Here is a 288,358-nt window from a genome sequence, read left to right as displayed (position 1 = left end):
AAGGGACTAAGGCATCGAGCAAATGTGACGAGCAACACAAGTGAGGACAGAACGTTCTGGAAGATGGTAACAGGGTGTGAGGGTCACAGAAGCTTCCCTGAAGAAGTGACATTGAACTTAAGACCTAACAAAAAACAAAGGGAAGGGAGTAGAGAATAAAGGATTCAAATGGAACATGTTCTGGAGAGGGGTTAGTGTTGTAGGCAGACCTTGAAAACAGTGGCTTTGTCCTAAGGGCAGTGAGAAGCAATTTGAGGGGCAGACAATGATTGGGCCAGATTGCACCGGGTACTGAGCCCCCTCTGCATCCTCCATTCAACAGGGTAGGGAGAGGTGACTTGATCTGAGAGGCACTATGGAGGATGACAGTGAAAGCCATCCTAGATACCTCCCAGTTGGCTGGTGCACGGTGACGTGCTCTGGGGAAAGTTGGCTGCCATGCTGTATGAGCTGCGCTATGGAGAGGAACTAAACTCTCCTGACAGCTGTCACATGAATGACCCTGGGCCCTGGCCCCAGGAAGCAACATGGCTGCGTGCTTCATGAGAGATTGCCTAGCCAGAACCAGGCAGCTAAGATACTCCCAGATTCCAGATCCTCAGAAATTGGATGAGGTCATTCATTTTGTTTTACAAAATTTGTTGCACAGTGTCTCAGTCCATTAGGTTGCAAAAACAAAATGCCATAAGTAGATTGACTTATAAACAACAGAAATTTATTTCTTACAGTCCCGGAGGCTGGGAAGGCCAAGATCAAGATTCAGTGTTTGATGAGTGCTTGCTTCCATTTGATAGCTGGTACCCTCTAGGTATTTCCTTACACAGCAGAAGGGAAGAAGTCTGATCTCCTCTCCCCTCTTATGTTCTGAATGTTTGTTTCCTCCTAAAATTCTTATATTGAAACCTAATTTCCAATGTGGTGGTATAAAGAGCTGGGGGCCTTTGGGCATAATGAGATCTTGAGGGCAGAGTCTTCATGATTGGTGCCCTTTCGAAAGAGCCGGAGGGAACTTGTTCACTCCTTCTGTCATGTTAGGTCACAGCAAAAAAGTGCCACGTAGGAAACTGAGAGTGGGCCCCAGGCACTGAATCCATTGGCACTTGATCTTCAACAGCCTCCAGCACTTTGGACAACTAATTTCTATTACTTACAAATTACCCAGGCTATGGTATATTGTTTTATCCATCCAAATAGAACAAGGCAGCTCCTTATAAGGGCACTAATCCCATTCATGGGGGCTCCACCCTCATGACCTAAACACTTCCTAAAGTCTCCACCTCCTCCCATCTCATTAAGACCATTTCAACATGTAAATTTTGGAGGGGCACAAACTGTCAGACCATAGCCCACAGCCACACATTACAAACACAAAAGGATTCTGAACCATGAAATATGGAAGAAGAGAAAATTAAACTCTATACCCTGGTAGACCTACAGTCAAATGAAAACTGCTGGCCTGGCCACAGCTTAAGGACTCAACAATGGGAAATGTTAGTGGAGTGAGACTATCACAGTTAAGAGGCTTCCAACTGTACATGACAGCAAATCCAATTATGTGGTTTAAATAACACATAACTTTATTATATCCTAAAACTATAAGTCCACTGGTAAGTTGATCCCAGTGTTGTTTAATTCTGTGGTTCAACAACACCGTTAAATACCCAAGACCAAATGACCAAAAGATATATACCACATACAAGTGTTTATCCAAAATCTCAGAACATGGAGCTGGGGAGTTAGCTCAGCTGGTAGAGTGCTTGCCTCATAAGCACAAGGCCCTGAGTTTGATCCCTAGTACTGCAAAAAAAAAAAAAAACAAAATTTCTCAGAACAAGGAAAAGTCACATCTATTGTTTATGAACACAAACGTATCATTAAACTATTAAAACATAAGGAAATGGCATTCTTCACCTTCAAGATAGCAGCTACCACTGAAATGAAAGGATAGAGCAAAACACAGGGTCAGAAATTCTAGTTAAAATCTAAAAGAAGCAAAGGATAAATCTGAAGTTATTGAAGCAAAATCTTAACCTCTATTTCATCTTGGAGGCCAGTACATAGATTATTGTCTGAACATTTTTGTATGTTTGGATTGTCTACATTTTATAGTGCTATAAAGAAGATGTAAGAGGGAGACACATGTGAAAATATTTTGCAATGGGTAGAGAAGACAAGCACTTATTCACATATTAAAGAAAACATTTTGAGTGTTTGCCGTATGCCAGATATACTATTCTAAGCAGTGGGAATAGCATAGTGAAAAAGGCAGAATGATTCTTGTTTTCATGGAGCTTACACACTACTGGACAAAGATACATAGCAAAGAAAGACCAGATGGTCAAAGTGCCATGTTAGAACTGAAACAGGGTGTCTTAGTCAGCTTTCCATTACTGTAACAAATGCCTGAGGTAAATCAACTTATAAAGTGGTAAAGTTTATTTTGGCTCACAGTTTCAGAGGTTTCAGTTCATGGTCACTTGAACAAGTATGCTTTGTTACATTGGGCCTGTGGCAGGACAGTATATCATGGCAGGAACATGTGACTGAGGAGAACTATTCACCTCATGGCGACCAGGACACAAAGAGAAAGACAGGAAGGGGATGGGGTCCTAATATCTCCTTCAGGGGTCCACTCATAATGACCTAACTTCCTCCCACTAGGCCCCCTCTTAAAAGTTCCACCACCTCCCATTAACACTACGCTGCAGATCGAGCCTTCCACACATGGACCTTTGGGGGACAGCGCAGATACAAACTGTATTCCAGGGAAATATGCTAGAAGGTGATAGAATCCTATAACTTGTGGAATCAGGGCAGGCCTCTCTGAGAAGATGACATGTAAACTGAAACCTGAGGTTTAAAAACAAAAAGAAAGACAGCCACAGGGGCTTCTTAGGAGAATGCATTCCAGGCACGGGGGACAGCCTTGCAAAGACCCTGAGCTTGAATGGCTTTAGTGTGCTTGAGGGGCACAAAGGAGGCCAGAGTAGCCGGCACCCAAGTGCATCAACAATTCTTTAAGCAAGAGAGAAAGCCAAAGGGAGAAACATCAGAAGATCAATGAAGTTTCATATCAAGTGCAGCGTCACCCTCAGGGCCTCAGAGAATCACCTGAGAACTCAGTTAGCAGCTATGGATCCTGGAGAAATACACGCATACTAATTTTTGTTTATAATTCCAAGGTGTGTGTGAACCCTCTGAAGCCTATGCCAAAGCAACCTAACTCCTGCCTTCAAGCCAAGGCCACGCTCTTCCCAGGCAGGCCCCAGTCAGTGAGGGTACAGTGTAAAAGCCTATGAAACTGTCATTCCTTCCCCAAAATAGTGAATCAAAACCAAGATCACCCCAGAGTGGTGGAACACACCTGTAATCCCAGTAACCTAGGAGGCTGAGTCAGGAGAATCACAAATTTGAGGCCAGCCTCAGCAACATTGCAAAATCCTGTCCCAAAATAAAATAAAAAGGGCTAGGGTTATATTTTCGTGGTAGAGTTCCCTGGGTTCAATTGCTAGTAAGGCACGGGGTTGGGGGAACAGCATCGTATTCCAGGAGGATGGTGGTGTTAGTGCCACTACTAATGATCTTAACAATATAGTGGTGGTATTTTTTAAAACATCTCCCTATCTCAATTAAATTCACCAGTCTGGTCCCTTAAGAGGTTGGAATAACTATAGACTAAGCACATACTCAATTTACTAGTGGTTCCAATTATGTGTTCCCTATCAGGCATGGCATCTGTGCAAGAGAACATCAACATTGACTTAGGTACATGGTATGAACCTAGTGAGGTCTTTTCTATCCCAGTCAGAGAAGAGAAACAGGAACCATTTATAGCCATGTGCAATAATAAGCATCTTCCCAAACCTTTGACAACTCTCCTGAGTTAGGTTATCATATATTCAAAAGAAATCTGGACCATCTGAGTATCCTACACACTATCACACTGATCCATTACATCATATGAATGTCAGAGCTGGGAGAGGAAGAGGTGACTGACACACTGGAGTAAAGCAATTCAGTTCAGGTGGTGGAGACAAACCCCATGAAGATACAGGAGCATGGCATACTGACAAAATTACTAGGCACTGAGTGATTAGGAGCATGGTGTGAAATCCTGTTCAAGGTAGAAGATAAATTGCTGTACCTTGCATCTCCTACCACAAATAACAAAGTACAAAGTCTCAGACCTCTTTGGATTGGGTTCTGGAGGAAACACATTTTTATGCCTAATAATGTCACTCTGACCTTTATTTCAGGAAATTAAAGGTTGCAACTTCATGTGGGACCTAGAGCAAGAAGGAGGTCTGTGGTCTGTCCAGGCTGCAGTACAAGATGCCCTGCTACCTGGAGCATGTGCCCAGGCACATGGTCTGGCATGGGACATGACAATGATAGAAGAGATGCAGTATGGATCTAATGGGAAGTTCCAGTGGGAGAATCAGCATAGGCACCTGAAGTTCTGGATCAAGATCATGCCATCTGCAGCACAGAAGTATATGCCTTTTGAGGAACAAATCCTGGAAAGTTACTGGACCCTGGTGTACATAGTGAACTTGACACTGGCTATCAAGTGACCAAAAGTATGGAACTGCTCATCATGAACTAAGTTCCACATCACCAAATTACACAGACCCACAGCAGTCCATCCTTAGACAGAAATAGTCCATCCAGAATCGAGCCTAAGCAGGACCAGATGGCACAATCCAATTTCATAAGCAGAAAGCCTGGACCCACCAGGTCATCCTCCAACGTTTTCCAGAGCCCTGCTCTCAGCTCGTACCTATGATGATGTGACTTGGGGGTTCCCAGTACATCCAGCTGAAGGAGGAGAACCCAAGTTTGGCTTAAGGGTTAGGCATGAGTATATGAATACAAGCTGAGATGGATGGCAGGTGCATTGCAGTCGCATTCAGAGTGGACTGGAAGACAGGCTGAGGGGAAGACCAATGGATGGGGCTTTGAGTGGTGCCCCTCCTCATCCACTTTGAATGGAAGAAGTGGCCTGAGGTGAGGTAGGCATAAAGGCTCCTGAGCAGTGGTGAGGGGCCTTGCTGACGGATCAGGAGCCTGCAATGAGCTGAAAGGTTGGAGGCAAGAAGGTTTGAGAAGAGGCATGTGGATGGATGGGAGGAGAAGCCAGTGGGAGTGGTCACCAAGTGAGACCAAAGAACATGATCGTGGTGGAAAGAAAGCAGCCTTCTGAGAGGAGGCCCAGAATTGCCAAGGACAGACACTCCCTGAACAAGGATGGGTCTACTCATGACTTTTTGACTTTATGATGATGTGAAAGGGATACAAATTCAGTAGAATCCAATCTTCAGATTTTGAATTTGGATCTTTTCCTGAGCTGGCAATATGCAATACGATACCCTCTTGTGACGCCAGGTGGTGGCAGCTAGCCACAGCTCCCAGGCAGTCACATGGTCATGAGGACCATGATGAGGATCACAGAATCTGTTCTTCTAACAAGATTCCAAATGGTACCAATGATGCTGGTCTGTGGACTCCCTTTTAAAAAGTAAGGACTGAATGGAACGGATGTCACATCCTCTAAGATCACAGGCTGAAATATTAATAGAAAAGGACTTTGAATAGGCTCTAAAGGAGAATCCTGAAGCATTTTAGCAGGGAACAGTGTTTCCTTCAAGCAGCAACGAGGGACAGTGACCCTTGGTAAAGCTGGCATCCATAGACTGGCCTGGCTTGATTAGGAAGACTTCAAGGCATGCTCCTTGGGAATGAAAGGGTTACTTACTCTTTGCTGGGCAGCTTAGAGAGGAGCTATAGGAACTATTATCACTGGAGGAATTTAGGATTTGTAGCCCTCTTCTCTTTTCCCTCTGACCTGCTGGCTTGGCCATGGACCTTAAATTTTCAATCTTGAATCTCCATGACCTGTAACAGAATTGTCACCAGGGAAGCTTGCTGTTCTCCTAAGGAGTTAGAGATCAGGAGGGATCTGGCCGGGGTTCCCATAAATCCAAGTCTGTGCATGCCTCCCTTGGGCTTTTCCAACCAACTTTTCCCCTCCTCCTTCATAGTGGGCTTCCCAGAACCTCAGGACAACCATAAGTCAGACTGGACCAGGGCACTGTTGACATCAGGCTCCTCATGAATGTCCCCCAACGGACTGGATCCATTTACCTGTGATTCGCCTCTGGACTCTTTTTTTCCTTATCATATTTCATTGGAAAATCTGATCTCATTTAAGGTTTGTGTTTCCAATCCCATTTCTGGGCAGGTAACCAATGGAATGCAGCCAGGGAAATGTAAACAGTTAATGAAATTTAACAGGGTCTACATTTTCCATGGTATTTCATGCTTCCAAGTCAGTCCCTCCAATTTCTCCACGGCCCTTCCTCCTGGGTACCACCAGAGTCTGTTCTCCATCATCATGGCAAGTGCTTCAGGGAAACACAGGTGTCTGTGGTCATTAGAAATGCAGATCCACCTGCTGGACCATGTGCACAAAGGAGGGCAACTCTGGGTTAGCCTGGTTGCAGGGTGGCCGTCTGGCCAGGAGCTCAGAGGGGCCCGTAAATCGTGCTGGTTTCCAGAGGCAAGGAGCTCTCATGGGAGTTAGGTAAGAGGCCCACCTGCAGCCTGAAGGCTGGATGCTATTAAACAGTGGCCCCAGAAGGTCTTTAAAGTGGGTGTATTTCGTTCCTTATACCCTGGAAGCAATTTACTGCCCTCGCCTGCTCTTTCTCTTTAGGAGTCTGTGTGTCTCTCTGCGTGCATGTGTTTGTGTCTGAAATTTCTTTCACGTCTCTGTCTTCTCTCCCCCCCTCTATTCTCCTCTTCTCCCCTCCCTTACTCTCTCTTCCCCTTTTCTTTTCCTTTGGCCACCCCTAACCCCTTTCTCTACCTCTCTCCTTGCTCTAGAGACCCAAGATCTAGAATCTAAACATGAGGTCAGACGGGAACATCACTTAAACTGGAAAAGGGAATTATGAGCACATAACTGATGCACATAAGACCATTTGAAACCAGGGGCTCCTACCTTAAGGAAGCACAGGAAATAAGCTGGGACCTCCACGTAAAATTGGGAAATGGCTCACCTTTTCGCTGTCTTCCACCTCCACTCTGTCCTCATTTCAGCATTTGCTGGCCTTTCTTGGCATCCCCAAGGGCCTCCCCTTCAGGCCTCTCCCAGGCCTGCCTCCACTTGGGCGGAGTTGACACCATCTCTGAGAATGCTATGGACTTCAGCCCCCATCTCCAACCTCCCTCCCAGGCCGTCAGGAAGAGTCCAGTTCCCTGGGAATTGTCCTTCTGTGCTGGGGTTAATTACAAAGGACAAGCTTCAGACCAAAAGATACCTTTGATGGAAAACATTCCTGAGTCCAGGGTGAGCCCTCAGGGGGGCATCTCAGGTGGGCTGACTTTCTTCTGTCCCCTGGTTACACCACATGAAGGCAGCCGACCTGGGACCCTGCCTGTTTTTTAGCATCAGTCTGCCCTCGATCACAGTGGGTTTGATGAAATGTCAGTGATACATGTAAGTTCCCCCCAAACTCCCCTAGGCACCAGGAGTGGCAAGGGCAGAGCTCAGATCTCCACCTTAGCTGTCTGCCCTGGGAAAACCAGCCTTTCTGTCTGGGCTCCTGCATCCTACCTATAAAGGAAAGGAAAGGAGTAAAGTGGACCATTGATCTCTAAAGTCTTCTAAGCCCCCAACTTCAATGGGATATATATATATATATATATATACATATATATATATATATATATATATATATATATATATCTGAGTTTCTCAAGTTTCTCTGATCTGTAGATAGAAACCAGTGACCCGGGCTGGGGATATGGCTCAGTTGGTAGAGTGTTTGCCTCGCAAGCACAAGGCCCTGGGTTCAATCCCCAGCACTGCAAAAAAAAAGAAAAAAAAAGAAAAAAAAAAAGAAACCAGTGACCCATCACTGGTTTCCCACACGCCATTGGCTCTTTCTCCCACAGGATCCTAGAGAACACCAACGCCCCATGAGACCGCTGTCTCTTGCTGCTCAGTGTTCTCTGGAGCTGTCCCCCAGGTGATCTTCAGCCACCGGTCACCATCAACACAAGGCGGTCACTGGGTTTTTATCTTCTCCACCCCACTCGCCTGTGTTGCCTAGAGTTCACAATGTGTGCTCCCAGCTGCTGCTGGACCCAGTCCATCACTCCAGTGCCAGTGTCCCCAGTCAGGGTGCTGCTGGCCCTACTCCCATAGCTGCTGGGCCTCCAGATGCCATTAGGCTTCTCTGGTCCATTCAGTAGGAGGAAATTGACCCTCTTCCCCACATGGGGTTGTCCAGACCTGGAAAAGGCCCTGCTTATGCCCTCAAGGATCATAAAGTTGATTGTACAAAGAGTTCTCATTTTCTCCCCTACAAGCCTCCTTTTACAGGACTCAAGTGCATTGCAAGGCTGACTTCATGGTCCGTCCAGACCCTCTCGTTTGTCTCAGTTAGCGGGTGGGAGAGAGCCTTCCTGCAAATCATATCCTGATGGTCTCCCTGCCACTTCTACAGATGGGAATTCCATTTTAGGCTTAAGCTAAGACATTTCCACAGCCCCCCCAACATATATACAAGTACGTATATATCTATGAACTGTAATTTACACCACTGCAGCAAATACATCAAAATAATGCGTGTGAGTATGAGAAAGAGAGAGAGAGAGAGAATATGTATGGAGTAGGGGAGAAGAGGACTGAAATAAGAGCTGAACTCCAAGTAGCTCATTTCGTATGCCAAACCACAGTACCAGATAAAAATAAGAATTCTTCTCCCCAGTTCTTTCCCCCAATGAATTCTAGAAGCAGATCTCAATCGTCAAAGAAAACCTGTGACAAATAGTGTTGCTGATGACTCTTTTAAACTTCGGTGCTTACTGACAAAAAAAAAAAAAAAAATCAAACTGATGAGGGAAAAAGTAGTAATGTGAAGAGTGCTTTCTGGTGATCAATGTAGGGTGCCTGGAAGCAAAATTATAGGCTGAATGCTCAGTCTGGAAAATGCGTCTGATTCTATTTTTAGAACTAATCAAAAGAGCCTTGTATAAGCACAAGGCACAATAACAGCTATTTTTCTCCCTCCAGGAATGAAGAGTAAAAGGTAGTTATTAAGAGTCTGGACCCTAGCCAGGCACTGTGGTGCGTGCCTGTAATCCCAGCGATTCAGGAAGCTGAGGCAGGAGGATCACAAGTTCAAGGCCAGCCTGGACAACTTAGCAAGACCCTATCTCAAAAAATTTTTTTAAAAAGTGGGGTGGGGGGCGAGTGTATAATTCAGTGGTAAAGTGCCTGGTAATGGTTTGAATATGAGATATCTCCCAAAAGCTCCTGTGTTAATGCAGGAACATTCAGGGATGAAGTGATTAGATTATGAGAACTGTAACCTGGTCAGTGGATTCATCCATTTATGGATTAATCATTTGAATGGACTAACTGGGTGCTAACTGTAGGCACATGGGGCATGACTGAAGGAAGTGGGCCATTGGGAGTGTGCCCTTGGGGTTTCTATCTGCCTTGGGGCTGCCATAAGCAGTGCAGTGCCCCTCCACCATGCCCTTCCACCATGATGTTCTGCCTTACCCTGGGCCCAGAGCAATGGAGTTGGCTGACCATGAACTGAGACCTCTGAAATCATGAGCCAAAATAGACTTTTTTATTTTCTAAGTTGTTCTTTTCAAGTGTTTTGGTCACAGTGATGGAAAGCGGACTAAGACAGTGTCCCTGGTTTCAATCCTCAGTGAGGAGGAGGAGGAAGAGGGGGGAGGAGGGGAAAAGATGATGAGGAAGAGTCTGGATCCAGAATTCTGAGTGGAGAAACTTAAAATCTGAGGCTCACTCCAGACAAAGGGAGTGAGACCATAGATTCCTCTAAGGGAGACATCTGTTCAATAGCCAACACACCCATTATCACCAACACAGCACATGTGATCAGAAGGCTGGACCCATTTTAGGGAACCAGGAAGGCCTCCTGGATGAACTGTTAGCAGAGCTGAACCTTATACAACGAAGAAGAATTGATGAGAGACTGCAATGATACGTTAATGTCTAGGTGCAGAGGGCAATGATTCAAAGGCATGCTGGGAAGGAACATGGTTCACACGATAAGTCGAAGAAAAATCCAGCGTCAACTGAATCTGGAGATCAACAGGGAGCATTTTATGAGTTGAGGCTGATGAAGTAAGCAAACCTCTTAGGCATGTTAAGGGCTTCGTCTAACTTTAGACGGTATGATTACCAGCCTTCAAGGTGGTGTCCCATGATGGCCACCTCCTGCCAGTCACAAACTTGCTCAGAGATGCACAGCACTTCTGAGATTGGATTATGAAAGACACTGCCACTTCCATCGGTGCCGCCTCTCAGATGACATGCACACTGGGGTCCTCATGTCCCAAACAGCCCTGTGGGAAGACGCACTATGACTAAGAACTGCAGCCTCCTGATAACAGCCAGGCAAGTAAATTGGGAGGGGAGAAAAGCTATCCTCCCTCTACCCATCTTACATTCCTTGGCATTTTGTGTTTGTCGACTTGTCAATGCTGTGACCAAAATATGTGAGAAGAACAACTTAGAGAAATGAAGAGTTTGTTTGGGCTTACCATTTCAGAGGTTCAGTCCATAGTCAGCCAACTGCATCCTCTGGGCCCAAGATGAGGTAGTACATCATGGCACAAGGACATGAGGAAGAAAGATGCCTGTCCTCCTGGCAGCCAGAAGCAGAGAGAGAAAGGGGAAGGAGCTGCTGGGAAGATGTACCCTGCCAGGGTACAGCCGCAGTGACCCACCTCTTCCAACCATGTCCCCTCTGCCTACTGTTACCACCCAGTTTGTCCATTCATACTAGGATGAACTGATTAGGTTACAACTCTCATAATGTAATAATTTTACCTCTGAATATTCCTGCATGAATACAGGAGCTTTTGGGGGACACCTCATATCTAAACCATAACATATTTGTAGAGAATTTGCAAGACAAAGGAAAAGGGCTTTGAGTTTCCAGTGGAAGACATTTGTGGAAAAATTAATATATGGGGGAGCTAATGAAAGATAAGTGCTGGTAATTTTGCTGTGTTAGATTCCTCTGGTGACATCCAGACTGATAAGAGTCTGGAGTCTCTAGTGAGTCTCTTGTTTCTAGTGATTCATTTATGTCTTTCCTCAGTAGAGAGGAGAGGGGAGACACCTTTGCAAATTTGTGTCCTACCTTTAGACAAATAGGGGAAGGCACAGATTTCTTTGGTATGTGTTCTCAATTGCCTTCAGCTCAAAATACTTCATGTGCCAAAGTGGCAGGTTCAGAGTGGCATATTCTGCCAGCATTCAGAGGCATCTTGGAAATGGATCCTCCAGCCCTGGTCAGGTCTTTAGAAACCATAGCCCCAACCAACACCTTCACTGCAACCTCTTGAGAGACCTAATAAAAGAACTACACAGCTAAACTGCTTTAAGATCCCTGACTCGCAGAACCCATGTGAGGGAATACATGTTTATTGTTTTAAGGTACTATGTTTTAGGGTCATTTCTTATGCAGCAATAGATACTTAATACATAAGAGTAGCAACAGAATTGAATTTCCTATTAGGTAATAGAATGGTAGTGGAGGAAAGAATTTAGAGATAATCTTAGTAAGGCATTAGTCCCTGAAGGCAGACCAGTGTGCAGTGATGGGGTGCCTGGGTGTAAGTAGAAAAGACTCAGCAGGCACTTTGCATGCATGTAATCTCATGTAATTTCACCATCTAACCTGAGGTAGATACTAGGTTGTCCCATTTTACAGAACAGAATATGAGTTGATGGCAATTGCACCCTCTATGCTTCTGAACATCGTTTAAAAATTGTTTCAATCTAGCAATCACTTCTACAAAGGACCAGGCAGAAACCTCTGGCTCTTCTGCCCTCTCCTTGATTATACATCACACCTCCCCCATCAGCATCCTCTCGACAACCATCCTAGCCAGATAATCTTTCAAATGGCCCTATCTACCTCCTGGGTCCAAATTTCCAATTTCCAACTCCACTTGACCAAGGAGCTTGGAGGTAGGGACCACAAATACCAGTGGGATTTGGTGGTGATGGTGGAGGCCAAACAGCAGCCACAGAAGTGACTTCCCATCATTCATTTCCTCACAAAGACCATAAATATGGTTCCTGAAAGTTTCTCCAGACTCCTTGGAATCTGGGGGTCTTTGTCCCCATGTCTGGAAACACATCAGCTGCTTATTTTGGAAACAGGGTCTGGGACAACACTCGTGGCTTTCATCATTATTTTTGGCACAAGTACTACTAAATGTTTCTTATATTTTGGTTTTGAAGTCTCACTTTTCAGAGAAGATAAATCAACTGTAGAAGTATGTTATGAAAACCAGCTTGGCAAGCAAGGTCTCCTGGAGCAGAGCAGGAGTAGCTTTATTTTCCATTATCTCAGTGTAAAACAAATAGATTTATCCCCTTAAGATGTTCTTCTAAGGTCACTGGGAGCACAGTGATTGAAACCATGGCCCTTGGCCGACTCAAGTCCAGAGCATGACCTAATCAGGCCTGGAATTCTCCAAGTAAAAATAAAGAAAGAAGAAGGAGGAAAAAAACTGGCCTAGATATGAGGTTTTCAGAGTTATCTCAGTACAAGGAAGTTTTCCCTTTCTGCTGAATCCTCCTGGGAATCTTCCAAAGGAAGCCTGATTCTCCACATCTTTTAAAGTTTCTTTTCTTCTGTAAAGGAGTGAAGTTAAGATTGAGCAGACCAGGCCCTTTTCTTTTCTTCTTCCCTCTCCTGCCAGGCTCAGACCTTCCTGGGCTTAATGGCTTTAATGGGAACGTCAGTAGCTGAGTGAACTTGCCCAAAGTATTTAACCCACCTGAGCCAGTTTCCTCATCTGCATGAATGCGATTGAACTCATACCCAAACTTGGTTGTTTTTGTGCAAAATTAAACTGATGTTTAATGTTACATGACTGATGTAACATGATTAGCACATGGACAGACACATTACAAAGCATCATTTAATAGAGAAGCAACTGTGTGATCAAGAATGTAAGGACCACAGCTGGAGTTGCTATATTTGAATCTTGGCTCCATCTTTTACCAGCTACTGACAAGTTACTTAATCTGCTAAGTCGCAGTTTTCTCATCTGCAAAAGGGGGTAATAAAGTGTGTCTGTCTGGTACCTCACAGGAGGATGCAGTGAGATAATATTTAATAACATGATAAATATCAAAGTTAGTACTGCCATGGTTTTGAAAATGGTAACCATGATAATTACAGCTACTCTGACTTGTATTACCTCCCAAGTACTCCTTAGGGTTCTTTGATTAGTAAGCAACGCAAATCACGTCTGGTAACTTAGGAAAAAAGAAAATTTATTTGGGGCTCAGATAGATGATAGAATCAGAGAATGGGTTGAGTGGCCAAGAAGCAGGTGGACAGATGTAAGTCACAGACACTAATAATGTTATCTTCATGGTGTCACTCTCAGAAAACATCAGCTCCACCAGGGACATATGTGAGTTGCTTTCCAGAGGCAGGTGTACACTTCCACATGCCTACCAAGACCAGATCCAGTGAGGGGAATACTCATCCAAAGGAAAATCTAGCTGTTACCAAAAGCGGGAGGCCGGGACCCTGGGCAAGCAGGAACAACAGATGCCAACTCTAATTATGATTAGTCCTACACTATTCCTGCCGGTATTAATATTTCTAATAATAGGCACATCAGTGGCTGCTGATATCATTCATTCAGGGAAGGGCAAAAATCAATCAAAAGCAACAGTGACAGGTGAACTTGCACTAAACCTGGATTATGGAAACCTGAACTTCGTGGATACTACCACTACTGTCTTCCTAGATAATCACAACAAACCATGAGGCTAACATGGTTAGCCCATAACATGATAAATAAAGTTAACACTGTAATAGTTTTCCTCCTTTGGAAAAATTAAGTTTTTCAAAATGAAGACCACCGTTTCTTAACTGCTTTCTAAATGTTTGACAATGTGTTCAACACTTGACATCTTTTATCTCATTCACTGTGTTGCCAGATGAAGTCAGGAGAAATAATTAACCATTGTTGAATAAAGTTTAATGGAAACAATAAAAATTAATGTTGGAGTTGGAATAATTTTATAATTGTTAATAATTAATATGAAGCTACAATAGGTTTTAATTTTGCAATAAAATTTCTTTATATAGTGAATGGGTCATTCAACTCACCAGGACATATAATTAAATCCCGGCAGCTACCTGCCCTGGATCATGCTCATAAAGTCGCCTGCATGAGGAGTGATTCAATCACCAGTCAATGCTGTAATGCGGTAGGCCAGCTTTTGTATTAGTGGTGAAACAAGAAGCTGTTTTAGTCAGCTTTGTTACTGCTGGGACTGAAGGACCCAACCAGCACAACTGTAGAGGAGAAATGTTTTATTCAGGGGCTCGCAGTTTCACAGGTCTCCATCCACAGACAGCAGGCTCCATTCCTTGGTGTTCAAGGTGAGGCTGAACATCATGGCAGACTATGCAGCAAATGCAAGCAGCTCACATGATGATCAGAAAGCAGCAGAGCAGAGAGACTCCACTCACCAGATTCAAATATATACCCCATAGCTGTAGGGGTCCTCTCCCGCCATATCCCGTGTGGAGAAGAAAAGGGTTAACCACTGGAGGAGGATGCTGGCGATTTTTCTATCTATTACCCAGAAACCTTATCTACTGAAGGAACACACAAGAGCCAATACTCTTTCATATGAGAGGGGGTGTGACGGGTCTGGCCATAATAGCTCTGACCTCTTACAACAAGAACTCGCCCAACTTTCTTTTATTAATAGACACTTAGGTAAAGGGGGCAAGGACCAGGAGGAGCTTCTTCTATGATGGACAAGATAGGGTGGAGTTAGGGGAGCCACCTTCTTGGGGGAAAATTCCAGAAGGAGACAGGAAACCACTCCCACACAGCAGCATATACTTCCCAGCAGTTCCTAGAAACCAGGCCTCTGCGTCCCATGGCTCAACCTAGTCTGATTCTGCTAAATAAGGACCGATTCCCATACGAAGCCACACCCACAGCGAACCACTTCCTCCAGCCACACCCCACCTGCCTCCAGTTATCAATCAGTTATTCCCATCAGGGACTAATTCACTGATTAGGTTAAGGCTATAACCCGATCATTTCTCCTCAAAACCTTCTTGCATTGCCTCACCTGTGAGCTTTTGGGGGACACCTCACATTCTGACAATAACAAATGCTGATTAAAATGGCTACTGTTTGTTGAATTAAGCGATTCAATGCATAGAATTACCAGGTGCTGTCATAGCATTTAAAATTTGGGATAATTGTACTGCTTCTTAAAACAGTGTTAACTTTCAGAAATTGAATTGCTGCTAGAGTCTTTGGCTTAATTCATTTAGGGTTCATCTTTGAAACCACTATCTATTTTTGATGGAGAGTGCATCTTTACGAAAAGGCAATTCAAGATTCTTTGGATTAGAATTCCATTGAGGGCTTGGGCTTCATTCATCTGCCATGGCTTGGTTCTCTGAGCCTCTCTCTGGATTCCATCTAAGCAGTCCCAGAGCACTGTAGCCTGTTTCATTGAGACCCCAACTTTTTTTCAGTACTAGGCATTGAACCTGGGGTCTCACACATGATAGGCAAGCACTCTACCACAGAGCTACATCCCCTGCCCTTTTTATTTCATTTCATTTTTTTTAAGACCAGGTCTCATTAAGTTGCCAAAGCTGGTCTCGAACTTGTGATCCTCCTTCCTCAGCCTCCCAAGTAGCTGGGGTGGCAGGCAATACCACCACACCTGACTGAGTCCCAGATCTTTTGAGAGAGACACACTGTCCCCTCCACTATGAAAGTGTGTCGCAAGCTATTTATCCTGGAGTGGCGATGAGTTTGCGCTGACTTTTCCATCCTCTGCTGACATTTCCACTGTGCCCAGCAAAACACATCTGCAATATTGGAAATATGGGGATAGAGTTCTTGGCAGAGCTGGGGGGAGGAATCATTAGTCTCCTGGCCATGGTAGATATCATTAACCCCCTTAATCACGCCCAGAGGAAGTGAGAAGAAAAGCACCAGTGACTCAGAGTACTCACAGAAAAGACCACACAGGCCACCAGGAGCCACGCAAGTGCCTGGGGACCAGGGGACCTACTCCAGCAGGAAAGCTGCAGAAATTCTGATTCCATAACAGAGTTGAAGTCACTTATTAAAGGAAACTTCTCCAGGAGAATTCTCAGTCCATTGTCCCTAGGGCTGCCTGCTTGGTACTAAATAACCAGTTGGCCTCAAATCCCATCTTTAAAACCTTAGGGCACAGGAAGAGGAAATGGGTGTGAGGGCCCTGGAGACAAACTTAATCTATTTTATCACTTTGTAAAAGTTTTAACCCTGCACCTTCCCCCTCATTTAGTACATCTCCCCTCTCAGACCAGTGTTAGAAATCTGATCATCTAATGGCAGACCAAAGCAGCTGGGTGTGAAAAGAGCCCTGGAGGGACAGGGTAAGGCTTGATTTGAAAACATAAGAAGAAATCAACCGGTCAGTGCACCTGGCCAGGCACTGTGTCCGTCAGATTTCCTTTATTGTAACAAACACCAGGAAATAATCAACTTACAAAAGAAGAAAGGTTTATTTTGGTTCATAGTTTCAGAGGTTTCAGTTCATGGTCACTTGGGCCTCATTGCTTCTGGACCTGTGGTGAGGCAGTACATCATGGTAGGAACTTGTGGTGGAAGAAGAATGTTCACCTCATGGCCATGAGTGAAAAAGAGAAGAAGGAAGGGGAGGAGGTGGGGCCCCACTAATCCCCTTCAATGACACACCCCCAGTGGCCTCAAACCTCTCACTAGGCCCCACCTCTTTATGGTTCATCACCTCCCCTTAAAGCCCAGCTAGGAATCAAGCCTTTAAGACCTGGACTTCTGAGGACACTCTGTGATGGGCTGACAGATCTGGCTCCATGAGAATGTTATAGGCCAGACAGACTCCATTTTGCTCTGAGACTCCATGTTATGTAAGAAATAAGTTTCTCCCATGGGAACGCCCCACCTCTGTACCCATCAACAATTGCTTAGCTTCTCCCCTGGGAACACCGCCTCTGTCCCCATCATCAATTACTTAGCGTGACATGTTTAGCAATACAAAATGACAATTCTTATGTAATGAAAAATTGCTCTCTTTTGATTCCTATTGCTCCTAACCAATGTACCATGTGGACGATGATTGTGTGGATGTTAGTAACCATTCTTTAGTTTGTACTTAGGTAAGGGTCATTTTGACCCACTTCCCCCTCTGTTGACGATCTCATGATGTTAGTTTGTAATTTCAAATCATAGCAACAGACACTTATGATTAATGTAATTTTTGGTATAAGAACCCCTACAACCCTATGGTCAGGGCTGTTCTCCCAATAGCCATATTTTGGGGGCATTGTGTGAGACAGTCAGCCAGCCGGCTTAATAAACTCTCAAATTTGGACTTCTCAGCGATGATCGGTCTGTTCTTAAGTTGCTCCCCATAACAACTCCAGATCCAAACTCTAGTAAGTATTACAGGTGTGTGCTTGACTTTGATCCTCTTAAGAGAGAGGTAGGTGCTGTTAGCCCTTAAATTTTGCAGAGGAATAAATAGATAGGACTCAAAGAAGCTATGATTTGTCCATGGTCAACCCAGCAAGACTGCCACAGCTGAGCCTCCTGCCTGGACACCCCGTCACCTGTCAGCAAATCTCTGAATCCTGATGTTCACAGAGCTGTGGGTCTCCATCCCCTCTACACATTACTACCATCAGGGCAGCTTCGAGAACTAAAGGAGGCCTGGATTCTTCCCCTAACAATTAAATCTGAATATCTAGGCGTAGGAAGCAAGTTTTAAAACAAACAAAGTCCCAAGGTGATTGTGTGCCACAGGGTTGAGAACCACAGAGACAGGGCACACTGCTGACAGATGAGGCAGAACTCGTCCCTTTCCTGCTTCAAGTCTGCACTCCTCACTGCTGCTCTGTGCTGGCCCTGAGCTCAGGGAGTGTACCAGCTCAGAGCCAGAAAGAAGACCCAGCTGCCCAGCCAAAAAGTCCACAGATTTATCTCTACCATTGCCCCTGGGAGGTCGAGAGATCAGAGGGGAGTCAGGAGGGAAATGAAAGGGCCCTGGATGAAATACAAGGTGATCCGTCTGGAGGCCACTGAGATGTTGGAAGGAAGGATGAACTGGAGGAGGAAAGGATTACAGCGGGTCTTCCGTGTCCACAGTTCTGCATCCTTCAGTTCAACCAACCCCAGATGGAAAATGTCGGAAAAAAATTTTTAAATCTTTTTTAGTTGTAGATGGACGCAATACCTTTATTTTGTTTATTTTATTATGTGGTGCTGAGGATCCAACCCAGTGCCTCACACATGCTAGGCAAATGCTCTACCACTGAACTACAACCCCAGTCCAATATTTGGAAAAAAATTTTGCATAGGTCCTAAATATGTATAGACTTTTCCCTCTGTCATGATGCCCCAGACACATAAAACAACTATTTGCCCAGAATTTACATTGTATCTGGTATTTTGAGTAATTTACAGATGATTAAGGTATTGGAGAGGATGCTTATAGATTATGTGCAAATACTATATATGCATCGAGCATTTTGGTATCCTGGGGTGGGGGTGGGAATCCTGAAACCAGACTTCTGCAGACACCGAGGGAAAGGGACAAGGGAGCTCAAGTCCAGGGACCAGGGCAACTGAAATGTCTTCTACTGCAGGGACCTGGCTCCAGAGGTAAATGAGCCCTGTCCAGCTACCCACAATGGAAGGAGAGAGGCTTCTCCCTAATGGGCACAGCTAGACTTCCATTTGATATTCACTTAAATAGTCTCACACCTGAACTAAGACAACTGGTCTCCCTGCCAGCTGTCTCAGCCCCACCCGGCTTCCTTCACTGGGCCAGAGTGAGTGATCTTTCCTTCTTATCAGCAGAGCAGTTAATCCTCAATCCTCCGGATCTAAATCCTTGCAGGCCTCCTATTGTCCCAGGATTGAGGTCCAAATGCATTAACACAGTTAAAATCCCCTGCAGCCTCTTGTCTCCCAGTCTTTCTGTTTCTCAAAAAAGCTGACTTTGACTTGTTCTGTGCCTCTGCACAGGCTGCTTCTTCCTTCTGAAATTCTCTTTCCACTACCATTTCCTCCAGGGAGTCTTCTCTGATTCCCCAAAGTGTGTGAGCACCTATTTCAGCTCTTATTGTGGCAGAGCTGGGGTCTTCCAGGAAACTGAGGCAGCAATTTTTGTGATCAAATCAGAAAGACTTCAGACACATTGCTCACAGTAACAGCCAATGAGTTTATTGAAGGGATAGGAAAAGGGAAAGTGGACACTCTCAAGACCCACTCTCAAGCGGTCCTCTCACAAGGAGAGGGACAGTATGCCTCTCCTGCACTCCAACTTTACTAGGGATCCCAGAGAAGTTTCCAGAAAATCCTGCCCCTGTCCACCTCTTGACTTTTTCCCCTACATTTTTTAATTGGTGCATTATAGAGGTACATAATTATGTACATAATGTTACATATTTGTACATGCACACAATCTAACAATATAATTTGGTCAATATCACTCCCCGGTCCTACCCACTCCCTCCCAGTCTGCTACACCTTGGTTCCTTTCCTCTACTGATCTTTCTTTGATTTCTGTGAGATCTACCCCACCTTTCTTTTCCTTTTTCCTCTCTAGTTTCTGCATATGAGAAAAAACATATAACCCTTAACCTTCCAAGTTTGACTTATTTCGCTTAACATGATGGTCCCTAGGGTTCCATCCATTTTCCTACAAATGCCATAATTTCATTTTTCTTTATTCAGCAGTAAACCTCCATTGTGTATATATACCACATTTTCTTTATCCATTCATCCATTGATAGATATCTAGGCTGGTTCCAGAGTTTGGCTATTGTGAATTATGCTGCCGTAAACATGGGTATGCATGTATCACTCTAGCATGATGACTTTAATTCTTCCAGATAAATACCAAGGAGTGATATGACTGGGTCATGTGGTGGTTTCATGCCTAGTCTTCTAAGGAACCTTCATACTGATTTTTTCCATAGTGATTGTACTAATTTACAGTCTCACCAACAGAGTAAAAGTGTTCCTTTTCCTCCACATCCTCTCCAACATATGTTGCCATTTGTATTCTTGATAGCTACCATTCTGACTGGTGTAAAATGAAATCTCAATGTAGTTTTAATTTGCATTTCCCTAATGACTAATGTTGAACATCTTTTCATGTATTTGTTGGCCATTTGTTTTTCTTCTTTTGAGAAGTGTCTTTATTTTCTCATTTATTGACTGGGTTATTTGATTTTTTAGTGTAAAGTTTTTTGAGGTCTTTATATATTCTAGATGGACTTTTGACTGACAGCAGGATGACATCAGACTTTCAAGTCCCCACTGCCGTGACAACTTTAGGTCACTTTGGTCCGTGCCAAAACCAGTTCTAATTGAACTCTTAACCATAAATTCTTAGAGATTTTATGGTTAGGAGCAATTATCCTTATTTCCCTGAGTTTGGGGATCTAGTCTGTGAAAAGTGTCACAAAATCTCCACCTCCTGGGTGATTTGGGTTCCTCTTAATGAACTTACTTTGGGTCTGTATTTTCCTGAAGATAACAGGTAATGTGCTGAGGAATGTGACATATCCTGTCCGCTTAAGTCAGGCAGGGCATAGGTAAATTGCTTTTTAGAACAGAAAGCATGTGGGGGTTAGCAGAGTGGGCCTATTTTGTAGAATCATTCCCTTAACCTCTTGTTCCTACCATTCACATCTGTCTGTCCCCTCTTATTATATTGGATTAGAAATGCTTGTTTCTCAGTCTCTTTCCCATTAGATGTAAACTCCCTCAAGAAAGAAATACTACCATGCTACTTCTAGCACATAGTATAGTCTTTTAAGCAAAAATAAGAGTCCCTAGCAAGTACCTACGACAAGTAGATAGAAAATAGCCCACCTGAATGCACATCTCCTTCACTGGTAGAAAAATCTCCCAAACTTTATATAACATTCTAAAATCAGAAATCCAGATTTGACTTTGACTTTGGGACTTTTTAAGGAGATCATAAACTCAGTCTCTAAAAAGCTACAAAAGTCACAGAAACATACAGAAGGAGGTGAGGAAACGGGCACTAAGAGGTTTACTGGTCAGTGCCAACTCCAGCCTGGCTTTCTGTGGAGTCCAGCCTCTGAACCACAGCTCTGAACAGTCTGCCCTTCCTCAGCCACTTGCAGGATCCTCTGCCCCTGGGTTGAGCATGGGATCCTGTAAATGCAGGAGTGTCTCCAGGACCCTGCGTAGAAGAAGCACAATGTATGCATTAACCTGAAACCCCACTCTTCCAGAAGCTGAGAACATCCTTCAAACACCCACATTCCACAGCCCCAATGGGGTGCTGGGTACATTGACTCTGTTCAGCAAAGAACTGAAGAAAAGGACACAGAGATAGCAAGCATGCAGCAGGTTTATTGCAAAAGTGACAGAAACAGACTTCTCCAAAGAGAAGGGACCCCAGAATGGGGAATCTGGTGGGAAGTTTTGGCCTGTTCTTTTTTGGTCTCTGGATTTTCCTCCTTTTTTTTTAATCTCCTCCTCTGTCCACACACTCCTCACTCATATTGATTGGTGCCCCCTCTGTCCACACGTCTGTTTTAGTTTATCTATTGGATCCCTGCTTAGGATCACCAGTACAGAACTGTCAGTCTATTGGATTCCCCACCTCACAAGCACCTTCGTCAACCAGGAAGTTGACCTCATCGGAAGACCCTGTTCATGCTCCTTTGTTCTGGCCCTGCCCCCAACCTCCTCACTGCCATCTTGCCCTAGCTGCCTATGCCCTTCTAGATCTCCCACGTCAAATCATTAGTACTTTCTCAGCAGTGAGTTTGACCTGCCTAGAATGTTGTCTCCTGTAGAACACAGAGGAACGACCACATCCATCCCTCACCAGAGAGGTGGCTACATCAAAGCAAGAATGGCAGGAGAGGAGTAGTTGTCAACTCAACTTAGCAGGTTCTATGCAGTGATTCCTGAATTCCAGGCCAGTCTTTCCTCCAATGGGACCCCATGAAAATCACTCTGCTTTATATTTAACCAGTCTCTGAATTTGAAGTCAAAGGAGTCTAATTTGCACCTTGGAACCTGTGTAACCTTGAGAATGTTGTAACTCTGCTGTGAAATAGAATTGTACTTAGCATACAGGACTGTGGAAACAGACTCCATGCAAGCTCCCAGGCACTGAAATCACCTGGGCAGTTTGTGAACTGCATACAGGTGCCCAGAGTGGGGACAAGTGGAGGCTGGACTCCTACCTGGCTTCTGCTGACCAAGCTGTGTATACACAGCTGTGCCACCCAAAGAAGACTTGCACAAATGTACCCTAAAAATAGTTCTAGCACAGCTTGAATGTTAGGATTCAGTAAACATTAATCACATCTTAAATTCTTTATTATCCACACAGAGAGAAAATGAAAATTATTTTTGCTGAGTATTACTAATCTGAGCACACTTCCCCCAGGTAACAATACAGCAGAATAGCTAAAAATGAAAACTTGGGAATCAGTCTGGGTTTGAGCCCCAATTCTGCCACCGACTATGCTGAATGATCATAAGCAAGATGCATAACCTCTCTGAGTTTCAGTTTCATCATCTGTAAAAGGGGAATAATTTGGGAGGATTAATGGTGACTGTTGTAATTATGATCTCCTGAATACTTCGTGTTTCAAGTGTTCTGGGACCTAGCTTTATGGGGAAGTAGACCCCAGATCACCAGAGGTAATCAAACATTCATTACTGTAATTGGTATTTATTAAAGTCCTAATGTGTTCTAGCTCTGGAGAGCTTATACCATCTATTGAGAATTGCCAGTTTGCCAGATAATGTGATAAGCACTTCATATTCATGATCTCATTTATACCCACAACCACCCTGTGAGGTAGATTCTATTATTATCTGCTGAGAGAAACCTAAAAATTAGTTAAGAAGGCAATGAATTAATACTTGAAACCATTTGAGTAAACACTAAGCAAGTAAAGACAGATTGTGTTTTTGAAGATAACTATAAGAACTTATTCTAAGTAATGTGGTAGCTAGGAACTGGAGTCAGTTATTGGAGGCAATCAGAGTTTTTTTATTTATTTTTTTGTTGGGGGGTACCAGGGATTGAACTCGGGGACACTCAACCACTGAGGCACATCCCCAGCCCTTTTTTATATTTTATTTAGAGACAGGGTCTCACTGAATTGCTTAGCACCTTGCTTTTGCTGAGGCTGACTTTCAACTCAGGATCCTCCTGCCTCAGCCTCCCGAGCTGCTGGGATTACAGGCATGCACCACCACACCCAGTCAGAGTTTTATCTCTAGTGAATTTGGTATAAATGGTGAAATATTATAGAGCAGTCAGAAATAATAATTTACATTTAGTATTGGGAATAGATCTCAAAAATCATGTCAAATGAAAAAAGAAACAAGGTATTTAGTTAGTTTTTGGTTTTTTGGTTTTGTTTTGTTTTGTTTTTTTGTAGTTGTGACTAAAATACCCAGCAAGAACATTTTAGAGGAGGAAGTTTATTGGGTGCTCACAGTTTCAAAGGTCTCAACCCATAGACAGCTACCCCAAGGTTCTGGGCCCAAGATGAGAGAACAAGTCCTGGGAAGAGGTCCCACAGAGGAAAGTTGCCTGGTTCATGATGAGGTCAGGAAACAGAGAGAGAGGGGCAGGGGGCACAGGAAGGACAACTCTTTTGGGGCCTGCTCCCCATGACCCACTTCTTCCAATCATGCCCCATTTGCCTATAGTTACCACCCAGTCAGTCAACTCAAACGAGGAAGGACTGTTTAGGTTATAGCTCTCACAATCCAATCATTTTACCTCTGAATATTTTTGCATTAAGAGGAGCTTTTGGGGGGCACCTCATATCTAAACCATAATATAAGAGTTAGCACAACCAAATAAAAAAGCATCTGCCAAATGGTGGAGTGGTCACTGTGGGTCTTCACCTGCCCTAGAGCAGCCTTAATGTTGACCAGTGGGCAGCCCCAGGTTCACCCACACATTCCAGATGCTGTCACCCAGCATGATCCAAAAAAAAGGTGAGTAAAACATGGACCCTTCCCCAAAGGTGCCACAGCCCGGGCAGCTTCCCCAGAATGGAAATATTCTGTTAGAAGCTTGTCTGCAACACATGAGCTTCCCTCCCACAGGTGTCTCTCTGGGTTGCTAAATTCACTTTTCTCTCTCAGAAGTGCCTTTACAAAGTGGAAGAAACTAAAAAAAAAAAAAAAAAACTAATAATAATAATAATAAATTTAAAAACTAAAAAAATAAAAATAAAAATAAAAACAAAAGTGGAAGAAACTAAGACCAGGTCAAAGTGGAGAGTGATGTCAGCTCAGAAAGTACCAGCTATTCAGAAGATAGCCAGATAAAAATGCTTTATTTTCATTTGTCTGAAAACCCACCTGCCACTTTGGGGGTCAGCTCTGGTTGCTGTTTCTATCACCAACCTGGGCCTTTACTTCTATCTCCCTCCCATGTTGGACAGGGGTCAGAAACTCTAACTGCAGTCTACCTTTGTCTTTCTCCTCCTTATGTTCTAATCTATCTTTTATCAATGTCATCCTTCCAGGAGTTACAACCCCAATACTCACCCAACCCACACTCAAGTCACAGACCCCTGTTGACTTCAACTCCTCCCCAGTTCTAGCTTGGTTTGTGGGCTCTCAGTCAACTGCCTCCCCACCTATCTGATGGCTAGCCCCAACCCCAGGGGCTGCCTGATCCCAGTCCTTCAACCCAATCACCCCACTTGACTCCTGTCTCAAAACTTCTGAGAAGGACAGAAAAACTTCCATAAGGTTTTGTTTTGTTCATTTGTTTATTTGTTTTAGAATTGAGAGATTGTCTTTTATTCCTATAGAATAGTGTGAGGGAAGCCATGTCTCTTTGAAGACTTTAAGCCTTACTCTATAAGGAATGGACATAGGCAGGACTTCAGACTAATGGAATCATGATTCTTGGCATTCAAATGAGTCTTTGTGCTTCCAAGATTCTTCCTCAGGGATCATCCTATGTGTCCTTCCCAAGAGCCTCTAGGCTTCCTCCAAAAGACAGTAAGGTTTGGGGAAGTCAAGTCTGTTTGAAGTCAAGATGTCAGCCTGTTCCACCGAGTATAACAGGGATTGCTGTGGGTTTGTCTCCTATGGGCTCATCAGTAGACTTCATCTCTGGTCCCTCTTGACATATGATCATGCTCTGGCCAAAAGAATATAGGGAACGGATGGGAAGGGATGTATCCCTCTTCCAAGCTTGGCCTGTGAAACACCCCATGAAATCCTCTGCTAGCTTTCTCTTCTCTTCTCTCTTCCCCACCTCCCTCTCATCTACTAATTGATGGGAAAGACTTTAAGAATCTAGAGGAGGGCAGAGTCATGAGATAAAAGGATCCTGGGTCCATGAGTCATGACTTGGAAAAGAACTAACCATGAACACCCATGTCAAATGTTTCAAAAGTGAAAAATAAACTTACCAATTAAAGCTGTAGAAAAGTTGGGTAATTTGTTACAACAGCTAATCTGCTTTGACTAATGCAATTCATTACTTTGTTTTCCAGAGACAACAACCTAAAGTCGATTCAAGACACAATAATCCTTTGACTCAGGAATCTATTTATCATGAAAGCATCTTGAGATTAACAGATGGTAAAAAAGATATTTGCAATATATCTTATAGTCAAGCACTTATTATGACTAAAGAACACAAATTCTAATTATAAAGCAAGAAAAATTATCAAAGGATCCAAACATAATTCAAAAAATTATAAATGACTAGTAAATGTATGAAAAGATGTTCAACCTCACTAATGATCTGGGAAATGCAAATTAAAATAGCAATGACATAATTTTTCATCAATTAGATTAGAATGGATCTGGGTAGCTTAGCCTGACAATATTAACTGTAGCAAGTGTTTAGGGGAAAGAACATTCCTGGATACTTTTAATTCAAGTGTAAATTGCTACAATTTTTTAAACCATAATTTGGTCCCACCTATCAAAACACAAAATGTGCTTCCTTTCAAACTATAAAATATATGTACCCTATAGCTTAGCAATGACACTTCTAGGAATATTTACATGCTGATTCAAGGGTATATGTTAAAGGATTATGTGTTGTAGTATTACTTATAATATTATAAACTCACCTTAATAATAGCTGTAACTGTGAGAATGATAAAATAACTTACAGTTTATGCTTATGTACCACAGGAAATATTACACCGCTGTTGGAGAACTCTATACATTGCCCTCCAAATGAGAAGGCAAGTTTGGTACTAAAGTTTAGTACTATGATAGATATGTGTAAGAGATTACTAGAAGGGACTTTTCTTATTGCCTTTAAATTCTGTTAAGACCCCAAACTGAAAACTAGAAGTGTCATTCAAAAGACAGGTCTTAGACTCATCCACCCACAAAGGCCCTTCACTATCAAGTCTCCTGCCCACCTCCAGGTAATAAGAGAAGAGATTAAGATCCATGCAGAAGATTTTTTGGAGGGCATTCAGGAGTGCAGAGTACAGTCATGTCTCCCCCACCCCCACTACCCTCAAGCTGAGGGAGATGCTCTCCAAGAGAGCCCCTCATGCTAGAAGAGGCAGCCGGACCTTGCTCTTCAGCTTAAGTTATCCTGAAGACGCTTCATAAGGCCACCACCTGGTGCTGCTACTGAACAGAGAGTGGAAGAGTTCTGGGAGGATCTCTGCAGAGCCTCAACAGGTGGAGAGGTGTGCATGGGAGACAGAAATGCCCACCTCCATCCAGCCTACAGAAGTGAAAAGGGGGGAGGCTGGCAGAAGCTGCCTGTGATGCTGGGGAGAGCAGCCAGGACAGTCGCAGAACCCACCCATGCTTGCAAGGTTGGGCTGGTCAAAGGCTTGAGTTCTCTGTCCACCACTAACAGTCCCAGGGCCCACATGAGGATAGCTCATGGAAGCCCATGTCTAAATAGTGTAAACATATAAATCAAGCTAAATAAACCATGCTCCATTATCCTACGCTGAGAAAGAAACCTTCAAATGACCTGGAGAGCTGGGTTCAAGTAGAGGATCCTCATAACCCTCTAGTGCAGAACCATAGTGACAGCTGGCCCTTCTGAACTTCCTTTCCTGTCCCAGTCCTGAGTCCCTGCTGCAGCAAAAACCCAGATGTTCCATCCACATCCCAGTAAGCAGTGCCCTTTGGTCCTGGGGATGGACACCTCTGCAATGACGCTCTTGTGAACATGGGGAAGAAACCCACAAAGGCCTTGGAAGCTGGTATGGGATCACGTAGGCAAAGAAATTTGGATTCCTGTCACCCAAAATGAGGTTTTGAAGAGCCAGTTGAGCTCCAGGTGGGAACATCCTGTGGATGGCTGAGCTCTCATCCAGAGGGCCACAGAGAAAAGAAGGCAAGAGCAGGGTCCTCATATGCAGGTTCAAAGATGGTGCCCTTCTTTCCCAAGTCAAGGGAATACTGGGCCGAATGAACTCTCTGAAAGGTGAATGGGACCAGGACACCACATGGTACACCCTCAGGGGTAGGACCCAGATTTGGGGAACAATAAATTAATCAGATGGTTTAGAGGAGATTTCCCCAATTAATCCTGATGGGATAAATTGAAGTGGTAGGGTGTGACTCAAGGAGGTGGGAATTGGGGCGTGACTGTGGGGTATATATTTTGTATCTGGAGAGTAGAATCTTTCTCTTGGCTTCCTGATCTCTGTGATGTGAGCTGCTTCCCTCCACTACCCTCTTCCACCATGATGTTCTGCCTCACCTTGAGCCCTGAGGAATGGAGCCAGTCTTCTATGGCTAAGACCTCTGAAACCCTGAATCTTCAAGTAAACTTTTCCTCCTCTACAGTGGTGCTAGTTGGGTCATTTAGTCACAGCAGCCAAAAAGCTGACTAAACCAGAAAGAAACTTTGAATAAGATGAGAGATTGAAGGCTTAATTATACCAGAGGAGAATTTTAATACTCAATCACGACCAGAAAGCTACAAGGCTATCCAAGATGCCTTCAGGAGATTAAACCATTGCCCAACATATAAAGCAAGCATTGGGAAAAAACTGTGCTAATTATTAACTGTACCCTATTAAGTCTCACCTACTCAACAACAAACAAAACTCAAACCAGTTAGTAATCCATTCATATGTATATAGAAATTCTATGATGATTCCTTTAGTAGTGGTTACCCCAGAAGAGTAAGTATGGGAAGAGGATGCTGATTTTTGACTTTTCGATTCACATATTTTAGGTTGCTTTTGTTTAAAAAACTCTCTAGAAATATGTGAGTTTTTGAATGATATGTAATGGGCTCCATTTGCCCAATAAGGCACTTAGGAAATCTCTTCAACCCAGAAGGGGGGAAAAAAAAAAGAAAGAAAGAAAAAATAAAGAAATCAAGCCAGACACGAGATCTAACTGTTGTGTTACATGTTTCCCTTCCAAATGCTGCCGCAAGTCCAAACTCTATGATTTTTGTTAGGGAAAAAGACATTGTTTATTATTCCATCTGTTGCCATAGCAGTCAGTGTTTCCATGTTATCATGCTTTTCTCCCTGGATGTTTCTCCACTAACACACATTCCAGACCCACAATCCCAGACATTTCAACCAGAGGGAATATCCTCTGGTTCTGTAAAATCAACTGAGATGGCGTCCCTGCGTTGGATTCCAAATCCCACATTTTTCGATTGCTACAGCAGGGTGGAAGGAAGAATGGAACTGTTTCTGGACCCAGCACAGCAGGATCCTGAAAAATTGTATCCAATCCCAGGGTCTCTCCTCCTCTCCCTCCTTCACCCTAGGGGCACCTGTGGATCCAGCCATCAGAATTGAGATGGTCTCCATAAGAGTAAGAGAAAAAGAAAGAAGCATGTAGAAAACTAGAGATGAGTTGGGAGATCCATCCCGCTTCTATTCACATTGACATAATGAAATGAGGAAGCAGGGCCATTCTTCAGTTCTCATCAAGGTCTCTTTTGTCTAGAGATGGCCAGTTCTCTTAGCTTTATTAGGATTGGACTGGTCCTTTCATTTATCATTCGAATAAAGAGCAACCAGTATCAATGCCATGAACCAAATAACTCAGAGAATTCTTACATGTTTTCTGGTCACCTCTTACCCTGATTTTTCATTTCCATTGAATTATTTCTCTTGGTTCCATGATTCATTTTCTTTGATTCTGGTCTTCCCATTTAACACACACAAACAACACCCAATGCTCTCAGCTCTTCCAACTACCCTGAAGTTGGGTATAGGAGACTTTCACTGAAGGCTTAATCAACAGAATGACAGTTGAGCAGAAGGATTGGCTTAAATTTCAATGTTGTATGTTTGAATTTACATAGAACATACCCAGAAACAAGCCACTAGGAACATGGAGTCAGGTAAGGAGACTCTGATCTGATTCACTCAGTAAATGTTGACAGAGTCCCTCAGGTGTGTCACAAAATTTGCTAGGTGCTTGGGATACACTAGTGAACAAAATCACCAAAAAAGTGCTATCCTCAGATTTTATTTCACCAAGGGGAGACAAAATAAACAACAAATAAATAAGTTAACTATATAATGACTGAAAGATACTAAGGGCTATGAAAAAATAGAAGCAGCTAAGGATCTCAGAAATGCAGGAGGTGAGTTACAGGGGCAATTAGGTGGACAAGAAGGCCTCATGGAGAAAGTAGCATGTGAGCAAAGACATGGAGGAGGATAGAGAAGGAGCTATGAAGATCCATGGAGGAAGAACCTTCCAGGGACAGGGAATACCCACTGCAAAAGCTATGAAGCCTGTTCCTGCTGTGTCAGAGGAACATCAGGGAGGCCAAGGTGGCCAAAGTAGAGTGAATGAGAAGGGCAGAAGAAGTACAGGAGGCCAGAAAAGTGGGGCCTGGAAGGCCATGATCAGGACCTTAAGGTTTTCTCTGAGTAAGACAGGGAGCCAATGGAGGGTTTGGAGCAGAGAGGGACATGAGCTGATTTGTGTGTTGGCAGACACACTCAGGCTCCTGGGACAAAGAGACCGCAGTTAGGCGAGGCCATACCTGGGATCCCCATCAGAAGGCAACTGTGGTCATTCAGATGATGGCTCCCACCAGGCTGGTGGTAGATTCTGGATTTATTTTGGTATAAGAATTTTATGTGGGTTGGTGAGGTGTGAGGAAAGTAAATAAGGGAAGACTGTGAGTAGAGTAGTTTAGGGAAGGCATTTAAAAAGATAAATCTTGAAACTGTCAATGTGGGGAGGTCCACTGGACACCCCAGTGGAGATCAAGCAAGCAGCTAATCCCTGAGGCTGGAGTCTAAGAGATGTTCTTGTCCAGACTTGCAGAGATGAACACTAGTCCTAGAAGGAATTCAAGCATAGGCGAGGCTTTGGTAAGGGCTTCTGCTAGAACCAGAGGAAGAGAGCACTCGGGGGGCAGAGACCTCAGGCTGACTCAAGAAAAGAATAAAGAGAAATGGATTTTCTGGCATCTCTCGGGTGGCAGGAGCTTGGTCTCTTGATGTCACCACTGTGCTCCTCATCATGTCCCTTCCTGTGTCTCTTGTCTTGTCACCACCTAGGGTTGTGGCTTTTACTATGCTCATAAGGTAAATGTAACTGTGGGTTATGTGGATGACGGTTTGGCACATGTTTTTGTCCCTTACACCTGGAGTTGTGCCTCACCATCTGAGAGAATACCTGATATTAGTATTTTCAGAAGAGCATTGACCCCACTTCGTCTGGTTGTAGCTGGCAGTTCTGCTGACCACAACATAGTCTCTGAAGGCTGAGCTGGCTTTCCCAGCCTCCCATCCCCTGCTGAGTTTTCTCATTCCAATAACCTTGAAGATTAGTTCTCCTTTTAACTCCTAGTTTTCTGGTACAAATGCTAACTCCATAAGACTGAGAGTAGCTTGGTTATCATATTTCCCTTGGGTGGTGTTTATCCCTTATCCCTAAGGGGGTCCTTCTTTCCATGGGCGATCCTGACTGCATCAAGATCATGGTGGCAGTGAGTACAGACAGCTCCCTATCTGATCTGCTAGATCAGGAGCCCCCAAGCTAGCACAGATCACACATAAATAGTTTATAAAGCACAACTGCAGTATTAAAAGTTCATGGATGGGAAGAGACGGTTAAAAAGGCATTTTTAAAAAGACTCCTTAGGGGAACAATAAAGGAAAAAGAAAGCCTGAGAAATGCTGGGTTAGAGAGAGAATATGAGGAAAGAAATTAGAGACAGAGAAGTACTCCAAAGGGAATCAAAGACATACAGCAGTAGTCGTGGGACTGAGAGAAACTCCCCTAAGAGGTTTAATAATAACGAAATACAGTGCTTATGATAGGTCAGCTACTGCTCTTAACTCTTTGCAGATATCAACTCAGTTATTCCCCTGAACGAACCCTCTAAGAGGTGGGTACCACCATCTCCCTAATATTGTACCTGGGGAAAATGAAGCACAGAGAGGTCAAGGAACTGTCCCCACCTGGGATTGTGCAACCGGAAGTGTTGGACCTAACGATTAAAGGAAGGTAGTTCAACTCCTGAATTAGCAGCTGAGTGTTACCCTAGATTCTGTTACATTGTTTGTATTTTTATGTTGTTTATATTCTCTATCATTTCTTTACAAAAACAAAGAAACAATCATATGCACAAACACTTGCAGAGAACTGGATCTGGCATCTCTCCCCACAAATCTGGCAGTTACTCTCTGCCATGGGGAATTCCTCAAAAGCAATATCTGTTTCCTTCATCTTGTCCCCTTTTCTCGGGAGATGTTCTCCACTCGGCTCCAGCTGTCAGCTCCCTGACTCCCATTCTTGTGACTTTAAAGTCACAGCAGTTTACCATTGCCCATTCAGATTTGGCCAAGGAGTCTTACCATTCTTAATCCAAAAGATTTATCAGGACTAATGAAAGAGAATTGCTCCACAAGAGTCCCCACTTTTAAAGCTAAATTAAATATAAATAAAGCAAAATTTTAAAATATTGACCTCCCCCTCCCCCTAGAATGGAGACATGCAGCCACTTTATTTATTAAATTACAATATTTTCTCACTACCCAGAAATCCCAACACCCTCATCCTGCCAGTAGTATCTCCTCTCACAGGTAATGGCTCAATGAACATAACCCAAAAGCAGTTGGAGAAAATTCAAGTTTAAAAGAGTCCTTAATTAGATGAATTTTTCGGGGAAAACTACTTTGGAAGGCTAAATTATTTTCTTAATTGTCTTAATTCTTCACTTAATTTAGCACATTTTACTAAGTCAGAGGCAAAATGGTCTAATTTTCGTAGCTAAGCTCTAACCAGCAGTGAGTATGTATATGTCCCTGACAAATTATTTTAATCAGGGTCCAATTTGGGAACAAGGACTTATTTTCCTGAACTGTCAGAGCAAATGTAATGGATTCATGAGGAAACACTGGTTTTTCTCAAGTGTCTGGTTCTAAGTGCTTATAACTTGCCCTGTAAGCCCTCCCTGTTCTTCTCTTCACTTTGTTTTGGGATCTATGATTCCTAATGAAAGCACCTCCTGGTACTCTCTTCTAGAAAGTTCTCTACCAACTTTTGGAGCAACCCTATCCCTGTCCAAAGAACTGGGTCTTGTCCCAAGATCCCTCCTCCCTTCCCCAGTAATCAGGGTCCTTGAGTGGAATTCATTCAGACTGACCAGGGTTCAGAAAAGCTTCAGCTTGACTCATCCTGCCCTATCATACCTCAGGACCCACAGATTATTCCAGATTGTTTGTCATGCTTTGAAATAGTATGCAACTGGAAATTAGAGGGGAAAAAAAATCTCATACTTCTCCATATCGTCCAGCTCCTAACTATTGAAATCAAACACAACCACTCACATTTCTAAAGACAAGCATCAATGTCACAGTCTGAACAGTCAAATCATAACATTTTATTTTTCTCCCATAATTTTCAATTTATGAGGCTATCTGTCACAAAAAGGAAGAAGTCAGTCCTTCCTACTACTATGCCAAAGTTCTATCTCCTGTCACAAAAAGGAAGAAGTCATCCTTCCTACTACTATGCCAAAGTTCTATCTCCTCCCCTTGCTCCTACTCCTAACCCTCAGGCTTTTAAACAGTGTCCCCCAGGCAGCAGACTGATAGGCAATGTCTGTCTAAATTCTTCCCCTTCAGCTCCAGCCCAGGCTTAGTGTAGCCACATGTAAGGGGAATGTTCAATCATTAGCCAAGAAACTTTCTCATCCTAGAGAATGTTAAAGATGCTTCCTTTCATCCGGGTGGTAAAATTTCTTATTCTCCAAATGCACCTTTTCCCTTTTGTCCCCCACTAAAGAAGCTTATATGGATAGAAATGTGTCGGGTGACAGAATTTTTCAGATGATCCCAAATCAGCTCTAATTTCTCAACCTAAAGCATTTGCTCATATCTTTTTTTATTATCAATGGTTAATTACTTATAATGTATTTAGCATGATCTTAGGTACATAGTGATTCTCGGTTGGGATTTACTGAAACAGAGGATAAATGAGGGGATATGCCCAAACAGGATTCCTGAAGTTAAAATTATGAATACCAGACCTGACCCTAGATGTTCTTCTCTAAAAGGGATAATTCAGTATATACTTCAGAACACTACTGTGAGAATTACAAACAATAATAGACAAGTAAGTACTAGGCTAATCCACAAAGTGTTGGTTATATCCTGTGATCCACAATCCACACAATTATAATCCTATGAGATAGAGAAAAGGGACTTGGTTAAAGGTTTTGCAAAATGGTTTCCTTATTATTGATGAAGAAAACATCTCAACCTATTTGCACATTATACAGATGTTTTGATTTTAAAAATATGTAGCTGATTTTGCAAGAATGTGAAGTTCTTGCCTAGACTCATATTTATATGATGGGAAACCAATGTTTGAGGCGATAAAATGGTCCATATATCTTTGCATGTTATTTAGATGAGCCATTTTGAAAGTACACAGCTTTGAAATCTGTCTGGGATCCAAGCTATTTTGACTAATTGCTTTGAAGTTAAATAAAGTGAAACTTATCCAGAAATCTTAGTACTCAGATAAATAGATTTCTAAAGAGTTTTAAATTGTTTGGATTAAAAATTCTTTAATTTTTAAATAGTATAAAAGTTACAAAAAATATTTTGCCTAAGTAATCTGATTTCATAACAGTTTGAAACCAAACAGACATGCACTGTCTTAAAAAAAAATACTTATGTGTTATAAAAACCACATGAAATAGACTCCAAATCAAATAATGTTAAGGAAGTCATTCCAAAACCAGTATTTTGAAAAACTTTCCAAATTTAACCATTGATGGCAATGACTCTGAAAATTCCAAAGAAACCAATGACAAAATCTGAGTTTCATGTGCTCAAACTTTACAAAATACCTTATTTTTTCCACTCTTAGTTTTTTCAGCCTTTTTCCTAGAAGATCCAGTGAGTGCAAATGCATTTCAGCAACTAACAACATGCAGAGAAGAAAGACATGATAGCAGGAAGATGAAAAGACCTGTTTTTGCATGAAGCCCAGGTTTGTTGTTTGTTTGTTTGTTAAATTTGTTTTTTTGTTATTTTATTTTTTATTTTTTATTTTTACTGACTACATTTTGATTCATTGTACACAAATGGGGTACAACTTCTCATTTCTAGGGTTGTGCCCCATGTAGATGTAGATTCATACCATTCGTGAAATCATACATGTACATAGGGCAATGTCTATCTCATTCCACCGTCTTTCATACCCCTGCCCCCTCCTCCCTCTCATTTCTTTCTACGTAATCTAAAATTCCTCCTTCTCTTACCCCCACCCCCATTATGCATTATCATGCATTTATCAGAGAAAACATTTGACTTTTGTTTTTGGGGGCTTGGCTTATTTCTCTTAGCATGATATTCTCCAATTCCATCCATTTATCTGCAAGTACCATAATATTACATTGTATATATATACCACAGTTTCTTTATCCATTCATCTGTTGAAGGACATCTAGGTTGGTTAGATAGATGGTTGGCTAGATGGTTGGACATCTAGCTATTGTGAATTGAGCTGCTATAAACATTGAAGTGACTGTGTCACTGTAGTATGCTGATTTTAAGTCCTTTGAGTTTGAACCGAGGAGTGTGATAGCTGGGTCAAATGGTGGGTCCATTTCAAGTTTTCTGAGAAACCTCCATACTGCTTTCCAGAGTGGTTGCACCGATTTGCAACCCACCAGCAATGTACAACTGTGCCTTTTTCCCCACATCCACACCAACATCCTGCTTGTGTTCTTGATAATAGCCATTCTAACTGGAGTAAAATGAAACCTTAGAGTTGTTTTAATTTGCATTTCCCTAATTAGTAGAGAAGTTGAAGCCCAAGGTTTGAATTGCTTTCCTACTGTAGACTCTGTATAACATGATGGCACCCTTTTTGAACAGCAATTTCTGACTTAGACTGGGTTCCCCCAGAAAGCAAAACTGGGTTAAGAGCTTTCATACAGCTAGTTTGGAAATGATCTGAATTATGAATTGAAAAAGTAAAAATAGAAAAGAGGGAAAGCCAATACAAAGGGGTATGCTGGAGTTGGCCACCCCTGTAGGCAACTGAGCAAGGACCCCTGATGGCCATGTTGAATGACCCAAGGACAGAGGAGGGCCCCATTCTCCCCATGGATGTAACCAACTCTGAGGTCATGCTTACATAAATGCCAAATTGTTCCTGCATTCTTTGTATGTTAAATAGTCCTGAGGCAGAAAGCAGGAGAAGTGAGGTGCTGTGAATAGGAGGTGTGAGATGGGATGGGAGAATGGATGTTGCAGCAATGGCTGAGGCAAATGGTGGCCAAGAGGACATGAGGTAGGGACAAGACAGGGTTCCATGCAGTTTTCTTGTCTGTGATGGAGTGCTGAATAAACATGACAGAGGTCAACGTTTTGGCCTAGGCTCCTACACTGAGCCCCAACAGACTGGAACACAAATCAAAATGGAGTCACCCATGCTAAAGTCCAGGGCACCAAACAACTAAGCCATTCATCTGAACTCCAAGAAATCAGGAAAGGAAACAGCGCAAATTTACCAAAGAAAATTAGTTTCAATCAGAATAGTGAGGTTCCCTTTGCCGTAATCCTTATGAAAAAAAGCACAACTTGATGCCAACCAATCAGTTATTTCTCTGCCGTTCTCTCTCCCTGTCCACAAATTACAAGGAAGGGAACTTTGAAATGAATGATCTTGCTTTTGTTGTTTTTTGCTTTCTTCAGCATTTCTTCTCTCTAAAATCAACCTCTTCTCATCAGCTCATTGGAACACTTACTCTCTTTTATGGAATGAAGTGTTGTCCAATTCTAGAAAATAAAAAATAAAACCAATTAAGAACTTCAAAATGCATTGATATCTTGGCCCACAAGAGAGGTAAAATACTAACACTATCAGGGCTTTATTCACAGAACCTTTGCTGCAGCATGGGCTAGTCCTTGACTAGAAACCCCTTCTTTCCCTCTCTGTCTAATGAATAATTCCTCATCATCTAATTTTTCCCTTTCTGAACTTTCTGATCCAGTGAAGAAAACTCCCTTCCCCTTCCCTGCCTTCCTCCAGGTTCTCAAGCAGGAATTTCTGGCCTCTCCATCTTGACCCCCATCCCTTTCCTAGTGAGAAGGAATGGTGTATCTGATCTGTGAGACTGGGGAAAACTCAGGTTCATCCGACCCCTGCTTCTCCTCTGAGGTAAGCACGTCCAGCTCAGGACCCAGAACCTGAGTTGGCAGGATGAGGCAAGTTCCACCTCCCTGCAGAGGGTGGGAGGAAAGGAGTCCAGTTCCAGCCAAACCACTTTACCAGCTAATATATCTGACATGTTGATCCCTAACTGACACCTCAATTACTTCTTATTTGGTCCTGTTACCATGCATGCTCTGCAAGAGCAGGGATCTTGTTTTGTTCACTGACGTATCCCAGATGCCTGGATCAGAGCCTGGCATATAGGAGGAGCTCAGTAGTTATGAGTTTAACAAATGAATGAACCCGTGGGATAAAGGGCTGATTAGCACCTCTGAACACCCTCAATCTTCCTCTCCAAATGGAAATGTGCTCTCCCTCCTCTGTGCTCCCATGTTAAGTGCACTTAACATGTTGTAATTACTTGAATTGAAAGCTGGCTTTCATATCTGACTTGGAACTTCCCAAGGATAGAGATTTTTGTCTTCTTTGTCCCTGTCTCCCAAATGCAGAGCAGGCTGGGGACCGAGCCCTCGAAAGTGCTCCAAAAGAACAGCTGAATGAATGAGAAAGAAAAGGAATGCAATAATATCACATGTTAACCGTCTTTTATTTATTGCTAATGCTAGAGATTCTTTTCTTTTAAAGTTAGAACACATGACTCATGAATCACTCTCAAGCTTTTTCCAGAACTCCGAAGAAGAAGGAATGGAAAAAACAAGATAAGCCAAGAGGAAAAGCCCCATGGGCAAATGTCAACAGTGATTCTTGGCTCTTCAGCATCTGCTCTGAAATCTGAGATGTGCAATTCAAGAGGAAGGATATAAAGTTCTTTTAGGACTTGCTAAAAGTGATCAAAACTACAATTCCAGAAAGGAAAAAGAGAAGATCCAAGGAAATAAAAACAGAAGTTGTTAATCGTTTAAAGAATTATAGGGATGGCAAACACATGGCCCTGTGGTGAATACTTTCCCCCAGTCACCTCAGCCCACCCCTCACCGTGCTGTCCTTGGGCGACATCACTAACCAGGGATGTTAGGACTTGTTTCCATTAGGGCTCAAAGTCCTGTCCAACCAGCATGGCAGAGGAACCCTGTTATTCCTGGTTTGATCAAGCGTTTCCTAATCTGAATGGACTTCAGACTCAGCTGAGGAGCTGAGGCCTGAGCCACCTTCCTGGAGGTCCTGGAATAGCGAGTTGGAGTGGGGCACAGGAATGTGAATGCCTAAAAGTCTTCCTGTGAAGAGTTTTTAGGAAGAAAAAACTTCTCAACCCGCTTAGTTTCAGTGTTTAGGAGCCTGTAAATTAAACTGGCAATAGACAGATCAGCAAGAGAAAAGACAAACTTAATTACATGCACATTTACTGATGTTCCCCAAGAAATGTGACTCAAGGAGGTGGTTAGAACTTGGGGCTTAAATGCAGTCTGAACAGGAGGAGGGGAAAGAAAGGATTCTTAATGTCAAAACATGACTTTTTGGAAAGATAAGTGAGCTCTTGGGAGAACAGATGGGAGCTATATAGTTTGGGGACAACGTTTGTTGGGTGTTTGGGTATGGAACAGACTTCTCATCTCCAGTGTTAAGACTCAATCTTCCCAGATGCTCCCAGGGAAGGGATTTATGGCAGTTGAGTTCTTTGGGGAGGCTGCGCTTCTAGGCAGATAAAGGATTTCAGGAATCCAAAGCCTCAGTTCAAAATATGATGTGTTCTGGAACCCTTCAAGTATTTTACTACTGACAAAGCTTACAATTGCAGGTGCAGGGTGATCATAAAAAGCAGAACAACTTTCAGTTTTATGATTGTTTCTAAATGCTTTTCAGCATTTACCCTTATTAACAGTATACACCTCACCCTTAATACACCACTGCAGAGCGCTCAGCTCCTCCTGGAATTAACCTTCCATTTGTGTAGATTGGAAGCTCCATGAAGGCAGAGGATTCGCCTGCTTTCCACTCTCCACATTGTACCTTCCACATCTAGCAAAGCATGACACAGTGGAGGCTTTCAATAATACCTGTTCAGTGAAGGAAGGAAGGAACCAAGTCAGGTGTGGGCATGACAGTCCCTGATACCACCACACACCTCCGCACACCCCAACTGCACTGAAATCCCAACACCTGTCTGTGAACCCCATGGTCCTCAAGTACATTCATTAAGAGGGCACAATAAGGGCAAGTTAATCCATTTTTAATCCAACTGCATTTCTTCACTTTGAGGCATTTGGAGATTATGATCAGGTGTGTATGTATGTGTCATCCTGTCCTTTCTGATTCTAACTGAGGGTGTCGGATCTCATGTGGCTGCTGAGCACATGATGTGTGACTAGAACCACTGAGATGTGCTGTAAGTGTAAAGTACACACCATATTTCAATACTTAATATAGAAAATGAATGCAAATGATCACATTAGCATTTTTGTCGCTACATGTTGAAATTAGAATTTTTGATATGTTGGGTTGATTAAAATAATGCTTTTTAAAATTGTTAAGCCTTCCCATGAAGCTAATGTTCATCTAAGACCAGCTACACCTGGAGTTGAATACTAGATATTAATGGAGGAAGGAACGATAGTCACTACCTGAGCTGAAGCAGGAGGGCGGAGATGCCAAGAAGCATTTCATAGGCACCATTGATCACAGCACTTTGCCACCCAAATTTCTTGACCCAGGGTATGTCACTGGTGCTTTATTACTAAAAATAATTACAATTAAGTAAGAAAATTTATTCCTTTTTATTTTTTAAAAAAGCATAGTCAAGCTTGCCTTGTAAGCACAAGGCCCTGGGTTCGATCCCCAGCACCCAAAAAAAAAAAAAAAAAAAAAAAAAAAAAAAAGCATAGTCAAGCATACTTCTTTGCAAAGTTATTTTCTCACACATCAATATCCATTCCTTTTTTCCTTTTTAAAATAAACCCTCTTGTTTCATAAAAATATTGTTTCATAGAAATAAACTATTCTCATGAATAGTTTTAGATTCACAGCAAAATTACAAAGATATTGCACAGAGAATTACCATATGCTCAGTAGCCAGGTTCCCATTAATATGTGTTATTAGTATGGCATATTTATCACCCTTAATGACCTAACATAGATATGTTGTTATTATATTAACTAAGGTGCATACTCTATTAATATTTCCTTGGTTTTCCCTAATGTTGTTCTTCTAGGCTACCAAATCACTTAAATCTTCATTTCTTCCTAGGCTTCTCTTACCTATAAGTCTCCTAAAATTGTTTTCAATGACCTTGAAAATTGTGAGGGAAAGTATCCATGTATTTTGTAGCATGTCCACCAACTGGGATCTGTTTGGTGCTTTTCTCATGATTAGACTGGGTGCTGTGATCTGAAAGCTTGTGTCCCCTTAAAATGCACACATAAACATCCTAACCCACAAGGAGATGGTTGTAGGAGTAAGGACCTTGGGAGGAGATACCATCATGGGAGCAGAGCCCCCAAGAATGAGATATTGTCCTCATGTTGAGGACGCTTTCCCCTTCCACCATGGGAGCTCATGAGAAAATGCCATCAGTGAACGGAGCAAGCTCTTAGCAGATACTGAGTGCGATGGAAACTTGACCTTGGAATTCCCAGTCTCCAGAACTGTGCACAAGAAGTTTTGTTGTTGATAAGCCATCCATTTGAGGGGCTCATATAATGACACCCCAAAGTACAGCAATTTGACAAGAGGAACTAAAGAAGCATCCTCCAGGTCTCTCTGACCTGCCCTCCATCATTCCCTGCCTCGATGCTCTTTCTCTTCTGAGGCACAGAGAGGGGCTTTCTCTGAAGTCCCCTCATCTACCTTAGCAGCATTCCATTAAAGAGAACCATGGTGTTCTTCAGTCCTCTTATTGAAATGTCATTAACCAAGGAAGATTAAATTCCTTTCACAGAAAAAATTGAAAATAGAATGCCACACTCAGAGCCCTTGTCCCAGGACACTGTCTATTCTTCCAGTCATAACCCCCCAAAACCTTTATCCTCCTTCTCTGTGCTTCAGCAATTCATCTACTTCCTTAAAACTCACTGCTCTGAACCCAGAAATCTTTTCCTACAAGAACTCCTGGTGAACAATTGCTTTGTCTTTGGGAAGTTTTCTCCCAAATCCTTTATCTCTGCCTTAAGAACTTTAGGTTCCTCTAAAGTCTCAGGCTTTTGGAATGTAAAAGCCAGGAAAATATTTGTTCCCTATTCTCTGCAGTCCCATTTCTTTCCTGAGATCACAGAGTGGCCCAATAACTTGGATGGGAGAAGTGGACATGGAGGAAAGAGAGCAAAGAAGCCTGAGAAAAGACGGGTAGGTGGCAATATCTCTTAATATTTACAAACTGTGATTTTCCTTCATTAATACTATCTACTCGTGGGGTTGTTTTTAAGAATTAAGTAAGATTATCCATACAAAACCCTTACAAAGTAAGTACACTTAGTACTTCATCATACTAAATAAGTGATCAATAAATGTTAGCCTTTCTTTTTCTGTAAGGTGAGAGGATGTAACCTCAAGTTACATAAATGACAAGATTTCTAAGATTCCTTCCAGCTCTAAAATTGTGAGTTCTAAATAAGCACAATGAGAAGGAAGTATGGCAGCATCCAAAGACTTTCCATTTGGCCAACCATCTCCACCTTCTCCACCCCAGAGAGACCTGTTAGTGTCATGTCACATAACTATGCCCTCAGGTTTCTGGCTGTTTTGGACTACGGGAGCCCCCGTAGGACTGAAGCGGGTCTCTACGTGCACACATCCCTGTTGTCTCTCTGTGCATTCAAATTTTCTCTCATTATAAGGGTACTAACCAGGTTGGATTAGGGCCTTCCCCTAACAGCCTTATTTAGCTTAATCACCTCCATAAAGGTCCTGTTTACAAATAGAGTCACATTTGAGATGCTAGGGGTCAGGGCTTTGACATGAATTTGAGGGGAATATCATTCAGTCAATAAATGCAAATAAATCTGTTATTTAAACTTAAGAACTTAGCTCACTTTTCATCACAAATAAATGAAATAAGCCTTGTCACTTCAAGGAAAGCAACTGACATTCTATGTCACCAATGATAAAATTTAAGCTTTCAACTGAAAATTAGAATTTGGAAAAACGATGTCCACCATTATGAGCTCGACAGCTTCCTAATAGGTAAGGACTTTTCTGATTAGATCACTGGTGATAGTGACAAATGTGATTTTTTGATGTTGTATGATGAAACGTGACAATGTTTAGAAGACGGGCAGAACCTCTGAGAGCCAACATTTTCCATGCATGAATAAAAGATCCATTTAGCTTTCAAGTCAGACCAATGGACTTTAAGGTGAAAGGGTATGAAATGTTAATTCATATAGTTTTTGATTCTACACTGAAATAATTAAGAAACTCCCCAGCACCACAAGAAAAAAGAAAGAAAGAAAAAAAAGCTAGCACTTAGAAATTTTTGGTGTAATATCAAAGAAAAATATCCATAATAATCTGAAAATCCTGTCAAAATACTTTTCTGTTTTCCAACTACATATCTGGGTGAGGCAGATTTTCTTCACATACTCCAACCAAAACACCATACATATTACAATGTGTTAAATGCAAAAGCAGATATGAGGATCTAGTTGACTTCTGTGAAGGAGATTTGCAAAAATGTAAAGCAATTCCATTCTTAGGATTAAGTTAGTTTCTATTTTGGAAAAACAACATGAAAAATGTTGTTTAGTTAACACAGTGGATTTTTTGTTATTTTGAGCAAATTAATAAAAATGACTATGCCTGTTTTATTATTCAGTGTTAATTTCTAATCTAAAAAATATTAATAAATATAACCCACATAAACAAAAACTCTTTTGGAGACCTCAATAAATTTTAAGAGGATAAAGAGGTCTTAAGACCAAAAGGCTAGAGAATTGTGAATGTAACCAATCACCATTTTTTTAATATCTAGGATATGCCAAATGGTGGGCACTTTATATTCACAGATGGGGTATAAAAGAGAAAAGTCAGAGTCCTTGTCCTTAGTAAGCTCACATCTAGAGGAGATGTTGAAATATCACATGGTAACTGCAGGTGTATGTGTCCCACTGCTCAAATAAATGTGCTCAACTGAGGGCCCACAGGGTGGATTCTGGAACTCAGAATCATTGTTTCTCTTTGTCCTTCCCTGACTCCTCAGGCTGAGGGTCAAAGGATAAGGAGGAACCACTGTGGGAGACTCAGCAGGAAAACACTGTCCAGGCCGAGAGGATGACTGGTTCACACAGCCCAAGGAGACAACTGTATGCTCAGGAAGGCAAACCCTTGTTTAACATGGCTGCTGTGTGGACCACACAAGGATTAGCAAGTGGGGAGGAGAAACTCCTTTAAAAACAGAAAACAGGGAAAGGGATGTAGCTCAGTGGTGGAGCAGTTGCCTAGGAAGCACAATGCATGAAAGGAAGAAAGAAAGGAAGGAAGGAAGGAAGGAAGAAAAAGGGAGAGGAAAGAAAATATGAAAAATAAACAGATGTTGCAAGACCTTTCATTTTTTTTTTTTTTTTCTGTTAGCAAATGATTAAGTTGCCCCATGTCACAGAGGAAATAAGCATCAATGACTCAACAGAGATGACCCATCGAAAAGGAATTGGTCCTATGAAATCTTAAGCTCTTCAAACTAAGTCCACATGGTGCCTCGCCTTACAAAAGCTATCTTTCTCCATGATAAGTAATTTTTATACTTTCTTATTTGAGCAAATACATGTTAGAGCCTAGAAATTTCATGTGAACTTTTAAAACAAAGCTGAAAACTGAAAGAAATGTTCTTTTGCCATCAACCTGCTTTGGGTTCCGTGGACCCCATTTATCATCGCCAGTTCTTTGGTGCAGAGGTTTGTCAGGTGCTGTTCAGAAGTTCACCCATCATGTGTCCTCCACCAAACCCATAATGCACAGTACAGGATCACGTTCCCAGGAGAGGGGTTTCATCTTCTCACTCTGTGCCCTCCAGCAGCGTTCACGTTTGTTAGGCTTCAGTTTTGCTTATGTGGCGGGTGGCTTTTTTGAGATGGCTCCCTGTCTCCCTTTCCCCTTGGCATTCCTGCCTGTGGGTGATGCACTTCCTGTGAGAGTGGGCTGTGCCTGGTAACTTACATCTAATGAATAAAGTATGAATAAAGGAGGGGACGTCAGATCCAAGGTTAGGTTCCTATGGTCTGAACGTCTGTGTCCTCCCAATTTATTCCTATGTTGAAATCTTCACCCAAAAGGTGATACTATTAAGAGGTAAGTTCCTTGGAAGGTGAAGAGATCATGAGGACAGAGTTATTAATGGGATTAGTGTCCTTATGAAAGAGTCTAGAGAGAGACCCCTGTTCCTTCCATCACGTGAGGACACAGCAAGAAGGTGCTACCTATGAACCAGGAGTCAGGTTCTCATCATTCAGGGACTCTTATAGAGTCTTGATCTTGGACTTTCCAGCCTCCAAAACTGTGAGAAATTAACTTCTGTTGCTTATCGGCCACCTAGTTTATGTCTTTCTTGTAGCAACCAAAATGGTCCAAGATTATGAAGGACTGACTTCCAACTGGTATCTTCTCTGACTCTCTCACTTGCTTCCTCTGTTGAACTCCAATGCTACCCACGATGAGCTGCCACTTGAAAAGATATGCCTGAGAAGAAACCAAAGGCAGCCTCCAGCCAAAGCCATGCAGAAACTGAGGCCCTCAGAGCAACATCCCATGAGGAAATGAATCTTGCCAATACCCACATAGCAATGGATCCTTCCCCATTGAGTCTTGAAATGACAGCAGGACAGATGACATCTTGATTACAGTCTGTAAGAGACCTTAAACCAGAGGACTAGTAAAGTTGCCTCAAATTCCTAACCCACAGAAACTGTAGTTTTTTTTTTTTTTTCTTTTTTCTTTTTATGTTGCTATTTTATACCACTATGTTTTGGGGTCATTTGTTATATTGCAATAGATAACCGATACACTTTCTGTTGTCATGTTACAGGTTAATAAATCATATCACTATAATAAAATCTGTGCTTTGCCAGGCAAAAGCACAGATCCTCCAGAGGATGTGGCAGGATAAGACTAAAGAAATCTATTCCTTATGAACAAATATTCACACCCTCTGTTTTTCTTCAAAACACAGAGTGGAATTTAGTTTTTGACATGCTATATCCAATTACCTCCAGTTCTGTAATTACACAAAGTCAACAAGTTGTATGTTGAAGTGCCTCTATTCCAAAGGCTTTTACTATCTTTTCAAGATCTCCAGTTTCTCATTTTTTGCTTTTAAAAATTTATCAAGCATGCCAAATGTCAAAGCTGACATTTTCCCTCACCGTGAGGAAGACTCTGAACTCAAAAGAGATTTTTATGTCTGTTTTTCCTGCTCAACTTTCTGTCTTTCTGCTATTATTCTTCCTGTTGGTACCAGTTATCTAGAGTAAGGACTAATAAAAAGGATTTGCCTTATACCTCAGCATTTCCACTAGGGTTTTCAACTTTGAACTGGATCTGGGAATGGAAGGCAACCTGGATAGAGCCTGTGTGAAAGCAGGCAGTGGATTCAAATGGGATGGTGCTGAGGTTAGCCACCCTTCCAACCAACGGAGAGAGGCCCCAGGCTCCAGCAGGAGATTAAATAACATCTATGAGAGGAAGCAGGAGTAAACCAGGAGACTGAGAGTCACCAGATTGTCCTGTGAGAGAGTGAAGAGAACAGGAAGCAAAGCTGGGCAGAAGCGTCCAGGGTCACCCCATTTCCAAGGAGAGTTCTATAAAGTTCTCAAGCCAACATCAGCTATCAGAGGAATCCTGTGGCTCCTAAAAAAGATCTTCCTTCATCTCCTCCCTCACTGCTAAGGCCCGGAGACAGACCATAGCAAATGAGGCTAAAGCACTGATGGACTATTGATTTCAAAGTCCAGCAGCCACGGGGGCCCTTGTCAATCACTCTCCTATACTAGAGGTCTGCAGGGAGTACCCCTGCTATGGTTTGGGTCTTGTTTGTCTCCCTCTGCCACTCCAAGTTTCATGTGATGGGAGCTTGGTCTCAGAGTGGCAGTATTGGGAAGTGGTGTGGAACCTTTGCGAGGTAGATCCTAGCAGGTGGTCCTTAGGTCACTGGGGGGATGTCCTTTGAAGAAAATGCTGATCCCCTGGAGTGAGTTCTCCTGAGAGCAAGTTGTTATAGAAGTCAGACTGAGTCTAGCTGTGGCTTCCTGCTTAAAGATGTCATCTCTCCTCCTGCTGTGCTCTGCTGTTCAAAATGGGGTCCTCGCCAGGGCTATTAATATGCTGGCTGGACTTTCGCCCTCTAAATCCTGCAAGATTAATAAACCTCTATTCTTCAAAAGGAACCTGCCCAGGCATTTCATTATAATAAGGCAAAACAAACACAACACTTAAGGACCACCACAGAGGTATATGTCAAGGTACTGTGGCAATAGGAAGGGAGGGGTGTTCTGGAATGAAAGTTTCTCTCTAAGAGGTAAGAGCAAAGTATTTCTATATCTTTATTGAAAAATACAATCTTTGCAATGTCACCAGATAAGCAGAACTGTGTTGTTTCATGATTTATGTGGCTCATTTTCTGTGCTATCGCATTTCCTATTCAGGCATTCATTCATTTCTTCTTTTATTCACGCAACAAAGCTTTTGAGAGCCTCACTCTTCTGGTCACTAGAGAATCAATGGTAAATAAGACAGCCATGGAAATATCTTGTTTTAGGGAAAATGGACTATAAAAAGCATGAGCAAAAAAGTGCAGAAGAAGATTTGTAAGCATCAGACTACCTTAAGGACAATAAAACAGGATGCCACAATAAAAAAATGACTTTGGAGGTGGGGGCAGAAGAGGACCTGTATTGTTCCATCATGTGTTCTGCTACTTTCATTTCTTCTCCCTTAGACTGTGTTTGGAACATTGAGGTGGACATACCTAACCTGACTCCAGTTCCTTTCCTTCCCAGGCATAAACAAGGGCTTAGACTGTGCGTGCCTACATATGCCTCCTGGTAACAACGTCATTGCTGGCAGGTGGTCCTGAGATGTGTGAGATTCCCTGTGCACCCCTGAGTACACAGGGGATAGGGTCAGTCTTGCGTGATGAATAAACATTTCTTCTGGGTTAATAACTCCTCTGATTTGGCTCAGACTATTTTTATTTTTCCCTTCAAAATATAAGACCCCGAACAAGCAAGGATCAACCAAGCCGTGTGAGAGTAAAGCCTACCAGATCACACTCAGTTCTGGGAACACTTGGCCATCTGTAATTAATTGCAGAGGTTGGAGTATTAACGCACAGCTGGATAAGGAGGAAGCATGAAGTGGCAAGAGAGTTGTTCTGGAAGTCAAAAGAGCTCTACTTGGCCCCAGATCTACTGTTAACTAAATGTACAATCTCAAACAAATCCCTTCCTCTCTGGAGCATAGCACTTAAGAAGTCCAAAATAGAGAGTATTGAATGAATGGAACAGGGTTTTGAGCTACTACTTTCTGTATCAGCTAGAGTATAGATAAGAGGCTGTAACAAAAGACCCCAAAATACAAAAATGGCTTCATCAGAAAGTTTGGTGTCTCTCTCAAAGAACAGTGGTAAGCAAGGAAGATGGACAACTCTCCTCCATGTAGTGATCCTGAGGCCCACGTTCCTTCTATTTCCTTTCTCTGGGTCTTTTTAGGGTAGTGTTTCATGGTTGATGCTGGTTCCACAGCACCACATTCAAGTAGTAGCCAGAATGGAAAGCAGATGACTTCCTTTTAAGGGAGTGATGCGCAAGACGTACTTCTGCTCCCATTGCGTCAGCAAGAATCTGATCACCCCATCCAGCCACAGCAAGCTTCAGGGGAAGCTGGGAATGTGGCTGATGTGATTAGCTGTGTTCCCTGCGAACACCTGTGAAGTGAGGAAATTCTCTTCCTCATTGAAGCGAGAGAGAACAGACATACTTGGACATTTAGCAGTCTCTGCCATGCCTAGAATAAGATTCCATACTCAGACCCATGATTCTATTAAGGAATGAATTTTACTGTTCTGTTACATTTGGGGGAGGGGACAGTGCTGTGGATCGAACCTAGGGCCTCCTGCACACTTGGCAAGTGCTCTGCCACTGAGCTACATCCCCAGCCCTCTTGAAATCTTATTTTACTTTTATTACCCAGAATTTTTCTTTATTGATTCCAGCTTTAAACTCACAATTGGCCTAACCTAGTTACTTTGGACATGTGTTTCAATATGGGGTCTGTGGCTCTAGGGATTCCCAGTAATGTCTTAAAAAATTTTATGAGGATTTTTTTAATTGAGGGTTTTCCTTTTGACTGCAGTCTTAAAATTGAATTTTGCCATCCTGTGCATCATTCTCCCCACGCCTCATAATCAAATCCTACCATGGCATCCCAGGGGCCTCGTTTGTTCCAGGGGCACAGATGCAGACCTTGCACAGAAATGTTGCATTTGCCCAAATTAAGGCCAAATAAGTTAATATAGTATCCTTCACAAAGGGAGTTTCCATAGCAGTTCAAATAGAGAGAAATTGTGGGAAAGTGGGTCATCACTCAGCACCTGGTAACACAGGAATGCTAAACCCTAAAAGAATTAACGAGACAGCAGTCAATATCATACTCTTATTTCAGAGGTAATTTGGTTTCAGCAAAACAACATCATCATGCCCATTAAATTAATTTTGTTACTTTGAATCACATTGGCTGTGCTGTTTTGTTTGAATTGAACTTTTACTGAATTGAACTGAACTTGTTTGGGGCTTGATACATACGTCAGAGCCATGAGGATAAGTCTGAAAATAGCATTATAATCAAACAACTGAAATAAACACTGGAAGGAAAGTAGAAATTGCTTTTATTTTTCCTTTCAAAGAGGTTCATGTGTCACTGAAATTTAAGGAGGGGGCATGGATGTTTTTAAAGACTTGTGAGCATGAGATCGTCCTGGCTATACAATGAATCTAGACAATGAATCTAGCAAATCCTAAACTTGTTTGCCCTGGCTACATTTTCCTTCCACCTCATCCTAGCTCACATTCCACCTCCATGCCTGCTCACTTGCTGCCCACTTGAGAAGAATAATAAATATGGACTTTTCTATTTTCAGCATTTCATGAACAAAAGGAATTTTGCCCAAGAGGGTAAGTAGGATGCTCTCTGATTGCTGCTGGGTTCCTGGTTGGTGGTTGATTTCTGTTGCCTGGAAGGACATGGAAGTAAAAAGTTCCCTACTTGGCTTCCTATCCAACCCATGACTGCAGTTTCGAGGGTAACTATGTGACAAGAGCAATAAACATTCCACCCCCTTAAGGCTATGGTGTAGAAAATGACATATATAGGGGCTGGGTGGCGGTGCATACATCAGTCTGTCTGGTGCTTGGAGATCCTTTGGGATGAGAGGTGCTATGTAACGATAAGTTATAGAGACGCTTAATCAACTATTCTCCCACTGACTGGTGTTCTGTCTGTGATTTACTGGCACCTCTGTTTACCTACAGGATAATGGTCCTGGTGGACTGGAGTGGGGAGAAATAAATGACTTGGTGGGTGATTAATTGTCCTAGCGCAGCACAGGGTCCAGTACCAAGATCATTATTTCTATTGTATGACAAGAAAGAAAGAAGGAACAGTGAAGCCATGTGCATAAATAACAGGAGAAAGATTTCCTCGCTGTGCAGAAAAGGTCCACCGTCCTATTCCTTTCGAGTCTACCTGGAGGGGCTGAGGCCGTAGTCTGAATTCTCATCTCTCTTTGAGCCTTCAGGTCTGACCTTCGCTAATCCATGTGACAGAAGACTAGGGAAGCTTGGGGGAGAGTTCCCTTCGTGTTCACTGCCCAATACAAGGAAAGCTTGGTATTGCAACATGGCTCTTTCTGGAGCTTCCTTCTGTCTCTTAGGAGACAGTTCTGGGCTCCAGGAATAAGAGGCAGCAGAGACTAATATAAATTGGAATTGAATGCAAACTGTGAGAAAGGACAGGGAAATATGGAGGAAAGTTCAGGACGCAAGGGTATCAGCTCTCCATGTTTTATTTTAATTAACTAACTCAAGCATTTATCCCACTTGTTCCCAGTCCCCTTACAAATTAGAAATACTTCACTTGGGAACCTTAACAAAATACCAATGCCCAGGACTCACTCCACAACAATTAAGTCAGATGCTCAGGGAAAGAGGTCAGTACCTTTTAAAATCACTAACATAATGGAAACTGAATTCCTAAGCCTTGGAGGTAACTCTTTGGGAGACTTGAGGTTTTGATATAATCAGGGAATCCCTCATCAGTCAAAAAAAAAAGAGCTGCAGAGAAGAGCAAGGCAGAAGCTGCTGGTGGGTTGTTTCAGCTCCAACATTACTGCTTCCAATAGGGGGAAATAAATCACCCAAGAAGGACGGTGTCTGATTTTAACTAGCCTGGCCTTTAATAGCCCATCAGCTTTAGTTTAAATGCTTTTTGATAGCACTGAGCAGTTGACCTTAAGCAAAGCACTTGGATTCAACCTTGACATTTACCATAATTAAACAAAGAAGATTTTGCTCATTAAATATTATTTTTGTTTCTTGGACCATGAACTGAATTGTGAATGAGATTTCGTTTCAGGCAATTCGATGGCATGACCCTTGGTTTCTTGCAGCTGTTCACAGCAACAAACCCCAATCTGCCCTCCACTGAAGGGAGGGGAGGCTGGCATCTCCCTCAGCCTGCTGTTGCTGCCTCCACCTACTGATAAATGTCACAGAGGCCTGTGTCCTGCAAAGGGAAGATGCAGAGAGCAAGTGGCACAGAGGTAGGCATCCCCACCATGTTCCATGGACATGAAGTTGAACTGCCTGGAGCCACCCACTGAGATGGAGGAGGTGATCAGTTTTGGTAATATCTGTCCAGTTCACACTGCCCCTGGCAGTCACTTTGTAAAGCATTACCTCAATCCCCTGTCGTAACTGAATGAACCAGAGATGGCAATCTGCCCAAGTTGAGTTGAACAAAGTTCTCGCAGGAACTGGAAATGGAAAAAAAGTCTCACTTTGTTCTGATGGCCAAACCTGCATAAGGATATATTTCAGCCACTACATAAATCGAGAAGCAGAAGAAGCACGTCTCCAGGGATGGAGAAGGATGGAGAAAATGAGAGCAGAGACAAGACACCCAGAATGAGTGGGCCTCCTGTCCTGGTCCCAGATCATAGTTCTTTCCCAGTCCGGTTTTCTTTCCTGTCGCTGGCTTCCAAAAGACATTCCTGTGTCTTTATAATAAAATCCCCTTCCAACAAAGTAAGCTTGAACTGGTGTATTTCTTTATGAAGACTTTATTTATTTTTTTTAGAGCAGTGTCAGGTTCACAACACAATTAAAAGACAGGTCTGGAAATCTCCCCTATACCCCTTTTCCCCACAGTTGCATAGCCTCCCCCATTACGAGCATCCTCCTCCTGAATGGCTCATTTGTGACAATTGATACATCTACGTGCACTCATCATTATCACCCAGATTCCAAATCTAGGGCTCACTCTTGGAGTTGCAGGTTCTGTGAGTTTGGACAAATGTATCTACCACCATGATAGTACACAGAATATTTTCACTGTGTTCTGCCCATCCATGTCTCCCCACTACTAACCCCTGGCCACCACTGATTTCTTTACTGTCTCCATAGTGTGCCTTTTCCAGAATGTCATAGAGTTGGAATCATACAATTTGTAACCTTTGCAGATTGGCTGCTGTCATTCAGAAATACCCATTATGTTTCCTCCATGTTGAACGAGTTATTGCTTCTTATAAACACAACTTAAGTCGAGCAGGCTTGGAAACACCTCTTCCCTGTTTATTTCTTCAGCATCATGTGCCTTCCTTCTTTTCTTAATTGGAGGGTCTGGGAGCCAAGTTAGCTATTTAAAACCCAAACCCAGATATAATCACTAACTCTTTGGAAACTTCACCTGCGGAGATGTGGTAGTGAATCCTTTTTTGGAAATATTTTCCCAGTTCATAATGAAACCCCATAAATCCCTTGTGACCATTAATTTTATGGGTCTACTTGTCGGGGCCACGGTGCCCAGATATTTGGTATATTATTCTGGCTATTTCTGTGAAGGTATTTTTGAGATGAGATAGACTTTGAGAAAGGCAGATTACCCCCCTTAATGTGGGTGGACCTCATCTAATTGAAGAACAAAGATGGATGCCTCCCCCAGCAGAAAGGGATTCTGCCAGCAGTCTGCCTTAGGACTTGAAATGCATCTCTTCCCTGAGTCTCCAGCTTGTCCCCACTCCCATCAGATTTGGGGATTTTCGATTTGTCAAGTCTTCACAATGCATGATCCAATTCCTTGAAATAAATATCGAGAGTCATCGATCTATAGATAAGATAGGCCTATTATAAATAGTATAGATATATATCATACACACATACTTGTACACACACACAAACACACACATACTCTTTTGGTTCTGAAACAAACCAGCTAGAAAACTCTGACAAAAAACATCCCTCTTCACCCACAGCATCAGGTGTCTGGCTATTTTGTTATGAGTCCTTCCCTGCATGTTTTGGTGCTGTGGTTAGTATTAATATTAGCTGGTAGTCATACGGCAAAGTGGAATGAACTCCATGCTGGACACAATTCAACTCCTTAGTGGTGTAATTACTTGGGCAAGTCACTTCGCTTCTCTGTGCCTCCTTCTGGCTTATGGTGGGAAGATTCCTACAGATCCTCCTGACTTCAAAAGGTCTCATAACATCTCAACAAAAGGCGAGTCATTGTCGGCTCCACGGGCCTTCAGCAGGCCTTGGAACACACAGCTGTAGGTAGCCTACCTCTTCCCTTCTGTATATCCCTTATTAGAAATCTCATTTCTTTCCCTGTAAGGGTTCTGCCATCATTAACCTGGGGAAGGGAAGGCAAAGGCCAAAGAACAGAGAATAAGGAAGATAAGGGGATAGTTCCTGTCAGGCCCAAGTGGGATAAAGAATGTGCTTCCAGAGGAGGGAGGAGCAGAGAAGAGGGACAAGAGAGGAAGAGTGAGTGAGACCCAGAGTCCTGACTCCCTGCCCCGTCCAGGTCGAAACTTCCAGGCTGGGCTGGGTGTGAACATGCACTGATACATCATGAAATCTAGAAAGGTCACTGCTGGAACAGACCAGAGCACCACAACCTGTGGAAGAAGTCTGTATTTCCAGGGGGCTCCATGTACATTGGGTGTGAGTGCCCTCAGGGAGCTGGGTACACGGTGCCTGTGTGGAGTGGGCCTGAGATGGCCTCAGGTCAGCCCAACCCAAGTCTCTGTGCTTCAGCAGAGCACAGAGAGGATCTAGAAAGTTCTCAGTGAAAGGGGTGATGAAGGTAGCTGAGAATTAAGAATGGAGAAGCCTGCCTGCTGGGGTTCACTGAGACACAGGATGGGCCGGCACTGGGGAACGGATGCAGCACTTGCTCAAGTCTTGAGAACTAACATCACCGGCACAACCTCAGGCAGGCTGTAGTCAACAGGGGAGATGCCCGTGCTTGTCTTCCATGGGCTCAGGAACATCCACCTGGTGCCTAGTCTTCACCCTGACACAGTGCAGACTGTGGGGCCAGAAGCTAAGCCCCAGAGGACCACGCACAGACTAAGGCTCCTTCCCTTCCCCTGGAGGATGCCCGAAGCCCCCTCCTACATCCATCCTCCACCTCAGAGGCCATCTGGGGAAAGAGCAGAGGACAACTTCTATAAAAGAGAAAGCAGACCTGATAGGAAACAGAACTTCAGCGCATTTGCCCACAGGAGACTGTTTTAAGCTGAAGAGACTCTGTTCTCTTTCACTGGCATCTGTTTTGTTTATGTCCCCCGCCCCACCGCACCCTAACAGGAGCTTCAGAGCAAAAGGAGTTCAATTATCAAAATAAAGGAAATTTCTCTCTGGTTTTACACACCTGAGCTCTAGTGTGTAAAGCCTGGCCCCACTGAAGGTGTGACTGAGGATCCAGAAGGGGTAGCCTTTCCTTTTCTTGCCTCTAGGACTAAGCAGGAGGCTGCTCTGTCCCCACCCTGCTGGGAGACTCAGGGATAGCCCCAAGGACACAAGTAACTTTCAGCATGTGGCTTACTGTCCCTGGGGAGCCGTCACCATGATAACGAGGCAGCCAGAAATATGAGGATTAATTTTAGAAGGGCAGGTTGAATGAATCCCTCCTCCTACAGCTACAGCAGGTTACAGGAAGAAGCAGGGAGGGGCACCGGGAAGCCTAGTTTATGGGTGAAAGAACACGGAAGTGGCTTTTCCCAGCGGCTGAGAGGTAGGCTAAGGGGCTCAACTGGGAGGCGTGCCCTTGCGTGCGCTCGCTCCCCCCACCCCCCTCTCGTCAATTTACTTACTTGTTACGCTGGAATATTCCAAGAGCTGTTGGAGAGGATGCTTGCAGAAGAGCAATCAAACTTGCCAAGTTGATGAGATAAAAGATTGGTGGGCATCCATGGGAACCCAAACTACCTCTGCAATGGACACCACAGGCATCTCACAGCCTGTCCCTGATTCAGCTCTGCTTATTTTGAGGTCATCTTACTCTACATCAAACTTTTGTTCCCCTAGAGTCCTGTTACACTGGGCCATGTCTTTTCATTCCAGACCCATTATTTCTTTGTAAATCTTTGAAAATGATGTTAGTTTCAATACTATCTCTAACGATTAGTTGCTAACATTACGCATCCCTTAAATCACAGAGCTTTCTTCAACCACATGTCCATTACCCTACCTACTTCTGTTCCTGCTAGTGACTGCACAGACCCATGCAAGGGCTTGAATCATAATTCCCCTCACTAATTCTCCACGTTTGGTTCCATATGGCCATTACTATTGTGCCTCACAATGTACTAGGTAGGCACAGGAGTAGATATTTGAAATATATCTCATTTAATCCTCCTAAAACTCATGGGACGAGTCCCATGATACAGAAGAAACAGAGATGGAGAAAGGTGGAAGAATCTTTCCAAGGTTTCAAAGTGGGTCATTTGCAAATCCAGGAGTTCAAACCGAGTTTTATCTTTTTTTCCTTGTACTTTTTAATTATTTATTGATTTCTTAATTTTTTACAGACTGCATTTTGATTCATTGTACACAAATGGAGTACTTCATTTCGTTTCTATGGTTGTGCACGATGTAGATTCATACCATTTGTATAATCATACATGTACATAGGGTAATGATGTCTGTCTCATTCCACCATTTTTCATACCCCTCTCCCTCTCATTTCCTTCTACATAAAGTTCCTTCTTTCTTCTCTCACTGCCCACTCCCCCACCCCCATTATATATCATTCTCCACTTATCAGGGAAAACATTCGGCCTTTGGTTTTTTGGGATTGGCTTATTTCACTTAGCATGATATTCTCCAATTCCATCCATTTATCTGCAAATGCCATAATATTAGTCTGTGCTCATTCCACCGTGGTGCACAGCTTCCCCTGACAGCTCTAATCCCAAAACTGCCAGAGTTCACACACCAGGGCCTTTTCACTGTGTGGCTGCTCCTGCGGCTGCCAAAAGAGTTTCTACAGAATTCTGATTTTCCTTTGACGTTTTTGTGGGAAGGAGAATGATTAACTGCTAACTGAAAAAAATCTCACCTACCCACAGACACCCTTCGTTTCTTGTGTACCGTTATCAATTGCATCAAGAGTGAAAGCGTGTCTGAGCATATGTATGTTCAATATATACTCCTCTGGGTTTTCTATGAAAAAGATGAAAAAGAAAGAACTGAAATATTGGAATGCTTGTGTGCCAGTTTATGTCATATCCCAATGTGGTCTCAAGAGAACTGTCCAGATACCAGCCATCATGTAAAAGTGACATAACCAGAATGGAAATGCAAAACCAGCCAAGAGCTTCCAGAATTCCATCAGCATTTTTTAAACATCCTAATTGCTGGACATTTTATAGGTGGTCCACAAGGATGGAAAAGCCATTTCCATTCTACATCCCAATTTCCTGCTTACTTTGGTGGAATTTGCACCTTGACTTTGAGAACAATGTCCTGGTTTTGTCCTCTGACATTTCCCCCTCTCGTCATTGTTTATTCTCTATCTCCTAGTTATAGCCAAGTTCTTGAGGTGTTCATGAATCAGACCTTTTTGCCCTTCATGTTATGAAGAGATTGAAAAATACGCAAAGGGATCAAACATAGGTCCTAATATTAGGACCTAAGCTGCCTGAATGAGTTTTCTTCCACTTCCCCTCTGAATTACACATGACTGTCATGTTCATGGCAGCTGGACAACCTCAAATTTCTCCCCTCAAAGGCAGAGCCTGCCCTGGTTAACTCGCCACAGGGAAGATGCAGGAATAAAAGGAAGAGTATATTCCAGCTTCAGGATCTGGCCCAAGAAAGGAAGGAACAGAGTGCAGAGCTTGAAAAACTTAGCTGTAAATTCTTCTCATCCAAGCAGTGTAGGTTGCCATGATCCCATAGAGGACCATAGAGGTCCTTTATTTGCTAAATCAGTATCACCCTGGTGATTGCCTTGGCCAATGGAAAGCAACAGAATGATGTGTGCAACATCTTTGCCAAGTCCTGAGTCAAGACACCTCTGCACTCTCCCTCTTAAAACCCAGCCCCCAAGTGAGGAAGTGCAAGTGAGCTACACCAGTGGAAAGGCCATGTGGGTGAAAAACCAAAGTCGACAGCTGGACCCGTGAGTGACATTACATGGGGTCAGCACACCCAACCAACATGCCACAGTCCACAAACACATGGGTGAACCCAAACAATCTCAGCTGAGTCCTGTCCAAATTGCCAGCCCACATAATCTTGAGCAAATAAAATAGTGCATGAACAGGGCATGCTCAATCATGGTCTTCAACTCATCAGTCAGATTAGTCCTGGATAAATGTGAAGAATGGCTGTAATACCAGTTCCTATGGGGTCTGAGGAGTAGGGTAATACTCACCCAACAGTCAGGAATTCTGCCTCTATTGGTATGCTAAAGCCTTCCATAAATGCGATGACATCACTTAAAACTTTGACTATTATTCAATGATTTAATGAAAAGTATTTTTGTGTCCTATTCCCGCTATAGCAAATTGCCACATTCTTTGTGCCTTAAAATGAAACAAATTGATCTCATAGAGATCAGAAGTTCAAAATGGGTCCCAGTGGGCTAAAATCAAGGTATCAGCAGCCCTGGTGGAGGTTCTAGGGGTGAAAGTTTTTCCTTGTGTTTTCCAGTCTCTTGATGCACCACGCACTCTTTGGCTCATGACTCTCTTTTATGTTCAAAGTCAGCAGTGGTTAATTGAGTCATTCTCAGTAACTCTGATTTGTGACCTTACTTACTCTTCCATCTTTAATGATTCTTGATTACCTGGAGTTCACTGGATAACCCAGGATACTCTCCCTAGTTTAAAAACAGCTGATTAGCAACCTTAAATCCATCTATAGCTGAATTTCCCTTCGCCGTGTAACATAACCTATTCACAGGCTCCAAAGATTGAGACCTAGGCCCCTGAAGAGGGCAGAGGGCATTATTCTGCCTACCATAAATAGTAATCTCAGAAAAAGTAATGTCACAGCACTCAGTAAAGATCAACACTCAGTTCTTGCACCACTCCAAACAATTCCTGGATATTCTAAAAGTAGAGAGAATAAGCCATTTTTTATGGTATGTTTTGGAGTCGATCATGCAGGACAGAAGAGGAACCTTGTTGAAAACAAAATACATTTTATCTCTTGCTTCACTCTAATAGTCCCGTGAAGGCCAAGTTGACAGACCGTCGGCTTCCCTCTCAATCATGTTGGCAATAACAACACTGAAACAGTGCTTGGAGCCTTCAGGCTGGACCCTATTGACAACGCAGGCCTCACTGAGTGAGAGGCAATCTGTCTCCGCCTGTCAGATGCTACAAGATTTCTGATGGCCATTGATGGGGAGAGCAGCTGACTTCCCCGTTTCCATCAGTCTCCTGAGTGGTGGGAGAGAAGTAACACAGCAGGTTCCTCTGCCAGAAGCCAGAGAAGGAGATGGATGGATGCAAGAACGGAGAACTTTTCTGCCTGCTTGGCCATTTTCTTCCTGTACTTGAATGCTGAAAAGATGACTAAAGAGAGAATTTGTACCATGTAGGCGCATGGCCTCATCACACCCACTGAACAGCAGAGGACAGAAAGTCATCTCTACACTTTGAGGGCATTCATTCATTCCAGGACCCATAAACAAAGGAAGTAAGAGTGGAAAGTATCATGTGGTACTTCCAGGGAATGTGCACGAAGGGACAGCATGGGTCAAACATGCTAACGCTGCTCCTTTGTGTGTGTGTGCATGTGCGTGCTTGTGTGTGTGTTTGTATGCATGTGTGTGTGCATGTGTGTGTGTGTGGGGGGGGGCTTGGGTGGATGGTTGAGAGCAAATGCAAAAGATTCCAGCAGCAGATCTGAGTGTAGGTGGCTCGTTATCATGTCCATCAGGATAATTGGTCAATGAACTATGCAAGAGAATCAATGCCAAGGCACAGTGCCAGACCCACAGTGGTCACAGTATGGGCTCTGAGGTCAGGGAAAGGAGAAAGCGCAAGACCCAGCTCCACCACCCTCTTGCCAGACATGAGTGAAATCTTGGTAGGTTGTTTAACAAGGTATTCTTATCTATCAAATGAGGATAATAATAAACACCTGTTCATAGCCTCCTGCAGCATGGTGGTCCCTCGATTGCCTCAGTGAATCCCATCTCCCACGTGCCCTTGCTATTACCCTCCAAAGTTGATGGTAGTAGGCTTCTCCATGTCTCCGTGTGATTTTCTTTGGCCAATGGGACAACATCAAATGAGACACCTTGAAGCTGATAAAGCTGGCACATTGGGCTTGCCCTCTTGCAGTACTGCCACCGCCACCTAAGAAATCCAAGATAGCTTGGTGGAAAGACCCCAGGTGGCAGCCCCAATAATCACCAGATATACTGTGATCATGAAATGGTCACCATATTGGACCATTCTACTCTAATTTAGCCACATCAATAGGTGACTCACATGAGAGGCCTCAGAAAGACCAAAGAATAATGGTGCAGCCCAAATTGTAGAATCATAAAAAAATAAACAGTTGTTGTTTTAGACCAACTTTGGAGGTGATTTGTTATATAGAAATAGTTCTCAGACACAGACTCTTGTCAGGATCAGAGCAGATAAAGTGAAGGGCTCAGCAGAATTCCTGGCATCTTGAAAGTGCTCTAAATGTGGTAATGATTACCTTACCAGGTCCAGGCCTAACTCATCCTGTTACCTGTAACCCAGCCCAACAGCAGCCAGTTCAGTCCCATCTTTAAGCCCACTCCAAAAGAAAAAAGTATCAAGTCATGAAAAATCTTAAATTTGAATTTATTTTTTAAAATCATTTTCATGTTTTAAGAAATTGATTTTCGTGTACCAAAGCAAAAGTAGTTAAAATTCAGATAGTTCTAAAAATCTTAAAATTTAAAATAGTGTACCCATTAATCCAACCTCTCCTTATTGTATAAAGCCAGCATTACGTTCCTTCTAAAAACAGACACATTGCAAAAGACAAAAGTCATGAACATAAGTGCAAAAATCCCTTGCCAAATATTAGCACATTGAATACACTAAAATGAAAAGATGATACATCAAACCAAGTGGATTTTATCCAAGGAATGCAGGTTAGTTCAACATTAGAAAATCATTGAATATAATCCACCATATCAACAAACAAGAGAATGTCCCCACCATGAACTTCCACCACACAAATCTCCATTTCCAAATTTGCTTCTGGGAAACTTGATCTATGAAAAATATGGTAGCTAGCTTGATTGGCTTAAGCAAGGGAGTAACCTGAATTGATTCGTGTCTTAGAAAGTGTTTCAGCTACACATATCAGTATGGGGAAGAAACGAAGGACAAGAAGACCAATCAGGAGACTACTATAGGTAAGGATGGTGAAAGAAGATACCAGAGCAACATCAGGAAGGATAGAGGAAAGAAGGCCAAGGTGAGGTTCAGTGGAAGGCAGAATTGATGAGATTTGGAAGCTAACTGATTGGGGAAGAGGTAGAGGGCAAAGAGACCAGGTGACACTAGGATTCTGAACCTAGACAACTCTATGAACAGTGAAACTCTTGTAAGGAAGAAAACTCAGCAAAGAAAGCAGGTTCATGGAGAGAACTATGAGTTCTCACATTGGTCCTATGAAGTAGGTTGTCTAGCCCCAACTGACCTCTCTGAACCTTTGTTTCTTCCTCTGAAAATGATAGCCCCACGTGTATGCCTAGATCAAAACCCAAGGCTCTCCATCAGTGGGCCCCTTCAAGTGTCTCCAACCCCCTTCTTTCCTTTCCCTCTCTCTTCCTCTTCCACTGTTCTCATCTGACTAACCCTCCTTCTAACCCTCAAACTTAGCATTTATGTTCCCACCTTAGGGGCTTTACTCTTGATGATCCTTCTTCTTGGGAAACTTCCCCCACATTCTGTATTTGGCAGCCCCTTCTCCTCACTGAAGTCTCTGTTCGATGTCACACACCCTCCCCGCCGTGGAGGTCTTCTCTGTGTTAGCCCCTCCCACTCTGCCGTCATTCTGTGCCTCAGTGCCTACCTGATCTTCTTGATGACACTTAGTCTCATTGAAAATCATCTTATTTGTGTTTTCCTGAATTGTGTACTGCTACTGTAAGAGGCTCTCGGGTCACAGGGACTCTTCTTTGCCTACGGCTATTCCCCTGGCACTGGAACACTGCCTTCCACAGAATAGGTACCCAGGAAGTATGTTTGTATTGACTGACGGGTGGTTATGGCAGAGCTGGAACGCAAACTAGGGTAATGATCCCACAGGTGCTGAGGGGGTTCTCAGCGCACAGGACATCCAGTGCTAACACCGGAAGTCTCAGACCCGCCAGGAGAGTTGGTCACCCCAACCCAAACCCAAGTCTTCTCCTTGGTGTTGCTTCTTCAGCTCTGCCCCTGGGACTCCAGCACATCTCTGTGAAGTCAAAGTCCTCTCGATTTACAACAGGACCTGACACGAGGAAGACCAACCAAAACGTGAAATAGGTAAATGAATGAATGACCAGACTCCCTGAAAGAAACGAATGAGTGGCTCCGCAGAGTAGATGCCATACAGAATCTCCCTCTGTCAGCTTGTTGGTTGGACTCCTGTGACCTGGCTGCTCAGCAAGGTCCTGCGTCATGCCCCCAACCCAACTAGGCTCAGAATCCTAAGCTATGGGCTGTCAACGAAACCCCGGGGCAGTGGGCTGGGCCTGCCTTTTATTGTCACCATCTTCTGGCTGCTGGTTCTCAGCTGTAAGCCAAAGACCTGTGTGGAAGGAGCACAGATGGTCTCACAAAGCAGGGAAAATGAGAAACACCATCGGATTCATTCAACATTTTTTTCTTCTTGGGAAGTGTTTACCCTCTTATTCGAGTTTGGTGATAAACCCTGCTGTGCTACACAGAAGGATGGAGGAGGGAGGTCAGGATCACCCCCGCTTAGCTGTGAGGAAGGGAAGAAGAAATTGTGCACGCGTGTGTAATGGTGAAGCAAGTGTGGGCTTCCCTGGGAAGGGACAGGGACTAAAACAGACTGCTCTGCTTATCAGGTTCTAAGTCAAGAGGCAAGGAGACAACCTTCTCCTTCCATGGTCTCAGAACCTCAGTAGCTGGAGAGAGGGTGGCTGTAGAACCCACATGACCCAATTTGAATCCCAGCTCTGCCAACCAAAACACACACACACACACACACACACACACACACACACCCCTCTGGCAGATGATTTAACCCCTCTAAGCCTCAGTTTCTCCTTCTGTAAATTGGAATTGCCACTGAGAATTGGAGAATATGGACCTAAAGCACATGTCCCGTGTAAATGGTAGCTGTCTTTACAGTCATGACGTTGCACATCTATATCCAAGGGAAAGGTGCTCGGGCCAAGGATGGTGGGTGGTTCTGTCTCTGGATAATGAACAACTACTAGTCCAGTCATGCTTTATGAACTGGCTCGGGCATCCTCTCAGACGGCAGTGAGGAAACTGCTGACTTGGATCCTTGCTATATAGACTGTCTCCCCCACCCTCCACTACTAATTCCTGACCTTCATTTAGATTTAATAGATTTGGATTTAACAAGCTAACTGTTACACTTGAACTAAATACTGGCTGGCTAGAAATGCGCTGTTTACTGCAAATTAGGAACAAAAGTGGCTGCCTTGGTTAGATCTCTGGTATATCTCAAGCACAGCTTTTAATAATTAATTTGCCATTTTGATACTACACAATAACTGGCCTATTAAGCCAAGAGCCCTGCATTTATTCAATGCTAATTTAGTGGCAAATAAACAAAACCTGAGTCAATAGTTGCTTCACCAGTTATTAAAGCTCATCTCCCTGAGGATTTCTGTGGGGGGCAGACCACAGGGTTGGGCAGAGGAAGACAGGAACAGGCGAGGGGAATGAAGGGGCAGGCAGGAGGCTGCTCGAAGCCCAGCCTCTGCCCAGGTGGTTCTGTTACTGTAATAGTCTGTGGTAGGTGACCCAGAAACCACCTGGGTTCCCCCACCAGCACCGTACCAGCCCAGTAGCAGCTACCAGTTACGTTTACTTTTTCCTTTGGGCTCTTTATGACCCAACGATGGGGCTTAAAGGCAGAAAACATATGGGGAATGTGGTAATCCTCATGTTAGAATCTTTTGCACCAAGAATAATGGAGAATTGATCCAAGAATAATGGAGAATTGAAGAATACAGCCTGGATTGTAGTTGCCTACATAGTACAAATGTGAACACATGGGTTTCGGAGAAGAAGCACTTAGGATGGTATTGATTGCACATAAAAGGAACCCCAACTCCAAACAGTTTACACATTAAGGAGATTAATTCTCACCCAACAGGAAACCCAGATATATATATATATATATAAGTCTCTCAGTTGGGATCGAACACAGTTGCATATAAGAGAAAACACAAATATCGGTGGTTTAGATAAGATAGAGGTTCCTATTTCTCTCACATCAAAGAAGCCCAGAAATTAACTGGATCCACAGTCATCATGGACCCACAATTTCTTTAGCACATGGCTTCCAACTTCAAGTTAGCTTCACGATCACATTGTGACTGCCACTGCTCTAATCATCATGTCCACATCCCAAGAAATAGGAAGGTAAAGAGAGCTGAGGTGAAGGACCACTTAACAATCCATTGGTTACCCTCATCCACAAGAGAGTCTGGAATACGCGATTCTATATCTGGGAACATTGTGACACTCATCAATATAGATTTTCTGTTATTTCAGAAGAACTGAATGCACTGGAAAGGTATCCAACAGTGGCTGCTTCTAGAAGCTTTCTGGCATGTGTTATTTAGTACTCAGTTCCAGCATCAAGAACCCGGTTTTTCTTTATCCCCACTGGGCCATCTTGGGTATGGGCCCCATTCTCAGATTTGATAGCAAGTGACTGTGTAGCTGTCCCAAATACCCCATCCAGAGAAAGAGGAGAGAAGCTCTCCCTTAGAAGAGAAAAAACTCAGAATCCCACTAGTACACTTCCAATGGTCAGAATTAGATCAAGTGGAAAAATCACAAGTTCAAAGCCAGCCTCAGCAATTTTGTGAGGCCAGAAGTAACTCAGTGAGACACTGTCTCTAAATAAAAAATATACATAAAGGCCTGGGGATGTGGTTCAGTGGTTAGGCACCCCTGGGTTCAATTTCCAGTACCAAATATATATACATATATATCAACCTCCCCTCTGTAAGTTAGGATGAGATCACATTTCCTGAAGCACTGGCTTCCTGGGGGAGGTTGGGAGAGCTGGTCACATTTGAGTTCTGTTAGGAAAGTAAAAGAAAGGAGGGAGGAGTAGATGCTAGATTCAAAGCCAATCCTGCCAAAATTTAGCTCAGGACCTTGGGCCATGGACTTTATATCTCCAGGTTCAAGATTCCTCCCCTATCAAATGGGGATGATGCAGACTACCTTGCAGGTGGTTGTGAGGATGGAATGAGACAATGGACATAAACGGTTCTGTATATAAGAACTGCACCGTCTTTTGTGACACAAATAATACCACATGTCTTTATTTCTTAAAAAAAATTAAAATTAAAAAAGAAAGTTTCATCAGATTGAAAGAAGTCCAGTTATCACACTCTGGAGACATCCCTTCCTCGGGGGCCTCTGTGACCCAAAGCGGGGTAGGGAGGGTCACCAAATTGCCACTTTTGAGCAGAGGGCCACCCCCAATCCTTTAGTCTCCTGTTTCCTTTGCTGCTATTGCTTCTCACTACTTCGTAACAAATCAAAATAAAGTACTTCGTGCTGTCACAGTGGTCAAGAATGTCCTCTGAGCCACTCGGGACTGTGGCCTGCCACACGTCCAGTGTCACTGCTCCATGCTGCCATGGGTGCCACTCACCAGCTCCCTGCTCATGCCAACATAGCTGTGGGAAGGGGTCTCCTCGGCGGGCCTATTCCCTCAGAGCCAAGAAAAGCCCTGAAAGCCCCTGACCAGAACTCCAGGACCTTAATTCTGCATGCCCAGTTCTCTCAGGCAACCCCGTCATCCTTAGACCCCACCCCATAGCTTCAGAGGTCCAGCCCCTCAGAGGTGCTCCTCTAGCCCTTAAGTGTGCTTGACTCGGGAAACCTAAACCACCCTGAGCAGAGTCCACGCTCACTGTCCTGCTTCCCAGCTTGGGGAATCCCCCGCCACTCTCGGACATCTTCCTTCAATTCCATCATCACTCCCTGCACGCTCCCGGATGGAAGCTAGTCTTCTGTTCCTACTTCATTACTCCAGACTAGAGCCCGATGCCCCCTAATATTCCTTCCACCCCTCCCCTGTTATGCAGCCGCCGTATGGGAGAGGGGGAGTGGGTAGACCCCATCTTCACCCCATAAATGTGATTGGCTCAGGAAACCAAAGCCCGTCAGCCAATCGGCATTCCCTGGCCCACAAGACAGTGGTAGAGCCTTGCCTAGCATGCATGAGACTTTGGGTTCAGTTCTGAAAAAGAGAGAGAAAGTCATCAAGGGGAGATTTTTCAAGAAACTTCTAGGAGAAAATAAAGTTTTCTTGATGTCCTGCTAGATGTGGGGAGGTAAAGCCTAGAACAGCTGCATCCATTGTGGTACCATGAGAAGCTAGGCATCAAGCATTCCCTTGATCATTCTGATCTGTTCAAAAGAATACGCTGGATATAATGAATTTATAGGAGGTTGGATGCAGTGGTGCTTGCCTGTTATCCCAGTGACTTGAGAGGCTGAGGCAGGAGGATCAAAAGTTTAAGGCCAGTCTCTGGCAACTTGGGAAGATCGTGTCTTAAAAAAAAAAAAAAAAAGACTGGGGATGTAGCTCCTTTGTAAAGCACCCCTGGGTTCAATCCCAATACTGAAAAATAAAATAAACACTACAGGAACATATTTTCAACATTTTTAAAGAAAAAAAAAGGAAATCTTTCTCTTCAAATTTTCTTTCCCCAAGGAAACCCATTGTTAACATTTACGTATGTATCTCCTGGACTTTTTTCTACGAATACATATATTTTGTACTTTTCTTTTTCAACAATGCACGGTAGGGCTTTATAAAAGTTACTATACTGCAAGAGAGGGACTTCCCTGGAATCACATAAAAAACCATCCCTACATGATTCCTCAGGGTCTCATTCACTCAAAATAATGGAAATTTAAATTCAACTGCCCTGCTTGGGGAGTGTGCTGAAGCCCAGGACTCCAATTTGTGTTGCTGTTGTGTTTCTGTTGTTTCATTCTCCACTGGTTTAATTAGTGCATGATATTGTCTGAAGCGATGTCATTTTCATTCCAGTTATAGCCAGAGGCAGTTAGCACAAAATTCACAATATTTTTAATTCCAATAAAACTATTCAGTCCAATGGTCCTGTTTCAGCAACTTTAAAAGATCGAACACCCAGCATCTCAAGCCGCACATAAGATAAAAGCTTTCGCTGTCTTAGAAAGAGCCCTCCTCTCACCGGGCACAACTATAATCCTAGCCACTCAGGAGGATATGGCAGGAGGATCACAAGTTCAAGGCCAGTCTCACAACTTAGCAAGATGCTATCTCAAAACAAAATGAAAAGAGCTGAGGCTATTTACCTGGGGAGCATCCCTGGATTCAATCCCTACCCCTCCTCTCTAGGCATGCTGGGTATGAACCCCTGAGGGTTCCCCGTGCCTTAGTCTCCCAACCGTGACCCACAGAATAGACTTAAAGGCTTGACTTAAAAGTACGTTATCACACCAGGCTCATGCCTGTAATCCCAGCAGCTCAGGAGGCTGAGGCAGGAGGATCTCAAGTTCAAAACCTGCCTCAGTAATAGCAAGGTGCTAAGCAACTCAGTGAGACCCTGTCTCTAAGTAAAATACAAAATAGGGCTGGTGATATGGTTCAGCGGTCAGGTGCCCCTGAGTTCAATCTCTGGTACCTGCCCCCCAAAAAATTTTGCTGTCAGTGCTGGCTTGGGGAACCAATATTATATCCTATTCCCCATTTGTTAAGATTTCTCACTAGTTCTGTGACTGATCCCATAGCCCTCAGGATGTGCTACAGAGCGTCAAGTTCTTAGGTCCTTGTGAGTCAGCTTTCAGACATGAAGAAGGGGTGAGGATCAGGTGGGTAGCCGAGACACACTGGCCTAGCTTCGAACCTGACTCTACCATTTAAAAGCTCTGACAACATGAGTGACTCACTTAAACTCTCTGAATCTTAGTTTGTTGCCTTGTACATGGGAGTTATAAAATCCACCTAAAAGAATTTGCAAGGAGATATGAGCTGCCTGGCAGGTAACCAGACTGGGCAAACGGAATTGTTCCTAGTGCATCCCTGGTTGTTAAAAGACATGGCTTCTGCCTTTGCCTAAGTGATTTCTGATCATTTCCCCAGCAACTCCAGCTCATCCTCCAAACAAAACAAGACCAAACAAATCACAGAAAAGGGGTGGGTAGCCGAGAGGAGGATTATTGACCCTGGGAAGGACTCTTAGGCGCTGCCAGGAGGAGTGGTAGCCGAGCAAGTCCTCTGTGGCACAGATGTTGCCAGGAGGCATTACTGAGAACACCAAGCATCCCCTAACTCCGCCTGGGCTGGCCGGGCTCCCTGTTTCTCACTTTTTCCTCAACCTCTCAGGCCCTGGCTGGGCTCCTCTTTCCTGGGAAACACAGATGGTCAGCACAGAAAATGCAGTTTGAATCCCAGCTCCTAAGACAAGCCCTAAATCATTCTGCCCTGGGGCCGTGCAATATTTTCTCCGCACCCCCCCCATCTCTGTCTGATCTCTGTGTCTCTGTCTGATCTCTGTGTCTCTGTCTGTCTCCCTCTCTTTCTCTCTCTCTCACACACACACACACATACACACACATGCACTGACACATGCATGCATGCATGCACGCACACACACAAAGGAACACTCTGCATACCTTCTATGCGCTTTATATTCCCTGTGCCCAAATCACTATAAAATGCCAGCTCATGATAGAAAAATCAGGAAATGCCCAATTACTTTCCTTTACCCTAATCAAGATCTCCAACTCGCTTCCTGATCTAAGAGGCAGCACTAAACAATATTTATGAAAATTTTGGATCTGTTAACTGTTGGAATCAAAAAGACAAGTGTTGTTATTTGCTGTGTGGGTGTTTGCCATCATAATCAACATTTATTCAGACCCAAGGCGAATGTGTCGCTCTGTGATGGATCACAATGCAAATGACAGATCACGCTGCTTGGTTTTGATTTTTATTGGCTCCCTGTAAAAGATGCACAAAATACTTTTTGTTGAGATCTCACAATACAGCCCCACTTCTTTGTGTTATGGCTCCAGATTTGTCATTATTATTTTAAAAGTAACACAAGATTATGTTTTTTTTAAAAAATCAAATAACACAGAAGTGTTGGCCCCAAATGGACCAGTCAGACTCCCTTCCTGGAGTGTGAAAGCCCGACTGTACTGAGACATCTTACATCTTCTGTCCTTGTAGACGACCTCCTGCTTACATACCCGGGCTGCTCAATTCTGCTTGCCCAGGCCCAAGGGCATCTGTTCTTCCTTGGATGCTGTCACTTGCCACCAGAGGGATCTCTATGATTCCATTGTGATGAGAACAAATTTCACAATCACCAGACAAGTGTCAGAAAATGTCCCATTCTTTATTACTGTGTATCTGTTCTTAACTTCTAACTTGAGCCACCACACACATCCATTAACACCAACCCACCATTCCCACAATGCTCTGTGAAACAGAAACTGAAATGCACACAGCAAAAAAAGTCAAAGTGCCTCTACCACGGGCAGACCTCTTGAGGAGTGACCCTATTGTTATAATTGGGATCTGGAATCCCCGCCAAAGGTTCACGTGTTGAGCAATGGTTCCAGGTGGGGCTTTGGGGAAATGATTGCTTCAGGAGGGCTCTGACCTCATCAGTGGATTAAGCTGACAACTGATGGTATTATAGGGAGGCAGTGGCAACCGCAGGAGGTGGGGCCTATTGGGGAACATAGGCCACTGGAGACGTGCACTGGAAGTGAATTTCTTGTCCCCAGTCCCTTGCTCTCTCTCTCTTTGTTTCCTAGTCACCATGAGATGAGCTCCCACACTCTTCCACCTGATATCCTGACTCACCACAGGTACAGATACAATGGAGTCCCCAGCCATGGACTGAAACTCTGAAACCACGAGTCAAAACAAAACCTTCCTCCTTTTAAGTTGTTCACATCAGGCATTTTATCACTGTGAGGAAAAGCTGCCTAACTCAACTAGTAACAGGTTAGCCTGTGTCCCCTCAGACATTTTTCTATGCAGCTGGGTGTGCGGTTTTCAATATTTATTTAAACTGCTGTTTGCCAGAAGCTGCATTAAAACTTTTCACCCGCTGATTTTATCCAGTCTCATAATCTCCTTTAATTCTCACAAAGCTTCTGTGAGGCAAGACTAATATTCCATTTTACAAACGAGAAAACCAAGATGGGAAGATGTCTATGTAGTCCGGCTGCTCTCCTGCATCCTAGGGCCATGTTGGTCTGCCATGGCCCCTAACTAAATGGCCCTCTCTGTGAGGACAAGATGGTCAGACACCACACTTCATCCTCTGTCTGTGTGAGCCAGGGTGTCCACATGGGAGAAGAAAGATGAGAGGAAGCTTTTTTGTTTCTTACCGTTTCTCAGAGCCATTTTAAATTTTTTAATAAAAAATAAATCACTCAGACTATGTTAATAATCAGTGATTAGCTCCTCTTCTCCCTCTCTCTCTCTCTGACTCCCTCTGATTATTTCCTCTCCTTGTTCACCAACAGAGACAGGCAAAGAAAAAAGACTTCAAAATAATCTCTCGCTTTCTTCCCAACCGTTTTGCTCATTTGTCTTTGCTCCTTCCTTTTTTAAAATCACAGGTACTGATAAGCAAGATAGAAAACACCACTGAATGAGAGAGGAGGATCAACATACTCCAGCTTTTCAGCAATTCTTGGATTTTTTTTCTGCCCTCATTACTGGAGTTTTAGTGGGCATTGTAACATACATGTAACATGTACATATAGCATGTGGAAAACCAGAAATAGTAACAGTTTGCAGATGTGAAGAGTACTGAGCAAAGAGGGAGTGTATTGTGAAACCTCTGAGGTGGAAATCAGGTAAAGTGTGTTCAAGTTCCAAGTCTTACAGGAAATAGCTGTGAATCTAGGGTTTGTTACCTGATTTTCTGAAGCTCAGCTTTTTCCTTCATCAAATAGAAACAGTAACTCACTCCTGCCCTGCTAGCCCTCCCTTGCAGGTTGTTGTGAAAATTCACTGAGACTGGCATGTGAGAGTGCTCGGCAAAACTGCAAGGAGCTATATAAATATGTCACCATCATTATTCTTCAGCATCTGTCTCACTGTTCCTCAGGCTCAGACGGTCTCTAAAATGCAGCCACTCTTCAAACTCAGGCAGCAAGAAATGGCCTCTAAGGTTCCTTTCTTTCTTGTATCTTGGGTGAAATGAAAAGGAACTGGAGATATTCAAGAGTGGATCTCAGTGCATGGGACATGTCAAACGTGCCTGACCCCACAGGCTTCCTGTGGCAAGCTCAGAGCTGGATCCTGGGAAGGCACAAAACCAGAGGAGAAATGACAACAGGTGTTCTCATGCTGCATTCTTACCAGGCCAATCCAGTCCCAAATCAGAGAGTGCTGTCCCCAGGGTTGTCAGGACCTCTTCTCAACCACTCAACCCACCCATAGACATTAACCCCAGGGGGCCTCCTCCTTCCCTGTAGACAGCCCTGGGCTCAGTGACTCAGCAGAGTTGAGAAGAAATGCAAGGACTAACTATTCCAAACTTGTTTGGATAAGACAATGCACCAGTACCCAAGAGAGCAACAACCCCCTTGTAAGGGTCCCCTTTGCTAACCCACCAGGGTGTTTCCAGCCCCAGGAAGGCATGTAGTACAGGTTGAATAGCCCTTATCCAAAATGCTTGGCACCAGAAGTGTTTCAGATTTTGGAATATTTGCATATACCTAATGAGCTATCTTGGGGATGGAACCAAGTCTGCATAGCCTGAAGGTAATTTTATGTAATATTTTTACTGCCCCTGTTTTTGATTATGACCAGTCACATGAGGTCAGGTGTGGAATTTTCCATTTGTAGTTGTCTGGTCAGTGCTTAAAACGTTTTTGGATTTGGCAGCATTCAGATTAGGGATAGCCTACCTATATTGTGATTATGTAACTGTGGTCCTTGGCAGACTAGTTGGAGTTCCTCTTCTGTTACACAGCAGAAGTCTCCTGGGCCAAGGCTAGCTCTCAGAACATTCCAGTTCTCCCATCAATGAAATGGGAGAATAATATTTTCAGGGATGAGAAGCAGGCATAAAAGACAAAGTGCACTTAACCACTGAGCCATATCCCCAGTCCTTTTTTATTTTTTATTTTGAGACAGGACCTCGCTAAATTGCTAAAGTTGGATCTGAACTTGCAATCCTCCTGCCTCAGCCTCCTGAGCCTCTAGGACCAATCTTCAGGACCAGAAAGAAGACAAAGTACTTGGAAAGCTCTCAGCACACCACAAGGCAAGTAAAAAGTATACAGTGAAACTGTTCAATGGGTCCCCTGGAACTCACCGTGTCACATCTAGAGAAATCTCAACAGCTGAGGTAGAAGCTGAGATCCTGGGAGTAGCCCTGTTGTACAGGATGTAGGAAAGAAATTTTACCTATCTCTCTACAAAGGTGTGGGGGTAGGGAGCAACAGAGATAGGAAGGAGAAGACAACTAAATGGAGGAAGGGGAATGTGTGACCCCCTCTCAAGAAGCCCCTCAGAGCTTCTGTGGAGTCATTAAACTCATGGTGCCTCTGGTCCAAATGAGGAGGAGGGGGTGGTACAGGCGTGGCCCAGGGGTGGAACTGTACACCCGTGTTAGTGTGTGTGGGAAACAGGAAGTGAATACAAAGGGTCAAGCCGGAGGGACCAAGCGCCAGGGACTCTCAGAAACAGAAAGGTTTTGGACCCTCCCAGGCCTTGGAATAGGAATTTGGGTTAAGTCTACCTGGATCTGGAAAGAACAGGGCGGTTTCACCTGACAACAGGGCTGTACCATTACCATGCTCATTATTACCCTTAAGTTTTTCTGATCCTGCCCACGGGATGCAGGAAGCCTGGGGCCCAGGCAGCTGGCACACTGCATTACTGAGGAGCCACCCGCAGGCTTTTCCCCCACCTCGGCGTGGAAACACCAAGCGACCTCTGGGTTCACTCTTCCCTACCACCCAGTGTCCAGAAGTTCCCCTCTTCCTTTTCACATTCTTGCCTGGCCCTTTTCAGTCCGATAACATTCTCTTCCTGGGTCCACAAGTCCCTTGTCTCCCATGTACGCTGCTCACGATTCAGAGGCCACTCATCTGCACTGCGGTGAGCCCCCAGTTATAAATTACTTACCTACTGGCCATCATTTTAATGTAAATGGATTTTAAAAAGCAGCAAAGGAATATATTTTCATTTGGAGTTAAAGCATCCATTTTTTATTTGAGTTTGAGTCTGATATAGAGAGATGGCAGAAGAATGGCTCCGAGGCTAATATAGCTAATGATTATGATGGACATCCCAGGAGCGGCCATATCTCACTTGCAGCCACCTCAATCCCGGCTTCGCTGCCTGCAGTATTTTTTTTTTTTCCACATCCACTTCCATTAACACCCACCGCAGATGATGGAACCATTATGATAATATTTCTGCTCTCTGCAGCCTCGATTGGTCTTGACACATTATCACCCTAAGAGCTCAGCCACGTCGCACTAAGTCCTATTTATAATAACCCTTGGCAGGAGTCACCAAAATAAAACCTGGTGCTTATGGGCCACCTTTCATCGGAGGAAATCAGAAAGCTTTACAAGCTTAATTAAGCTTCAGCATCCATCCGACTGATGAGAGGTGTGTGTCCTGGGGAAGCTGAAGAGGCATAGACTCGCTAATTGTGCACTGGGTAAAGCTCTAGGCAGCGATGAAGAACAAAATCAACAGAGCCATCCAGAGCCACTTCTTTTCATGGGAAATGTTTCTTGAGTGAATTTCTTCAGGGTGGGTTGAGACAAGCAATCACAGGTGAGCGGTAAGGGATAGCGGCAAGAGTCTCTGATCTGGTGCCTCCGAATTTAGAGAGAGGACCTGGGATTTTTTTTTTTAAATCAGGAGGATTAAACTAATCCAGTACTCAAGTACTTTCAAGGATGAAGACACTGAGGTCCTCCAAGACGTGGTCCTCCGCTCGTGGGTGCACAGTGGCTAAGTTTACATGCTGTTCCATCTTCTTACCCAAATGTCCTTCCCGCTCTAATTCAGACCTGCAAACTTCAACTTGCCCTTCAAGACTCATCTTAACATCTGCCTCCTTCGTGATGCCTCCTGGATTTCCCTGGTAGGGTCAAGTACTCCCTAGTCTGTACCTCTCTTTGCTTTCTATTTCCATAATAGCTACAGCAGTGAATAAAAATTATTGAGCACTCAACAGTACACCTCATCCACACAATAATGAGGCAGGTACAGTTATCATTTCTACATCGCAGATGAGTTAACAGGCCCATGGAGGTTAAGTGACCATCCCAAGATGACACAGATCATAAGTGCAAGATTCAACCTGCCAGCGTTCCAAAAGACACTGCCATCTCAAAACCTGTTGTGATGGAAGAGATGTTTACCTGTCTCTGTCTCCCTCTCAAATTTGTAAGTTCCCCTGTGAGGGGGTATAGCATTTAGAAACATTTTGGCTACAAACAAGAGAAATTCCAACTCAGGGTGGGTTAAACCACCAAGTCCAGAGGACAGGTGGCTCCTGAGTTGATCCATTTGGGGGCATGGCAGCATCACTAAGGAACTCTGGTTCCTTCCATCTTTCTGCTCTGCCATCTGCCTTCCTGAAAGTGTGAACTTAGTTTGCCTTTCAGTTACAGGGTAACTGCCCAAATCCCAGGCCTTTCAGCCAGACCTGGACTGTGCCATCTTTTCTGGTGTCTCTGTGATAGTAAAACATCTCTTCCAGGAAACTTCCACTGCACTTTCCTTCCTGTCTCCCTGGTCAGAATGGAGACACGCCTATGTCTTAACCAATCATTGACAAGGAATTGAAAGCACCATGAATGGTTTAGCCCAATAAAGGCTTGGTTTCCACAAGGCTCAGAGGAGGAAGGTGGAGAGCTACCAAGAAGGAGAAAGGGCAGGTAGAGGAAGAAGAGAGGACAATCAATGCTTCCTGATACAGACACTAAGGACAACAGGAAGTCTTACTCCCCATCACTTCCTGCCCCAACCTTTGGCCTTCAGCATGGGAACAAGAAATGTCTGTTAGCTAAATGATGGTAGAGAAAGAAATTCATGTCTCCAATGCATAGTCCAGAATTCTTAGCAACGTTTTGTGTAATGAGGACTCAAATATGTGTTGGCACCTGCTCTCAAATTTGCTAAATTAATTCACCAATGCTTCTCTTCAGATTCTAGTCTCTAACACCAGTAACTGCATGGACCTTCTTCAAAAGCAGGTCTAAAAGAGAGCTACATGGAATAAAGAGAATCGAAAATGTTAGTCTCACCATAATTGAAAGGGCTCATGTCAACCTTGACTTTCTTTCCAGAAATACAATGTGTTCTTAAAAGTGGAATTCATTCAAGCAGACAGGTTAATTGCATTCAAAGACTCTTACATTTCCTGACCTCCTTCTAGCTACCCAAAGGATTTAGCTGGAACCAGGCATGCGCGGTAGTCTCCCCTCACCTGTGGTTTCACTTTCCATGGTTTCAGTTACACTCAATCAACCATGGTCTGAAAATATTAAATAGAAAATTCCAGAAATAAACAATTCATTAGTTGTAAATTGTGTGCCATTCTGAGTAGTCTGATGAAATCTCATGCCTTCCCGCCTGAGATGTGAATCCTCCCTTTGTCCAGTGTATCCATGCTTTAAATGCTACCCACCCAAAAGTAGCCTTCTCAGTTCTCAGATTAACAGTACAGTAGTACTTGTGTTCAAATAACCCATTTTACTTAATAATGACTCCAAAACTCATGAATACTGATGCAAAGGAGGCATCAGGGGATAAAACATGGATTAATATAATCCAGGGCATAAACATGATTAACTCTGGTACTAAGTAACAACACAGCAGAGCATACAGAAAAATACATTGTATTTATAGAGTTTGGTATTATCCATGGTTTCAGGCATCCATTGGGAGTCCTGGAACATGTGCCCTGTGCAAAAGGGAAGACTAATACACACACACACACACACACACACACACACACACACACACACTCACACACACACTCACACACACTCACACTCTCACACACTCACAGACATCCTTGAAGACCACATATGGGAGATGAGATCAGTTAAGCAATTCTTAGAAGACCCCAGATCATGGTCAAAGAAAGATATCAAGAAAAGAAAAATGATTCCCAAGCAGAAAAACAATATACCCTACTGGGAGAGAAAATGGGAAATAAGGAATATCTTAGTTCAGGCTGCTATAACAGGTTATCATAGCCTGGGTGGCTTAAACAACAAATATTTATTTTTCACAATTCTGCAGGATGGGGAGTCCAAGATCAAGGTGCCAGCAGATTCAGTGCCTTTTGAGGGTACTCTCCCAGATTCATAGACAGCAGTCCCCTTGTCGCATCCTCACACAGCAGAAAGAGCCCATGGGGTGCCCTTTGTTAGGGAACTAATCCTGATCACCTCCCACAGGCCCCACCTCCCAATACCATCACCATGGGGGTTAGATTTGAACATACGAATTGGTGGGGACACAAACATCTGGTCTACAATAGGAAGGCCTAAATAATGGAACTGTAGCCCAGAGGGTTAGAGAGCCGCCCAAGGTCAACATAATGACCAACACAGACATCACAGTCAGCGTGAAGGACTCTGGTACTCCTCTTGGCATTGCTTCCCTCTCTTTTCTGTTGCAGAAGCATTGAGAAGGATGCTCCTGGTGACCTCTCCCTTTGGGAGGGTTATAACTCAGAAGACTCAGAACAGGTTGGGATGAAGAAGGAAAAGTAGTGAGAGGGAGCCAGAGACTGGCTGCCTGAGGCTGACTGGAGTCTCTGGGCTGTTAACAAGAGTCACACTGGGGACCCAGTAGGGCTGGATGATCCAGCTCAGTGGAGAAAAAGTCACTTTTATGCCAGCTGGGGCATAAAGGAGGTGCACTGGGCTGGAATAATACCTCTGCTAGGCCTCTCTAGGCCCAATGAGGCTTGGTGGAGGCAATAGGAGAAGATCTCCAATTGGGCAATGGAACAGTGAGACAGGAAGGTAAAAACCATAAAAACACTGAACACTCAGAGACCTCTGAAGCACCTTAATCTAGGGCCTAATTTAATCATCATGATAATCCACAAGATTTGTCACTGTTAATTACTATTGGCCATTTGATATCATATTTATTATTGGTAATGTGAGTAGTACTATAATTACTGATTTTACAGCTGAGTACACGGAGGCACAGAGAGGTTAAGTAACACACCCGAGGTCACACTACTGGTAAGTGGCAGGGTTAGATTTTAAACCCAGATAATCTGGCTTAAGAGTTCATGCTCTTAACCATTTCATTTAATAGCAACCCTAGAGCACATTACAAAGCAAAATTTCATCTGATTTTAATCTACTTTGATTTAATGTAATACTTTTTATAGTTGACATTGCCCTAGCAGTTTATAATTTCCAAAGGGTTCTAGAACCTCAACCCTGTCTCTTAGCTGCCAAATGACCTCAGGTTGGTCATTGCTAAGCTCCAGTTTTCCCATCTGTAAAGTGGGGACAATGATAATACTTGTGGGGAGGGTTAACTGGGATAAAACACATGCAGGACTTGGTTCCACACCAATTCCATAATGAACACTCAATAGGTGTTTGCTGCCACTGTTGTTATGGTTACTATTAATATTTCATTTGAGCTGCAAAACAATCCAGTAGGATTTATTATCCTCATTTCTCAGGTTCAGAAATTGAAACTCAAAGAAGGTAAAAAACTAGCCCAAGGAACAAGTCAGAAAATGGAAATGCCAGACTTGGAAAATCTTCCAACTTCACGTCTCTTCCCCAGCTCCCAACACTCAATCGCCACCCCCACCCCTTCCCTGGGAGACACTGTTATATGAGCTGGATCATTTTTCACACAGGACTGCAGGCAAGTTTGAAGATATTGGAGGTCTAGGCTTGGGGAGAAACTCTCGAGGAATATTAAGAAAGTCTTAAAGGTGCAAATAAGCTCCCATTTAGGGACAGGTGAGCAGCACCTCATCCCCAAGCAACTGCCAGAGGGCAGGAAAGACTCAGATTACACACATGGTGATCTATGCATCCTAGCCTCCATGGCCTGGCCTCCATTGAAGCTTGGGGGTGTCTTCAGGCTGAGAAGTAAAGAATGGGAGTTCTTTAGTCCAACAGGCAAATGAAAGGATGTCTTTAAACACCATCTAACATAAATCAAACCTTCTTTCAAAACTGTATTGCACTTTGGTGTTACGTAACACACCCAAGGTCACACTACTGTAAGTGGCAGGGTAAGTGTGGTTAGGCTTATTCCTTTGGCTTTCTATAATTCTGCATTTCAATGAACTTGTTAAAGTTTCTGTCAGTACATCCAGTTCTGTTCCATGGTGCATTTAGTCCTGGGGCTGAGACAAAGGGCCACTCAATGATGAAGTCAGTCCAACTTCTGAGATGTAGATCTTAACCAACTTTTCTAAGTTTCCATTTCTTCATCAGTACAAGTAATATGATTAGGAGACCCTGGAATTTGGGGTGTCTGGCTTTGAAGCCATCCATCTCAGGATGAAAATCATGTGTTTCTGTCCATATCCTTTATGCAAAGCCCTCGCCAATGTTTTTTCCTTTTAAGTTCTTAAGAGCTCGAGAGTGGTATTGGCCAAATTATATTGTCATATTGTGTGCATGTATGAATATGTAACAACAAATCCCATCATTTATACAACTATAATGCACCAATAAAGAAATGTGTGAGAAAAAAGATTAAGTTCTTATTTTGTGTCCTTTAGCAGTAAGGTGTTAAAAAAAATTGATCCATGCCACTTGCAAAGCTTCATCTCATTAGCATTCCAATTATTTATTCAGCAAATTTTATTGAACACCCACTAAGTGCCAGGCATTGTGCCCAGACATCCATAAAACAATGGACAAGAGATACACCCCATACAGTCGATGGTGAAGGCTCCCTAGTAGTTATTATTTAAAGCTTGTGTTAACAGCCAAAAAGGCAGAGCCACCAACTACACTGGATTTCCCCATGGCCCCTAGGACGTGGTTTGGGCGGTAGTAGCCACTTAATACTCTCAGAGTTTAACTTAATTAATCATCTTCCAGTTAAAATGTACTTTTTGCTAATTAGATGACATTCTACTTATGTCCACAAGGTGGAGATCTTGCTTACAGTTTCATGCTGAAAGCACAGCATTAAAAATAAATTCCCAGTTGAAGTTAAACCAAAAGACAAAAAATTAAATCCAATTTACTGAATGCTTATTTAGTGTAATATACTATGTTAGGTGGTAAGAGAAAAAAATTACAAGAGATAGTCCCTGCCCTCTAGGGAAACTTAAGAGGAGGGAGCTTGCAGAAGGAAGGAATATAATATCTTTTAATGAATTAATATATTTGATGTATCCATATGGGAGCTATTGTAATCCCTTCATCAGATAAGAGCTATAAAAAGGCATGACCGTGGTTCAAAACAGGTTCAACAAAGATCCCATACGTCAGTCACATGTACTTACCACACCTGCTGAAACACATAAAGGCATAGTACTAGGTCAGGGTTGGAAGACCCAAATGTTACATGAGCAATGAGACCTGGATCTGTGGACTTTACCTCTCCACATGTAGCTTCTTTGATGCTTAGGATCAGCCACAAATATTAGAGTCTCTGCCCTACAACTCAAGGACATTCATTCTTTGGAGAATAAAATATACACGCTGCCAGCTGATGAGATAGTACAGTTGACAATCCCCCCAAGTACACCTGATGGGATAATGAAAGGAGGAAAAGAAACACCTGTAAGGAAACATTTAAAACTCTGGCTTTCAGGAGGTGGATTCCACCCCCACATCCTCAACCAGGTGTGTGACTTGGGAATTTCTAATGTGTAGATCCCAGATGCACTGGGATGCAAAGAGGGAAAAGAGAAGGCCAGTTTGCCACTAAGAGAATTTTGGGTGGGTTAGCCCAACCTCCCCACCCTTACTTTTTCTTTTAAATGATTAAACTGATAGGTCAAATGCAAAATGGTGTTCTTTTTTGGTTTTCATTTGTTTAATTGAAAATCACAGCCAGGGAATAAAGTGACAGACTAAAATGACAATGAGTTGAAGTATAAAATAAGGTATATATACATATATATTCTATTAGTTATATAAACATATAATAAAGTCAAATGCATAACTTTCTTAAAAGAGAGAAAATCAAGTGACATACAGCCCAGAGACTAGGTTTGCCTTTTAGTGTCTCCACTTGTTAACCGTGGTGAGATCCTGAGCAAGCTCCACCCCTACTCAGTGCCTCAGTTCCCGAGTAGGCAAAGCAGTCTCATGTATTTCTTCAGAGAAGCCATACCTGACACCCCTCTCCCCAGCACGAGGTGGTATCCCAGGCTATGATGCATTGTCAATCTGAAGTTCACAATGGGATTTTTACCTGATCACTGAGACCTGGATCTATGGACTTTACCGCTCCAGACCACAGCCAATGGCCGTGGCTTTGATGACTGGATGCAGAAGTGCAAGGGAGCTGGCCTAGGTGTACCAAGAGGTTTAATTCCCGAAGTCCCTTGGAAAGGCAAGGGAACCAAACTCAGAATTCGAGTCCACAGTGACCGGTGGGGAGAGCGTGCTCGAGAGACGGGTGTTGGTTGAAAGTTGTGGGCTACAAAAGATTCCTTTCCTGGCTGGAGTCACTGCCTCTGTGGCTCCGATAAATTCCCGGGAATTTACATAAGGCAGCATGAATCACACTGAAGAAAGCAAAGGGACCCGCCCTGATCCTCGCCTGGCAGAGCCCGGAGCGCGGTGGGGGCTGTGTGAAGTTTGTGGATCAGACGCCGCCCCAAGCCAAAGGACTGGGCGTCCACCCGCCTGCCCCCAGCGAGGGCAAGGGGCGCGTCCCTCCAGACCAGCCCAGTCAAGCTTCGCGCCGCCCGCTCCGACGCCCCCGCGCGGGCGTCGCCAACCCAGCTTCCTCTGGCCCCTAAGACCCGACCGAGTGTGGGGCCACCTCTCCCTCCTGGAAGGATCCATCGCCGCTTTAAGGGGAAGAGGAGAGGAAGGGGCGGGGGAGCGGGGGGCGGGGAGCCGCGGCGGAGGAGGGGGAGGGGGATCCCCCTCGCTCCCACGTGGTCCGGGCGCCTGTGAATCGCGCCCGCCGGAGGGTCTCACAGCGAAATACAAAAGCAGCTGGGAAGCGGCGGCGAGGCGAGTTCCCAGCGCTGGGCAGAGCGCCGGACAGAGCCCCGCAGCGCCCCGCGGCCGCGATGAGGCTCAGGCGCCCGAAGCCCCGGAGCCAACAAGCTGCCGGGCCCGCCTCGCCGCCCCGACCCGGGCGCCGGGGCTCGGCTTGAAGCGGCGGCGGCGGCGGCACCGGCGCGGCCGCGGGAGCATGGGGAGGAGGATGCGGAGCGCCGCCGCCACCGCGGGGCTCTGGCTGCTGGCGCTGGGCTCGTTGCTAACGCTGTGGGGCGGGCTCCTGCCGCCGCGGACTGAGCTGCCAGACTCCCGGCCGCCCGAAGACAGACTCCCCCAGCGTCCGGCCCGGAGAGGCGGCCCCGCGCCCGCGCCCCGCTTCCCTCTGCCCCCGCCCCTGGCGTGGGACGCCCGCGGCGGCTCCCTGAAAACTTTCAGGACGCTGCTCACCCTGGCGGCCGGCGCGGACGGCCCGCCCGGGAGGCACCCAGGCGAGCGCAGGCGGCACGTGCCCGCTGGGCGGCCCGGGCCGGCGGAGCGCCGGGCGGTGCACGGGGGTGTCTTCTGGAGCCGCGGCCTGGAGGAGCAGGTGCCCCGGGGCTTTTCCGAGGCCCAGGCGGCGGCGTGGCTGGAGGCGGCGCGCGGAGCCCGGGTAGTGGCCCTGGAGCGCGGGGGCTGCGGACGCAGTTCCAACCGACTGGCCCGTTTTGCCGACGGCACCCGCGCCTGCGTGCGCTACGGCATCAACCCGGAGCAGATCCAGGGTGAGGCCCTGTCTTACTACCTGGCGCGCCTTTTGGGCCTCCAGAGCCACGTGCCACCGCTGGCACTAGCCCGGGTGGAGGCTCGGGGCGCGCAGTGGGCGCAGGTGCAGGAGGAACTGCGCGCCGCGCACTGGACCGAGGGCAGCGTTGTGAGCCTGACGCGCTGGCTGCCCAACCTCACAGACGTGGTGGTGCCAGCGCCCTGGCGCTCAGAGGATGGCCGTCTCCGGCCCCTGCGCGACGTCGGGGGCGAGCTGGCCAACCTCAGCCAGGCGGAGCTGGTGGACCTGGTGCAATGGACCGACCTGATCCTCTTCGACTACCTGACGGCCAACTTCGACAGGCTTGTAAGCAACCTCTTCAGCCTGCAATGGGACCCACGCGTTATGCAGCGCGCCACCAGCAACCTGCACCGCGGTCCCGGCGGGGCGCTGGTCTTTCTGGACAATGAGGCGGGCTTGGTACATGGCTACCGGGTGGCAGGCATGTGGGACAAGTATAACGAGCCGCTGTTGCAGTCCGTGTGTGTGTTCCGGGAGCGGACCGCGAGGCGCGTCCTGGAGCTGCACCGCGGTCAGGACACGGCGGCCCGGCTACTGCGCCTCTACCGGCGCCACGAGCCTCGCTTCCCGGAGCTGGCCGCGCTCGCCGACCCCCACGCTCAGCTACTGCAGCGCCGCCTCGACTTCCTCGCCAAGCACATTTTGCACTGCAAGGCCAAGTACGGCCGCCGGCCGGGAACTTAGCATCACCCTGAGGAAGAGCAGAAGAACCGGGACGGGGTGTGGATAATGGGGGAAGGGTTGTCGCTCCCTGCCACTTCCTGGAACCAGCGAGCCAACGCCCAGCCAGTGACCTGAGCGCGAAGGTGTCCAAAAACTTGTACTTCACCCACCTGCCCTCTTTTTTTTTTTTTTTTTTTTTTTTTTTTTTTCTTAATTCCACGCTGTTTCCTTTCAAAGTTCTAGGAGGGCGAACTCACTGAGGCGAGAAGTGTAACATTCCCTCCACCCAGCTTTTAAAAGGATTCTTTCCTGTGCCGGAGCGGAGACGGGATCCGAAGAAACTGGCTGCTGGGGTTTGTTCCCCGGGTGACGGTCTCTGTGGGAGATGAACCCCGTTCTTGGATCCCCCCCCCCCTTCCTTTTCCAAAAAAGGAAAACTTCCGTTTGAGCGGTTCAGCTAATTCTGCAATTTCCTACCAAACGCTGCGCTGGTGGCCCCGGAGCAAGGCTGTGACATTGGCTGGTGGAGCCCCCTTCCTGTGTTCTGCCTTTGTTCCAGCGCCGCGATGGTGAGATCACTGTTCAGAGCCAGGGGACAGCTCCCTCCCTATAGGACAAAGAGAGCAAGACCTCCACACCCTGGGGAGTCTTGCAGACCCTGACAATTTGTCTGACTCATTCCTGAACTCTATTTTGACCTGAAGGCTATGAATGCACTGAGTCAAATACGAATTACTTCTTCCTGCCCCTCCCAACTGACCAAAATTTTGACAATGACGATGTTCACCAGAAGAAAAAATCAGCTCCATGCACTTTACTTTGTTTTTATTTTAATTTTTTATTAAGAAAAACTTTTTTTATTTGATAGAATTTGCTTTCTATGTATATATGTGCATAAATTGTGGTGTAAATATACTAAACAAACTTATATTTCAATAAAAGGGAGTTTAAGATTTAGAATTTAATTCCTGTGGTGGTTTTATGTTTGAGGTATCTGATGCTCCATCTGCTTTCAGAATAAGCTTTAGGCCTTTTTCCGTGTGGATGTGCTTTTTAAAACAAAGGATGCATATCCACTCCATTTGTGACTGAAACTTACAGAATTGAACAAAGACAAGAGCTCATTCCCTGTCCTCACTCAGATGAACGCTAGTGCTGGAATTTTGAGTTCAGCCTAGAGTGGGAGGAGGTAGGGAGAGATATGGGGGGAAAGTGTTCTATTTCCTGGTAAATAAAACTGATATGAAAGGATTTCACTGTAATACATTCCTATATTAATCATTTGGTAAATATGGTAGAACCAGATGTGTGGACTAAAATATGACAAATGCCCCCTTCTTAACTACAGTGGTCACACTCTGCACATTGTTTTCAGCATTGTAATTACTGTGCATCACAATATGTTCAGATAATAAACTGAGCACATATTGCAAACAGGTAGAGAAAGTCATAAATTAATTCTTCTCTTTAATCTCCTGGCATAAATTCCATTGCATTCAGGAGACCATAATCTTCAACATCTGGACTCATCTGGTTCTCAAAGAGGTTGTACTGATTTTCTGGTACTGACTACACAGTCCCTTCAGAGCAGCCATTGTGAGGTCAAGAAAGTGCACAGTACTTTGTACCTGACATTTGGAACCTTACTTTTAGGAGACTGCGAACAGAATGTTTTTGACTTTTTTTGTCCTATGGAGAGGGTTAGGTTTTATTTGTTTTATAACCCATTGATGTTCTATTTTGGCATTTTATTTGGTATCTGGACCCAACTGTTCTTGCCTCTTCTTTTTTGTTTAAAACTTTTAAATCAAAGCAACTTTTAGTTACAACTTAAAAAGTTGTTTTTATTTGACTTGAATTTGTAAATTTAGAGTTTTATAGATTCACAAAGATAATAAGTCTCTGCAGGGGTCCCCTTCTCTCTCTGTGCTATAACTTAGAATGTAATTTAACTATTTAATGTTACCCTATGTTTTCAGTGCCTTATGCTAAGCCAAGTTTTAGTTGACGGAAAAAAAAAAAATACAGTCCATAAACTATTAGTGATGTAAGCCAAATTTTTTCACAGGATAGTCACAGAATGTACTGATAATGGCAAATATATCTTGTTTAAGACATTATGAGACCTCTGATAATTACACCTTTCAAAAAGAAACACTTTCCATTTCTGATGATTAATAACTATGGGATTTGCTGCCTACGTTAATAGAGGCTGCTCTAAGAAAAAAGATAAATTTTCAACAACCTGTGTTTTTACCCAACATGTGCATCGAGGAAAACAATGAGCAGAAATAAGTTAGAAGTTTCACACATTGCACAGGAAATGCATAAAGCTCCAGCACTGGTGAGTTCTGGACCAGCAACATTCTCTACATTCTTCCTATCCTTCAGTTCCAAGCCCAGACTTGACCATGGTTTAACCATGAGCAAGAAACAGCATAATTTAAACAACTCTTCTCAAATTCTTTAGTGAACCATATCTGCCTGTCGGAGAAATAAGTTTAATTACATGGTGGAGTTGTTAAGGGAACCAGGTCTTAATTACAAAGAAGGGTTTTTAACTATTGCTATTCCTCGTGGATAATAGGTAGGCTGTGGCATGGAAAGATCAATTAAAGTTTGTCATGGTCAGTGAATGCTGCTGGGGACAAATCATTTTCCAAAGGGGAAAGAAAAGAAAACCCAAACCTTTCAGGCTCCAGCACGATTTGCAAAGACTAATGGGTTCTGCAGGCAGACCATATTCTGAATTCTGCCCCTCACCTATTTTACCTTCAGCAGGTCGTTTAACTTAGTTCCCTCATCTGTGAAATGTAGATTCGATCAGAGTATTGTGGGATTTAAATGTTAATATATAAAACATACAAGGGTGTAATAGATGCATAAAAGTCACTTCAGATTCTTCTTAAAAAAAATTCTTGCCTTTCTTACGCTTCAGTAAACTTTTACTAATGCTCTTCATCAAAACCAAATCTAGCTGTTTCCAAGGCCAGGATCAGTTTTAGATCTGTAGTAATAAATTAATTCAGCAAATTATTTATTGAGGACCCTCTTCGAGCATTATGGAAGGAATTGGTTCATTAAGCCAAGGGAACAGGTTTGATCTCCACATTGGCTTATATGGGTGGTTTCAGGACTCAACCAGACCCCAAGCACCAGGACAGCTACACTATAAATATATGAGGGAGATTTAAGAGAAAAAAAAAAAGTAGATGGCTCCTTGCAAATCCATCACCACTTCTGGAAAGCATCAAAAAGTGATGAATCTTTGCAAGAACAAACCTCTTCCTAATTCCTTCTGCCAAGAGAAAGTAGGCAGTTGACCTTTTCTCCCTGGATTTGACTGTTGATTAATTCACTCTGTCAATGACACAGTTCTAAACTCTATTAAACATGCTCACCCTCCTGTCTTCAATTCAGAAAGAAAAACAAATTATTTTAACACATCTCAACACTTTTCAACCTTCTGGCTACAACTGTAGCTAGGCAAGTCCTCTAAAGCCTAGAGGTTGATTATATGGATTAAATGAGTAAATATTTATAATATTCTCAAAAGAGTGCCTGGCACATGGTAGTTGCAATATAAATATTGGTGGGGCAGATCATTTCTCCTGAGTTCCAGGCAGGATCCTCTTTCACAATCCAGCTCTATCACGGCAGTTATAGAACACTTTCTCCATGCTTCTGTTTTGGCTCAGGAAGACCAGTCAGAGTGTTTGGATCTGGCAAGAATTACCTAGAGCCCAAAATTGTCAGTTGGTTGTCTTGTTTCTGAAAATGCCCTCCATGTGAGTCGTTCATGTACCGCCTGCGTTTTCACAGGGAAGCTGTAATTCTAATTCTCATGTGGTTCAACAGCTTCAGGGAGCAGTGAGCTATGAATTTTGCAACCTCCTGAGCTACTGTGAGTTATCCATGAGTCATGGATCATCCAAACCTGGGTACTGATCATTGGCCCCTCTACATACTTGCTCCATTCCACAGAACCACTGATTCCAAAATGGTAGAAGGGTGGTAGGAGCACTAGAGAAGAAGGAAAGGTAGCCCAGTTGATCGGAAGTACAGGAAATGCTCCAGAACAGAATGGAACACCTCTGCCAATGTGGTATAGAAACCCACAGGGCAAGGGTGGACACCCACCTCCAAGCTTATTGGGATGAGTAGAGTATGATGGAAAGGATACTGGGAATCAGGAGACCCACGCTACTTCTGACTAACTATGTGATGCAAAAGTCATTCATGTCCCCTCTCTAGCTCCAGTTGTCACACCTGGAAAAGGATGGTGTTAGATTAGACTGGTAATTTCCAACATTTTTACCTGAAACCAAAGGATGACACGTACTTTATGTTGCAACCCAGGACTTATACACTTACATAACTGAAACAAAATTGTGTGTAAAACACTTTTTCTCTTTTATCCAATTTTACTCTATTCCAACTCTTCCTGTATTTCCTAATGCTAATTGTGACCCTACTAATTGATTCATCGGTGGGGCACAGCCTATATTATGCAAAACACTGGGTCAGATAATCAGCAAGCTCCCTTCCAGCTCTCAGACTTTAGGGAAATTCCATTTATAACCAGTTTACCACCCACAACAATTTTTCCCTGAAGAGACTACAAACAGACTTCGATTTTGCATACTCTAAAAACAAAAGACCAAAGTGCGTTATTCAAAATGTAATTGGGAGAACCACTCAAAAAATCTTAATTGAGTCTTTTTACAAATACTTTAACAACACCCTCAATATGGGAAGTAACTTTCAGTCTGTTCCAACCACATGTGGGCAACTAATGCTTTGTAGTAAAATAATAATAATAATTCTTTGCATCTCTGCTTCAACACAGCCCAAGGACGACTCCAGAGGACAGTTTCTTTTCTGTGTATTCATAAAGATCAGACGTAAAAGTCATAATTTTTTAATGTGACTGTTTTACCAGTTTCTCTTTCTGTGTCCTGCTGTGGGGAAAACTGCATTAATAAACTATGTCTCAATGCTGCCTAGCTGGAATTCTTTTCTCTGCAGGATTCCACCAAATATAGCAAATGAATGCTTATTTTATTTATCTTTTCCCTTTATTTCCATTTCAGATATGTCTTTTTGACAATTTTGGAATTTTTCTCTAATGGCACTTTTTTTTTTTTTTAGGAGAACAGAGAACTAATTGTTCATTGAATAACAACAAACACAAAAAAGAACTCCGTTTTCCATTTTCTTGAGTGCCATATGGTATCTTTTATGGTTTTCACAGTTATTTTATACCCTATGCAGAAAAGTTAAGTAGCTTATAGAAACTGGCATTTTTCCAGTACCAGCTTATAGATTTTACTTTGCTGAGAATTGTGGGTTAATAATAGAGAAGTGTCACTGTTAATTTAATGGTGCTATGCTATATATTTGTTTCTGCCTGTTTTTACACCTTCCTTACAATGACTTTAAAATTTTTTTTTTCATTAAAGACCTTATCCTCATTCCACAAATGACCTGGAGAGTTCAGTTTAAGTGAATCCCACAGCTACTATGCAAATGACCTGGAGAGTTCAGTTTAAGCAAATACCATAGCTTGCTATGACCCTTTTTTTTTTAATTGGGTAAAATATATGTAACACAAAATTTATTATTTTAATCTTTTTAAGTGTATAATTCAGTGGCATTAAGGATACTCACAATGTTTCACAATAATACCACTCTATATCTGAAATGTTTTTATCATTTCCCCCCAAATACTATAATCATTAAGTAACAATTCCCCATTTCTCCCACCCCTAGCCTCTAGTAACCTCCAATCTGCTTTCTGTCTCTATGAATTGCCTATTCTGGAAACTGCATTTCAGTGGAACCACACAGCATGTGTCCTTTTGTGTCCAACTTCTCTGCCTTCCATGGCTGTGGGCTAGGTCACCCAGCAACATGGAGAAGGTAAAGAAATATTATTTGGAAACTGACAGAACTGAATTTGAGTCTTATTTCCACCTTTTAATAGCCCCAGACCTTCAGACAAATGGATGAACTTTGAATTTCCCTCATCTGGAAAAGCAACGGAAAGTCAACATGATCTCTAGAGCCCTTTTCAACTCTAGAAAAACGCTGTATTATGTACCATATCTACACAGATGCATTCTATCCCTAACTTCCAGTTTTATTTCCTTGATTATAGATTCAGTAACCTTTTAGGTGTCTCCTACAAAGACTCAGGCCAAATAGGTGATGAGCCAAATAGGAAAGGAGCTTGCCCCTGAGGAACTTAGTGTCTAGTGGGGAAGACAGTAAGCTATCCAGCAGAAGCAAGGTGTGATAAATGCAATCCATGGGAGGAAAATGCAATGGTAGGACTTTGTAAGCTCGTCTGAAAAGAAAGTTAAGGCTGACAAGTTGACCAGTGTTTAGTCTTGACTTTGAGGGAAATCTTGAAGACAAGGAACGTACAAAAAGAGCTATTTGACAGTAGTTCCTGAATAACCTGTGGATGTTCTGCTAGTGAGACTGCTGGGAGTCTCCATGGCTTGTTTTGGAGAACTGAGGGGACAGTGGTAGTTTTAAGTTGTTCCAACAAGGATGCTATCTTTCTGCAATATGACAAATATTTAAATATTAATCATCCTGAGATTGGTTGCATGGGGAGCGTATGGTAGGAATTAATTTCATGAGGAAATTAGTTCTGTCAATAATATTAATATCTTCTTTTGCTGAATACATACTAACAAACAAGGCTACGTATTAGGCATTTTGCAAGGTTGTTATGAGGACTAGCATTGCTGTATATAGACTGAATATTTCTTTTACAGATGTGGAAACTACAGCTCCCAGAGATTAAGTCAACTGCACCTACAGCTAGAAGAAGGGGGGCTGTGACATCAAGACACGTCTGTCAGGTGTGTCTAGGACCAGAGTAGGTTGGACTTTTTCTCCCTTGTCTTCCTTCCTTCCTTTCTGCTTTTTTCTTTTCCTTTTTTATATTAGACTTTTCTTTTTTTCATTTTTTAAATTTGTTTTAATTAGTTGTACATGACAGTAGAATGCATTTATCCATTTTGATAGATCATACATAATCTCTCATTTATCTGATTATACATATTGTAGGATCAAGGTACACTCATACATTGCTGGTGGGAGTGCAAATTGGTGCAACCATTATGGAAAGCAGTATGGATATTCCTCAAAAAACTTGGAATAGAACCACCATTTGATCCAGTTATCCCACTCCTTGGTTTATACCCAAAGGACTTAAAATCAGCATACTACAGTGACAAAGCTACATCAGTGTTTATAGCAGCTCAATTCACAATAGCTAAACTATGGAACCAACCTAGATGCTCTTCAACAGATGAATGGATAAAGAAGATGTTATATGTATATATATATACAATGAGATATTACTCAGTTTTTTTTGTTTGTTTTGTTTTGTTTTGTTTGCGGTACTGGAGATTGAACTCAGGACCTTGTGCTTGCGAAGCAAGCACTCTACCAGCTGAGCTATCTCCCCAGCCCTATATTACTCAGTTTTGAAGAAGAATAAAATTCTGACATTTGCTGGCAAATGGATGGAGTTAGAGAATATCATGCTAAGTGAAATAAGCCAAACACAGAAAACTAAAGGCCCAATGTTTTCTCTGATATGTGGAAGCTAATTTATATTAGTCTTTTCTAATTTTTCTCCTTTCCAGATCTTGTCTTTGTCTTTGTTGTCCTATAATACTTCATTATGAAGTGTTTATACATGGGTTTTAGTTTTTTCATTTCTGATAGGAAAGTAATGTATTTCTTAAATCCAAGAATTCATTCTTTTTTTCACTTTAGACAAATTATCAATCATTGTCTCTTCAGTTATTTTCTCTTTCTTATTCTTTCTATTCTTTCTTTCTAGAAATATCATTGGGTGTATGCTAGATCAGCCTTCAGTCCTCCATGGCCCATCCTCTCTCATGTATTTTCCCTCTCTGTATCTTTCTATATTGCCCTTTGGATGCTCAGAGCTGTTTTCTGGTTGACCAGTTCTCTCTCCAAGTATCTAAGTATTGTGTAATTCATCCCCAAAGTTTTGCTTTGTTTGTCTGTTTAAATTTAATGACTTTTTAATTTCCAAAAGTCCTATGTGGTTCTTTTATCCAAGAATTCCTGGTCATTTTTTATACTGTTTTCTCCTTTTCCCATATTTTCAAGTCTTTCCTTAATGAATCCAATCATTTTCAAGTATATATTTGATTACCCTGGTACCTGAAGTTCTGGAGTAGTCTAATCCCACTATATAAAGTACAGGACACCCAGTCAACACTGAATTTCAGATACACAATGAAAAAAATTTTAATACATGCATGTTGCATGCAATATTTGGTGTGTGCTTATATAGAAAATTGTTATTTATCTGAAATCCAAAGTTAACTGGGTATCCTGTTTTGTTTTGTTTTGTTTTTCTAAATACAACAATCTGGTTCATGGAGATTTTGTATTTTGTCAACTCATGGTCAGGCAGGATTTTATCTGTGAGAGTCCCAATTTGTTTGGGTTGAAGACACACCCTTCCCAAGAGGTTCTCATTTCTTGAGTCAGGGACCTCATCATTAAAGTCCAAGCTGCTTCACTTGTACATTAATCATTTTGCTTGGAAGTTGAGGTCCTAATAGGTAATACAAATTTAAATAACAAATGTGGAGTAATAATAACAAAGGAGGAATCTCCCCAGTACTTTTATTTTTCCTAACAAGAGTCCAGGCTAAGACAAGCAATCTCCTCTCACATCTCCCTTTGCTGGAGGGTTGCTTTTTCCTTTGAGGGTCCTGGGTTAGTGGAAGGCCTTAGAAAGATAACCAACTTTCCCTCCAGCTGGGCACATTAAATTCAGTCTGATTTCTAAGATCGGGGCACACCCCTGCATGTGCCCCCCCCCCCCCCACACACACATACACATCAGGGCAGTCCCAGTTTCAGTTCACATCTATCACTCTGCTTTTGGTTGTCTCTTTGTTTCGGGCCCCTGGGGATTTTCCTACATTTTTATGAGCTCAGCTATGCATTTAAAAAGATGTTTGTTATATTTTATAAAACATTTATAGGTGTTTTACAGAGGGAAGGTTTTTAGGTCATGTTGTTTGCCTTATTGCTAGAAACAAAGTCCACCTGAGCTCCTTCTGAACCTGCTCTCAAACCCTGCATTCAATAAACTGGCCCATACTTGAGGATTAGATGCTCTGTTTGATTATTCAGAGATTTCCCCACAGTGGAGACATTTACTCTAATAGGATTTGACCTGAAGTAATCCATGGAACAAGTGACCCAGGAGTCAATAACAAATTCTGTTCTGTTTGCCACTGGCAAATTTGAGGTATGAGCCAGGAAAATGATTAAAAGGAAAAAAGAAAGGAAAAGATTGGGAATAAGAGGAAAGGGGAGGGATTGTTAAAAAGAATCACATGTGGGAGAGTGGCAAAGGAGCAGCCTTTGCCTCTGGTGCGTAGAGCCCTCAACTTGACCTTCAATCAGCATCAGAGCCCACAAAATGATGCCACAGTGCAGAGAAAAGAGCCATTGCCTCTGCAGGTTACATTTAGGATTAAAGAAAGGTCAAGTAACTCCAGGGAAAATTGCTTTTCATTTACAGTCAGCTTCCTGCCTCTGGCAGCTCTCAACTATGCCAAGTCCAACCATCACCACTTGATCTTTGTCCCTTGACACCAAAGACCACCCTCTGCCAACCTTCCAAAGAAAACAAAGCCTTTGCCATCACTGAACACTGAATCTCAGCCTTGCATTTCCATAGGCAGGCACATTGGGTTTCATTATTTAGTGAACCCATCCCTAGTGACCTATTAGCGAAATTTTAAAAAATGCTAATGAAAGAAGAGGTTAAGCATCTTTGACTTCTCAAGGCATTGAACAAATAAAAGATGTCCAAGAAATGTTGCTGTGTGGGCTCCTTCTTCGCCACCTGTGCATTGCTGGGACTCATCCAAAGTCTCCCTATGATATAATATTCATGACCCAACTCTATATAAAGTATGTGTCTTTTCTGACACTATGATCCTGGATGCATGACTCATGTCATAAAAATTATTGTAATGATTCTGATCAGCGATTCAGAAGTTGGCGCTCTGTTTGAAATCCCTGTTGGGTTATTTTCAAGTGATTATTCATGGTTGAGGTATGTGTTGCATGGACCAATACAGTTATGTTAGCCAACATAACCGTATGACTATTAGGCTATTGAAATACTTCCGCTTACTTGACAAATATCTACTACTCCACGTCACCAAAGTGCCTCTTTCATTACCAACCTCTCCCAAGATGTTCTCATTTCTTGAGTCAGGCACCTCATCATTAAAACCCAAACTGAACAACCCCTCCCCTACAATGCCATCCCATGATGTAACAGCTAACAAGTTAATACCTGGCATTGCAGGAAGTTTCTTGGGTCAGTTATCCAGCATAAAATCAACAGTAATTAATCTGAGCCAAGCGCCGTGGCACATGTCTATAATCCCAGTGCCTCAGGAGGTTGAGGCAGGAGGATTGAGAGTTCAAAGCCAGCCTCAGCAACTCAGTGAGACCCTGTCTCTAAATAAAATACAAAATAGAGCTGTGGATGTGGTTCAGTGGTCGAGTGTCCTTGAGTCCAATCCCTAGTATCCCAAAACAAAACCCAAAACAAAAAACAGTAATTTCTGGTCTCTTCTTACATGATTTGAACAGTACCCTTTGGGTATATGGTATAACGGCATGAATTCATGGAACAGTGGGATTAGCATCCTAAGCCCTATCTTTGGTTCTTCTGCTTTATGCAAAGCCTTCATTTCTTGAGCAAACAATGAGCCTACCTACTCTTTGCGCAAATATTTCCTATCTGCCTACTTTGGGTCAGGAACTGTGTTAGGTTCTGGGGACAAGTCAGTTAACTAGAAAGCCATAGTTACTGATCTTCTATCGTAGTCTGGTAGAGGAGACAGACATTAAGCAAAACTTTCCTGTAATAAATGGTATGACAGGAAAATGCATGGCCCTATAAGAGCGTTAATAGGGGACAACCTCACACTGAGGTTGAAGGATATGGCATTTAAACAAAGACCAGAGCAGTGAGCAATAGTCACCAGCATAGAGGGAAGAAGAAGGGGTGGAGAACATTTCAATCAGAAGAACTGCATGTTTGAGAGCCTGAAAGAAGGAACCTGCTGTTCAGAAATGGAGGCAGGCTAGTGCAATCAGACAGTGTGGTTCTGGAGGGCAATGGCAGGGTTTGAGGCTGCAAAGGAAAGCAGGTACTAAGTGCCAGGCACAGAGGGCCCCTTAGGAAGACACCATAGCAAGGTAATAAGCAACTGAGTTCTAGGGGAGCATCTCTGGGTTCAAAGCCTAGCTCTTCTGATTTCTAACTCTGTGATCTTGGGCAAGTTATTTATGCTTTCTGACCCTCATTTTCCTCATCTGAAAATAGGACAATAAAAATGATCTTTTATAGGTCAACACATATAAAGCACTTAGAACAATACCTAGCACCTAGGAAGGCCTCAGTAAATATTCTATATTAATTACTAAGGACTCAAAACAGAAGTGGAAGCACAGCCAGATTAAATGGCTTCTTTTCTGTCCATGCCCACCCAATTTTAAGGTAGTTATGTAGGGAAATATGCTGTTTTTAATAATCCCATTGAAAGCACCAAGACTGTTACATTGTTGTATCAGTAGTCCAGGAGAAGCTTATTTATTGATCTCCTCTCATGACCCATTCTGTCCAAAGCAGATTCCATGTGTCTTTTAAGGTTTGCTACTGAATCTTCCGTGTACCAATTTCCTAGCAGATTCCTTCAAAAATAAACAAATAAAAAAGGCCACAGAAACCTTCTGTTGTGTCCAGATAGTGTCAAAGAAACGAGGCCGTCATGTACAGAGCTGTCAAAAGCAAAAAAAACAAAAGAAGGATGAATAAAAGAGGTTAAAACCACCGAAATGGATCACAATGTGGACTAGAGGGAAAAAGAAATTCAGACTAGCAAAGCACTCCCAGGACCAGCAGTGCTCCTGACAGGCTTAAAAAGACTTTCCCCCCTCCCCGTGCTTAGCTGGCGCCTGTAGAAACGTGCAAGAGGCCTGGGAGGAAACAAATTGTCCTGTGATGCCATCCCAAGATTACAGATCCCTGGGGATTCTGCCGGGCTGTCATCAAAGCCATCCTCGCATTAATCACCCTGGGCAGGAACGGGAGAAATTGGAGGTGAAAAGGGCCGATTGAGTTCGTCAGTCTTTCCCCAGAGAATGCCACATGGAGACCGCTCTGTGAAGTGCACTCTCATAAACTCAATAAACTCTGGGATTATTCAGGCTAGAGCCTTGATGTCTTCCCTTGAGGTCATTTTTTCTTGCAATCTGGGGGGCCCTGGAGTTTTCACATGACCATGCTGCTGTCGCATTCTGTGAAAGACCACGCGAGTGAGGTTTTGTTCACGTGACCATCCCCTTTGCAGAAAGGGCCCACAAAACATTTCCCATCATGGGAACTAAGACGATAGAGTGAACATTTGTCATGGTTGTGGCTACCCACATCCATTTCTTCAAGAACATCTGGCTTGCCTTGGGAATATATCCAACCGTGGTTAATTCTGTTGTGTCCTAAATCTAGTTGCCCCCCGCCCTACAGCTATGTGATCTAAACTCAGCAAATCGAAATGTTCCTTCTTAAGACTTTGCTTCTTAATTATTCCAACTGGGAGACAGTTTGGGTGGGGGCATGTCCTACTACCAGAAGTTTCTGCAGCTGCCTGGGACCTGTGTGTTTCAAGCCACTTACCTCACACTTCCTTCCAACCCTGTGAGGGCTCCTATTTCCTGCCATTAAAGTCCCATTTTGCTTATGTTTGCCAGAGTTTGTTTTCGGTGCTTACTGGTAAAGAACTTTGACTAAAGAAAGCATTCAAAAAGTGGGAGATATGGAAATGATAGGAGAGATTGTCCCATGACAGCAGATACGTTATCTAATGTATTGTCACAGGTGTGAAAACTACAGGGTCAGGAGAGGAAGAGGGGAAGAGGATCAGTCTCTCCCCATCTGCTTGATGAGGTGCCAGTCTTGGACCTGGCCAGTAGCCCTGTTCTCTGTAGCTGTGTGTGTGTGTGTATGTGTGTGTGTGTGTGTGTGTGTGTGTGTGTGTGTGGTGCTTGGACCTGGCCAGGAGCCCTGTTCTCTGTAGCTCTGTGTGTGTGTGTGTGTGTGTGTGTGTGTGTGTGTGTATGTGTGTGTGTTGGTGCATGTTTAACAATTGGTTTGGAGTAGAAAAAGGTGAGAGGGTGTGAGTTGTCATGTTTTCCAATTTCCATGGTGTAAACACTCCCACTGTGATCGATTTAAAGCTATCAATGTGACATCACTGAATGTAGACCTGGAAAAACATACACACAATCAGCATTCCTGAGCCAGTATTAGCAGGTTCCAACATTCCACTGCCTCTACCCTCTCCTGAGGCACAGAGAAGACTTTAGCTAGTAATAATGCCTAACCTTTATTAGACCCTTTACCTTGTTCCAGGTACCATACTAGGCACTTTACACACATTATCTCAGGTAATTAAACATTACCTTTATATCAAATATAATTATCGCCCCTATCTTAGAGATCAGGAAACAGAAGAGCAACAATGAGAGAGAGAGAGAGAGTGAGTAAGAGAGAGAGAAAGGGAAATTGCTCAAAATAGTAAGGCTTGGAAGTTGATGTACTGTGATTTGATCTTGGTAATGGGCTCCAGGGCTGACTTGCTTAATGACAACACTACACTGATAGACAGAATTGGATTATGAAAGGATTCTGCCTTCTAGGATGTGAGAGTTGGTATCAGACTCAAACATCCTGGCAGAAATGACAGTGACAATGTCCCCAGGTAAATTCAACACAGATGTTTTCTATTTCAATCTATTTGTATGTACATTCTTATTATTTATGTCCCGCCTACCATCAAAAGCATGGGAGGTAGCTTAAAACAGTAATCTCTAACACTTATCAAGCACCTACTGTGTGCCATTTATATTTTATCTCATTCTTATAACACTCCTTCAGAGAGAGGAGTTGTCCTGCCCATTTTGGAGATCGAGAAACTAAGGCTCATTTAAAGCTAATCTACCAAAGTTAATACAACTAATAAGTAACCAAAGCAAGGTAGATTTTTTTAAATCCTCTTTATTTCATTGATGGAAAACAAGAAAGCAAAAGGTTAAGTAACTTGTCCCATGTGACATAGTTAATTAGTGCTGATGCAAACCTCAGTCCATTTGCTGCCAAAGCCCATGACCTTCATGCCACACCCAGTGACTTCTCTCTCCAAGCAGGCCCTCTGATACTGCAGCCAAAAGTGATTTTCCTAGAAAGCCCTGCCTGGGCTACTCAGGAAGATAACTGCCAACTGACCACCGAAGGATCAACTGTAATTCAGTTTAGAGCACTCTCCCCTAACCATCTGCCATTTGCCCCTGATCCACCAAGTCAATGCCTTTCTCTAAAAAGTTTGCCTTTTCACTAAGATCAGCAACAGGTTAAAAGTAACATCAAAAGAATGAGTTTGGCTTCGGAGTTGTGGTTATATCTGATCTTCTGTAACTTCCCTCTGGGGACTGGGCTAGACGGGTGAGGTATATCACCGAAATGCAGGATTCTCCTCGTGTATATTGCTAGAGCCAGCTTTTGCCGGATACGTATGCGGCCCAATCTGACTGACTTGACAGGTGAGATATGGATGAGGTGCTCCTGTTATTGGTGATAATGAGACTTTTCAGTGTCTGTCAGTTACGGAACAATTGATGTCATCGAGTGATTGGCAGCTTCCCGGCTAACTTACTGCTTAGAGGCAGGGCTGCTGAAACATCAAACACTTTAAGGAAGTCATTGATGCTGATTCTGGAAGGGTTAACACATCCCGATGTGTCTGCCTTAGCTCTTCCAGCAGAGAGAGGAGGCGGTGGGCTGGGGGTGGGATAAGTGCCATATTCAGACACATATCCATAGCAAAACAGCAGAGAAACAGTTTTAAGCCATATTGCTCTCTGTTCTGGCTTGCATACTAATATCTTTGGGATTACTTTCTCCTTTGGCAATCTGTCACCTGTAACTGGAGAGGAGAGGCAATCATCAGAGAGCCTAAATAGCCGACTGGGTAGCAGACTCTTGTTCTTATGGAGCTGCCTTATAGATCTTTGACCCAATCAGGGGAATGATGATGGGGGAAGTCCTACAGGAACACCTGAGAATTCCCCCGAGTACCTCTTAAGATCCTTTCTACTCCAAATATGATATGCAAAAGACACTCAGTCTGAGACAATTAAACAACAAAAAAATTAAACACAGAATTACCATATGATCAACAATCCCACATCTGGACATATCCCCAAAAGAATTCAAAGCAGGGACTTGAACAGGTATTTGCACACCAATGTCTAGAGCAGCATTATTCACCATAGCCAAAAGGTGGAAATAATCCAAATGCCCACCAGGACATAGATGGATAAACCATAAATGTAAGACAGAACATAATTCAGCATTCAGAAGGAGTGGATTCTTGACACATGTTACAATATGGTTGAATCTTGAAGACTTTAAGCTGAGTAAAATAAGCCAGACACAAAAAGACAAATGTAGGTTGAGAAATCCTTATCTGTTAATGCAAGGGACCAGAAATGAATTTTGGAATGTTTGCATGTATATAATCAGCTATCGTAAGCACAGAACCAAGATGTAAAAGTGAAATTCATTTATGTTTCTTATATCCCCATATACACAGTCTGAAGGTAGTTTTACATAATATTTTAAGTAATTTTGAGCATGAAATAAAGCTTCATGGCATGGAATTTCCTACTTGTGGCATCATGTTGGCACTCCAAAAGTTTCTGATTTTGAAACATTTCATATTTTGGCTCTTTGGGTTAGGGATGGTCAGCCTGGATTGTGTGATTCCACTTACATGAGGTACCCAGAGTAGTCACTCATAGAGACAGAAGGTGGAATGGTGGTCGCCAGAGGAAGAGGGTGGGGAAAATGGGGCCTTATTGGTTAATGGGTTAATAGGTTAATAGGTTCAGAGCTTCAGTTTGGGATGATGAAAATGGTCCGGAGAGGAACGTTAGTGATGGTTGCATAATAATGTGAACATACTTACAGCCACTGAACTGTACACTTCAAAATGGTTAAAACGGTAAATTTTATGTTTTGCATATTTTACTACATTTTAAAGATACCTAGTACAGTATATGTAGTCAGAATCCTTGCAAAGCATGAACCTAATGAAAGACAGTTTGGGTAGTCATAATCTAACATGTGCCCTACAAATGTCAGCTGAATGTGCACATTTGTCTTGCCTTACTGATTCTTGCAGGAGGTGTCATCAGTTTCTTTTGACAAAGGAGGAAATCAAAGTTCAGAGAGGTAGAGCAAGTTGGTCAGGTTCCACTGCAGTGGTAGAAGGAAGAGTCAAAACTTGATCTGCCTGTCATTAAATGTACTGCAATTTACATGCCCAAAGGACCTGAAAGTGCACCGCTTGTTCAGGTTGTTCATATGCCACACAGTCAGATGAAGCCAAATTGGCCTCTCTCTGAAACATGAGAGACCCAAGTTCAGAAATATGTTAGAATTCATCAGTAGGAGACAGCTTGTAATTCATAGAACTAAAATATACTGTTTACTCTGATAATAGCTAAATGAAGAGAGACCAGGAAAAACTCCCTAATAAAGATGCAACTATCCATCATGTGTGACTTTGGTTGGCTTATACAAATAGAATCACAGTATCCAAAACACTCTATAATGGAAAACATCATGCCCCCACTGCACTGGTGATAACCACAGACCACTGGTTATTTTTCTAAACCTGATTAGAATAACTTTCTTATCCCTGGGCAGGTCTTCTTCTTGGTTTGAAAAAAGTAATCATGTGTCATTCTCGCTTCACTTTTTTGTTGTTGTTGTGGTTTGTTTGTTTTATAGATTTGAAGATCTTGAAGAGGTATTTCCAGGTATTGATGCCATTCTCAATATTTGTATTAGGATGTGTATTGCTGCTGAAACCAGGCAGTTCAGCATAGTGGTTAAGTGCATGGCCTCTGGGGTATCATCTCCTGGTCACAAATCCTGTCCCTAGCACATACTGGTTATATGATTTTGGGCAAGCTATTTCACTTTTCTGTGCCTCAGTTTCTTCAGATGTGACATGAAAACAATAACAACACAATTTCTTGCATTATTGAGATTTAACAGCACTAATGAACAAAACTGCTCAGGCTGGTATCTGTCTTAAACACGCATTGTCCGTCAGGCATTGTTATTAATCTCTTTGAAAAGAGTGATGCATCTCGTTTCCCAAATTCCAGTGATGTGGAAAAGGGCTAAGACTGCTTCTCCTTAGAGGTGTACCCACTCCTAATTCAGGAGAGGGAGAGGCAGAGACTGGGAGGTGAGGAAAGGTGGCTTTGAACCAAGCGTAAGCATCACACATTCTCCTCTGGTACCAATTACTGTGATAAATTGAAGGTGACAAGTTATTTTATGACATAAATGCAAATCAGCATTCACTTCACTGTTATTTTCCAATGCCCTGGCACTTTAATGGTCCCCATAAGTTTGCTTCACTTGCAGCAAGTATCGGTATGTTCACAGTCAGCCAGAGAATTTATTTTTAGGTGGGGAGTGCAATGAACTGAGCCCACCAGCTGACTTAGAAAAATGATCACATTCCCATCCACAAGTTATTCACAAAGCTAGTTAGCATTTGAGCCTTTGTTGGTGAAATAACACAATAAATAGAGATGTGTCAAAGGGCCTCATTTCCACCTGCCAGACTTCACTTTCTAAATATCAGGCTTTCACGCATTGGTGGGGGTGTCTGTGTGTGTTTATGTGTGTTTATTAGATAAACAAAAACCTATCCCAAAATGGAACATGCTTTGCAAGTAACAAGGAGTTGAGACCTTCTGCTTCTCCACCAAATGCTTCCAAGAAGAGAGCGTGGCTTCCTATCTGTTGCTCCCATAAAGCAGGCTACTCTCTGCCTGAAACTGATGCCTGCGACTTCGACATGAAAGGAGACAAAAAGGAGAGACCATACTATTTGTTTACTTTTCACCATTGAAGTTGATTTCTTGTCTTGGAAGTTCCACCAGCCTGTCATCCTTCTTTTCCGATGCTGATAGGTAAAGAAAACAAAAAGGAAAAAAATATAGAAATAAAAAGCAAACAAAACCAAAGAGATAGGCAGCAATTGTCACTGTAAGCAGGACTCTACCCCTCCACCTGCCACTCCTGTACATGTGGGCATTAACAGACAGTAGAGGCTGTTAAATACACAGCTTAATTAATTTAAAATACAACTTCAGAGAGACAACCCCTAATTGTTAAAAGCGCTTTTATTAGGACATAAAGATAATCACAGAATTAAGTCATTAAGAGTCATAATAAGGAAACTGGTGTACAAAACAAAACTCAGTCCCCAATGTCACCCTTCCTCTGCTGAGGAGTTCAAGGCTGCATTCAATCATTTATTTATTAACCAAATATTTGGTGAGCACTTACCACCCTGTTCCTGCTAGTGAGCCACCAAAAGAAAGGTCTTATGTTCTAAAGACAGGTGGCTTTTTTTTTTTAACATATTTCTGCTTCATTCCTAGAACTGCTGTTTGTATGTGTGAGTGCATGTGTGGATGCATGTGTGCGTGTGTGTGTTTGTGTGCTCGCGCATGTGTGTATGTGCGTGCATAGTTTGCATCCTGAGATGCAATCAGTATGCAAGGGCAGGAAAGGCTGAGGGAAACGGGCAGTGAGAAACATTTTTATGCACACTGCAGAACAGAGGGACTTTCTATCAACACCTTTCCTTAAGTGCATTGCATTAAGCATTCCGCCTGACAAGGTGCCACTTGGAGACAGTCTTAAGCCCTCCCCCACCCTCCAACTTGAAACCTGACATTGCTTCACATCAAATGTTTAATTTCCCATTGTTTGAAATAAAATGGTATGTAAAACATGTGTTGCCATGGATGCAAAACCCAACAGTGCATATAGAGGTTGCTGGAGCTAGTAACTTTAGCTCTGCCCAGGTAACCAGGTGCTACATAAGGCAGAGGAAGAAGTGACGCTCCCAAAAGTTCTTCCATTGCAACTGAGCAGAAGTACATTCACCAGCTCCACACACTTCATGGTCAGAATATATCTGCTCCAGCTTTCCTCATTCGCTGTTATGAGTCATTTTCTTCCCTATGGAATATTTTCAGGGTTCAAGTCTTTGTCTGGAAGTTTCTCTGAAGAAGCTCCTGAGCAATGCTGTTGTGAACCCTAAGGGAGGCTACACAGTTTTTCCTAAAGCCACATTCAGTTCCACTAATAGGTCTACACCCAACAGAAACGTGCCCACATTTTCACAAAGACACATACCAGAATGTTCATAATAGCTTGATTCATTATAGCTCTAAACTGGAAATTGCCCAAATGCCCAACATTACAATGGAATAATCTAGAGCAATGAGGATGAATGAACAATGCACACAATGGAGGAATCTCACAAGAAATGTTGCGGGAGAGAAGCCAGACCCCCAAAAGGGGGCATATTGCATGATTCTGTTTGTACTCAGTTTAAAAGTAGGCCATGCCAATCTGTGGTGACTGTAGTCAGGGTAATGGCTGCCTTCAGGGAAACAGGAAAGAACCCTGATTGGCCACATATACAGGAGGGGGATTTGGGGGATGTTAGTGATGTTCCATTTTTTAATTAAATTATCGTCTACATTTCTGCTTGTGTGATATACTTCACAGCATGCACATGCGCACACAAAGTTTAAAAAAAAACTTAAGGTTGTCTTGTAAGCAAGCAAGGGTGACTGTTCTGTTAGAAACTACAGTTTCCTTGCAGCCACTTTGTGGTTAGAGCTCAGTGGAAGAGCACTTACCTAGCATGTGTGAAACCCTGGTTTTGATCCCCAGCACTAAAAACAACAACAACAAAGTTGGTCAACACAGGACAGAGGCACGACAAGCCCTTTGCTCCCTTTCCAAGGTGGCTCCTCAGTGCTGACCAGAAGGCAGGCTCTAGGATCTAGACTGCCTCAGTTTCCCTGAGGTGAAGGTACCTTACCTTTTGGAAGGTAAGAAATCAGAAAGGCTAATAATTATTAACTTTTTCTTATATCATTGTTCTTTTTACCAGTTGTCAGAGACACCTCACCCAACATGCATACACACATTTTTACATCTGTGAAATGGGGATGTGCCTAATGGCTGAGAGGAAAGGGTGGTGTTGGCTTAATTGGCAGCATTTTTCCCCTTTCGGGGTACATCAGATATTGTCATGTCTTAGACTTAATAGAAGCACCGTCCATTTCTCTACCATGGGATGTTTTGCTTTCTCTCTCTCACTCTGCCTCACACGGGAGAAGCCAGGCATTAACTTTTCTGACCAACTCCCCTCAACCCCCGTATGGTTTCAGGCCCAAGATAAGCATGACAAGTCCTCAATGTCATATTCAGAAGGTATGACTGGAGAAGTCATTTCCTCTGTGGTGGTTGCAAGCAGATGGGTGGGCAGATGTGAGGTCACAGTGGCTTCCGGCAGACCCTCAAGATTCCCCTTCTTTGGGGTTGCTGGACCAGATGGTCAGGGTTGCTTCTCTGACTTTCAATTCCCCAGCTACCCTCCTCAGTTGGAGTTTGGAATTCCCTGTATCATCAGTCTTCAATCTTAGAATACATCAAGTGGCCTTTGTTTTCCCTACTGAATCCTGACAAAATACAGTAATATAAAGACACACACAAACATAGATTTTACGGTTCTGGGGCCTAATGTCTAGACTTACGTGGTGCCCAACAGACAGCAGCTAAATTCTGGATCTCACCTGAGGAGGTGGCTTCTGCAACAGAGCTCTAAAACCTCTGTAATCCTGCCTCTGGTTCTTGCTCTGACCTCATCCAACACCAATTATTCCTGGTTCTCTAAGCTCCAGTAGAGTTGGACCATCTATGCGTTCAGTTCTTTCCCCACACCTCTGCCCCAACGCTGGGACCTGGCATTAGCTAGTTCCCTTGTGTGCTGGGGCTCTCTTGCTCCTGGGTGCCTCCTCCTCAACCGCCTGACATTCACCCTGAAAGTAGTGATTAACCGGTCCCTTCCTCAGGGAGACATTTTCTGAATCCCTAGGATGCATCAGACTCCCTGCTACATATTTCTGTTGCATCTTATACTATTATTTCATACTTATTATTTTCAATGCTCAACTCCCACCAGAGTGCAAGCTGTATAAGACCCAAAGAATATCCTCCTAAAATCTCTAGCATGTAGCATGTAGCATCCTCCTTGGGATAGGGAGGATGCTCAATAAATATGCATTAAATGATTGGTATTCAAAGTCCATCTTCATGAGTAAATAATGTATTTCCCTCTAGACAAATGGGACCCAGTTTTATAGCAGGGGGAACTGACAGGAGGGCAAAAGGGAGAATTAACATATATTGGGCACTTTCTGTGTAAGGTGCTTTGGTGACTAATATTTTGACTACATTATCATCATTCCATCCCTGCAAGAACACTAAGAGGTAGATGCTATGAATATTTCCATTTTACAAATGAAGGAACTGAGGCTAAGTAACCTGAAAGAGAGGTTAAGCAACCTGGCCAAGTCTTAATTCCTTATCCTCTATTTCATCAGTAATTGTTCATGATGTCATGTGTCCCTCAAACAGCTGGTAAAAATGTCTCAGAAATAGTAACAGTTAATTTCCATAGTAATTATGTGAGGTTGTTTTGAATGTGTCCTGATATTCTATTTTGTCACTTTAGCAATGACAGGCTTGCATTTCTACATCGCTTAGCTACAGTGGCTTAGTTTTGACCTCTAACCTTTCCCGACTCTTTGAAATTGCTTCATTTCTCTCCCTTCAAAAGGAGCCAGCCCTGCTTCAGTTAGGAGGCCCCACAACAATTTCCTTCCAAATCCCTCTTTCTTTCAGGCTGTATTTCTTGTTCTCAGAGAGTCTCTCCCTCCCCCACCCCTAAGTAGCCACCAGGACACATGACCTGCTGGCAAAAAGAGGTGGGTAGTCAGCCACACAATATTATGGCTACATGCATGGGTTCTGGAATAAAAATATGATTTTAAATCCTGGCTTCACCACTTATGTAAACTCTGCCTCCATTTCCTCATCTTTAAAATGGAAGTGATAATAGTATCTACTTCTTGGAATTTTTTAGGGGATTAAGTGATAGAAGAAATGGGTCAGGCTTGGAGCAGCGGTTGGTCCTTTGTGAATGCTTGACAATGTGAGCATTCATTGTTATCGATGCCATGTCAGAATTTGGGACATGACATAAACAACATTATCCTGGATCCAAACTTCAACTCAGTCCTCCTTTCTGCTTTGTTTTGTTTTCCCTTTTCCAAATGGACCAGAAGCAAAGTAGCCCTGTGCTGTTTAGCAGGGAATTCTTGGAGAATGCTCCCAGGGAGAAGAATATCCCCCAGCAAGGGAGCCACGGATGTCCATCCTGCATTTGTTGCAGGATTCTTTCCCCAACAGCTCCATCCTCCTCTCTCATCCCTCACCAGCACTCCTATGGCAGAAAAATTCATTCCTCTTTCTAACTGAATCACAGCTTTAATAAAGCTATTGTATTTGACCACAGGCTTAGGAAACAGTAATATAACATAATAAGAGAAGATCATTAAAGTTCTATAAAGCGAACATTCAGGCTCCTTCATTTCCAGTGTCCCCGAGCCTTAGATAAGGGATAAACATTTTTTAATCAAAATCTAAATAACAGTAAATCTCACTTTTCATTTCACTTCAAGTATTTTTCCAGTTAAGTATGTGGTGTTTTCTAATTTCCTGTATAGATCAGATGGACTATAAAAGCAGGGTTTTTTGGTGGTGGTGTTTTGCTTTTTTTTTTTTTTTAAGTTTTCAGGGCACTTCTCTGACTGCAATTGCAGCACACATCTCTGGTTAGGCTGTCAGAGAAGCGAGCCAAGAATGATTAAAATTCTGGAGACAGATCTGTAAAAGAATAAGAACAAATAAGTATTTGGAGGTAAAAAAACACTTTGGGGGGGAATAACTGGGTAAGTAGCTCAGAAAGAATAAGAAAAAACACATTCATTATATGATCCAAAGGGTTATGGTCTGGGGAAAATTTTTTTTAAGAAAATAAAGACTTTTTTTTTTTTTCTGTTTTTGTTGAAATAGTGATTAAGGACACAAACATTGAAGTGCCACACAGAAACTCAAGTGTCATGCCTGTTCTTTGCTGACTGGGTGGCCTTAGACAAGTAGCTAAACTTCTATGGGCCTCAATTGTATTGTGTGTATATGACAATGATAAAAACCTAATTATTCATAAGATGTCCAGGAGAAATCAAGAGAGATATTTAATACACTTAGTATTGTGCCTAGTGCATAATAAATGGTATATCTCATTATTAACACTTGTGGATATACTTATGAAAAACACTATGATTTGAACAATGCAAAACTTCAAAGGAATTGTCCAAAGGAAACTTAGTTGAGACATTTGAAAACTGTCTAGGCTAACGCGTAGGACACCTAAATCATAAGTAAGCCTGGAAGTGGACCAGCAAACTGGGATTTGACACTTCATCAACATCATCACCAAAAAATTTTTTTCTACTTTATTTTATGGACTCTAAGATACATATTTTTCCACATTTTGACACCTCTAAAATCAGGAAGTCTTACAATACCTAGCATTTTTTCTTTCTTAGTACTGTATGAAATGGTGGTATGTATTCCAGCTGATGACATCTGAGATTTGATGAAATATGGTATTAAGCATTAAGCATCCTGGTGCACTGTTCTGAGTAAATCAGCCCAAACAGTTCTGGCCTCCAAATAATTTAAAATTTTAGACAGACAGTATAAAAAGAACATTGAAACAACTAAGTCAACACTGCCCAGATACTGGGAGGATTTGCATTTCTTTGTTGGGGAAAAAAAAAAGTAAATTTAATTAGCTAACTAAAAATTTCATTTCAACCTTTACTTATTGTGTAAACATATCCAAGCTAATTCCTATGAGTCTTCATGTCTTCCTCTGTGAAAGGGACCTAATAATCTCTCTCAAAAGGTCATGGGGAGAATTGAGAACATCAATGTGTAAACAGGAGCAGCCATATTGGCTCTTGGGTTGGCACCTTGAAGGCATGGCTTCTGTCCTTCCCGTCCCCTTCCAATAGTTCCCTGCTATCAGAACTGATTTCTCTGAACTCCCTGAGCCCCTTACACAAAGGAGCCAGTCCATTCTAACCTCGAGATTTCCACTGTAGGAACCGTTTTAGTCAGTTTAGGCTACTCTGCCAAATTACCACAGACTGGGTGGGTATCAGTGGAATTGATTTCTCAAGCTCAGGGGACTGGGAGGTACAAGATCAAGGCATGAGTAGGTCCAGTACCTGCTAAGAGCCTGCTTCCTGGTTGCAGAGAGCTGTCTTTTGATGCGTGTTCAGGTGGCAAAGAGAGGAAACATGTTTCTCTTTTTAAAGGGCACTAATCTCATTCAGGAGGGCTCCACCCGCCTGATCCTTCCATCTCCCAAAGTTTTCACCCATAAACCCATCGCATTGAACATGAGGATTTCAGTGTGTGATTCTTGTGGGAATACAAAAATTCGGTCCAGAGCAGATAGAATGGCAAACCTGTCCTTGTACCAATTAGCAGCCCATGTTCTATTGTCACATTCCTTCTTCCTGGTTTCTGTCCCACATCTCTTCTGTGTTGCTGTTGTGAGTTATATCTTATAATTCTCCTTTGAAAAGTCTACGTTCATTAACAAAAAAGGCTTTTATGAAGTCCTGGTTGCTCTTCATAAGCTCCATGATGTTAGGGCCAGGCCCGACTTACTCACCGCTGATACCACAGTGTCAATCACAAGGATGAATTGGGGAGCCGCTTAGCAGCAGGTCTCATCAGGCGAAAGTCAAGGTGTCACCAGCGCTGCATTCCTTTCTGTAGGCTCCAGGGGAAAATTTGTTCCTTGTTTCTAGAGGTCACCTACGGTTCTTGCTCATGACCTCCTTCCTCCATTTTTAAAGTCAGAAACAGCAGAGGGAGTCCTCCTTACATTGTATCACTCTGCCTCCTCTGCCTCCCACTTCCATTTTTAAGAGCTCTTTGATTACACTGGACACATGGACGTTCTAGTACAATCTTCCTATTACCTTAATTTCATCTGCAACCTTAATTCCCCTTTGCCCATAGCAACATATTTACAGGTTCTAAGGACTGGGACATGAACATCTTTGCGGGGCCATTACTCCACATACCATACTAGGTTATATTTTTATTAATAATAGCAAGCATTTGTGAGAGCCTAGTATGTGTGAGGCTCTGCTAGCTGAGCACTCTCCATGCCTTCTCTGCTTTTATCTTCACAATAACCCAATAAAGCCAGAGCCATTATAGTTCTAATTTTAAACATGCCAAAGCAAAGGATTTCAAAGGTTTAAAAGACCTGCCCAAGATCACTAATCTAATAATTGACAGGGATTTGAACCCAAGACCATTTTCCAGGCCTCCTGATGGCTACACTATATAATTAGAGGTGGCAAGCTTATCTATAGGAGTGGATGAACTTGGATGAGGAACAGAGGTTCTGAGTAAAAGTTCAGGAGTAACTTAAATTGAAGTGGCTTTTGGTGGATGGTTTTATAGTGAAATACCCATTTGAATTATTTTTCTTGCAAGTAACAGAAAGCCTTATCAGGATAGCTTATTCCAAGAAAGGGGAGGTCAATTAAACTGAAAAAACAAAGGATGGAGCCTCAGGCAGGACTAGATTAAGGACTTGTGAACTTATCAAGAATCGATTATCTTTTTTTTCCTCTTGGGTCTCCCTTCCTCAGATCTTTCTTCCTCTTGACTCTTCAAGCCAGCACAATGGTAACAAAATGGTCACAGCAGCTGCAGCTGCTACCTCCTCTCAGTTTTTAGGTCCAGCGGGAGGGAAAAAAAAGGGTGTGGGGAAATCACACTGTCTCTCATTGGCTCTGCTAGAGTCCCTGGTCCATCTCTGAAGTGGCCACCATGGTCAAGTGAGTGCATGGTGATACTGAGTGCTGGCTTCCACGCTCCTTCCTGGTGTCAGGAGTGGAGTCAGCATCTTGGAACCTCAGAGCCAGGTGAGTGTGGGGAAGACGTTTTGGACATGAGTAACAGACTGACTTATTTTTAGGAATTTATTATCTCCCATAACAAGAAGCCCAGAGGCTGACAGTTCTGGACTGGATAAATCTGAAGCTTATACTGCCAGTGGGCTGGGTGGTCCTTTAGGTTATCCCCGTGGTCACAGATGGCTTCCCCACAACAAGATTCTAAAGTAGGAGGGAAGGAATGGGGTGTCTTTCTTACCCGCGTCTTTCTCTCTCTCTCTCTCTCTCTCTCTCTCTCTCTCTCTCTCTGTCTCTTGCTCTCTCAGTATCGGAGATAGAACTTAGGAGAGCTTAACCACTGAGCAGATCCCCAGTCTTTGTTTGTATTTTGTATTTTATTTAGAGACAGGGTCTCACTGAGTTGCTTAGGGCCTAGCTAAATTGATGAGGCTGGCTTTGAACCAATGATCCTTCTGCCTCAGCCTCCTGAGCCACTGGGATTACAGGCGTGTACACCACTCCCAACACAAGTCTCTTTCTTATGTTCAGGAGAGAACCCAGGAGACCCCCATGAGACGTGCCCTGATGCTTCGCTGGCCAGAGCAGGTCACATGTACACCTCAAAACCAACTACTGGCAAAAGTGGATGGGGGAAAAAAAAAAAAAGTGGATGGGATTCTCACGAGCTACTTCACTCTATGATGGTTCACGACCTAGGACTGAGAAGATTAATATCTAAATATACAGATAAATCAGAGTTCTGTTCATAACGAAGAATGAGGGATGGCAGTTGAGTTGTAACCAGCATGTCTGTAGGGAAACGGGGAATTTTGGTTACCAGAAGGGGGCTGAGGGGACATTGGGTGGCAGAAACAAAAGATGTCTATTGGAGCTAAACTGAGAACAGAGAAGGTGTCAAGGACTGGAGCATACTAGGCACTCCACGGGGAATTCACAGAGCCCAGAAACTAGATGGAGAAGGGTGATTGCTGCAGAGCTTTAAGTTCAAATACGAACCCTCGGAACGAGAATGTACCACACAGATTGTGGTAACTGCTCTAACGATGGTCCCAACAATGCTGCCCATCCTGCATGCCCTGTTATAACATAACTTTGAAAGGCTGCATGAGGTGAGCCTTCCCCCTTTCCTTGAATCTTGACTGGACTCAGACTTGCTTTGACAAATACTCTATGGTGAACATTATACTGTGCGACAGCTCGTCTAGGCCCTAAGAAACCATGATGGTTCCCTTCTGTCCTCTGGAAAGCCAGCTGGACATGTGAAGAAGTGGAGATTCCCCAACTGTAGGGCTCGTGCAGTGAGACAATGAGTCTAGAGGATGTGAGGACACACAGAGGAGGGTTGAGCTGCCAAACACGCTGCCAAGTATGTGAGTGACACCATTTGGGATGTTCCAGGCCAATCAAAAGCAGCCATGTGAGCGGCCCCACCCAACACCACATAGAGCAGAAGAACCACCCAGCCGAGCCCGAACAATTTATAAGGTCTTTAGAAACAGTGAATCACTATTGTGCATGGCATACAAATGGAGAACAGGAACAGGAATCATCTACTCCAGTTCACTTAGTGCTTAGCTGAAGAGCCAGCAAAATTAAAGCCCTGGACACAGTCACAGAGTTAAGTACAGGTAGGGCAAGGGAAGAAGTCCGATTTCTACATTCTCAGTCCACCACACTGTCCTTAACCTGGTACAACTATTCCTATGCAGACAAAATGGGTGCACTTGTAACTTTCATTGATGTACCTGTAAAGTAATAAGTCACACTGAATGAGTGTTTATTATAAGCTCGGCACAGAGCTAAATACATTATCTCATTTAATCCTCACAATGAGTCTGTAATGTAGGTCTGATAAGACCCCCAAATTTTTCATACGAGATAACAGATTCAAGCATTTAAATAATGTGTTTAGAGTTTCCTGGCCAAGTAGTAGTGGAGCCAGGGTTCAATTCAGATGTGCAGGTTCTGAACTGCTTGCACATTAGCCACCATGATATACAGCTTCTGCTGACTCACAGGGCATTTTCACAGCAGATTGAGTTTTTCTTTCTTGCATGATGAAGTGATTCCATTCAGCCCAACTCTCCTCACGTCTTAAATGTGCCTTAGGGTGGATATAGATTTCAGGATGAAGCCAGAGTTGATCTGTTTGGATCACTTGAAGAGTTTTTCTTTATTGAACATTTGCTCTGAGTCACTAGGACTCTTTCTGAGGAAGGAAGGAAGGAAGTCTTGGGTTTTCATCTCTCATAAGAGCTACATTCAAGCACTTCCCACCTCCCCCGACACACTGTCCTCTCCACATTAGGATTCATGGACTCCTCTCATGCTTAAATTACCCATGAAGTGAAGGATGAGAATTGTAGGGTTGTGGTTTAGCAAATTTGTACAGTCTTGCTGAGCAGGAGGCAGGAGGGAAAAGGAAGGGAAGAAAAATGGAAAAGAAAGGATAAACAGAAGGGGAGTTGGACCCTCAAAAGGCAAAATATCAATCTTGGAGGATTATTTGGGGACTAGAAATCTAGGACTGCCTCTTGTCACCTTCATGGGACAACTGTACGTGACCATTTACACAGAATGGTTCTGGTCTATAGTTAGTGTCCTGGGGTTATGGTCAATAGTGCTGTTTTCATTTTCAGAGTATCTCAATTTGGACGACAAGTCCTTGACCATCCTGTCAATCCTGTTTCACTCAGCTTTCCACTTCAGGTTTTAAGGAAGAGAGCCAGATACTAGATGGCTGTCATAAGTGCCGAGGACTCTGGGGTCAACAGACACAGCCCCTTTCCCAAGGAGCTCACTGCACAGGAGAGGAGGCACACAATAGCTTTCTGATTTATGAAGCATAACAGCAGGCAAGGCAGGGCACAGTGCTAGGCAACAGGCAGGGGAAGAGATGAAGCAGCCATGCTTGGAGGTGTGGCAAGGTGGCTTGGTTTAGGGAAGCATAGTAATCAATGACTTCCAATGCCCAGATGCAAAGCAACATCCCCACCCTCATGTTATTTTTCATAAAAGGATCATCTTATATTTCATTTTTTCCAAAGTACTTCCTTTTATGAAATGATCTACTGCTTATTTATTTATTTATTTATGCCAGGGATTGAGCCCAGGGGTATGCAACCTAAGTCACATCCCCAGTCCTTTTTATTTTTTATTTTGAGACAGGGTCTTGCTAAGTTACTGAGGTTAGCCTTGAACTTGCAATCCTCCTGCCTCAGCCTCCCAAGCTGCTGGGATTACAGGAATGCACCACAGTGTCCAGCTGGTTACCTCATTTTAAACAAAAGAAATTACCATCTAAGGAAGAAAGTGAGAGAGAGAAAGAGAGAAATGTGATTGCCAAAAGGGTATGATCTGATGCTAAAAGACTGAGTAGGGAGACCCAGCAAGGCCTGTCTGTTCGGATTCTCCTTGGTATCTCTGTACAGCATTCAGTACTTCCAAGTATGAGAGGCAAGACCCCTTGTGAGTAGTGTGTGTGTGTGGGGGGGGGGGTATGATCTCTATCAGATAAGGTAGGTCAGAGAATTTCTTTATCATCAACTCTAAGACAGAAAGGCAGGAGGAAGATTATATTTTTAGAACTTATGACCTGCCAAAGGGAAGAGAAATCCTAGTTTCTAAGCCTGCCTTGCAGAGGAAAAGAAGCAGGTGAGAGGACAGCAGGGAAAGGTCCACTCCTGAGGCCTGTAGAACCCCAACATTATAACAAGAGATTATCTTTCACCTTTATTGATGTGAAGTTGTTCCAAAGCTACTTTAGGAACCAAGGGAAAATGACCAAATACTCTAACCTTGTTGTTCTAGTCAGGAAAGAGCTACAGAAGGAATGAGGCAGGAACTTCAGATGAAGTACACAACACACACACACACACACACACACACACACAGGTACACACAATCTCATACAGAGGGCCAAGCAGAAATGGAATAAAGTCAACTCATCCTGGAAATACAAATGTGCTAGCAACACTTCTGGGGTTTTGTGCACCCTCAGAGCCTGCAAGAGCACCTTGTCCCCGAAAAGTAGTCAATACTGAGTGAGTGAATGGCCCACCCTGAAAGTCCTTGTTCTTAACCCTCATCCCACTTTATCTGAAGAGTCTGACTCAAGAGATTCCAGGATGGCTACCTCCTCCACTCCCACTCCTCTATTATCTGGTCATCGCAGTCCAAATGACTTCTATGGCAAAATATTTTCTTAAAACCTTTTTTTGAAAGGTTTCAGGAAACATAATAGGGGGAATATGTTGCCTGTCAACCACCCCTCACTCTCCACTCTTAATTGCCACCAAATGGTACTGATGATGGTACTGCTCATCAAACAAATTTCTTCATTCATGGTTGGGATTATAAATTGAATCAGGCTATTGAGAAAATGGTCTCAATCCACAGAGAAAAACAAAGTTGGATTCCAACCTCAAACCAGACGCCAAGGTGAAATGTAGATGTGAAGGGTAAAACTATTGAAATAAAAGATGTTGGAGCACATAGTTATGATCTTGGGGTGGAGAATGACTTCTTAAACAGAGTGGATTTGACTATATGAAAACATAACATCTCTTTTCAAAAAGTACACCACTATAGACAATGTTAGTAGGTGACAGATTGAGAAAAGATATTTTCAATGTGTAGAATTGATCACAGTTATATCTAGAAGGTACAAGAAAATGCTGCAAAGACAATAATAAAATAACAGAGGGCTGGGGAGATAGCTCAGTTAGTAGAGTGCTTGCCTTGCAAGCACAGGGCCCTGGGTTCGATCCCCAGCACCACAAAAAAACAAACAAACAAAAAGCCAGAGAACTCAATGAAAAATAGGAAGAATTACCAATAGTTATTTACATAAGAAGAGAATAAAGAGCTGTTCATCTTTATTAATAATTGAAGACACTAAAAAATAATGCCATAATGAGTTTTCACATTACATCCATTAGATTGACAAAAGTTAAAAAGGTAGATGACACCAAATGCTGTCAAAGAGTGGATATTCAAGGAATTTTGTTTTTTTCAGTATTGGGGATTGAACTCAGGGGTGTTCTATCACTGAGCTGCATTTCCAGCTCATTCTCTCATTCTCTCTCTCTTTCTTTCTTTTTTAAAAATTGAGACAGTGTCTCACTAAGTTTCCCAGGCTGGCCTTGAATTTGCAATCCTCTTGCCTCAGCCTCCCAAGTAGTTGTAACACCTCCCAAGTAGGTGTAAGGCATACCACCATGTCTGACAGATATCCAAGATTTTAACAATCAGAGCATTGTGTGAACAAATAAATCAGAGCTGGGCACACCTGTAGTCCTAGCAGTTTGGGAGGCTAAGGCAGGAGGATCGGAAGGTTAAAACCAGCCTCAGCAATTTAGTGAGGCCCTAAGCAACTTAGTGAGACCCTGTCTTGAAATTTTTAAAAAGGGCTGGGGATGTTGCTCAGTGATTAAGCACCCCTGTCTTCAATCCCTAGTACCATAAATAAATAAATAAACACATAAACAAACGAACCAGAGAATATTCTTTAGTGCCATAATTACACAAAGTTGAACACATGCATACACAAGAGAAATCATTTTAAAAGGTATACACACATGTACATACGTATATTACACACATACATTTATCAAGCACATTAAAGATAGTTTCTGTGGGAGGAAGAGTTGGGGGAATGGAATGGAGTTTGGAAATAAAGGAGACATTTAAAAAAATTAAGATGAAATAAGAGGGGCGCCTTACCTGAACTAGGGACAGATTATGATCTGAATGGTATGATTCACTAGCCTATCTGCACCGGGGTTCCAAAATAAATAAATAAATAGAAGGAACAAGCCTCAGGGAGATTTTCCGTCATAAACCCTGATTTACAAGGGCAGTGCACCAACCGCTGAAATACAAAGTCTCTAATTAGTTCCAGTCCAGAGGTGACTGCTTTTCCAACTGGAGTCAGAGGAAGGCAACTTTAGGGATTTTCCTCACTCCCAAAGAGTGCTGATCTCACAGATGATTAAGTGTCTGCCTTCGTTCTTTGCAGCCCACTCAGATAAAAGCAAAGACCACCCCTAAGAAAGCATTTCCAAGGAGATGAGTTTGAAAAACATCATTTTGACAAAAAGAATTAGCATCATCCAGGGGTTAGGGAGCTGGTTTGAAGACTGGGAAGGAAGTCAGAGATTGACTCACAATTGACTGAATGTTCTTTTAAATAATTCTCTCTCCCTGCCTGTAGTTTTCACACTGGTAAAGTGGAACCATCCACTAGCAGGGAATTTGTAGAATGCATCCAAAGAAAACTAAAACAAGTATCAAGGGAATCTTTAGAATTCTTGTGGTGATTGAAATAATGGTTATGAAAATAGGTATCTTTAGCAAGTAACAGAATAAATGAATGTAATGAAAATATCTTGATCAGAGCTTATCTGGAGTTATCTTTGCAGATGTTTATTGTTTAAAGGGGAAAGTGTTTAGTGGCTTATAATATTACCAAGCAGTGAACCATTGTAAGCACTGAATGAACATGTTTAGAAGAATGTGGGGCCAAGGAATTATTTTGTGTATCCATCTCTAGCAGGCTTCTGAGGAAGAGAGTCACGTCTAGCTTTAAAGCCTTCATTCTTTATATTTTGGCAGGACTGGGATGGGCTGGGAGATATCATATTTCATTGCACTGACATAATAGGATAAGATGCTAGCTAATATGATAACAGCATGAGATGAGATTTAGACGATCTCAGGGGCTTGTTGGGGAAAATGAAATCAGCCACTGAAGTGACAGTATAATTACACAAGAATGGGATTGGCTGAGGGGGTGCATATACCTTCCCCAAAGCAGTGGGTTTTGAAATTCCATTCTGTTCTCTGTTCATCTCTAATGTTTTTCTAAAATTAATTGTACTATGCTGTGAATCTTACTAAACTCAACTCTTTTCTGGAACAGGTGAAGGGGATAGAAATTGATTTCACATCTGGAAGGAAAAGATGGGCAAAGTTGCTGGTAAGCAGTTTGGTAAGCTATTTGTCCCACCAATGAATATGGTAAGATGGAGTCAGAGAGACCTGAGTTTGAATTCCAACTCTCTTGCTTCTGGTTGGGTAGCCTTAAATGAGTTTTTTCACCTCTCTGAACCTATGATTCATCATTTGGACAGAGTTCAAATGTCTAAAGATTTAAGAGCTAATATCCACATAACAGCAGATCTTTGTTTATTTAGAAATAACCATTGGTTCTTGGGAGTCCCACATACATTGGCAAAGCAGTGAAAGCTGCAAAGTGCTGTTTTTCCACATCTGCTTCCTACTGAGCATTCTGGAGATCCTTACAGATGTTCCTAAGCACAGCCAGAAGACAATGCAAATGCCAAGTGCGGTGATCAAGTCCCCCATGATGACCAATGTTTTGGGGTATTTTGTAAGGCAGCGATAGACCACAAGTACAGATTTCATTATAGAGTGAGGTTCTCCCATACCACAACACTGAGGTGTTGGAATGGCTTTGGAACTGGGCAGTGGAGGGACTTTGAGGAAAATGTTAGTGGAAGTCCAGAGTCTTGAAGAAACTCTTAGTGCAACCCTGATGTTCTTTGAGAAAGCTACAGGGGAGGGCTTAGTGGAAAATGGGAAAAATATTATTGGAAAGTGGAGGAAAGGGGAGATTGTTATGCAGAGGCAGAAGCTTAGTAACACTGTTAACTGCAGTCATGTGGAAATGTGTAGTAGTTAAGGACCTTTCTTGGTAGGGTGGGTTTTTGTTGTTTGTTTAGCAGTGCCGTGGATGGACCCCAGGGTCTTGTGTATGATAGGCAAGTGTTTGACCATTGAGCTATATTCCCAGTCCTCCTGGTAGAGTTTTAAAAATACTGGCTATGTCTTCTTGCTAGTTATATCAAAATGTGAAAAGAAAAGAGAATCATCTAAAAGAAGGACTTAGAAAAGGAAGGAAAGAAAGAGAATCTAGAACCTGATAGGTTCAAAACTTCCCAGCTTCTCTGTGTGGCAAAAGATGCTAAAACAAAGAAATGGTTTCCAACCATAGATAAACTCCAGGATGCTGCCAGGAAAACATAATCAAATGGTGAAGTGAGAGTATGGTTATAAACCCCTTTGTTTAGGCCTCAAAAAGGTCTATAGAGTTGATTCAGGGAATCATTCAAACACGGGCTTTCAAAGATGGCTTAGGGTGTTGTGCCTTAGCAGTTTGAGCAGAGGGACTCTTCCTAGCAGAGAAAAACTTATCTTGAAGAGATTGGTGGATATCAGTTTTGTCCAATAGAGTGAACTCAATTAGATTTACAGGAGACTTAAAAAGTTTTAAAGGTATTACATTGTACTCTGTGTGTCCATGCTAACACAAAATGAAAATGAACTTTGGACTCCCTAAATTCTGCTGGAAAGAAACAAACTGACAAAACTATACAGCAAACGTGTGCTACTTTTAATAAAAAAGAAAAGGATGACTCAGAGAATGGAATAAATGAGTCCAAAGGGTGAAGTCAAGAACCATGGAGAGTCATTCCCATGCAAGAGCAGATCTGAGATGAATCAAGGAAATTCCATTATGTATCAAACTGGATTTAAGGATTCTAGGGCTGGGTAACTCTTCAGATAATCCTATCTTTCCTCCTTTTTGAAAAAGAATGTTTTCCCCAGCTATCCAAAGCCTGTCCCACCATGACATTTTGGGATTGTGGGAGACAGAGTTATAAAAATGAAGAGGAATTACACTTGGGGAGTTGTACTTCTACAACTAGGAGTCTTATCTCTGTACTCAAAACAAATTAAAGTGACAAGATTCTGGATTGGTAACATAATGGGTGAAGATTTTGGGGGTCCTTGGGAAATTTACATTGAGAGATACACAAATCATTGGAGATCAAAGGGCAGACTGTGGTATCTAGCCTCAAAGGTAGCCCCAAAGATCCTTTACCTCATGGTATTTGTGCCCTTGTGTGATTTCTTCCCACCCTGGATAGAACTGACCTTGGTAACTATCACTAAGCTGTGTCGGAAATGATGGTATGTAATTTCTGAGTTTAGGTCATATAAGACATAGCATCTGCCACCTTGTCGTCTCTTGCATCCAGGGTTTTGGAAGAATTCAACTGTTACGTCACTAGGACAATCAATAGTCCTATAGAAAGTGGTGAGGCCTCTTGCTAATAGCCATGTATGTGACCACACTGGAAGCAAATCCTGTCTTTACAGAATACCCTTCAAGCAACTATGGCCTACTCAACATCTTTACTGAAATCTCTTGGAGATACTAAGCCAGAGTTACCCAGCTAAACTACTCCCAGATTTCTGGCTCACAGAAACTGTGTGAGGTAATAAGCTGCTACATTTTGAGAAAATTTTCTATGCAAGGGGTCCATCTCTGGATGTTCCCAAAGATTCTGAATTTTGAGGAAATTGGATGGTTCTGATTTCCATGTAGAAGGGTATAGAAGACTCACCTTGTTGATTCTGGCACACAATGAAACCAGAACTTTCTGGGAACCCTTTCTAATAGTTTCATCAGCTTCTGTCTCGAAGATCCTCTTCACAGAGGGCTCAAACAAGGATTGTAAAGTGTCAGATCAGAACTGCACAGTATTATATTTTAACTCTGTCAGGTTATGATTAAGAAGAAACAATGACAACAAGCCTCTCCTTCCTCTTACCAAAGATCCTGAATATACAAATGTCCTCTCAAGACTTTAAAAAATTATTTTCAGCCAAGTGAGGTGGCACACACCCAGAGTTCCATAGTCTCAGCCCTTGGAAGGCTGAGGCAAGAGGACTGCTTGAGCCCAGGAGTTCAAGACCAACCTGAACAAAATAATGAGACTCTGTCTCAAAAAATATATTTTAATTTGTTTTTGTTACAAAAAGATTTCCTAAATGCAATAACGTTATGGTTGTAAAGGCTAAATTGCTTCCTATTTAACCTGGGGAAGGAGATGGAAATAATCAAGCAAGGAACACTATTCACTAAATATACTAATGCTGGTGTTTGAGTTGGCATTGGTTGCATTATTTTTTTCCAGAATGGTGCATCAATACTTATTTCAAATGCAGACATAGAAATAATCTTCAGAGAAATGAACTGAAGGAAAAAAGAACTATATGAAATTGGAACAAAACAAACCTAATGTTCTTTAGCATTTAGAATTGTTCTGAGGTTTGAAAAAACTTCTAAAAAATAAATACCTAACAAAATCTGCTAAAAGATTAACCATACATAATCCATGGTGATACTCCTTGTACCCTAATAATTTTAAGAAGCTCATCTGGAAATCCTATCTTAAAATTATCTAAGAAAATCAATGAAAAACTGACACCAATCCATTCTCCTCCATTCTTATTAATCATATCCTCCCCCTTATGTAAAAAGGACTTTTTCTCTCTCAAATAAAAAAAAAAGTCCTCTGTCAATGAAGAGATATCAATAAAGACAAGCGGCTGGACAAACATGCCCTATGTATTTAGAATACATTTCAAAAACTCCAAAGGGCCATTGTGAGCACTAACTATAATTTGTGCAAAAACAATAAAGCTTAATGAACACTCTACAGTGCAGGCACCTTTACATGAATCCACAAAACAACCCCATGAGGTAGGTGTTACTATTGTTTGACTTTTACAAAGCTTTTCTTTCTTTTTTTAAAGATGAAAAACAAAATGATGAATTAACTTGAGTATGATCACAATACTGATTAAGTTGTGGTCCTAGGATTTGGGAGCCCCGGGCAATAGGTCTTCTAAAAACCAGTCTTTCAAAAAGATTTGGCACTTTAGTCCTTTCTCTTGGAACCCAGTGTGAAACTAGAGGGACTCCTTTCATAAAGAAGTGAAGGAGTGCAGCTTGGCACTCTCACTGGACAAATACTCTCTCCCTACCTTCCTTCACCTAACATCTCAGTCTAACCCGTTAGTCTCTTAGAAAAAGGGTCTGGGCCCCTAGGAGGCAGGAAAGCAAACAGACTTTGCAAACATTTGCTTGCACAGCCTGACTCTGAGATTCCCTGGGCCTTGGAGAACAAACACAGCCCTTCTGTAGCACGGTGGAAATCCCGAGAGGTCAGGTGCAGTCTGGTAAACAACACGGTCCAGGCACCCTGCAGAACACCTGGGGCTGTGCTTGGCAGGAGAAAGACCTTAGTCCACCAGGACCCCGGACTAGAGGTTTGGAGGGAAGACTGACACCTCCCGGGAGGGAGCGGGGGAGGTGGGGCCCAACACCCGCCCCCGCAGTGGGCCCTAGACCGCAGGCATCCTCCTCCTTCCCGGGATGCTGCGATCCCGAGTGGCGGAGCTGAGGCCCGCGGGAAAAGCAGAAAAGGGCCATTGCCACTTTAAATGACTCAGGAAGTGAAAGGAGGACGCCAACGGTGAGAGGAAAGTGGAACCGGGGCGGCGCGGGGCGGCGCGGGCCGGCAGCGGCCGCGATCTCGCCGGGCAGCGGAGGCCAAGCGGCGCGCGGCGCAGCGCGGGGGCCGACGGGGCGCGAGCGGCCGCGCCGGAAGTGCGGGCAGCAGAGGAAGCGCAGCGCAGCGCCCGGCGAGCAGGCCGAGCCGGCTGGGAGGCACTGTGCTCGCGGCCCGGCGGGGGCTGCCGCGGCCCCAGGCCCCGCTCCCGGACGCCGCGCGGCCCAGCCGGGCGGCGACTCCCGCGGAGGGGACCCCAGTGCCGGCGGAGGGGAAGTGAGGAGGCCGCGCCAAGGAGAGGCGGCGAGCCCGCAGGCCTCGGCCGCGTCACAGCACCCACATGGCCTCCGGAGTGGGCGCGGCCTTCGAGGAGCTGCCTCACGACGGCACGTGTGACGAGTGCGAGCCAGACGAGGCTCCGGGGGCCGAGGAAGTGTGCCGAGAATGCGGCTTCTGCTACTGCCGCCGCCACGCCGAGGCGCACAGGCAGAAGTTCCTCAGTCACCACCTGGCCGAGTACATCCATGGCGCCCAGGCCTGGACCTCGAGAGCCGGCGGGGAGGGGGCCGGGAAGGAAGAGGTCGGGGCCAAGGTGGAGCAGGCGGGGGAGGTAGAAAGCGAGGCGGGGGAAGAGAGCGAGTCGGAGGAGGACAGTGAGTCGGAGGAAGAGAGCGAGACGGAGGAAGAGAGCGAGGACGAGAGCGACGAAGAGAGTGAAGAGGACAGTGAGGAGGAAATGGAGGATGAGCAGGAAAGCGAGGCCGAGGAAGACAACCAAGAAGGAGAGTCTGAGGCGGAAGGAGAAACCGAGGCAGAAAGCGAATTTGACCCGGAAATAGAAATGGAAGCAGAGAGAGTGGCCAAGAGGAAGTGTCCAGACCATGGGCTTGACCTGAGCACCTATTGCCAGGAAGATAGGCAGCTCATCTGTGTCCTATGCCCAGTCATTGGGGCTCACCAGGGCCACCAGCTCTCCACCCTAGATGAAGCCTTCGAAGAACTAAGAGTAAGTATTGGGCACTGAGCGCTTAGTCCTAGGGGTCAGGACAGCTGGGTTTCAATTGAGATGACCCAACCGTGACTACATTGATTTGTCCCTCAAAAGCTGGCCTGGCTATTCAGCTTGTTGGGAGCAATTCTTATTCAACCCTTTTTGTTTGCACAACTTTGAGAATCACATGAAAGTATGGATTTTAACTGAAAAAAAAAAAATACATGTACATGCAAAATCTAGGATATAATTTCTGAAAAATTACAAGCCTCTGATCTCTGGATCCCAGGCAAAGCATTCCTTGAAAGTTTTCGATACCACTTTGGCCGGTCTCCTAAGCATCACCATTGTTAAAATGAGTGCCTTGACAGAGTTCTTGTTAAGGGGATCTCTGCCTACCTAAAAACAGGAAACCATGATTTTGTCAAATGAATCCAAGTGGTGATTTCTCTGGAAGGAAGATGCCCTAGGGTAGTGATTTTCATAATGACTTGATATGGGCCTTTTAGGTTCTTTTTTTCTTGCTGCTTTTAGGTTCTTGTGTGAAACTTAGTAGGAGAGTAATAAGAGGGCCAAGGCTCAATGGGGTAGGAATGAAGGTTCTCAGGTTCTCTGTCTGGGCTTTTAATTATCTTGGATCTTGCTGGCACCCTAACAGTGTTAGTAAATATTTGTTGAAGGAATGAATTTGCAAGTATATTTGTGTTGTGGATGCTTACAACAAGCAAGAGAAACTCTGATGCTAAACAAGTTGAGAAGTTTGTGTGATCACCATTAAGTCATCAGTACATTAGTACGAAAAAATTTTTGGTACTAGGAATTGCACCCAGCGGAGCAATTTTAATAATAAAGATCCCTTGTATTGAGGTTTTTCCTTTCTTGTTCCTATTATTATAAAGTACACATTCAGAAAGTGTGTAAAAACATGCACAGTAATAATTATAGAGCAGATAGTGATATAACCTCAACTCAGGTAAGAAGTAGAATATTACTAGCAATATTGACACCACTCATACCATTTTCCAGTTAAAACCATCTCTCTCCCCAATAGGTAACTATTATGCTGACTTTGGGGTAGTATCCTTGTTTATCTTTATTCTTTTACCACATATGTATGCATTCCTAAATTTATTTGAACTTGACACTACCATGTTTTTATTATGCACTCTTTTGAGTTTTTCTTCATTTTTTAAATGTTTGCAAGATTCATCCATTGAGTGTGGTTCATTTTCATTGCTGTATTGAAGCCCTTTTTATGAATATGCCACAGGTACTTATTCTGTCAAAAACGAACATTTTTGGATCTTTGGACTGTTACAGTGTAGTTATAAACATTCTTGTTTATGTGTTTTGGTATATGGTTACTTGTATTATTTAAATGGACTGTGAATCTAGGAGTGAAATTGCTGGGTCACAGACTATGCCTATCTTCAGGTAGTACTAGATGCTACCAACAGTTTTCCAAAGTGGTTATACCAATTTGCACCATCATGAAGAGTATGAGTTCCTATTGCTCTATATCTTCACCACCACTTGCTGTTAGTTTTTAGTTTTCGTCAATCTCATGGGTATTTAATGAATGGTATCTTATTGTGGTTTTCATTTGCATTTCTCTGGTTACTTATGACTTTGAGTATCTTTTGTATTTCCTCTTTTTGTGAAGTACCCAGTCATTTCTATTAGATCATGTATCTTTTTTTCTCATTAATTTCCAGGTGTTTTCCATGTTTTTTTTTTTTTTTTTTTTTTTTACTTTTTTGTTTAAATGGGTTTCAAATATCTTCTAATTTGTGTCTTTTTAAAAACTTGTTCCTTGAATGCAGATTTTAACATGCTAAGATTTATCAATACTTTTTGTTTACAGTTTGTGCTTTTTTGATCTTATTCCACTTAGTGTCGACTTTTGTTTAACAGAAGTAGGGGTCAGTTTCCCATGTAGTTAATCAGTTGCTCTAGCAGCATTTATTGAAAAGAACACCTTTGGCCATATGTGGTGTTACATACCTGTAATCCCAGTGACTTCCAAGGCTGAGGCAGGAAATTTGTAAGTTCGAGGCTAGCCACCAGGGGAACTTAGCTGGACCTTGTCTTAAAAGAAAAAAAAAAAAAAAAACAAACTCGGAATTTAACTCAGTGGTAGAGCACCTCTGTGTTCAGTCCCAGTATTGCCAATGAATAAATAAGTAAAATTAAAAATGCTCTTTATATAATGATGTGCTTTTCCATCTATTATGTCAAGTATTTTGTAAGCATATTTCTTGGCTCTTCTGTACTATTGTAGTATATTCCTCTGTGAACAAGATGTTTTCTCAGTTACCATAGCTTTTAATACCTTTTTAATATCTGGTGAGCAGGCCCTTCTACTTTGTTCTTCTACCAGTGTCTCAGCCAGCCTCACTCTTTTTTTTTTTTTTTTTTTTTTGGTAGGGGTCAGGTACAGGGCATTGAATTCAGGGGCACTAAACCACAGAGCCACATCCCCGGCCCCATTTTATATTTTATTTAGAGACAGGGTCTCACTGAGTTGCTAGTGCCTCTTGTTTGCTTAGGCTGGCTTTGAACTCTAAATCCTCCTGTCTCAGCCTCCTGGGCCACTGGGATTATAGGCCTGCAGCACCACACCTGGTTCAGCCAGCCTTATAGTATAATAGTACTATAAAAAAAAAAATTTTTTTTTTTCAGGGGATGGGCTATAGCTCAGTTGGTAGAGTGCTTGCATGTTCAAGGCCCTGTGGTCAATCTCTCTCTCACACACACACACACACACACACACAATATTTTTTTTTTTTTTCAGGATTTTTTGGGGGTATTTTTTGAGTGTTGTATTGAATTTATTAACCAATATAGGGAGAATGAATACCATTACAATAAGAAGTCTTCTGATCCATTTCTTTAGGTTTTATTGCTTCACAATAATATTTTTATAATTTTTTTTCCTGAAAGAGCCTTTACATTGTGAAGTTTATTTTTAACTATTTCATAATTTTATAGTATTGTAAAAATTTTAATTTTTGTTTTCTAATTATGTATAGGAATTTGATTAACTTTTCCATATTGGTTTTCATATTAAGCTATCTGCTAAATTCTCTTACATATTCTAAGTATTTGTAGAGTCAGTCTACATATGTGATTGTATTATCTGGGAAGATGGGCAATTTTTGTTTCTTTACAATCATAATACCTGTTACTTGCTTTTTCTTGCCTCACTGTCTGGATAGGTCAGTGTTGAATAGATGTGATAGTGGATATTCTGGCCTTGTTCCTTGTGTAGGGATAATTTAAATTTCACAAATAAGTGTGTTTTTTTTATAGTTTTTAATAGACATGTTTCATCAGATTCAGAAGATTCTCTTAGCCCTAGTTTGCTAAGTTTTTCTTACATATTGAATATCAAATGATTTTTCTGCATCTGTTGGGATGATCATTTAATTTTACTCTTTTATTATGTTAATATGATGAATTATATTAATTGATTTACTTTTTGCGATTAAATTTAAAATCAATAATATATTCATATATCTCTGAAGCGTCTGTCCCTTTACTTCTTCCACCAGCTGTTGGTAACCACTTTTATTAATTCTTTTATAAATTCAAGTGTTACTTTTTGTACATAGAAGCGTGTACATATATATATGGCCTTACTTCCACCTCTTCATTAGTATTTTTAGTTATTATGTTTTATGATTAAATCAACCTTGCATTTCTGGGATATATTTGACCCAGTTTGGTCATGATGAAGTATCATTATGTTTTGGGATTTTATTTGTTAATAATTTATACAGTATTTCCTTTTCATTATATTTATAGGAGAGATTGGCCTGTAAATTTTTTTTTTTCTTTTGGCAGTGGGGATTGAACTCAGAGGGGCTTAGGGCCTAATTAAATCTCTGAGGCTGGCCTGGAACTTGTGATCCTCCTGCCTCAGTCTCCTAACTCACTAGGATTGCAGGCAGGTGCCACAGCACCTGGCAGGTGTTCTTTTTTGTACTGTTCTCATGAGATCTTGCTGTCAAGGATGTGTTGGCCTCATAGTCTAAAATGGGGTATAATGTTTCTGACTTTTTCTCTCAGTGTTCTAGAATTATTTTTGTAAGATTGGGATATTTCTTCCTAAAAGTTTCATAGAATTGACCCTGGACACCATCTGGGCCTTTTCTTCTTCTTCTTCTTCTTCTTTTTTTTTTTTTTTTTGGCAGTGCTGGGGGTTGATCTCTGGGCCTACAGCATGCTAGGCAAGGGCTCTATCACTTAGCTAAATCCCCAGCCCAATCTGGATCATTTATCTGTTTTTCATTATGTAGCTATCCTCTGTATTCCTTTAGAGCAGTAATCATGTTGATTTGTAATCTGCCTGTGATAATTCCAATATGTGAAGCATTCATATGGTTCTTTCTGCTGGTGTTTCTGATTTTTTTCTTTGAAGTTATTTCTTTTATGCGTGTGTGTGTGTGTGTGTGTGTGTGTGTGTTTGTGTTTGCTTAATTATATATGTATTTTATGTTTGACTGAGTAACTGAGTTGCCTTTAAAATATTGTTTGTGGGCACAGGGCACAGTAGGACATTTCTGTAATCCCAGCAACTCAGGATGCTGAGGCAGGAGGATAGCAAGTTTGAGGCCAACCTCAGTGACTTAGCAAGACCCTCAGCAACATAGTGAGACTCTCTCAAAATAAAATGTATTGGGGATGTAGCTCAGTGGTAAAGGGCCCCTGGATTTAATTCCCAATAAAACAAAACAAAACAAAACAAAAAACAAAAAACACCAAAAAATCTATGGGGCTCCTGAAGACTTGAATGAAACTGTATTCTTCAAGAGAAGATTTTTAGCTTGCTTTTCTGGAGGTCTGAGAGTACAACTTACTTAGAACTCCCTTAAACTGAATTAGTTTCTAGAGGTTTCTCAGACCAGATTTTTAGGAAGGCCTTTCCAGGGTTATAATCTCTTATTTTTCTTCATTCCTTCTCTGTTTTGTTCAGCTTCAAAATACTCCCTCAGGTTCTTGGAGGTGTAGATAATGGCAAGTTTACTTTTACTTTGCCTTTACTCTGAATTTTACTCTTTGGCAGGGGTGGAAAGGTGCAGAGTTTCAAGTCTATTAGGGAAAGAATCTCCTTTCAATGTCCAACTCCGAGCTTGCCTTGAGCTTTGCTTTCTATTACTGCTTTCTTCCCTCCCACCTCACCTTCCACCCCCAGCCAAATGCAGTCCATTTTCTGGGGTCCAATAAATATCTTCAGATCTAGAGCTACTTCTTGTAACTCTGCTTATTCTAACATTGGAACAATTACTAAATAAACTTGTAGATCTTACTGAATTTCACCTTTTTCCCTGATGAGTTCTGTATTCACATCCTATCCAAGATCTCACATTACATTTAAAAATTGTTGATGACCTTATTAGTTTTGGGGAGTGTTAGCCAGGTATTATGTAGCATATTCCTTAATTCAGATTTGTTTGATATTTTCTCTTTGGTGAAACTGTAATTATGGGTTTTGTGAAAGAATATAATGCCCTTTTATGCTTTTTTTCACTTAGCAATATTTCCTAGAAATCACTCCAAAAATTTGCTCCTCCCTTCTTCCCTCCCTCTCTTGCAACTGCAAATGCTTTATTATATATTATTCATTAAATTAAGAGATCATGCTTTTCAACTTTACAATGTTGATTTGGTTACTTTTCAGAGATCAAAAAGTTCCAGAGAACTCTACCTCTGAGAATGGGTCCATTGGGACAAAGGAATTCATCTAGTTTATGGATTTACTCATATGAAAATTCTCATATTATCAAGGGAGTTTTCATTTAGAGCTACATTTATTGAATTTTTTGTTGTTAAACAGCAAAGGTATAAACAGTACTCTTGACCAGTAGGTACTCCCTCTTTTTTTTTTTTTTTTTTTTGTGGTAGTGGAGATTGCTCCCAAGGCTTTGGACATGCTAGGCAACTACTATACCACTGAGCTATATCCCCAGCCTCTTGATCAATAGTTTTAAAAATTATTTTGAATATAATCTACATAAAGAAAAATGTATTTTAATTGTGACCTTGTTCATACCCCCTATGCACATATATATCTTTTAGATAACTCAAATGGAACACTATTTACTTGGCTGCCTATGATGTGTTCTATTTCTGTTGTGTTCTGTTCAAAATTCTAGATCCTCCCACTACATTGATTTCATGGCACACTATGGTCATGTCCTTTGGTTTGAAAAACACTTGTCTAGTTCACCCTAAAATCATCTGAAGAAAAGGAAGAGTCTTATAAAATGGCAAAGGGAGAGGTGGTTGGCAAAATTCAGCAGATTTGTACCATCTGAAGAGTTCTTAACATGGCCTTGTTGTGAATATATTCAGAAGTTTAGAAGCTATACCACTCTTGCTTTTGAGTTTGCCTTTAAGTCATATTTGGGGAGAAGAATAGGTAAGTGATATTGGGAACAACTGTATGGGGAAGTGGCGTCATTGAGGGGGTACCGATAGCAGTAGCAGGATAATTGGAAGGATCTAGGTATATGCCCAGAACAACTGACTCCAGAGGTAGAGGTATGCTCTGTTGTATCCCATAGTGGTCAGTGATGTCTGTGGTAGGGAGAAGGTTAAAGGGGTACAATAGTGTACTTATTTATATATTTTTATTTCTTCTAATTTTCTTAAAGGATGTAGTACACTTTTTAATAAGAGCATGAAGAATTGGCTACACAGTTGTTTGACAAGTGTCTTATTTATTCAGAATGAGACAAAAAAGCTAAGACTTAAGGTGAAGGGGTGACTTGGTATCATTAATTGGAGCTACCCCTAAATGGTTCTCAGAGGCATGAAACTCTGGGATTCCCCACTTCAGTCTAACATTCAAAATGTACTTTCTTAACCTGTCATGTGTCTTGGAAATGGACAGGACAGGCAGTGCCCTGATTTTTCTGGAGTTTACCCTCTAGTATGGGAGAAACAGTAGTTTTGGATGATGATATGTACTATGAAAACAGTAAGTCATGGTGATGAAAGAGTGAGTGGTGTGGCAGGTATGGAAGGCATCTCTGACCATTTAACATTTGGGCAGAGACCTGAATTATAAAATCTTGCAAAGATTGAGGGAAACCACCTATTGTGGTTATCATTCAGTGGTGCTTACAAAGTCCTACGATTTTATTTGTAGCAGAGACAATTGGTTTGGTACGTAAACTTCTTAGAAAGATTAATCCAGGAGAGAATGACATTGTTCTAGCAACTGTAATGCACTGTTAGCACAGACAATACTCTGACAGAATCTGCACTTATGGGGATCCATTATACAGTCAGATTTTTCAGGGGATTCAATATTGACAGTGATGGAATTTTGTTAAAGAGACTACAGGGCCTCTTCAGGGTTAGGTGGAGTAGGAAAAATCATTGAATTATGTCCTGTTAAGGGTCTGGACTCTTCTACAATCTTGTTTTTTTTTTTTTTTTTTTTCTTTTCTTTTTCCTGGCTGGAAATTGAACCCAGGGCCTTGTACATGCTAGGCAGGTGCTCTGCCACTGAGCCCCTTCAACAATCTTAACTACTGACATTATATTTTATAAAAATAGAAATTTTTTTTAAAGTCTGGGAGCATAGAGGTTAAGGCAGAAAGGATGGTGAATGGAGGTGAACTTCAGTGTTGGGTGGACAGCAAGAAAGCCACTATGGGATAAAGTGGAATGAAAGGAATAGGAGGTGGGGTCAATAAACGGTTTCTCAGTCTTGACTCCACATTTGAATCACCTGTGGATGGGAATTGTTTAAAGAGTAACTGTTTGGTTCCATCCTAGCCAATCAAATCAAAATCTCTGAAGATGGAACCCAGGCATATGTGTATATATTTAAATAAACTTCTAACTTTAGAATTGTTTTAAATTTACAGCAGAATTGCACAAATAACTTAGAGAATTCCCATATTCTGAATGCTTTTTCCCATTATTAACATCTTACCTTAATGTGATACATTTGTTATAATTAATAATCAGTATTGATACATTATTAACCACAGTTCATAATTTATTCATATTTCCTTAGTTTTCCCCCAGTGTCCCTTTTCTGTTTTAGGAGTTCACTCAGGATACCACATTATGTTTAGTCACTATGTCTTCTAAGGCTCATCTTGGTTTTGACGGCTTCTCAGATTTTGCTTATTTTGATGAACTTGTTGGTTATGATCAGATATTTTGTTGAATGGCTCCCTATTGGATTGGAATGTCTTGTGTTCTTTTCATGGTTCAACAAGGTTATTAATTATTATTATTTTTTTAATTATTTTGGTTCTGGGGTTCAAACCCAGGGGTGCTTTACCACTGAGCTACATCCTCAGCTCTTTCTAATTTTTTAAATTTTTGTGACTGGGTCTTGCCAAGTTGCTGAGAGTCTCCCTAAGTTGCCAAGGCTGGCCTTAAACTTGTAATCCTCTTCCCTTAGCCTCCCAAGTCACTGTGATTACAGGCATGTGCTATGTGCCTGGTTATAAATTTTTAGGAAGACTAGCACAGTATTAAGGTCTCTACTATTCACATGACTTCTCACTGTCAGTATCTTGAGAGACAGGATCTTCTCAGGTTCTGAAATTTCTGACCCTCTTTTCTAAGATATCCTGTAAATAGTGATCAGATAGTGTCTCTTGCACTAGTCTGAAAATGTCTCTTTGCCTTTCCCTTATTCACTTTTATTTATTTATTTTTTTAGCACAGTCTGATTCAGGAACAGTGATTAAAAATAATATTACTAGCTAGCACCTGTTTACTATTGTGTGCAGGCATTTTTAAGTACATTGTACATAATAACTTTCTTAATCCTCATGACAACCCTAGATGCGCATTCTCTTATTATATCTACTTTACAAAAGAGGAAACTGAGGCATAAGAGAGGTTAGATACTTGTCCAAGGTCATACAGTTGGAGATTGGCAGAGCTTAGCCTAGGGTTTGAACATCCCACCTTTAGGGAAAAGATGTGGGTTTTTCATGCTTGTTCTCCCAAGACTCCAGTGACCTCTTTTTTTCTCTTCCTTGACCTTCCAGTTAAAATAGAATGAGTTGACAGGTATTTTATACAGTTACCCAATTGATTTTCAGAGTAAGGTTGCTGATATATTTAGCTTATTATTAAGTTCCTCTGGAGTTAAAGTACTGTGTACCTTTGACACGAACCTTTTGACCACAACATTCTACATGGAAATTTCCCTGCCTTCCTGCCTGCCTGCCCATTAGTATACCCAGTTCAGTTTGGGATGACAGCTCATTTTATGCACTTAACTTCTGTTGGTTGTTTTAGTATCCAAAACAGGGACTGAGCTTGTCATGTGGTAAGGAGGAGTATAGATGTTCCTGGCTCTCTCAGAACAGGAGACAGAGTATAGACAAAGAATCTGAAACCAAAAGCTTTGATTTGGATATGTGGAATAGAGATAAAAATAGTTTGAGAAATAGAAGTCTTACCCTGAAGAAGTGGATCGTACTACTTGTGTGTGCATGTGTATGTATGTATATATGTATCATTGTGATAGGGATCAAGCCAACATGGCAGGGAGGGGGATAACAATTGATGCCCTTTTTAGACATCAGAAAAGTAATCAAGAATGAAAAAAACCAAAATACTCCAAATATATTAAAGGCTTAGCCATAATTTATGGCAGATAAGCATATGGCAATGACTTTGATGTATACTATAGTGTGCTAGATAATTCTTACTGAACATTTAATTATATATTAAACTCATTTCAGATGTGTTTAACTAGTTTTCTTTTAATCATCTAGTAATCTGTTTTTAGCTTCAATAATAGTATTACAGGAAACATCCATTTTAATACATCCGAACTGTAACCTATAGTTGGCTTCACTTTCAGACTGTTTTTTTTTTTTTAGTTAATTTTATTCATCTCAGTTTTTTTTTTTTTGAAGTCACACAGGATATTTTATTTTTACTTTGTAGTTCTTTCACTCTTTTTTTTAAAGAAATGGCTGAATAGGACAAGTTCTTTAAAATAATACAAAAATATCAGTCAAATATGTAAAAAGTCAATAGCACTTAACAGCACTCAACAGTAACAGTGGAAACTATACCTTTAGACTTTTTCAAAAAGACTTCTGCCCACAAAGTTAAGTTTGGATTCTTCCAACTCTTAAGAGGCCCCCTATTCCCAAATCGTTGTTCTTTGTGATAAAAAGCAAATAAGGCAGAAGAGCTGGGGGTTTTTTTGGATTTTTTTTTTTTTCTCCTTTTGTTTCAAATGAGTGAAAAACAGCTTCCCTTGTTTCAAAAAGAAAAACAAACACCCTCAAAAATAAGTCACTATTACCCCCAGTTGGGACTCTGGACATAAACCGTGAGGCTCTGGGGTCAAGTGGCCAGAGCCCAGATCCCTGCCAAGGTCAAATCTGCACACAGGGAGAGGCCACACTGTCCACCCAGGATTTTACACACAGTGAGTGGAAAGGCCAGAGGACACATCTATGGGGTGCCTGAATGTCCAGCCCCTCCTGAGCCATAATCCTGAGGGGCAAGTGTGACCCAACAGCTTTCTCGAAATGCTGGAGAAGCCTGTGGTTCCGATGGCAGGTCATTCCTGGTAGAGCCCCTCGAAGTCTGCAGCCTTCATAGCCAGCTGATAGTCGGGGCTGGGGTTCTGCTGTGTCAGCAGCCTGGGAGAAAACCAGAAACTGATGAGGCTGGATATCACCATGTAGGACGCCATGATTGTCACCGACATTGTGACTGATACAAAGCAGTGAGAGTCCACCCACAGAGATGACCAGTCCTTCCAGTAATATGACCCCCACAAGGGCAGCCAAGGAGGTGAACACCACGAGGAGCAGGAAAATCCCAACAGGGACACAGCTGACACAGCAATGAACACCAGCACAGTGAGGACCAGAAAGGGATGCCTGTAGATACTGACCCACTGGAGACTTCGTGAAGGCAACCACCTTTGAGTTATTCTGGAAAGACTCTAGCAGCAAAGACAGCTTCCTCTGCAGCTCCTGCAAGTCCTTTAAGGTACTCGGGGACTCCTCTTTAGCCATCCTGGAACTCTCTTCAATATCTTTGGGGATTAATCCTCCTATTGATAAGTTCTCCAGTGTAGCGTGCTGTCCAATCTCTCATGTTGCCCAGGTGCTTGCCTTCACTGGGGCTGGTGTAGTGCTGCCCCGGCCGCATCTGGTGGCAGAGCGCTGGGAGGTGCGAGGAGGAAGGAGCGCACTGGCGCGCAGCTGCCGCGCCTGCTTCCGCTGCCCCATGGCTCCGTTTGGACCGCCTCATCTCAGTTTTTGAGCACTTACTTTGGTGAGCTGTATAGCACATACTGAAAAGAATAAGGAGAGGTTCCTGCTTTAGAAAGCTTACAGCCTAGCAAGAAAGGTAGTCTTTTGTGTTAAGTATTAGAGGAGAGGCACAGCAATATATGCGACTTTAGAGAAAAGAAGAAATAATATTAGAGGGTATGGAACCAGGAATAGTTTCTTGGAGGAAGTGGTATTTGACATAGGCTTTAGAAAGATGGGTAGGACTGGGTGCAGTGGCACATGCCTGAAATTCCGGCAGCTGGGAGGCTGAGGCAGAAAAATCACAAGTTTGAGGCCAACCTCAGTAACTTAAGGAGGCCCTAAGCAACTTTGTGAGACCCAGCCTCAAAATAAAATGGGGTGGGGATGTGGCTCAGTGGTTAAGTGTTTAATCCCTGGTACTTAAAGATAAAAAAAATTGAATAAGTAAAAAAATGGGTAGGGTTTTACTAGGTAGATACAGGCTGTTCAGGTAGCCCGCCTCTCTGTTCCCTAGCAACAGCTTGTGCACTTTTTTTTTTTCCCCACAAAATGTTGCATACTGTTTCAGTGTTAATTCTTTCCATGTTTGTCCCCTGTGGGTTAAGGACTATATGTTACTGATCTTTTCGGTCCTCTTAGCACAATGCCTCTGAATAGACACACATGAAATACTTGGTTAATGGTGTGCTATGGAATTTAATAATCTCATCTTAGTCCTAGGACATTAATGAAGAACTGAGAGTTTGCATAGTGACTTAGCATATCAGTATTTATATTAAAATTTTTTAGTTCAGATACATTTAAAATAATGAAAAAAACTTGGAAAAATCCAAATTAACAGCAACCCAAACAAGATATTTATTTTTCTCTCACATAAAACAAGTCTGAATGTAGGAAGTCTAATAAGGTTGGAGGAACCATGAAGTTATGAGGAATTTAGGCTCTTTCAAGTTCCCCTTTGTCATCCTTAAGGTGTAGTTCTTCTTAGGGACCAGGGTACAGCCAGTATTTCCAAGACAGAAAAGTGAAGGGCACACACCTCTTTTTAAAGGGAGCTCTCCAGCAGTTTCTGCTAGATAATTTTTATTGAACATTTAATTATGTATTAAACTCCAGATGTGCTAGATCAGGTAGTTTTAGATCAGGTAATAATTTGTTTTTAAACTTCAATAATATTATCATAGAAAACATCCATTGTAATATGTCCAAACTGTAAGAGAGTTAACTTCAGTTTCAGAAGTAAAGCTTGAGAAGTTGCAGGGGAGGCTGGAAAATAGTCATTTCTTTAGGCCAGTATGTCCAGCTAAAAACAGGTTCTACTACTAAGAAAAAGGTCTTTGCTCCAGTTGGCTTTACAGTCTGTGAGTTTGATTCCTGGCACTTGTACCTCCTAGCTGTGTCATGTTGGGCCATTCAGTTGACCTCTGAGTTATGGTTTCTTCTTCTATAATATGGGCATAGTTGCTTCTCACGAGTGGTTTATAGTGAGGAGAAACAAGATCACAGATCTTGTAAGGAGCCTAACACAGCGCCTACAATATAACAAACCCTCAGCAATTGGTGGCTCTTATTTTTATTACCATTAATGAGCCATCTAAAGTTCTATTCTGTGTTCAGTTCTGTACAAGTTAATCTGGCAGCAGTAGATGTTCTGGACACCAAGTTTCTTTGGGTGAAAACTGTTCAACCCCCTCTCCTTCTGCTCCTTCTGCCTGCTTTAATCTAGTGAGTTGATAGGCTGTTGAAAAACTCATCTTCAGAGAAGAGGCTCCTATATATTTCAGTGTCCTGCTGGTGCCATATGCGTTAGCTAAACAAAACACAGCTGGTAAGTCTAATTTTAGGTTCACAAGTCTAGCTGGTTGTCCTGTTTAGATTTTGTTTTACATGTTGAACTGTGAGAAATTTTTATAGAAGACTATGGGAGACAGGGTAATTTACTCTCCACTTTTGGGTTAGAAAGTATCCTCTACTTTCTCTCCCATGGCAGTTAAGAAGAGAGGTAAGGGTAAGTTTATTACAGGCACCTTTATTCTTCAACTCTTTGTACTTTAGTTCCAGTGAACCCTGGCAGGGTATAACCTGTATTGAGTGGTAGATTTTGACTTCATGTGTGTGAGGAATGAAAATGCTTACCTTTGGCTGAGGTTATAAAACTAAGAGACAAGTAGAAACTTTTCTGTTGAATTTTGAGAATGTTCTAGAGATGAGAAAAAATAATAGCTGTCATTTATTGAGCAGTTTGAGACCAGTTGCTTTCCATACATTATTTAATTTGATTCTCAGTATAACTCCATACTAACTAAGCTGTGATGTTATGACTCCCATTTTATAGATGAGGAAACTAATAAAAAGGTTAAGTTTGGCTGGGTGTTATCCAGCTAGACTAGGATTTGAATCCAGGGGTGACTTTGAAGTACATATTTTTTCTACCATCTCATTTGCCTGTACTCTCAATTATTGCCACTCACAGTAAGCTAAGTTGCACTGACACATTTCTCCTGATGTTTACTAGCTATATGAAGGCATTTTGTATGTAAATATTCCAAAATGATTTTTTCCCATTTCTTTGAAGATTTTTTCCTAGCTATTCTGCAGTGTATTTTGATTATTAACAAATGGTTTTGTTCATTTTTTTGTATTCATTGCTTTTTTAGCTTAGTACACTAAACTGATACTTAGTAGTCATGATATATCATTATTCAATTAATAATAACAATAACAATTACCACAATTTATTGAGAACTTAGCATTTTCTAGCTTCTATACTGTTAAACCTTTTTACTTTTTTTTTTTACTTTTTTTTTTGCACCAGAGATTGAACCAGAGATGTTTAACCAAAAACTGAGCCAAAATTTCCAGCTCCTTTTCTTTTTTATTTTGAGACAGCGTCTTGCTAAGTTGTTTAGTGCATCACTAAATGCTGAATCTGGCTTTGAACTTGTGATCCCCCCAAGCTCCTGGGATTACAGACATGCACCACTGTATCTAGCTGATACTATAAACTTTTTTACACATTATTTGACTTAATTTTTACCATAATTTTTTGACATATAGTATTTATTAAGGTATGTTTACATGTTACTTGAAGTTAATGACATTTAAAAAAATTTTTTTAGCTCTTTACTTATTCAACATATTTATTGAAGGCTTGCAATGTGTCAGGTAAAAGCTGGTCCTGCAAGGCTCAGGAGTAACACAGAAGGCCTACAGTCTCATCTCTACATGCCTCATACTGTACTACAGCTGAGGGACCCTGAGATCACATGCCATCTGGGGTTTTGTACCTGGAGGAAACTTGACTCACTCAACTGAAGAGATGCAGTACTTTCTGTCTAGGAGGAACAAGAATGGAGCCTACTTACCTCAGGATGTCACATTTCTAGCATTTTCTGTAGTTAACTCTGAGAACTGTAAGCAAGAAAAGGGGTTAGTCAAGTCACCAAGGCCATTTGGTGACCTTGTCTTACACCAGACTGTGTAAACAATCTAAATGTTCATCAACTGGTGAATGGGGAAAAAAGAAAAAAAAATGTGGTATACAATGAAATATGATTCAGCCATAAAAGGAATGAAATACTAATACAGGATAAAACCTGGGTGAATTTTAAAAATATTATGTGAAGAGAAAGAAACCAAACTTAAAAGACCATGTAGTGTATGATTCCATTTATGTGAAATGTATAGAAAATGTAAATCCATAGAGGCAGAAAATGAGATTAGAGATTATTTGAAATTGCAGGTAGAAATGCCTATTAATTTTATGTGGGTTCAAAGAATCTTACTGGGGTAATGAGACTGTTCAAAACTGAATTATGATGCTAGTTCCATAACTTAGCAAATATGCTAAAATTAAAAATAGAAAAAAAAATGCCACTTGAAGTGTTTTCAGCAAAGAGAATCAAACAATTAATTCTAAGTACCTGGTCTCATAGAATTTATATTCTATGTACAAAACAGACAATAAGCAATCTAAATAAGAAAGGTTTCAAATAATGCTACATGTAGTAAATAAACTGGGGAGGAAGATGGAGTGACTAGAATGAGGGAGTGAAAGGAAGGCTGTTTAAGGATCTGAGATGGATTGCTCTGAAGGAGTGACCTGGCTGGTGACAGGAAGATTTAGGGGCACAGTGGTCCAAGAGGAAGGAATAGCAAGTTTAAGACCCTGAGATGGTAGCAGAAAGAAGGGCTGGAGTACAGGAATAAGGGCAGGGTGGAGGTGGGTGAGGAATAAACAAGATCTGGTTACCAGGTAAGTCATTTGAGGATGTTGGGTTTTATTCAGAGTAGCCTTATACTATTTAAGCAAGGAAATGAATTATCTGATTTATGTTCCTAAAACTTCATTCAATTTTTGTGAGGCGAATGGACTACAGCATACAATTAATGGGTGTAATATTACTATTTGTATTGGTGGGGAGAGGTAGAGATGGTGAACAGTTAGATGTGGCATATATGTCATGTATTTTAGAGTTGGATGTAAAAAGATTTGATGATGGATTTTCTCAGACCCGAGAATGATTTTGGGTCTGAGCAACCAAAGGTAGTTAGTTGTCCAGTGGGGTGCGTTTGGAGTTGAAAACTGAAATAATATAAAGAAGATGGTAGTAAAGAATTTCATATGTGGGATGGTGATATTAAAATTGGGTATATTTACTTTTTTGGGGGGTACCAGGGATTGAACTCAGGGGCACTTGACCACTGAGCCACATCCCCAGCCCTTTTTCATATTTTATTTAGAGACTGGGTCTCACTGAGGTACTTAGCACTTCACTTTTGCTGAGACTGACTTTGAACTTGTGATCCTCCTGCCTCAGCCTCCTGAACTGCTGAGATTACAGGCGTGTGTCACCGCACCTGATTGGTTATATTTACTTCTAACAAAACTTGCCTTTCTGATTTGAATCCTTAGGAAGACATTTGTATTTCATCTTCTGATCCTTTTTCTCTGCTTCTTTTTATAAAAATGGCAGAAAGTTGACTTGACATATTTTTTCAAAGTATGATGATATCAACACAAGACCAGTAGGGGAACAAACAAAATAAAACCCAAAACAGACAGCCAGTATTCTTTCTGAGCCCAACTTTATAATATAGAATTCAATATTTAGAAGCCAGTTTAGGTCCTATGTAACTTAAGTTTTCTTTACTGCTGACACATGACTTTTCTTTTGGTGCCCAACTGTTTTTTGATGTTAGACTAGAATGACTCCAGTAAGGTAATTAAATGAGAGAAGCAAGTCAGTGTAACTGGAGAGAGAGCTTGCTTTGCCTTAAGTGATTAGCTGCCATTTTGCTTCAGCTGATTTCTACTGTCTGAGAATGGTAACCTGGTATAATTATACCCTTTAGATTTTCAAAAGAAGTTAAAGATCTTTATTGTTATGTCCTATCTTCTGATTTTTAAAGCTAATTTAAAATTCCCAGTGTAATGTATAGAATAACACTCTAAAAGCTAAAGAAAATAGTTCTGTAGATTGCAGGCTTTGAATTTGTAGCTTCTGGTATGTTCCATCTTCCTTATTTACAGATGGAGAAATAAAAACCCAGAGATACAGAATGATTTTCCCAAACTTAACATTGCGGTTAATGGCAGTACAAGGAAATAGAACTTGGGTCTCCTTTTTCTTTGTGCAATGCACATTACACTAGAAAAGTTAAACTTTTTTGGAAATCTGAGGAAAGCCCACATCAGTTTCCTTAAAAAAGTGCATGTACAGCACAGTTTTTTCATATAATTTTGGGAATTTTAGCCTCCCCCCCAAATCCATGCATAAACATCAGATACAGAACCCTTTTTTTGTACCTGATGGTTCATGTTAGCAGTGTAAAAGGAACAGACCCTACTATTTATGTTTAGGCACTGTTTAGAAGAGACATTTGAAACATGAGCCCTAGATTCTCCTTTCCTTCCTTCCTTTCTTGGTCTTCCTGCCTGCCTTTTTTTTTTTTTTTTTTTTTTTGGATATTAAATCTTTAATTATACAACTAATAGGAATACATTGAGCTAAATCTAAAACCCTGTTCTACTACCTCTAATAACAATCCCAGTAGTTATTATTTTTCTTTTACATACATACATCACCTATAGAAAATGTGTACTTATTATGAATATCATTTTGCAATTTTAATTTCACAGTATTTCTTGCTGTTCGTATGCATCTACTTTATTCCTTTTATTTGCTATGGAGGTATTCCTTAGTTGGTTAATTCCATAGTTTATGTAGTCATTCACTATGGATGAATGATTAGGGCGTTTACAGTTTTCAGTATTACAATTAATGCTGAATAAATATTTTTGTGCATGCCCCCTTGAGATATGTACTAGAATTTCTGAAGAAGAAAGGAGAAGTAGACTTGCTAGTCATGTGATTTCAGAGTAGCGTTTCCATTTTACATTTTAGTCAGCAACATGTGGAAGCCCTCAGTTTCCCATAAGCCTCTTAACACTTGCTGGTATTAAAGTACATTTTTTTCAGTCTGATGGGTAAGAAATGATATCTTAATTATGAGTAAGTCTAAACATCTTTGAATATATTTATTAGTCATTTCACATTTCTTCTACATCCATGCCCTCTGTTGGGATTTCTTTTGGGCTTGTCTTTTTTTTTTTTTTTTTTTCCACTGACTTACAGGAATTCCTTTTTTTTTTTTTTTTATTATTGTTTACAAATGGGTTATATGTTGTTTCTCTATTTGTACATAGAGTCAAGGCATACCATTTGTGTAATCATACGTTTACATAGGGCAATGATGTTTGATTTTTTTTTTCCCTCCCCCCCCACCCCTCCCACCCTCTTTTCCCTCTATACAGTCCTTCTTTCCTTCATTCTTACCACTCTCCTTATCCCTAACCCTAAACCTAACCCTAAACCTAATGCTAACCCCTCCTACCCCCCATTATATGTCCTCATCTGCTTATCAGCGAGATCATTCGTCCTTTAGTTTTTTGAGATTGGCTTATCTCACTTAGCATGATATTCTCCAATTTCATCCATTTGCCTGCAAATGCCATAATTTTATCATTCTTCATTGCGGAGTAATATTCCATTGTATATATATGCCACAGTTTCTTTATCCATTCATCAACTGAAGGGCATCTAGGTTGGTTCCACAATCTGGCTATGGTGAATTGAGCAGCAATGAACATTGATGTGGCTGTATCTCTGTAGTATGCTGATTTTAAGTCCTTTGGGTATAGGCCAAGGAGTCGGGTAGCTGGGTCAAATGCTGTTTCCATTCCAAGCTTTCTGAGGAATCTCCACACTGCTTTCCAGAGTGGCTGCACTAATTTGCAACCCCACCAGCAATGTATGAGTGTTCCTTTTTCACCACATCCTTGCCAACACCTATTGTTGCTTGTATTCTTGATAATCGCCATTCTAATTGGGGTGAGATGAAATCTTAGGGTAGTTTTGATTTGCATTTCCCTTATTACTAGGGATGTTGAACATTTTTTCATATATCTGTTGATTACTTGTACATCTTCTTCTGTGAAGTGTCTGTTCATTTCCTTAGCCCATTTGTTGATTGGATTATTTGTATTCTTGGTGTAGAGTTTTTTGAGTTCTTTATAGATTCTGGAAATTAGCGCTCTATCTGAAGTATGGTTGACAAAGATATTCTCCCACTCTGTAGGCTCTCTCTTCACATTGCTGATAGTTTCCTTTGCTGAGAGAAAGCTTTTTAGTTTGAATCTATCCCAGTTGTTGATTCTTGCTTTTATTTCTTGTGCTATGGGAGTCCTGTTAAGGAAGTCTGATCCTAAGCCAACAAGTTGAAGATTTGGACCTACTTTTTCTTCTATAAGATGCAGGGTCTCTGGTCTGATTCTGAGGTCCTTGATCCATTTTGAGTTGAGTTTTGTGTAGGGTGAGAGATAGGGGTTTAATTTCATTCTATTGTATATGGTTTTCCAGTTTTCCCAGCACCATTTGTTGAAGAGGCTATCTTTTCTCCATTGCATATTTTTGGAACCTTTGTCTAGTATGAGAAAATTGTATTTATTTGGGTTTGTGTCCATGTCCCCTATTCTGTACCATTGATCTACCTGTCTATTTTGGTACCAATACCATGCCGTTTTTGTTACTATTGCTTTGTAGTAGAGTTGAAGATCTGGTATTGCAATACCCCCTGCTTCGTTCTTGCTACTTAGGATTGCTTTAGCTATTCTAGGTTTTTTATTCATCCAGATGAATTTCATAATTGCTTGCTCTATTTCTGCAAGGTACATCATTGGGATTTTAATTGGAATTGCATTGAATCTGTATAGCACTTTAGGTAGTATAGCCATTTTGACGATTAATTCTACCTATCCAGGAACATGGGAGATGTTTCCATCTTCTAAGGTTTTCTTTAATTTCTTTCTTTAGTGTTCTGTAGTTCTCATTGTAGAGGTCTTTCACCTCTTTTGTGAGATTGATTCCCAAGTATTTTATTTTTTTCGATGCTATTGTGAATGGGGTAGTTTTCCTAATTTCTCTTTCTGAAGATTCATCACTTATGTATAAAAATGCATTGGATTTATGAGCATTGATCTTGTAACCTGCTACTTTACTGAATTCACTTATGAGTTCTAAAAGTTTTCTGGTGGAATTTCCAGGTTCCTCTAAATATATAATCATGTCATCAGTGAACAGGGATAGTTTGAGTTCTTCTTTTCCTATTCGTATCCCTTTAATTTCTTTGGTTTGTCTAATTGCTCTGGCTAGAGTCTCAAGGACGATGTTGAATAGAAGTGGTGAAAGAGGGCATCCCTGCCTTGTTCCAGTTTTTAGGGGGAACGCTTTCAGTTTTTCACCATTAAGAATGATATTAGCCATGGGCTTAGCGTAGATGGCCTTTATAATGTTAAGGAATGTTCCCACTACCCCAATTTTTTCTAGTGTTTTGAGCATGAAGGGATGCTGTATTTTATCGAATGCTTTTTCTGCATCTATTGAAATAATCATGTGATTCTTAACTTTAAGTCTGTTGATATGGTGAATGACATTTATTGATTTCCGAATGTTGAACCAATCTTGCATCCCTGAGATAAAACCCACTTGATCGTGGTGCGCTATCTTTTTAATATATATTTGTATGCGATTTGCTAAAATTTTGTTGAGAATTTTTACGTTGATGTTCATTAAGGATATTGGTCTGAAATTTTCTTTCCTCGATGTGTCTCTGTCTGGTTTAGGTATCAAGGTGATATTGGCTTCATAGAACGAGTTTGGGAGGGTTCCCTCCTCTTCTATTTCATGGAATAGTTTGAGGAGTATTGGAATGAGCTCTTCTTTAAAGGTTTTGTAGAACTCGGCTGAGAACCCATCTGGTCCTGGACTTTTCTTTGTTGGTAGGCTTTTGATGACCTCTTCTATTTCATTGCTTGAAATTGGTTTATTTAAGTTGTGTATGTCCTCCTCGTTCAGTTTAGGTAATTCATATGTCTCTAGAAATTTGTTGATGTCTTCGAGGTTTTCTGTTTTGTTGGAGCATAGATTTTCGAAATAGCTGCTAATTATGTTTTGTATTTCACTCGTGTCTGTTGTGATGTTTCCTTGTTCATTCCGAATTTTAGTAATTTGAGTTTTCTCCCTCTTTCTCTTTGTTAGTGTGGCTAAGGGTTTATCAATTTTATTTATATTTTCAAAGAACCAACTATTTATTTTGTTAATTTTTCCAATTGTTTCTTTTGTTTCGATTTCGTTGATTTCGGCTCTGATTTTAACTATTTCCTGTCTTCTACTACTTTTGGTATTGGTCTGCTCTTCTTTTTCTAGCGCTTTGAGCTGTAGTGTTAAGTCGTTTATTTGTTGATTTCTACTTCTTTTTTTGAATGCGTCCCATGAAATAAATCTTCCTCTAAGTACTGCTTTCATAGTGTCCCAGAGATTTTGATATGATGTGTCTTTGTTCTTGTTTACTTCTAAGAATTTTTTTATATCCCTCCTGATGTCTTCTGTTATCCATTCATCATATAATAGTGTATTATTTAATCTCCAGGTATTGGAGAAGTTTCTGTTTTTTATTCTGTCATTTATTTCTAATTTCAATCCATTATGATCTGATAGAGTACAAGGTAGTATCTCTATCTTCTTGTATTTGCTAACAGTAGATTTGTGGCATAAAATATGGTCTGTTTTAGAGAAGGATCCATGTGCTGCTGAGAAGAAAGTGTATTCGTTCTTTGTTGGATGGTATATTCTATATATGTCCGTTAAGTCTAAATTGTTGATTGTGTTGTTGAGATCTATAGTTTCTTTATTCAGTTTTTGTTTGGACAATCTATCCAGTGGTGAGAGAGGTGTGTTAAAATCGCCTAGTATTATTGTGTTGTGGTCTATTTGGTTTCTGGAATTGAGAAGGATTTGTTTGACGTACGTGGATGAGCCAATGTTCGGGGCATAGATATTTATGATTGTTATGTCTTGCTGATTTATGCTTCCCTTAAGCAGCATGTAATGTCCTTCTTTATCCCTTCTGACTAGTTTTGGTTTGAAGTCCACATTATCTGAAATGAGGATGGATACTCCAGCTTTTTTGCTGTGTCCGTGTGCATGGTATGTTTTTCCCCATCCTTTCACCTTTAGTCTATAAGTATCTCTTTCTATGAGATAAGTCTCTTGGAGGCAGCATATTGTTGGATTTTTCTTTTTAATCCAATCTGCCAGTCTGTGTCTTTTGATTGATGAGTTCAGGCCATTAACATTCAGGGTTATTATTGTGATATGATTTGTATTCCCAGTCAATTGACTTTATATTTGTTTTTGACATGATTTGGTTTCTCCTTTATTTGGCTATTCCTTTAGGCTAGCGCCTCTTGTTGCTGATTTGCATTGTTGTTTTTCATCTCTTCCTCATGGAATATTTTGCTGAGAATGTTCTGTAATGCCGGCTTTCTTTTTGTAAATTCCTTTAGCTTTTGTTTATCATGGAAGGATTTTATTTGGTCGTCAAATCTGAAAGTAAGTTTTGCTGGGTATAAGATTCTTGGTTGGCATCCATTTTCTTTTAGGGCTTGGTAAATGTTGTTCCAGGCCCTTCTAGCTTTTAGGGTTTGGATTGAAAAATCTGCTGATATTCTTATTGGTTTCCCTCTGAATGTAATTTGATTCTTTTCTCTCATGGTCTTTAAAATTGTCTTTATTTTGTATGTTAGGTATTTTCATAATAATGTGCCTTGGTGTGGGTCTGTTATAATTTTGTATATTTGGAGTCCTATAAGCCTCTTGTACTTGATTTTCCATTTCATTCTTCAGATTTGGGAAATTTTCTGATATTATTTCATTGAATAGATTGTTCATTCCTTTGGTTTGTTTCTCTAAGCCTTCCTCAATCCCAATAATTTCTTAAATTTGGCCTTTTCATGATATCCCATAATTCTTGTAGATTCTGTTCATGATTTCTTACCATCTTCTCTGTTTGGCCAACTTTGTTTTCAAGATTAAATAATTTGTCTTCAATGTCTGAGGTTCTGTCTTCCAGGTGTTCTATCCTATTGGTTATGCTTTCTATGGAGTTTTAACTTGGTTTATTGTTTCCTTCATTTCAAGTATTTCAGTTTGCTTTTTTTTCAGTATCTCTAACTCTTTATTGAAATGATCTCTTGCTTCCCGTATTTGTTCTTTTAACTGTTGATTGGTGCGATCATTTAATGCCTGCATTTGCTCTTTCATCTCCTCCTTCAGTGCCTGCATTTGCTTTTTCATCTCCTCATTTGCTTCCCTGATCGTTTTAATTACGTACATTCTGAACTCCCTTTCTGACATTTCTTTTGCTGTGCTGTCATTGGGTTTTATTGATGTAGTATCTAGGTTTGTTTGGGACATTTTCTTCCCTTGTTTTCTCATATTGGTCAGCTGTCAGTGGGACCCTGAGATATTGCAGATTTCCGCTATTGGCTTATAGTGTCCCGGTAGATTTCCAGTGTATCACCTCCCAGCCTTCAGTAGCCTGATGTCTTGGAGGAATTTGATAATGCAGTGCATCTGAAGAAAGCTGCCCCTAGCCCCCTACTGGTTCCAGGGTTTGGAGCTGGCTCTGTGCGGAAAGGCTCTCACTGGGGGCCTGCACCGTGCAGCTGGCCGTGTGGGAGGAGCCCACCGCCAGAGTGTGGAAGGCTACCTGGGGAAGACTCTAGCTGCCCTGCCCTGCTCTGATAAGCCACCCCTAGCTGTGCCTGCCACCTGGGCCGAGCTTTACCCAGTGGGCAGACTCACCCGTGGCTCTATTTCAGTCCGAGTCTCTCAATGCCTCCCCTTCTTAACTCCAGGGTTCTGGAGTGACTGGGGATGCAGTCACCCTCTAGGCCGCCATCTTGGATCGCCCCGTGGAAAGAGCCTGCGGCCGGAGTGGGCAGAGCCGTCTGAAGAGGTCTCTGGCTGCCCTGCCCTGATCCCAGAGGCTGCTTGCGGATCGAAGCTCTCCGTTGGTTCGGGGACTTGTGGCTGGCTCTACATAGAAAGCCTCTCACTGGGCGGTCTGCTCCGAGAAGCTAGCCTTGAAAGGCACCTTCCACCCCAGGGGTCCAGGCTGCTTGGGGAAGTCTCTGGCTGCCCTATCCTGGTCCCTGAAGCTGCTTGCGTGCCGGAGTACGCTACACTGCCAGGAATTCCTTACTTTAAAAAAATATTCTTGATATTAATCTCTTCTGTGTACATGTTATACATTTTTTCATTTTTCATCTTTCTGATCCTGGTTTTTTTGTTGAAGGTTTTCTTGATTTGGGGGACCATCATATGACTTCCACAAACCATTTTTCTCCATTGTAAACTGAGAATTCACTATCTCCTTTTATTGTGTTATTATAAAATGCTAATTAAAGGGTGTATGAGCTCTGTGATTTTCCTACCTAGTATTTTTCTCAGCTGTAAAATGAAAATACACTGTATTTTAGAGTTATTGTGAAATACCAATGAAAGAGCATGTGAATAAGTTTGGAGAGTAAAGAATAACTTCAGGCATTTTGTTCTTTCTTTGGTTTATCATGACTCATTTCTAGAAGCTGGCTTTTGTGAAGACTTTCACACTTCTACACATTGATCAAATCCTGAGGGGTGAGTGTTACAGCCTGGTACTTGCCTCTTTATTTCTGTACTTTTTTGGGGGAGAAAAGTAGTATATAAACAAGGTATGTTCACATTGAACTCTTGTGTTCTTGGAATGCATTGGTGGTTGAAGTGCAGTGTGGATATCAGGAGAGTCCCACTTCTTCTCTAATAATCATCATGCTTGCTTCAAGATTGATACTCATACTCAGATGCCACCCTTAGACCATGCTCTGTGTTCCATGCTTTTGAAGTCCCCTCCTTTGACCATGCTTGTCACCTTCTAGACTATTCTCCAAGTACCCAAGACCCAAGAATTACCTGATAAAATGTTCTGAGCCTGCTCTAGAGCCCTGTGGAGTCTCTTCCTGTGTTCTTCTGCTTGCAGATGAACCAAAGACATTGAATTCCACCCCTGACATATATATACCCCTAGGTTTCAGGTGTGGCCAAAGGGGCTGCTTGAGAGGTGTATTCTCAGAACTTGGACACTAGCATTGAATCTGTGTACAAGGCTCCTTGGGGTACACGAAGGGACTGGAGTATGGGAGAAAGCAGGGGTTGCGGGGTGGATTTGGGCATCATACTCCACTTAGACTCTTGTACCAGCTCTGCAGCTGTCAGGGTCAGGTCTGCTTAGAAGAGCCTTTCTCTTTTTTGACCAACTGCTTTTTTAATGGATTTTTAAAAAGTCATTGGGGAAGGTATTCTTCATCACTCATTTAGAGGTTGAGTATAGTATAGCAGTCTCAACATAGAGCCCAATTAATCTTTGAGAATAATTCTCAGAGTCAGCTGGGGAGGCAAATGAATGAATTTCCTGATGGGAAGCTCTCTTCAGGTGCCTTGTCTGTCTCTCCCAAGTAGATGAGCTTCGAACTTCGTGTGCTCTGTGGAAAGGAGTAAGGATTCTGCTGACACACTGCGTTTTTATGAAAGAAGGTGAAAGTCTCCCATATCTTTCTGTACAAGGCACATCTGCCTGAAAATAGGCTGTCTGTTTCTCTAGGGATTCCTTCTGTAGTTGTTTCTTTGTTGAAGGGTTCAAGACCCAGTTTGCTGCATTCCTTTCTGTTTTCTAGAGCCATGTAGAAAGTCATAACACATTAGGCTTTTGCTGAAGAGCTTAAAATGGGTGCTGGCAGCTGGGATGGGGTGAAAGAGAGCTTTCTGGGGACAAATGACCTGCTTGTTCAGCCAATGAGAAGCAGCGTAGAGGAATGATATCACCAGACAGGCTTTATTGTCTGATCATCTGGTAGAAGCAGGATTGTGTCTGGCAACTTAACTCTTTTTTAGGTACTTCAGATCTCACTTACTCTCTGGTATGTGACCTCTAGATTCCTTTTCCCAGCTGTCTTGTTTTGAGACCACAAAGATTGAAGCCTTAAGTGATTGTAGTAATTAGGGGAGTTATAAACATTTTAAAAAGTAGAAATTAAAATTTAGATCCGTAGCTAGATTAGAAATGTGATTTGTGTTCAGAAAGCATATCTAAAGCAGATATTGGTCATAATCATGTTATATTGGACTTTTACTTTCATATGTAGAGTTGAGGGGGAGAAGTAGATTGAAGGGGAAAAGGTTTAATGTTTAGTGTATTTTAATTCTTACAATGGATCTTACAAAGAATTTCCTGTTTTGGAGCAACTGAAATTAGTTCTATAAATCTCATCAATCACTGATGCAGAGGCCAATTTTGAGTAAGAGATAGCTGTGGCGTTTATTATTGTCCCTTCCCCTATAAAAATGACAATCAGTAATCTTTTATTTTTATTATTATTATTTTTTTTTTCATGGTACCGGGGCTCAAACCCAGCTCCTTGCAGAAGCTAGGCAAGTGCTCTAACACTGAGCTATATCTTCAGCCCTGCCCATCCCCCAGCCTTTTTTTCTGTGGTGTTGGGGATCAAACTCAGGAGTCTGCCACAGAGCTACATCCTCAGCCTTTTGGTTTAGGGTTTTTTTTTTTTTTTTTTTTTTAAGACAAAGGTGCTAACTTGCCGAGCTTGAACGTGGGATCCTCCTGCTTCAGCCTCCCAAGTAGCTGGGGCTACAGATGTGTGTCACCACACCTGACTCATCTTACTTCTTCATCTTACTTCTTTATGCTTCCGTTTCTTCACTGGTAAAATGAGTGGTCATACCCTGTGTAACAGAATTGTTTTGATAAGAAAATAGACTAGTTCTTAAAATTACAGATTGTGGTACATATGCACACAGGCACACACATTCTACTATTAGTACACATTCATGTCTTAAGGTTACATTTGTTCATTTGTGCAACAGACTTCTTCCAGTGCCTTCTATGGTGGGCACAAGAGATACAGAGGTATAAAAGATGTAGTTCTTACCATTAAAGAACTTAAAACATCATGAGGGAGACAAATAGTAATAATAAAGCTTTCTCATACTCATATTGTGTTCACCCTGTGCCAGGAATTTTGACATATATTAACTCATTTAATCTTACTACAAACCCATGAAATAGGTACTACTGTAGTTAGCTCCATTGTACAGATAAAGAAAGAGACACAAGGAGACTTAAGTGATGTACCTAAGGTCACATAGCTAGTGGGATTTGAATTTGGCAGTGGGGCTCGACAGTCTGAACTCTAAATCTGGGTTGACCAACACAATAGTCACTAGCCATGTGTAGCTTTGGAGTACTTGAAATGTGGCCAATCCAAGTTGAATTGGGCTATAAGTGTGAAAAAACACTAGGTTTCAAAGATTTAGTGTGAAAAAAATATGTAATATCTCATATTGAAATTAAATGGTACAAATAATAATATTTTAGACATACTGAGTTAAGTTAAATATATTAAAATTAGTTTCATTTTTTTTTTAAATTGTAGCCACTAGAAAATTTAAAATTGCATAAAGGCTTACCTTTGGGGGCTCTTATTACTTTTCTGTTGTATTATACTACTCTAAAATCATGAAACTCTAATAACAACAGGTGACATTTGGAGCACTTACTATGTGCCACATACTGTGCAAACACTAGTTCAGTTAAGCCTCATAATGGCCTGTTTATTTCCCGAGTTTTTTAGAAGCAGATGATTTCAAGAAATTCAATAATTTCCCTTAGGTTAGTCATTGATAGAACTCAGATTTGAAACCCTGTTTGTCTGACTCAAAAACCTTGTGCTAAGGAAGGACTGTATAGAGGGAAAAGAGGGGTGGGAGGGGTGGGGGGGAAGGGAAAAAATAACAGAATGAATCAACAACATTACCCTATGTAAATTTATGATTACACAAATGTTATGCCTTTACTCCATGTACAAACAGAAACAACATGTACCCCATTTGTTTACAATATAAAAAAAAAACAACCTAGTGCTGTTAACCAGCACACTGTAATTCTGTTTTCAGTGGTTTTCATCCCTATTATTTTTATAAGAATATTTAATATTGCATAGTTCTGTTTCTGATACATGAAAGTTTAAAGTAAAGAATCAGTAGGCCGTAAGATGGAAATTTCTTTTGCAGGGCCTTGGCCTTCAGTGAACACCAGCACAGTTGAGTCTGAGATGAAGTAGTGAGTCAGCCTGTACAAGTTGCATTTAATTTTCATTCCAGTAGTTTTTTCAGGTCACTGGGCATTTATGTCCTAAACCTCCTTTGTCTGTAGAGAAGGGGAAAAGGGTCAGTGCAGTGCAGCTGTCCTTAAGTCATTCAGTTCTCTTGGATGATACGAAAAAATTGCTTTCCATTTCATTGTCCTCTGAAATTGTGTTTGTGTTTAAGAGAACAACAAAATGCTTTCTAGTGACCCTTGACTTTTGTTTCTTCTAGAGCAAAGACTCAGGTGGACTGAAGGCAGCCATGATAGAGTTGGTGGAAAGGTTAAAGTTCAAGAGCTCAGATCCTAAAGTAAGTACTGTTTTGAAATTGGGTGTTGGTACCCCAAGCATTTTGTTCTCCTTGAGCTAAGTTTGAGGAATGTTAATGATCATCTCTGTGAACATTACTTTAAGATCTAATTAAGCCTACCCATCAAAACCAGTGTTCTGATATCCTTGGAGAAATGTCATCTGTTTTCTCCCTTATTTTATGACTTACAATACATAATCATTAATTGTTTTCCCTGAACTGTAGAGAAGTGCATTTTTAATATTTCTTTACTTAGCCTTTGAGATTTCTGCCCTCTGTGTCCATAAATCCAGCTGAAGGCATCTGAGATTCTGATCAGCATAATGCTTGGGACTAGAATAGGATCCAGACCCATCCAGTTGGTGTTCAGTACTAAAGTCTAGTCTCTCGCCTCACTTACAGGAGCCAGCTGCCACAGAGCATGCTTTTGTTCTTATGACCTGGAGCCTAGTCTGGGAAATGGTTTAAGTGTCTAGTTTTTTGTTTTTTTGTTTTTTGAGGTGGTGTGGCTGGAGGATTTGCTGTATCAGGGTGGAGGTGGACTGGGAACTGAATGTGGTGCAGGGATTATGACTAATACAGACTCCTTTCTCCTTCCTGCTGAGACACCTAATGTGTCACTGCCTGGTATTGGGATCAACTGGGCACTGCCTGAGACTCAAAGTCTCTCACAATTAAGCAGGAAAGGATCCTAGTTTTATTTTACTTTGCCTATCTCCTTCGTACCACCCCCCCAAATTCCTTATAAAGGGAAAGAGACTAGCATTTCTTGAGCACCTACTGAGAGTGTGCTAGGTGACTTACATAATCATTGTAAAATATACATAACAAATTTTTAATCATTTTAAGTATACAGTTCAGTGGCATTAAGTACATTTACATTGTTATGCAGCCATCACCATTGAATATCCGTGTTATCTTTTAAGTATCCCAAACTGAAACTCTTTACCCATTAAACACTAATTTCTCATTCCTCTTTCCTTTACATACTTTTGATTAGTGCAACAACCCCGTAAAATAGTTTATTATCCCTATTTTATCGATAAGGACACCAAGGCTTACAGAGGTAGAGTCATTTGCCCCAAATGTGTTATGATGTAGAGGTGGGGTTCAAATTCTGACTCCAGGGCTTGTATTATTTCTTTTATGATATGCCACAAACTAAGCACTGGCTTTTGTCTCTTTTCTATTATTTAATAACACCGTGCCTTTTTTTCTAAGCTGAAACATGATATGAGACAGAAAACAGTGACAGGCTTTTCAAAAAACAGCTGCAGCCACCAATCTACAAAATAATTCTCTCTTCATATTCCATTGAAAGTATTGGGGCAAAATACTGTCTTTTGTCTTTTGGCATAGTTAGGATTCTGGAGGTAGTGAATATTTTGACAGAGAAAAACTGAAGTACTCTTTATCAACTCTCCTAACTCAGAATAGAAGGACCAGTAGTCTAAATAGTTTTGTTTTTTTTTCAGTGTAGTGAAGCAATTAATTTTTTTTCTTTTTTTTTTTTTTTTTTTGAGACCAGGGATTGAACCTAGGGGCTCTTTACCACTGAGCCACATCCCCAACCCTTTTTTATGTTTTGAGACAGGGTCTCACTGAGTTGCTTAGGGCCTTGCCAAGTTGCTGAGGCTGACTTTGAACTTGTGATCCTCCTACCTTAGCCTCCCGAGCTGCTGGGATTACAGCCATGTGCCACCACACTCAGCTGAGCCAATTAATTTTTAAAGTTTACTGAAAGCTTTTCTTACATGTCTCTCTGAATTCTGAGGGAACAGTTAAGCTGAGGAAGAGAACTGTTTCATGTTTCTGCCACACTCAGGTGCTTATATTAGCACGCCAATGAAGAGGGAGAGGTGATATAGATAAAGTGCTCTGGCTTCCTTTATGAGAACATATGGCCAACTAAACAGAGCTGAAATGATTGAGTAGGGGAATAAGAGCAATCTGTGGAAGCCTCAGAGGTCCCCCATCGTGCACCATAAGTTAAAGATTATTTTAAGGACCTGATTTGATCTTGGATATGTGTGTACATACACAAACCAACCTTTAAGACCCTTCTTAGCCTCTCACATATGTGCTATATATACTTAAGTCAGCTTGAAGAAGGATGAACCTAATTGCAGAGTGACTATCAGATCAGAAAGGAGGGTAAAAAATAGGTCATTTAAGTATATAATTTCTATAATGAAGAAAATTTTCCAAGAAATATATTGATGTCTTCTAAGAGAACCCTTAAGTTTTCAGTCTGTTCTGTTTTCCCTTAGCATCCCACCATACCCCTTTTGAGTTGGCTTATTTAGAAGGGAAGAATCTCTTAGGCTTTATGTCCTGTCATTTCCTGGCATAGTGGCTTCATTACATAGAAACACTGATTGAGTCATGGAGGTCTGAGCACTCTCTCTCCCTCACTTCTTTTAGAATTGCCTAAAGCATCCCAAAGCTTGATTTGTCCAGACACTAAAACCTGCTGGGGACCAACTTAATTTTTAACTTTTGAGTTTTGCCAGAGTAATGGTAAATGCCCAGATTAAAACATTTTTTTAAATTATAAAGCAATATATGCTTACAGATGAAAATATACAACTATTCCTAAAGGAAAAGTAAAATTAATTCCCCTCAAGTTAAGCACATTAACAATTTGGTATATACGTTCTACACATTTTTCCATTTAAAAAATTTTTTACAAAGATTATACTGTACCTATGGTTTAGTGATTCCTTTTTACATTATGCATAATATCTTAAACATTCTTCAGTATCAGTAATATAGACTTAATTCTTCTTATTGAGATACCTCACTTTATCCTACACATTTGTCAGACCTTTCATTTATTCCTGACCAGTGGTTCTTAAAATTCAGTGTGCATAAAAATCCCCAGAGGGTTTATTACAACACAGTGTTGAGCCCACTCCCACAGTTTTTGATTCCCTTGATCTGAGCTGGCTAAAGAATTTTCATTTCTATCACAGCCCCAGGCAATGCTGATGTTGATTCAGGGACTATACTTTGAGGACCATTTTGTTGGACATTGGCTATTTTCCTTCATTCTTGTTTTGATTTTTTTTAAAAAACTCCTTTCAACAAGTAGTCAGAATCTGGATAAGACTGATTTCCAAGAAAATGAAATACATAAAATTTAGGCTTATGAAACAAACAAATCAAGCAGAGATGGCAAAGGCGTAGTGAATGGGAAAGGGAAATGGATTGAAAAGTCAACTCAGCCTACCTAAGAGGACAGGATTGCTTTAAGCCATTCTTTTCAGAAGAATAGCAAAAACAAAAAGAGGGAAAGGGGTTCTGATCAGGATTTAGGAGGATGATCAAAGCCTTTGCCATGGTTTGAAAGTAGGCTGAGTCACCCGAAATCAGAGGAACAGGAGGAAACATCAAATCTCAACCACTAGTGGTGGATCCAAGCACAGGAATTAGAGCCAGTGATGGTTGAATAATGGACCAGATAAAGTCATGTGCATACATGTTGTTGTGGTGAGCCCTTTTTAAAGGAGGCATAGCTCCAGGCATCTGCAGTCTCCTTCATTGTGGAAGATTACTTTTAATAACAATCTCTAGTTTATAAAAAGGATTACTAGGAACTAGTCTTTTAAATATCAAACTATCCAAATATGTTTGATATGATTCAGTTTACAAAAACTTCTTTTCTACCCAAACTTTCAGAAACATCTATTGCACAAGGCATTTTGTTTTCTTTTTTCTTTTTTCTTTTTTTTTTTTTTTTGCAAGGGGGTGATTTATTGGGGATTGAACCTGGGGGTGTTTTACTACTGAGCTATATCCCCAGCCCTTTTTATTTTCTATTTTGAGACAGGGTCTTGCTAAGTTGCTTAGGGCCTTGTTAAGTTGCTGATGTTAACCTAAAACTTGGGATCCTTTTGACTCAGTCTTCCAAGTCCCTGGGATTATAGGTGGCGTGCCACTGTACCCAGTTATAAGGCAGGATTTTTGTCTGTAGATTCCTTAGGTTTATGCTAAACTTTAGGGAAATTAGGGATTTATTTAGGGTTGTGTGTGTGTGTGTGTGTGAGCACGCACGCACGTGCACATGTATTTGGAGTTTTAAGAAATGTAAGGCTTTCTGAGCTTTTTATGGTCACAACTTTCCTGACCATGCAGTTATCTTCCAGAGTTTATCAGAGGAAATCACGGTTCTGAAAACATATTGATTCCCTCCCCATCCTTTCCCTTGCCCAAGTCTCAGAAATCATTGAGCCAAAAACATAATATGCTAAGCTCAATCAAACTAACCTTTCATTGTGCAATTAATAATAGCTACTTTCTCTACTATAAATTGATTGCTTTACTTTCCCTCTAAAACTGATGGGCTTGAAGCAGACATACACAGTTTGTGTCTCGGATTCATACTAACCATATAAGAAATTATTTTTAAAAAAAGCATCTTAAAACTCCATCCAAGTGGCTTACATTGTTTTTTTTCTGACTTGAATTGAACATGGGCTCTAGTCATGCTAAGACTGCTAAAATATAGCAGGTTTTTTTTTCCTTCTCTTGTCTCCAGCCTTTAGAGGTGTTCTTACTTAAGTGTGACACCAAAAAACTGTCTAGCAACATGAAATTATTTAAATAGATCTGAGAAAGGTTTTCTTTATTATTTTTCTTTAACATTTATTTGGCATTTTGTAATTACAAAAGAACTTTATAGTCATGTTTCATAGTTGATGATGTTGCATGAACAACCCAAGCCTTCACTCTTCTATATTAATCAGAATGTCAAAAATTATAGGTTTTGCATCTACAAATGATAATGAACATAAGCAAAAGCAAATTTGAATCTTTTTTGGTTTTTATATTCTTTGTTATTCACAGGGCCAAACTAGTCTTCTTCCTGCTTCTTTCCTGGCATTAGGACAGGAACAGTCACTGGAGCAGTGTTTATTCAACTAACTGAAGCAAAGAATTGAGATGGCTCAGTTATAAAGTTATATATAACAGTGTCCTTTGGTTGAGGGTTATTAGAACTTTTGACCTATTTCTGTGCTTTTGGAAAAAAAATAAAAATTGTAAGGAGGGAATCCTGGAGGACATGAGTTATGTTTATTTTATCTCATATCTGATAACTGATGAGACCAGAACTTAGCTTCATATTTGTCTTATTCCATGTTCTTCACCCCTGTACTAGGGTTGAATCTGTGATCAAGCAGACATACATACATAGCCTGCCATTCCCAGTGATATTGCCCTTCATAAATTATTTTTTTACCTCACACTCTTCTTTTACCTTGTTTTACTGGAATCTTTGAACCAGAGCTTCCTCAATTCCAGAACACGAGGACTGATGAATGGCCTTTTCCAACAGAAAACATGGGAAGGTAACAAAGGAACAATAACACCTTCAGAATTTAGCCCTAGCTAAATGAAAAACTGAAGCAAATGCTTCAACAGTTTGACTTGACGGATAGAGAACACCATTTGGGAAAATTCTCAAGCTTTCTCATGTCCCATCTAGGTTCTGAGGTGTAAAACTACCCAGAAGCAAATGTGGCTCCTTTTCATCTTTTGTAGACACCTGGGTAACAGAAAGAGGAGAAATGAGCTTTTTCCCTCCTTTCCCATTGCCAGGCCTTTATCAACACAAAACCAAACAATTTCTCTCTCTTGCTATCCCCTTAGTTGTAAAAATAATACACATTTTCTATGGGAAAATACAGATAGTTGTAAAGAGAAAAGAAGGAAAAAGCACCTATTCTTCTGCAACCTGCTGTGTTTATAGACTTTGGGTTTATTTATTTTTAAATGTTGATTCTTGAACCTCAGCCAGAGCACATAATTCAGTAGTTTTAAGGTCTGCTTAGATGTTTGTGGTACACATGATCAGTGACCACATTTTGAGAGACATGTGAAAAATGGGATAATATTATGCTATTTTGCCTTTCAGGCAGAAAATGGTATTATTATTTAAATAATTATACTATAAACTATTTTATAAACCATAAAACACATAGCTTTATTTTGTTTTTTGTTTTTTTTTTTTCACCTAACAGCTTCTCTTGTAGATGCATACATTTTAATCATTTGAATCTATTTCCATCTTTGAGCCCATTTAGAAAACTAGAATCCTGAAGGCCAATCTGCCATTACTGTCAGATGGAAATTTTTACTTAATAAGGCATTTGTTTTTTTCTTAATGGCACAGATTCTGTAAGAGTTTTGTTTGTTTTGTTGGTAGACTTGGCAATAATGGTCTAAAGAAATTCAGGTACAGTGGAAGCTGTTAATATAAAGTTGTATTCCTAGTCCTATGACCAGCCTCAACTACCAATTTCATAGTGTCAGCCTCCCCACTGTTCAGTATGTCTTACATATGGTGACTGAATCAGGCTTAGTTGAGGCCACCTGCTCTAGTTCTACCACTTGACAGCTGAAGAAATGGAAATACCAACAGGGTAAAAACCAAAAGTGTAACAAAGCCAGAGCATGTTGACAGTTTTCAGGGCTACAGCTCTACAGTTTTCTTGGTAAGAGAAGTTTATTGGGTGAGGGTGTGGAGAAATTGGAACCCTCATACGTTTTTGGTAGGAACATGAAATGGTGCAGTCACTTTGGAAAACAGTTGCTCAAAAGGCTGAACATGGACTTACCATGTGACCGAGCTATTCTTGGGTATATACCCAAAAGAAGTGAAAACAGGTTCACATAAAAATGTTATACCAGCGTTCATGGCAGGATAGTCATTCTATCCAGAAAGTTTAAACCACCCACATATCCATCAACTGATGAGTGGATAAACAAAATGTAATATATCTATACAGTGGAGTATTATTTGGCAATAAAAAGAAATAGTACTGTAGATGCTACAACATGGATAACCTTTGGAAATACAGTGTAGGGAAGAAAATAATTTTTCTCTCTAACCATCAGAGTTCTTAATTGGGATGGACCTTTTTAATAGAGAGAATAACAAAACCCAGAATTTTATTAATATATAGAACCAATGTTTGCCCAGGAATAAAGGAAATCCCAAAGAGGTGCCTTAAATTCATGCTTAAATACAATAGTGGGAAGGCTGGTTATGGGAGAATGCCCAGGAAAAGCTTGGTAAACAGGGGTAAGGAAGTTATGCAGATTTAAGTTGTTTCTGATTATTTAACCTCATCCTTCTCTTCCTGGTACACAAGGGATGCACCCTTACAAATGGAGATTTTCTTTATAGATGTAAACCTCCCTTATAAAAGGGTAATTTTCCTGTGTAAAAAAAAATCAACTCCAGATAGCCCACTAACGAGGCACATTTTGTGGTGGCATATACTGGTCTTCTGTGATCATATTTTGGGGGTATCATGTCCGGAATCCCATAAATAAGTGAAAGAAGCTATTTTAAAAGATCAAATTTATATGATTCCACTCATATGAAATGTCCAGAATAGGCAAATTATTTATAGAGATAAAAATAGACTCAGTGTTTAATGTTAAGGGGGAGGGAGTGGGTGATACAAGATTTCTTTGGGGGGATGATGGAAATGCTCTAAAATTGATTGTGATATTATATTGATATGGGAATATACTAAAAACCTCTGAATTATACACTTTAAGGAGGTGAGTTATAAAATATATGAATTATATCTCAAGCCATTGAAAGAGAAAGAAAATACTGCCTGAATCACTTTTTTTTGACCCTTCACTTGAAGTATGAACAATGCATAGTGTTTTCCTCTTTTCAACAGGGATGAGAATCAGAAATCTGATGTTAGCCTCTGGCAGAAAGAGGTAGTATATGGCAGTTATTAGAAAACTCGGGCTCTGAAATCAGACCCCAACCCCACCTCATCAGCTCCAGAATTGACAGCTCTATAGCTTTGGGCACATCTTGTACTCACCTCTGTTTCTAAGGTTTTTGCTTTTTCATCTGCACAATAGGGGATTATAGTACATACTTCATAGGTTGTTAGATGATTTCATGAGATGATCCATGTTAAGTGCTTAGCACAGCATCCTATAAATGGTGACTGCTGCTACCCTTTCCTAGTCTTGAGAACCACCACTACTTCCACCAGAAGAACAAAGGAATGGGGGCAGCTTCCCTGCTACAGAGTTCAGAGGACCCTCCAAGCCTTCCTGAGAAAAATGAGCCACTTGTTTATAAATAACTCGATTCTATACTTTGATCAATTAACACTTCCCAGGATTAGTGACATTTATAGATTACAGGTTTTAAAGGGCCATTGATACCTCTTGAGTGATAATAACTTGCTAATAAATTGAGTTGCACCTCCACAGTTGGGATTCCTTGGTGTGGCAGACTGATTGGATCACAGACTGATTGGATCACTGGCTCGCTTGCTCGCTTGCTTGCTTGCTTGCTTGCTTGCTTGCTTGCTCTCTCTGGGCCTTGCCTCCTTCAAGTAATTGACATTAATTCAGCATAGCTCTATTGTTTGTGCAAGTCCGGGCAGGTGTGTCTGCCTTGGGAGTATGCAGTGTGTGTCCATATATTCCCAATAAAAAAAAGAAGCAACTATGTGTTTTATTATAGAGCAAAAGCTCTAGTTAGCAAAACTGCCTGGTACCAATTTAAAATAAATAAGTCACATTTAAGAGAGATATTAGATGTATTCCTACTTTAAAGGAAATACCATTGAGAGTCTTTGTTCCCTTTCTACTTCCTCTTTTCCTTTTCCCTTCACCTTTACCCTTTGACTGCTCTTTCTTTTTGGGTCCCCAGGCTCCTTATTGAATCATTGCTCTCATTGACTATAGGCATTTTAAAACTAAGGCACGTATGGTTTTTGAGTTGCCTGGTATGCTGGAGCATTGTTTTAGAAAGCAAAGGAATTGAGCTTTAAATACTTAATAAAATTAACATGCTGTGATGTCCTTTTCTCCCTGTTCCAGCTCCTCTCTGCAGTGACAGGAGACTTGATAATATACTCCACCAAAAGCTTGAAGGGCTGATTAAGTGGCTAACATGGAGAGGGGAGTGGAGCTGTCAGGACTCCCCCATAGCAGCCACGCTTCTCGTTTTCAGTACAGGATTGTATTTGACATTTAATTTAGGACCCTGGGTACCTAGATATAAAACTTTACTGTGATAATAGTGATAAAACCAGCTAGACTTTTATTTAAGGGTCTGCTTCTATCCCCATCCCTCCCCTTTTCCTGTTAGTTCAGCCTTTCATTCAGTTAGGAAATAAAACTCAGGTTTGCTCAGCCAAAACAAAGGTGTTTTCTTTGATGTCATAAGGCTGTCTTCAGAAAGCAACTCTCAGTCTACTGTAGGTTTATATTATATATATATGTTTGTGTGTGTATATACATATATACACACACACTTTATATATATATATATAAATTTGAGAACAGTGCTTCTTCCCTGATGGCGTCTGAATTTAGCCAAAGGGCAAAATTCATTAGTTCTCTCCAACTGCAAGAGAAATTGCATTCAATCTGGTGATCAGTTGCTACCACCCCCTAATATGACTTTTACTATTTATGTAGCAGGTGCAATAAATTTTGCAGTAATATCATCTTAATTCCTAACTCAGTCCAATTAGTTAGACATTATAATCCTCATTTTATAGTTGAAGAAGTAAGGATTTAGAAGGTAAAGTGACTTGTTCAAGGTTGCAATTTTGTGACTTTTATATAGCATATTCGTAGTTTTAGGAAATTATTAACTTTTTATCTGTAGAAGATAGATTGGAAATGTTACAGCAATGTAGAATTTGTTCAGACTTGCAAAGCAAAAATTTTTGAGTATGACATGTTCTTCACCTCTCCTTTCCATTTAATTTATGGTGAAGGAACACAAACATTGGCATTAGATGACATGAGTTCATATTACTTGCACTTACTATCACTTAATGTATCTGAGCCTTCAATTTCATCTATAAAGTGGGACTAATCATAGTTGTGCTATTATTAATGAGTACTCAGAAAATGGGAATTTTATTTTGCAGTGCTGGGGATTGAACTGTCTTATGCATGCTAGGCAGGCACTCTACCACTGAGCTACATTCTCAGCCCCCAAACTAGAAGCTTTTGAGGAAATAAGAAGTGATAGAAGATAATTTATTATCACATTTGAGGATCTGAAAAGTATTTTAGTAGCTCTAGTGAGGGAGCACTGGGGTTCTTGGATAAGCAGGTTGTTAGCTCCCCAAAGGAGAAGAGTAGGGTTTCAGTCTGCACAGGAAAGAAAATATGATGAGGCAGGTTGTGAGGTCGAGGAGCTACTGTGCCTGTAGACTGAATATGCATAGGTGCTGAGAAGCAGAAGCCATCCTTCTTGTGCTGTCTGTGCTTTGCTTCTGTTACCACTGAGGTAGACTCTATCTGAGATGATGCCCATTGAGCTCTTATTAAGCTAGAAAGGTGGCCATGGTTCCCTGACAACCTATGGCCAGTTATTAGAACTGAGGCAAGGAGCTTCTTCCTCCTCAATGTTTAGGATGCATAAAGTAAGTTTTTTCCTGTGTTCCCTTGGAAAATTGAATTGGAACTCCCAAGTGTAGAGGCTGTCTTTAAGAAAGCTTATGGGCATGTATATTTGATTATATGTTGAGAAGGGAAAAGCATAAAGGGAAGGAGATTCAGAAGAAGCATAGGGTCATATGTTTAAAAACAGTACAGTAGGGACTGGCAGAGATACAGCTCAGAGTACCTGCTGAGCATACACAAGGCCCTGGTTTCAATCCCTAATATTGCCAAAAACAAGACAAAACAAAGCAAAAAAATACAGTACTTAGGCTGAGAGTGCCAAAATTTATAGTCTCAGGAAAAAGTACTCTGGGAAAAAATAGGAAGAATGGAGTATTCTGACTAAAATTTGGGGTTCCTAAGGAAGAGAATGTGATTCTGGTAGTCCGAGGTACAAACCTGGCCAAAGAATATCTGAGTCAAAGCTAATGTCTAAAGCAGAGGGAATGAAGGATACATGTAGTTACTAAGTCTGAAACAAAGGTAGGATTTGAAGTCAAGATGAGAAAACCAAGAATGCAGGGACAACTGGAGATAAGAAGGGAGAAAAAGCTGTTCAAGAAGTTGGAAGTAGGAGTAGGATCCTGACCAATTTCATCAATTCACTCAGAAGGTCTTTGTGATGTAGAATTTTGTTTCAGCAAGTTAATGGTGCAGTGAAGAGTGGGACTAAATTTAAAGGGCCTACATGGGATGGGCAGGCAGGGCTCAAATGCCATGCCTGGATGTTTAGTGGAGAGTAGTGGGAAAGGAATGCGAAGAAAGAAAGGGGGTTATGTGGGGGAATTTTCTTTAGTGAGACTGCTGGTGGTGGAGGGGCAAATATGAGATGATTTCTGCCATTCAATCATCATGCATTGACCATACTGTCATGGTGGGGCACACCTGTAATCCCAGATACTGAAGAGAATGAAGCAGGAGGGTTGCAAATTTGAGAGTCAGCCTGAGCAATTTAATGAGACCCTGTCCCAAAATAAGCTCCGTAGTAGAGTGCTTGCCTAGCATGCATGAGGCCCTGGGTTCAATGCCCAGTCCCCCAAAATATAATAATAAAGAACGAATTACCTGCTATTATGGGCAATTTCCCTTCCAGACAACAAGAAGACCTGTAATCTGGGGGAAGAAAATAAAACTGACTCCAGAGTTTGTAGCCTGGTGAATTATTCCTTCAAGAGTCTAGAATTTATGCAGTTGTGCTATTTTAGATATAAAAGAAAACAATTTAGCTTTTCATTTTTTATCATAAAATGAGTTCCTGAAAGATTCAGTAACTTGCCCAAAGTGACGCAGCTGGTGTTTGCAAAAGCCAAGGTTGACTAACATTCAGGGACTCTGACTTCTCATCCTGAGCTTTCTGCTGTACTATATTGCTTACCAGTGTTCTAATCCTAATTCTGAGAGGCTCAGTTTCCTTTTGAAAAGCAGGATGCTATATGGAGTGGTGGTGGGAGCATTAGTCCTTGGAATTGGACTAATCTGAGCTGAATCCCTCTCTGCCTTATTGTTTACCCACTGCATAAAACTGGGCGAGTGACCTAATCACTTTGAGCTTCAGTTTTCCTTAACATGAAATGAAAACGTTGTTGCCTGAACATTAAACGAGAAACATACAGATAGTCATAGTCAGAAGACTGCCTGAACATGGTGGATCTTGGTATTGTTTTCATTATTTATTGTTCATAAGACCATGTTATTTAATACATAATGCACCTGTTATTTGAAGGTTCTTTATGAACCTCAGTAAATCATGGTGCCCCCTCAGAAGAACAGGTTTTAGTGTCTGAAAAAATTCTGATGAATCTCACTACCTGATGCAGTGAGTTACTTTTACTTTCATTTACTTTTGAGAAATATCAGGCTCATAAATGAGAAATAGAGACCATCACAACATATTCAAAAGGGTATCTACTTCAGGATTTTGTATAACCACCGTAGCACTAAACCTCATTAACTGCTTGTATTTTTAAGTGGGAGATGGAGTTTGGCTGAAACAGAAGGTATATCTAATTTGGTCTTTTCTTCCTAGTTTGCTCAGAGTTGTTATGGTTGGGTGTTGGATTTTGTTAAGTGCTTATTCTCCATCTGTTGATATGATAAGATTTTTCATCTTTAGCCTTTCAAAGTGAATGGATTATATTAACTGATTTCAAATGTGAATCAACCCTTGCATACCTGGTATAAATTCCACATTTATGTTTTAGTATATAATTGTATTTTTACATTGATAGACTTGACTTGCTAATACTTTGTTGAGGATTTCACTTTTTCTTGAAGCCACATTTCTTTTTAAAAATTATTGTTAAAAAATAAGTATTACATTTATTGTAGAAAATTTGAGCTGAAGGAATAAGGATGTAGTGTGGTTATAGAGTGAGTGTGTTCAATCCTCAGCATGCTCCTCCACCAAAAAAAAAAAAAAAAAGGGGGAAAGAAAAAGAAATGAACAGAAAAGTACTTGTAATAGAAATAACAGCATCAGAAGATGCCATTATTACTTCATTGTATGCGTCTGAGGAAGAGATTTCTTGGTGCTCTGTTAATAAAATGGGGATAATGAAAGGAAATGAAGAGCATACACATGGCTTCTTTTGTTTGCAGGCTTCTAATGAAGATGAGAAAGATGGTTTAAGGAACAGTTTAAATGTTCACTTGAAGTACATTTTTTCTTTATCATTCTCAACACCCCGTTTTAAATGCAAACAAGTCAGGCTTCTGACTGTGTTACTGAGGGTCACTGAGAATGATGTCACTGAGCATGTTGGTGGTGGGATGTAGTCCAGAATTCATTTCTGCTGTGTTTCTAGGCTGCTTGATAATTTTCCTAGCCTGGAAAGTGGGCGCTTGTTTTATTTGGGAACAGTGGCTATTTCAGTCATATATAAGACACGGGGCATGGTAGATGTTGCCATTTGTTGAAAAAGGCCTTTGTCTTTACTGATGAAGCTCTTCCTAGCCTGGCCTCTCTGGAGCCTGGCAGAAGTTTGGAAGGAACTCTCTCAGAGTACAATACCAGAATAAATGCTGGAAGCTGTACAGAAGCCCTGACTTTAAGCTTCCCAACTTCAAAATTTCCACAGACCCTAGCAGTTTGTAAGGATATTGTGCTTTGGGAGTGAAGACATTTTGCTGCATCTGAAAAAGTTTGATTTCCTGCCCTTTTTTCTGTTTTAGAGTAATGGGCTTCAGATGAGAAAGAGAGGAGTAAAATGACCTTTCAGCTTTTTAGGAGAGGTATTTATTTTTTTATTTTTTCATTCTGGGGATTGATCCCAGTGGTACTTTACCACTGAGCTACATTCCCAGCCCTTTTTGTTTTTATTTTGAGACAGGATCTCACTAAGTTGCTTAGGGTTGGTGTCTTGAGCTTAGGACTAGTTTGAAGCTTCTGCTTCAGCTTCCTGAGTTGCTGGGATAGAAGTGTGTCACTGTGTTTGGCTAGGAGAGGTATTTAACATCTTCGTATTCTTAATCCTTGCAGTCCCCAATTCTTAAAATGTCTTTTTGGGGTGACCTCTTTTAATCCTTGAAGGAAATTTAACTAATAGAACAAATGTTTCTGAACTTTTTAATCAGTGTAGACTCAGATGCTCTTTTTTTGAGTAGCTTCCTACTACTGGCATTGATCTAAGTTCATCTTAGCAATGCTTTTCTGAACCAAACCTTTCTTAAACTATGATGTTTTTGAACTATTATGCTTATTGTTTTATAATTTGCCTCTAATTTAGCAGGGAAGAAGGCTGTGGGAGTTGTTTCTTATAGACCAGCTAGCTAAGAGTTAATAGCTTCCAGCCCATGTCAAACACATTGAGTGAGTGTTATTTTTAAGTTCAGGCTTCTTAATTCAAGGTTTTATGTTTTTAATTATGAATGTGTAAAGTGCCAGACTGCATGCTGCTTAGGTCTGATGTAACTTGGGAATATGAAATATAGAGCATATAGAAAGTACCATAGAGTAAGATTTAACTCTTCAGATGTAAATTCTTTATCCCACATTCATTTTGGGGAAATAACAGCCTAATTGGAATAACAAATGTACTGTTAGCCAAGGAAGCATCTTTATTAGAAAGAAGTAGAAAGACCTGAAGCAGTCAGAAAGGGATCATTAGAGGCAATATGTTGTGGCAGAAAGAATACTGGTCTGGAACAGAGGGATGTTTCTAAATGTGACTTTATTACTGTCCTTCTCTGGGGGCTTCCCGCCCCCTTTATCTATAAAATGAGGAGGTTGGACTCAGATATTCACTAATATGTTCTGAGTTTCTCCTAACAAGCCATCAATTTTTCCAAATTAAAAATGCTTTGTTTAAGTAATTTTAGTAAAATGCTATGCTTAAATAATAGTAGCATTTTACCCTAATACAACTATAACAAAGATATAGCATCTTGTTTGTGAATTAGGGGCTGAAGGTTTTGATAACTTGGGAACTACTTGACCAAAAGTAGAAAGCTCCTTTTAAAATTTCATTGGTGTTGAGGACCAGGTCCATTGGTGAGATTTTCTTGGAGACAGTAAGTACCCTAGTAAGTACTTCAACAAGTACTTTTAATCCATGTAGATCCACTTTTGATTTACTGCACTTTTGGAATTCCAGACTTAAGTTTTTGTTTGGGGTGAGGAAAGTTTGTAGCTTTAAAAAGTTTTGGCAGTTACTAGTTAGATGCTATATAAAAGGAACCTTTTATGTTACTAGTGTCACTTTCTGTGGTTTATCCAACTCACTCTCTTCTGAGTTTATAGAATTGTTTTTTCATGTAATATCTCATATATTTATAGTTAAGAGTAAAAGACTGTCTCATTTTGGGAGAACTAAGGACAGGCTAAAGAAGTGCCAAGAAACCCACTTGAAAACGATGTTGGAAGCTTCCAAATAGCAGGTACCAACATGAAAGGCTTGCGTGGAAGAACTGTGAAGTTTTTAGCAGGATAGAGCTTAAATGAGGAGGAAGTAAAATAGAGAAGTTTTAAAGCATGAGTCCTTTTCCATAGGACTCATCCTTCCACATGTCCAATCTCCCAGGGGGTGTCTTCTTTGGACTCTGAATTTGAATGGATGATGTGACCAGAAGTTCTTACAGTCTTGAACTAGGTCATAGAAACCCATTTGTTAATTAATAGAAAATGGGAGTGGGAAGAAGTCATAAAGGTTTTATGGAGTAGTTTATTCTGCCTCTAATTCTCATTTGTGGCTTGCTCTGTATAAAATCAAGTGTCTTGTTTAAAAACCTACATGTAAAGCAGTGGAGAAAGGAATTTAATTTTTAAAGCCCATTCTCATGCTGCAGTCTGGTCCACAACTTTCCTATGATGTCAGCCTCTTAACTTTGAACCACATGTGCATATGAGGTCTAGTAAAATAGATTGCAGTCAATTTTTATTATAGTTTTCATTTTTAGTCACTTGGAACTATTAAGAGAGATTCTTAGGCATTCAGAAAGTTCATCCCTTAGTAAATACTCTCCAGTTTTATCTCTAAGAGAAGATCCTAGATCATTTAAGACCTAATTTATTTCAAGGGTAAGGATCCATTGTTTAATACCATGACAAGGCAATGACAACCCTGGCACAAATACACTAAAAATTCAAAAAATGTATATACTCCCAGTTCATAGTTCTAAATCTGATACAGAAAATGCAAGGACATTATAACATTTAACATCTCCTGCCCTCTTTTCTCCAGCACCAGAGAGAGCACTTGCAGAGAGTATATGAAATCTTAAGGGCTTATGTTACTTAGTCACTTACTGTGTCAATGTCCATATCTTTTTTTGCATTGATATTATAGCAGTGTTGGAAAAACTGTGCTGAAGGTATCAAGCTTCTTTCAGTTTTTAAGTGGCTAATTAAAAATTATCTCTTTTCCCCCTTCTTCCATCTTTATGTTCCTCAGTTCCTTGGCTTACGTTTTCCCACTTTGATTTCCTTGCTGATAGAGTGTTATATTAACAGAGCATTAGACTGAGAACAAGAAGATTGGAAACCTGGAGGGGGTGAATCTTGCCTGGGGGCTGAGTTGAGAGAATCTCAAGTTTGAGGGCAGGGTAGTCTCAGCAACTTTGCAAGGCCCTCTCTAAAATGTAAAAAAGGACTGGGGATGTAGATCAGTGGTATAGCACTCCTGCATCCACAAAAAACAGGTGGCGAAAGTTGGAGTCCTTTCCTCTTCTGTAGGCTTACAGCTGTGTCACTTAGCTATAGAAGAAGAGGTTTCATTAAATAACAACTACTTTCTCCTCCAGGTCCAAAATCCTCTCTTGGCCTTTCTTCTTTTGTTTATGGTCTACCGCTTTTCTCTATCTCAACTACTCATAATATCTATAGTTGCTTTAAAGCTGGGGGTATAGCTCAGTGGTAGAGCACTTGCCTACAGTGTACAAGGCCCTGGGTTCAGTTCCCAGCACCATAAAACAAACATACAAAACACTTATAAAATAAACACTGTTGTGAGAAAACATCAATAATTGTAGTTACTGGCAGGATTTAGAGTATCTAGAAGTTCTTATTTTTGTAGTTTCTCATTTTGTTTGCCTTTCTTTTGCCTTAGCCAAATATAGCCTACAATTATCTTTTATTTGGTTCACAGTTGTAAAATAAAACAATAATATAAAACAATAAATGCTTATATTTATACATTGTTGTAGGAATGTAATTGGTACACCTCTTTTGGAAGGCAGTATGTATAAATTAAGTTAATGATTTCAGGGATACATGCAAACTGTTAACATTAATTGAGAAGGGAAAAGGAATTGCGTTTTTTGCTACATATACTTATCTATTAAATTTTTAAGTAGTAGTCATATATTACTGGTATAAAATTGAACAAAAACAAAAGAAAGGATAAAGAATTAATTCCTGCATAATGAAAAAGGCAAAAATATTAGCATGAAATTTATCAAAGGTTTTAGGGAAACATTGCTTAGAGAATATTTACAAAACTTCAGGATCAAACAGAAACCATAGTTTGGCCAGAACTGCCAAGTACTTTATAGCAATAAGTCTACCCTTCCTTTCTTTGTATGTCCAACTTACTCTTACTTATTTGTGCTTTATAGGTAACTCGGGACCAGATGAAAATGTTTATACAACAAGAATTTAAGAAAGTTCAGAAAGTGATTGCTGATGAGGAACAGAAGGCTCTTCATCTAGTGGACATCCAGGAGGCAATGGCCACAGCTCATGTAACTGAGATACTGGCAGACATTCAGTCCCATATGGATAGGCTGATGACTCAGATGGCCCAGGCCAAGGAACAACTTGATACCTCTAATGAATCAGCTGAGCCAAAGGCAGAGGTAAATAAAAATGCCCATGATTATTAGTAACTAGAGAACTAGGAGGAATCTGATCATCTATATTTTTTAACTCTGGAAGCGCCCTCTTGTTATCCCTGAACACAAATGAATTGAAAGCTTGGATAGGGTGTACATGTTTTAACCAATGTGCGAGCTAGTACGGAAGTATTGACCACTAGAGCTTGTACGCAGTGGCTGGGTTTGGCAAAGAATTTATCCACCATGACTTAAAGGAGTGCCATCAATGGGGCAGGTAACACTCATAGTTAAGGAGAGAAGCCAGAAGTTAGAACCAGAGGAAGGGTCAGTAACACATCCCAAGTTGTGAAATGAGCCTATAAAAAAATTCATTACAGAGATGAGAACCGAGTTGAATGAGAGCAAGTCAGGAAGTGAAGCAGGCTAGAATGAAAGATTTTAGGGTTACTCTGAGAATAAGTGGAAGAGGGCTTTAAGGTGGTCCTAAATGGAACCAGCTGCATAAATTGGGATCATAAATGCTGGGTTAAGAATGGCAATGTGGATCTGGGCATTGTGGCACATACTATGTCTCAGCTACTCAGGATGCTGAGGTGGAAGGATCAGTTGAGTCCAGACCTGTGTAACTTAGTGAGACCTTGTCTGAAAAGTGGGGGGTATGGGGCTGGCAAGCTGGGTGTGATGGTGCATGCCTGTAATACCAGTGACTGGGGATGCTGAGGCAGGAGGATCACAAGGTGGAGGCCAGCCTTAGCAACTTGAGACCTCCAGCAGTTTGGGATACAGCTCAGTGATTAAACATCCTTGGGTTAAACATCCCTGGGTTCATTCCCCTGTTCCCTGCCCCCACAAAAATAAAAAAAAAAAAAAGTGAATGAAAAACACAACGTGATTTGAATCACAAAACATATTTTACCCAGTTATATTGTAACAGGATTAAAAGGGTCTTAGGCATATTACCAATGTATGCAGGCATTTAGGATCTATTTATAGAAAGTATTTTAAGGCAGTCTTTTAAAAAATAGCAGAATATTTCAGCCACTAGGAAAAAGCTAGTGTTCTTCAGATTTCATAGTGTTAAGTTAAAAATTTGGGTCAAATGTATGCGAGATAGGTTGAGGGTAGTTTCTTCCAGAAGAAAACACAGGAGATCCCAGTGGCTGGGGAGGCTGAGGCAGGAGGATAGCAAGTTCAAAGCCAGCCTCAGCAAACAGTGAGGTGCTAAGCAACTCAGTGAAACTCTGTCTCTAAATAAAATACAAAATAGGGCTGGGGATGTGGCTCAGTGGTCAAGGGCCCCTGAGTTCAATCCCTGGTACTTGCCCCTGCCCCCCCACCAAAAAAAAAAAGAAAACCTAGGAGAGTCCTGTGGGCATTCCAGGGCTTGGCCTTCACTGGCAGTCTTGCCGTGGTGCAGGAGAACCTGGCCACAAAATAAACCAGTGAATGGAAGAGTTAAGGTGTAATCCAGGTTGCAGGTATTATCCAAGGCAACCTGATAGGAAATAGGAGACAGTTTGACCATTATCTACTCACCTGTCTAAGGTTCTTGATTAATTTTCATCAGAGTATAAAAAGAATAGTTCTTATTCTTTTAATTTCATCCTCCTCAGAATTAAGAAAGCATGTCCCTAAATAATTTTATAGATAGGCAAGACAGTAAGTACTTTATAGTCATCATTTCCGTTAACCCTAATATCAGCATTCATTAACTTCATTTGCCAGATGGTATACTGAGATGCAGAAAACTGTGGAGATTCTGACCCAGTGTCATTTAGTGAGTAACAAATAGAGCAAGTATTCAGTTGTTTGTCTGATTGCTGTGCCTATGCTTTCTCCCTGGAATGTTTTGGATACTACGTATGTTTTCGTTGCTGTGATCAAAATACCTGGCCAGATCAGCTTAGAAAAAAAAGTTTATTTTGAGCTTATGGTTTCAGAGCTTTATTTCATGATCTTAGTGCTCTGGGCCTGAGTGAGGCAGAGCACCTTGGAAAAAGGACGTGTGGAGAAAAACTGCTCACTTCATAGTATCCAGGAAGCAGAGACTCCCTGGAAGTGCTCACTTTCTTCACTCATGCTCCACCTGCCTACAGTTACCACCCAGTACAGTAGGCCTTTCAAATTACCAATCCACTGATTAGGTATGGCTCTCATAATTTAATAATTTTACCTCTTGCGTTAACACAGGAGCTTTTGGGGGATGCCTCATATCCCAACCATACCATTCTGCCCCAGCCCCCAAAGTGTTGTGTCCATCTCACAGTGCAAAATGAGATGCCCTATAGTAATGAGTTTGGTGGTGCTTCTTTTCTTCAAGAGTCCATCTCCAAGAGTCCCTATAATCTTAACACTGCTAGCCTTTAAGAATCCATCTCTTAGTGTTCCCATAGTCTTAACAGTTCTAGCCTTACCCAAAAGTTCAAGTGTCTTCTGAGACCCAAGACAAAGTCTCGGCTGACAGCCTCTATAAAGATCAAAAGCAAGTTACATGTCAGGATGAATCCAACTACTATATATAACTATAAAGCTCTAATAAAAAGGAGAAAAAAAAAACAAGTTACATATATCTAATATGTAATGGCACAGAGTAAATACTAAGCATCCCATTTGTATCTGTGGAAAAAACTAGAATTCAGTGTTCTTGCATACCTTTGACCTTTTACAATGCAGAGGTGGTAATTTTGTGTCTTAATAAATATAAAGTTCAACCAGATTTAACTCAAGGGATCAACAACTTATCACTTCTCAAATTGGACCCTTGGATTTATTCTGTGTGTTGATTAGATTGTTCTTTCAAAACTAAAGATTGAATTTTGTGACATTCCTCTCACTTATTTCAAATAATGAATTTAGCTCCTCCCACCATCAACTGTCCTTTAAGAACCTCAACTGACAGAATTATTCTTAGGAATGCAGGAGCTGATAAGACCTAAAGATCAGACTGTGACAAAATAAGCTATTAAAATAAGAAGTAGCATTCAGCTGGCTAAAGCATGTTCAAAGAGATGTTATATCATCTCATTGCCGCTTGTTCCAATAAATCTGATAACTTACTGGTTAGAGCAAATACCCAGTACCTTTTACTCAGCAGAGAAATTCTTTTCTTCCCTTTGCATAATATGGTATTTTAAAAATATTCATCTGCATTTTTAATTTAACCAAAAGATTCTTCTCCAACATTTTATTGTGAAAATTTTCCAATATACAGAAAAGTTGAAAGGATTTTATAGATTATATACCAACAATCTAGATTCTAATCCATTAACATTTTGCCAATCTTGGTTCATTACAGTTCTAGCCATATTTTCAACCTTCTATCCATCAGTCCTTTTTATTTTTAGTTGTAAAGCAAAATAGAACTTCTGGTTCTGAAGAAGAACCATGAACACATTCCATTTTACTTCTTCACTAATTATAGCAAAAATTCTTGACAAAGATCATTTATTGGAAGACTCTTAAAGGTAGGGAAAGCAGGCATACTAACTGGGAAACTTGGGATTTAAGGAACAACAAAGCAGTGAATTACCTTGGGGGTTTCTTTGTTTCTTATGTGTCCTATCCTGAGTGCTCTATAGACTGGAAGCATTAATGGCACAAACCAGAAAGTAAATTCTCAAGAAAAGCCTGCTCTCTCTAGTTAGGACTGAGAAAAGAGAGATCTAGCCATAGAGAAACCCTTTTGATCATATGTACTTATTCTGGAGATGAATACCATGAAGAAAAAGCTACACAACTTCGCAGCCCCAAATGACATGAATGCAGTGGAGCCAGTGGGCTGAAAATCTGTTTTATACCCTTCCTTACAATAACAAGGAATTTATTTCTCCATGGAGCCGATGGGTGAAAGTTTCATTTTTCTGCCTTTGCCCTTGCTTCTCTCAGAAGTGAGTAGTGCCTGTTTCCCATGCATCTCTAGGTGGAACTGACTTCCTCCTACTTGTTATAACAGTAAAGAAGTAGTATCCCTCTCCTGTGGACACTGTAGATAGTGCTCTTAACACCTTCCTTACTTCTTCTTCTGTATTTGTTATGCATTGCTCCTCTCCAACTGGGTCAGTAGGTAGAATTGTATCCTCTACTCCTGCCTTATAGTAATGAGCTGGTGCCTCTTCTTCAACAAGCTCTGTGGAGACTGTAGAGTGGAGTCTTTTCATTTGTGTGTGGCAGACTAGAACCGCATTAAAGAGGCTTTTTAAAAACTAAATTGACATTTGAACCAATCCACAAAAGTAATTTAGTAGCACATAGGCATTGTGAACCTAAACAGGTTGACTATCTGCTAAAATAGAAAGTTTAAATAGGGACCGCATTCTTATAACTCATTATGTCTTAAGATACAGTCCCAAATTACTCATTGTATCAGTAAAATCTCAACTTTAGTGAGAAAAGCAGTATCTGCTACCACCAGGATGACACAGATGTTGGAATTATCAGATGAGGGATGGTGTCATAAAAATGTCTCCGTGAGCATTTACAAATACTGGAAACTAATGAAAAAATAAAATGTATTAGCAGATAAGAAGAAATTATGAAAAAGGGATGAAAATTGAAATTGAAAAATACAATAACTGACACAAAATGCACTGGAGGTGCTCATTGGCATATTGGAGATGAGAGAGGAAAGAATTGATGAATTTGAAGATAGCTTGCTATTGATCCAATCTAAACATCCAAAACACAAAGATTGAAAAATAATTAAACTGAACTTTAGTGACCTGTGGGATAATAATGAAAGATCTAGTAGGCATGTAATAAAGACTATGGGGTTAAGAAAATGTGTGAAGACCAAAAAAATAAATGACCCAATCAATAAGTAGGCAAAGGAACTGAATAGAAACTTCACAAAAGAAGAAATACTAATTTTGGTCAGCAAATACACACACAGAAAAGTTCAATATCACTAGCTATTAGAGAAATGCAAATTAAAACTACACTGAGATTTCATCTCACTCAAGTTGGAATGACAGTTATCAAGAATACAAGTAATAATAAATATTGGTGAGTCTGTGGGGAAGAAGCCCCCCATTGCTGGTGGGACATTAATTTTTGCATCTTCTCTGGAAAGCACTATGGAGATACCTCAGAAAACTTGGAATGGAACCATTTTACCCAGATATCCCATTCCTCAGCATATACCCAAAAGACTTAAAATCAGCATAGTGTAGTGACAATGGCCACATCAATGTTCATAGCAATTGAGTGCAACAATAGCTAACATATGGAACCTATTTAGGTGCTCTTCAAGAGATGAATGGATAAAGAAAAATGGTACATATATACAATGGAATATTACTCAGCCATAAAGAAGAATGAAATTACAGAATTTGCCAGTAAATCGATGGAACTAGAGACTATCATGCTACGTGAAATAGCCAATCACCAAAAACCAAAAGCCAGGTGTTCTTTCTGATATGCAGCTGCTGATTCACAGTAGACAACAGGGTGGGGGATGGGAGTGGATGTTCACCAGATTGGACAAGGGAAAATGGGGGGAAGGGATGGGATGGGAATGGGAAAGACAATAGAAAGAATCGAACATCACTTTCCTATGTTCATATATGAATATGACCAGTGTAAAACTCCACATCATGTACAAGCACAAGAATGGGAAGTTATACTCCACATATGTCTGATCTCTTAAAATACATTCTACTGTCATGTATAACTAAAAAGAACAAAAAAATTTAAAAATGTGTGAAGAAATAAAAGTTCAAAATTTCCATTTGGTTAAAAGACATAAACCTACAGATTTAGGAAGCTGAGCGAACCTAAAAAATCTAAACTCCAAGAAATCCACACCCAGATCTGTCAGAGCACGTTTCTGAAAACTAAAGAGAAAGAAAAAAAATCTTGAAAGCAGAGCAACTGCAAAGAAATAACATACGAGTTTCAGGGAGTAACAGTTCAAATGAACATGGTGTATGTCTCCATGAAATCTGATTTTATATGCTCTCAGAAGTAGTGTAGAGTTCTAATTTAAAGGCCTTGAATGACTTTTTAAAAATATTTTTCCCTAAATATTTAATATTTTTGATGCTATTGAAAATGAAATTTTTTAAAATTTTTCAGGCCTTTTTATGTACTACCTAAAATTACCATTGATTTTTTTTTGTTTTGTTTTGAGACATATCTTTCCTTTTTGCATATATGAATACCACAATAATGGGATCCTAATTAGGTTTCTCTCCATTGCTCAGGCTGGCAACTCCTGGTCTCAAGCAATTCTCCTGTTCCAACCTCCTGAATAGCTAGGACTACGGCTCCGTGCCACCATGCCCAGCTTACAATTTTTATATGTTAATTTTGTATCTTGTATCCTTATCATATTCCTCTATTAGTTATAACAGTGGTTTTATAGATTACTAAGGATTTTATACATCAGCATTCATGCCATCTTCTAACAGTTTTCCTTCTTTCTTCCCAATATTTGTTCTTTATCTTGATTTATTGCAATGGCTAGATCCTTGAGTAAAATGTCTAATATGAATGGTAAAAGTGGGCATCCTTTCCTTATTCCCAGTCTTAAGGGAAAGCATTTACCATAAAGTACGATGGTCCATGCAAATGTTCTTTATCAAATTGAGGAAGCTCTCTTCTATTCCTAATGTGCTGAGTATTTTTTTTTTAAATCATGAATTGTTGAGGAAGCTCTCTTCTATTCCTAATGTGCTGAGTATTTTTTTTTAAATCATGAATTGATACTGAATTTTGTCATGTCTCTTCTGTTGAAATGACCATACGGCTTTTCCTTATTATTCTCTTGTAACAATTAATTACATTAACTAATTTTACAAAATTAAATCCATCCTTGCTTTCGCGGGGCTCCGGGGTGCAGTGCTGGGATTTTTGGCAGTATTGAACCTAGTGGTGCTCTACGACTGAGTTACATCCCTGGCCCTTTTTTTAAATGTTTTTTTGCAAGGTCTTACTAAGTTGCCTAGGCTGGCCTTGAACTTTTGATCCTCCTTCTTTAGCCTCACGAGTAGCTGGAACTTATGCTCCAACCTTGGCATTCTTGAGCCACACTCCTACTTGATCATGATGTATTATTTGGGTTCAGTTCTCTAATATTTTATTAAGAGTTTTATGTCCTGTTCATGAGAGATATTAGTCTATAATTTTATATTTTCTGTCAGATTTTGGTATTAGGTTTATAGTAACCTCATAAAATAAACTGATAAGTAATTTCTTCTGTTTTCTGACTTTCTCACTCTTTTTTGCCAAATTTAATTGCATCATTTTATGAAAATCTTTACCAAAGTCAAGTATTAGAAATGTCATTAATTTTTTTAAACTAAATAGTGTGTCTTTATTTTAATTTTTATGTTATGGGCATTTCTGTCTTTTGCCCAGTTTTTAAAAGAATACTGAATTGCAATGAAATGATACTAGAAAAAAGTTGTTTCACATGGGAGCATCATTAAAAATGATACATGTATAACTTAAGCATTTATTCTAAACTCAATATATGTACACTTTTAAAAATACTAAGTCAAGCCTTTTTTAAAATTGCAAATTTGCTAATTGGGGTTAATCGTCATGTTTCTGGTATAAATCACATCCATACAGTACCATTTTAGATGTTCAGTTTTACTCTTTTTATAGTGGAAGGTATACTGTTGAAAGCAAGCTGAATGCAGAATCTTAGGTTTTTAAAAATTATTCTTTCTGGTATTTTGCATGCATCATCTACAATCAAAATTGCCACCAAATTTTAATTCCCCTTGATTGAATGCTATAGAAGCATTCAAATTTTCATGAAAACAGCAACTCATAAAAGCAACATTTGTTGCTCTTGCACCCAATTTTTTGTTAATTAATTAAATGTGTCAATATAATTACTAGCTCAGCTGAATAAGCAGGTTTAAGATTAAATTTGTTTGCCTCAGTGAATAGTACTTCCCACTGGTCCAGGTGGAAATGGAAGGTTGCATTAGAGTGTAGCCTGCCAACCACGAGCATTCAGGATGTTTTAAGAAGGAATTTGGGAGCACTGCTTAATCTAACAAGTCCTTGAAATGGAAGTTGTTGTTAAACAAATTCTCATTCCTAATATTCTTTTTTAAAAAAATTTTTGTAGTTGTAGATGGACAGAATGCCTTAATTTATTTGTATGTAGTGCTAAGGATTGAAGCCAGTGCCTAATGTGCTAGGCAATTGCTCTACCACTGAGCTGCAGCCTCAGCCCTCATTCCTAATATTCTTGAAACCACAACTTATAATTTAAAGAAATTAATCTTAAATACAATAGTTTGTTGCCCCTCCTCTTTTCCTGAGTAATTATTTACTGTATGTCTTGTGCTGTGTTAGGTGCAGTGAATTCTTAAGGAGTTTAAATCCAAAGAGGGAAACACTTTATGATACTGTCACCATCAGTTTTCTTCTCTAAATACTAGCCTAGATGAATGGATGAACTGTACAGATGTGGCGTACAGAGGGATATTATGCCATGCAAGCTCTTAGTGAGGAAGTTTCTGAGTAAGAATTGATCTTAAAGAATGGTTAGGAATTAGCTAAACTTTCAGAGCAGAGATGCACATTTTGGATAGCAGGAATAGCATGTGCTCATCTTTGCTAGCAAGTTAGCAGACATCTGAATGTCTGCTACTCTATTCAGAATGGCCCTATAATTCATGTGTGTGTATTCTTTTACTTATTGGTCCATCACTTCCTTGGTAAAAATCTCACCCTGGCCTTCCCCATGTTTTGTGATAGTGAACATTGTTTCTAAAAAGAAGCGTGCCTCTATAAGAAGAAGAAATGGATGAACCAACAGCAAGACATTGCGTCCTATGTCCTCTTTCCTTCGCCACTCTCCCTGAGAAATGTTACTTAGCATTCAGAGAAAGTACAACAACAGCCACAATTTGTTGAATACTTAACAGTGTGCCAGTCTTGCATTTATGGTTTTACACAAATTTTCTCATTTATTTCAGTCCATATACTGACCCTTTAGATAAGGAAAGCAGATCTCAGTCTTTACTGTTAAAATTAATTTTAGATCATGTTTTTATAACTAAGAATTCTAGTTGTGTAATCCTGCACCAAGGTATGGAATTGTGAGGAGGAAAAAGGTTAGGTATTTTTTTTTTCCATAAAGCCGTACTAGACAGTTATATTTAAACATCCAGAGAGCTGAGCATAGTGGCACATACCTATAATTCCAGCAACTCAGGAAACTGAGACAGGAGGATTACAAATTGAAGGAAAGCCTCAGCAATTTAGGTTGACCATGTATTAAAATTTAAAAAAAAGGACTGGGGATGTTGCTCAGTGCTAAAGCACCCCAGGGTTCAATCCCCAATACCAGAAAAACAAGTAAATAAATTAACATCCAAAGATAATTGAAAAAAATGTGTTGAGATATAATTGTCATAGATTATTATGTCACTCATATGAAATTTAAATTATGATACTTTTCTTGCTGTATTATAGTTTTTATTGAATATACCAGTTGATTAAAATACAATTTCCACTGTCTTTATATTTGCCCTCCATCACTCACCCCACTTTCCTCTCATTGTGAATATAGATGATTAGCACCCCTACCAATATTTTAAATCCCTGATAGTCTGATAAAATGCCCTTCTTGCTGGGTGTGGTGGCAGCTCCTATAATCCCAGTGACTTAGGAGCCAAGGCAAGAGAATTGCCAGTTCAAAGCCAACCTCAGCAACTTACTGAGGCCCTAAGCAACATAGTGAGACTCTGTCTCAAAATAAAAAATAAAAAGGTCCAGAAATGTGGCTCAGTGGTTAAGCGTCCATGGGTTCAGTCCCCAGTACCTAAATAAATAAAGTGCTCTTATTCAACTTCCAGTGGGTAGTCTGATTAAAATCAGCATTCTGGCTGCAGCTCTCCTTTACTGACTTGCACCTTGGTAGGCTCCATTTAGGTCAGTTATACTCTCAACCTTACCCTGACTTCCCCTTTTCTCTAATTACACAGAACTCAAAGTTTTTTGAACTATATATTTATTTATATGTTTGTGTGTGTGTGTGTATTTTTTTTAACACCTCTGCTCTTGCTAGTCCATTGTCCATCCCATTTTTCTCTATTGTCAGCATGGGAAAATTCTATCTACTCCTCTAGTGGCAATATACCTTTTCCCTATGAAGCCTTCTCCTGGAGAGGCAATGTTTATCACTTCCCTTTTGACTTTTAAAGCATTGTGTTTCTGTCTTTTTTAGAACCCCTGACATTTAATTCGTTTCCTATCTGTTTCCCTTTCTGCTGATTGGAAACTTCTGGAACATTGGATCATTATGAGTTTTTTATCATTTATTCTTAGCATCTACATTCAGTCATACTGAACTGCTACTGATATTAATAAAGAAACTTTATAAAGTGTATCTTTTTTCCTCAGGCACTATGCTTAATAGTTATAGGCATTAGTTAATCCTTATAATTCTGAGCCCTATGATACATAGACAGTTATTGCCCCATTTTATGAATTAGGAAATTGAAGTTAAGAGAGGCAAACTTAACTAAGGTAATCCAACAAGCAAGTGATGAACTCGAAATTTGGATCCAGAACATCTGGCTCTAGATCATTGTCTTTTGTACCAGTAGGAATCATTTGTTCGTTTCATTTATTCATTCTCTGGGGAGTACGTCAGAAGATACAGTCTATTGAAACTATTCCTAAATGACTAAAAAAAGATGTTCTGTCACAAAAAGGATAAGTGAACTCTCTTGAGAAATGCTTGAGTCATTTGAAATATCTTATTTGGTCACAGAGACCCAAAGGAAGCTTCTGTAATCACTTCTTAAGAAAATGTAATACCTGAAAAAATAATAAACATTATTTTTGCAAAGAGTGGTCAAGAAAAAAGCTGTTGTTTGGTTAAAGATTGATATGGTTCATCAAGTGCCAGAACTACCATCTTATAGAGGAGAAGACCAAAGTTTAATTAATTATCTTGTCCAAGGATGCGTAGTTAATAAGTTTCAGATCTCAGACTAGAATCCCAATTTCTTGAGCCCCACTTCAGTATCCTTTCTACTTTAGCATCCTCTGTATTAGAGTTGCTATATTCATGTTTAGAGAAAAAATGCTAGACTACAGTAGAAATAAGTCTTTGAAGGAAACAGCTTGATGCTTTTGGATCTGGTCAGCTTTTACCTATGACCTGCTGCTATTTTGGGGCTCTCAGTCTGCTCAGAACTAAATATTACCAGCTATATAAATAAAAAGGCAAGGCTATTATTTAGGCCTCCTAGGTCTATGCATTCCACCTTTCTGCTTGCAAGAGCAAATTATCAGTTCATTTCTGCTGGGCAGTTTGAACATAGGATTATATTAGCCCTTATCTTAGACCTTAGACATCTGTTGGTTTGTCTTTGTTACAATAAATGCACAATGTTTGCTTTCAGGTTGGGAAAAGAAAGAAATCTAAATCTGTCTCTACCAACAGTGATTTCTAATGCTGATTCTTTCTGTTGTCTTTCAGGGTGACGAGGAAGGACCCAGGTAAGATCACATTACTGTTGCTCTCTATTCTCAGAATTGAAGTAGAGTGACATTTGTGGCCTTTTAATGCCCCATGAAATATGGACAGCCAAGGAATAGCACAGAAAAGGGATTTCCATCTTAAACCAGGGCTTTGAGGACCTTATTTTGTAAGACTCTGATCTTTCTCTCCATCTGTGTCATTTCCTGCCTGTAACCTTCAGATAGAGGTAGATTTAAAAGTATGTAATGACAGTGACTTCCCTTTATTCTTTAGCACATTCAGAATATCTTGTTAAGAACAGGCACTACATTTGAATGGTTAGGTGGATCCACTAAATAAATGTTTGCTTTATTCTTTTCTGATTAAAATTGGATTGCTTTATTTTATAAAATGTGCTCGAGATCTAGGATTCTTTATTTCTGACCTATAACAATTTTGTGCCTTATCCAAGACCCTTATATAATGAATCCTAGATCATAGGTATAAAAACTTTGTTTAGGAAAAAGAAAAAAACCTTTGTTATTTCTTTATCCACAGTTGGATAAATTTTAAAAATAGATTTCATTATTGCCTTTGCTTTGCAGTAAACTTGGGTGTTGGTTTACTTACCTTTCCTATCATTCTTCTAAAGCAGTTTAAACAGGCTAGGAAGTGCTACAGCTATGCCATCAGCACAATCCAGGGGTATTTGTATCAAGTAAAATGTAATATCCAGAAAGGCCCCATCTGTCACATAGGCTCAAGGACTTTTAAGGCTGGGAGCAGAAAGGCCATCTAGCCACTGCTATTTAAATTTTATTTTTAGCATAAGTACCTTTTTAAAGTAAGACCTCAAGGTATAAAAGACTTTTTTTCTATTTAAAGTTAGGGCCCCATCCATTGGTGAACCTTCTTTGTTCATCTCAGTAGACCCTGAGGAACTTCTGCAGAGACCAGGGTTCCTCAGAACTCAGTCCAAAAATCACTTAGTTCAGTTCCCTCATTAAAAGAAGCCAAGTGAGTTGTCCAAGATTATGTGATTTTAGCCAGGATTTGACTCTTCTAGTTTTATTTCAAACCAACAAGTACAATTCTTTCTTTTTTTCTTCTTCCTCCTCATATCCTATCCCTTTGTTAAAGTGCTGAATGTTATCCTCCATCTTCATTTCCTGGTGCTTCCTTCCTTGGGGAACTCTGGTTCTCAGCTTCACTCTAGAATGGCAAGAAACTATCTAGTGTGTTGTCTGTTTTGGCTAAAACCACAGGCACCCTGCTTTAAACCTTTCAAACTCCATTTTCCAGTCATCCTAAGGAATAGGTTCCTTTTGTGTTGTGGGTTTCCTCCTCCTGCTTCTGTTTATCCATTTAAAATATATTTGTGACCCTGCTGTGGTCCAGGCCCTATGGACATATAAGGCAGACATGATCCCTACATATGTGAATCCAGAGTCCAGACAGGTGAGCATATAATAAGCGCTTACACTGTTGAGGAATCACTGTGATAAGGGAAGTACAGGCTACTTGAGGAATGGCTTCTGTTCAGTCTTGGAGGAGAAGGTGAAGCTTACCAGACATAAACAGAGGTCCAAATGATGAGAAGGCAGGCAAAGGAGCAGGGGTCGGTTGTAGAGAGAAAATCTTGTAAAAAGCTGTGGACAAGAGAATAGAAGAAAGAAAGCAGAGCCCAGATCATTTAGGACTTTATAGATGTTCTCAAGGTTTTAGACTTTATCCTGAAGTCAATAGGAAGCCACTAAAGAATTTTAAATAAAAATTAACTTGAGCATGTTTGTATTTTCAAAGTCTGCATTTCCTACAGAATGGAAAAGAATTGGAGGTGGGTCAGGAGCCTAGGACACTGGTTAGACTACAGTCTACCTGAGGCTAGGTACTTTATAAGAAAAAAAATCTCACAGTTCTGGAGTTTAAGGACATAGCATCATTATCTGATTTGCTCTGGTGAGGGCCTCTTGGTAAATGGCATCACATGGTAGGAGCATAAGCAAAAGAGAGATTCAGTGGGAGGTACCAGTCTCCTTTATAATAACTCATTTTCTAGGAATTTACCTAGCTCCATAGGCCTGCATTAATTCCTTCCAAGGGTTGTACCCCCATTACCTAATCATTTTCCACTAAGCCCTATCCTTTAAAGGTTACACCACTTGTCAACATTACCACACTGGGGACCAAGTGTCTAGCACATGAACTGTTGGGGGACAGATCACATCCGAACCCCAGCATTAAGCTAGCAATGATGGGAGCCTAAATTAGTATCTCCTCTGATTATTGACAAGGTTTTCACTGTTTTGCATAGATGTTTGGTTTAGACACCAAATTATCCTTAGTACTTTAGTACTTCACCTCTTTTATTTTCAGGATTCTCTTAACTCCTTTTTATTTATTTATTTATTTTATTTTTGGCACCAGGAATTAAACCCAGGGGTACTTAACCACTGAGTCATATCCCCACCCCTTTTTTTATTTTTTACTTTGAGGTGTGCTCTTGCTAAATTGCTTAGGGCCTCTCTAAGTTACTGAGGCTTGCTTTGAACTTAGGATCCCCCTGCCTCAGTCTCCCAAGCCGCTGGGATTGCAGGTGTGCACCACTGTGTCGGGCATAGCTCTTGCTCTGTAAAATTCAGACCAGGCACAGCTCTATATCTTCTTTCCCAGAAAGAGAGTTTAAACAAGACCACAATAGAGAAAGTACCTTAGCAGAAGTAATGTACAGGCTCCACAGGACACAAATGGCATTTTTGTTAAGGGAGATCTTTCTTAGGCTAAATATATTCATCTTTATGGCCATATGCCAGAGTCACATTGATTAGAAGAATACAAGGACCTTAAGAAGAGACTAACTCCCTTCAAAGATACTATTCAGTATGAAATCCTGACTCTAGAGTTTAATTGCAGATACCTTCATGTCATTTTGACAAGGCAGTGGTGAGGCATAAAGTTTCATTACTAGCAACCAATATGTCAAGCTATCTCCCTCGAGCTGGACTGCCATGGATATCAGCAGGATTCTCTTGGACTGGAATTTGACAGAACCCTTTTTGGTATATTGAGCACTTGAAGAATATGTTCATTTGGCAGAAAGAGGAAAGAGGAGTCAAATTTTGTTAACCTTTAAATTTTTACATGTTGGTTCCGTTCAGTTTATTTGTATTAAACTACCATTTGGCTCAATTTATACCAGTTAGCACTTCAGGGCAGATTGCCTTTGATCTGAAATTTCTCATTTATGATATACACTTTAGCATTTCAACAAGACAAATAATTTTGTTCTAGCAACTTCTATATTACAGTTGAAATGAGGGTTTGATACATAAGGGTAGCAAGAAAGAAATGTGAATCTCTTTGCACAAAAGGTGGATGAAGAATGACTCTGGAGACCCTGAGTTCCAATTCTGCTTGGATTAGTATGCCTGTGTGTCCTTTGCTGGCATTTCCACGATGGCATCTTCCTACTCTCTACAGAAATTGAGGGAAAAATAGATTTCAACCAGTCTCCACAGTGGAAGGAAGAAAGGAATATTCCTGTTCTATGGAAATATATTTTCCTGTCTCCTATATTTTCCTCCCTTTCTGCCAGCTGGAGTCTCCCTGCCTTCTTTTGACTTCCTAAGCTATTTGATATGAAGGGAACAGATACTGTCCCCTTTCTGTCATGCCTGTTCCTGGCCCTGAGATTTCTTGTATCACTGTCCTGCTAATTAACAATCATTATCATTCTCACCATCATAATAATTTTAGCCATCTTTTATTGAAAGTTTATTATGTCCAAAGTACTTCACGTATATTCTCATTTAATCTCATGTAAGGTTTGCGATGTAGTTAACCCACTTGTCAAACTAGGAAATGCTTGGAGAGATTAATTTGTCCTAAGACCAGTAAGAAGCAGAGGCAGGACCTCGTTTAGTCTACTTTCAGGGCTCATGCACTCAACCACTCTTTGAACTATCTCCAAGAGACCAACACACTTCTCTCTGACCCTGTATGAAAGCTGAGAGGATTCACATACAGTACTCAGAGGATTACTCTGGTTAGGTTCCTTTAATTTGTGAGTTATTGCTTGCTCTGACATTGATTTGCTGTGGCCTCTTGTTTCTACAAATGACTTCCCTCCTTTGCCTCTATCATATACAGGCTTATATTTCTTTATCTCATCCTCACACAGTATCCTCTGAGCTTCAGCAGCAAAAGGGGTGCTGTCTGGGGAGCAGCTAACCAAACCTTCCTTTGACCCCACAGAATAGCAGCCTGTTGATCTCCATGTGGTAATTTACTCCTCAAATCCATGATGTACAGTGGTGGAGCTGGCAAAGATTCTCAGAGGTCTTGGAGGAACAAAAGTCCTAATGCGGAGAACATGGATATTAACTGCACTGGAGTCATCTTGATAATAGGGTGTCTTTGAAGCCTAGGGTGATTTTTCCCCCCGAGCAAAAAAGCAATTTACACTTTTGGCAGCAATTTTTTGTCTTCTCTGTGCTATTATGGGAGATCTTGTGTTCGCTCCCTCACAGATTGGCTCCTTCCCTACTCCAGCCGGAGCCTGCTGAGAAGTAATATATATTCAAGGAGAAGGGGTGGCAGTATGATCTACTGGTGTGAAAACAATTGTGTAGAGGGAGGAAGTCAGAGAGGGAAAGACCCTTAAACTCTTGTGCTCAGAAGAGAAGGAACAAGATCAGGATTAAATTTTGATTTTGATTAAATTTTAAATTGTGCTATTGAGGTTTTCTGTGATTTTTTTTTAAACTAAGAGGAAAATGGCTTTTTAATAGTAACAACCATACTAGGAACTTCTGTAAAATTTTTCGTCTTCAAAGCTGGCTCTTATTCAGGCAAAATCTCCTGCTGAGATTAGTGTGAATGTGACCATGTTGATTCGGTGATCCAAGAGGAAATGTGTTCTGAAGGAGTAAGAGCCAGAGGAGTCAACAGACCTGGCTTCTATTCTTGGTTCTGCCCCTGACTGACGGACTGTGTGACCTTAGGCAAGTCATTTAATTTCTGCGTAAATTTAGCCTCCTTTCTCCCTACCCCCACATCTTCCTCATTTAGAGGATATAATTGTGATGAGGAACACAAGTTTTATATCAAGTATGAAGTAGAAGGAGTTTATAAGTTAGAAAATTTGGTAGATATTTAATCTCAATTTTGTTTCTTGAAAAAATTATCTTCAGACTGCATATTAGATACCCTTTCCCCCATCCCAAATGAATAACCTTATGTTCTTAAATATAGCATTTCTCTTTTTGGCTACCTAGAGGTTGTAGAAATACAATAGAACTGAGTCAGTGATACCCTTAAATTTGTTATCTGATTGCAAACTTGTGGTTTAGTTGTTACATCATCTTCATTTCAGGATCCCTATTTGGAAGCCAAAGAAAATGACTCCATTATTGATGACATGAAATATTACTTTCAGGGCTGCTTATTATAATGCAAAGTGAGGTTCCAACATCTAAGTTAATCTTCAGCATAGAAAATCTCCTTATTGTGACATTTCCATATTATGGAGCCTGAACTGACTTTATTTTCCCATGCTGAGGTGGATTGTTTTTCCCCTACTTTAGCCAGATGAAGTGATGCTATGCATTGTGCTCCCTGTCTATGTCAAAACAAGCCTCCTTGCTAAAGTATTCGATTTTTAGAAATTTGCCTGTAAGAGTCACAACTTTATTTTGTTCATGTTGGTTGATTAACCAGAGAATCCATTATAGCTAGAAAATTCAACCTCAGTGTCTCTGACTTTACTGCATTTGCCTTCAAATAGAAATGCTGTCTAGGAGCAGCCTGTATTCTACCAGACATCATCTGCCTGTCTTTTTCTGGTTCCATATTGCTGAGGAGAAGGCCCAGTAGAAAGGGACCTAGGTGTCACTTTACATTCTCTGCTTCTATACAGTTCAACTTCTAGTTGCCATCCAGTACAGTAGTTACCATGATTGGCAGGTTAACCTTGTTTATATATTTGACCTCAGAGCTTATCAAGATAATACTTTCCACTAGTAGTTCTATTCCCGAACCTCTCAGACAGAAAAGACTTCAGGGGAATTCTTTTATTAATTTGTTCAGCAAACATCTTAGTGTACCGAATGTGTGCCAGGCCCTATACTAGGCCTCAGGGACATGAGAATGACTAAGGCCTCTCATGTTCCTACATTTAAAGTTCTCAAAGTCTAGTTTGAAGAGAAAGGTTTGCTTTTAATTTCATATTTAATTGTAGGGTAATAATTACTGTCATAGTTTACTAGAAAGAAGCATTTATGGAATACCAGCTATGTGAGAGGAAGTATTTTAAACTTTTACATATATTAGATCATTTATTTCTCATAACAGTTGTAGTAAGTGGTTGATACATTGCCTTCATTTCTCATTTGAGATGGAAATACTGAATTGCAAGGAGGTTATATATTATTGATATCACACGACTAAAGCCTGGTAGAGTCAGCATACAAACTCAGGTAGTCTAACTCTGGAGTGCAAACTCTTAATCACTGCACTGTAAATGACTCTATAAACGAAATATGTTGACCTACTAACTCAGAATAAAAATTCAGAAAAGATGGCATTTCTTCTGGAACTTGATAGGTGAGTAGGGATAGGCATTTTCAAATAGAACAGGAAGGCCATCCAGCAAGTATAAAGGCTCAGAGGAGTGAAGATGCATGTGCCGTGTGGGGACTCATGGGTCACTCAGACTGGACTGTGCAGGGTAGGAGACCAAAAGGTGGGGGCGTCCAGTTTATAGTGGATCTGGTATGCTATGCTGAGGTATCGAAAGTTTGTAGTATTTCCTGTTGTACTTTATGTCATAATTACAGCACTATCCCAAGAAATTCAGACAGACTTCTGGATTTTAAGGGTTTCTTGCTATAGTCATATCTCATGATTTGTTATAGGTAAATTGGTTGTTTATGCCTCAGTTTCCTTATCAAAATCTCACATCTTATTTTACTTAAAGGACAAATATGCTATGAAGCATCGAAAATATTCTCCTTTTGGGTTTGTTATTTTAGATAGAAAAATAAGCAACTAAGATAAAGTAGTTGTAAAAGGAAATTGTTCATTTGATTTGTGTTCTACTTATATGCCTATTTGACATCTCTTTCCTTCCTCTAATTTAAAATAAAATTTGGAAAATTGTTAATTAATTCCTTCTGAATTATTGGAGAAAAGCAATATTAAAGCACTCACATTTTCCAAATAGAAGGCTGTAGATGTTTTACTCAAAAGTTAGTCAAAGAATTAAACTAATGTGAAAGAATGACTTTGGTCCCTGAGTTAGATCCAGTAGGAGTCTGGCTATATCCTACTTCTCTTCTTTTGTTATTTGTTTTTTACTAGCACTATGAATAGATTTTAGGAAGTCACAAAACTTCAGTGTGTGTTTTTTTTTTTATTGTTTGTTCTATTTAGTTATACATGACAGCAAGATACATTTTGATCATTGTACACAAATGGAGTACAACTTTTCATTTCTCTGGTTGTACCCAATGTAGAGTCACACCATTCATATAATCATACATGTTTGTAGGGTAATGATGTTTGTCTCATTCCACCATCTTTCCTTCCCCCGCTCCTCCCTTCATTTCCCTCTACACAGTCCAGCGTTCCTCCATTCTTCACTTACACTCCCTCCACCCCGTTATGTATCAGCATCCACTTATCAGAGAAAACATTTGGCCTTTGATTTTTTGGAATTGGCTTATCTCAGTTAACATGATATTTTCCAACCTCATCTATTTACTTGCAAATGCCATAATTTTATTCTTCTTTGAAAAGAGTAGTATTTCATTGTGTATGTATACCAGTTTCTTTATCTATTCAGCTATTGAAGGGTGTCTAGGTTGGTTCCACAATCTAGCTATTGTGAATGGAGCTGCTCTAAACATTGATGTGACTGTATCACTGTAGTATGCTGATTTTAAGTCCTTTAGGTATAAACCAAAGCATGGGATAGCTGGTCAAATGGCAGTTCCATTCCAAGTTTTCTGAGGAATCTCCATACTGCTTTCCAGAGTGGCTGCACTAATTTGCAACCCCACCAGCAATATGAGTGTGCCTTTTTCCTCACGTCCTCGCCAACACTTATTGTTGCTTGTATTCTTGATAATAGCCATTCTAATTGGAGTGAGATGAAATCTTAGGGTAGTTTTGATTTGCATTTCTCTAATAACTAGAGATATTGAACACTTTTTCATATATTTGTTGATTGATTGTATATCTTCTCAGTCTGTGTTTTAAGAATAACTAAATTTGATGTCCTTAGTTATGCCCGTTCACCTGTGGGCAGCTGCAGTAAAATTGTTATTCGTGGTGTCTTTTTTTGTTTTAGGATAAATCTGCTAGTCTCAACCATCTTCTTCTTTCCAGTAAAAGGCAGGCAAAAGGCCAATAATTCCATTTTTCCAGCAACTTCCAGGCTTCTTTATTTTCTCTAAGCTCTGTATGGTTGAACTGCATTCACCTTTTTGTCTGGAAAACTACAGCAAGCATCTGTAACAGCTGCTGGGAGCACATGCTTAGTAGGTTTCACTTGTCTTTTTTCTTTTCAAGATGCTTTGAGTATTAGTCAATAAGTGCAAGTTTTCTTAATTTAGAATTATAAGAAGATGGCTTCAGAACATTTAAGAATTGTAGACAAAGGCTGAGATAAAACTGGGGTAATGGTTAGGTTTTTGCCGTGGTCCAAAATGTATTCATTTGTACCTATAACCTACATGTAAGTCATTGTAGGTTCATAAAAGAATTATTTTCTTATCCACAAGCTGGGGTTTCAGGGAATGAAAATAGTTCCTTATATAAATGCCTCACTCCCTCTGCTTCTTAGCAACACTGCCAGTTGTTCCCTGTAGGTTGCAATGTAGTTGTAAAACACAAAGCATTTTGTTTCCTTGGTGAGTACATGTCCCCTTACACTCTAGTTCCATCAATTCTATTTAAAGGACAGCGAGATTGAGCATGAGAAAACCAGTGCAGAGAGGGAGCAGCTGACAGAATTCCAACGAAATCACAGAGAGAAGCATTTCTCAGCCACTCTGGTTACTAGAAGCATCTTGATCTAGATGCTGTAAGCAGTGTAACATTTTATTTCACCTGAGGAATTGTTAACTTGAACCAAGATGCCAACTTTGTCTTAACTTTCAGGTTTGTTCAAAATTAATAGTTAACCAGCAATAGCAGTAAAACCTACAATTCAATTAAATGTCGAACAGAAGCTAGACCTACATATATTATTTCAAAGCTTTAAAACAATTCTATATAGTTATTCTAACCCTCTTTTTGTATTTGAGGAAATTGATACTATAAGAAGAAAAGTGATTAAACCATGGTCTTACAATTAGGAAGTGATGCAGGTAGGATCAGAACCCACATCTATCAGCCTTAAAATTCTGTACTTTCAACCATTATACTGTAATTCCTTTGTCAGGAAATGGAAAATTTTTTATCTTCCAACTCTTTGGCTGCAGATAGGTAAAGCTGATGGATAGGATTGTAACAAGTCAGAAGGAATTTGGCATTTTTGTGTGATTTTCTTTCTCATTTTTTTTGTTGAATGTCAACTTTTTGAGAAGAAAGTTGAGGTATAGCTTTTCTGGCAAGTGTCTAAAGTGGAATGAACAGGAGCTTCTTTTCCCAGACAGGTAAACATTAGTTTACTCCCTGACTTTTGTGGAGCCAGCAACTGCCATCGCCTCTTCTGAAAGAGCCACTGTTCACCCAATGGCAGGTGCAGGCCAACTGTTGCCATAGTAACAGTAGGAGAGGCAAGCAGTTTAATTCCAGAACTGATAATTAACTGGGGTTTGGGGTGGGGGAGGGGAGAGAAATGGAGGGATAATTGTTGCAGGAGGGATAACTTAGCAATTACTGGCAAGTTGCATGAAATGAAAAGGCCAAGCACAGATGCTCCAGCCAAGCATGCCCCTGGCATCCAGCTCTTACCCCTCTGGTTAGGAATTTTTGATAAACCAAAATTCAGTGTCAAGTCCCCCCAGCCAACCAGTCTCTTTTAGGAACCACATCAGAAAAGAGGAATGTTCCATAGGTTGTGAAAAGAAATGCAGGGGGCCAGATAAATGACATCCCTCAGCCAGAAACAATCCAGAAATGCTGTCTAAACTCTACAGGAAGAATTGTGCTTGGGGATAAAATGGGACCCACAAAGCATACATGTGAATTTCTACTTCTGTGAATGTGGGGGAGAATGGAGTAAGAGTGACTTATTAGGAAGAAAATTAAAGGAGGACTTACAGTTCATGATATTGTTTATCATGGCTACTAGTCTAGCACTCCTTCAGAGATTTTATTGTATGAAAATAGCCAAACACTCACATGTATAATTATCTCATTTACTCTTTACTTCAGCCTAAGAAGACACTATTATTCTTATAGCAGAAACAGCGATACTCAGTACTTTGATTAAGGTTAGTAAGTTATTGTACTGAATCCTATTATCCTATTGAGTTTTTTATAAAATAAAATCTATACCACTCTGTAGGGAAATCATGGTGCCAGTCTAAAATAAAACCATACAATTTATAATAAAAAGGGAAATAATATGTTTTTCTAATAAAATAATGTAAGATGCAAGATAAAAGTTCTTGGATGAGCAGAATTGCAGCATATTGTCTTGTGCTTTTGAAATCTCTCAGGCTCATAGCTCAAGATTAGCCCCATGTCCGAAGCCCTGATCAGGTGGATAAGCCCTGATCAGATCATGATTTTTTTCCTAACTTATTTTCTATGACTCAGACTAGGTTAATGGTTGGAAGAGGGAGTGTCTTCATGACATTACACTATGAAGAGGGACTGTCTAAATGATCTATTTTAACCAAATATCCATGATGTGTGTATTTTCGTGGAAAAGATTCTATGTAACAAAACTTCCCTTTGTTCCTTTGTTGTGAGAGAGAGACAGAGAGAGAAAGAAGATGAGATTTTACCTTAAAACAATAAGTCTTCCCTAGAATGAGAAATGTAACATTCATTTAGCAATATTTATCGAACACCTTTGTCCCAGCCTTGTCTTTGGTAGTAAGGATACAGTTATGAATAAAACATTCAAGGTATCTGCCCTCAAAGAGCTTTTGTTCTAGAATTTTAAGGAAGGGTTTAGAAATTTAACTAGGGTGTAATTTAAAATACATTTTTAGGAGACCCATTGGTCACTTCAAGACCTTTTATAGAAAATAAAAGTTGTCCCAGTCCTTCTGTATGATAGGAAAATGCGCAGAGATTAGAGTAAAAACAGTATGGATTGATAATCATTACTTAAAACTGAGCTTACCCACAATTTTTAGGGTTTTGACAGACTAATAAGTTGATGTTCAAGTAAAACAATATCAGAATTTAGGAGTTTGACTAACATAATAATTATGCTGGAAAATGTAATTTTGCCTGCATAACGGAGATGGGATTATTTCAGGAAGATCTCATTAATGTGCTGTTCATTGACAAAAAACAGTGTAACCTTTCTCTTACTGGATTAGATCAGGGTCATGATGCAAAATGCTGTTGGAATAATTTTGTCATTTGTTACAAGAAGATAAATTAAGGATTGCTTGGAAGTCTATATAAAGAAATCAAAATCATTGACGACAGAAAAATTCACCCATTTTGCCTTCTGTCACTCCTGCTACATCTATTTTTTTCCCAGGTATTTAACAAATTTTATCAAGGGTCCATTATATTCCAGGCCATGCTAGATGTTGGGGTTATAGTAGAAAGCAGAACCAAATGCAGTCCTAATAGCAAGTGGTCTCCTTCACATTCCATGAGCATACAATTAATTTGTGTTTGCTCAACTCTCTGCTAACTTAAAGAATCAGCAACTTGTTTAAAAAGTTGAACATAACATGCAGCTGTAAATGGAAATCAAACCAATATAAGACTTCCCAAGTATATTAGACAACAAGAAATTGAGTTGTAGGTTTGCTTCTGTCTAAACTAGATATGGGCAAAAGCTACTTATTTACCTACTTCTTGGAGTTCCACAGCTACCATAGTATAATAAAAATTTAGAGTAGTACTGAGAGTAGTCCTATGATAATGGAATGTTTACTTGGTTTATCCTAACATTCCCAAATTGAACAGAAAACTCTTTTAACCCCTTCCACATAAATATCCTTTAGTGTTCCTCAAAATATGATATGGGGAATTCTACTCATTTCTCTACCAGATGTTCAGAATAGAAGAAGTATTAAGAGTCCACATCTTGGGACTGGGATTGTGGCTCAGTGGTAGAGCACTCACCTAGCACATGTGAGGCCCTGGGTTTGATCCTCAGCACCACATAAAAATAAATAAGTTATTGTGTCTATCTACAACTAAAAAAAAATTTTTTTTAAAGAGTTCATATCTCTTTTTAGTTTGAAATATCCTTATATTTTTCTTCAAATAACTGGGACTCATATAGCATATTATTCATTCAGTTTATTTCTACCATAAATAGAAAGAGTACCAAGGGTACAAATAATGAAGTTAATGCATATTCATGGAAAGGGCAGCCAAGAAAGGGCTGCAGAGATTTTTTTTTTTTTCAATTAACCTAAAAACAGCCAAACTTGGTACTCCATAATTCCATCCATTCTGTTTTCATCCTAACAGTGTAAATTCTTCTATATTTTTAACAATAACAAATCTGTGATACCAGTGAAGACCAAACATCTAGCACATTATGTTTAGCACAGAGTAGACCCTTAAGCATTGGCTGAAAGAATGAATGAGATAATCACAAGAAACATTACAAAGCAGTATACAACAATTACATTTTTCTAGTTTTAAGCCAGTATATTAAAATGGGCTTATCCTTTTTTTCTTATACTGCCTTTTACATTTGGTAGCTCTCACACACTTATCACATGTTGGAAGGAACCAAGAAAAATAATATGTATAAAAATATTGTACAAAGTGTTAAGTACTGTATTTAAAGAATGGGTTTCTTTTTTGTTTGTTTGCTTTTTTGTCCCACAAATGATCATAGAAAGGCTCAGCATTCAGTGTATCAGAAATTTTCCTAATAGGATTAGGCCTTAATGCCAAATGGATTATCAACAGTATCTCAGTTTTCTGACTTAAGAAACCAAGAGCAGAGGCAATGAGACTAGGATTTCAAACCTTCAGTGGAACTTATCTGTCTTAAAATTTTCTTATCGGTAATCCCAGAGGCATTACCCACTCTGTATGAATGATCAATTAAGATAATTTATGTGAGTGATAGTATATGAAAAAATAAGAAATGTAAATGATATGCTATACTATTTTAAAATGTGCAGTGTTAAACAGGTGAAAAAGGATTGTATTATATAAAGTTAGTCTTTTATAATGGAACTTGTGAAGAGATAATTGTGTTTACAGCCGAGGTTCAAATATTAGTGATTTAAACAGTCTTTTACTAGAAATGGCCAAAGAAACCAGGTAATTGACCTTGATTCAGCATCTTTATAATTTAAAGGTGTACACAGACATTTCTTTCCTTGTTCTGTGAGTCCTGAGAGGTGGTTTTGCTAGCCGCATATTAGATGAGGGGATTGAAGGAGAGTAAATGACTTGTCCAGCATTGCCCAGTTAGAACTGGCAGTGTCAAGAGTCAGGACTTAGAGAAGACCACCTTGTCCTATATCTTTGCTGTCATCACTATGTTTGCTCAAAACCCAATCCTTGTTTTCTCCTTTTTCCAAAATGCCCTCATCCTTGACTTTGCTTCTTAGTAAATGGCATCATCCTGTTTTTTTCAGACCTCAGTGCAGGAAGCACCCTCGTCATCTTCTCTCAGTCTTTTCATATTCCAGTCAATCTGCTAATCGAAATACTTCCCACCACCTCCATCCCTCCATCCTTGTCCAAGCTATGTCATTTCTCTCTACTGCCTTTCGCCTGTCGCCATTCTTACTCATCCTTCCAGCCACCCCCACTCCCATTCCAGTTCTCACATAGAAGCTCAAGGGAATGAACTTTCAGGATATAAAAAGGATCTTATAATTCTTACATTATGAGTTATATCATGTCCAGAATTTTCTTCAGAAACACCCATGGGAAAGAGGGACTGTAAAGCCATGGTAGATGAGCTCCCATCTCCCTCTGTGTCCTCATGCTGGCTGCTCTCCCTTTGCTCACGTGAACCACACGACTTTTTTACTCTTTTTCATGCAGAGATGGAGTTCTGTTTACATCAGGGACTTTTTACCCTTGCCTCCTGTGTCAGGGCCCTTCTGCCTGAGTGCTCATCTCCAGATCTTCATGTGACCCGTTCTCTTAGGCCTTAGATCCAGGCCTCTGCTGAAATGTTACTCCTTAAGACCTCTATTTCTTACTCTGCTCCAGTTTTCTGGATATACATATCACCACATGAAAAGAGGTCATGTATTTTAACTTCTATTTTCCTTTCTTCCTCACTGAGAAATGGGTGTCATGAGGTGAAAAACTCATTTACATACCCTATACACTGTAGAACATAATGTGCACTGATTTGATTTTTTAAATAAATAAATAGCTTTGTAAAACCCTATTTTGTGACTTGTGGAAAGAACCCTGGTTTGGCATAGATTCACTTAGATTCACTTGATCACACCCATCTGTCACCTTGTACAGGTCATTTACCTTCAGAAGTTCTTTCTGAATTTTCGTTATCCATAAAATGGAGATAACAAAGTTATAGAAACTGGTTGAGAGATTAAATGAGCAAATGTATGAGTCCTTTGGAAATAGCAAGGTCTTATGAAAGAGAAGTAAGGGTATATGAAAGAAAAAGTCTATATGTACCTCTCAGCCTATTCCCCTTTAGGAAGCATTGGTCTTATACAAGGGGATTATACAAATCATCTTCAGTGTTTCTCTGCAGCTCAGTACCCCTACAACTTGGCAGACTGGTCTCCGACAGTGTCAGAATTGCAGCCTACGGCCTTCATTCTTTCTCAAACTCTGGCCCAAAGAATAACTTGTCCAAGCCATATGGTTCCCAAATAATTAGGCAAAATATACTTATGCATCAAAATATACTTGTTGCTAAGAACCAAATCATGTTAAAGCATCGAGGGACAATTAATTTTGACTGGGCTACCTAAATGATAGGAAAGTTTTTTTTGATTATTCTCAGTCTTGTTTTGTTTCAGGAACATGCAAGATTATGCTTACAAATGATTAATACTTGTATTGCTTAAACCAGATCTGTCCTAATGCTCTTTGCAAAGAGAAAGCTCATTCTATGTAGTTGCCAAATTAGTTTAAAGGAATTTTTGTAAGCACTACGTGCAGGACTACTTTTAGAAATACATGCACTTTGCTATCCTCTATTCCTTACTATCCCACCTCTGTGGTGATTTTAGTAGTTCCTATCCTTGTCTCCCCGTGCTTCACCTAAGAAACCATCTTGGTTATTCTCTGACCAGTGTGGGTACCCATGGTTTCAAAACGATTTTTTGTTAGTAGAGGCTGACAGGTAATACAGTACAAGTCCTGGTGGCTTTAAGTTGTATTGATAAGTATGGATCTTGTTCCTACCAAGTAAGTAAATTCTAATCATGAATGTGCTATTTTTGAAACCAAAGGACATGGGGAGGGCTTTTTTTCCCTTATGCAAAGAACTGAACTGTTCTTTGAGCCTTGCCTGCTTCTCCCAGGGTAAAGGGAAGGAAGGTGGTGAAGAGGAAGAATTGGTACCTGCTCCTGGAGACAGCAAGAGGGATGAGACAGATCATAATACCTAAAGGAGTTTCCATAGGGGAGGTGGTGACTCAGGTGTAGTGCTGAGATTCATGCCTTCTAGCCTCCAAGTTTGATCCTTTTCTTCTTTCTGAACTGAATCAAATTACAAATGTTGATTCTTTATCAAGATGATAAATGGGGGAAAACCTGAATTCCTTGAGAATAATAATAACTTTAGTAAAATTATAATAGAATCCACTCACTGAGTACCAAGTCCTTAATAAGTACTGAACACTTCACATATGCATATTGGCTGTTATCTTGAGACAATGATTGGAGGTAATTTTTTCCCTCTCTTTAGTAATCTCTACTCATCTTTTGTTGTGGTTGCATCAAAGAGAAGCATATTAATATTATCTTAATTAAAGGGAAGTTATTTTAAGAAAAGAGGATTGGAGATAGTCTTAGCCTCCTCACCAGACTCATGGAAACATCATTACTGATCTAGTACAAAGTTGGTAGCCAGTGTGTACGTTACCTGCTGCTCACTCTAATGCTGTGCTGTTAGGGAGATTTGGCTATCTCCATTGTACCTGGGCCATTTCTACCATTCCTTCAAAGTTAAACTTGGTTGCCTCTTTTCAATAAATCCTTCTTTGGTTCTTTAGTCTTTTTAGTGCTTTTTTGGTCTTACCACATTCTTCTCTGTTCTATAATTAATGTCACACCTACAACCTATGAGCTCCTGCAAGGCAGCATTCATATTCAGGGTTTTGTTGTTTTTCTTAATCTCTGTAATGTGTAATAGATCTATTTTATTATTTGCTAACTATATATGTGAATAATACCTTGCCATATTATAGACTTGAAAAGTGACTAACTAGGACTCTCAAATCCATGGCTGTTCCCTAGAAAATAATGATCCTGACCCTAATACCTAACACTGATTGAGGGCTTACTGTGTACCAGACACTATTCTAGAATGTTACATGTCATAATTCCATTTAATCATTACAGTAATCTAATAAGATAGACCATGTTAATATCCCTATTTCCCAGAAGAGAAAAATTAAACACAGAAAGTTTAAATAATTTACCTAAAATCACAACTAATAAATGGTAGGGCTGGTGTTTCAGCTGAAGCTATCTGGCTGCAGAGTCTAATCAACATTATAGGCATGTACTGAAATCAGTAAAACTTCTCCCATCATGTCTCCTTTAAAGATGAATTTCAGTCTAACTGTTCAAGGCTGGTATCTTTGCTATTTTTGTTTAAAGCCTACTCACTTGCCTTCTGAAAGCTGTTTGAGCCTTCAAAAGAGGTGAGAATTTAGCAAGGAGAGCTTTGGAAGGAGTAAACTGTACTCTCAGGACTGTGGCAAAAGATCTTCTAGAGAACTTTGGGCAGTATTCTTCTCCCTATCCTTGGCAAGTGACTGGCTACAGAGGTACTTTCATGACAGTAGCTGCTCTTTCAGCCCCAGACCTGTGTCTTATATATGTCGAGGTTGGAGAATGGTGGCCTGTCTGAACCAACAATAGTGCAGGCTACTCTGGAAAAGCAGGGTGTGAACTCAAATTTATTGTCCTGTGACATTTCTCAAAATAAACAGACTGTGTATTGACTCCTGCTTTTCTGACTGAGGCCATGCTTCCCCATTCTTCTTTTAATAGTATTCCTGGACAGTCATTTTTCTTCTTCCTAGTCTTTGAGTGATAGGGCTGACATATGGCAAGAAGGAAATTATCTCCTTCTTGAAGGGTTTTATCTCTGTCAAATCCTAAAACTGTTTCAAAATTAGGTCTTTGCCTCTGGAGCTCTGAGACAAGGTAAGAAGGACTTAAGCCAGACTCCTAACTTCCTGAGGACTAGAAATGAGAATGAACTCTTCCCCTGAACCAGTTACAGTCAGTGAACAAGTCTTTATTGAACCCTGACAGGTGCTCAAGTTAGAATGAAATTTTGACTCTCAGTTTGCTTACAACTAAGGGGAAATGGTGGATGTTGGAAGAGTTCAGGTTATAATAAGTGAAATACTCAGCAATAAGATAATACTTAATTAAGGACCAAATGTGTATTTCACTCTAGCAGTTTTAAGAAGTCTCAGAATTGGGGTGCTACACTGGTTAAAGAATATGGGCTTTGGAACCAGAGGTTCTAGGTTTGAATTCTAGCTTTACTACCTACTAGCTATGTAACCATAGCCCCACTATTTAAACGTTATAGGTCTTGACTTTCTCATTTGTGAAAATGGAAACAATAATAGTATCTAAAATAAAGTTGATGTGAGGCCTAAATGAGATGATTCATTCAATTAAAAAACGTGCCTGGGTGTGTGGTATATGCACATGATGCCAAAATCTCAGTAGCAACAACAAATATTTATGTTATGTTATATGAGTATCCCCCAAAAGCTTCTGTTAATGCAGAAATATTCAGAAGCAAAGCATAATGATTAGATTATGAGAGCTGTGACCTAATCAGCCCATCCTAGTTTGAATGGACTGACTGGGTGGTAACGATAGGCAGGTAGGGCATGACTGGAGAGGAGGTAGGTCACTGGGGTGTGCCCTGGAAGGTTTGTTCTTCTCTGCAGGCTCCTTCCCCCATCTCTTGCTCTTTGCTTCCTGACCCTGCCATGAGCTGGGCAGCTTTCCTTCTCTGGGCCCTTCACCCATGATGCATTGTCTCACCTTGGGCCCAGAACACTGGAGTTGGCCATATATGGACTGATAACTCTGGAACTGTGAGTCCCAAGTAAACTTTCCCTCTTCTAAGTTGTTCTTGTTGGGTATTTTGGTCTCAGTGACACAAAAACTGACCAAAAGAGTTTATTTCACATACTGCATATCTGTTGTGGATCAGCTGTAGCCTTGCTCCCTTCTCCTTTATTTTAGGATGAAGACTAAAGGAGAGGCCCTATGTGGGGTATGCAGGCAAAGGGAAAAGAACAGTGGCAAAAATCACACAGCTCCTTCCAGTAGAGCAGGTACTCACTGTTATGGCAGAGCTGCTTGATTTTAGAAGGGAGAAGAGTCCAAATATACTAGATTAGAATGTTGTTGCAGTGATTTAGGTAAAAGGTCTTAAAGTTTTAGATGTTGATAAGAATAGTAGCAACGGGGAGAAAAGAATAGGTACGACAAACAAGGGTAGGGAAAACAGAGTGATTTAATGAGTGACTGTATTTGAGGAATAAGGGAGAAGGATGGTGAAATCAAGAGCCCAAGCTTGTAGAGCAAGCCTAGCTCTGGCCCTAGGTAGTTACATAAACCTAGGAAAGTCCTTGAATTTCTCTGGGCACGAGTTTAAACATTTATAAAATGAGAGTCCTGAATTTGATGTGGCCCAAAAGGTTTCTTCTATCTCTCTCTGGTTCTGAAACTCCAGGTTCTCTTTTCTAGAAGACTTCAGGCTAGTGGAAATGGTGCTATGGGAGGGAAATTTAGTTTGAAGACAAAAGATACTGTAACAACTCCATTTTGCATTGGTCTGAGTATATTTATTTGAGTGTGTGCCTTTCTTTTTGGCTTTTACTCATAGCCCTCACTTTCTCCTTGGCTCTGCTGTGAGTCCAGAAAGGAAAAGAATTTATTCTTCATCTCCAAGGTGGGATCTTTAGGATCCCATAGGACCTTGAGTTTGTCGGACTAATGTAGCTTTCTGTTCTCCAGCATCTTTTAGTATCTTCACAAATGTCAGCCTAGAAGTCTGGGAAGAACACTTATTTCCCCCTATTCCCCCATATCATGGAATCGAATTTTTTGCCAGTTCTTTCCCTTCTCAAGGGCAAGCTTCTTACCTCTCTTAGCCTTTAATTGCTCCTTCCCCATGGAAAGAGTGTGATTGGTGAGAGTCTAGCAATCATTTGGCTCCTCTGTTGTGCAGGGTTAATGTGTTAATAGTTCCTACACGAAAAAGACATCATGCTCATATCTTTCTTCTTTTGCTTTCTTGTCTCACCTTGTTCAGTCAGGGTGGGCCTTCCCTACTTTTTTGATCTTCATTATAGTAAGCAGATTAGGAAGAAGTTGTCTCTGATAAATTGAGATATGTCTTTGGTCCAACTTACCCATATGGGTAGGTAAGTAAATCAGCACTTCTCTGGGATTTAGATAACTTTAATTTAGTGGAGCACTTACTGTGTCCTCAGATACCAGTCCATCTAAGTTAGCACTGTATTAATTGGGTCTGCAGCAAAAGTACAGTTATGCTCCTTAAGTTTTTGTTCTTCCTGTTTAAAATTGGAAAATACAGTGAATAAGTGATACTGTGACCTTTAGCAGAGCCCTTTTAATATCACATCACAGTTGTTAAGGGCTTCCTATCACCCTTTCTCAGTTTTGCCAGTAGGAAAGTACAGTTATCAAAGAGGAAAATGTGTTTTCACTTTGCATCATAGGTAGTTAATGAATCTGAGTTGCCGTCAACCAGTGTCTGCTTGACTCACGTGTTAGGGTTCTCTAGAGGAATAGAAGCAGCTCAGAGGATTGTGTGTGTGTGTGTGTGTGTGTGTGTGTGAGATACATATATGTAATTATACACATATAAATGTAATTATAAAAGATAATTTATTAGACTGACTTATACAATCAGAAGTTGGATAGTCACACAATGTCTGGAAGAATCAGCAGCTGCTCATTTCAAGAAGCTGGAAATCTCTTAAGAAGAGGGACCAATGATGCAGCCCCAGTCTGAGACTGAATCCTGTAAGTAACTCCTTGAAGAATCACTGGTGAGAATTCACATCAGAAGACAGAAGAAATTGGAGTCTGTTGTCTACAGGCAGTGAAAGCAGCAGTAGACACCTGCTCAAGAATAATTCACCTAGGATCTACTGTGGCATCTTCTTTCTTTTGCTTTTTGTTCCATTCAGCCCCCTCCCCCCACCTCCCGTTGTACAGTGCTGCCCACATTCAGCGCAAGTCTGTCCACTCAGTTTGCTGTCCCACATGCCAGTGTTCTCTGGGAACACCCTCATAAAAACACCCACAAGTCTTTTAATCCTAGGTTTTTCCTAAGTGTCAGTCCAATCAATTTGGCAATCCATATTAACCTTCACAACTCATAAATTATGTTCCCAGAAAATTCAGTCTAGTTCCATATCATGACGTTTTAACTCTTTCAGCAAAAAAGCCGAGTTTGGTACTTTTTTCATAGTCTTTTCAGTTAAGTGGTTACTTTGACTTTACAGTATTAAATTTCTTGCACAGTTTGGGATCCCTGAAGACAAAAGTTGTATTCTACTTAATAGTTCGCATTTTTTTAATAAAATTTCTTATTCCAAAACCTCTCTCATCCATTGTTTCTCATCCATTGGCAGACTTTGAATGAATTCTGACATGATACTGAAGGAGGGTGTCTCTTTTTTTTCTTTTTTTCTAACTGAAATGACAAGCTAACTCAGTTAAAATATTAAATCATTTGTGTGCATAATTGCAGCCCAGAAAAAATTTTAAATCTTTATTATTGTTTCTGGACTTTCTCATGAGACAGAGCTAATGAGCAAGCATTACTTTATTCCACAAGCATAAGTACCAGGTACAGTATGAGGCACAGGAAAGATAAAGAATAAACCATGGATCCTGCTCTTGAGGCATTTGTAGTCCAGTGAGCAAAAAGTTACAATATGCTAGTATCAGAGCTCACATAGAGAAATGTTTTAAGTGGTGTGGGAGGCAGAATAAAAAGTGATTGTTTCTTCCTGCGAAATGGGGGAATTTTACAGATGTTGACTATTCAGACCAGTGACCTGAAGGGAGCTGTGCAACAATAAGTTGATTGGTGGAGAATAGAGAATGGACATCATAATATTAATTATTTGTTGTAAGGGGAATTTGAACCATGGTTTAGAATGGGAAAAAAATAGATATAATTTTATCACTATTTAAGTTTTTGTCAGCATCATACTTTATTTTGTAAGGAGAGAGCTTAGCCAACATTTTTTCTCCTGATTCTAAAAACAACATGGATGTAATATAAATAAATAGGGTATATTCTAAGGCAGCCATAGTTTAGGCCCTTTTCAATCTTGAAGTTACATTTATTCATTCTTTTTCCTGTGCATTCTGGTAGAGATGTAGTTTCTTTTTTTTAACATCTTCTACTCTTAGTTCTCTGTTGTAACCGTCTCTTGTTTTTTATTAGTCAGCAACTATGTAATTGTAAGAAACAGAAATCCACCCAAATGTTCAGATGACTTGGAGCATTGGGGTATAGAACAGACATGTTACATTTCACAGGACTCAATCAAAGTAAATACTTCTGTGCCTGGTGGAGGTAGGAGTGAGAGATGATTAGGACTAGAGAATGTTCTTTTGGGGATTGTGTGTGTGTGTGTGTCTCTCTCTTTTCCTCTTTCTTGCCTTACTCTTCTCTCCCACAGCTTCCTCTGTTTACTTGTCTCCTCTTTCGCCATTGTAATTTCAGCTTGCCCGGACACCCTTTGACTGCTTAGGAATTTTCTGATGTGGGATTCACCATTACCTCATCACTGTCTCAAAAGGAAATCCATCCATTCATCTGTCTGTTAATTAGCTGCTCTTGAGTTAGGAGGTCATAGCTGATCCAATCATCTGCAGTTTAAAAAAAAAAAAAAAAGTGGAAGTGTTGTTTTTTTAGGGCTTCTCCTCTCCAAGGAAGGAAATAAATTGGGAAGAAGGATAAATTGGGAAAGGAAGGCAAAATTGAAAGGTATTCTGCTCTACATCCCTAAAGAGGCTAAGATAAACAGTCTAAGATGACAATTTAGATTTATCTAACACACTTTTTTTTTTCAATAGACAACAGAGTACCCATAATTGCCCACATTCAGAGTCCATTTGTTTCTTGCAAACTTAGCATTTCACAGAAGAATAGTGACCATTCAACCAGCACAGGGCCTCTACCCCTGCTTCTCATTCCCTGCTGTTGCCTCTTACAGATCAGAGTATATGAGAAAAGCCATGAATTTGGAGTCACTGGTTTAGTTCCATCTCTTAATAATTCAGTGACCAGGAATGAATTCCAATTTCTTAGAGCGTCTGTTTTCTGATTTGCAAAATAGTCTTGATTTGTGCCTCACCAGCTTCCTTGGGGACTTATGATAGGCATATGAATGACTTTGTGAATAGTAGAGCACTATACAAATGAGTTCAGTTATTAGTAAATTATGTTAGAGATGGGAACAAAGATTGATTTTTACTTAGCAGTTAATATGAGGTACTAAAGAAAAGTTCTCAGATATCTGCTTACCTATGTCAAGTCATGACTTTAGACAGGACTCAAACACAGAGTTTGTGATTCTCCAGCTCTAACACTGAGGCTGTCATCAACCACCTGGAGTTCCTTGAATGAAGATGTAATAAAAGGCAGTAGGTGTATGTGCCTACATCAGTGTGTATGCTGTAATGGCTCCCACATAAGAGAGAGGAGCTTTTGCTTTATTCATTTTCGAGTGAGAACTATTTTAATCACAATTATGGTGTTAAATGGGCTGTTATCTCCGTGCTTCCTTTAGTTACATTGTGATAATGGGAATAAAAACATGAATCATAAATGTGATTTAACTGAAGATCATCTTTACTTGGATATGGATAAGAACAAAAACCAGACTTGTCAACATACAAGGTCACCTCCTCTGTCAGTTTCAGGTTGAATCTGCAGTAGATAATCCTCAGTGCTGCTGCTTTATTCCAGGAGGGAGAATTAAGGAGAGAGGGTTGCGGGTGTAGCCATCTATTTTTCTTTGCCTTTTCTATGGTGGTATTATGTCTCTGGGCTCTTGTGGGAATGAGGCAAGAAGCATTATTCTTCTAAATTTTGTCTTTGGGAAAGAAGATTATCCATATATATTAAAAAATTTACCACCACAGATACATTATTTGAAGAGGCGCAACTTGATATAATGAAACACCACAAGCTTTGAAGTTAAACATGGATTCAAAAGTCAAATAGTCAGACACTGCACTAACTAGTCTCTAATGGATATAACCTTGGGAAATTACCTCTGTAAACTACATATTTTTCACTTATACAATGCAGAAAATGGTATAGATATGTGATCTCCTCTAATAGGGCTAGCACATAGACAGTCACTGTTGTAGTTTACATATAGGTGTCCCCCAAAAGCTCGTGTGTGAGACAGTGCAAGATGGTTCAGAGGTGAAATGATTGGGTTGTGAGAACTTTCACCTAATCAGTAAATTAATCCACCACTGTGGATTAACTGGGTGGTAACTGTAGGCAGATAGTATAACTAGAGTAGGTCCATCAGTGAGGATATGCCTTTGGAGTTTATATTTTGTCCTTGCTGAGCAGAGCAGAGCACTTTTCCCTGCTTTTGGTTTCCATGTCCTAAACTTCTTTCTTCTACCATATCCTTCTGCCATGGTGTTCTGCCTCACTTGGGCCCATTGACTGAATCTCTGAAACTGTGAGCCAAACTAAACTTCCTCTTCTAAATTGTTCTTGTCAGAAAAATTTGGTCACAGTGTAAAAAAACTGACTAAACATTAAGTGCTGCCTATAGTCATGATTTTGGAGGCTTCTGATGGTTTCTGGCCATAAGAAACAATTCATTCAGATGAGAGCTGACCATCAAGTGGTAGGTACGGTGGAAATCTTAATCACACAGTAGGAAGCCTTCTCTCTAAAACCACAGGCCATTTCTAAGGCTGCTTGCAGCTCTGTGCTGCAGTATAGCATTCACTGCATTGTATTTCTTGAGCTTTGGGGAGAAGGAACATTGCTCAAGACCCATCAGAGAAAAGGCAAGATAGGAAATTTAGGTGAGGAATGAGGATTTAAAACTCAGATTTAATTGTAGGTGACCCAGGGAGACTGTTTAACATGGACTTTGAGTGTAGACTACAGAACAGAGTTTAAAGAAGTTTCATTATTTAATCCCCTGCTAAGTGATAGTCACCCTACAAAGTAGCTTGCATATGTGATTTAATTTACTCCTTCTTCAGTCCTGCAAAGTAGGTGGAGTTATTCTCATTTTGCAAATGAATAAAAGAAGCTAAATAATTCATTGAAGGTCATCTAACTAGTAAGTTAAGGGCTAGGTAGGCTTCCATCTATTTCTGACTCCAAATTTTAACTTCTTCCTACAAGGCCTATCTGCACTAAATCCTGCTAAATCATAGAGACCACTTGCTTAATCCAGTAATTTCTAACTCTTGATACTCAGCTCCCAAGAGGATTCATGAAAATAGAAAAAAAGCCTATGCACTGTTCACAGTATTCCAAAAAATTTATTGGGAAATCTTAACATTAGGTTGCAATGGGTTTTTACTTGTTAACAAAAATGCCAAGTTTCTTTCTTGAGGGTAAAGTTTATGTTAACTCATTTTCTCGCATCATGACCTCGTTTGTCATTTATTAATAATGCATTTAATTCTTATAATAAAACTAATCAAATACTCAAAAATACTTTTCTGTCAGCAAAAGACTTTCAAATTCTGAAAACTGGAGAGTAAATAGGGGTCCTTGATGGTAAGAAGATTATAAAATAATAATTGAATCTAAATACTGCAGACTGATAAGTTATCAGTCAAATCTGACCATAGGAGGTGTTTTGTTTGATTAAAGTGTGTTTGTGTGGATATTGTTTTGTTTTTCAGTGTTAAATTTCTGAACAACATTTAAAAATTCCAAGACTTTACATCATAAAGCAGATTTTTCACCTTCTTTGAAAAAGTTCTGTCAATACTGGATCCACATTTCTCCATGACAGTGACCAGGTGAACATGCACTGTTACTTTGTTGGGGAATGTGCCACAGCTTCTCTCTAGCCCAGCCCATTCATTTATGTTACCTGTCAGGCCTTATAAGCATTCGAATCTGTGATGCTTATACTAGTCCAATTTGCTCATGTTGTTGCATGGTTATAGAAGAAAACCATTCCCTAACTATGTTCACTCACACTTTTAGTTTTATGGTTTTGTGACCCTTTTCTTATGTTATTATTTTATATCTTTCATGTAAACCTGTCTTCTTCCCTGAGGAAGGTCATAGTCTGACCTCATCTCTTAGAAAATATCTAAACCCCTTATAGGTACCAAATACATTCTCAGGACCTACTTGCTAGAGAATAGTGACAAACAGCATGGGGTTTGGCATCAGAGAGACCTAGATTAGGATACTAACCCCACTATTTATTAGGAGTTAGGTAGATAGTTTCTTCAGCGTCCATTTTCTTATCTACAAAATGGAAATGATCTGTGCTTATGGGATGAAGTGAGGACTGAATGACCTTTAGTGCATAACATTTAATAACCACCTAGTGTCTGTTGACTCTTTTACTAAGGATGGATGTGCAGTTGGCACTTACTTGATGCTTATTAAATGAACAGATTAATCAGTACAATAAATTAAATATATGAGTTCAGTGTGTTTGAATAGTCAAGTAGCTATAAGGGATAATGTCACCAAAAGTGTCTCTAGCAGGCCTGGGGTCACAGATTTTTGATGACTTGAAATTCCCTAGTTTTGATGAGACCCGAGGAAGCACATTGGTGGCAGAATGAGCATGTAAAGTTCTTTAAAATAGATTTATGATCTTATCTCTATGGAATAGCACCAGCCATTTAATGTAAGTTGTTATAAGGTTGAAAAGAAACAAATCTCTAATATTCTTGCAAGGTAGACTCACACTCATTGTTTTGAAAACACACTCAGGTCTTCAACTTGGCCTCTGGGCTAGACTCCCTGACATAGCAGCTAGAGATTATCTCCCTGAAGAATCATAGCAAATGCAAGATGACTGCTAGAAGGGGAAAAAGCATTAGACCGTGTTCTGGGGCTCCTGGTTTGCTTCCTTTTTTTACAGTTTGCAGGACCAGGCAGAGAAGAACGAAATTTTTACTCTGTACCATCACTGTCTCATTTAGTTTTACGCTAATCCTCTGAAATAGTTGACTATACAAATGATGAAACAAGGTTAGAGAGATAAAGGGATATATTCTAATTCTCACACATGTTGCAAGTGACTGGGCCAGGACTTGGCTCTCTTCAACTCTGCATAGCCTCCCAAAGACAGCCTCAACACCCTGAAGTATACACAGAGCCTGTTAATCTCCACACACTCCTGTAAAGAAATTAAAGGCCAGCACAGCGGTTTTATTGAATGAACACACACTGTCCTCTTTCTTTTTATGGTCAGCTCATATTAAGCACTTAAACACAGCATTTGGTACTAAGGATACATGGTAAATAAGTCAGATGAGATCAATTCTCTGGTAGAATTTAATTCTAGTGAGAAGTAGTAGCCCCCCCAGCCCACCTCTCCTGCAAAAAAAATTTCTGGAGGTGAAAAAGGATTGTATTATATAAAGTTAGGTATTTTTATAATGGGATTTGTGAAGATGTAATTGTGTTTACAGCCGAGGTTCAAATATTAGTGATTTAAACAGTCTTTTACTAGAAATGGCCAAAGAAACCAGGTAATTGACCTTGATTCAGCATCTTTATAATTTAAAGGTGTACACAGACATTTCTTTCCTTGTTCTATGAGTCCTGAGAGGTGGTTTTGCTAGCCGCATATTAGATGAGGGGATTGAAGGAGAGTAAATGACTTGTCCAGCATTGCCCAGTTAGAACTGGCAGTGTCAAGAGTCAGGACTTAGAGAAGACCACCTTGACCTATATTCCATGTCTTTGCTGTCATCACTATGTTTGCTCAAAACCCAATCCTTGTTTTCTCCTTTTTCCAAAATGCCCTCATCCTTGACTTTGCTTCTTAGTAAATGGCATCATCCTGTTTTTTTCAGACCTCAGTGCAGGAAGCACCCTCGTCATCTTCTCTCAGTCTTTTCATATTCCAGTCAATCTGCTAATCGAAATACTTCCCACCACCTCCATCCCTCCATCCTTGTCCAAGCTATGTCATTTCTCTCTACTGCCTTTCGCCTGTCGCCATTCTTACTCATCCTTCCAGCCACCCCCACTCCCATTCCAGTTCTCACATAGAAGCTCAAGGGAATGAACTTTCAGGATATAAAAAGGATCTTATAATTCTTACATTATGAGTTATATCATGTCCAGAATTTTCTTCAGAAACACCCATGGGAAAGAGGGACTGTAAAGCCATGGTAGATGAGCTCCCATCTCCCTCTGTGTCCTCATGCTGGCTGCTCACCCTTTGCTCACGTGAACCACACGACTTTTTTACTCTTTTTCATGCAGAGATGGAGTTCTGTTTACATCAGGGACTTTTTACCCTTGCCTCCTGTGTCAGGGCCCTTCTGCCTGAGTGCTCATCTCCAGATCTTCATGTGACCCGTTCTCTTAGGCCTTAGATCCAGGCCTCTGCTGAAATGTTACTCCTTAAGACCTCTCTTTCTTACTCTGCTCCAGTTTTCTGGATATACATATCACCACATGAAAAGAGGTCATGTATTTTAACTTCTATTTTCCTTCCCTCCTCACTGAGAAATAGGTGTCATGAGGTGAAAAACTCATTTACATACCCTATACACTGTAGAACATAACGTGCACTGATTTGATTTTTTAAATAAATAAATAGCTTTGTAAAACCCTATTTTGTGACTTGTGGAAAGAACCCTGGTTTGGCATAGATTCACTTAGATTCACTTGATCACACCCATCTGTCACCTTGTACAGGTCATTTACCTTCAGAAGTTATTTGAGTCTGTTTTATTCTAATGGGAAGAAATAGATGACCCCCCCAAAAAATAACTAATAAACCACTAAATGAACAAACTAATTTCATATTTTTAGAAAATCAAACAGGGAACAGTGGTAGGAGAGGACTGGGGAAAGGAATCTATTGCAGATAAGGTGTGCAAAATGGACTAAGTAGTATATATTGAACTGAAACCTGGCAGAACACAGGAATCAACCAAACAAAAATGTATGTGGACAGCATTTCAGGAAATGGCATAGAGTTCAGACCTACATCAGACCACTTCACCTTTTAGATGTTTTTTTTCTTTTTTTGATGTAGTGTCCCTAGCCTCAGTTACTGTTCACTGCAGCAGACATGGTCAGGACCCAGTTATGGTCTCATCATCAAGAAGCTTCCAGATTCCCTGTCATACTGATGTAATTTAGACAACTCAGAAAGGAACTCCTAGATGATGTGAGCATTTGTTTTGATGTCAAGTGGATTCCCCAGATGTCTTTGATCATCATGAAACAACAAAAAAAGAAAACAAAAATTCTAAAAATACCAATAAAAAAATTATTTTTGTATAGATGAGTATAAATACTGAATATATGGTATAAAATAATTTGGGGAGTAGGAGTAGTGAATGCAAATAGGGATCAAGTGGAATAACTTTTAAAATAATAAAATCACTGCTTAGACCTATGCTTTCCCAACCTAGGGTCCCTGAAAGTAATAATAGGAATTAGAAAGCTGTTTGCTGTGTTTCAAAAATAAAACTGAATCATAAGGCTACACCGACTATCATTAACCCCATGACCTTTCAGATAATTCTTTATTGGTTTATTCAGTATTTCAACAAAATTTTAATGATTTATCTACCATATGCCAAGTTTTATGTCAAGTCGTAGAAAATATTTTGAATGACTAAAATAAGAATTCTTGCTTTTGACACATTTTAACCATCTAGTAGGGTAAAGAGACAAATGAATAATTACAAAACAATATAGCATGTACTGGTAGAGATGTTTATGGTGTTCTCTGAGAAGTCCAAGGGGTGGGGAGAATGCTAATCCAATGGAGGATATTTCCTAGAGTAGATACTGCTAAATCTCAGTCTTAAAGGGCATATATAAATTAGCCATTTGGATCCAAGGGAATGAATTTCTTGGCAGGGAAAAGATCACATACTTAATATATAGAGAACTTTTAATTCTCCAGAGTACTTATGCATTGTATCAGAATTATGTTCAATTGTCAGTAACAGAAAATTCGTAACAGTAGCTTAAGCAAATAAAGGTTGATTTGTTTCACAGAATAAATTTGGAGGAAGGTATCTGCTGTCTGTGTTCAGTGGCTCATACTGTCAGGGCTGGTGTCTTGTCTCTTAAGATTTCCTGGGCTGCTTATCTTATGATTGAAAAGGGGCTGCAGCATTGTGTGTTATATCCATGTTCAAGCATAAAGAGGAGATCAAAAGAAGGACCATGTCTCTGTTAATAGAAAAGTAAGCACTTTGCCAAGCAACCCTCAACCCCATCACTAAACTGGAAAACTTTTCCTTCTCTGCGAACATACTTGAACTGAACTACATGACCACCCCTAACTGCAGTGTAGGCTGGGTACACAAATATTTAGCCCTTCTACCCTCCACAGCAGAAGGTAGCCAGGAGAACAAGTTGGGGCTGACTCCTAAGTCAACCACTCAGTAGTATCCATCACACATCATTTCATTTGCTCCTTGTAATAAGCTTGTAAGGTAGGAAGAACAGGTTTTATTAATTCTACTTTATAGAAGAAACACATCTGGAGAACTAGACTATTCTCGAATCACAGAGCCATTTTAGTGATAACAAAAGAAAAGTTATTATTGAGTTTACATATATGCCTGTTCTGTATCTAAGTACTTTATATAAATGTTCTCTCATTTCCTTCTCCTGCAGTCCTGGGGGTAAGTAGGTTCTCATTTTATAGATGTATCCAAGTAATAGATCTGAGATATATAGGAGATATTGACATAATTTTCCCAGCATCACAAAACTAGCCTATAGCAGAGACAGGGTTCAAACCACAGTTCTTCACAATGCCAATGTGACGTTGTTCTTGCTTCTTCTGCCTTTTAATGATCACAATTCTCCCTGTGGATCTAGGAATGTGCCATCTCACTGACATTGCCCAGAGCCCTTGAAGCTACCCTATGCCCTGTACCTCCTTTTAATTTACATGACCCACTCCTCTTTCTTCATTATGGCTTTTATGGACACAGAATCCAGCAACACATTATTTTAAATGTCCTGCCATTATGAATGCATTTCCTTTCATTGTAATAGCACCAACTATAATGAATACATTTTGTTTCTGTGCAGATGTCACTGGCATTTTCAATGCTCCATTCTAATTTATGTTAGAAAATGAGTGCTTCAAGTATTGCCCAGGCTCCCATTACTCCAGAGGAAACGAGGGACGCCCTGTGTGTGTGCATATGTTTTTGCATTCATGTAGCAGATAGAATAGTTTGGTCAGAATGAATTGTGTGCCTGAAATGAGAGACTAGGCCTTTTCTGGAAGGGCACATTGAAGGTATTTTGCTGCGCATATTAGCAAACCTGTGCAAGCAGGTTTCTTTGTGAATACTTTGGGCTACTTAATAACCACACGTTGTATGCAGATTTTTGTGTTAGAAGGAAAAACCCTGCTGCTTTAGGGATCCAGGTTTGGGGCACACTAAAATCCTCTTGCCTTTATGTACATAGGCAAAAAAAAGTTGCAGATAAGCTCAGTGTATCATTCACCCCATCCACCAGCCAACAATGACATAACCTTCAGTGTTGAGGGTGAAGAGTGAGACAGAGGTCCACTTGGGGGCAGAATGTGCTGGGATTGAAATTAGTTATGAGATTGATCTTTATGGTGAGAGTTGGCCCATGCCATAGAAGATGGTAGCACCATTTGTGCATTGTGAATTGTGGAGAGGGGCTAGGGTACTCAACTATTCAGTAAATGGCCTTGGGTTTCAAAACATACCTCTGCAGACATATATGTACACATTCAGACAGTCTATAGAGGATTCTTGGTATGCTATATTTATTTAGGCCAGATATATTCTTTCACAGTCTTAGGATCTCAACAGTTAAAGGGTACTGGAAGACAAGTTGTGAGACCTAATATTATGAGTCCTCATTCAAGAATTCTGGAAATTAAAAAGAAGGAGGGGTGGTAGTTTACAGAATATGAGAGTGTCCTAAGTTTCTATAAAGCACTACATATTTATATCATACCTATTCCAGCTCAGTCTTTTAAATATGCAGTAGTTATCCCTTAATAAAAATTGGCTACTCAGTTTAAAATTACTGACTCAGTAATCACAGAGCAAATCAAAGCAGGAATAGTGGTTGCAAACTGAATCTAGAATGAGTATGCATATATGTGTATTTGTATATACAGTAAGCATATATGTTAAGGGGTCTGGAAGTGTTTGTTTTGCTTCCAATCTCCCCCCTTCCCCCAAAGGCCAAAATCCTTTCTAAAATTTGACTTGGAGAAGTAAAATGTGTCTGTGTCTTTAAGTGATTTTAGCTGTCTCCAGGTTTTTTACTGCTGAAAATCTATCAAAAACCTAATTTGTAGAATGTCATTATCTGTAGAGTCTCCTTTCCTGTTTTATAGGGGGTGCCTTACCCTCTTTGAGTCTCTCAAGCTTTAATTTTTACATGGTGCATCACCTAACTTTTATGTTAGTATAGGAAAGACATACTTGGAAGAACTAGTTTTCCCAAGTCTTGTCTAGAAGTATAAGCCTATATGAAACTGGTGCAATAATCTTAAAGACATTTTTAATTCCTGCTAGAAAGTTCCTAATGCTTGACCTATACTGAAAAGTTTACTAATTTACAGGAAATTTTATAGAATCAAATATACTGTTGGGGGTAGTTAAAATGCAAATGACTCCAACTCTGTATTGAATCTGAGTCATATATTCTCCAATTTTGTGAATTCATACAGCAATGATGTCTGCTGTAAGCTCTAAAAGAAAACAGCAAGAGGCAAGACCATTCAAAGCACTGTGTATCTAGGTGCTTTCCTCTGCAGTTCACCATTTCCTCAGGAGCAGTGATTTGAAGCACATTTTACTTTTGCCCTGGGCAGGGTTAGTCTTCCTTCAACTTGGAAGGCCTGTTAGAAAAGGATGAAGAAGTGAGAATGCAAATAGAAGCTGCCTCCTGCAGTGCTGACTCCAGGTTTCTGTGGACAGGGCACCAGGAGGCAGATATAGCTCACCATCAGAAACAGCTTTGTGACAGAATGCAGGAGACCAAAACCCAAGAAAAATTTCTGCTTTTCATACCCTCTGACCCTATTGGTGTCGAGATTAGGATTAGTCTTTATAGTGAGGAACAGGGGTAACAAACAATAACAACCTGATTCTTCTTCACTTCACTGCTATCTGTGCAGTGAATTAGCCCATTTTAGAGCTGCCCATTTTGAGTTCCTAGTAAATGTGCCTTCAGGGGACTGTATAACTAGAAGCAGAGCCATTTGCATTAATTCATCCTGTACCTATCTTTGGTCCCCTAAAACTTAATTCAAGGTTCCCTGCCATCTGTGTATATAGTACAGTTTCTGATCTCTAAATAGCTCTGCAGTCTTCTCAGGGAGACTGAACCATATTGAACAGGACCGGCCCCAAAGAGAATGTGGTGTCCTATTTCCTGGATCCAAGTTGTTGGCTTTTGTTGTCCTTCTTCTGTTGTAGTCATTCTTAGCTATGAAACAAACTCAAGACTTAAAAAAAATTTTTTTAACTATAAATAGCACCTGGTACTGAATGAGAACAAGGTGATGCCAAACCTATGGATTTTCCAAAACTTAATCTGAATAAAAGAGAAATTATGGTAATATCTGTTATTTATAAAGTATGCTTCTTTTGCTAGATATACCTTTCAGGACTTTAATAAGGTTTCCTATTTAGTGTTCACAACTACTCTGTTGAAAGGTTTCATTGAACCCATTTTACAGATGAGGATACTGGAACTAAGAGAGGAAAGTGACCTTCCTTACCTCAGTTCCCAGTCCTTTTCTTTTAAATGGTTATTAAAAACCAGAAGATTGAAGACAGAGCCATCAAAAAGATTGCATTAATCCATCTAAGATAGGTGAGTTGGTGCTTCTTTATATCAGGTGGACCAAAAAAGTTACCACATACTGCTGCAGAACCTCCACACTCCCACTAATTACCAAATCAGAGTGATACAGAGCTGGCAATGACTCGCAGTCAATTCAGCCTTCTTTCCACTGTAAAAAAATGGGTTTTGCAGTTTTTCAAATATAGACTTTAGGTATGGTCAAGTCATTCACTTCTCTGAACCTGTTTCCACATCTGTTAAATAGAACCAAAATGCCTTCTTCTTAGAAATGAGTCTTAATCAAGTTAGAAGAGACTATAAGAGCTGGGGTTGTGGCTCAGTGGTAGAGCGCTTGCCCAGCGTGTGGGAGGCACTGGGTTTGATCCTCAGCACCACCTAAAAATAAATAAATAAAATAAAAGGTATTGAATCCATCTACAACTAAAAACTATTTTTAAGAAAAATAGAATATAAGTACTGATGATAAGGAATGCACATTGAATAAATTTTTTAAAATATATAATTGCTTGAAATGTCATTTTACTCTGTTTATGTTAGCAAATGTTTTCCCAAGCCTCTGAAGTATTTTGGCCCCAGCAGGAGAGTGGTTAGAAGATACAGTGTTCTTCAGTTTCCCAAAAGCCGATCCATTCTTTAGAACCAGCTTTGCTTTTTAAGTCAAGTTTTTCCCTCCAAGGTAGAAGATGGGCAGTTGCTTTCTGCCCTCCCCGTCTTATAGCTCTTCAAGTATTCTCTCACCTCCCTTTTGTGATTTCCTTAAGTGCTTTTAATGGTTGCTTGATACTGGAAAAATATTCCCAGCAGGCACTCAATTTGTAATTGCTGCTTGTTCCTTGATGTGAATTTGTGACTGACCTCTGGGAAAGCTGTGCTGTCTGGCATTGGGACTGGAGGAGGGAGCAAGGCTCAGTTCCAGCAAAGTGAGATGATGGGTCTCTGAGCAGCTGGCAGGCAGCTGGAGGAGTGACTCTGAAGATTGCTCTCATACCTTCTGTCACCTTGGTCCAGTGTGTCTGGAAGTATAATCAGCAGAGATTTGTGGTAAACTCAAATGGCACCAGTGAGAGCACATAGCAAGACAAAAACAAAGATAATAAACAAAGGGCAGCTAGCATTACATTTTTTCAGTGTCTGTTTTATCACCATGAGCAGAAATGGCACATCCTTAGGAGCATCCTAGATACAACTAGAGTTAATCATCCATTGTATCATGGCCCTACTACCTGGGGACCTAGACTGTTACCCACTATTTTTTTTTTTAACCTTTTAAGTATGTCTTCACCAAGGGGAAGTTGATTGAAATAGAAGATCCCTTGTATCTTCATTCCACATACTTTCTTAGATGCTTAGCGAACTAGGGCTGTAAGTGATGAATAAAGATACCTTCAAGCAGCGGCTCACTGTCTAGAGGAGGGATCACCAGGTATCCATACCAGGTTAATACCACCACCAGAACCCTGTGATACTGGGTGATCAATGCCAGGCAAATTAATTTCACATTAAGTGCTTCTTTCCCAATCTTGTGTGACTCTCTTGAACCTTCTCACTTCTTCTAAAACCACAAAGCCAGGACTTTATAAAGAGGCTTCCAGTGTTTACCACTTTTTACATCACGATTTAGAACGCCTCATGTTGCATTCCACTTCCTAGTTGTTGCAGTGAATTATTATCCTGTCTGTGCACATGACTCACTTCACAATTCTTTGCCAGTTCTGATGCCAAGCTTTCTGCTGTGGCAGGTGTTTGTATATATTGTCTTTATCAAGCTGCTTTCCTACTTACCTGGTCTCACAGTCTTTGACATCCTACACTTCTACTTCCCCATGAATAGTTTAACCACTGAGTTCCCCTTTAAGACTGGTTATGAGTTGGGAAGGGAAAGAGAAAGGATATGGGTGTTCTTTATATTAGAGCAAGAGAGGTCTTGTTATGACTTGTTAACAGTTGTTAAAACTGTCATTGTGAAGGAAGAGTTTAGAACTAGAGCTGCCACAGAGATTTAAGGATTATCTATGGATTTCAGTGCCATTACTGTTCTTAATCAGAGAGGAGGGAAGGTGCAGTTGGAATGAAAGAAAAATATAGCCTCTAGTAAGGAGTTATATCAGATTCATGGAGTCACTCTGCTCTCTTCCTCCAAATAGTTTTAAATTCCTGTGCTAGATCTACTTTGAGGGTCTTGTTTTGAGCCCCAGTCCCTTAAAACCATGTTGTGACCATTCATGCCAATTACAATGAACTTAGTGGGTGATCATCTTGCCTTTCACATAGACCAGTAGCTCCGCGTATTATTTGCTAGGTTCTCACCATTAGTTTGACTCCATTTCCAAGGCCTGATCTTCCCACCCTGTTCAGCAGGCAAGAACAGGTATGTGGCTAGCCTTCAGAGGCATTGGTTCCAAGCATTGTCAGAAATCAGACGCAGGAGAAAGAGCTAGAGAAGCAGTTTGGGAAAGAAAGAAAGGTTTTGCCCCATATGAACATGAAACAGGTAATAACATAGGCTTTACTTAAACTCCTATTAACAAAATTGTCACTCTTCTTTGTATCTTCTTTTTTATTTCTTGCATATATTTCAGCCAAGGGCCCTAAAAATAGTTTTTATAGAGGACTGTCTTTGTTGCCTTACAGAAAATGATTTTTAATTTAAAAGCAATTCTCAAAAGAATTTCTCTCTTTTCCCCAAAGTGGTAGGATGAAATATTTATTTTGTTATCATTCCCTCCCTCCTACCCTTTTTCGCTGGGCTCAGTGAATATTGCAGTGTAATGTTTCAAGTAGTGAGGGTTGGGAAAGGTAAAGATCTATGCACTTCGTTTTAACTTCTCGTGCTGGTGTAAAAGAGCCATCTGATATATTTTTTGTTTTGTAAATAATTTGAATTTGATTAGAACTCAAAATGTGAGAGCCTTAAAAGTCATTCAATCCAAGGAGGAAGAAGGGAGCAGAGCAATATGTAGTAAAAGTCTAGTGTGTGGAGGGCACTGTCTTGCACACCATTTCATGAGAAAAACAAACACTTGTTAGCATTTCTCATGTGTTATGTGCTTTTACTATCATTACCTGGGTCTCACAGTAAGTAAACTGAGGTCTACTGGAATAAGTTTTGCCCAGGAGAATCCATTTGATAAGTGGAAGTACTGTATTCAGACTTCAGTTTCTCTATGCACTTCCTACTTCTCTCTGTCTGAAAGGCAGGGTTGAGTTTTGACATCAGGTAGCCCTGGCACTCAAATTGTTGACAGATACCTATCAGTTAGGCAATCTTAAATACTGATTAGACTTACTTGGTTTTTAGGGACATATTCCCCAAATATCCTTTGGGATACTTGGGCTGTCCTCTCTGGGCCCTGTAATTAAGCCAGTAGAGAGCAGTGGCTTTCCAGGTATCATAAATAAATGTTATGACACATAAACAGGTCTGCATATAGGAGAAATTATATTGGTAGGATTATATCATTTGGGTGTTATAGTGAGCTGGTTTCAGGAAAAACTGGGAGGAGGGAAACATTGTGTCTTTAATAATGCTTATCTACTCCTTTCAGCACCCTGTATTTAACACTCCAGTTCTGATCCTTTAAAGATTATCAATTTTCTTTCCCCAGCAAAGCCTGCTATTCTACCACCTCATCCCATCAACTTCTAAGATGACAGCTGACTCATTCAGTAACTCTTCTGTGCTCAAGTGGCTTATGGTGGTCCTGTGGCCTGTTCTCATCTTGTTATATATACTGATTTTTAAACTCTAGGGCTTCAAAGAAGGAACCTTTTAAGTACAGTACCTTAGATTAAACAAACAACTTTAATAGAGTCTTATAGACTGAAAGTGTATGGGAGAAGATCTTTTGAAAGTTGGTGAAGACCTTAACTGTTGTTCACATGCACTCATGTTGGTTATCTTTGAGTTTCTCCACTGTAGACGGTTGAGTTCGGACAGTGGACTTTCTTCAGTCTTGAGATTGGGTATGACATTCAAAGGATAGAAAGCTGCAGTATTAGTTCCTCCCCTCTCAGATTTTGCTCTGCTGTTGGGCGAATTTATGTGTTTTTGGGTTATCTAGTGATGACCAGACTAGTGCTCTCACGCATCTGGTAGCACTTTATTGCCATCCAGAGAAAGCCTCCAGTAAGGTTGACTGAAAGTAAATTGGATTTTATATTCATCTCCTTGGCTGTCTATAACAACCTTCCTCCCAGTAGGGGCAACTTTCTACAGTCTAGAACTGTTGACTGCATCGTGAACTTTTGGAATATTGTGGTGGTGGAGTATAGTTGGGGATAGGTTTCTTTTCCATTTCCTGGGGAGACATAACAAGACTATGGATTGCAAGAGGAGGAATAGGATGGAGTAGGAAATAGGAAAGGAACCAGGCAGTAGAACAAAGACTCTCTCTTCCCTTTTACAGACATCTACTCCACAGTTATCCTCGTCTCGGAGATGATGTGCTGGCAGAGATGCTTGAATTATACTCTAATACACCTCCATGTGTTCCTGTTTTTCCATTTCAGAACTCTCACTGTCCCTAGCATAGACCTTAAATTGGACAAGTGAGGCCGGCTTTGGCAAAGAGGGAACCCTAAGTTCTGCTTGGAAGTTAGTGTCCCTTAGCTTCAGACCCCATCATCACAACATTACCACATGTATCACTTTTCCAAGCTGAATCTCAGACCTGCACTGATGGGACAGTCACATTCAAGCAGCTAGCCAGTCTGCCCTCACACAGGCTTTATATTGAGTTACCACTGGGTGTTTTTCTTTTCTTTTCTTTTTTTTTCTTTCTGAAACATCTGTTTGTGCTGCCTTGGGGAGTGTTGCACAGAACACAGCCTGTATATTTTAAACATAACCCTTGTTCACATTTTGGAGAGCTGGCAGTGTGGTAGACACCATATGGAGCCCTGATACCCTTCTTATCTATTCTTTCCCACCCACATCCCCCATCTTAGGAAACACTTCAGACATGACCCATGAGCTGCTATGAGTCACTCTTCTCTCAATCTACCCTCTCACACTTTATCTCTAACCCTTCTGAACTTTTTGTAGCTCCCTGACCTTGCCCAACTGTTCACATCTTCAAGAGTTTGCTCAAGCTTTTTCTTCCACCTGGCATGTCCTCCTGGCCCTGTTGTCTTTCTGGAAAATAACAATCCATATGTCAACACTGCACGATATAGTCATTTCTGACACTGTAGGTGGAACCCACCACTTCTTTCTCTGTCAGCACATGGGCTACATTGTTTGCTAGAATGCAAGGTTCTTTAAGGTAGACTATTTGATTCACCTTTGTGTACTGTCACTTGGATTTAGTAGGGGCTCAGTTCAGTCACTGTGAGGTGAAAGAGAAGTGACTGACTTCAGGATGGAATTGATATAAAAACAGTTGAATTTCAATGTTCACTTTGTCTATTGTCTCATTTAATATTTGCATCAGTTGTAAGAAGCAATACCTATAGCCTGGCTGGACAAATGCAGCCAAATTGACTTTAGACACTCCACTCATATGAAATTCACTTACCATAGTCTCCTGCCTAGGGTTAAAAATAAGGGACATACCTTAGTTGTAATTCCAGCTCTACATAGCTGTGGGACTTTGAGATATCACTTTATTTCTCTGCTCCTTGTTTTCTTCACCCATAAAATGGAGTGTTGATTCTATTAGTACACAGTATTATGAAAACTAAATGTAAAAATTTTGGTTGATTAGTTCAGAATCTAGCAAATAACAGCATCCATTTAGTGAGTATTTATGTCATTATCCTCTTTTTATAGCTGTGGAAACTTTAAAAAAGTAACTCACTCAAAGTCATACTGCCAGCATGTGCTAAAGTTTAATTGTGTGTTTTTTCTACTATTGGTCACAACGACCACACTACTAACCCCAACTCTCCCACTTCTGTTTCAGGCCTCAGCTGGCACGTCATCAGAAGGAAGGTGTGGGTTGAAGGGGGCAATGAATTTAAGCACCCTTCACCTCCACCTTGGCCTGGATGACTTAATACCATCCTCATCTCTTTCCCTCCATCAGATGTCAGGGTGTTGGATAGATGGCTTAAAGTTATGACCCAAGCCTGCTTTGAGAACAGCTCACAGCTAGATCACAGAGCATTGGAAGTTCCCAGTTATGCAACCGTTCTATAGGAAAGCCAGTTGAGAACATTTCCTCATGGGGATGAATTGGTTCTTCAGATGTTGGGGAAGGTTGGACATGAGATTGCTTCTGCTGTGTCCTTAGTGACAATAGCATTCCCTGCGTGTCAAACACCTGTTCTTTACCACTAAGGCCTAGCTGTTCACCGGAGTAACCATTGTTTATGACACAGCATTTTAACAACTTGTACCCCAGACATTATATATATGAGATCATTACAGTAACAATCTGAAAGAAATGAGATCTGGGTTCATCTGTAGAAGTGAGATTCCTGGGCAGTATCGTTAATACCAGCAAGCAGCCCACAGTTTGCCTGGGAAGGTTTCTAAGAACATTAATTCTTTATGGGGTTATTTTGATCAGTCACCTACTTGCTTGTTTTTTGAGATAGAGTCTAGCTATTTTCAACCCAGGCTGGTCCCTGGGCAACTCCTGAGCTCACGCGATCTTCCTGCCTCAGTTTGCTCAAGCGCATTACCACATACTAGATATATCAGGGAACAAAATGGTAGAAAACCCTTACCATCTCAAAATAATTTTTAGATAGTGGTCAGTGCAAAGAAGACAGTACAACAGTCTGATATAATAGTTCAGGGATGGGTGGGGTGGCCATTCTGGCTTGCTCGGTTGGAAACAGCCTCTGAGAAAATTATTTCCCACTAAGATCAAAATGTTAAGGAGTTAGTCATTCCAAGATGTGAGGGGAGGAGTGTTTGAGACAAAAAGGCAAGCCGTAAGGTAGGAACAAGCACAACTTAACTTAAGGAACAGAAAGAAAATCAGTGTGGCTGGAAAGTGGCATGAATCAGGTTGGAGAGGTAGGCAGGGGCCAAAGCAAGTAGAGATTTGTGGGCCATAGAGTTATAGAAAGGCATAGAAGGATTTTTTAAGTAGGACAATGACTTACACTTTGTACATTTAAAAAATAGTATTCTGTGAATGCAGTCTGTAAATATACAATAGTGAATTAAGAGTAGAAGTAGGAGCAGGCACAGTGGTACACACCTGCAATTTCAGCTATTAGAGAGGCTGAGGCACAAAGATCTCAAATTTGAGGCCAGCCTCATCAACTTACTGAGACTCTGTCTCATAATAAAAAAAAAAAAAAGGGCTGGGACTGTAGCTCAGTGGTAAAAACATCCCTGGGTTCAATAAGCATAACCCCCCCCCCAAAAAAAATGTTTTTAAAGGGGCTGAGGATGTGGCAGAGCATTTTGCCTAGTATTCGTGAGGCACTTGGTTCAATCCCCATTACCGCAAGGGAGAAAAAGGAAAAAAAGCAGAAGACCAGCCTAGGCAAGTACAGTAGTTCAAGTGATAGATGGTGATGGCAGTGGAGAAGACAGATGTTGTTGTTCTGTTTGTTTTTTGTTTGTGGTGCTGGGGATTGAAACCAGGGCCTTGTGCTTGTGAGGCAAGCACTCTACCAACTGAGCTATAGCCCCAGCCCCGGAGAAGATAAATGGATGGACATGAGAAAGGTTGTGCAGGGTGAGTCAGAAGGACGTACTGTTGGGCTCACTGGGATAGGAAGTTGGTATTCTTAAGGTTTTGAGCACAGTGCTTGGCACATAGAAAGCATTCAATATTTGAGAGCTGTTATGGTGTTATCAACGCATGACCCATTATCAAAACACAAAGAAAGAAGCTTGAACAAATGACAGGCTGATGTCTAGAGTGCATGGGTGACCAGTGTTGACTCCCTCCTGCCTCCCCTGTTCCTCCCCTGCCCCCCCTCATGAATAGTCCTAGAGAAAGAGTGGGGGTTGCAAGGTGGTGTTTTCAGGAAACTGAAACTCTGACTTGCAGACAGTTTCTCTCCACCATCAATTCATTGTATGACTGTTAACCTCCCTTGTGGGCACCTACTGTGTGACAGGTCCCATGCCAGGCTCTTTATACGTATCTCAAGCACCCTATACATTAATTTCACTTAATCTTCTTGGCAACTCTTCCAAGCAGTTACTAAATTGTCCTCCATTTTCAGATAAAAATACAGAATTTAGATCCCACAGCTAGTACATGACAGAACTGTGACTCAAACCCAGGTGGTTTTATTTCTTCTCTCTTCCATATGAAAATTAGCACTAGGTCGTGAAGGGTTGGTATGCTTCACCTCTTCTCAGAGTCATCATGGGATTTCAAAGCTACTCAACACAGACACACACACAACTGTTTATAGTGATTAGAGATTAGTGTCAAGAGGGTATTTATTGATCATTTCTCCTTTTCCCTTTGGTAACTTATAAGATGCAGCAGCTGAAGCAACAAAATTTGAAGGCCAGCATTTTATTAAATCTTATATTTAAGATTTCAGTAGAAATCAAATCTTGAGAGAGATTTGGCTTCCATTATTCATATGCCAAGAGAAGATGAGGAAACTGGGTCAGGTGTTATCCTGAAGGTGTGGGAAACAGGAAAGGTAAACCTTTGGGCTATTTTCTGCTTCTAGTTCCCCACCTGCATTGGAGGATATGGGAAAGGTTCTTTTCATCCCTCACCACAGGACATCCTCAATGATGTGAAATCCAGCTGTGCGATGGGAGGGAAAGGAGGTTGGGAAAGGCCAACATGAAGGTGGAGAAAAGGAAAACCTTATTGCCACTGTGGCATTTTCCTCTCCAAGTTCAACAGGAAGCCACATAATGCAGAAGTTATTTCGGAGGGAAGGAACAGATGAGACATATGTACAAGCATACATACACTTGTACACAAGTACACACACACTCTCATGTCAGCTTCTCACTGGCATTTTGAAAATGCCCTCTTATTGGCAAAGGTGTGGGGGGGTAATGGGCATTCTCACACCTGTACAAATAATGACTATAAATCAGCATAAGAAGATTTCAGGAGGGCATATTCACAGTAATGTATCAGATTCCTTTAAAAACACATGTCCTATGCTCCTTAGAGAAATTCCTGATTCTCCATCTAGGGCAGGAAATATTCAGGCTAAGCCTGGAAGATTGTATAGTGTCATAAAGTAAGGAAACACTCAAAAGCAAACCAAAATCCACATTGATGGGGATATGTCAAGGGAACACAGGAGCCAACAAAAAGAGCTCCCAAAAGCCAAAGCTGAACAGTGTGAGCAAGAAAATAAGTAGTTTTAGATCATAACCCAAAATATGAAATAAATGTACACGAGTCCATACAAATGTAAAAAGTAGACTAAATAAAGGAGAAGAGACACATATCGTGTTCAAAGTATTTCAGATAATTTTTATGTATATGCTTCACCATCAAGGAGAGGGAGCATTACTCCTCACTTTTAAGTGTAAGGTGCTCTTAGTAGCTTCCTTCTGAAGAGTATATTGTGGGAAGGCCAGGGAATAAAAAAGTAACTTTACCGTGGAAAAACCTGGCAAGCACTACCTCAACCAGGTTGGTCAAGGTCAGCTTTAGTAGTACTAGGTTATATTCAGCTTGACCCCTTGATATTTTCAATGATTATGGCATTTTACTTCTGTAGTTTGCCTTCCAAAAGCCCATAACCATGACCTAATCACAAGAAAAACATCAGACCAATCCTGATTGAAAGACATTCTTATAAAATACCTGACCAATATAGTGCCCTCAAAACTGTCATGATTGTCACAAATAGGAAAGTCTGAGAAACTGTTATAGTCAGTTGGGGCCTGATAACTAAATGTAGTATGCTGGAATAGAAAAGAACATTAAGAAAAAAAAAGAACATTAGAAAAAAAACTAAAAAATTCTTAGTCATTTCCTGCTGATAATAGGGTAAACTGGGTATGGAATCACATTGCCCCATTTTTACAGTTTCTTTAGTAAAACTATAAGTTGTTCTAAAAATTAAAGTCTGTTAAAAATACACACACATGCACGTACACACACACACAAACATGCCTTTTGACCCAGGAGTTTTTTTTGTTTTTGTTTTTGTTTTTTTATACCAGGGATTCAACTCAGGGGCACTCGACCTCTGAGCCTCATCCCCAGCCCTATTTTGTATTTTATTTAGAGACGGAATCTCACTGAGTTTCTTAGCGCCTAACCACCTTTGCTGAGGCAGGCTTTGAACTCAAGATCCTCTTGTCTGAGCCGCTGGGATTATAGGCGTGCACCCCTGAATTTTTCTTTGGAAATAATTAAGGGTGATTCGTCCACAGTGATGTGTGTCAAGAGTGATGTGGGTAATGGTGAAAAAGTAGAAATAAATGTCCAGTGTTAGCTATGCTAAATCCATACAATTCACAAATCATAACTCTACAGAAATATATTTCTCAATAATTCTTGATTGATATTTGATTGGAAAAAGAAAATTCAAACAAGCCTGGAAGTATGAGCTAATTTTATGAAAGATGAGTATGTATTTTATATATATAGACAAGGAATATAGGCAGATATATTTCAGTGCATTAATGGTGATTATCCCTGGTGAATAACACTATGGAATCTTTTTTTTTTTTAATAGAAGCAATACCTTTTGCTGCAGAAAGTAAAAGGCAACTAAAAAGGGAAACATTACTTTTTGAATTTATTAAAAAAAAAAAAAAGCAAAAAAAGACTAGAAAGTTGTTTTCTAAATGTATCAGCAGCAAAGAATTCAGTACTGAAGAAGGGAGTCCTGGGAGCAAATGGAACTTGGCAGGCTAAGGAGCCCAACTTTTACTTCTGTTAAGGTACCTCCCTATAGCAGGATACTAGCTGAGCAGGCCTGACATCTTCATGAACACAGGCCACCACCCCCATAGGTGCTGCTGAGTGCAGGAAGGGTGCACTGGTAAATAGCCTGCAAGGTTCAAGAGATTAAATTTGGCACTGTAATCATAGGCCATACCGGAGACCAAACCCTTTTTAAAATCCCCTTAATAGATCTGAGGAGGAAGAACCAGCTGTGAGGATCTAGTGGCAAACTCTGGTCTGTACTTGCTTCTCCTTCCATATTAATCCTACCCTGACTTCACCACCATCACCATCAGCACCGTGACAGTTAGAAAAAGCCCTTGCCAGTTATCTTCCAGCTCACTAAAAATCTTTGTTGATTGATATTGTTATTCCTATTTTTTCAGGTGAAAAATTTGAATTTTAGAAAATGCAAATGATTGCTACTTATTGACTAGGGAACCACGGGTCAGAAAACACAGTCTTAACTCTTAAGTCCAGTTTCACTTCTGAGTCCAGTTTCTCTAGAGAGAGTCTGATTGCTTAACTTAGATCTATTTACAAGCTGTATATCTTGAGCAAGTCATTTAACCTCCCTAGGCCTCAACTTTTCTTCTGTAGAGACGATAATACCTACCAGAAGCCATAATAGTATCTCAGTTTTCTCACATGTAGATTGGAGATAATACAAGAATCTATTGTTAGGGTGCCATGAGATATATACACAAATGACTTGGTGCTGTTGTGAAACATTAAGTAAGCCCTTGTAAATAATGGCAATTATTGAAGGAAAGAAGGCTCACAGGATAAAGTAGAATGCAATCTAGACAGAAGAGCCCTTCTCGTGGTTTGAGAAGGAAGATGCAGTGAGGCAGAAGCCAAGTCACTTTTGTAAGAAACACAAAGAAATGAAGAATCCCAGGACTTCTGCTCATACCAGGGCTTACTTTTTCGTCTGTTCTAGGTGCTAATCAAACAGTGCCATTTTTCAACCCAGTGTTAGAAATCAACCAAAAAGAAGTGAAAGACTTGAAACTTTTAAACCATACTTCAGGTTGAGGTGATAGATAGAAAACTAGAGGGATACAGGAAGCAAAGAGAAAACACTAAAAGTGAGAGTGAATTAATTAGCTTGGCAAGTGCTGAAGTGGGAAAGGAGGTTAGCTTTTATATGATATGGAGTTTTCCTAAACTTCACTGCAAGGCATTCTGATTTCTCAGGTGAGGAAACATGCATACCAGAGTCACATAGCTAGTCTTCTCATTTTTCTCAGTTAACTCAAGATAAACTAAGGGCATTTGTACCTCACCGTAGGTAACTCTCATGAGTTCCACAGGTTGGGACTAATTGAGTTTTGGTCCCTTGCAGCACTTTGAGCCCAGGCTTTTGGGTCAGATGAGTGTGTCTAGTGGAGAAAGATCTGAGTGTGCAGTCCATCTCCCCAGCAGGGCTGATTACATACTTATGAAACTAGGCAGCCACTTTATAAAATGCCAAAAGCTCAAGGCTTCCCAGTTAGCACCTTGTACATGCCTTTGTGGCCTAATTTTTGGAGAATACTAAATCTATCTTTTTGAATTGTGACTGAATCTAGCCTTCCTCCCTTGTCAATACCTCTTAATTTCTCTGTTCTACTGAGTTGAATAATCCTTTTACAGCAATAATTAATAAATAGCCTAGAACTCAGCAGGCATGACTGATGCCAAGTGAAATTAAGTTGTATTATATGCTTACGAAAAGAAACTGTTAAACTCAGGAATTTAGAATGCCTCTTCCTTTTATACCCCTAGTTAGGGTATAAACTCTAGGGACAAGCTAAAAAACTGAGCTGCCTGCCTGCCATGGACTAACTAAAAAATTGTCAGGCAGTGAATCCCTTGTCCATTATAATCACTTTGTCAGCAGGTATGGAGGGGTTTAGTGAGACTGGGGCTGTTGGCATACTCTGACAACGCTTCAGTTTTGTAGGCACCACAGCACAACAGAAAGGATTCCTCATCATTGTACCTAACTCAGGGGACACAACCTTCTTCTGGCTGGACTCCTTAGTCCCATTGTTGTCACCCTAACCTATATTCCCAACCAGGGAGGTGTAAAGTTTAACACCACCTCCCCAATTTAGGAGTTTCCAGTTCCTTTAGCTAAAATTGTTATTTTTCTGTTCCATATAAGAATTGAAGAAAAAAATATGTGCCTCCTTACTCATTTGAAATTAACTCCTAAAATTATATATCAAATTTTAGATAGTTACAAAGGATATGAGTGCTAACATGTTGTTTAGTTTACATGAACTTTTATGTCTCTTTTTGTCAAAACTTTGGTACTTTGGACTTAGCTTATTAAATTTACAGGCAAGGTTCACTGTGTAATTTAATTAGAAAAGTCAGTTCTTATGGTTAGACCATCCAGCAGAATCAGACTTGTTTTCTGTCAGATCAAGCCTGATTTCATATTTTTTAGTTCAGATTAACATGTCAGTACACAACTCATGACTGATCCCACTTTTGAATTTAAGTTCTTGGATCTTAAGAGAGATAATGTGTATAACCTGGATGAAATCAGAGATTGTTTCCTCTACTGAACTCTTTGTAGAAGTGAGACACACTCAAATGGTTGATTCAGGAAGGTGAGAAGTGTGCATTTCTCTTCTGAAGTGGGAGTAAAGTGATTTTGAAAGTGGGAGTGGCTAAAAAGAACCTATAGACCATAGGCACATATGTTCTTGGGAACAGCAGTTTTAAGAAAGAGTATATATAGAAGTTAAGGATTTCCACATTTGTTTCCTTAAAACTGCTCGTATCCAGATACTCCTTGGAAAGTCATTATGTACCACAGAGCTTTGTGTGTTCCAGTTTTAAGATCACCATTCTGAGATACAACAGTGCCCCCAAACTTGATCAGTCAGTGACTGGACAAGGGTCAGTTAACTAAATTTCACTCAGTTATTTGTCCTCACCAGCATTTCACAGGGATAGAATCTTCTAGAGACCTGCCATGTAGAAGGATCAGAACTATGGAACTCAGTCTTTCTGTCCAGTACCTGTACTTCAGTATATCTGGAGTTGTCATTAAGAAAGCTTCCAGCAAGCTATGCAAGCCACACAGGATACTATTCGTCTCTAAATATTTGAAGGGAATTTGGGGATAAAAACACACTTATTTTGGAATGTGATGTTTCAGGTGCCAGAATGAGGAGCATGGACAGAAAGTTAGGAGGAGGCAGTTTTTAATTCAGCATCAGGAAGGAGGTCAATTTTTTTTTTAAAATAATTTGTATTGCAAAATCGCTTAAATTTTCATAACAAAACTATAAGCTAGATAATGCTACCATGAGGAAACTGAGATTCAGAGAAGGCTAATAATTCACCCATGGATTCCAACCTAGTTCAGCCTGGTGACCCTAAAGCCATTATATAATGCTGCCTGCAAACCGCCCCCTAGTACTTCTATAGAATGAGCTATCTGCTTAACACCCTAGTTCACGAAAAATAAGTGCATTAACAAACACTAAAAAAGAATCTCAGTAACCTCTGAGTACCACTCAAGGTAGAAGTCCTAAGTGGGGCCATTAGATGTTTTCAAAGAGGGGAATGAATACCTAAGTGGAAGGCTGTGTTCCTTCACCTAGACAGTGAGGACTTTATAGACCATTTCAGATAGACTCTTACAAACATACACTTACTTGCACAGCAGGTGAAGAAGGAGTATTCAGGAAAGGAGGTACTGCCTCATACCAATGATATGTTGTTATTGTGAAAATGGGTTATTAATTATGAAAATAAGATACTTCCTTATTTTCAGATGCTATTCTGGAAAAAAAAAAAATACCCATCATGTTCCCCTTGTGTCTCACCTACTAGGCTATAAAGTCTACAAGGGCACTTATTGTGTTCATCTTAGTCTTTTGTACCTAGCATTATGCCTGACACATAGTTGACAGCCAATATTTAGCAATTGAAAGAATACAGTAAATGATTTGACAGGGTCCTAAGGTCTCATGTTTTAACCTGTGAGATAAACTTTTATCTTTCAGATGCAGGAACTGTCTCTTTTAGGACAATGAGAAACAATTCAAGACTACCGACCTCTTAACCTTCTCTTCAAGTCTTATAGTAAAGAATCTGACAACTGGAAAAGAATTTATTTATAATTTTATGTTCTTGATTTGTAGTCTTTGACCTCTTTGAGGCTATGATGAAAATTATGGCCTTTCTTAGACAAAGGAACACACAGAGAAAACTCTGTATACAATTTCAGTAGATTCGCAAACCCTTAAAACTGTATATCTCAGGAATTCTGAAGAGTGAACTGCAACTTAGGGAAAGGGCACAATCACCATGCTGGACCTCCTGTATGAAGTATAACTGATAGGGAAACAATAAGAGCTTGCTTTGAATATAATACCAAGGGGGAGAATATAGTGATGGTTTGAACTATGCTTTGATTCTGGTGAGAAACTTTCATAAAAGACCCTTTGTTCCCTTCAGGACAGATGCGGTCAAATACTGATGTAATGACCACCCACTGGCATCCTCCATCCCATGATTGGACAAACAACAGGAAAAAAAGTGGAACTAGGGCAGAATTTTGGATGGTGAAATTTACTAAGTTGGTTCTTTTGGCCTTTAGTGTATATGTAATGTAATTTGTAGGCCCTGTGTCTTATATATTTCCACCCTTAATGGAAGTATTAGAAATCTGCTGCCTTGAGTATTTTCCCCTAAAGCCTTTCCCAGATTGGTGGTGCACATGACACAGATTTTATATAAACATTGATAATCCCTTGTGAGAAGAGAAATTTTTAGGTCATAGCTAGGAACTGATGCACCACAGATCTTTTCTTTCTCTACCAGCTTGACTGCTTTAGAGTTTCTCTGGTCAAAAGTAAACCTTAAGCTTCAAGGACACAAACCTTTCTGTGTGGCTGTAGGATTTTTATTTCTCTAGAGCTTTCCTTTCCTCATCTGGTTCATAGGGATAATAACAATTCTACATCCTGGAACTGGCATGGGGAGTGATAAGAAAAATGGACGGAGAACACTTAAGCTCAGACTCCTGACCCACAGTAAGCACTAAATCAAGTTGACTTTTGTTATTTTAAAGACACAGTGACTCTAAAAGTGGGTGATGAGAATGTAGGCTAGTTTGCTACTTTTGCTCTTTTGTGTGTACTCACCCCTGCATCTTGTTTCCATTGACCCCACCTTCTCGTGGACCCTGTCCCTTTGTAGACAGTGTTTTTTCTCAAGATCAGACCACAAATGCTCTGACTCTGAGCATCTGAGGTACAAACCATGTCTCTGGGACTCTATGACTCATTTTTTTTGGCTATTGGAAACATCACTGACATCTGGAATACTCTGGTGAAGGCAATAATGACTAGCCATTCTTTTCAACTCTGTCCTTTCTTCCTGTTGTTATTTCACTCCCTTTTTAAAAAAAACAGTTGTTAAGCACATCTCTGTGCCTTAAATGGTACTACTTCTAGATACACAGTAGTTGATAAAATAGTACTCTTGTATGCTGTAGTAGTGGGTGGAAAGAGAATAAATAGCAAATAAAGTATAAAATGTGGTGAGGACTATGAAAGAAATGTGATAGAGAATAACTAGGGAATCGTGTTTCAGTAGAGTACCTTCTCTGAAGAGTTGGCATTTAAACCCAGGGACTGACCTATGGCAGGAATTAAAACCCTGCATTTTATTCCAAGTGTAGAATGCCATCAATAGCTATCTTCTCCTTGTTCTTCTTCTAACAATAGATGGTTTAGAGGAAATCAAACTCCTGATTTTTGCCATCATTTTATTTTGTCAATTAAGTTCAAAAGGATTATGATCCTCCTCATCTTTATGTATTGTATTCCAGGCCCTGTGTCTCTCAATCCTCTAGTCACCCCAAAAGTTTTGTTATCTTCATTCTCCCAGTAGTCAGATACAGAAATCAGAACTCTAGAGATACCAAGTCATTTGCCCATACGTGGCCACACTGCTCTTTCATAGTAGTTAGAACTAGGATCCAGGTATGTCTGACAACAAAGCTGGTGCCATCAACCAGTAGACTATATTACTCCCTTCCTGTGATGTCTTAACTCACCTGCTTCTCCTTTTCCTTTGTAGTGGTGCCAGTGAAGAAGAGGACACATGAAGGCTTGCCATCAGAGTGGAAAACCACCCCTTCCCTATGTGTGTGTGACAGCGTGTGTGTAACAGCTTCTGATTTCTGTGAAGGCTGCCCAGCAACAAATGTACTTCCACTGGATATGTCCCCAGATCCACAGCAGGCACATCTCTCTCCAAGGAATGACCAGTTTTGTGCTTACTATATACTTCTCATTCTCTTGTTACAGTAAGTCAAGGAAAGAACCCCTTTGATCAACCAGGAGCAATTGAAAAGGGTCCTTCAGGTAACCCCTTAATGGCTGCTTTGAACTTTCTCAGGAAAGCCAGCCCCTGTAATGTTGTGTAAGTCAACAGTATCACTTCATTAGGAAGGATCTGGAATAATCATGAAAGGAAGTCAGAGCTTTTTGCCTACCTGCAGACAAAAACCCTACTTTGTTCACACTGACACATGAAACAAATGAGGACAAAGTAGGGCCTTATTGACTCATGTCCACAGTCTCTAATAGTCCAGTTCTACCTTTGTGAAAATGTGGTGCCGTGAATTAGGATGGATGACCTGAAAATGAGAGTTAAAAGCTAGAAAGAGACAGATATTTTTAGCATATGAGGTTATCCAGGACTTCAGATTCATAATTCAGTGCTGTGGAAATGAAAAAAATGATTGAAGAGGTGGAAAGGAAATGGCCTGGGGGTGGGGATGGGGCACAGAAAAGAGGACCAAAGAAATCTGATTAAAAGTTGAAATCAATATTTCTGAATTTAAATTGCCTGAGTTTCCAAAATAGTCAGTAAAGGCCCTGATAAAACCTGAATTATTTGACTGAGTTCTTGTCACAACATGAAAGACTAGAAATGTGTATTGCCAAATGGGAACTTTCAGTGTAGGTTTTTGCCAGTCCCACTGCCAGGTCAGCTTAATATGGCTTAACTGCAGTGTGGGGAGAATTCTTACTGCTCCATGACTTGCTGAATTCAGTTCCATCCCCCAGCAGATATCCTTTGTTTACATCAATTGGAATTCTTCCCTTGGTATTCCCTACCCACAGACTTCCAGATCATCTCCTGCACCCTAGCTCTCTCCTCTTAAGTAACATGAGCAGAGATACCCTGGAGCTTAGATTTCCTGGTCTTTCCCCATTTCCAGATCACAATTTCTTATGGCCAACTATTTTACCCCCTGGGAAACAGTGATGTGTTAGTGAAATATGAAACTGCAAGCTCAAAAGCATGCTTTCTTCCCAAGATATCAGTTTTCCTTAACAAATGGTTTGAAGTCAGGGGATAACCTTATTTTTATATAAAGCAAATACAGTTATATTATGGAATAGAATGTTCATACATATAAACTGTTAAGATAAAATGGGAGACTTGGAAGGTAATTCTTGTTTGCAAGTGAGCTATGTGTTCCCTCCCTCTGCCTCTAGTGGTGTTTCCATGCTCACTTCTGAGGAATTTGATTGGAGCTGTATCCGAGCCCCTTGGGGTTGCTCCTACCCAAGGGCCTAGACTTCTAATACCCCTGAGGCAGAACCAAGGAGTCTGCTTTGGGGGAGAGCCCTTTCTTCCTGCCTGTCTGCTTGCCTGCCTGTGACCTGTGTAGCTAACACAAAGCTTTGGGGCCAGCTGCTGAGTGTGTGTACAGGATAGTTCTGAGGCAGAAACACCACTTGCTTCTTGTAGGAGTCCTGTTTATATCATTTGTATTTATATCCTTGTTCAACACTGTGCATGTGATGAAATGACTTAATTCCTTTGAGACCAGGAAGCTACTAAGCATATGTACTGCTAGGTTAGGGTTACCCTAGGTCACTACATATGCAAGGAGACTGGAACTGGGAGGAGTTTGAGCTGGGTTTTTTTTGTTGTTGTTGTTGTTTTTAAAATGTTTTTCTCTCAAACTGTTGTCTAACAAGTAGCTAAGATAATTTTGGTGCTTCACATATCTGTCTGCAAAGGCTGGGGAATTTAGTATACTCCTAGTTATAACCTACAACCATATCCACAAAACTACCAACAACTACTCTTCAAAGAGTTTAAAATATCAAAAGATTAAAAAGACTAGGATTTGGAAGCTTGTATTGTCTTTCCCCAACAATCATTGTTTGATCTCCAAATGGTAGTCTTACATTAGCAATGGAAAGATCATTGACTCTCCATACCTGATCATATGTTATTACTTTAAGTCAGTATTTGGAAAATCCAAGCATTTATGCAGTTGATACAAATAGAATTCTAGAAATATGTGCCAACTTGTCTCAATAAATTATCATGCCTGTAATCCTCAAGGAAAGCACTTTTGCTTTTACTTAGAAAGGGTTTCAGATTTGCTTTATGGGCTCCTGCTGTCTTCAGCACCTGATAAAACTTTAACCAGGGAAGCATTAAACACAGCACAGCAGCTTCTGCCCAGGCGCCCAAGTTCCTGCCGGTAGCATTTATCAATGTACAAACTAGGATGCTTCCTGCAGTGGCACACCCGCTTCCCCCCAAAGCTGGAGCGTGCTGCTTGGCCTTAAGCCCCAGCCTGCTGAGGCCCCTCCCGCCACATCAGTAGGAGTGAAAGTGCTCAGAATGGTGTCCTGACTGACTACAGGCAGCAGCATTTGCAGAAGTCTCTGGGGAGAAGTCATCAAGGGATGTAGGTAACGGATGTCTCCAGAAAGAATCAGGTACTCACAGCAGTTCCTGTCTGCCTTCCAACTGTTGAGATTCTGGATCATGAGAGAGATTTGTCCTTTGATTTGATATCATTAAATCCAGGACAATCACAAGAAGTACTGGAAGTCTCAGGTTATTGCCCAGGAAGTAGAATAGTCTATATTGATGGCCTACTATGAGCCAGGCCTTGTACTGCACCTTCATTTCTTAGATGATAAAACAGATGTGAATACGCAGTCATGGTCTCGTGTTGCACAGCTAGGAAATATTGGAGCCAGTTTTGAATCCAGCTCTCCAGGCTCTCCATACATTCCTTTGTCCCATCCCATGGGATACCTAAGAATACAGAGGGAGTCAAGGTTGTCAATTCTCTTGCTGCAGTCCAACCATTCACTTGAATTCTTCTCCAAAAGACACGTCATGGCTATAGTTTGGGCTCAGAAATTGAGATGCTTTAGTACATGTTGCTAACTTGGGCCTGCCCCTTGCTCCTGAGGCAGCCTTTCCTTTTGGGTGCCATTGCCCATAAATAAGGTGTTTTTCAGAAGAGAAAAAGTGAAGGGTGTTCTGCTTTCTCCTCTAGCTTTATTTAAAAATATCTACTGCTTTATTTCTGCAGAAAAGGAAATCTTCGTGTTTTATTTGTAAAGGTAACCTTCCATCCTGTGCTTTGTTAGGGTATACCAATTCAAAGTCCAGTAAATCTAGACTGTCTCGTTGATAACCTGGGGTGGAGAGTGTGTGTACCTAAATGACAAATGTGATATGTATATATATGTACACACACAATTTAAGAATTAAGGGAAGCTCTAAGCAGCCCCTCAATGTCTTGCACAGTACTTTCTTCCCGCCTGATTACAAGTCCCACCAGATGACTGGAGCTTACATGTTTGCTTACAAGAAGAGTAACTTCCTGGTGGAGGTTGTCAGCTCCTAAAGCACCGAGGCAAGGTGACAGCCCTGAAGGAAATTTCACTCCAGCTCTCCTCCAAGATGTCTAATGACATGGGAAATTTGTATGCCTCACCATTTGGTGACCTCAGTCATTTTGATCACTCCATTGGAGCCTGAGGGCTCAATTGCAGAATTCATAACCTTATTGTATTGGCAGAGCCTTGCAAGTCCTCTCCCCTCACGTAGAAAATATCCTCCTACTAATTCCTAAAAGTCTACCCTCACATAATGGCTGTTCAATACATGAGTTTTAGTAAGAAAATCAGTTGCATGTTTATTGTGGGCTGAACACATTCGGATTTTTTAGTTGAAAGTCTCATTATGGATCAAGTCCACCCCAGTCCTAAGAAAAAGAAAGCCCAAGGGGAGACTCCAAGTCTCAAATCATATTTTCTTTGCCCAGCAGTGTTTCTGAACCCTGTACACATGCACCCCCACCCCAAACTAACCCATTCCCACAGCCATAAGACCCAGGAAGTTCCTGGGAAGGACAGTATCATGTGGAATATTGGGGACCTGCAGGGTAAGACAGGATCATGTGGGATACATGAACAAGGGCCAGAGCAGGAAAGTGAAAGTAAATGAAGACACTGGAGGTACACTGGTGCGAAAAAGCCACAAACGCCATGTGAGTTTGATAGGACCTTGAGGGGACAGCACATTTATACTTGATGGGAGTGAAACTGACTAGTCTTTTTTTCAGTGACACCCACACTGCATGAGTAGAACCAAATCCATTGTCTTCTGCCTGTTTTCCTGTGCACATTCCCCCTTCCCCTTCCGCCCTTTACACTAAACAAGGGAACACTCAATCTTTCAAGGGAATTACACATTTGAGTTAATGTTTCAGTATATCATTTTCATACTGTAAATTATTTTGTAAGAGAGATTTACTGCTATCCCAGGATGTTCAGACTTGGCGCCCCTGTGCATTTGGAAATCAATAAACTATTACTGGAAATACCATTTGTCTCTTGGAGTTGTGCACAAAGGACCCTGCTAGGTGTAAATATTCATGACGATCTACATATCTAACTGTGGTACTGCTAGAGATGATGGTGTTTGGATTATTAGATGTGGAAGCCTAATTTACTCCTGACTTTCCCCAGGATGCTGTAGGAGATCCCTGGGAAGTGGCAAAAGGGCAGACTAAAGATCATTATTTAGAGATGTGTTTTCTCCTCTAAATAAAATGACTGATGCCTAGGTTAAATTTTTGAGCAAAGTATATTATAACAAAGAATACATGGTCCTGAATGATGTTTTAAATAACATTTAAAGCTTTACAACTTGTATTAATTAGGAGGATGGTCCAATTTTAATTTTTACTCTATTGTGTGTGTGTGTGTGTATAAATTTTTTTTTTTTTTTTTTTTTATAGAGCAAATTAAAACTGGGCCAGCAAAATCATCTCTGTGGAACTTCGGAAGTACATATGTGCATATAATTGATAAAGAGATGGAATTTTTAAATAAAGTAATTTCAATCTGGTTTATAATATTAGGAATAGAAATTGCATTAAAACCATAAGTCATATACTCAGAGACTTTCAGGGGCCACATGTGAAGGACAAAGATAGTAGAACCCTGTGAATTAAAAAAAAAAAAAAAAAAACATAAGCCCTGCCAAAAGACATTAAAATGCAGTATTTAAAAAATCCTAAAACTCACCAGAAGGTGAGTTACCAGGGGGTGGGGTGGGGGACCTTCAGTTTATGAAACCTGCTCTAAATTTCTATCAATATCTCTCCACTGACCCTTTTAGCTGTGGACTATGAGAACTTCGGGGAAATTGTCCAAGGTAGGAAGGTAAGCAACCCAAGGTCACCTAATAAGCCAGACTGCCAAAGCACAGGACCGTAGACTGACTGTCTCCTGTAGCAATCATTAGACCCTACTTCCTCCCCAATTGCTGAGGACACTACTTGTGTCTGGAGGGATGGCATTACCAAGCGCTGTAGCACTTGAGAGTCTAGTTTTTTAACAAACCACAATGTATTTGGAGGTTTTCTTCCCTACTTCCTGGTGCCAGAACTTCGACATCATATCCTGTTGCCCCAGCCCTTCTCATTTTATTCTCTTTCCCTCAGAAACCTACAAACTCTTTATTATAATTTTTAATTGATCTTTTCTTGGTGCAACTTCATAGCACCTTGTTTCCATTACACACACAAAAGGGTAAAATTGCAGTTTGTCTGAATTATCTCCTGACCTTACCAAGGTACCAGAGCAAGATGCACCCAACAGAAAGTCAGGCTGCAGGTCTTTAATAGAGAAGGTGTCACTGCAAAAGAAACAGGAGCAAAGACTTCTCAAAGTCACTAACTTGCTGCATTGAGCATCTGTACTGTGTTACATGCTACAATCTCCAGCTTTAAAGCATTTTTGTTAACAATAATCGCTATCACTTAGTGAGCTCATCTGAGCCAGGCATTCTCCTAGTTGCCATTCGCATTACCTTCCTTCTCACTGCATTAATACCATCATCTCTCATTTTATTGCTCAGGTTCCACCTTAATGAGTGGGGAGCCAGGATTTCCACCCAAGTCTAGCTCTTAATTTTTTCATTCCTTGCTGTACTTGTTCTACCTTGTATTGAGAAATATGTTACCCCCTTTCTCTGTGCTCCCCCTGCATTACGGCCTGGGGGCAAACAAATTGGCCCCTCACTAGGCCTTGCTCAACGAGTGTACAGTGAAGGAAGGAAGACAGGATAGCAGTGAAATCCTCTTCTATCCTGGAATTCCTTTTGAAAGGATAGCACTATTAGACTCGCTTTTTCTTCTAAGGCCATAAATAATGAAATTACCGAGAGAGGCAACACCGTGCCTTTTTTTGCTATGGTGCTAGGATCTCAGAAGTCAGCCAACTCTGACACTGAGTCTGTAATTTAATTAAACATATTGAAGGTGTCTCTGACAGCTTGACTCTAGGCCAGCTTCATATTTCTTGGAAAAGGATGGGGAAAAAAAATAAAAGATGTCTTTTAAAATTCGGTTACTGAGTTTGGCCATCATGCTTCAACGTACCATTTGCCTCATAAAAATGACTCACCACCTTCATGCCATTTTAGGATTCAGTAGCAACCCATTCACCCTAGGGTTCACCCATCTTGACAGCTCCACCAATCCATATTTTCCTGAACCCAAAATCCAAACAGGTGGTTTGACAATGAGTAATTGAGACAAAGTTGGAAAAATCTGAGCAGAAGATCAACATACTCAAAATGACCGGAAACTAGGAAGTAAGCAAACAAGCCTCCTGACCCATTGAAGTAAATGCCGTAAAGCAAACACAGAAAGTCCATACCTCTGTCCATCAGGCTCCTGCTCAGAATATACTCTTGCTTCACACACAATTCTAAATGTTTGATTGACAAGTTTCCAAGCTTACAGCAGATTAAGGAAGAGAAACAGACTTCCACAGAAATTTGGGTCAAGAAAGAAAAGAAAGAAGACAAAAATATTAAGTAGACTGAAGAGCTTCAGAAACTCTGTTTGTGTGGAGGGGACATAGTATCAAAAGCAGCTCGAGGCTGGGTTGTGGCTCAGTGGTAGAGCACTTGCCTACCATGTATGAGGCACTGGGTTCGATTCTCAGCACCACATATAAATAAACAAAGGTCCATCAACAACTAAAAAAAAAAAAAAAAAATATATATATATATATATATATATGATAAAACAATTTAGGCATATCCAAATTGCTACTGATTTTTAAAAAAAAAAAGGTGGGGGGGAGCTCCATACACAGTTTGATCCCAAAGAGTCTCACTGTGCCATAGGACAACATGATTGTATTCAACACAATGACCATAAGCATCACACACAAGAAAACCAAATTATGCCTGGAAGAAGGCAGTAATTTTTGGAGTGAATGTTTTAGAAATATATTAAAATGATAAAACCTGTTAGGGATTGAAAGGAATAAACCTTTAACAATCTAGAACATTCAGCTAAACAAAATATACATCCCTTTAGCTGAGGTTGCATTGTTCCACCAGCCTCTTGTGTTTAGATTTTTTTCAGATTTATAAGTGACTTTCATGCTACAGTGCTTTGCATATAATGGCATGAACAATGGAAGTGCCAAGTTTTCATTGTGACGAATAAAACTAATAACCAGAATACAGGTCAAATTCTGTTACAACAAATATTGCTACTATAAAAATCACTTAAGCATCCCTGTTATCTTTAAGCTCCTGTCAATTGCCCATTTATTTTAGGCAGGAGTCATTACAACAAAATTGGAGTATAATAAAAAGAAACTGGACCCTCCCCAAGAGTTGGGTGTAACACAATTGAACCTGTAATAACAGATTTTCACTTTCATTTCCCCTGCTCTTTGCTTGCAAGAAGAATAAACCCAATGTTGACACAATACTAGCATGGAAAACTGATGGTTACTTGTTGCTAGGAGAAGAAAGAATTCAGAAGCAAAGCAAATTCGGAGTTGTATGGCAACCTCTCACTAGGGAATTTGGTGTCCAGGACCACTTTTGACCCTAATCTGTGTTGCAGCCGTTAACCAAAGAGCTGCTTGCTTATAATAGTGATGTAATGTACATATTAAGCCCTGGAATGAAGACACGATTCATTTCTCATGAATCATTGAGCACTTTGTGGTAACCTGGTCCTGATCCGATGACCCTAAGATAAAAAAATCCAGTGGCATGTGACTGGAACTATCATTTCTCCCATGATGCACTGCTTTCAACTCTGTGATTGTAAAAGCACATGCCAAGTTGATTATATATAGAAATAGCCCTAAGCAAGCCGCATTCCATTTGGTATACAGGCAAGTATTTTTCCATGCCTGTCTTCCTTTTGCTGGTAGTAATGAGTTTTGTCATTTGCTATAACATTATCTGACTATCCATCTTTCTTTTACTTAAATATTTTTATGACTTTATTGCAACCAATATTTTGTAACATTCTTAATAGGAGAAGGGATTAAATCATAATTCACTTCAGAACTGTACACTCAGTAATAGGAAAAGGAGGGGGGAGGGAGGAAGAAAATTGTCCATGTTTTCCTGATGATAATGCCTGGCTCAGGCCCCAGATTCACATCATACTCCAAAGAAGTTCATAAATTCCGGACACTGCTCAGATTGGGGAGGTAGGCAGTGTCGCTTCACACTTCAAGGTGAGATGAGTGGTCTGTTGAAGACATGCCATTACAGGATATGTTCACCTCTGCTTGCTTTTTTCCCCAAGCCAGAGTATAGTTAAACATTCATGTGTCCCAGGCCAGGAGATCAGTTTAAGAAGCCACTCACTGCTTTACTTGGCTCTTGAAAACACGTGAGTCCCAAGTATCTGGCTTGAGGGTGGCCATTTGCTGTGCATCGTTTTTTTTTAGGACACGTGGAGATCAGAGGTGTTAATTAAAAGTAAGTTTTCTGTATTTGATTTCTCCCCCATTTTAGATCCAGCTGGATGGCTATATCCTAGTATCAGATTCAACCTATTCCAAGTGGCAGAACTACAGTAGCAGAAAAGATAGCTCCTAGGCTTGGTGTTGGTTGTGGGAGTGTCAGGGGTGCTTTGGCTAAGGATAATGATAAAGAAACCACTGAAAACAATAGAAATGGGTGTTTTCTGTTTGCAAAATATATAATCAATTGTTGTAAACTGTAGTCACCTTATTTTGCTATGGAAGACTAGAACATACTCCTATAGTCATATATATGCATATGTAAAACTGTATTTGGTACCCATCATCCAGGCTCCTTCTATCCCATCTCCCTCCTGCCCTTCCTAGCCTACTGACCACCATTCTCCTTTCTATGAGATCAACATTTCTGGTTTCCACCTATGAATGAGATCTTTCAGGATTTGCCTTTCTGTGCCTGATATACTTAATACAACATAATGCTGTCCAGTTCCATCCATGTTGTACAAATGACAGAATTTCATCTGTTTTATGACAATAATATTCCATTATGTATATAAACCACAAGTGTCAAGTTATCACCCCATGAATATGTACAATTATTATGTGTCAATTAAAAATGGATATTTTCTCAACACACCAGTTTCCCACTTGCTAACAGGTGTATTCTAACCTGTTTTCCCCAAACTTACATTTCCCCTAGAAAATCCTGACCTCTGGTCAAACAAAGGCATTCTTCTTGTGATCATACTAACCTATTTGTGGCCAAACTATACTTGCCTATTTGCTCAAAATAAGGTTGCCTCCTCCCCTTGTCTGGCATGAGGACAAAAATATGGAGAAGAATTAGATCTTTTGCCATTTCTGGGATGGTGAGAAAATCCATCTGGAGTGTTTATGCCCCTCTTGATAGCCAGGCTATAGATGTTCTTTTATGTTGTGCTATTGAAGTCCGTCACTGCCCTCAGAAAAGACAATTTCACAATGACTTACTTCCTACTAATCACTGGAACAGTCTCATGAGGACAGGCATAACTGCCGCCTATCCTCAGGCCTGGCACATGGTCAAATGGCAGACTTGCAGAGTGAATAAAAGACCTGGCCTAGTTCACAAAGCAGTCAGAAGTGATCCAGAGTTCAGGCTTTCCCTGCCTTTCATCCTCCACCTCCTTCCTCCGCCTCCCCTTCCGGTTTCTCCATCTGGAAACCATGAGCCTCATGGGTTCCAGGCACAGATTCTCAGATTTCAGATGTTTGGGAAATTTCTCAGCTTGGGTCATTCTTCAAGAGTAAGAGAATTTAATTTGGGAGGAAAAAAAGCAGCTGAGACCCTTCCACAGAAGAGAAAATAAATAAGGTGTGGTGTGTATCCATCCTCTCATCAACTCAGTTCCAAAACCACACACAATGTCTGACCTCAGAAAAAGTATTCAGATTCCCCCAGGGAGGGAACAGAATGGAAAAACAAAATCTCCACTCATAAAAACATACTTTCTCCCTTCTATGGTATAAACACAACTGGCATCAGATAATACAGTGTAATTGATTTTGCGTGTGTTAGAGAAGAGGTTCTCTTGAGGGTAGACTTAAGCTCAATGGAATGAAGTAAAAAGTAAAATTTAGACTTGAGTTGTTGGGAGGAAAATTAACATTATGAACCACTTAACCCTAGTGCTGCATCTTTAGGAAAAGGAGCAATGTGCATCCTTTGTCTTTGGAAAATGGCATGACTGTGCTCTACCGCGTATTAGGAGCAGACAGACTTGGTTCTAGAATGACTCTGCTCTATACTAACTGAAGAATTAAGTGAATGAATGATCTACAGGACTCAGTACAGTGCCTGTCATTATAGTAAGCTTTTTAAAATGGTAGCTTGTGATTTCTATTCCTCAAGCTGACACCTATCAAAAATGGAGTCCTCTTGGGGATGTGGGAGATGGCACTTGCCTTTAGGTTGCCCCACACTGAGTCTTTAGATCCTCCTCCAGACTATTTCATGATCCTCTCTACCACATGACCCTGTTACACATTTTCTTATCAGTTATAATTACCTCAAATAATGGCGTGTGTGTCTGTTCATATGGCTAATGTCTGTGACTCTTTAAAGGCTGTATTGTTTGCTGCTGTGTTATTACCAATGCCAACAAAATTACCTGTCATGGAGTAACTTTTCAAAAAATGTTGGTGCACTTACTGACTAGCTTTCAGGTCTGGAATTACTCTAGATGTTATATTTTGGTGCAGAAAACTAGAAGACACCCTTGGCGACATCTACCCCAGCATGAGCATCCACCCCAGGGGGCACTAACAAAAGTCACCTGCTGAGAGAGAAGAGAGTTGGGAGACTAACTGCCATCCCTGTTGTGCCACTGACAGGCTGTGGAGGCTTTCACAGGCCATTCTCTCTCTCCACTCCACACACAGGTTGGAGAATTCTCAGTTCTCTCACAGCTCTCGTTTTGTGAGATCTTGACAAAGTAAGAAATGACAGCAGGAACATGAAGGTGCTTCCGCTCTTTCTGCTGTTCATGTGTGTGCACATTTGCATGTGTGTGTGTGTCAGTGTGCAGGTGTGAATATGTGCACAGGTGTGTATGTAAGTGCATAGGTGCATGTGTGTGCTTGCATGCAGGAGAACTGGGCTCATATAGATTATACGGAGAGCAGCAATTATTCCTGATGGCAGAAGCCATGAAAAAATGTACAGTAGTCGAGTAAGTTGGGAAGTCAAACAGTGGGCTAAGAAAGTTAAACTCATTTCCTCCCTGTGAAACTTCCCAGAGCTTCTCATATGTGCACGTGGCTGTGGAGCTTCAATGTAACTTTTTCTGGATTTCTGGTGTTCCCTGGACAATTTTAGGAAGCACCAGGATGAAGGTGCTCAGTAAGCCTTGTGAGTTTTGCAGGCCTCTTTCCCCCCCCGCCCCCCCGAGTAGTGGTAACATCCATTTTCTGAACTGGGAACTTCAAGTGTAAGGTTGAGGATGAAGATGGGAGTTTGTGTCTGTCCTGTAACAGAGCTGACCATGAACCATACTCATTCCCTGGCATGTTAGCCCTAAGCCTACTAAAGAAACTTCAGGTGCCCTTGGGGACATCAGTGTGGCAGGCAGCAGCATGCAGGTGGGAGGTGTTAGTGAGAAGGGAGTATGTGCAACTCCGGGAGGGGACAGGGGCCCTTCAGGAAGGTGAGGACTTGGTGCCCCTCCAGTGGACTTTGCTGTTGTTGTTTTGCATGACTGAGCATGGAACCCAGGGCTTCCTGCATACTAAGCAAGTACTGTCCCACTGAGCTACATCCCGGTCCTGAAACTGCTGTTCTTTAAATATTAGGTCAACATTTATTTAAAGGAAAGGATGGAGGCAGGTGTGCAGGGAGGCATTTGAGGCAGTGCCCCCACCTGCATACCCAGCTCAGAAACAAAAGCCCTTACCCCCCTTTTTTAGAAGACATTTAGTGACCATCTGTTGTTCCAGCTTACCCTTTTGGGGACCTCGCCCCACCCACTTCCAAGTATTTCTTCCACTGCACACAATTATTTCCCTGAAGAGTTCTTGAAGTATAGTTTTTACAACTTCATAGCAATTTCAGCGAAGTTTTTGCACCACTGTTCCAGCCACCTGACAGACATCATGTGTCATGTGTCATGGGCATGTGTCAGGCTGGTGATTTAGTGAGCAGCATACAGGTGGGAGGTGCTAGTAAGAAGGTATAGAAAGCATGTGTGACACCCAGATCACAGCACACCCCACATGATCATGGGCCGTCTCACACAGAGTTCACGCCCTTCTAAGTAAGAAGAGACAGAGTGGTTTTTCTTAGGAGATTGTTAGACCCACTGGAATGTAGCTGGAGGATTTAGCAATGGTAAGGAATAAATATCCTACTTTCTGGGACAGCTGTCTTTCCTCTGCCTCCTGCCTCTCACCCCTTCACTCAACTTCCTCCTACCCTTTTCTCCCAGGGACAGAAGAGCATCATCCAAAGTCATGCACGGACAATAAACGTGTCCTACAAAGCCATTGCCTGAGTGGTCCCCAATTCTCACCTATCAAGCGACTTTTTAAGAAATGTGCAACATCAAGTATAGCCTTGAGTTGGATTGATCCACCATCCCATTTCATGATACTCTTCCCTTGACATGACAGAACACCAAGACAACCAGTTAAATTAATTGGAAAAAAAAAATCACTTCAACCAGCTGTTCAGCAGAGCTTCAATAGAACTACTAGGTTGATTGAATCATGCACTCAAAAAGAGCTTGCATAGGCGCAGCTGGAGTGAAATCCTTCTGTGACCTTGAACTTGAATCTTTATATCAACCCCAAACTCAAACTTTTTTAAAATAAAGATTCAAGATGGTGACATTTCCAACCATAAGCTCTCAGTTGGCTTCCTTGTCCAACTGAAGAGGCCAGCTTCATCAAGTCCAAGGGCTGCTCTCTCCTGAAATAGAGGTGTATTCTCTTTGAGTGCACTAATGGGAGCATTAATCCTGAACTGGAAAGCCTGGATCTAGAATTTACAAAGTCACTTTTAATAAGTTACTTGTGTGCCCCATGCCTCCATTTTCTCATCTCTAAAATGGGAATAATAGAAATGACCACATTGGGTTGATGAGGATCAAATAAAATAATTAATGAAAAATGCTCAATACTGCGACTGGCACACAGAAAGTCCTCAAGAAATATAACAGTTATTATCAACGTTAGCATTATTATTATCGATTGATGAAGTATCAAAATGGGTTTTTTGAAGGGAAATTTGGTGATAGCCAGTCCCATTTCTGGAAATCTCCAACTAAAAGAAATACGACATATATACAAGTTTTTTGCATAAGAATGTTCATGTAGCATTGTTTCTAATGACAAAAATGTGGTAATGACTCAAATATCCATTGACAGGGGAGTAGCTAAGTATCTCAGAGTCCATCCCTGAAGAGGCGCACTCTACCGAAGGTCAAGGGTGGGCTTCCCGCTGCCTGCTCAGCCCAGCCTACAAGGCTTCTGAAAATCACTACGGCCTCCTGTTTAGACTGGCAATCACAGCTTTCCTTCCCGCAATCACAGAACTTTCTCTGGAATGCTAATGAGATGATTTTGTTTTACTGGGAAGAGTGGATTTGTGTCACTCAAGCCAAACAGAAGAGACACAATCCCTGAAGAAGAGAATGAGTGGCTTGGTTGAAAGATACGCCGGTTCCTGGGATAACCTCAACTTGTTACTGTGACCTTTAAGTCATGGGGCTGGTGAGGTGGACCAAACAGGTCAAGACTTTGGCCATAGGTAACCCTCCTTAGAGCTTTTTACTGTGAGAGAAAGGAGGAAAGGCCATCTACTAGGCCATGTCCAAGCAGAGAAGTGGAATGACTTTCCCCATCCTTCATGACTCCTGAATTGCAATGCTTTGGTCTGTTCCCTGGGGTTTGTTTACTGTTCACTGCAGCCAGAAACCATAGGTTAGGAGTAGAGACAGGGCTCTTAGCCACTGTCCAACCTCATTCCTGCTGCCTTTGAGAGGAAGAATGCAAACAGTGAGGAGAAAGCCTCTGCGCCCCCTAGAGGCTAGAGTGTGCTATATACAGTGAGTGTGAAAGCACAGTGTGACAATGACAAGCTGTGAAGCAAGGAACAGTGAGCTGAGGTACAGGCAGGTCCAAGCCCTAACAGCCCTGAGGGGAGGCCATGAGACCCAGTTCACCCTCAAGAACCATTCTCCCTTGTAAGTCAAGTCCAACCTTTGTTCTTGCTCTTATTTCAGCACATTTTTTGATGAATATTGGCACCTAGAAATGAAGGGGATCAAGTCTGAACCTTGGCATCTCAGTCTTTGCCCCTGCAGCCCATTTCCCCATTAACAGAAACTGGAGTGTGTTCCCCATGCAGTGCCAGACTCGGCCAGCAGGGGTCCGCCATTAGTTGCTTTTAACCCCAAATGACCAGCTCTCGGTGATGGCTGCATGAATGATCTTAACATGAGAAGCTAATAGCTGTGGCTTGAGAGAGCAGAACTTATAGGTATAAATAATGCATCCACTTTTGTACTAAAGCTATAAAAAGCCCAGCCCACAGGGCATTAATTTTCCTTATCCACAATGAAGTACTTGGTTTAATTCAGTTTTCATGTTTACCCAGAAAATACATGAATAAAGAGAGCTACCTTAGTCCAGGAGCTTGGACTATCCAGATCTGTCTGGAACAAGTCACCAAGTTCTGTTTGGTCTCTAAAGAAGATGCTATGAGGACCGAAGGTGATACAATACAACAGAAAGAGTCTCAATCAGAAGAATGAGAAATTATACACTATTCCTGTATGGTGTGTCAAAATGCATTCCACTGTCATGAATAACTAATTAGAACAAATTTAAAATTTTTTTAAAAGTCTTAAAAAGTAAATTAAATGTCTCTAGCTTATAGAGACATTGTAAAGAAAAGCATGAGTTTAGAATTTCTGAATGGTTCTGAAGGTTGGTATTTCAAACTGTGAGCTCAAGTCTTTACATCACCCTTGAATATATTGTTGTTGTGGATTATTATTTGTTACAACAATTCTTAAATACCTATGGAAAGCATTGTGCTTTCTGGTTTTTAAAGATCTTTTACATACATGACCTCATGTGGTCCTTTCTTACAAGAAAAAAAATTGTTAGTCTCATTTTCTGGCCAATGAAATGGAGGTTCAGACAAGTAAAGAGAGTTGCCTGAAATCACACAGCTGGTAGATGCAGAACTGGCAATTTTTCATGCCAATGTAGCAATTGAAGTTCACATATATTAAAGGCTTTTTACATGTGCAAACATTTATATCATGCAAACCTGTTAAGAACTGTACTTTTTTCAACAATTAACCTGATTTTACTCATTACCATCTATTTATATCTTGTTGCTAGGCTGGACAGTAATAAAACTGTCATTTCTTTGAATTAATGGAATGCATGCTTTCACTAAGTACACATTCCTTCTCTTCAACATAGTCCTACTCTCTGTGTTCCATTTTTCTGTGAGGTAGCAGAAAGTGGTGAGAAACCAGTCTACTCAGATTCAAAAAATTTCCCCATCTCTAAGAGGCTACTGCTGTCAGAGAAAACCCAACTGTTTTCATCATCTCCATAACCTGAAAAGCTTAAGTCCTATTATTACTTTTTTTAGATGAGGAAATCATTGCAGAGAACCTAGCTTGCCCAAGTTCACAAAACTGTAAAGGTGGAGCTGAGATTATACCCAGGTAGTCCAGTCCCTACCAGGCTCACAATCACTGCAGATACTGAGTGAAAGACTGGCACGGAAAATGTCCTAGGAAGATCTGTAGAACTTCTCTGCAAGAATTCCAGTGGTTATGAAGACTAAATGAAAAGGAATATGTTATTGTACCTTGGAGAATAAGGCATTGGTGGTATGGGTTTTTAAAGCAGTCAAATGCAATATGGATTCAACTCACTTTACAGACAAGTTATGATTTTGATACCAACAACACTGAGCTGCTCCAGTCATCTTAGAATCTCACCCCATTTCCCCTCCCTGCCTTTTATTTAAGTTTAATGGTTTCAAGTACAACTAAAGGAACAGCACCTTGAGCCTGGCTACCAGCATACCAGAGATGGCCGTTACGGTCTATCAAAATCATTCCCCTGGACTGAGAACCTACTATGTTCCAGCATTTTGTAAACCGCCTCTAAAACTGGTACACCAGGTTACCTAAAGGGTGTCTGCTCTCTCTTCTTGCCACATTGGGTGCAGGTCACCGCCTCCCAGGGGTCTCCATAACCTGGTCCTGCCTTCCAGTTCCCAGGGCTGACCTGATTGGTTTAAAGGAAGTCCTGCCCTTTAGGTCGTGAGTGGTTCAGAAGCAAGCCTGTGACCTGCAAGAGCTTCTGTGAAGTTTCCTCTTCCCTAAAAAAGTCCATGACAGGGCCAGCCTCTCTTCTTTTCCCAAACAGTGCCCCACTTGACCTCATGGTCTGAGAAGGAAGCTTACCTAGAGCTGGAAAGCAGAAGGCCGCACAACGTGTGCCCAAAGCCGTCTGACATGAGGCTCCAGTCTTCACAGCAACTCCCCTAGGAAAGCCTTGCTTAGGGCCTTCTGCAGGTGAGGAAACCGAGGCTGAGGAAGGTACAGAACAAATCACCAAATAAATAAGCTGGAATTCAACCCAACACAGATCTGTCTGTCTCCAAAATCCAGACTATTCTTTTCTTTTTTCTAAGCATCCTTTTTTTTTAACCTTTATTTATTTAATTTTATGTGGTGCTAAGGATCAAATCCAGTGCCTCACACGTGCTGGGCAAGCGCTCCACCACTGAACCACAGTCCCAGCCCCGCAGGCTATTCTCGGTCTTCCCATTATGACCCCTTTACTTTGGTCAAGCCAGCGGGCCCACCCGTCCAAGGCGTGCCTTCTGCTGCTCTCCTCCCTTGTCTTCTTCAGGCAAGTCTCCCTATTCAAAATGCCTGCTTTCCTTTGAATCTTAAATGTCCCAAAGGCCCACTTATTAAAGACTCCATCCCCAGAGTGGCACTATTGGGAGGTGGTGAAGCCTACGGGAGGGAGGGCCTCAGGTCCTCAGGGCAGTGCACTTCACGGGACAGTGGGACCAACCCCTTCCTCTTGCTCTCTTTTTTGCTTCCTGGCCATGAAGTGAGCGGTTCAGTCCTGCCACGTGCTTCTGCCATGGCGTGCGGCCTTGCCGCAGACTCAGAAGCAGTGGGGCCAACCCAATCATGGGCTCAAACCTCCAAAACTAGGAGCCAAAATAAACCTTTTTTTGGTACAGTTTGATTTTCTCGGGTATTTGGTAGAGCAGGGAAAAGCTGACCGACACCAGGTCCTTGGCTCTTCTCTCCAACCCCTGATGTTCTTCCCATCCTCCAAAGCCTACCTCTAGGTCGAGCGCCTTGAATGTTCAGTCCATGAAACGCACTAGATCTGCAGCCCGAAGCCAGCTCTCACCTGAACCCCTGGCCTCATCATCTGTGCCCTAGGTTTGGCAATTCCCAAGTTTGTGTTGCTCTTGAGGGTTTTAATTTGCCAACATTTAACTCTTTGTCTTCCTGGGATCTATTTCACTGGGGGATACCTCTTTCCTTCCCGGTGCTGCATTCTGTATTCCTCTGCTCCCCACTGTGAGCCAAACTAGGCTCCTGTCCATTCCCAAGCATACTGGTTTGACTCGCTCTAATCTTTGCTCGGCTATCCTTCTGCCTAAAACATTCTCCTTGTCTTTGTGTACACCCTGTAGTATATGAGTTTTCCCACGTGCTTGATCTCCTTCAAGGCCTGTGGACTCTAGCAAGGAAAGACTCCAGGTGGTCTCATCTTGCTATCCTCCCAGCGCCTAGCATGGTGCCTGACCTAGGGACATGTGCAGTAAGTACATGTGGAATGGCCAAATGTATGAATGGATGGATTCTACTGATAGGAGAGAACTGAAACTCTGAGAACTCTCGGGACCACGGAAAAAAGTCTTTGAAATGGATCTCCCAAAAAAAGTAGTATTTTATGGTCAGTGGGACTTCACACTATTTTAAGCCATTTAAATGACTGTGGGTCTCTCTCATGTATTTTAAATAAGATTTAATTTTGGTGTTGTTCACAGGTAGTGCTGCAAGTCTGATTCCTTTTCTTAACAATCAGTAACACCATTAAATTAAACCCAGAATGTGTCAGCTCCATCCCTCCACCCCACTCCGCACACAAAGGCCTGACGGGGCTCAAGCAGCCTCTCCTCTCCTTGTCTTTCTTCTGGGATTGATTTTTCTATAGACAGTCTGGCTTGGGAGTGGATGGCTCTGTGTGGATAATTGAAATCCACAAACACATCACACTTGACAGCTTTGACCTTCTCTCCCGATCGGGTGTTAATAAGTTGGAAATAGGAGACACTGAAGTTTGGCCTCATCTCCCTGCCGTACCCTCAATCAACCAATAATGAAAAGTCAAGTATATTCAAAAGGCCAAGAAGGATTGAATGAAGCATTCACCCTCCTAACCACCCTCCTGTGCAACTCCTGAGTTTAAGAACAACAACAAAATAATAATTTAAAATGTTTCCTATTTTAAGAAAGTCCACCTGGAGAGAGGGTGTTGCCTCGTGCTTTAAAGTACAGGCACTGGAAGCAAGCAGTCATGCAGTCAAGTTAGACTCTACCCCTTTCAACTGGGGACAATGAGCAAGTTCCTGAGCCTCTCAAAGCACTGGTTTCCTCATCTATAAAATCTACCTTCAGTTTGGACTAAAGTCATAATGAAAAGATGCTCCCTAAAAATAATCTCTTAGGATCTGCACAAGCTCTGGCTTTCTTCCTACTGGAATCTCATTTTGCAAAGATGCTACTGAAGACCACCCTCTCCACTCTGTCCTATCCCACCCCAAGACAGAGAGAGAAACAACAGCGTGAACTGTAGAGAAGCATGAGCATGTGGGCTCTGCAGACAGATTGCAGGGTTTAGGAACTCCAGCTCCATCTAGGATGCCCAACCTACGCTGCTCGCCCCAACTGTCCCAGTTTTAGCCTCCATCTTGGATAAAGCAGGACATTTGGTCATCCTCACTCACTCCTTTCTGGGCTGTGATCCTGGCTAATTTTACCTCTCAGAACCTTGGGGATTTGAGTAATTTAAAATCATCCTTGTTAATTGGAATGAAAGAGCACCCTCTCCCAGAGAGTCAGCCAACATTCAGGGTCTGCCTCAATCTCCCGCGTGCACCAAAGGACCCATCCCATTCTCAGACCGATCTGCCTTTAAGAAGTTACCAGGTGCCTGGGCTCAAGGTCATCCTTTCCACTGGGATGGAGAGAGACTTACTGACCACAGTAGGCCACACATTCAGTTGACACCCTCACCTGTGTTTGATCTCCATTAAATCTTGACTGTTCCCAGGCCAGGATGCACCCAAGGACAAAGGAGGCCAGTAGGGTTGAAGGAAATGGGAATGTTCTTCCTAGGAGACCAGGTATGGGCTGGAGGTGAGCAGGAGGTGAGCAGAAACGGGGCCACTGCTTCTCTTTAATGAGCGCAGCTGATGTCTTCCCCAGGAGCGCAGCAACAGCACTAATGAACCTGAAAATCAATCCCTATTGCTGCGCGGGGTGTTGGGCCAGGTCAGCCCACAGCCTCGGCTTTACGACTCCGTGCCCTGAGGGAGCCTTCCAGAGCCACATGAATGTGAGGGGGCAGCCATCACATTCTGCAGTCACTGGCCTCTCCCAGGGTGGCTTTCTGTTTTTATTGCTAGCACGTTACAGTTTGTTGGGTGTTTGGAACTTAGAAACTTTTTTTTTTTTTTTAGGTAGACAATATCTCCATCTTCTAGATGGAAAAAAAAAAAAATCAAGGCTCAGGAAGTTCAAGGGATTTTCATAACATCTCATAGCTAGTAGAAAGGTGAGGACTGGCAGCAATGATCTTCAAATTCTGCCGGAGTTCTAGAAAAATGATTTTAAGTCACCACCTCCAATGTACATGCATAATTTATTTATAAGTTATAGACATAGGTACCGTATTAATATATTCAGTATGTCAGAAAGTAAACATTAAAAAGGAAGGAGCCATACATATCAGCAGAAGGCCCAGTACTTGTTTCTCTCACTCCAATAGATCATCTTGCACCATTAATGAAGGAGGCCTGTTGGAGACACAGGGCAGGTGCCTCCTATAACCAAGCAGGCAACATAAATAAGTGGAGTGAACTGAGTATAAAAGAAGCAACAGTCCAGGCAGGGCAAGAAATGGCAACTGATTCTCAACCTCAGTATTGGGTACAATGGGGAGCAGTGGGGACTGTGGCAAAAATGAGCAAATCTCCCATCTAAAGGGATCAGCTGCCACTCAGTCTCAGGAAACGGTGGCTGTATAAGAATATAGGCCGAGGGCTTCCAACTTTCAATTTTTCAATACAAGTCAGATATCTAGATTTGTATGTGCAATTATATAATTTTATGATGTTAGCCACTGATTTAACTCTTTTTTTTTTTTTTTCTTGAGGTCCAAGTGGGTCAAAATCAGATTTTGGATTTCCCAAGAGCAACCATTAGAATAAAGGAAAGAGCTCGACTTTTGCAGCCATATGGTCTTGACTTTGAACTCGATTTCTACCTTTAACAAGTAATTTAAACTCCCTGCGCTTCCGTTTTCAGACCAGTAAAATGGAAATAATGGGCTTCCTGGAGAGTTAGTAATGATGTATATAATGCTGTGCACCAGGCATTATTAAGTAACACAGTGCCTGGCACACAGCAGAGGCTCAATAAATTCTACCTAGTGAGGAGACCCTCTCCAAACCCAGCCTGCTGACTGCCAACGATGTTGTCTTTTCACCCTAAAAAGGTTTAAACAGAAATCCCCATCCCCCGTGGCCAGCTTTCAATCCTGTGCTTTGCAGAATTCATTCTGCCACCCTGAAAAGCAGTTTTTCCACCCTGGTCTCGGTGACCCAAGAAGAGTCCAGAAGCTGTAGGAATGAGCAGCTCTCTTCCTAGAAGGCTGTGTAGGAGGTACATGGGACAAGGGACGAGCCCTGGAATGGGAGTCAGACAATCTGAGCTGTCATCCTGGCTTTGCCACCAACCAGCCTGAGGACATAGACAAATGACTCATCTACCCTGGCTTCTGTTGTAAATTAGGAAAGTGGGCACAATGCTATCTACCTGGAGCATAACCTGGACCTCCTCAGCGGGCTCTCAGCCCTGAGGCTCACAATGCACACAACCTATGACCAAGTGTAGTGGGGAGAAGGCTGTCCCTTACCAGGCGATTCACTTCTTGGTGGGCATGACTGGTCTCCTACAATTTAAGTCTATTCTGACACTGTCCACCTGCAGGGGACATCAGTCCCACAGATCTAGGGTTCAATCCCACTTCAGAGCCAGGTGCAAGTCCAGGCTGTCACCTGTGCTGCTGAACCTTGCTTCTTTGGAGGTTACACTAGGTAGGCACATCGATGACCAAGTTAATCTCCAGTCCCTCTCCCTTTTGGGGGTCAATGGGTAAGGCTGAAAGCGGAACCTCTAATGACGTGGCAACCATCTCCCATCCCTAGGGACTTTTCAAAAGTCACCTATCAACATACACTCAGGTGCGCTTGAACAGGACTTATTATCATTCACCTTTATCACTCATATCATGTAGGAAATTCTGAGGGCTTTTGCAGGGGGACCAAGACCAAACATGAATCTCTTATTATAAATCACAGCTTGACACACTCTTCTCCCCCTGCTTCGTGCACTGGAGTCTGATCTCAGTGGCCTGCACGGCCGAGACACTTCCCCTGTGGTTTCCAGTAGGGTGCAGTGAATGAAATGCACCAATAGGTGATCAGCAGAAGAAGGAAAGAGAGAGGGGAGGGGTTACTCCCCCAGCGACCTCCATGCCTGCGGCCCAGTCAGTGGCTGTGCTATGGAAGACCACGGTTCCCATCAAGCAGCCCACTCCTAGATCCCCACTCCGCTTCAGCTGCCTCCCAGAGGCAGCTATAGACTTTTCTTTTGGTGGAAACAACTCTCCAGTACTGCTGGTCCCAGGAGAACTTACCACACTTATTCATTGCCCTTCCCCCTCCCACACTTTCATAAATGGTCCATGTTCCTCAATTACCCTCAGCTTGTCATCTCTTCCCTGTGGGATCCTGGCCATGACACTCATGGTTATCATGTTTTTTCACCTCAGAGACTAGGATATAGAAGCCACTCCAGCAGTGTTGTTGGAATTCATTTGAAATCATAAACTTTTCTGTCGTACCTTAGGCTGCCAGAAAATTCAGTTATCCAAATGACATTCCCTGAATGTCCCAGGCCATTGAGGTCCAAACACATGGATAGGAAATTAGTTCAATCACAAATGTTTGTGGTGAACCTATAATCTACCAAGTCCTGAACTAGCTCCTGAAGATCCACCTGAGGTCAAGCAAATATTCGTATTTTAATGGAATTTATAGTTCCAGAGGATCATATGGGAAATATTCTCCCAGGTGGACAACCTCTTTGTAAACCATGAGAACAACTGTCTGGCCAGAGCTCCCATTGTAAGAGGGCCCAAGGCTGCTCGCTTAGAACTTCAGGAACTTATGTTAGGTTTTTGCAGCCAACACCATGGGTTAGATTCCCCAACTCCCATACAGACTCCTAGCCATCTTCCAGTTGAGTAGCCATGGAGCACAGTTCTGGCTAATGAACCCTAAGCATAAGTCTTCAGGGAAGCCCTTGCTTCCCTTAGGTTTTAGTCAGTTTTTTGCTGCTATGACTAAATGATCTGACCAGCACAATTATAGAGGAGGAAAGGTTTATTTGAGGGGCTTACGGTTTCAGAGGTCTTAGTCCATAGAAGGCCAGCTCCATTCCTTGGGGCTTGAGGTAAGGCAGAACATCATGACAGAAGAGTGTGGCAGAGGGAAGCAGCTCACATCATCAGGAAGCAAAGAGGGAGAGAGAGTCTCTACTGTCCAGATATAAAATATATACCCCAAAGACACTCCCCAATTCCCAACTCTCCCGGCCACAGCCCACCACTTCAGTTACCACTCAGTTAATCCCACTGATTGGGTTGAGACTCTCACAACCCAGTCATTTCTCCTTCAAAACTCCGTGCATGTGAATTTTTGAGGGACACCACATCTAAACCATAACACCTTATAAATTGAAACAGGTCTACTGGCATAAACTTATATTCTTTTTTCCTCTTGCCCTTTACCTGCTTAGAACAAGAATGTAATGCTTGGAGACACCGTGGTCATCTTATACTGGGACAGCTAGCCAATACTCTAAGGTGGCAATGTAGAAAGAGAGGGTTCATATCATGATATCACTGAGATACTCCATCATCCCAGGAAACCCCATAAAAAACAAGCTCCCTTAGGGATAAACACCCCCCAAGGAAATAAGAAAGCCAAACTAGCTCTCAGTCTTATGTGGTTAATAGTCATACCAGAAAACTAGGAGTTAAAAGGTGAACTAGTCTTAAAGGAATCTACCGGAATGAGATAACTGGTTATCTATTGGAATGAGATAACTAGCCAGGAGAAGGAGCTGGGAAAGCCAGCTCAGCCTTGGGAGACTATGTGGTCAGCAGAACTGCCAGCTCCAACCAGACAAGGCGGGGTCTGCACCATTCTGAAAACAATACCACAGATTTTCCCAGATGATAAGGAGCAACTCCAGGTGGTGAGGGGAAACCCCAAAGTAATAACAAAGTAACCCCAGTTACCTTCACCTCATTAGCATAGTAAAAGGCACGCCCCCTCGTGGAGACACAAGATAGTAACAAGAGGTGTGAGCATGAAGAGGTGTGAGGGAGAGGCAGCCTCTGCTCAAATCCCACCTGTGACATCAAGAAGCCGAGTTCCGGGGCTGGGGAGATAGCTCAGTCGGTAGAGTGCTTGCCTTATAAGCACAAGGCCCTGGGTTCGATCCCCAGCACCCCAAAAAAAAAAAAAAAAAAAAAAAAAGAAGCCGAGTTCCCGCCGGCCTGCCTGGGTTTAAGTTCTTTCCAGGTCCAGCATTCATTTCTACAACTCTGGATCCAAGAACCCAAGGTTACTAACAGGGCTTTCGGTGGGTGACTAGGTCATAAGGGTGGAGCCCTCGTGCATGTAATTAGGGCCCTAATAAGGAAGCCCTGGAGACCTCCCTGACTCCTATCTACCATGTGCAGAAACGGAAAAGGTGGGGGTGAATGAATCAGGAAGTGGGCCCTGGCCCTAGTGGCAGCGGCTGGAATTGCAGGCAAGGAGGCAATGGGAGGTTGAGGGACCCAACCATTTTTTTAAAAAATTCAATTATTATGTTAATGGACTCAAACGTGATTGTCTTTCTTTTGGGAAATCAACATCAACCTTCAGCAAAATAAGATCTGGGGGGGACACCACTCTCCAAGGGCATTGCTGATGCACTCGAAAGAGACCATTTATTTGAATCCTCAGAATGAACGTGCAAAAGGTGGGCCCGTCCCTTTGACAGGGAAACCAGGGGCCAGAGATGCGGAGGAGTCACAGAGCTAAAAGGAGCAGTTATGGACCCCAGGGCTGGCTCAGTCTAAACGCTGTGAGCTTCTTAGAACCGACTGAAGGGGATAAGCCTTACATCGTCAGCTCATTTCCTACTACATGGAATTCGAACTTCCCTGCCAGTTACACTCATTAATTCCACCACCTTTGCTGATTGCTTCCTAGGTGCCAAGAACTGTGCTTTGCCTGGCAGCTTCCAGAGGATGACAAGTGAACCATAATAATGATATAATTCATGTGATTAAAGAAAAAAAAAAAACAACTCCTAAGGGTGTCCCTCTCAAATTGAGTTACTTTTTCACTATTGAATAAATTATAATTGGAAAAGCTAGTAAAAGGACCTTCTTTTGGTGAGCCAAGCCAATCAATACATGTCACTTTAAATTCTCCTTTCTGCTTTTCCCCTATTCAGGCAGGCTGGAGAGAAAGCAAGCGTCTGAGAGCTGAGATTACTGGGCTAGATTTCTTAATGGAGTGATTTTTTTTTTTTCTTCTTTTTTTCCCCCTGAAAACTCTGTTTCTGAAGAATAGGCAGCCTGAGGCAGGCTGTGGATCACTTCCTTGGACAGAGAGGAGCCCTCCTGGGCTTGCTAGCTGCCTGACTAGCAAGAAATAGCCCCTGCAGGAATTTGCTGGGAGAGGTGGCCACAAACTGGCAGTGGGGCTCATTCCTGACAGTTGTCATCAGAATTGGTCAGTCACAAAAGCAGATTCTGTTACAGTAGGTACTTGCTATAAGACGCATGTATTCACAGGTAAAATCTGGAAACTTTGTTTCTAAATCTCAAGTGCAGCCATTTCTGCCCTGTGGATGTAGGAGTGACTGTTTCCTTCTTGCATCTCTGCAGAGTCTCATTTTCTTCTATAGACCGGGATCACCCGAGTCCCAGATGTCAGCGGGCTGCTCCACGCCTCTTCCTCCTCCCACCTCCTCCAACCTCTCTCACCCTTTCCATTTCCTTTTCAGTGTGATAATTAAAAAAAAAAACCTGTCTGCTGTCCTCCCCACCTTATGAGGACCTCACTGCCCTCTCTCCTTCCTCCCTCCCTTTCCGATCTGCACACCTCCCTCTGTATGCAGGTTCAGAAATGGGAGGGAAACTTGCCCCTCCCCACTCCTCCTCAGTGCGCCTGTCAATCAGATCCCCAGCAGGTTCACTTGGGAAGGACCTAACTTCCCATGGACCTGGCGAGGGTGGACAGCAGAAACAAGGGTGGCGGCCGGTGACAATAAGGCCATAAATCTATCCTGTGCAGTGTCCTTTTTCCTGAGCTCCAGGAAGAGCGGGGAGCATCCAGTGGCCTGGGCCATGGCTCCAGAGTGTGACCTTTGAGGAACAGATGTTCAGGGACTTGCCAGTTTCCTCACTTGTCAAATGGAGAGAATAATGACTTCTGCCTCACAGGTGTGTGATGAGGATCAGATGAAATACTGGATGGAAAGTGTTCCAAAAGGTCAAGAGTCCTGTGGAGTGAATCACCAGGCCCCAGTAAGTCTCTCTTCTTAATTTCTTTCCCGTCTGGCTTCTCCTACGAGCCCACCCGGTCCCGAATCCTGCCCTGCTCTCTGGCTCTACGCGTTCACTCCTTCCTCGTCTCAGACCCTACTCTACACTAATGCCCAACGATCCCTCCAAAACACACCACTCAGTAAGGCACATCCCTTTATAAAAACCCCAGCAATTCTTCTTTGCCAAGACAAGAGCAGTGGCAGGGGATAGAATTTTAGGAATGAGCTGGTCGCACTCCTCCTTGTGTAATCCGCTCCTCTTCAGTGTGACAAGACCTGTCCACAGGCTGAGCTGTCACTGCCCCCCTTATGTTATACAGCAAAAGGGTAAGTGTCCAGGTGGTCTCCATCGAGAAACTTCATAGGTAGAGAGATTTCTTCAGCTGGTAGCAGAGGAATTCAGAAATTAGATGCATGGAGAGGATTTAACAACAGTCGGCAAAGAAATCTAGGGTCTATGCCCACAAAGAACGAGCAAGCTAATTTTCCTCCAGACTCCAGATAAGAACCCAGTCTGGTCGACATCTCATTTTAGCCTGCGAGATCCTCGAGAGAAACCCAGGTAAAGTCAGGTGTAGCGGTGTGCTCCTGTCGTCCTAGCGACTTGGGAGGCTGAGGCAGGAGGATGGCAAGTTTGAGGACAGCCTCAGCAAGTGAGCGAGACCCTAGGCAACTTGATGAGATCCTCTCGAAATAAAAAATCAAAAGTGTTGGGGATGTGCCTCAGTGATAAAACACCCCTGGGATCAATCCCCAATACCAAAAGGAGGAGGAGAAGGAGGAGGGTGGGAAGGGGAAGTAGAAGGACAAACAACCCAGGTGCATCCATCTGGACTTCTGACCTACGAAACATAATACGTGTTTTTTATGGTTTGGATGTGAGGTGTCCTCCAAAAGCTATGTGTGAGCTCTGCTCTGCTTCCTGATCTCCTGAGCTGCTTCCCTCCACCACACACTCTGCCATGATGTTCAGCCTCACCTCAAGCCCCAAGGAATGGAGCCTGCTGTCCATGGACTAAAGCCTCTGAAACCGTGAGCCCTCAAATAAACCTTTTCTCCTCTACAATTGTGCTGGTCAGAACCTTTAGTCACAGAAGCAAAAAAGCTGACTTAAACAGTGGGTGTTGTCGTAAGTCCCTAAATCTGTGGTAATTTGTTATGCAGTATGCAGTAACAGAAGACAAACAGACCTGAGGTGTCAAGGACTTAAGAGTTCTTATCCTGCCTACTTCTCCAATTCACCTCACAAGCATCGAGCTCTGGAGTGACTGGATTTTAAATCCGGACTCTCCTATGTACGTGTTGGCAGGTTACACATCTGTGTTTTTCCATTACCTCATCTATTCAGGATAATTCTAGAATCTTCCTTATGAGACTGTTAGAAGGATTAGAGTGAGATAATACAGCAACAGGCTTAGTAAACACAAAGTAAAGGCTAAATACGTTATTTTTTTTTCCTTTGTACTACTCTTGTATTCTCTGAAGAGGTTCCCTTTAAGTCAAATGGGTTTATTTATTAACCTAGGAAAATGCACTCTTCTTGCCTCATACCAGTCCCCTGCCAGGCACACCTTCCACGTCTCAAATGCCTGTCCTCCAGGCCTGGCTTGGACTCTTACCCCCTCATAAAGTCTTCCCTGACCCCTCCAGCTCTAATGCAAATGTCCAGAGAGCCAGAGAAAGGTGTAAATAATAGCCTTTCTCATACCTAGTCACATAGAATTATGTCGTGGTTTTCTTTTTTTTATTATCAATGAATGTCTGTCGAAATATCTGGGGAAATCTATGAACATTCAAGGCAGAAAATAAGCTAGTATTTCTTTTTTTTTTTTTTTTTTTTCTGGGTGCTGGGGATCAAACCCATGGCCTTGTGCTTACAAGGCAAGCACTCTACCGACTGAGCTATCTCCCCAGCCCCAGTATTTCTTTTTAAAAAAAATTTTTTTTTTTTTAGTTGTAGGCCACACAATAACTTTATTTTATTCATTTATTTTTATGTGGTGCTGAGAATCGAACCCAGCGCCTCACACAGGCAAGTGCTCCACCATTGAGCCCCAGCCCCAGTCCCATAAGCTAGTATTTCTACTGTTAGTATTTTAGCATATTCCCTCTCAGTCTTCTTGCTTTTGTCACTCATGTATATGTAACATGCTAAACTGCTGCCTTTTTAAGCAGAAATCTTGGCCCTAGCCTAGACAAGGCATCCATCTGCCTGAGAAGAGATAGGATTTGTTCACACTGGAATTCAAAGAGAAAGAACAATGTGATATTCAGCTCTAGTCATGCAAAATAGGATTATGCAGGAAGCCCAAGGTATTAAGAGATATTTTAGCCAAGTTTCCTGTAATCGTTTCCTATTGGTGATGTTGCAGATTATCAGAATTTGTGGCTTAAAACAACACAAATTTATCCTCTTACAGTTCTGGAGGTCAAAAGTCTGAAATGAGTGGTATGGGGCTCAAGGTAGTATTAGGGTTGCTTCTGGAGGTTCCAGGGGGACATTCCTTTTCCTGTTCAAGTTCTGGAGGTGCCTGCATTCCCTCAGCTCAAGGCTGTTTCCAACACTGCGTTGTCTCCTAGCCCTGGCCCCTGCCTCCCCACACCTGGGAACCCCCTAGTCATTAAGGGTACTCTCCCCATCTCACCGTGGCTCCTTACTGCTGGTGTCAGGGGACCAAACCAACTCTGCAAACAGGTATATTAGGCAGCCGTGCAGTGGGTAGAGAGGAGTTCAATAAGGCCGCTGTGAGGAGCCATGGTGTTTGGAGGAAGCCCAAGAACAGGAAGCTGCTAGGGAAGCAGTTCTCAAAATAAAATTATCATGGCAATAGCTGACATTTATTGAGCATCTATGTGCCAGGAGCTATACTGGGCCCTATTTTAAAATAGTTGCTAGAAAAAGCAATGTTGGAAAGCCACAGAATCTAAGATAAAAAATTCCCCAAGTTCCAGTCAACTAACTGAATCAATATTTTAATTTTTTCACACTTCTATATAATTTTTCCATATTCATTGTAATATTATAGATAAAACAGTTATTTTCCACATTTTCACTTTAATTTTTACCTAAATAATATGTCCATTTGGCAATAAAAATCAGTTTCTTTCTTTTTCGTCTTTCTCTTCTGCTGTACTATAATCCGTATTAATAGTCTGAGAAACCCTTTCTACATGTTTATCTATGTTCACCTAAAATAATAACAGTAAATATTTATTAGCGCATATTACAAGAAGGGCCGTGTTTTCACCATATCACTTCTTGTCACTCATTTAATTCTCATTTAAAGGAAGAACTATGGTTATTCTCAAATTTCACATGAATAAATTGAGGCCCAACACAAAATATTCAAAAACATAAGCAAATCTGTAACATAAAGGAAGTCTTTTTAATCACTTAAAAAATAGAGAGGAATAGAGAAAGAACACGGTATTCATTCCGCTACAGCTGCTGTGAAGTGCAGTATATTCTGCCATCACTTCAGGTCAATAGATCCAGCTCCAGCTGACCCCTTGTCTGAATATGCCACAATTTATTGGACATATTGGTAAACATTCACATTCTTTCTTTTTCCTTTTTCTTTTTCTTTTTTTCTTTTTTGGCACTATGAATGATGTTGCAGTAAATATCCTAGAATATAAAGTTTTAGGTAGTGGTACTTTTGTTTCTATAGGGTACAATCTACAGACTTTAGTGCTGAATCTGGAAGCCTCCATACAAAATGATAAAAACAGCTATAAGCTGAAACAAAGACTCTCTTGAAATATGTGAGCTCCCCCTAGGTCAGTGACAGAAGATACACCATTTATACGGCCAAGGGGGTGGTAGCTAAAGAAGACACACAACCAGGGGACCCTGACTGGCACGGATGGAGGAGGTTAGACAGGGCCCGGCCCCTGTACATACCTCAGTTTTCTGTGGTTTCCTTGGACCTCTCTGGAGCATACAGTTATAGCAACCATGCTGCTTCCAGTACAAGGTATCTACCTTCTAGTCACAGTGAGTTTGTTCCAAGAGAAAAGAGGGGGAAAAAATGAAGTCACTTATCTTCTCTTTCTGCTTCTCTAGTATCTTAGTCTGTTTTCTGTTGCTACGACTGAATACCATGGATTGGGTAATTTATAAAGGAAAGAGGTTTATTCGGCTCATGGTTCTGAAGGCTAGGAAGTCCAAGCACATGGCACTGGCATCTGGTAAGGACCATCTTGCTTCATGATAATATGGCACAGGACATAACAGGTCAGACAGCAGGAGTACCAGAAAAAGCTTGCTTTTATAACAAAGTCACTTCCTCAATAACCCACTAATTCATCCATCCTTGAATGGATCATGAGGATTATTGCCTCCCATGTTCCCAGTACATGAACTTTTAAGGGACATATTCAAACTCTGTCAACCAGGAACTATTTTGCTGCACACTGGGGAAGCCACTTGAGAATGCAGAACCTACCTTTTAGTAGCTGAATCAGTGGGTAAGGAAAACGTTATGGTGGGGGGAAGATGGAGGACCATGTAAGAGATGAATCAGGAGGAGAAAGATGCAGGTGCAGACTGGAGAGAATGAAGAGAAGTTCTTGACCTGCCTAGTGAGAGAAATATTTGCAACTGTTTGATATGTAGAAAAACATATATATGAATATATATATATTTATTCATATATATATATATATATATATATATATATGTGAATACATATAACAAAACTAACATGCTAACCCTACATGTAACAAAAACTAACAAGCTAAAGCATTGACTACCCTAAGTCCAAGGACTGATTTTTCTCACATAACAAGAAGCCCTGGGGTAGGCAGCTGCTGGTTCAGCAGCTCAGCAACGTCAAGCCCGGCGTCTCTGTGGGTTGCTGGGTCAAAGAGAAGACGCATTAGTAATTTTGCTAGATGTTCCTACATTTCCTTGCACAGGGGCCATGCCACTTTGTATTCTCTGAAGGACCTTTTATAGCTACACTGAAGATTAATATTCCTTCTGGATAAAAGATCTTCTAGACATTAAGAAGAAATCCCCTAACAACTCCATGGAAAAATGGGCAGAATATAAATGTCATTAAATATATGGTGAGAAGTCCAACATTGGTCAAAATATGAACAGTAAAAATTGCAAGTTGAAACCATATTGAGTTGTCATTTCTCACCTATCAGATTGACAAATATCCAAAGTCTGATAACATACTCTATGGATGAGACTGGGAAGATGTATTCTCTGTATTTTCTCAGAAGTTGCTGGTGGAGATGCAGAAAGACTTAATCTTCGTGGAGGGGAACTTGGACCACCTAACCCCCCACCAAAAAATTATAAGTTCATCTAACCTCTGGCACAGCAATCCCACATCTATGAGTCTTCTTAAAAATAAACTGAGAAGAAGATCAAATGGCATATATACAAAATGTTCATTGTAAGTAATTGTTAATAGTAAAAATATAGAAACAATTCAAATATCCATCAATCGGGGATTGGTTGAATAAATGATGATGTATCCAAATACAAATGGATACAAAAGATCTCTATATACTTATGTAAAATGATTCACAGGATATTAACTAAGAAAGGCAAGATACAGAAAAGTGTCTCAAGTGTGTCACTGTTTAAGAAATAAGGGTATATAAATACACAAATATATTTTCTTCTATTACTAAAAGATAATAATGGAAGAATAAACCAAAAAGCAATAAAAATAGAGACATATAAGGAGAGGGAAGGATGAGGGTTGAGGAGTAGGCATGGACCCCAGACTTTACTCCACATAATTGGTTATAGATTTTGACTTTGGACTATGTAGATGTTTTAAAATCCAAAATTAAATTAAATGAAGATGAAAAGGAAATTCATAACAATTGTAAAAACAGAAAGAAATGACAATAACTATGTATCAAGTGGTGAGATTTAGCCACACAAAGAAGAATTATTGCAAACAAGTCCATATAATAGTATTTTGACAGCATATCTTAATGGCATATATATCCTAAGGATGAAAAGAACCATGAAGAAATCTTAAACTGCATTCACTGGTATATAAATCAGGATGGACTGGATGGTGTTATGTTGCAGCAACAAATAGACCCAAATCGTGGTGGCTTCAACAAACTCCTAAGCTGTCTGTTTATTGCATGTGGGCCCCACCCAACTCAGCTCCATACTGTCTTCCCTCTATGACCCAGGCTGGGGTAAGAGCTTCTGTCTGGAATATTTAAAGTCAGTCACTGAGGCAGAGAGAAAAGATACTCAGGCTCTTAAACCTTCTTCCTAGAAATGACCAACATCATTCTTAATCCACTCCCATTTTATTGGCCAAAGAAAGTCACATAGCTGAAGTTCAAAAGGGCAGGGATGTATAATCCTCCACAGAGGTTGGTACGAAACGTGAGTGAGCAATGATACAACCTACTGCAAAGAGTAGTGCTATTGCTACTGTCATTTTGAAGCTAACCTATGTCAAAAGCTGACCTATGATCAGATCTACAAATATTTACTTTGTTAATGTAATTATGCACTGAGATTTTCAGAACAAAAGTCTAGAGACACAAGTAAAAATTCAAATGAGTTAAGACTCTATAATCTTGCATTTTAATTGGAAATACTATATGAACTCAAATTTTATCATTCCCCAAAATGACCTGTTGTCATTTGCCAAGGTAACTATACACTGGGGAAAAGGTCCAGGGATTCACTCTGTCATGATTTAGATAAGGTATCCCTCAAAAGTTCATGTATGACACAATGCAAGAAAGTTCAGAGGTGAAATGATTGAAAGTGTTAATCTAATCAGTGCATTAACCTACTGATGGATTCACTGGGTGGTAACTGTAGGCAGGTAGGGTGTGTTTGGAGGATGTGGGTCATTGGGGATGGACCTTTGGGATATATATTTGGTCCCTGATTAACCTAGCTAAATTTCTCTCTGCTTCCTGGTGGCTGTGCCCTGAGCTGCTTTCCTCCTCCTCATCCTTCCACCATGATCAGTGGTGTTGGCTGTCTATGGACTGAGACCTCTGAAACTGTGAGCCCCTATATTGTCCTTCTCTGGTCTTTTGGATATAGCAATGGTAAAGTTGGCTAAAACACACCCTTTCTTTTCTATTTCTCTGTTTCTCAATTATAACTCTGGTTAGAATGTAAAATTTGGATTAATATACTTAATAGAAACAGATCCTTAATATTGGTTCCCCAGTTTATAGGGTAAAAGTAATTTTGATTGGAAGGGCTCTGTGGAAACTACCCTTAGTCCTGACCATGATAATAAACCAGGAACAATGCTTCATTCTAAGAAGAATTACAGAGTAGTGCTTCTTTCAAAGACTTAAAGCATGCAGGGATGGTGGCTCTCATCACTCCCTGTTAAATTCACTTGTCTGGCCTTTGCAAGAACCAGACACATCGTGGAGGATGGTGGTAGATCACTGTAACTCTAACCAGGTGGTAGTCCAAATTGCAGCACAGCTGCTGGGCCAATTGTGGTACCTCTGACACTGGTGTGTGGTTGTCAATATGGTGAATTTTTAAAATCCCTAGTAGCAGGGAGATCAAATAGAGTTTTTCTATTGCTCCTCTGTTGAGAGATGCATTAGTGAAAAGAGGTAGGTACCATAGGAGTCTGGGTCACCTGTTCATGTCATTCACTTGTGCCTTCTATATCTGGTCAGTCCAAATTCTGAATGCATTTTTTTTAAATCATACAGTGGGTTATTGCTATATCCACACAACCTGATGATTCACAGGATCCCAGATTATAGTGAAAGAAAATCTTTGGTACAGTGTGGTCAGTTGGCATCCATGGTCAGGCATATAGTCCCTGATAAGGCTCAAAAGCACACCAGAATCAAGGCATGACCTTGCTATAGAACCCTACGGGTCTCTGTTGTATCTCTCTTACTATAGTTTGTTAAAACCCCCACATCATTATAATCTATCAGGGATACTTGTAGTGACATGTATACATGTAGTGATCTGCTGGGACACATCCTGAGTAGTGGAGAAGTTTGTACTACTCCCTGGACATGCCAGAGAGTCCTCCTTTGCTCTGAGCCCCACTTGAAACTGTCATCTCTCTGAGCTTACCCAATAGGAATTACATCGGGCTCTAGAGGCATTAATAGAATGTGGACTCCAGCCAAAAATGGACAGTATTACTCAAATTCCCTGTGATAGTCAACTTTTTGTCACTGTGACCAAAATATGTGACAAGAACAACTTAGAGGAGGAAGAGTTTATTTTGGTTTACCGCTTCAGAGATTCAGTTCATGATCAACTGACTCCATTGCTCTGGGCTTGAGGTGAGGCAGAACATCATGGTAGAAGGGCATGGCAGAGGGAAGGTGCTCAGATCGTGGTAGCCAGGAAGCAAAGAGAGGAGCCTGGGACAAATTCTAATTTCCCAAAGGCATGCCCCATTGATCTATTGCCACTAGCCATGCCCCACTTGCTCATAGTTACTACACAGTAATTTATTGAAATTATTAATCCATGAATTGATTGATCCATTGATCTATCTGATCATTTCACCTCTGACCATTCTTGTATTTCTTATCAAATGAGCTTATTGGGAGCTATCTCATATCCAAACCATCAAAACTCCTCCTTAGAAGTAGCCCCCAGAGAAAACTGGTTATCCATATGTAGAAGAATGAAACCAGACCCTTATCCTCAACCTACACAGAAAAGAAAAACAACTCAAAATGGATCAAAGACCTAGAAATTAGACCAAGAACTACGCAACTCCTAGAAGAAACATAGGGCCAACACTTTAATACATAGGCACAGGCAAGGTCTTTTTTTAATAGGACCCCTAAGGCTCAGGAAATAATGCCAAGAATTAATAAATGGGATGACATAAAATTAAAAAGCTTCTGCACAACAAAGGAAATAATTAGGAACGTGAACAAAGAACCTACTGGATGGGAGAAAAACCTTTGCAATCTGCTCTTCTGACAGAGTATTAATATCTAGAATTTATAAAGAACTCAAAAAACTTTACACCAAAAAATAAAGTAACCCAATAAATAGGCAAACAAATTAAACAGACACTTCTCACAAAAAGAAATATAAATGGTCAATAAATATATTAAAAAATGTTCAACATAATTAGCAATTAGGTAAATGCAAATCAAAACTACACTGAGATTTCATCTCACACCAGTCAGAATGGCAACTATCAGGAATACAAACAAATAAATGCTGGAGAGGATATGGAACACTTTTAAACCATTGGTGGCATTGTAAATTAGTACAACCCTTTTGGAAATCAGTATGGAGTTTCCTTAAAAGACTAGGCATGGAACCACCATATGAACCAGCTATACCACTCCTCGGTATTTATCCTGTAGAATTAAAGTCACAGTGATACATGCATTTCCCATGTTTATAGCAGCACAATTCACAATAGCCAGACTATGGAGCTAGCTAGGTGTCCATCAACAAATGAATAGATAAAAGGTGGTTTATATATACAATGAAATTTTATTCAGCCACAAAAATGAAACTATGTTGTTTTCAGGAAAATGGATGGAATTAGAGACCATTATGTTAAGTGAAATAACTCAAATTCAGAAGGTCAGTGGACATATGTTTTCTCTCACATGAAGGAGCAAGAGAGGAAATAGGAAAAGTGGGGACTGATCTCATGCAAATCAAAGGGAAATCAGTAGAGGAAAGGGAACAAGGGGTGGTGGGGGAGGAAGGGGAAGAGTGCTGGGTAGTGATATTGGTCAAATTATATTGTTATATCGTGATATTGTGTACACATAAGAATATGTAACATACCTGGCACAGTGGTGCACACCTGTAATCCCAGCGGCTTAGAAGGCTGAGACAGGAGGTTCATGAGTTTGAAGCCAGCCTCATTAACCACAAGGTGCTAAGCAACTCAGTGAGACCCTGTCTCTAAGTCAAATACAAATAGGGCTGGGGATGTGGCTCAGTGGTTGAGTGCCCCTGAGTTCGATCCCTGGTATCCCCCCACAAAAAAGAATATGTAACAAATTCCATTATTATGCACAACTACAATGCACCAATATAAAAATAAAAGTGGGGGAAAAAAGAAGTGGCCCCCAGAAATAGCGTTGGCAGAAAATTCTCCCTGTGGGCAGAGCTGCCAGTGTACATTGGCTTAATGTGTGAATACTGACTCCTTGGCAGTGGTGAATGGCTTGATTTGTTAGTCAGGGGCCTAAAAGGAGAAAGACCACAATCCATATACTACTTGCAGTGTCCCTGAGCAGGCCTTTTCACAAAGACTTATCCAGCTAGCAGGTGAAGAGGTACATGAGGAATACCGTATGTTATGGGTTTGGGTCCTATCTGTCATACCTGCTTGATAATAAGATGTGGTTTTTGGTCTGTGATAATAGAGTGCAGGCTTCCACTCTGATGAGTCACCCATTCTGTTGACCCTTAAATATTGGTAGATAGTGGTTGCTATGGTTCAAATGTGTTCCCCAAAATTCATGTGTTAAAAACAATCCCCAATGCAACAGAGTTGAGAGGTGGGACCAGGTGGGACCTTCAAGAGGTGATCTGGTCATGGGGCACCATCCTTATGACCAGATTAAAACCATTCTCAAGAAAGTGGGTTAGTTATGAAAGGAAAAAGTTGGGACCCTCCTCTACCTCGCCCATTCATGAGCGCATACATATGCTTGTCCTTCTGCCTTCTGTCATGGGATTATGCAACACGATACCCCTCATCAGGTGCTAGAACCATACCCTTGGACTTCCCTGCTTCCAGAACCATGAGTCAAATAACTTCTATTGTTTTTAAATTATCCAGCTTCAGGTATTTTGTTATATCATCACAGAATGGACTAAGACAGTTGGAAAAGCACTGAATAAGATCAAGAAAAAGAAGGCCTGGTGAATGAGCTATGTGAAAGGAGTGGACACAAATCATCCAATTGATATTTGCTAGCCTCTCCCTTTGGCCTATGTAGTTCTTGCCAAGTGGGTCCATGAACGAAGTAGCCATGATGGGAAGGCCCAAAACTTCTTTTTATCAAAGCTGCTCTAGCTTTGATGCTTAGTGTCCAACATGCCACAGCAGAGACTGAGCCTGAGTCCTCCATATGGTACCATTTTGGGGTGACCAGCTCACCTTTGGTGGCTAGTAGATTATATTACTCCCCTCCACTTTGGACTAGAAAGCTCTTCTTCCTCATCAGAATCAACATCTATTCCAGATATAGGTTTTTTCCTTTTCCTACAATGCCTCCACCAGCACCACCATCTAAGAGTTAACAGAAGACCCAATATATTGACTCAATATATGTACAGACCAAAGAGTACATTTTACTACCAACCAGGTCTGAAATATGTGTTCAAAATCACAGGATACAATAGTCTCATCACTCAGAGATAACCAGCTGAGATGACTTAATGAAGTCACAGCTAAAGAGTCAGCTTAGGGACATCTTGCTGGGTCACCATACTAGGTGTGGTACATTCACTGAACCAGACCCAATTTGTGGTGCTAAAATGTATGGGTCCAGAAACCACGTGGTGAAAGCAGAATTGATCTTCTCACTATCACTCTCAATACAGATGTGCAAATGTTTAGCTTCCTGTTCCTATCGCCATAGATCCTGTTGGATTCAAGGTCTTGGTACCTAGGCAGGGATAATTTTACCAGGGTATATGGTAAGGATTTACTGAACCAGAAGTTAGAAAACATAAAATAGGCAGTGGAGATGTGAGATGATGAATATAAATTTTGACCACTGGGCCCAGCTGTGGCCTTGGTAACTGTAGCTTCACTTGCTAAATCTTTTCAGGTCATTGGAAGAAATTGCAACTGGCACACCCTTGAAAGAACAGGATTTGCACCTTCCCTTTATAGAAAGAAGTGTGGACAATTTGGTCCCTATGAAATCTGAATATAGTGACAGGATTGAAGCATGTCTGAGAGTCTGAGAAGCAGAAAGGGTGGGTATACTAAATCTAGTTAATGCACTACCCAGATCTATGACAGCCAACCATTTGCCACTTTCTGGGTCAACGTCACCCTAACAATAACACACTGTTACCTTGGTTGCAAAGTTGAGCCCACACAACTTCCATAGTGCACACTGAGGGGTCCCCATGCATAGCAGTGAGTATTAAGAGAGGCCACCATGACCACACACTGGTTGGACTGGCTATGTGGAGACTCTGATCTCCCTGCAGCTGTAACCAGAGACGTGCCCAGAAAGGCAGAGGAGGTAAGGGCATGTGAGATGGCAGACGGCAGGCAGGTTGAGGTGCATTTCATACTCCTCTCAAGAGGCCCTGAGCATCCAAACAATTGACTGTTAACTGCAAAGCCACCATAGCCTGGGAGGAACATATCCCTTTGTAGTTAGTTATGTCCTCCTCTGCCTTTATTTATTTATTTATGCATCCTTTGCTTCCCTGGGATTGCACTCTTTCCAGTTAGTGTGAGCATATAAGTTTTTGCCTCTGTCTCTGTTGCTAAAGAACCTGGATCAAGACCTAGGACTGATGACGGCGCTGGTAAAAGAATTATGCGTGATAAATGCAGGCCATCATATTGTACCAGACAGCAAGGAAAGAATAAAATACCAATGGTGTCAAGGCAAAAGGACACGGGGGCCCATTTGAAGGGGCTCTCACTAGCCAAAGATGGGACAACTTGGCACCCAAAGAAATATTGACAGCAGTGGATTTAAATGCATTAAGTATATTTTTTACACTATGAGTTCTTAAAAATACTAAGAAAAAAATATTGGTAACTCATCTATTGGCTCAGTACTCTGAAAGAAGATAATGAAAAAGACTGTGTATCTATTTTGTCTTGCACAAATAGTTGAAGGGGTTGCTTAACAGTTGATGAGGGAAAGTTCTTCGTAGGATAATTCTACTTAATAAATGCAGAAGGAATGATAGATGAGAAAAATCAGCATTTTGCAAACCTGAATGAAATAAAGGATTTGGCAATGGCCATCAATAAGCACTAACATCTTTAGAAAAAAAGTTAATAGAGAATTTGGTTAATGGCAAGACCAGGCTAACACTTCTGAACCCACTGATCATGCTATTACAGAAAGTGCGAGAAGCAGATATCCTGTTTCTGTAAAATGATGCAATAGAAGGCACCACCCTCAAACCTAATCAAGCTTTTAACTCTGCCTATCATTGTGCAAGAAATTTAGGGAATAGAGAAACAAGTTCAACAACACCACCATGATGTGTTGATCAGCCAGAAGGTGTGGAATTCTACAAGAGGACACAAAAACAGTTTTTTCAAGAAATAAAATATGACATCTGACCTTCATGTATCTCCTGATTAGAACAAAGTAGCCCTGAGTCATTTTTTTAGGCAACAGGGAAATTGGACCATAGATCAGGATGAGATGTTTTTAGGGAATTTTTGTTCCTCTTCTTGGATATGATAAAGGCATTATTGTCTCATTTTTAAAGCTCTTATCTGTTATAGATGCATACTGAACTATTTGGGGATGAAATGATATGTTTTTTGAGATTTGCTTTTAAAAACTCCAGAAAAGGACTGGCGGTTGGGGTTCAGGGGTAGAGGGCTTGCCCAGCATGCATAGGCCCTGGTTTGATCTCCAGCATGGCTCAAAATAAAAAACCAACAAAACCTCAAAATTGAAACCAAAAAGTTGAGGGAAAAATATCAGGGAGGGGCTGGGGCGGGGGGGGGGGGGGGGGGGACAAGAACAGGAAAACACTGGTTCCTGCCGAGGTTGGGGGATGGGTATGGGGCACGATTTTCTCTACTTCTTTGTATGTGCTGGTTATTCTACCTTCTGCCCCTCAGTCCATCCTCTGCTCTCCTCTGCCTTGCTCTGTGCCCTGGGAGGCCATCCTTTATTGACCGAATCACTTGGACAGCTTCGTTGGCAGGTTTCTGTTTGGGTTTAGCCTGTGGCAATCACCAAGGGTAGATCTAGGGGGTGGAGAAAGGTCAGGGTGTTTATCCCTCTCCTTCCTCTCTGCCTTCCTGCAGTTCTCAGAGGCTCTGTTCTGCTACAGCAGTTTTATTAGTTTGCTAGGGCTTCCATGACAAAGTAACATAGACTGGGTGCCTTAAACATTGAGGTGTATTTTTTCTCCACAGTTTTGGAGGCTGGTGGTCTGAAGTCAAAGTATGGGCAAGGTTGGATTCTCCAGAGGCCTCTCTCCTTGGCTTGTAGATGGTCATCATTTTCTCCCTGTGTCTTCACATGGTCTTCCCTCTGTGCATATCAGGGTACTGTCCTAACTTCCTCTTGTTATAGGGATTCCAGTCATATTAGATTAGTCCTATTTCCAAATGCAGCCACATCCTGAGGTACTAGGGATTTGGACTTCAACGTATGGATTCTTGGATGGTTAATGGTCAACAAACCTTTTCTGTAAAAGGTCAGTAGTAAATATCTTAGGCTTTGTGGGCAACACAGTCTCTGCCGCCACTACTCAATTCTGTAGCTGAAGCACAAAGCAGCTGTGGTTAATGTGTAAATAAATGAGTGTGCTCCAATAAAACTTTATTTATGAAAACAGGAGGCAGGCCCACAGTTCACCAACTCCTGATGATAGCTCCCGTGGCTTAGTCCCTTTTCCAAGTACTCGCTTCTCAATGGTCTCTGTCCCTTGAGGTCAAAGGGTGTGGTAACAGCTTCCCATTATCACTAGTGATGAGTGCCATGCTTTTCCTCTCTGGTTTTATTAACCCCCATGACATCTTTCTAGGTCCCCCCACTCACCTCTTTGGCTAAGTGTCTCTTGAGGATATTGCCTCTTTCTGGTTAGGCACAGATTGATAATGTATACAGACTGATACTGTATGTTTGAAATTGTATGTTTCAAACTGTGTGTTTGAAATTTCCCATCAAAGAATCATAATGAAAGGAAAGGACAGATTTGGAAAGTAAAGCTGACACAACGTGGTTTGTGGCTCCATAGAGGGTCTCCACTGAGGGAGGCCGTGACAGGTGACAGGTGGGGAGAACCTAGCTGGGGCTGACCAGGCCAGAAGCACACCTAGGACCTGACCCAGCCAAGAGGGGCCAGGTGACCTAGTACACTGTCACAGGGTTCAGTGGCCACCATCTGGGACTAGGCTTAGACCTGTTACTCTTCAGCTAGACCAGGGCAAGGAGTTGCTCATATCAGCCGTTGTTCAGCTGTGACCAGCAAGGACCAGCGGCCACCCACTGCTCCTACTGCCACTCCTGTGTCACCTCCACTCACCCAGCTACCTCATCAGAGAGGGACAGGCGGGACACAAGAAACACAAGGCTTTCGTTTTACTTGAAGAGGCTAACCATGACTTCTTAAAACTTCCAACGAACTCTTTTTATAGGATTAGATTATTAAAAAGTAAGATCACCTCTTGGCAGTCACAGGATTGGGTTCCAGGCCCCTGCTAGGATACTAAACTCTGTAAGGACTTGATTATCTCATATAAAATAATGTCGTATTTACATATAATCTGTGCACATCTTCCCATATACTTCCAATCATCTCTACTTATGATCCTAATACAATGTAAATGCTTTTGAATCATTGTGTTGTTTAAAGAATAATGAGGAAAAGAGTCTACATGTTCAGTAGGGGTGCGATTTTAAAAAATCCTTTTGATTCATGGCTGCAACTCCTGCAGGAACCCGTCAGCCTGAGTGTTAGGAAAAGCCCTGAGCTTCAAGGGCTGAAATTGGTTTGGGTTGGGGGTGATTCCACGGTGGGCACGGTCTGGGGGAAAGTCCTGGGAACCACAGGAACTAAGATGCGCTTCACAGGAGGTGGAGTCGGTTCCTTGAGCCTCCATCCTTCGGGTCAGGGGAGCCTCCCTCCATCCCCCTGCCCTCTTCCCTGCCAGCTCCTGGGATTCCCAGAAGCTGCCAGCAGGCCTCACCCTCCTCTTCCTCCTCATTATGAACCTTGCTCTCCCTGCGTTGCTCAGGAAATTGCACGGATTTCCCCTGCCTGTGGCGCTGGCCAGCAGCACAGCTGTTGCCCGCTCACCTGCCTCCGGGAGAGGAAATGAGGAGGGTGAGCTCATGGGAAGGGAAGCAGACCCAGGTGAGGGCCAGCCAGAGGGCACGGGGTGGGGAGAGCCCCTTTATTTAGATGAGATGATGACCCCTATTCTATTTAGGATCCCAGTCCTGGACAGGGTTTTGAACCTGTATCCAAAATGCTCTTATTCTGGCGGGGTTGTGACTCAGTGGTGGAGCACTTGCCTAGCATGTGTGAGGCTCTGGGTTTGATCCCTCAGCACGGCGTAAAAGCACATAAATAAAATAAAGGAAACGTGTCCATCTACAACTAAAACTTTTTAAAAATGCTTTTATTCATCCAGCATAATCTGGCAGTGAAAGTGCTGGTGGGCACTCGGAGGGATGGGCAAGAATAGTAACTGGCATTGTTTCATTCAGCCAGCATTTATTAAACACCTGACTGGAGCACAGGGTGCAGTGTTTAGGCACAGGATGGAGTGATGAATTAGACAGTAGGGTGAGAGCAAGAGAAGCTGATGCTCACAGTTGTGTATATATATTGTGCCTTAGGCACGTGCTTCTGTCATCCCTCAGTACCTGTGGGTTCTGCATACACGGGTTCAGCCAACTGTAGATCAGGAATATTGGGACCAGGTGTGGTGACACACACCTGTAATCCTTGTGGCTCAGGAGGCAGAGGCAGGAGGATCAGGGGTTCAAAGCTAGCCTCAGCAACTTAGCAAGACCCTAAGCAACTCAGTGAGATCCTGTCTCTAAAAATATAAAAAAGTACTGGGGATCTGCTCAGTGGTTAAGCACTCCTGGGTTTAGTATCCAGAACAACAACAACAAAAAAGAATATTCACAAAAAAATTATGTACTGACTTTATTCTTGCCATTATTCCCTAAATGATATAGCATAGCAACTAATTTCATAGCACTTACATTGTATTAGGTATTATAAGTCATCTAGAGTTGAGCTAAAGTATACAGGAGGATGTGTGTCCTTTACATGCAAATACTACACCATTTTATAAATAAGGGACTTCAGCAGTTGAGGATTTTGGTATTGAAGGGGGACCTGGACCCAGTCCCATGAGGCTACTGAGGAAGGACCGTGCGTGTGTCTATCCATTAAACGCATGTACGCTGCACACCTCTATGTATATCCACAACGCATACATACATAGCACAAGGTAGGAATGAGTGAGAGCAAGAAAAAGAAAGCTGGATGATGGAAGGTGGAAGGTCAGCGGGTAAGGAGGTTCCCTGAGGACCACCCTTCAAGGCAGAAGGGTCAGCAAGTTCAGAAAAGGCCTTCCGGTGTCCCAGCAGCCCTGTTCAAGCCCCATACAATGGTTACCCCAGGCCTCGCCCTGCCTGCTGAGATGGGTGTGCACCAGTCCCACTGTGAAGATGGGGAAACTGAGGCCCGGAAGGATTCAGAAGTGGGCAAGTTCACACAGTTGGTCAGGCAGGATCCGAATCCTCCTCTCTGAACCACTAGACCCTAAATGCGTGATGCTCCAGCTTTCCAGGAACTCCCATCTGGAGTTACAAACCGCAGATAAGGAGGCAACATGGGAAGGCGGTAGAGGGCACAGTCAAGGGCCAGACCTCGGGAGCTGGCTGGGCAGTGGGACACGGCAGCAGATGTGGAGGGTCAGGAGGGGGAGGGAGCAGCAGCCACGCGGCCACCTCTCTGCACCGCCGAGCTCCATCCTCCGTGCTGGCAGGAGCTCTGTGGGCCGCAGCAGCAGTCTGCACATGCTTTTCCTGTAAGAGCACGGGTCTGTCCTGGCCGCCCACTGGTTAGCACCCTGGGGATGTGATTTCATGCCCCGCCCACTCCACTGCTTCTGTTCCCTCCTCCTAACCTGGGAATCTCGTCCTTACCTCAGGGAATTGTTGTCAGTATTACAGGAAGTAACATCTGTAAAGTGCCTGGCACTAACTAAACACTAAGGTTTGCTGCTGCCCTACACGCCCCTTGCAGGTCTGCGGGTGTCAAGGGCTGGCTGGTCACCTGTCCAGCCCTCACACCGGGTCCCAGCTGCAAGACCTCACTCTGCCTCGCAGACCCGGGTATCAGGGGAGTCCACACCTCAGACTGACGGAGCTGGGGCTGCTTCAGTCTCCCTGAGAGGAGGCAGACCTCACCCAGACACAGATCTTAGCTTCCTTTATCCTGGTTAATCCCTCACAGCAATCCAGTACCCTTGATAGAAAGGAAGACTGAGGGTCACAGATGCCAAGTGCTCAGCCCCTCTGTGACACTCTCCTGTTCTGACCCACCAGGAGACTTTGCAGGCATGAGGTTCTCAGTTAAGAGAGTAGCAGGCCAAATGGTCCAGGGGTGAGAGAGAAGATGCTCTTTCTCTTTCCATGCCTTCCCAGCATAGCATTCAGAATGTTCTAGGTGCCACAGGACCCCCAGGGCTGTTCCGGACCCTCTGGAGCTGGCCCTCACCCAGTTGTTTCCCTGCAAACTCCCGCAACCACCCCCACCACCTCATCTATCTTCCTCAACTCCCCATCCCAAGTTCCACACCCTCTGGGACTCTTAATCTCACAAATACATTTGAATAATACTAAAAGTCACTTGGGCACTGGGAAGAATTCCCAGAGAGCATCTGCAGTTTACCAAACTTTTCATGTCTTTGCAGGGGGCTAGACCCTCTGAGTTGGCAGACACCTTGGCAGACTTTTTGGAGATATTTCCAATTTGGGTTGGAGAAGGGGATATGACACTTTCTACCATTTGACAGATGAGAAAACTGAGCCTCAGAGAGTTTATACATCTAATAATACCCTCATGTTTGGTAATGCCAGAATATCTGTCACTGAGATCAGAAATATAAATGTTATCACATGTTAAGAATTTAGCATGATCAAATACTTGTTACCTACCCCTCCCACTTTCCAATCCATTTCAAGCTGGGGGAGATATTTGGGTAAGGTAAAAAAAGAACAATTGAAGTAGGACATTAAGGAGGAAGAATTCCAATTGGATATGGAGAAGGAGAAAGTTAAAAAGGGTTATTTGCACAGATAGAGCTTATTCACCTGATCGCAATTTAAAATTCGCCAAACCTAACCCATTTTCCATAAATCCATTTACTGACGTCTAGAAACCCCACAGAGAAATCTATTTCTGATCTCCTTTTGAAGAGTTATTTAATTCCCAGGGAGCGTGGCCCAGTGGCAAGATACTTCCAAGAAAAGGGAGGGGAATCTAATTCTCTATTTGGTTTAATTTTGTTCTGGAACACTTGCGAAGGCTCAAATCCAAGGGGAGAAAAAATACTCTCCTACTTTAGGCAGCACAGCAAGGACAGAAAGAGAAAGCAAAAATCTCCCTGTAAAAAGAGGCAGGTTCAAACTTGTTCATATTTGCACCACTTTACACATTTATAATTTGCTTGAACTTGGAGAGAAATAGGACTTTCAAGAGAAATTGGAAAAAAATGGAGCAAGATGAATGTTTCTGTCCTGGGAAGGTTTGGGAGGGAATGTACTCTCATTGTGGAAGAGGGATGGATGGATGGATGGATGGATGGATGGAAGATGGATGGATGATGGATGAATAGATGATGGATGGATGAATAGAAGAATGGATGATGGATGGATGGATGGATGGATGGATAATGGATGGAGAGCTAAGTGATGGATATATGGTAGTACATGTGAATAAATGGATGAATTGGTGACTGCATGGATGGATGGACAGATGTACGTATGTATATATAGACAGGTGGGTGGATGGGTGGGTGGTATAAATAGTGATGAGTGGGAGGGTAGCAAAGTTAAGTGACTAGCTGAATCCTGCTCATGGTTGAATTGTTTGACCCATGTTCTTATTTCAAAAACATTTTAATTAGTTACTCTCATTTACAGCACAGAAATTTTTGCGTAGAAACTGGATTTCTGTCCTCTCTTGAAAAATCAGGAGATGGTGCAAAATGGAGACTGTGGTTCTCCAGGGCAACAACTGACTAAGACACAGTAATGGCTGTCCCCTTAGAAGAACCACGCATGCTTCATCCTCCAGAGACCTGCCTCTCCACATCAGCTGGGACACTCTTTCCAGTATCTCCCTGCCCGAAGGCGTTTGCTAATACAGTCAAGGGCCTGGTAAACATAGGCCTGTCTTAGTCCATTCAGGCTGCTAAAACAAAATACTTTAGATTGGGTAATTTGTGAATAATGGAGATCGATTTCTCACAGTCTGGGAGGCTTAGGAAGTTCATGGTCAATGCCTAGCTGTCCGGGTCTGGTGAAGGCTGCTTCCTGCTTGGTAGATTTTGTTCTTGCTGCTTTGCTTTGCTTTGACTCCTTACATGGTTCCCTTTTTTGTAGGGTCACTAATCCTCTTCACAGGGACTCTGCATGAAGCTCCACCTCAATACTATCATAATGGAAATCCTTCCAACAAATGAACTTGGGGCCGGGTCATTTTTAGACCATAGCAGCCCTTTTAGTGAGTAGGCGCATAGTAAGTACATTACTCAATGCCGGTGCCCTCAGGCCCCTGAAATGAGGTTCTCCATGTCCCTTTGCTTGCACAGTCATATCCTCTTAGAGGATGGAGATGCAGGTTTCTCGAAGCGTTATAGAGCGTCAGGCCTCTGTTTGTCCTTGGTATGGAGATCTGGCCTCTTAGGAAGACGTAAGTCACCTCAAGATCCAAGTTCCCATGTATCTATTCCGCTACACCATGAACCCCACCCTCCGTCTCCTGCAGACTGAAACACCTCACTGGCTTTCCTTGAGGCAGGGCAGGAGTGGGCAGTTGTCTCTGTTCCTGCCGTTTCCTCTGGTCTGTCTGGGAACTCCTCATCCTTTGAGACTCAGCTCAGGTATCACCTCCTTCTTGAATCCTTCTCTGACATTGTCCTCTACAGACACAAGGAGCTGCTCCCTCCTCTCTGTCCCCACCACATGGACCATCATATTGCCCCATATGACTGTGTCTCCCAGGAGCATGTGGCCTTTTCCAGAGCCTCAGGGAGGAGTTCCCAATCAGGGTGATGTGACCTCCAGACGTTGTGGCTTGGGACCAGATTGCCCTCCTCTCCTCCCTCCCTCTTGCCTCTGAAATCCACGAAGTCACACCCTGAGAGAATCAGAGCTTCGATATGAGAAGAGAACGAGATGGCCAAAGGACTAGAGAGAAAGAAAGAAAGAGAAGGGCAGAGAGAACAGATCCGCCCTCCACGATCCAGCAGAGGTGTGACCAGGAACCTCTGCTCTCCAAGCTTTAGCTACCCTGTCTGCCTCTCTGTCTGCTTGAGCCCCTGACCAGCTGCTCAAGTCTCCGCTTTCCCAGGTCAAATTCTTCCCTTGAGGAAACCCGAATGGCCCAAACACCAACCAAATAGTCTTATCCCCACTGGACCCAATTTTTGCCTGAGGCCCCCTCATGAATTGACAGTCAGTGTTTAGATTGACTGTCCCTAGATGAGGAGACCAATCCCCTATGTCCAGTGGATAGGGTCGTGAGGTGCCACCAGGTGGTTCTGAGGAGGCTCCCAGGAGGGTGCTGAGCACAGCAGGCACCCTGGGACCCTGTCAATCCAGCTCTCCCAGTCATTCAAACATTGGCTTCTTTAATATTTAATCTATATTGATTAATGGGTGGAGAATACTCGAGTTGATTGTTTGTATCTAGCTCATATAGAGCCCCCCAAATTAAATAAAAGGGAACTAGACATCAGAGGCGAAAAGCAATTTCCTCCAAGAATTCAATTTGTTTTGTTCTCTGCGTCTGATTGCCTGTGAGTTGGCCCTGATTTCCTGAAGACCTCCTAAGTCCCTGCCTTGGCTTGTGTCTGGAACCCATTCAGGACGGGGACTGTTTCCCAGCCCGGGGCCTAGGTCCTGTTGGAACAGGGAGACTGCTCAGCGGGGAGTCTCCTCAGGGCCAGTCGCCAATCAGGGAGTGAAAGGTGACCCGTTGTTAGATTAATGCCTCCTAAAACATCCCCCAGGCCAGAGCAGTTAGTTAAATGTGTGTCTTGAGAATTAGATGGCGTCTCCTTTGACTCCAGGAGGAACAAGTGTGCAGGGCCTTCGGGGCTGCTTCTGGGCGGGCTGCCCAGGTACTGGGGAGCCGTGTGCTCCTCTGCAGGGAGAGGGTGGGGTGCTCCTGTCCCCTCTGGGCCCCCGCACACACAGACCTCGCAGGTTCCTCTGCTTAGGCAGACATCAGTGGACATCCAGGGGCTTTCTCCCTCCTTTCTCAGGGACAAAACCCAGCCCCCATCTCTATAGGCTTTAGTGAAAGATGCCAGGAACTTGGAGTACAGAGAAATGGGGAGTATGGTGGAAATGCTTGGCCAGAGGTCAGACATGAGTGTGTGGGTGGCGTTGTTAAGACATGGGTTTTTACTTCATCACTAAAGGAAACCCGGTGTCTACTGCTCTCCCTCACGTGGCCTCTGCTCTAGCAATGCTGGTTTCCTCAGGAGTCTCTGAACAGAGCTGATACCCCCCTCATGCATACCTCAGAACCTTTGCACTGGCTGTTTCTCCCACCTGGAATACTTTTCTCCTCCGTAACTGTTTGGCTGGCTACCACCCTTCCTTCTGGTCTTCACAAAAAGCCTCTGTGAGGCTCTCCCTGGTCAGTCCATCCTGAATTCGTCCATTCTCTGTTACTATAACTAAATACCCGAGGCTGAGTGCTTACAAAGGAAAGAGGCTTATCCCAGTTTTGGTGGCTGAAGGACTGAACAACATGGTGCAGACTCTTCCCAGACCCCCTTGGCTGCATCACATCATGGCCGAGGACATCATGGCAGCAGCACGCGTGGGAGAGAAAGGGAAGGCACTGCAAGACAGGAAGCCAGAGAGCAACTCAAGGGTCAGGCTCACTCCTATGACTACGTGCTCCCCAAGATTCACGTGGAGCCCCAGGAGAACTCAGCCCTACCGCCCAAGGTCATGCCCCCAGTGACCTAGGGACCTCCCACTAGTCCCCACATCCAAAGGCCCCACTGCCTCTCACCGCCACACTGAGGACAAGGCTCCAACGCATGAAAACGTGGCATTGACGACTGAGGGAAGGGCCGCGTGGGACTCAGACCTGGGTCCGACGTGGGCTGGGCCAGGGCTGGGCGGGCGACTCGGGCACCCTGCTGGCCTCGCCTCCTTTCACTTTGCCTCTCTGTAAACTGAGTGTAAAATCCTTGCCGCGGGGCTCCAGGAAAGGTCAGCGCGGTCGGGCACGTGAAGGACAAAGCACAGGCTCTGCCCAGGAAACAGGAAGTGGAAGTGGCTGCCGCCACCAAGGGGCTCGAGGACACTTCAACAGAAATGAAAAGACAAACATAAGGCTCCAAACTCCAGGTCGAGGAGGGCGGGCCAAGAAGCCTGGTGTGCAAGGAGGACTGGCCTCGTCGACATGCGCACGTGGATCGTGGGTATGCGTAGGTGCACACACGAGTGTCCTGTTCATGGAGAATTAGGGCTCCGTGGCGTTTCATCCCTGTCACTGTTATTCCAGGCTCTGGTTTTGGAGGTCTGGGTGTGCACAAGTGTCGTGAACAGCACACAGGTACACACACATACATGGAAACATGCACATGTGGATGTGCGCACCCTGTCCCTCTTCCCTGCCTTTTTTTTTTTTTTTTTTTTTTTTTTTTTTTGCGGTGCTGGGGATTGAACCCAGGGCCTTGTGCTTGACAGGCAAGCACTCTACCGACTGAGCTCTCTCCCCAGCCCTACCCTCTTGACAACACAGACTGCACCTCTGAGTCTTCTTGCAGGAAAGCCTCCCTTTAAGACCAAAGCCTTCTCTGGTCTCTCTGCAAAGGAGAGTGAGGGCACGGGTGTCCCCAGGGGAGCCACAACGCTGAGCTGCGGAATCACACAGCAAGAGTTGAAAACTGCAATGACCTTCTGGATGATTTCCTACAAGGCACTCTGAAGACCAGGCCAGAGGCAGCTTCCCAGATGAAACGGCACCTGCTGAGATCAGCTGGTGAGACTCAGCCTGCCTCCCACCCCATCCTGCCCTCCCCCCGCCACGGTGAAAATAGCATCCTGGCAAGACCATCAACTTTAGAATCAGGCAGTTTGGGGACTGGGGTGTCAGCTCTAACACTTCATAGACATGAAGCTTCTCTGAACCACGGTTTCATCGTCCGTCGAATGATCCGCACTCCCCTGTAGAATAGGAGGGAGGACTTAAGTTAGGAGTCCCTATATATCCCTCGCTTCGGGTGTGCATTGCACAAATCTAAGGGGCTACCATCCATATGAACTATAAAGTCGAGGATGACCCTTGAGTTACGCAGAGCACAGCAAGACCCGACTTGTGTGGTAACAGAGGAAACAGGTATGAAACTGTTTCGTATGTATGTGGCACAAGACCTGATACACAGTAGATGTTGAATATGCAAAAATTAGGCTGATTAATCATACTTGTCCACAGAAAGGACAGAAAGCCCCTGTGTGGCCTTTGCTGTGTGATGCTTTCAGAGTGGGAAATGTAGCCACGTAACACATGAGGCGACTTCAGTGGCGCGGGGGTTATGGGTTTGCCAGGGGATCTGTTTCCACAAAGCCCAGAGTGTAAGAAGTTACTCGTGGCTTTCCGCTTATTCAGCACTTTCTCTGAGTGTGGTCCTGCAGAGCCAGGATGAGCATGCTCTTAGAATCACTGGGTCTTGACAAGGTGAGATTTGATTTAAGTGGCACATAATTGCCCTTATCCATTAAAATAATGTTTTCTAAAAAATTAAGACAATTTACAATATCCTTTTAAACATAGTTGATCTCTAAAAAGGAGCCCCTAGTCACCCAGAGCTCCACCTTGACCCTCAGAGTCTAGCAGCAACTCCGCTCAGGCAGCGATGGGAGACTCGCTCTCTGCCCAGGCCCAACCGATGGAGGGGAGTCACCTGTTAAACACCAGATTTGCATTCTGAGCCCTTCAATCTGTTGCCCCTAGCTGGATCCCATCCAGCTGGCAGACCAACTGAACCCACCTACCCACCCCAGACAGGGACCTGGCTTCAAAACGTGAACAACTGGGAGCCCGGGAGAAACATCCAGGCCTGTCCAGAGACGTCCAGCAGCTGGGGAGCCATGCCGGCGTGCACTGGAGCTGTTTAGACCTTACCCAGGCGCCCATCAGACACTAAGGGACAGAGCGGGACATGGGAGACGGAGACTGAAAACAACAGCCAGGAAAAAAAAAAGAGAGAGGAAGGAAGGGAGGAAGGAAGGAAGAGAGGGAAGAACACCAAGACCATGGTCAGAGCAGGGGACAAAGGAGCACTTTCCCCCAGATTATAATTAGCAGCTGTAATTAGAGAATATATTAACTAGAAGATATTACAACTATAAATAAGAATGAAGCTTGTAAAGGAAAGAACAAGAAAGAACACACAACAAAATTAAAAACAGGACGCTGGAGAGATAAGCGGGTATCATTAAGGACATGTTCCCGCAGAGATGGAAGATGACAGCAGCTGAGGTGATCTGCCTGGAGATCCAAAGTCTAAGTGATCAAGAGAGAAGATGGAGAGGAGGGAACATCAAAGAAATCAGAGCGTTTTCTGAATGGAGGGATGTTAAGTTTCCAGGTCGAAGAAGCTTTCAGAAAACCTAGTGGGATGAAGATATTCTCATATCAAAGCCTGTCATCCGCACACTTCAGATCACCAGAAAGAAGACAGATCAGAAAGGATGTCAGGGAGGAATAGAGATCAGAATGGCATCAAATCAGAAGAAACAAGACCATGTTTTTAAAATTCAGAAGGAAAATGATTTCTAATCTTGAATTCTACAGTCTACCAAACCATCGGTTAAAAATGAGTAAAAGGTAAGGATGTTTTCAGAAAGGCAGGGTCTTCAAATATTTACCTCCTGTACCCTTCTCTAAAGGAGTTACTCCCTGAAAATAAAGGAGTAAAATGAGGAAGAGAAAGAGGATCAGCAAGTAATCTAGCACCAAAGAGAAAAGAACATTCCCGGAGGACGGAGAATAAATTGCCATTTAGCTGTTCAAGAGGAAAACCAATTCAGAGTTAAACAGAAGAGAGGTGTCTGGGCAGGAATCTCTAGGGATTAAAAATGAGAATGGTAGATCATTTGACAAGTTTGGCTGTGTATAGTTGTACAAAAGATTCACCTGAAATGTGAAGAACACCAAACATGTTTTAAAAACTAAGTACAAAAAATATAGTCCTTCATAAACGAACAATTCAAATTTACTCTCCATAATATCTCTTTAAACATTATACCACTTTTCAGACAACTACTGTCTGTCTTTCATTTTATTTTTATTTTGGAGATAACAAATTGTCACCCAGAAGCACATACAACATATGTGCCTTAAGATGTGATAATCTGACATTATAATTTCAGGCAATGACATACTTACTGATTGATTCAACATTTCCTGTCAGAGGCCAGCACACTGGACAAATTTGAATTAATCACTGTGTTTGGATGAGCCCAAAGTACTTTGTTATGGGAGGAACACGTAAGAAAGAAAAGACCTCTGTACCATCTCAGTTTGTTGGTGATGGTGGTAGGGGTGTTATTTTCATGTGTTTTGAAGTACTCTTATATTCGGCATTAGTTTAGTTCTGACGGTGTATTTCCATACTCTTAACTACATTTCTAAGTGAAGCCTGAGTGAAAGACAAGAAGCCCAAAAAAGTTGAAGAAAATGGTACCCCAAGAACACACCTTCCAGCCAGCCTGACTCAAGTCTGCTCTTCCTGGTGTGGTGGATGCGCTAAGCCTTTGTAGCATCACCTTATACACATAAACTAGGTATTTATCTTCAACATATTGGGAATTGTGTATTTAAACATGTTCTTATTTATATATTTTTCAGTATTTTATATTTGTTTATCTTTCTACCTGAGAAAATGGTTTGGGCATGTTGGGTTTCAGTGGGATGCATAAATATTTTCCCCCATTAAAATTAGTGGAAGTTGGGGCTGGGCTCATGGCTTAGTGGTAGAACACTCACCTAGCATGTGTGAGGCATTGAGTTCGATTCTCTGCACTGCATATAAATAAAGAAAAATAAAAATCCATCAACAACTAAAAAATATTTTTAAAAAAATTAGTGGAAATTTTATTTTTTTCACTTAGCAGCTTTTCACTTAGCAGCAGAGTTCAAGTCCATGGAAAGAATACATATTTGCCTTGGCAGAGAACACAGTTCTTCTACTCATGAAAACAGCAACTCTGAGTGTAATAAAAAAGGTGGGTTAACCCACTTTGGGAGGACGGCAGAGGAGAAGAGCTTTGGAAGATGCTCTGACGGTTATGTCTTCATCTCCCTTATGAGAAAGTCCCCTTGTGTCACAAAATGTGAAAAATCGAGACTATCAACCCAAACATGCTACTTAGAAAAATGGAAGAAAATACCAGAAGAGACTTTTGTCATCGTTGAGCACTGTTGCCATGGAAGTGAGGCCTGGGCCCAGGGAGGTCCAGGTCACTGGTTTTACTGTACATTTTGTGGGTATTTGACTTTCTAAATTTGGTAAGATCCTTATTAAAATTAAAATTACATTTAAAGAGGCAATGAATCATCATCAAAGGAAGCTTAGAAAACACAAGTAAGAAAAGAGAACAAAATAAAAGCCTTTCATAGCCTATCAACCCAGAAAAGCTGCTGGTAAAACCCTGGCCAACAGTGACCTCGTCCTTGTCTTAGGAGACAGTCCTCGTCCTCCTCGCTGGAATCCGCCTCTCTCTCTGGCCACGCTCAGCCCACGTGGTTTGGGTAAAGTGAACTTTGCCTTCAGACCCAGGGTGACCACAAGCTCTCGCTGGTCACTCAGCCAGGGCAGTGACCTCGGTGATGGTTCAGGGGTGGACTTGCAGCCAGAACTGAATCAAGGAGTCATCCTGTGACCCTCACTGGAAGCTTTAGGAAAAATGCTCTCTCTTCTCTCTCTCTTCTTCTTTCTCTCTCTTCTCTCTCTTTCTTTCTCTCTTAGGCGCTAAGGATTGAACCAAGGGCCCTGTGCATGCGAGGCAAGTGCTCTACCACTGAACGACACTCCCAGCCCTTTTTATATTTTCTTTTGACAGAGTCTAAGCCGCCCACACTGACCGCAAACTTTTAATTCCCCTGCCTCCATCACCCTAGCGGCTGGGTGGGGCTAGGGTCCTGAACTGATCAAAGTTCAATCTGGAGTGACTGGAGGCCATTTGCCACGGCAAAAAACTAGTGAAGAAGGAAGATGAAGCAAGAGATTGAAAAGAGAGGATGTTGGCAACTTCTTCCCAGCACCTGGACCCAGCAAGGCCTGATGCTCTAGGTCAAAAGGTCAGTGCCTTTTTTTCTTAATCTGTTTTGAGTTGGAGTCCTGTCACCTGCACATGAATACATATACTAATAATATAAATTCAATATCAAATAATTCAAGAACCAAAAGGTAGAAAGTAAAAATTAAAACTTCCCCTTCCTATCCCCAAAGTCTTAGTATAAACTCTTCAGAGTCAGTCACTCCTCACAGTTTCTTGAATATGCTTCCAAAACGTGCCTGTACATTTACAAATATACCAATTGTGTGTGGGGGGCGGGTACAGGATTGAATCCAGGACCTCGCAAGTGCTCCACTTCCCTAGCCCTTTTCTTTTTTTTTGGTGCTGGGGATCGAACCCAGGACCTTGTGCTTACAGTTACGACTGAACTATCTCCCCAGCCCTCCCCAGCCCTTTTCTAAATTATATTTTGAGTCAGAGTCTCACTAAGTTGCCCAGGCTATCCTTGAACTTGTGATTATCTGTCTCAGGCTCCCTGTGACCTGGGATTACAGGTGTGTGTCATGGTGCCCGGTTATACAATATAGCAGATTGTAAATCTACAAACAGAATTACACTACACATATTTTCCTGGAACTTGTATTTTCTTCTTTATCACAAGGCAAATAATACCTTTCCTAACCACACCTAGAGGTCAGCCTCACCTTCCCTAAGACCTGCAAAGGCGTCTCTTCATAACCTAAGCAGACCTGAACTGATGGCCATTTGGCCTTACCCATTTCTTTATGATTAAGAGCGAGTTGTGTGCTGGGGTTGTGGCTCAGTGGTGGAGCGCTTGCCTAGCACGGGTGAGGCACTGGGTTCGATCCACAGCACCACACAAAAATAAATAAATAATATATAAATTATTATTAAAAATAAATTATTAAAAATAAATATAAAGATATTACCAAAAAAATCCACTTTGGGAAAAAAAAAAAAAAAAAGCAAGTTGTGAGGACATCCTTCTTTTACAGTTTTGTAAATGCACAAAGCTAAAGAAGTCCTTGTTTCTGGTCCAGCCTCCTTCCAGGGGGACAGAATCTAGTTTGCTTTCATGGGATGTGGTGAGTAAAGGCCAGTTGCACCGCATAAAAGAGGCTTCCAGAAATACTCCTACAACGTTACAGAACCATCAGTCACGTTTCAGTGAACACGCGTCCAAGGACCACAGGCACAGAATTGTTGCAGGGGTGGAGGAGAGGGGTTTGAAATGTCTGGGACCTGGAGCTAATCTGCGGAACGTTCTTCCAAATGTCAAAGGTATGAGCAGGTTTGGATTCTCATCGAACTTTGCCAGAAACATACTTAATAATGCAGCATACACAACTATAAATGGACCATGTTGGTTTTTTTTTCTTTCCTTTTGATGGGAACCACAGAGAATAGAATGTATCAGGATTTCTGTCTTTGCAGGGCCAAATCTAGCAGCACCTCAAACAGCAAGTACGTGTCTGAACAAAGTGGCATGTTTTATGCATCGTGGCTATCAATAATAAAAACCGAATTTTGATTTACCGTGCTCTTGGAAAGACTGCACTATCTTCCTCTTGTCTTTATAAAAAATAATGTTTCAGAATAAGTGTCATATGAATAAGAAGTGATCAAAGAGTAGGCATCCCCCCCAAAATGGGAAAAAGTATTATAAAAACACATCAGACAGTAAGTTAATAAAAACATTGTTATTTCTCTGCATATTGTGGTGTTTGTGGTATTTGTCAGCTGCTTAAAATTTGTAGCTTTTGTAGTTTCTTTTCTCACTGTAAATCAATATTCATTTTTGTGCCTGAGTTGTATTTGTAATTTTCTGTTTTTAAGGAGGCCTTTTAAAATTGTATGAGCGTCGGTCTCTGCACAACTTGGTCCTGCACCTGCGTGGGAGTTGAACACACAAGGTCTAGAACCAGACCACACAGCTTCAGGTCTCAGCTGGGCTATCTGGACAGCTTACTTGGCCTCTCTGTGCCTCAGTTTTCCTGACATATGAAATGGAAATAAAAACCTCAGAGGGTCATCGTAAAAGATTAAATGAGTTAATACCTATAATGAACCAAGAGCTTGGCTTTCGGGAAGAGTCGGTAACAACGATGTTTTATTTCTAAGGCTCTTGGTCAGACATCTTGGTGGGATGGGTTCCTAGACAGGTGAGCCTAGGCCAAAGGTGCACAGTGAATTAATTTTTCTGGAGAACACCAAATGCCCTCCAGAAAGCTGAGCCAGCGTAGCCTCCACTGTATACACAGTGATGAGCATCAGGACTGTGGAGTCACGAAGTGCCTCTCAGTCAGCTTGGAAGCTTTGGTTCTTCCTTCCAGATCAGCTTGGTTTCCTGAACCAGTGCAGGTTGAGTTGATGTGGAGCCGTTGGAGTGGTGGGCTCTTCTCTCTCCTGACATGTCCTGTGAGTCCATCAGCAGCTACCATTTATGAAACTCCTTGCCTTTTGTTAAGGATGGTGGCCTCTGTAGGTCAGGCAGGGCAGAGGTTGTTAACTTAGGGAAGAAGAAATGGAGGCCCAGACCAGCAAAGGGTTTATGTAACAAGAGGAACCAGGAGCCAGGTCCTCTGAATTCTAATGCACTTCCCATGGTACCTTGTTGCTTCTCAAAAATCCTTACGTTAAAATGAAATATACTTCTTCAAATGAAATATATTCACAATGAAATATACGCTTTTCTCCAAGTTAGTTGGGAAAAGTAGCCATTAAGTCTGTATTATATACTAAGAGAGCACTTCTTAGAAAAATAAATTTAATTGCAGCCTCTTGATTCAAATCAAATCCACTCTGTTTTAAACTTTCAATTATGGTAAGATAGAGCTGTAGAGAATGTGCTTTCCATCCTAATTTGAGACCTCAGATGGCAGTTCCTTTTGTAATTCTATCTTTAAAAAACTGCCTCCCCCAGCCCCGAATCTTGTTATCTTCTCTTTGACTTGCCAAACAAATCCAGTCCAAAAAAACAGAGCTGATTAAATGCCTAAGGGAAGGAAGAGAGGAGCTCAAATCGGTAGAGTCTGTTCCTACATGTTCGGGCTAATTTAATTTTTCTCATATGACAAATTAGAAAAGAAAAGAAAAATTAGCATAGAAGGACAATTCAGAACAAACCAGGGGTGCCATGTGTCCCAAATTAGGACAAGATTTCATAATCTGCTTTTCTAGGGATGTAGTAAGTTTCTGGCATGCAGGGATCCACGGGTGAATGCTTTTGTTTTCCAGTGTTTCTCAGTCAGGGGGAGCTTAATCACAAAGTGAGGGGCTGCCCGGGGTGAGCTGTGCCCCAGGCCTTCTCTTTGGTGAGCCAGGCTAACAACCAGGTTAGCGTAGCTGGCTGTGCGCGGGCTAGCTTGCTCATGATGCAAAAATGCCTCGGGCCTAGGAAAGTGCATTCAGGTCTGGCCAGTGGTAGATGATAGATGGATAGATGGATGGATAGATAGATAGATAGAGATGATAGACGCATAGGTAGAGGAAGAGAGATCATAGATAATAAAGGACAGACACATAGGTAGATGATAGATGATAGATACCCAGAAGGCTGATGAAGGTGATGATAATGATAGATAAAAGATGACAGACGTAGGTAAAAGATAGATGATAGAAGGTAGGTGATGATGATAGATGACAGACAGATAGATAATAGAGGATTTATTCGGATGTAGAACATGGCGGCTTCCATACCACCCTCTAGCCCATCAACCCTGGTAATTTCCACCAAGTCTGTCCCTAGAGCTCTAAGAATATTCAAAAGACCTGCTCTGTGAGTGCAATTCTGAGGGCAACTTTTTAACCTGCAGGACTGGTACTCAATAGCTACAAGAGGTTTCTCTCCCTCCTTGGTGAAGAAAAGACGCAGGAACCTAGCAATACTCAGTGACTGACAGTCTTGAATGACCCAGGGATTTTTGCCTTAAGATGAACTTTACAACAACTTATAGGCCAAATTAATCCAAAATAAGCCCTGGTAAACTTTCTACCCATTTCCTGGAGGATCAGAAAGAGATAAGTCCGGGGCAGAGTCTAAAGTCACTGAGCGTCTGGTTGGAGAATCAGCCATGGCTGGATGGTTTATCTTACTAAGTAATAGAAATCGACTCTGGTTCACTTAATAAAAAACAAAGTGCAGGGACTTACTGAAAGTATATATGAAAGTATTCAGATTTCTAGGAAAAACTAAATAAGAATCCCAGGATCTCTGGGGATCTGGGTCGCAGGCATTAATAAAATGGAGTTACACCAACAAAACAGCCTGTGAAAAGTCGGCAGGATGACTTTCCCATCAACCTGCTCCACCTGATTCAAAGTGCTGGGGGAGAACATCTGATTAGGTCAACCTTGGCCCAGGCAGGTGACAGGGGACACAAGGCAGGGGACGCAGAACACAAGGGATAGAAGCCTGTATGCACTGCTCAGGAATGATTCCCCAAAGAGCACTCGCGTTATTAAGGGGAACAATGCCAAAGGGATGTGAGCAGGCCAAGTCCGTAGCTGTCTATTAGGTTTTAGTTTCTGTCTAGAACTCAAAGAAAGGGCTAGGTTTACCCACTTGCGCTTCCCAAGGTTTTCAGCCCAGAGAATTTCCAGAAACTTAAGATTGTTCACAGGAACAAAATTTCCTCTTCCTTACCTTCCACATTAAGGACAAGCTCACCTCCAGCTTCAAAGAGGTAAGGGCAGGGGAACCTACGCACAAAACAGCAGCAGGAGCTGTGACCGGGAAGGGCAGAGCCTGTGGCAGGCCGGAGCAGGGGCGCCTGTCCTGTCCTTGACTCTGAGAAGGGCAAGAGGAGTCCAGGCTGAGGGAGAGAAACTGGGAGGGCAGGAAGGGGATTGTGTGATACCTCAGGGGAGCGATCAGCTGGCCTGGGGCAGAAGGGTTTCAGAAGAGTGACCCCGGGGCCCATTTCTTCACCTCTCTCGGCAACCTCAAACTTGCGGTGGCCAGAGTAGAGACAGCTTCTCCCCGTTGACTTGGCTTGTCCCTGAGGCCTGGTAGAAATGTCCGTGTGCCGACCCAAAGAGCATTTCAAGAGCTGAGGTCTCAAGCATTGGGGGTATCCATGCGCCTCCATCATCCATGCCACGCCGAGAACACACCGCAGCCAACCCAGTGGTCCCAGCAGGATGAGTGACACACAGAGAAGAACCTTCGTGTCAACCCTCAGACCTCCATCTGTAGGGACCGCCACTCACTAGGCGGTCTAGATCACCCACCCCCGCCCAACACCCCCCTTGTCACACGCCAAGTTGAATTTATCCTAAGAGCAGCGCACTCTGTTGAAAGGTTTGGGAAGTCGCATCAGATTTGCTTTTTAAAAAGCTCACTCTGCCCTGACACAGAAAAAAAAAAAAGAAAAAAATATATCTATATATATAAAATAAAATAATATGCTCACCCTGGACAGTCTATAAGGGGCAGGAGTAGAAAGATACAGATTCCCTGAAGTTACAACCTGTTTTTTAATGTTTTTGCTTACAAGCATTTCCAATGATATAAGAGTACGCTTTTATTATGTAGTAAAAGAAGAAATCAACCTTGTATATTCATTATGAACTCTACATGAATAGGAAAAAAATGATAATATGTAAATAGAAGAAAATATACCTAAAGGTTTATAGCGATTATCTCTGGGTGGGATTATGGCTATTTTCTTTCTTCATAATTATATGATTGTATACAATGTCACATATCATTTTTGTTATTATAATAAAATACTACTATAATTTATTGGGCACTTGTTATACCCTCTGATTTCATAAGTTATTCTATTTAATTCTTGCTCCCCTTTTTTGCTGAGGAGACTGAATTTTTAGGAGAATACTTTGACCAATGTCAGAGCACTACTCTGTGGCAGTCAGAACTTGAACGTAGGTCAATCTGACACCGAGACCTGAATCATCATACTCTGTGGATTCTGTTCATTTGTTGTCTTTTGTTTTTTTGAGGAAATGCCCAGATCTTATTTGTACAGATCGATAGAGTTCAACAGGCACATGTACCTGTTAACCCATACCTGAAGCAAGATACAAAGTATTTCTTTTATCACCCCAAAGTTCTCTCTCCCCTGTTAATCTTTACCCTCAGCCTTCAGTAACTGCTGTTGTGATATTTACAAATGAATTTATAGAAAATAGACTTTTTTTTTTTTTTTTTTTTTTTTTTTTTTGGTTCTTGGGATTTAACCCAGGGGCACTTAACCACTGAGCTACATCCCCAGGACTTTTTATTTTCTATTTTGAGACAGGGTCTTGCTAAATTGCTTAGGGCCTCGCTAAGTTGCTGAGGCTGGCTTTGAACTTGTGATCCTCTGCCTCAGCC

At 41.3% G+C, this 288,358-nt stretch overlaps 2 protein-coding genes, 1 long non-coding RNA gene, 1 other non-coding gene and 1 pseudogene across 5 annotated transcripts; 4 read left to right on the top strand and 1 right to left on the bottom strand.

The window, feature by feature from the left end:
- The first annotated feature begins 79,536 nt into the window (after positions 1-79,536).
- Positions 79,537-81,327, top strand: Fjx1 (four-jointed box kinase 1). The gene has a single exon (XM_047515759.1). It carries the CDS (start codon positions 79,831-79,833, stop codon positions 81,142-81,144), a length of 1,314 nt encoding a protein of 437 aa, XP_047371715.1. The 5' UTR covers positions 79,537-79,830; the 3' UTR covers positions 81,145-81,327.
- A 36,998-nt stretch (positions 81,328-118,325) lies between these two features.
- Positions 118,326-232,237, top strand: Trim44 (tripartite motif containing 44). Of its 2 annotated transcripts, XM_047517064.1 has the most exons (5): positions 118,331-119,643; positions 147,737-147,814; positions 165,320-165,559; positions 176,994-177,013; positions 227,286-232,237. In XM_047517064.1, exons 1-5 carry the CDS (start codon positions 118,978-118,980, stop codon positions 227,311-227,313), a joined length of 1,032 nt encoding a protein of 343 aa, XP_047373020.1. In that variant the 5' UTR covers positions 118,331-118,977; the 3' UTR covers positions 227,314-232,237. The 2 variants fall into 2 exon arrangements, with proteins under 2 accessions (XP_047373021.1, XP_047373020.1); XM_047517065.1 differs by lacking the exon at positions 176,994-177,013 and having other exon boundaries at positions 118,326-119,643.
- On the bottom strand, positions 130,196-130,700 carry LOC124958712 (lipid droplet assembly factor 1-like; annotated as a pseudogene).
- A 19,404-nt stretch (positions 232,238-251,641) lies between the features above and the next one.
- Positions 251,642-251,715, top strand: Trnai-uau (transfer RNA isoleucine (anticodon UAU)). The gene has a single exon. It is a non-coding gene; the product is annotated as a tRNA-Ile (tRNA).
- A 30,128-nt stretch (positions 251,716-281,843) lies between these two features.
- On the top strand, positions 281,844-284,010 carry LOC124958269 (uncharacterized). Its single transcript, XR_007103861.1, has 3 exons — positions 281,844-282,061; positions 283,062-283,302; positions 283,858-284,010. It is a non-coding gene; the product is annotated as an uncharacterized LOC124958269 (long non-coding RNA).
- The last annotated feature ends 4,348 nt before the right edge of the window (positions 284,011-288,358 follow it).

Source organism: Sciurus carolinensis, chromosome 11 (assembly GCF_902686445.1).
Source record: "Sciurus carolinensis chromosome 11, mSciCar1.2, whole genome shotgun sequence".
Taxonomy (NCBI): Eukaryota; Metazoa; Chordata; class Mammalia; order Rodentia; family Sciuridae; genus Sciurus; species Sciurus carolinensis.
Note: the sequence above shows the minus strand (reverse complement) of the source record. Positions and strands in the feature narration are given on the sequence as shown.

Coding starts and splice junctions, on each gene's coding strand:
- Fjx1 (XM_047515759.1), top strand. CDS start 79,831: ATGGGGAGGAGGATGCGGAGCGCCGCCGCCACCGCGGGGCTCTGGCTG.
- Trim44 (XM_047517064.1), top strand. CDS start 118,978: ATGGCCTCCGGAGTGGGCGCGGCCTTCGAGGAGCTGCCTCACGACGGC. Junction 119,644..147,736: donor AAGCCTTCGAAGAACTAAGA/GTAAGTATTGGG, acceptor TGTTTCTTCTAG/AGCAAAGACTCAGGTGGACT. Junction 177,014..227,285: donor GGTGACGAGGAAGGACCCAG/GTAAGATCACAT, acceptor TTTCCTTTGTAG/TGGTGCCAGTGAAGAAGAGG.